Source organism: Siniperca chuatsi, linkage group LG17 (genome assembly GCF_020085105.1).
Source record: "Siniperca chuatsi isolate FFG_IHB_CAS linkage group LG17, ASM2008510v1, whole genome shotgun sequence".
Classification (NCBI taxonomy): Eukaryota; Metazoa; Chordata; class Actinopteri; order Centrarchiformes; family Sinipercidae; genus Siniperca; species Siniperca chuatsi.
In genome coordinates this window covers 20,261,779-20,550,136 of record NC_058058.1, presented here as the reverse complement: position 1 = coordinate 20,550,136, position 288,358 = coordinate 20,261,779, and the positions used below count along the sequence as shown (strand labels likewise).

Genomic DNA, 288,358 nt, shown 5'->3' with positions numbered 1-288,358 from the left:
CCACACACACTTTTTTACCGAGATAAGGAGCATTCTCTCATTTACATACCCACTTTTTCTTCCATTCCTATTAGGCTACACACACACACACACAGATTATAAGCATCACTGGATTAAGTTAAAGAGGTGCCGTTTTGCTAATAATTCAAATACTGCAAGTGCTAGCATTTTCTGCAGTTCATCAGGGAGACGTTGTAAAAAGACAAAGCTGAACTAAATGACTACCAGCGCTCAGGCCTTATCGCAACTGTGTGGGTGTGCGGCTTGTGTGCTTATGTGAGAGAGAGAACTAGTGTGTGTGAATGTGCGCGCACCGAGTCTTGAATGTGACAGCCGAGGGTCGGGCTTACACATTAAAATCTCTGCCGCTGTTTCTAATGCATTTGTCAAGCAGTAGTGTGGTCACACCGTCGAGTCGAACGGCGGAGATACAGCAGAGAGGAAAGACGATGATGAGGGAATGCACCGCTGTACGTTCACATGCAACAGACCGTAATGCGTGTGTCTGTGGATGTGTGCATATAGGTGTGTGTGTGAGAGAGAGAGAGAGAGAGAGAGAGAGAGAGAGAGAGAGAGGGGGGGCATGTATGTGAATGTGAGATACATCTGCTATTTGCTATTGATTGGAGTGAATAAAGCTTCTCTCTCTTTTTCTCTTTCTCTCACACTCTCTGTCAGCTATTTCTATATGGATATAACTAGCTCCCAAAATACAATTTAAGGATTTAAGGAAGTACAGAATATGATCTTATTAAACAGCCTTCTATTCCATTTGTTATTTTTATATACTGACAATTGTTCTGGGTAATCATCGCAAAGACCATTGTTTTCTAAATGAGACAAATATGCATATTTAAAAGTATTATAGTAGTTATATTATCTGATTATTATCGTCTGCGCTATTAGAAAGCTAGAGTAAGCTGAGCGACCAGAGACCCATTTAGTATTATTGGGTCCCATTTAAAAGAGCTTCTGGTATTCACCGCTATGCTAACACCAATTTAAGAATAAGACCATAAAAGAGATCAAGTTAGAAAGGCTGGGGTAAAGACATAATCTTGTTTTGTTAACCTATTTAATTGGAAAGATATTGATGTTCACCTTTGAGTAAAGGGAACATGAGGACAGCAGTCTGTGTGTGTGTATGTGTGTGTGTACCTGTGTTTGGCAAATGGCCTTTTAGACCTGAGTAAAGAGGAAATGGATGCTTGGCAAATGCTCAGCCAGCATACATATCACTGCTGCTGACCACCGCAGCTCCTTAATAATGGACATGGAGTCATTTCTATTTATGCACACACTAACACCACTCAGCCCTCCAGTGTGTCGCTACAGATAATATTAATGCACAAAATAATGTATCACAAACCAGGAGCTTCATTTCTATTAATGCAGTAATTTGGGGAAAGGCGCTGCGGCACACCCAGAAAGGGGAAAAGTGTATAGAAAACTAAATAAATGAGTATTATACGTTTCTGTCTTTCTCAGCATGAGGCGACATGGAATAAAAAGAGAATAGTGTTTGACACAAGTGGAGGTCTGCTGGTTAATAGTGTGGGTCTAAAACGCAGAGATGGGGAAGATGTTCTCCACAGCAAAGCTTTTTGCCTCCCTGGCTCCATCCCAAGTGCAGACAACTGACATCGTCATTTTCCAACTCAATTTACAGACGCATTAGGAGATGCTGAGGCGCGCCCAACTCTCTCAAATGCAATCAGCCTGCCTGTGTGTTTTAAGAGGAAATTGAGGGTGCCATCTTTATCGACTTCTTTTTGACTTCTCCTCTTTTGTAGACCCATTTTCCCACTAAAATAATTTCAAAACATAAACAGCTGCATATGGATTCATGACTGATTTTGTCTCCCTTTTAGGCTACATGAAAAGGGCAAAGAGGATGTTTCTGAGGACAGTTTAAACTCGTCTCATAAAGACAGAGTTAGATATATTCAGATTTCCTAAGGTAAGTTCAAAATATATCTGGCTACATACTGTTGAGTTTGTCTTTAGACCTAAATATTACCCATTTTATACTATCCATCTAAGTCCACCTGTGTTTTTGCCATCTACTGTATTGCAAAATCAGTTTTAAGGTTTGTTAATTTATTTACCATTTGGGCTGCAAAAGACAATGAAATGTGCTTGAATTAATATGAAAAGTTCAGACTCCAAGTCTGTCATTTCTTGAAATGCTTTAATTAATTTAATTTGATTAATTGGAGGCCTGATATCCCATAACTAAGGATTCATGCAATATTTTCAACCCACAATGCAGTTTTTTGTTTTCAAAGTGCCTACGTTTACAGATTCTTCATGTTCTACCATATTTATTGATGGCATAATTTGAAATGAATTAAAGGCATAATTTGACCTAATAAAATATATCTGAAATAATGCAAATGCCAAATAGCTGTACATTTTTACACAAAAATGTTAATAGGGATGGCAGTAGTGCCTGTTATTATATTTTCTTATGTTACATTTTTTTTTCAAATGATGACTAAGTTTAATACATGCTTCATTCATGTCAGCAGGATTGATACAGTGCTTCCTTTTTACATTTAATAACAGAAATGACCTGACTAGCCTAGCTCTCTCTCTCTCTCTCTCTCTCTCTCTCTCTCTCTCTCTCTCTCTCTCTCTCTGTAATTGATTTCACACCTTTGAGCCTCACAATAGTTTTCTGAGTGCACTTAGGGGAGAGATTCAGGACAAAGTCAGCTTGAGAGGTATATCAATGTAGATCTCCCTGTGCACACACCAGCTGCCTACAATCCTGCACTGTTAATGTCCTGTTTGACCCTCAGCTAAACATATGACTAATCGAGAGTTTGGGTAAAAACTGAAGAGAACGAAGCAGGACGCAAGACAAAGGATGAGGGCTGGGAATGGCAGAAATGAGAAGAGGAGGTGGGAAAGAGGTGGTAGAAAAGAAGACAGGAAGAATAAGGAGTTATTAAGAAAAGAAAGAGATGGCATCTACAACTATACTCTCCCATCTATTGCTATCTTTCAATTCCTTCGTTCTCAGAAAAATGTCACAGATCATTCATCCTCTTTTTCACCCTTCATTTCTCTCTGTATCACCCCATTTCTTGTACCAGCTGTTCACTCATCTGTTTCACTTTTGATCTTGTCTCAGATGTTTCCATGATATTCCTTCTCTACCCATTTTTTTTCTCCTTCCCTCCCTCATATCCTTCAAACACTTGTCATTTTTTCCCAATAAGTGCTTTTTTGAATCATCCACTAAGAGAAGCTACGACAACAGCGGATTGACAAATGCATAGCTGAAATATTGATTATTCCTCACACCGTGGACATATAGACACACAAAACATTATTCATATGTGCCATTTAGTGGCTGCATTGCTTCGATAAATCTCTTTTCCGCTGAGCAGCGGCAGGGATCTATAGTGTTCAGGTGGAGGAGGTCTCTCGAAGCATGTGGACGTTATCTTGAAACGAGGGGCTGGCTGCCATAGCAACCATATGATGAGGCAGGCAGGGCTATTTAAAGGAATTCAGCTGCTGCTCGCATTCCCGTCAGCTTCACACCAGTCCAGTGAAAGACAAAGAAATAGATGTGAATGCAACAAAATATAGATCCCTATAGTTCCACCCCTACAATCTAATGTCTGGTATTAAGGCTGGGTTACAGAAAGGAGTAAAATGCAACAAATCCCTTAGTAACAGTCTAAATGAAGAGTTACTAACAGACAATGCTCACACATTTATTCTTGTATGCTCTGTTAGGAGTCTGAACATTTGTTTCATTTGCCTTAACCTAACCTTATCCTAATTTAGAATCACCATGAGATTCATGTTAGGTTTTTTTGTCCACCACTCAGATTTAATCGCAGCATTTCCACCTAAAAACACAGCTAAACATGTAAATGCACCGTCTTGTCATTTTGGTAAAAACATTCTGCACATATTTTAGATCCTTTCACATAAAACTGAACAATGCATGGCATGCATGCATATTGCACACACTTTCCTGCCAAAATGGATGCACATTGTTAAAATATTTTCCTGTTAAGATACATGCAAATATGAATTGTACAATGTAGCCAAAGCTTGCTTGCACAATAGTGGATTTTTTTAAACGTTGATGTGCATATGCTTGAATTATCTACAGAAGGGGTCACTGTAATGTAATGTCTGAAATTATTCAGAATTAGAGAAAAACATACTTTTTCTCTAGAGAGGTATTTCTCTGTGGACAGCAACACATGAGGAGACAAGTGTGAGAGGAAGAACAACTGCTGTGCACATACAGTGCAGCGAGAACAAACAAAGGAAAGCACAATTTCTTAAATACATATTTTATACACATATTCCCATGTCATTGTAGTTGGTTGTAAGGAGATGTACACCTGAAGGAAATTGACATTTATTTCCCATCACCTACTGAGAGAATTGCAGTATTTTAACTTAACCTCCTGTGCGTCTCTGTCAACATTTAACTCTGTTAACGATATTTCTATTCTGCAGCTTTTAGTAGACATCTGAGCCTCCTTTACTTCTCCATCTGAGCCTGTCGCCAAATAACCACCACAGGAACGCTGTTTTGAACACTGTTCGGGTTATAGAAGTTAGCAAGTTAAGGCATAGATCAAACATTTACCTGGTGTTTTTAAAAGATATTTTAAAAAGATATTTTAAAAAGATATTTTAAAGATATTTTTTTATTTTTGATATTTTCCTGTATAATTAGACAAGGAGACATTTAGTTTCTACTGCTAGTCTGACAGGCTTTTGGACACAAACCATGGCAGTCAGGGTGGCCTAGTTAAGAGAGGCCATCACATAAACAAAAACAACACACTTTAATGTAGTGCTGAAACAATGAATCCATAAATTGTTAGTTAGCTCAAGCTTCCCAAATTGGATTTGATGCTTTTCTTTGTCTTGTGATATTGTCTACATTTTCTGACATTTTATAGACTAAACATGTAATTGATTAATTGAGAAAAGAATCAAAAGAATAACCAATAATGAAAATAATCGTTAGTTGCAGCCATTAAGAGGCTTCGACCTATTGGTCTGTCCCAGAACAAGATACTGAACCCTTATGTGTTCCGCAAATGAGCATCAGCTAAACGCCTGAAATCAAGACATTGAATGATTTGTAGGAACCAACATCACTGGTCTGGGCTCACAGGGTTGATAGGTGATTCTTCCTCTCCTTTGAATAAATGCTCCTTATTTTTATGTCCTTTTATCATGCTGCTATTCTACAACATTTTAATTTGAAGTGCACAATTATTGGCGAAACTGCTGGTGTTCTTTTATCACTCAGCTGAGCCCAGCACGCTATTCCAATGCCTGCGAGAGCAGTCAGGAAGATTTAAAGTGCTTCATAGAAGCAAAACGATGAGTGACCTCTCTCGTAACACTCTCACTGCTCTCCACTCTGCTCTTTATCACATTCTAATCCCAACTCATTTCATATGCTAAGTAAAAGCTTATATCCCTCTTCACTGTACGTACACACACATCCCTCATTGCTGTGGTGTGATTATAAAATTTGCATGGAGGATGTTGTTGGAGCTGTGAAGTGCAGAAGCACCAGAGCTGAAGCAGGGGGTTGTGGGTGGTCTAATGCCTGTCAGGTGTAGAGAGGTGGGGCAGAGACTCCCAGAATCCCTCATGTCTGGATTTATGATGAGAACTCAACAAGAGGAACCCAGAGAAAGTTCCCTCGTGTCTTGATGTGTCTCTCCTCACCTCGAATGGTTTCCTCAGAATCTAATTTGCATGTTCTCTTTTCACAGCTGCCACAGATGTAGCGAAGATTAGGAGAGAGAGGAAGAGGGAGAGCTGACTTTGTACCCCCGGGGAGGACGCAATGAGATGGAACCACTTCTCCGCTTTCCAATGGAAAACCACTTCCACCATCAGAGTGCCATCTGCTGGCTCGGTGGGGCGGGACAGCTGGTGTTGTGAATCAGGCCGCCGCAGTCCAGGGACCGGCTACTTCCCAACACCAGGGTCTCACCCTCACCCCTCGCGTCTCGACAGGCTTTCACCTCTGTCTTGAAGGTTTCAGTCAGCATATATTTTAAATTGGTGCTTTACACTCTCATGCCTGATGTGATGGTGATTAATTACTTGTAAAACTAGTACTTAACTGTCTAAATCTGTGTGAAGTACATTTCCTCTGAATCGTGTCCTCTCAAAATATCAATCAGAAAAAAGCATAACAGACAGAAAATATCCTAAATTCATTTTCAAAACTATATCACACCCCCATATAACACATAAAAAGGATATCGACGTCATTTTTAATTAGAACAGTATTTTCACAAATAAATGAATGAAATATACATTTCAAAAATATGTCTGCGGCTTTATTCTTTTAATGACTCCGAAAATATTAAGAAATCACATGGAAATTAAAGTTCTCAACATGTCATTTGTTTGAAAATTATGTCATTTTGCATTTGTTGTGTTTTGTTCAAAATGACTGCATATATTTACCCATGACAGATTGTGTTTGAATCACTCCACCCAAATAATAAATTATGACAAGTGTATGGCTTGATTCACCGGTATTGGATTTAGGTGGAGACCGGGTAGGGGATATATCCATATACCCTATGATGAGCGCTGTCAGCACTCTCAAATTTCAGCACAAACTGATGTCTATCCAAAAAAGAGACAAAATGCGATTACATAATTCTATGCAATAAGGCTGACTGAAACAGACACCCAAACACGCAGGTCCTTGTTGACACGATGCATACATTTTGTGGAGGAACATGTGGGACAATAGTTGTTAAAAATCCAAAATTTTATTTCCCCTGCTTGAATGCTTATCCTCCTTCCTTCTTTATCCTGTACTGCAACTCTTGCCGCCATGTTACTGACTTTAATGACTAAAAGTGAGACCTGAGTAATGTCTGCTGTAATTCTTATGACAGGAGAAGCAAGAGAGATCAGCTGTAACTGTTAAAGGCTGATGCTGTGTCTGATGAAGTCTGCAAAAAACTGAACTTCATATTGAATTGCCTTAGCATACAGTATATTGTACAAGTTATCGGGTGCTCCTTCTTTTTCCCCCTGGACTTATAGGCTACTACTACAGGTACTTGATTATATGTTAAGGAGGGAAAGCCTATCCCCACCTCAAGATTTGAGCGAGTAAAAAAGAAAGTTTTGTCTCTGAACACAAAGGAGAATGTAAAATATTCTGTTGTTTCACATTTTAGGTAGGCCCTATCTATTATATTTGAGTATTTCTATATAAAAGCAATGCTCCACCAGAAAATTACCTGAATGCATGATATATATACCATTTTTTAGACCTCTGTATTATTCACTTTGTTCAGCAGAACTGAATCCCAGCACCACTCTTTTGGACTACATTTTCTGTTCATCCATGTTTCTACACAAAATACTTGTATAATAGGCTGCAGCTTCCCAGTTTATGTATTGGCCAGTTTCAGATTTTTAATGTAGAATATTTACATCAATTTTGTATTTTCAGGTGTTGATTTTAAGACCTGTGATAAAAATCATTATAAATGTCAGGAATTAAAGTAATCAAAGTTGCAAGCTGATGTAAAATATACCATGATATAGTCATGATATATAGTTTTTCAGTTAAATGTGTATAGTTTAGATGTTCTATACTTGCCCCTGTAAATCTATTTTTATTTTCACTTTAGTTTTCTTTGTCACTTTATGATTGTATTTTCCACTACCGCAGCTTCTATAGTCATTTAGATTCTGTCTTTATGTCTAGTTTATTTATTTAGTCACCACATTTTTTCGTTCGTGTTTTCTTCATTTCATTCACTGTTAAGAGAGGTGTGGTAAGCAGCCTAATAACGGAGTAAACTAGAGACGAGAATATTATAATAAGAATCTACTATCTGATCAGAAATACTACAAACTACAAACACCATCAACACACAAAATCAAATGCTTAATTGCAAACACATTGCGCCTGCGCAGTGTGGCCTGCACACCTTAGTTCCCATGTCAACTTGTTAATCAATCTGAGCAGCAGGGTAACATGGCCGGTAGGGTCGGGAGTAGTTCTGGCGGTGTTACGCAGGTTTATTTGTAGCAAGTTTACACTTTACTTGGTAACCAGGTTAAGGAAGTAACGTTACTATTTAGTAACATTGGATAGTCATAGTTTTAATTGCCATCATGTTCCCAACTAATAGCAGGGTAAAACTCAACCGCGTTGCGTTAAAAGATGTTATTGGGCTAAAACTGGTGCCGCGGCGGAGACGAGTCCCGAAGTCGCAGAATAACGTTACAGCTGACTCCAAAAAACAAGAGGAAAACCAACTAGTTTCTGAACTCGTGTCAGTGAAAGACACTACCTCCGCCCATAGCAGCCATGAACCCGTCCAAACGTTCCTAACAGACCAAATGGGCCCAGAAAATGTGACCCACACGGCCTGTAACATCGCTGAAGGAGAGCCGGAGGAGAATTGCGTAGGTACGCAAAAGGCAAAGGGGGGACATACTGCGCAGTTATGCAAAGGGAATGATAGTATGGAGTTTAAACAAGAAGGGCCGTACACTAGAGGCAAGTATCAAGAAAGCAAACCAAACACCAGGAGCAAGTGCAGGTTGGACAGCCTCAGAAAGCTCTGCGACCTCAGACTGAGGTTTACATGGTGCCTTTGCAATGCTTCAGACAGTGCATTGCTTAAACAGACAGAGGTCCACCGCCGGGTAAAACCGAGGGGCAAAATGTCTTGTCAAATTGAGTTGAGTAGCGAGGCACCCTTGGCCACAAGCAAGGCTACAAAGAGCCAGACACCGTCGGGTCTAAATTCTAGTATGGGCGAATCATTTGGTAGACGATGTAAATCCAGACAAGGAAATATTAAACGTAAAACTTGTGTGACCCACGTTGCTAAGGGCGGCAGAGACAGAGGTAGACAGGGTCAGAGCAAAGTGAAGGCCAGGTCCACTGGGTGGGATCCCCAGCCTGCTGCTGCAAACACAGGACAAGTGCAAACAGGAACACGGTCGATACCCAGCGGACTGTCAAGTAAGGTGCACTTTAGCTGCGTTGTTTGCTTAAGGTTGGTTAGTTAATTGACCATCAGTAAGCCTGTTAAGTTACTGGGTTTGGACTCTACCTAACATTTTTTTAACTGAGGATGGTTTGTCAGGTAAAAGCTTTTAGCTAACTTTTGGCTAACTTACGCACTTTGTACTATAGTAAAGTGTGTTGGAACTTGTCAGATGCTAAGCTAACTGCGCGGCCAAATCCTAACTTCATTGATCACTACCTGAAGTTTTTTTCTGTCAGTGGATAACTATATAACGCTAGGGGGATCTTTAAAATGTGTGCAAGTACCACTTAAAATCGCAGTTACCGACCACAGAATTGTTTTCTATAGTGAATTAAATAAGATGCTAACTAGCAACTAATAGCAGTGAGGGAACCCACTTCAGGGCAACTCGCATGAACTGCCACGTTCTGACGAGATCTCCTGCACACTACTAGCTTGGACCCTTGGGGGTCTTAGAGTGCTTTTGGGAAGCCGCTGTGCTAGACAGTTGGTTTGTTGTGACTTAGTCAGACTGAGCTTGATTTACCTATTGGATTCATGTGGTTGCTTGATAATAAGGGCTAGAAATTTTAAGTTTTCCTGAACATATTTGTATTGGGGTGGTGTCATCTTCTCTGCTTACCAGTTCAGCATTAAACCTAGCACATTGTGACAAAGTGGATTAAAAACACAGTGTATTGGATATACGTTGGTGTTGCCCCATTTGGGGACTGTCTCATCCACATCCTGGAAGACAGTCTCAGATACTTCCCATTGAAAAGCTTGGTGAAACAGCTCTGTGCTGCTCTTTATCAGAGGTGTTGAAGTGGGGAACCAGATGTGCATTTGTTAAACCAACCAGTCAGTCCTCATCAAAGAAGACCAAAATCAAATCATACTGTTTGGCAACACTTCCAATAAAGCATAAATCTCTCCTTTGTGTGGCTCGTCCAAGTTTGTTCTTGACTGTGGAATGGGTTCATTGCTGTTACTTGTGCAGTAATGAACCCATTACGGCTTGGACAAGCCACACAAAGGTGAAATTCATGCTTTTATCTGAAGTGTTTTCAAACAGTATTTTTAGGTTTTACAATGGAAAATATGTAAAGGATGTGGAGTAACTGGTTGATTTGGCAAACGCATGTCTTGGTAACATACCTAACTCTGATAAAATCAGTGCACCCCTAAGCTTTTTGTCATCTACTGTCTCCCATGCAGCGGATTAAACCGTCCGAAATGGGGCTGACATTGGTGGGAATCCACACTATTTAACCAAAATAAAAAATACCGTACCATGGTGATAGGGTGATAGGGTGGGTTCCTCTTAAAGCTTAATAATTCCAGATGATGACTGTTACATTCACTTTTGCACTATTTAACAAGTTTTTGTTTCCACTTGCAGACTTTGATAGAAATACGCACCCAAGCTCCGCTGGACTTGCTGTTTCAGGAGGGTCTTTGAGAAGAGCTGTCCAAGCCTCCGGCTGTGGTCTCTGTGGTGACTGTAAATACATTTCCCCTCAGTGGAAGACATTGGGTAAGCAAGGGCAAAAAAGCAGTAGCCCAGGGCCAGAGCAACCTACCGTTGAGGTTAAGATCAAGAAAGAAAACACTGTCACTGAGACCTCTAAGAAGATTATCGTATGGATAGACCAGTACCCGAAGGTGGCACTTTGTGACATAGCCCAAAAATGTGATGCTTTTAGTCACGATTGTGGCTACGTGTTACCAGATGTTCTCAAGACCAAGGTTGTGCATTGCTTCAAACAGGACATGAGAGCTGGATTTCGGTTTGTGCCCGGTTGTTTAGGGCATAACAAACACAAAAGTGATGAAGATGCTCTGGCTAACGGAGACTTTTGTCGCAGGGCTCAGTCTGAGAAGAGTGTCTGTCAGTCTCAGAGTCTGACTGAACACCAGAGACACCATAAAGAACTCACTGATGCACAGACGTTATCAAGTCATACCACATGTCGGTTCCTCAAGAGTTGGACAAGTGAAGGCTCTGCAACCTGTTCTGCTTCTTTCTTACTAGGTAAACGTGCAAAAAAGGGGGAGTGCAGGACTGGCATGTGTGACAATGATGTTGAGGAGGATCCTGGGCCAGGATCTTGTCTCATAGGAGCGGAGATTTGCAGAGACAAAAGATTAAAGCTTGGGGATAGTGTTAAAGGTGGGATATTACCATCCACTCCAGATTTAGAAAGCATTAGTTGCAAAAACCCAGCAAAAACCTACTCTAGAGACAAAGAGAAAACCTGCTTTTGGGTGTCTGATGACAGTCAGTCAGGTTTAGAGCATGCAGTTGGGGGCAGCAGCACTTTTGGCTCAGCTGTGAAAGAAAACTGTGTCCACAAGAAACCTTGTGGTGAGATAGACAGTCCCACAAAAACAGCACAAATGTCATCAGAACTGTTCTGTCAGAGGAGTGAGGTGGACATGGATGAACTAGAGTCATTCACCTGCCAGAGAGTGAGGGCCTATTTCAGAAAAAATCATTTTTCTTGTGCACGCACATACATGTCCTGGCCCTTCTGGTCCCTTACAGCACATGCTGGTACTACAGCGGGTCCAGCAGAGCCTATTGATCCATCAACTAGAGATAGCAGTGACTCTCCAATAAATACAAATCAGCCAGGTTCATCCAGCAACCAAACCAATGTCATGCTCCCAAATGCATCCACAGACCCCTCTTTAGGCACAATCCACCAGTTTTCTCATCAAAATGAAGAGAAGCGAGAAGGGGATGGAGAAAGCCTTTTAGCAGAGAGAAATGGGAAAAGACATGATAGTATGTCTTCATACTCTTCAGACAGCAAAAACATGGAGTTTGCACCTCACTTAATGGGGGCTGAAGAATCACTAGCCAGCCTTCCCTCAGATACGGCTACCCTTTCCAACCAAAGTCAGCGTGGAAGAGAGCATGGCACCAACACAGTCTCAGCCTCATCTTTGCCAGTTAATGGACCTAAAACTGACAGCTCCCTGTCTACCCCCTCCCCCTCAGCACTTTGCCTGAGTGACTGGGAAACTGCCACTACTTTGTCTTCCATGTCATCTCCATTCACACATGGTGGTTTGAGCAGCCTCTCAGCCACACCATCCTCTCTCCCATCTTCATCATTCCTACTGGAGAAAGTAAAAAGTGTTGAGTTGGATGATGCCTCTTTAGCCAAATGTATGGTCAAAGCTGTAGAAAAAACATTGTTCTGCTGTGAAGAAACCCAGATGACTCCTCCACACAACTCTGAGTCCTTTCATTCATGTGAAACCTCCCTCCTCCTCCCTCAAGACGAACAAGAGAGTGATGAAGAACTCACAGGAAGGAGCCCACCACAACTGGAGCCATATTATAATACAAGCTCCGTTAACCATGATCTTGTAGTTGCAAAAGAGAGATCATCGCACAACATCCTCACAGAAAAGGGTGTAAAAATGGATTCAAATGAGTTTATGCTACCACCAATGCTCTCTCCTGTCACTACACCACAAGGGCACTCACGGAAAAGTTTCCTGCCCCAAAGCCCAGGTTGTTCAGATGAAGAGGAGGAGGAGGATAAAATAAACAAAGACACCAGCAAACACAAAATGTTACCTGGATGTCACATCTCACAAATTGTTAATGGCAATAATGAAAACTCCAAGGGTTATCTTGAACATGGTGTTGAAGAATTGGAAGGAGTCTCAACAAATTTCTACTCTACTACTCAGTCTTCTCCCAGCAATGATGAAGATGTGGATGATAATAATGAAGAGGAAAGCCAGGATGAAAGTGATTATGAAGATGATTTGGAACAGATTAACAAAAAATCAGAAGTTCCCTCCAACCCTAAAATAAAGGCAACCCTTGACTCGGGTGTCCTGACAGAACCCTGCTCTTCTCCTAGCAGTGATGAAGATAATGGTGTAGCCTTCAGTGATGAGGGACAGCCACGTTCTGCTAGAGAAGAGGGATCGAGTCCATCTGAAATATCAGAAGGTGAAAGGGACGAAACTAAAGCAGAGGCAGCTGGTGATACTCTGGATACTTTGGATGAGTTGACAGCTTATGAACAGGATATCCTGCTTGTCGATGTGATCCAGTTTGACCCAGAGCTGTTTGAAAACCTGCCCCAGGAAAGTTTACTGAAACTGGGTCCTACCAGGGTTAGGGAGGCCCTTAAAAGCACACCTATTGGAGGGGTGAAGACGCTGTCGTCAAGGATAGATGGAGCATCACTGCGGTTTGAACAAAGGTATGGTCTCATATTTGCATCTCAAAATTCAGTCAAATAAATTGTGTAGTCCATTACAAATGAAATGACTATTATTTGTGTTTCAGATTGACCTCAGTTAATATTAATTATCACTGCGACAGTCCTGCTATCACAGGTATGGCCAGTGCACCAGTCAGAATCCATTATATAATATATATTTCAGATTCTGTGACATGATGTGGTGCTAGTTGCTGAAGTTGAAGAGGACATATTTTGTTTATATTTCTAATGCTAAATTATGCTTGCAGACAATTTCAGAGCTGATGTGTAACTCATATTTCCCTACTTAAAAAAATTTGATCTGTCCCTTTGAGAAATGGAATTTGCTCAGATGCATTGTATTTTATACAGAGATCATCCAAGGATTTTTTTATTTTTGTGTATTTTACAGAGGAGAGCGACAAGAGGCCATGGAGGCCTCAAAGTAGCAGCACCCCTTTCAAAACACAGAGCAACACATGGCCTGCCACAGAAAAGCAAACCAAAAACATGGTAATGTAGTGGGTCTGAGGATGTGTCCTATAGTGGACAAGGACCACACTTCCTGGGATTGACTGTCAGCACTTTACTGGAAGGCACCAGACACTGCAACTGCGTAGCTTCCTTGCAATTGTGGAGAAACAAAACAAGATAAACAAAATTCTCACAAAATGAATAAATAACCAAAAATGTACCTTTCAGAACAATAGTCTCAACTATATCCACATAGGATTTTACATGAATTTATAATGTCCTGCAACAACATACACACTACTACCGGTCTACTGCGTTAAGATTAGACATCATGGATGAAGTAATGGCCTAATGGACGCTAGGAGTGTTTAACACATAATTCTGACCAAAGAGGTTTAGTTACTACAATAAGAAGTAAACTTTATAATGTTAAATCTGTTCTATGTTTTTGAACAGGGTCAGCCTGATGCCAACAACAATCATGTAAACGGAGGCCTGGAACGGTACCTGTTTGCACACATCACATGATGAAACATTTCTTCGGTGCAGTTAATCGTCCATTGTTTTGATGATCATTGTGTTTATGTCCTGTATTAGGAACCAGCCCATCCAGACAGTGAACTCCCCGCATAATCACATCCCTCCACTTATGACTATAAAAAATGGTGAGGGAAAATGACAACAGCATAGACAGTGACTAATATTTAAACTGGTGTCACTGGTATCTTGTTTGCACGGATAACTCATTTTATTGCCAATGTAAATGTTCGGTTCAGTGTTCCTTATGTAGAGTATATACTTCAACTGCTGTGTATGACTGTTATGCTTCTCTGCTCTCTGCACAGGGCCATGGATCACAAACCCAGCAAACATGGCAGAGTTGAGGCGCCAGAAATCTAATACTGTAAGTATTCCATTAAATCCACAACTGTCTTCCCATAAAAAAGGCCTTATTTATAAACACATTTATTGGCTTTAGCATAGATTGTATTTTCTAGTTATTCCGAAGAATCTGACCAAAATTAATCAGTGCTATACAAATTATATTTTTAACAGAAAAGTCATCGGTACTGTAGGTGGTGTGGTATGACCCATTAACCCTGGGTGCTAGTGTTCAAGTGCGAGTCCATACCTGAGTTTGAAAATTTGTGGTAATACAAACAAATGTCAAAGGAAAGCAAGCTAGCTCTGCGATCTCTGTAACTTAATGCAGGAGGCAAATGTAAAACATCATATTCTTCATTTGCAGTGGCGTGTTCATTCTGGAAAGAATAGCATAGTAAATGATTATTATGGAAAAGGTTAGAGCACCACATCTAATTTTAAAATACATAAAAGAACGCAGTATGACTGAATAATATACTTGATATGCCTGGTATCATCTCTGTGCTTTTTAATATGAAATTTAGATTTTGTTTTGTGTCTGCTTTAGAATACATTACGTATCAGTGGGTAGAAATTATATTGATTAGCTTAGAGTATGAGAGTAGATACTGACAAGTTACTTAGGAGGAAGAATGAATAATGGAGGTTTTTTCTTTTTTTTAAAGTGCATGTTATGTAATATATTGGATTCATATCTTGGAAACTACAGTAATTAGTTTTAACCTAATAAAATTCAAAACAGTAACAAACTTCATTGTAGGCTCTGATCCATTTTTCAGACATTATAATATTGATGTGTATTTGGTTGAAAATTAGTGCCTGGAAATACTACAGACGCTCAGCTTGTTAATGATATTTAATGAAGATTTGTTGCATATTCAGTTGCCACAGACATGTTTTTAGTTTTATTTGAGTAATGTAGCAACTTCTCTCCTTCTCTGAACCCTCAGTACTGCAGGCAGTACTTCAGTGAGTCGCTGTCCTGTGGGTTCAAGATGTGTCGGTTCCAGCATGTGCCTGTGGAAGGGGACGAGAAGGTACGCTCAAAGTGAAATTAATATTTTTTTAGCTTGCCAGCAGCATGCCGAACCATGAATACACTGGAAAACTGTACAGATCTGTACTGTACCTTTTCCTTCATCGAGTACAGCAGATTAAGTAGACAATGAACTTTTGATTTATAAGTTAGCAATAAAACTGATGTGTAAAGCCGCTGACTGGAAAGTGGAGTAATGCTTCTTGATAAAGCTTGTCTGATGGGTGTCGAACACAGAGGCAACATCACCCTCTGCTGTGCCCTAGCTGTAACTCCACACTTACTTCAGAATCGTGGAGACGCTTCACTTTTTTCCTCTCTTTCAGTTCTGCGTTGAAACTGTGACACGGTTCACCAAAAACCCAATATGCCTTCAAAAAGCAGGTATGTTTTCAATGTATCCAATAATTGAAACCCAAAAGGGCACGGTTTATAAGTGTTCATAGATGATTATACAGTGTGAATATGTTACTAGACTAAGCATGTGTCTCTGTTTGGAAGTTCTTACCTCTCTCCCGCTAAACTCACTGTCCTCATTTACCTTAGATGCATCATCTGTCTGCTCTGCCTGTCTGACTTTCCATAGGAGTCTTTACACGGGTCTCTTGCCCATCTCCCTTTGTCTCCAGGAGCTGTGTTTACAGGCTACTACCAGAACAACCCACCAGGAGTGTATTTCTCCATGCCGGTGCTTCTGTCACTCCTCTGGGCTCTGCTCAAAGCCGGCATGGTGTCTGATGTCTTCTCAGTCCTCGGCGTCAGCGTGGCCCACAAGATAGTGGTCAGTGTGGTTTTCATCCATCTTTTAACAATATTGTCATGCTGCAGTACACCTTGTGATCCAGTAGAGGGCAGGGCATGTTAGATTTTGCATTGGGAGAGAATCAGAAATACTTTATTGATCCCTGAGGGGAAACTCTTTGTTACAGCTGCTCACTATCACGGCACACGGTAGAAGAGTACTAATAGAATAGAAATAGACATAATAATAAATGTCTGCAAGAAAATCGAAATATGATGCACTATAATAAACCAAAACAAAATAAGTACAAGTGGGTATGAAGCACTTAATGGTAATCTTCAAATTACCCATTGACACTATGGGCATAAAAATAGATGTTTAAACTTATTCCCCACTTCCTCTCTTGCTAGCCCGGCCATGAGTTCCTGTTGGCCCTCTTTAACCTTGTGAGAGAAAAGGGTCTCATGGGTTTTGTACCGGAACTCATGCAGCTCACATTCAAGGTATCTTGATTCTGACACACTTTACTTACCATAAGGCAGTAGGATCTGCATTTTCTATGTGTATGTGGAAGGATTTATTGCGCATACTTGTTGACAGATGGCCAGTGCAGGCCTAGTGCTGAGTTTGGACTGCCTTGACTGTGTAAAAAACACTCCTGAGTTCCAGCAGACAGTCCATCCAAACTCGCTTGTTTCATTGTCTGGCAACCAGTAAGTGGAACTTCTTCAGCCCCACATATCAAACACTGTCCGTCACATCACTCTTATAAAAGTAGTTAATTATCATGCATACTTATTTATGACTCTTTATTATAAAAGGTTATCCACCAGTGCACCCCTTCCAGAGTACCTGAATTTGGCCCATGCCATTGTGGAAGTAGAGGTTGGTTCTTGTCTTCAGTAGATTACTTTTGTCAACTTGTCTAAGGATGAAATGGTTTTGTGTTCAGTCTGTCATCATATTCAGGTCTGCCTTTGTTTTCTGTCTGTCAGCTTTGTACCAAGCAAGAGGACTGGAGGCGGATGGGGGAGGTTTTCCGGTCCATCTGCCAATCCAGCCGACATCCCAACCAAATGGAGCGAATCAGCGGTCGCATTGCCATAGCGCTCCTGTCTGAGAGCAAAGACAAGCTGGCACTGCCCTTTGCTGCCTTCGCTGAGACAGGTAAAAACCTGTTACTTTAGATTTAAAAAAATAATTAACTGCATTTGTTTCCAAAACATGTTTCTGTGTAATTACTAATCTCCCATAACAATACATACTCGAGACATACATGATTCCTGGTAATTTGATTATTCTGATTTTTAGTTTGTCAGAGTGAAGGTGAGGACAGCCTGTTCAGGAGTTTTTTAGGCAGAATTGGAGTCTCTCTAATGTTGAGATACCACAAAACACATCAATGGACCAAGGTAAATAAACTGTCTTTGTGTGTTTCACACGCCAATCTCCCATTTACATCTGATCTCTGTCGTGGCCTGCCAGCCATCTTAAGTCAGGACCATCCTGTAAATGATGTGTGTGCCTATAACACAACATTCATGTTGTTGACTCAGGGGAGCTTATATAGCCAACTGTAATCTATGTTTCTGAATGAAAAACATGCCCTAGCCCAAGTGGGTATTGCCCTTTGTGTGTGTGTGTGTGTGTGTGTGTGTGTGTGTGTGTGTGTGTATGTATATGTATACACATACACGCGCGCGCGTGCGCATGTAGGGTCGTAGAGTGGTGGAGGTGCTGACCATTTCAAAAGTCAACTACTCAACGCTGAAGGGTTTGTTTGGGAATGAGGATGGAGCATCACGCTGCTACCTGGTCACTGTGGCTACTGAGCTCTTCCTCCTGAGTGGCAGCGTGGAGGGAGCTCTAAACACACTCCGAGGTAACAGCTCTGACCCAGGAGTAAATAAGTAGCCATGATTGGCTTAACTGTCTTCATAATGCATCAAAATCTAACCTGTGTTTATACTCAGTGTTTCATACCCCCAGTTTTTTTAAAGGTGCACAGTTTCACAACTCCATGGCAGTGATGTGCTCAATTTTGCCTCAAATTAAAATGTACTTGTAAGCGAAATATCAGTGGTTAAATTAGAAAGTCAAAGAATCTGCTGTAAATCACCTATAAAAAATGTTATATTTATTTTGTTGTTTGAGACATTAGACTGGGATAAATACAGCTTAAGCACATTTTGAATGAGTTTTGGAAGCAGATAGTGTGTTTTGATATGATCATTTTGATAGTGCACTGTCAACATGGATTCCAAAAAATGGAAAGAAATCAGAAAAACCTAGTGGTGCATTGTATTATCACCAATATGAAAATATATAAGATGATGCCTAGAAACCTAAAATGACTGTCATGTAAACCAGTGAAATTACATTGTATGCATTATTTAGTGTAAGCTGACTCTGAAGTAGGACCCTAAATGTACTATTGTAATAATACAAACATCACATTTTTAGTTATTGCGTTAGATTTTTTTTATGGAATACTTTAAATAGTGAAAGAAGGCCTATTATTGCTTCTGTTGGCAGTAAAGCTGTATTCTGTTGTTGACAAAATAATGTAAACACCTCACTGAACAGGATTTGGACTGAAATGGAATTGGATGCTGATGCAGCTTAATCTGTTAGAAACTTTACAGCAAATCAAGATTTTATTTTAATTGAATATAATTCAATGGCATACAACAACCCTAAACTATAGCCCTACTTTATACTGTTTTTTTTTTTTTTGTTGTTTGTTTGTTTTTTGGATAGGGCGTCTTGAAGATAACGCTTCAGAAATCTTTTTTTTTTTTTAATGGTGCCTTGGCAAATTGTGTGTTTGTGTTTTTGTGTCTGTAAATTCAGAAAACAAATGGTTCCTGAGTTCGTGCTCGTGGCCGTGTGAGCCTGCTGATCTGGAGAGTCGGACTCGTGTGTTGATACGTCTGGCTGAGAAAACCTCTCACAGAGACACGCTGGATGTCCTCTGTAATCTCCCTGGACTCAAAGAGCCGAACGGTGAGAGAATACAAATATTTTTCCATTGCCTGTAATGTTAAGAATCCCAGTTTTTCTAATCAAATATGCCATTATATACCTGTATGTTGTGTGTATCAGACAGTGCCAAGACCCAAAAAACTAACTATTTGGTTGGGGCCTAGACCTGTCGCTTATATCACTCAGTTGTGAATGACAGAAGTCAAACCTGTGGGCTCACTAGTTCCAAACATTTCACAAGCCTTTGAATTACTCATATTTCAGGCAAATCAACTAGCTTTTTACTATAATCCTTGGTAGTAATTGCTATAGTCTTGCTTGCCTGTAAGCAAATTTGATTAGCAGAAGTAAGGAGCATAAAAAAAAATTACAAATTAAAATACAAGCAACATCTGAGCAGCAGTGTTTTCAGAGCATCAAAACAGGACAAATAGATGTAGTTATTTTGAGGTAAAACCCAGTGATATGTATGTAAAATCTTTATTTTAATATATTGTGCTGACTTAAAGGTATGCTGGTAAGTACAGTAGTTGTAGATATGCAAAGCTAAACGATGACTCGCCATGTGTTTCTAGCTACAGCCTTCAATATGATTGCATGTAATTGTTTGTATGTTTTGTTTTTCTCAGACTTGGTCGATGTCTCCAGGTACGGTCACCTGTTCAACTCTCACCTGCAAGTGTGTGTGGACAGACAGACACTTCCTGTAGCTTCAGACACAGTGGACTTCATGCTTTCTAAAAACCTGGCAGTTGACCACGCTATGCTACAGACACTTTTACACAAACTGGGCAAGCAAAACCTCTGGCTCCGGGCACGGGAAGTCTTCAGACGTAAGTATCACTCTCTGGTTTATTGGCCGCTCCACTTACAAATATACAGATGATAAATACAATTTAGGAAAAGCAGAAAGCTTATTCAGACTGTTCATCAGACTCTCTGAGTGTGGGGTACTACCCAGGTGTGTCGGCTCCCCCTGGTTTCATGGCACTGATCGTCCCCTGTCGACTCGGGGAGGTGGAGCTGGCTCTCACCTTTGAGATGTTCATCACTGTCAACGCAGCGGCCGTCCTCCACCTGTCAGAAACCACCACTTCCTGTCTCAGCATCACTCTCAAAAGGTAACGTGTGTGTTTGTGTGTGAGAACCCTGCTTGCATTATGTGATCTGTATGTACATGATACTCCTGCTTCCTCGTCTTCCAGGACTCAAAGCTGTGAGAGCGAGTACCTCTCAGCTGGTAGCCGCCTCCTCTCTGCAGCTTGCATCCCTCAGCCCAAACTAATCGTTCACTACACAGCAGTGAACGCCTCACAGGAGCAAGTGTTCACACTTGACATTTCCTCTGCTCGATGCTGGCTCCGTCACAATCATTTGTGGGCCAATGAGGTGTGGACGCACTGAACCAAACGGTTATTCCCCTGCGGCCCCTGGAAGTACTTAACTTTCCTTTCCCTTCAAGCTGCTTATGTTCCAGAGACATGAGTTGACTCTGGGGAAAAGGACCAATGAAATCAGGAAAAAGAAAGCATGTGCATTTCTGTTGACTGTACGTTTGTAACACTAAAGGTCATATTTCAATTTAACCTTTGCCTAAAAAGCAGAAAATCACAACCAAAGACTGACGCCAGAACTTTACACTGTTAGTTTTTCACAAGGCCTATAACTTATTTTTGTTGAAATTTGTTTTAAAATATGTTAAAGGATTTTTTCGTTAATTCCTTGTTGTTTCCTGAGGAGTTCTTTTTAGCTAATTTGTCTTTGATTTATGTCACTCAGTGTTTGTGTGATTTACTATTTGACAAAATAAGTCTGTTGGAACAGAGTCCAGCATAATTCGTAGGGTTGGTGTTGCAAATATTATATTTTGTTTATACAAAAATGTAAATAACATCTGAGTGTATATAGGTATATATTTATAATGGTGTTTAGTCTTTGACAGTATTATGTTACCGTATTATATTACTAATTGTCAAAACCTCAATTGTTGCTAGTTCAATAGCTGTGCTTTACATTTTCTTTATATGAAGTTTTTATAAAAAAATTGTTCTGCTCCAAAAAGTTTGACTCCGTGGTGTTTCTTCACAAAAGGAAAAGAAATCCTAAAACAGAAACATTGCCATTGTTTTTGTTTGGGTATTACCAGCATCATTGGTCAATTCCAATTTTCTTATTAATATTGCAGCTCTCTTCATTCATAGCAGCTGCCTGGTGGTGTGTTTAGCCACAGGGCGGTGAGGGGATTGGTATGAAAATGTAATGTCACTGCAAACCCCCTGTAGTAGAGAGCCCAGTTTCCTAATAGTCCACAAGGGGAAATCAATGACTGGGAAGGGTAGTTCAGACAGCTACTGAAATATCAATCAAAACCAAAGTTGTGAACCTTTTTGGGACAATGCCCTGCTGGTTGGAAGTGTGATACTGATTGGACTGATGGCCTTATAATGCATAACTTTGAAAGTGCAGACAGTTAAGTCTGATTAGACACTTGCACGTATGTGGCGATCCTTGCGGTCACAGTTGGTTGGACTAATGATGGTGCTCTATTTAACGACAAAAACCTTTTGCTTTCATGTCCAGCTGACACATAATTAGCCTCTCCAGCCTTAATTACGAAGTATGGTAGCTGCATTTATATGGAGCCTTTTTTTCTGCTCCATAGAACAATAGTCAAATAGTTGGTGCCTTTAATAACAGTTACTGACAGGATATTCACAGCATTCAGGGCACAGGTAACAGCTCGGGTACATGGCTGCCATGACACAGCCAACGAGGATTGATTTACTGGTCAAGCAGAAGTCAGTATGACTTGCTGGTGATTCACCAGCACAGTGTTGTCTGGTTTAAGGTCGACATTATTCAGACCTACATGCTCTTCAGTGCCTGAAGCAGTGGGAAAATGTGTTTGTAGTAACTACATTTAAAGCCAACACAACACAGCCATTTACATATTAAAAAAATCGGCTGATTGGCTCAAATGCATTTTCTCAGTTCATATGGTCAGATGAAGTCAAAGAGCTGTATGTGGCTGGCATCAGCTGCCTCTCTTTCTTGCACCTCTTTCTTCTGCATAAGGGTGTTACAGAACCACCAGGGGGAAGTACTGGACTGTGGTGAGACGAGTGGGAATCAGAATCAGCTTTGTTGGCCCAGTATCTGAACATGTACAAGGAGTTTTTTTCGTTTCTCAATGTTATGCACAGTTCCAAGAACAATTTTCAGGAAGAGAGATAGGAATATGCATACAGCTAAAACAATGACAACAAAGATAGGTAAACATTTAACTAGAATGTACATACAAGTATAGGTGAAAATAATAGATGTGTTAATAAACAAATAAAAAAATATTATTTATATATATATAAATAAAAAGCAACAATGAGCAGCAACATACAGTGTCTAGATAGAAGTAAAGCATGATTGGCTAGAGATGTACAGGTGATAATAATGTATTATAAATCAATTATGAAATGTTTATACAGTCCTTGGAAATGCTAAAAGGAGGAGGGGGACTTAAAGTAAACACCATTCAGTCAGATGATATGAGAACATCCTAACTTGTTCAGAGCGGGGCTGGCTTAATCATGTTGAGACCACCCCGACGCCTCAGGTCTCTCAGTAACCTTGAATGCCCTCCAGACCTCACATCTCAGGGCGGATGTTGCATCTGTCATATGATAGAATGAATTCTTCTTCAGACTTAAAGAATAGTACTTAACACACTGATTCTGCAGCCAGCGTCATATGGACTCATCAGCTGCTTGCAGTGGCTTCGCGAAGGGCCTGCGTGAAACATTCTGCTTTCTGGGGAATTCCTACGGGAGGAATGCTTTCTCGCTTTGACTGTCAACATAACCTCTGGCATGTTTTCAAACAATTCATCCTTTTATCGTAACCTTGCTTACTTTGATCACCTTGCGAGGTTGCTGTAAATCAACTCACCATTTCCCCTTTTTGTCCGGGTCACTGTTGTTCTTCCTTCAGCCCCCGAGATGAATGGAGTCACATATGTGAACTATGTCAAATTAAGTTAGTCAAGTGTCTCATATGATCTCACTCAGATAATAATAACTTAACCCCACAGTTTTGACTCCTCTTTGGATTTTTCTGCTACTGCTTTCCATAGTCCCTCGCTTTATCCTCCTTTTATTAACATCTTTAACATCTTCTTTATCCACTGTGGATTCTGCCAATTGACAGAAAATTAATCAGTCATGTTATGACTGAATATCTTTGGGTTTCGGACTGTTGTTCAGGCAAAAGAGGACAGACATTTTAAATACTTCACCCTTGGTATTGAGAAATTATAATGTGCATTTTTTCACATTTTTTTTCATAGTTAAAATGATGAACTGATGAATAGAGAAAAAAAATCAGCAGAGTAAATGATAATGAATATAATCGTTAGTTGCAGCCCTAGTGGCGATCACCCCGTGGTTTACTTATCAGTAATACCTATATGTTTTACATGTTATTTCTAATGTTCTATGTCTTAATCTTGTGTTGTGTGAAGGACAAAGTTCCAATACAGCAGAAAATAAAGTTGTATTGTTTTGTTAACATTTACTACAGAAAGAGAGGACAAGGGAGATTTTTACCATGGCTGTAATGTATACAGCTCCTTCAATAATGAATCAAAAATTTGTTTAGATGATTAGCCAGCCTGGTAAAATATTACTTTTATATGCATAAAAGCTGCAACAAACAAAGCCACTTTCTCCAAAGTGAATGAACAAATGATAAATTCCTCCATATTGTCATCATTTTCATGTCCAGGAAGTAAAGACAAGGCTTGACATGTGCTTATGGTGTAGCCAAATGCTTCTAAGATGTGAGATGGCTGGACGATAAACATGGAGAAAGATGCAACCTATAGAGTGACATAGCAGAACGACGTGTTGCTGCAGTCTTTTCTTCCTTCTTTTCTTTTTTCACTCAAATGCTCATTTTACATGACTCCTTGTGCTGAATAATAACTTAAGGGGTTTTGAGATGAGTTCTCCCAGTTTTACAGCCCTCTCTTGTGTTTCTGCTCTCACCTTTGTTTCAGAAAGAGGGAGGTAAGCAGATCAATACCCTTCCATATGCCAGGACTCAGACACAGACCACTGTTTACTCCACCATACTGCATGTTGTCCGAGTAGCGCATCACAGAAATTATATATATCTCCATAAGGCTATATGTATTTCCAGCAGCTGACTGGTGCTATTTATAAAAAACCTTTGTATTTGGGCCCAAAATGTTCTCATTCAGAGTTCAGGAAATCAGATGTATACATAAAACAAGATGATTTCTTACATAATTAGTCAATATGCATACAAAATTTACTAATCTGTTAAACAAATTTTTGAATGTCGAAAAAGCAATATCTTGTCTGTGCTAATTGGTTATTTTCCTTATCTTATTGTGTTTTTGATATGTTTACATTGCGAGATATTTCATAGGATCTATTTACCAGAAATAATAATTCTTAGATAGGCTACACTTACTTGAAAGCCAATTGCAAGGAAACGTTTGTAGTAATTGGTCAAATCTACCTCAAATACATTTTTATAGAAAATAAAATGACAAAATGTGTAATGGACCATTGACAGTCTATGGTTCCCACTCTCCACTTTAGAAAAAAAAAAGAAGGGCTCATTTCAATATTATTCTCAAGATATATAAGTGTGATATGAGAGGTTTCACTTGTTAAGCTCACACCCTCAGTGCAGATTAAAAAAAATAGTAGATGACCTGGAACAACACTTTAAACACTACATACAATACAAAGTAACTTTATTGTCCACCGTGATGGACACTTAAGACCACAACTTCAATGATGTAAATATTCTTAGGCCTTTACTGGGCAACTTCAGTAGCCATTAGCTAACCTCCACCAGTCCAGCAGCTGGAGGTCTGGGGTTCACTAAACCTTTAAATAGGCCTACTGTATGAACGTCAATCATAATTAACTTTATGTGCTGTTTATCCTGGGGGAACAGTAAATTTAATAAAATAAAATGAGTTAATAAATGGGTTTTATCCCATTTCATTTAATTTCCTTGAACTTTTCCCATTCTAATGTTAAAACAATTAGATCCATTTTTAACTGGGGGCAAAACTGTTTGCACCCCACGTCACTCACAGCGGACTGACGCCGTGAGCAGTCGCACGCACACATGACCACACTCCTTTCAGTATCGGGAACGAGCGTTTGGCGCACACACCCCTCTCCTCCCTAGGGCGGAAGTGGGATCATTTTTTTTTCTCAGTCGGATAAGAGCGGCTCGAGGAGCTGCAGCTCGAGCGACACGCGCCCACCTTATGTTTATGTCAGTTCGCCCGAGAGTAAACAACGGCAACACCAACGAAGTAATTAAGGTCCATACGGTCGTTGGACCGAGTTTTTTTTCCCGGTTACTTTCCACGCTGCCGGAGGAAAAGCCCTGCGCATTCCTCCACGCAGACAGCCACAGAGGGAGACCAGCCGACGGACTCAACGGGGAAGGTGAGCTGGAAGCGGCCTCTTCTGGACCGGTGAATTCACCCACAGAGGCTTGTGGTAGACGTGCTGTCTGATGTTTTGGCTTTATTGGCGACTCTCTGTGTTTGGTTTTGGTGCCCCAGTGACCCAAGGCATACTATGAGGTCGTTGTTTTGATGAATAATTTACGGTCTCGCTGTCCGAGGCTCGAGCTGCGACTACCAACCGACCGTTGGCTGCGCCCGACGCCGTCTGAACGGGCCCCGATGGTGGACTAGAGAGAAACGCCACAACGACAACACGGGCCCACATCGGAGAGAAGAAAATTAAACAACATTTTAAATTCTCGTCTGGGTGCTGTTTTGTAGCGCAGTGCCCCTTAGTCATGTTGCCGAGTCAGTGGGGGAGGAGAGACGGAGCCCCCAGTATTTCAACGCCGACCCAGTATCACTCCAGTTTCGGGTTTATTTTATGAGCCTTAACGAAGAACCATCGGACACCTTTTCTCCACAGAAACGCCAGCATCGTGCATTGTCATTTTGTTGGTCTTATTTGAAAGAAGAACGCGGATGCTCCCCCCCCCCAAAAAAAAATACGCCTTACACAACTGAATTGATACGATCTTAACAGCCTAAGTGTTTTTCTTTTTGTTACCTCAGAAACAATCCTTGAAGAACTGGCTATCTCCTTGTTTTGCATCAGGTCAGAGTTGTATAATACAGAGAAAAATCTAACTCGATGAGCACCGCTTTCACTGTTGAACTGACCTTAACATCTCATGAATCTACCTCAAATACAGTTTTTTTTCCTACACAACACAACGGGCCGATGTGTCCCCAAATGAATACCTCAACCTTATTGCTGCGCATGTTTTAAACTCAGCCTGTGTTTCGGTAACGCTGCAGATGGCTTCGTTTCCAGACTCGGACCTGCAGACGTGCCCGCTCTGCAAGGAGCTTTGCGGCTCCTCTGCTCCTATTTCCTCCAGCTCTTCTACCTCCTCATCTTCCTCACATACCTCGTCCTCCTCCAGCCAGACAACCAGAAGGCTCCACGTCCTGCCCTGCCTCCATGCCTTCTGCAGGCAGTGTCTGGAGGGCCAGCGCAGTCCCGGGGACCCGCTGAAGCTGCGGTGCCCCACCTGCGACCAGAAGGTGTCCATCTCCGAGGCTGGGGTGGACTCCCTGCCTTCCTCCAACTTCCTCTTCAGCAACCTGCTGGACGTGGTGGTGAGCTCTGAGGAGCAGATCCAGAACAAGAACGGCCACCACCACCGAGGAGGCTTAGGTGGAGGCTCCTCCGGCTTTCATCTCCCTCATGGAGGCCTGCTGCACCCTCACCACCTGGGAGAGCCTCAGTGCAGCTCCTGCGATGAGGAGAACCCAGCCACCTCCCATTGCCTTGACTGCCAGGAGTATCTGTGTGACAACTGTGTGCGGGCGCACCAGAGGGTGCGGCTGACCAAAGACCACTTTATAGAGCGCCTGGGAGAGAACCTCCACCTGGGCCGGGTCAATGCCACCAGCAACCCAGGGCAGCCAGGGGTGTCGGTGTCCCTCTCCCAGTCCCTGCAGAACAACTTTGCCCTGCTGTCCCTGTTCCAGGATCGCATGAACTTCTGCCAACACCATGACAATGAGGTGAGTAGAGCATAAGAATAAAACTTAAACCACTGCACCTGGGAAGACAGAAGAAGGGCTGTATATGTTCATTCATATTAATAACACATTTTAGAAATGAATTGGAAATATATGCATGTCACACATAAATACTTCATCTGTTGTTGACTCATTTTAGGGTGTCTTGCATCTAACTCTACCCTACTGGCCCTGTGGTGTTAGTAGTGTAATAACATTATATTTATTGTACACACACACACACACACACACACACACACACACACACAACAGAATTCACACACACTCCTATAGTGTAATAGCATTATGTGTGTAGTATAGAACCATACTGGGGGCCATATGGCCTTAGGTTCAAAGGGAGATGAGTGGCTCTTCACCTAGTTCCCTGGAGATGAAGAGGCACGTGTGCTGAGCTGGATTTATGTGCACACACACACACACACACACACAGACCCTGTGTGCACGCACACACTTATAAGCACAGACACATGCAGAGTCTGGTTAATCTGTACCACACCATCCATTCAGGGCAGAGAGAGGCCCCTGTAGTAACTGCACACATGTTTCTTCAACTGTTAGAAGTCCTATCCATGGACATACTGTGGAGATCTAGCTTTTCTCTGATAATGGGAAAGACAAGTTGGAACTCGGGGCCCAAAGTTCTTTTTTTCTTTTGCATCATGTGATCTGGGCAAAGTAAACTACAAAGGGCTGTAAAACAGGAAACCAGCCTTTTCTTGGTTTAGTCATCTGGTCAGGAAGAATAACAAATAGCATTAGTAAGGGGTGTTGGAATGTCATTTTTGTACCACTTCTGGTTTCTGTTGAGGAGCTCTGAGAAGTTCTTGGTGTTACCAGCAGCTAGTGACAACCAATTGTACTCGTTTTGATTCCCTTGTGAAACGGAAGCAAGTAGTTGTTTTCTATGTCATATTATTATAAAATATTATTTATATGTAATTCACCTGGTACGTTTATTAGACTTAATTTCAGCACCATGCACAGTTCAGAAAGCCTGCTGCCTCTCTGCACATTGTGGCAGTGTTAGATGTTACTGTATGAGGTCATATTTATTGCGATTTATACAAGCCTTGTATTTACATTTTTATCTTTGGTAGATTAATGGAAAATCATGTCAATGTTTTGAACAATGAAAGGGAAAACATCAGCTTTCACCAGATTTGGCCCACAGGCCACTATTTGAAACTGCTGTAAACTACAACTTACTTTTGTTCTCTGAGGTTTTGTAGTTTCTTGCCGTATCTGCTTAGTGTTACATGGCAGATATAGTATTCTTTGGTGACAGACCTTATTGTCTTTCCCTGCCTCAGATCATCTGATGTGTTTAGTTCTCATTACAGGGTTAGTTGTTAACTTTTTTAAAAGGCACGCTCGCACCACCCAGGCACAACAAAACCCTTTCCCCCCGCTGCTGAAAAAAATCCTAAAGGAAACACTGCATCTTCATAAAGACTTTTTGTAACATTTTAAGTTATGCAGTGTTTACACCAATGTTTGCCAGCTTGCAGTCTTCTTCTTCCTTGCTTTTGCAGGCGCATTGCTACGCTTCTTGGCATGTTACAGCCACCTATCAGTGAAATCGGCAACAGGAATGTGTATTGCTCTTCTGTGGATCCTTGTTCATTTGCCCAAACAAAACGGGAACCCACTCCTAAAAACACTGCTCAATAGCATCATTAGTGGTCAAAAACACAGTGAATGATGTATTTTATCATTCACTACTGTATTTTATTTCTCTCTCTGTGAAGAACTTTGTACTTTGTTTTGATAAGTGCTCTATATAAATAAAGTTTTATTATTATTATTAAAGTCAGGTTCACAGTTATTTGGCATTTGTTAAAATGTGCTGAATGTAAATAAAAATGCAGAGATATCAATAAATGAGTAACTGTCTGCAGTTTTCAAAACATTAATTAAGTGCACAGTCACAAAGACCCAGTTCAGATTTCCAATAAAAAAATTTTTTCCGTGCCCCCCCACAGTCCATTGCCAGTAAATAAGTGGGTTCAGTTTTCCAGTAAGGGCTTCATTTCCCAGTAATGCCTGACTCGCTCACTGTGCTTCAGCCCTGGGGGAGGGAACGAGACAGGAGAAGGCTAGTCTTTCTTTACCTATGTGCACTGTGCAAGCGGAGTGATTGTCCGTCACCCAGCTCCACATCCATCATATGTTAAAATGGATTCTCATATACCCAGTCTTTTTGAAAGACCAGTTTTGGCCTTTTTACGATGTTCATATTTGGTAATGATGTGTCAAGTGGAAATCCTCTTAATCTCAGTTTGTTCTGTAAATCCCCAGTTTGCTTATCCATAGCAAATTTACTCAGTGCACAAGTTGCACTTCTTACTTCTTAAAGGGCCAGTATACTCCATCACAGTATGGCTGTGTCCTGTCCGTAAGTCTTGCTACCCTGTCATTTCATTTAATCAGATTGGCAGTAGTGCAAAAACAGTTGGCTGGTTTGTTCAGTTATTCTTTCCGTGTTGTTTTCTGTCTCTGGGATATAGACTACTGACTAGTTAATTCCTCTCACGCAAGCCCAGAACATACATGCATGTCTGCAGTCAGCTGGCCATCAGCTGTAGCCTTTGCTGTGTATTCAAGTGCAACTCTTAACAGAAGACACAAGGCACTACATCCGCTTTTGTCTGGGATACTTCTTTGAGGTCTGTGTGGTGTGTCAGGGCCCTCATACCAATATCAGAAGACTGGGTCTGTCCCCTCTGCAGTGTTATGTAAGCCTACCAAGGAATTTCTCCTCTTCCAGGAGATTGGTGGCGACGAGGGTTACTGCTCACTGCTCAAAGACCTAGGCCTAAACGACAAAAAAGATTTTGTTTGTTAGGCACTGTGGAAGTGTTCAGTCCGTTGTGTCTAAAATGGGTACTAGATCAAAAACAAAATCAGAACAGGGCCAACTAAATGACTAATCACTTACCTCCTTTATATGCATGTGGATTTTGTTGGCCCACAAACACCATGGGCCAATGGTCATGAGATTCGGAAAAGGGTGCAACAAGAAGAAATTTAGCACAGGTGTAATAAATAACATTACCGATAGCTGCATTATACTTGAGCTGGGCTCACACTACAGGAGTTTTGGGCCGATTTATCCCCGATTCACCCCTCCTAAAAATTAGAGGGGAAATCTGGTCTGGGACCGTGGTTGGTACTGATGTTTGGCCCAGATTATCTGGTAATGTGAGGGTTTTACAGATCCAGTCTTAAACCTCCCGAACTGCTCGCATACTCATCGGGGCCGCCCCGATAATATCAAACATGTCTGATATTTAGGAGTTAAAATCTGGATGATTATGTCAGTACTTTCCGAGCGGGACCACAAATGAGAGATAAGTCTACAAGGAGATGGTGACGCTGACAATGTTGCCAAGCAGCGGTAAACATTCTAGCCCTTTAGGCTAACGTTAGCTAACAGGCTAACAGTTTAATAGTTCAGTATATGTTGACATATATTAAAACTGACAGTTAAAATCTCACCTCCAGTTCTCTCTGAAGACTTGACAACCCGTATTGACTGCATCTCCTCAACCATTTCCTCACCCACTCACTGTAAATCATAACGTTACCAAAGCAAGTTGTTGCACCACCTCCGTCTCCATTTTTTGTTTACGTCTGCTTCCCCATGAGATCATGTGAGGTAAGTCATGTCTGACAACATTAAAGCTAATGTTATTTGACTGATGACCCCTAAATGATACAGTCCTACATTGTATCAGCCTCAGGAAACTAGCTAGTTAGCTTCACAGTTTGACATGATATTCTGGAGGTCCCACTCAAACTTAAAATATTTATACGATATGTTCAGTGTCTACAAGTTGTTGGTCATTTGGACTACACTGTTACCTATAGTCAGTTTTCAAGTCATGTCAGTTTAATTTATATAGCCAATATCACAAATTTTCCTCAAAAGGCTTTACTAGCTCTACAATGTACAACACTCTATCTTTACACCCTTGATTTAGATAAGGAAAAACTACAAAAAACAGACATTCAAAAGATATGCAGAGTAGACAGAAATAAAGATAGTAAAATTACATTATGGACATTTTGTCCTTTGGCCAATTTAGAGTGTTAATGTTAATTGGCTACAGCTAATAAAATTAGCCAACAGCAGTTTTCATTTCAACTGGCGACATTGGCAGCTGCTGGCTAAAAGTATGAAGCCTCTATACAAGTACATACATAGTGCTCAATCCAGTTTTTGGAAATTGAAATCATCTTCAAACTCAGGAAATGTGGTAAGACTCTGATATTGGAAAAACAGGGATGGTGATACTTTGACAGGGTGAGACATGCTAAATCTCTCACTTTATGTTAAACTTCATCAACTGTAATAGAGAGAAAAGTTGTTGTTTTTTTCCCCTCATGGAGGCTGTGGAGTGAATATCACGTTTGTTTGCCTTGGCTTGAGTTTTCTCCCAGTTCTCTGCACACAGATACATCAGTAATGTTTGAGTTAACCCATTGTTAATTCACATACTTCAATTGAAGATCTTTTTGGAATAGAAAATAACAGAAATTGTAGAACCTCATTGATTCCCAAATGATGGAAACAGAAAGATTGACGGTGAAATGAAGGGTGTCAGTTGCAAGATAAGGCTTCTTAGGCAGCAAAGGACCTTGGTTACCCACTGATAAGAATAGGCACACATGAGTGAATATGTTGGCCTACTTAATCAGTATAAATGTCAGTTGTTACTCATCAAGCACTGGCAGTGAGAGAGGGTCCCACGTTGTGTGTGTGTGTGTGTGTGTGTGAAGTGGAAATGGAAAATTGGATTACATCAAAGGAGTGCCCTCTGCTTGCTGTGATGTCACCCTCCAACATACAAATACATACGTAGCTCCATCTGAGACAGCTAATGATATGATAATCCTACCAAATGTCATACTGTGCTTTAGATTAAATTGTTGTCACTATGACACGATAACTGGCTGTGCACGTGTGTTGTGTCTCAGCAACACACACACACAAATAGTCTCTATATAGTAGGGGTCAGGGGGTTACTGAAGCAGACTGAGAGCGGACAGAAAGTGGTTGCTGGGAAATGAGCGCCTACAATGCATCGTGCTTATAAGGATGAGGTGAAGTTGAACTAATCGGTTTGACGGCCTACCAATGCTGTTGTATCTCCTCGGGGGCCATTTTTGTCTAGCGTTAAAGTCAGGAAGACAGTGGGAGGTTCAGTTGCAGTGGGAGGTCTAGGAATTTTATTGTAGTTTGTCACACATTTCCACAATTCTACTTTTCTTTGTAAAATTTTACTCCTCTGTTTTGTAGTTCTGTGGAGGAAGACTATCACTTAAAACATATGCTGAGTTGGCTTTGTGATCACCAGTTTTACTCCCCCTCTTTGAAGCTCGCTAGCAAAGAATGTTTGTAAGGAAACCTAACCCAACACTGACGCTGATACAAGGCCAGAGGAATTCCTGTAACTTGAGTTTATACCTCCTGGGCTCTCTTCCCCTTCTTTCTCTCTCTCTCTCACACACTCACTCACTCACAAACACACACACACACACACACTCACACACTGGGTATTTCTTATGCCGACTCCTGCCTTTCTCATCAGCACTCTCTGTCTGCTCTGTGTCAGGGACAATGGACATTATGGATGCAGAAAATCTCCTCAACATGATTTAGCAGCTGTTGCTGTTGAGGGGCAAGTGATTACATTTCATCACTCCTGGAAGTATCTGTATGAGTGTGTGGCAGCAGCGTTTTCCTTTCTAAGACCATCTCCCATCTGTTGGTAGTTATCCTCTGAAGAGGATTTTAGTGTGAGTGAGTGTGTGTGTGTGTGTGTGTGTGGTGTTTCCACGCAGCCAGCAGAGTAGATTATTTGAAGTTGGGACTTCCAGGGTTTTAATGTGCAACATGTGCCCAGTAATTGGAGAGCATTCCCTGTTTCCTTTTGTGTTGTGAATGTGTTTCATGTAGGCTAAGGGGGAGTGTGTATGTGTGTGTGTCCTAGCTTTGATGTCCATTTGAGGACCTTGGGCCATATAAATTTAATGGATAGAAAGGAAGGCATTTGTCACATTCTCTTTGACAGCAGGATTTAAAACCCATTCAGAAGCTGGAACTTGCTATTTCCTACTCAGTGGTTGGGCACAAATAGGGTTTTAATTGGCCATTATTTGACCTCACTCAACGGGATTGCGCTGTTAACACATTTCACGTTAAAGCTGGCCTAACCCGAATCATGTATGTGCAAGCGCACATTCCTAGTAGATAACTTAACCGGAACATCATATTTCTGCTGTTTACCTCGCGATCATCAGGATGGAGGATAAATGATTGTGATAATTTTCCAGATTTGTAAAATCCTTCCTTATAGTTTTAGAAACCACTGTGCAGTGTTTCTCTGATAAGCCTTCAAACTCATGGATCTATTACTCAAACTGACCTTCTTGGATCATATTTCATCATCTCACTGGTACCTGAAACAACACACTCCCACCAATGTTGTTTTTGATATAAACGCCTTGAAAACATCAATTCTAAATTTAAATTTAATCAACCATTCACTATTGCTGCATGGCAATTTAACAGCAGATTGATTAGAAAATCTAGACTGGATTACGTGCATGTTTTAGCTGTTCCGTCATTGTTTTCACTGTATTTTTGGAATTTATAACTTGGTTTCCTTTTATATTATGGGTAAAGCTACATGTGACAGGTATTTGCCGGCTTACTTGTGTAACCAGGCCATTTCCTGTAAAGGCCATGCCCTTTAGGCTGCCAAGTTGGTATGCCAGTCATGTGTGTATGTGTGCGACAAACAGGCAATGAATATATGAAGGCTGAACAATGAATGTTTGTAATCTGTCTTGCAAATGTAGCATGTTAATCTACTGTTTTTGGAGCAATGGACCTTGTTGTGCTTTGTTACAGTAACAAATAATAGCTGGTTCGTGACTGTATACAGATATGCACATTTGTTACATCTCAGCTGCACTACACTTCATTCACACAGTTTCTCCATTTCATCCCTCGTTTGCTCGAAGCTGTGACTCCCTCTCATGTTTCTCCCTCCTTTTCTTCTTCACTTCTTGTTGTTGAACTCCTTTTTTCGTTTTTCTTTCATTTTTATTTTCCCCAATCTCTCCCAGCGTTTCACTTCTTTTGCTCCCGTTTTTTAGCTGCTCAAGTATTATGCACACAACAATTAGTCACACGCTCGCTGGGTAAGGAGGCCAGCTGACTGTGGTTTATTTTCCTTCTCCGCTGTGGGGCCGTCCAATCAGATCGCTGGCTTACAGCCACCGCCCTCCATGTCGTATCTGGCAGAGTTTCAAAACATCGCAGGCATGCATGTCTGTGTGTATGTTGTGTCCGTGGCAACAAGCCAACAGAGGTTGCCATGAGAGGGCAGAGCAGCGTTGCAGGAGGAAGGAAAATAGCAATGAGAGAGGAGAAAAAGAGTGGAGGGAAGGGGAAAACTATATGTGAACAAGATATGGAGGGTGTTTGGAAAAGATGAGAGTAGGTGTACACCTGGACATAACAGGCTGGCTTAGGGTTGGTGCTGTCTATTTGGCCTTTCATAAGTGAAGTAACTTTGCTAATCTTTCTCCCCTTCCTTAGTTTTCAACCCTCACTATAACAGATACAGAATGGTGAAGCGAGTTTGCTCACAGATAATTCAGAGGAAGGTTGGTTGGTTTAACATTCTCAATCTGCCTGATCCATTTTGCTGTACAGGAAACACTCTGCAATATGATCACTGTAATATTTTCTTCATAGAGGAAGAAATTATTTTGTGTGTGAGTGCTTAAGCCAAACCTCCTCACACCTGCTTCTGCCTGATGTGTTGGAATGGGGCGTGATGGAGTTAAGCGTTTGTCATCGAATCTCTGAAATGGTTGGCAGTCTTACCTGACATGACTTTTACTCGTAATGTAAAGGTTCCCCAAAACGTCAACATATTTGGGACGCAGCTCTTTGACCGGATGTCTTGTAGAGGGGCTTAAAAGCAGGTTTAAATCTGATATACAGTTTCCTCGAAGGAAAAAAATGAGCGTTTACTGATTTGAAAATTGCTGCTGTCATTACTGTGTTTTCAGGTATTTATTAAAATTAAATTGTACAGTAAAAAGAGAGCCCACATTTTTGCCTCATGACTCAGTGTGAAATATGTTTTTTACTGAACACTTCATTCTGTGTGCATAGTTATCATCTAAAAACAATCATATCGTCTGAAAATAGTTAAGGTTGCACAGAAAGAAAATAAACAAACTGACTGCGCAGCCACTTATTCTATCCTGGACTGGCATGATTCCAGGAGGGGTTATGAATGAGTAGCGCTTGCCCCTCCCTCATTACTAACTTTAAGGTGCCCTTAAGCAAGACTCTTGAGCCCCAACTGCTCAGTGGGCTGCTCAGTGGCCAGCAGTTGTACAGGACAGCTTCCATTCGAAATTGTAGCTAATTAAATGAGTGTAAAGCAGGGCGTTGTAAAACGTCAGGCTCAGTGAACCTACTCAGGAAAGATATATGTTTAAAAAAAGGTTATTATAAAGCCCAGTTAAGACCAAAGATTTGGGACGAGTTGAAACTCGCAACTACTTGCAATGCACTGGTCTGCAACGTTCTGAAACCTGCCAGTTTACATCAGTGCGACTACAAAAGACAGTGTATTGTTTCCATAGCAACAACTATCTGTACTTCCGTTGAATGAGGATAGTGATAGTGAGTTACTTGCTGCACTTGCATTTCTAGTATTGATGAAACTGCGAAAACCATAAAAAAACGAGAGGGTCGAGAATTTGGAGCCATCCATGGGTGCTTCAACGGTGCTTCCACTCTTTCCTCCATCCAAAACTCTGGCATTTCAACCAGTTTACTGACTTGACCAGCTGACTTTGCTACGAGCAGATTGGCTGCTGAGACAGGTGACGTGCCTTACGTTCTAAAACCAGCCACTGGCGACTTGACAAGCTGAGTCGGGCCAGCTTACACCGCTGCAACTTTTTCCTGCAATACTCTAAGACGTTTTTGTCTCGTCGTGAATCTTTGGTCTGAACTGGGCTTAAGGAAACAAACGGTCTAGAAGTAGAGTAAATTTAGTGTTGATTCTTTTAAGCAGGATTTGTCCATTGTCCAAGAGGAACCGCCTTTCTTAAATGTGTTTGGCTCAAGCTGCTAAACACACTGACATCTGACATCAGCCTCTAGGAATGTTTCCTCAGTGTGTGTGTGTCTGTGTGTGTGTGTTTGTTCGTACCTTTCTGACCTTTCTTGTGTCTGTCTGTTGACAGGTAGTTAAAAAAAGAGCTCATAGGCCTGAGGCACTGACACAGATTATGAAAAACAGTCTAATGTCCACACAGTTAATCCCCGTAGTTTAGAAAAAAAAACATACTTACGAAAAAAGTCTATTTGTTTTAAGGATTCAAGCTAATTCTCTAAAAATGTATTTGTACTTGTATGTAACTTTTTGAACACAATTTCCTTTCAAAAGATGTTTTGATCTGATTTACTGATACACTTTTCCCAGCTGTCTTTAATTAATTTCAGTTTCTCCTGCATATCAAATTATAATTAATGTGAAATTAGAAAGTGTTCCTCTGCTATTGTTTGATTATAAAGATAAATACACTTATTATTTGCTGCAAGCACATTAGCCTTGTTGTGACTTCAGTCAGAATTATTAGGAACTGGTACGCTGATAACTAGTGAATGCCTGATTAAAGTGGGTATTACGTGCTAAACAGATGAATGGCAGGAAATGCATTCTCAGTTTTACTCAAGACAACTTTCAAAAATGTTTTTGCACGTGATCACGTGAGTTCAAAATCTTTTTTTTCTGAAACTTTGTTTTCAATAACATTTTCAATTTACTTCCTACAAAAACATATCCATTCATTTGCAGTTGTAGATCGAGTTCTAACCATGGATGTTCTATTAGAACTGGATACCGGACCCCAAAATGGTGCCTATTCATTCCAATGAGAATTTCACACCTGGTGCATACGCCAAATGTTTTCCAGCTTCCGGGTTTTATTTCCGGAGTATGCGGCCCACTGAATATGCCCGGTAGTTTTTCTCCTGCTGGAAGTTCCCGCTCGGCCCATCGACTTTACATTGTGATGATGTCACAGATTTTCAAATCACTTTTCTTGGCTCAAGGAAAGTTTTACAAATATAAAACCTCCATGGATCAAAAATTCATAAACCTTGTTTGCAGTTGTTTGCAGCATAATTGGAAGCAAGGCTGAGCGGCGGTGGCGCCGTATCCAGTTCTTATTATACATCCATGGTTTTTAGTCATGCAAACCAATAATTGGAAAGGCATTGCAAAACATATTCTGAAGTACATGTGAAAAACATTTTTCTTCCATGTGACAGACAAGGTATAGAGTGAAATGGAAACTGTTGAGAAATGGCATTTGGACATGACTATTGCAGATGTCTGAGCATCTCACTGTAAGAGAATAGTGGTTAAGTTCTTTGAGAGAACGTGCTTTCACAGGTCCCAGAGCAGCCCTGGTTTTTTTGGCACCACAGTGTGACATTACTTGGCCCTTGTCCCTTCCCCCCACTCGGCTGTGCATGCAGGCAGTGAATGCTGCATGGAGTGATTTTTACTGGCTAGTTGAGCTCATGCCCTCTCCCCCAGTTCCCAGTACCTAAGGGGGGAGGGATGGAGGAAAGGGGGGTGATCCTCCTGCTGCCTGCCCACTGTGAGAGCACAAGGCCAGGCTCATAGCCATCATGCATTTATTGGAACTTTTGTGTGGTGTGATACTGTCATCCATTATAGATGATCGTACTTTTTCGTGCTTGGCTCGCTGGTGCACTAGCAGTATTAGCCTATATTTGAATCTATGGCTGAAACTATTATTTTCATAATTAATTTAATTTGTCTGTTATTTTTAGGATATATTGGCTATACGTTTAGTCTGTAAAATGTCAGAAATGCCCACGATAATTTCCCAGTGTCCTAGGTGACGTCTTCAAATTGCTTTGGATCAACACAAGATATTCACAATGATATAAAATAGAGATCAGCAAATTTTCAAGTTTTCAATAGAAACAAGGTGGCAGCAAAAACAAACCAAACGCTAACAAAAATAGTCATTAAATTCTTTTGGAGGTATCTCTTTGGTTTATGACAAGACACACACAGAAACACCCCACTATATATGGGTGTGTCTATGTGTAAACTCATAATGGAGAAGCGTAATGGACAGAGAGGGAGAATGAGAAACATCCGGTGCACTAATGAAATACAATAACTCACTTCCCCCAACATAGCCCTGCTGCTCAGAGCTTTATAGCTGGGGATGGCATGTTTGTTCCAGCCCCTCTCCAACAGCAAAAAACACCCAGCACACTTCAAATTTGTATTTCACTTTGTGTTTCTGTGTATGTGTTTTTGTTTTGCATTTTATAGTTTGTTAGTGTGCTACATGCTAATATGTAATAAATAAATTCTGTAGGTGAGTCACCTCTGCCTGAAGGCCTCCCCTCCAGGATGTTGTCTGTGAAATTTACAACTTTGTTAGCGTGACACCACACCTATTTCATGACTTTTTTCACATTCCTGTGTCACATGCACACTGGAAGTTTCTGGTGTGTTCTTCCATGTGTGAGTGTATCCAGCGTGCCCAGTGCATTGCATAGCTGTGAAATGCCTGGCCTGTTCGAGTACCACATGTGTAATGGAGCAGCTGTATTCCTGGCTTGCAAAGAATTTGTTTTCTGTGTGATGCATTTTTGTCACGGGTTGAATACAAATTTGTGGCAAATGACTTAAAGCTTGTGAATGATGCGTTTGAGAGAGAGGCAGATAAAGACAGAGGCAAGCAGAGAGGGAACAGGATCCTTCCATAAAGACCTCTGGGAAGAGCCAGTATCCTTTGTGAGTCAATAATATTGACTGGCGTGGTGTGTTATGTAATCTACAACCTTGTGTGTATGAGTGAGTGTGTATCACCTTGAGGACTGTTGAGCTGCTGATGACTCATAAGCAGCAGATAGCATTTAAAGATATCTGAAGCCTCTTGCAGCTATTTGTCATATGATCTAGTTCTGCGAAATTGGACTCCGCTGTTCATTAACAGGCTTCTGTTCTTCTGTTGTTTTTCATTTTGCTGTGTTTCCACCAACACAAATAGTGACTTTAAACATGATATAATACATTCATAAGATATTACTGATTTCTGAATGGGCCATATGAAATCTCATGGGCAATATGGGTATTTAAACAAATTGAGATTTTTCTTGTACTGGTCTGCTATTTAATGTTTTGTATGTCATATGTATGGTTTTGATGTAATTTTATTGTATTGGGCGCAATGCTGATATTTTAGTGTGTGGTCAGGACCTCAGGAATAATAGTTGTTTTCAAGGTTACAACATGGATACAAATAAACGGTAGGTAGAGGCTTGTTGCTGCATATGTTTTTTTTTTTTCCCACCTTATTTTTTCATGTTTGCCAAACTGAAATGCAGTACAGTTTACTAAAAGCAAACAGAACATAGATGATGAAAGTACTTAGTTTGTTGCATCACCATACGATTCACCTTTTTGTAAAACAACAACAAACAAATATATTGATTGTTCTTATTGTTTTTACAATGTTTTGGTAATTGTGAAAGCATAAATAGTAGTGATATCCACACCAGTGAAACCCTCTAGATTACACATTAATAAAATCACACACATACACTAGGGAATACATGCATGTACACAAATCCTACTGAAATCACACATAGACACACCTCCTACACACAGCAAAAACCTTTTGCTAAAAAATTCAACAGCATATGTGAGTTTCACTTGTGTACTTCAGTTGCTGCAGAGAAAACATGCAAAATTTGGCATGCATATTTGGAATGTATAGTATTAGATGGGAAAATTATAAGCTGTTTTTAAATGGGAGAAAAAGTAACAGGGTTTATTTTAGTTTTTTTCAGGAATGGAATATATGTTCATATTCAAATCATCAAATATGTTCATATTCTAAAGCACATTGTCTGTTGTGCACCTGCTGTCGTGCTGTCTGTCATGCTTAAGATGCCTTCACCTCCTTATCGGCTCTATACTTCTCATGTGTGGATGGGGCTCGGTTATCTAATTATTCATACTGCTGTCTCGTCATTGATGTTGGCCAGTTATTGTTTTATTTTTATTTTTTAACTCCACATTTACTTTCAATTTAACTTGTTTCACAGAGTAAATCAATAAGACAGCAGAATTCTCATTTGCAGAGGTGGTAGATTAGACACTGATTTTAAAAAAGTAGTTACCAATAGTGTATTCTGACTCACAGGAAGTAGGCTGTGGGTATAAGCCTGCCATTGGCCAACTATTTCAGTCTGAATTCTCCTCCCCTTCCACTATCTGCATGTTACAGTTTTGCAAGGGCACCATCGCTGCATCCTGGGCTTAGCGTCGCCCAAGATGATTGTGATTGGTTTAAAGAATTACAAACAAGCCAGGGTCCCCCCCAATACCAGAAGGGGTTCAGCCAGACCTTTCTCCAGCGCTGGTACAGCGCTAAAACGAAGTGTGGAGATAGGTCTGGCTATGCGAGACTACCAATAGAGTAGATTCCAGATTGCATGGAATGGTTGACTGTTGGTCGCCCTGGCTACTTTTACGAGTAAATTAGCAAATCTTATTAGACACAGCCTGCACTGTTGTGTATTTACTATCGTAAGTGATATATTAACAATATTCAGCATTGTAGATCCTAGAAATGGCCAGAAATCAGGGGGTCGAGGAGGCAGGTAGTTGTGTCTAGACCCCAACGCTAGCTTAAGCTGGGCTCACACTACAGGAGTTTTAAAATCCCATCTGACTGTGAAATCGGGTTGCATCAGACACATTAGGAGAAACTTCACAGATGTTTATCTCAAACATGCTCACACTACAAGATTTGAAAATAATGGCGCATCACACACACTACAGGATATTATTAAGATTATTGTGCCAGAGGGACCAATAACACCACCTCACGTGATATCGTGATCTCACATGATCTCATGGGGAAGCAGACGTACTTGCTTTGATAACATTATGATTTACAGTGAGTGGGTGAGGAAATGGTTGGGGAGACGCAGTCAATATGTGTTGTCAAATCTTCAGAGAGAACTGGAGGTGAGATTTTAATATATGTCAATAGTAGCTTGTATGCTAGCTAACGTTAGCCTCAAGGCTAGAATGTTTACCGTTGCTTGGCAACATTGTCAGCGTCACCATCTCCTTGTAGACTTATCTCTCTCATTTGTGGTCCCGCTCGGAAAGTACTGACATAATCATCCAGATTTTAACTCCTAAATATCAGACATGTTTGATATTATCGGGGCGGCCCCGATGAGTATGCGAGCAGTTCGGGAGGTTTAAGACTGGATCTGTAAAACCCTCACATTACCAGATAATCTGGGCCAAACATCAGTACCAACCACGGTCCCAGACCAGATTTCCCCTCTAATTTTTAGGAGGGGTGAATCGGGGATAAATCGGCCCAAAACTCCTGTAGCGTGAGCCCAGCTTTAGACAACGTTTCAAGAGAGTCTGGGATTCAACATTTGAATAATGCACTACCGATTTTGCAGAAGTAGCTGGAGATGAACTCATTTTGTATCTAATCTCATCTATTTTACTGCAGAAAAAATGTAAAGGCTTTACTTAGAGGGTCGAAGGCTTGATTCAGGGGAATATAGAAATCACCAATAATTAAAATCTCATCAGAATGAGTAATAAGCTCTGAGATAAATTCTCCAATTTTTTTTCTACAAATTGGGACTAAGGAGAACTGAAGGGAGAAGCAAGGTAAACAGATTCAAGTAGATTGTGAGTAAACACTAAAATAAGGTGTTGAACTAAGTAGAATTAAAATGAAAACATAAGAAATAACCTACTAGAAATAGGGTAATATGTTAATTTATTCTTTCAAATATATTTTCAATGGACAAATAAATTTTTTGTTGCAGAATAATGCCCTGCAGTACATGCTTGTTTTTAAGCGAAAATTATTGAATAAAATATTGAAATATTAATGAGACACATTTTTGATATTTATCTTTGGATAAATTAATTGTTATATTAATCAAGTAAGAAAAAAAATCAGCGATAAATTAGTCATTAGATTAATCGACTAATAGAATAAATAATTGTTAGATTAATTTCTAAAAAAGATAATCGTTGGGTGCAGCCCTACAGTGGATAATGTATTATTTGGAACAAGACACCTTATAATATTATTAGAACATTTTGGTGGCCTGCGACGGTGTGGGGATGCAATTGTGATTGCCTTAGATATTTTGCGTTTTTAATACTTTATCTCGCTCCTCTCCTGAAAATGCTAGACCTATAAATGTCACAAATAGCAAGTCAACATTTCCATTTCAGGACTGGCTTTCCTATCACTATAAAAATGTATAGTTCATTAAACCACTTGTCATGTAATTGTCAATATTGGAACAGCTTCATTTGATGATCGGAGTGCTGCTGATCTCAGTCCTGTAGATACTATGGGTAAATCACTCACCAGAGTCCATGCTATCCTTGCACCATCAATCTGCCTGTCTCTCACCCCCAACTGCCTCAGCCCTGTGTCCATTGTTGTCTATCTCCACCTTCCTCCTCCACACCAGCCCAGCTGCATTCCTTGCTTTTGTGTGTCCCGTCACCTTGGAATTTAGGAGATGTCAATGGGGGTGGTACAGGACGGTGGGGAGAGAAGAGGAGGGCATTGAGTGACAGAGTGGTGCAGAGACTGTGGCTCTGCAGAAAGAGAGACAGCAAGAAAAGGACAAGAAGAAAAGGATCCAAGAGGAGCTTAAGGAGAAGGCAGAAAGAAGGAGGAAGTCAGATAAAGGGGGAGGTGTGTGTGTGTCTCATTAGATTATGCCGCTCCCCGAGGGAACAGCATTATTGATTGATTGATTGCAGTCCCCTCCCCATCCACTCAGGTCCTCTGCTATTGGAGGCCATTGATCTGGTGTCTCTTTGGGATATGGTGGCCAGTGCATACTTAATTAGCCTTCCATTACAAACAGTACGCATTCAGACAAGGGGTTTAAAGCAAAGCTTTAGGTTTTAGCAACAAAAGTTAAATTACATTTTAACTAGGGGATTGGGGGACTTTTTTGTCAACCATGATCAGGGCTGCTTTTGCTTCATCTGTCATGTATATACCAAGCATTTATTCAAAAATAATAGTGATTCATCTAATATCGTATACATAGGTGTATATTTCAATCTAAGAAAACTTAGAAAAGAAGGCATATATTTAGTCTTTATTAAGAAAATTTTTCAGGTAAAACTAAAAACTTTAAAAGCAGAAATTTCAACAAGCACGAGACTGTTGCTAACTTATTTTGGTAATAAATGGTTTGGAAAATGTGAAATAGGCGTAACATCCCTTTTATGGCCCTCCTCCTCGGATGTTAAAAGATAGTCTAGAATGAGTATTGATCTAGTTTTGGTGGCCTTTAGTCCTTCTGTGCTTCTTCTGGTTCTGTATTTTGGCCTATATGAGCCTCCTTGGTAACACATGCATATGGATGACTTGTTTATCATTCATGGTCTTTTCTCATTAATTAGCTGTGTGTGTGTGTGTGTGTGTGTGTGTGTGTGTGTGTGAGAGAGAGACTTTGTGATTAATGTATTCATGCTGCCAGTCTCATTTCATGGTCAGTCTTTGATGACTCACAACAGTAAAACACATTAGCTTTCATAGAGCTGGGTCATCCTCTTATCAAGTCACAGGAAGAGGTGTGACAATGACAGATATGTCTTTGTATCTGTTTTGGAAAACATTGACCATTATCACATTGCCACAGGTCAATATCATAACAGTGATAGTTGGGGGTCTACAAAATTTGCACGTCCTTAATTACTGTTAATTTGGGATTAGTTTTGTATATTTTTGTATTTAACACTAAAAGCATTCAAACATTTATATATGTTAGTAAGTAATCTAATTATACATATACAAAGGAACATTATAGTGTGGCTCTCGTGTCAGTCTGAGAGATAATGAGAGTAATCAAAACTTCTCAAATTAGCAAGTTTGTCAATTTGTGATTATAGCTTTGATAAGTCATGAAGTCCAATCGGATTTGTGGTCTGTACCCGTTTTTTGTTGTATCGCCATGACAGCAGGTGCAGTTTCAGTTTGTCCTATTTTGAACACAAAGCTAATTTGTCTATCTATGTCTCTGTTATCCCAGGTATTTCTGTTCTTCTGTGAAACCTGCTCGGTGCCTATCTGCAGGGAGTGCAGTGTGGGCCGTCATATGAGCCACACCTTTGTTTATCTACAAGATGCCGTACAAGACTGCAGGGCCATCACCATCCAGCTGCTGTCAGATGCACAGCAGGGACGACAGGCTGTGCAGGTGAGACAGGAACCCAGACAGACACATTCACAGGGATAAAAAGGAAAATATCCTTCAGATATTTGTTTGTTTGCTTTTTTCTTAAATCTGGAACCAAGGCAGCAGATTTGAAGCAAACATAGCACCTACATAAATAACACTTATGCTTGTATTTTGTCTTAATAGTTGTAAAATGTAAAAAATCTGAAAACAACCAATTGAAACCGCGGCCACATTCTTATAATTGCATCAAAAGAAAATGGTCCTGTATCACTCCACAGGACTCAAATAGGTCAAACTGATTTAAGTCTTAACAAAGCCAAGAGCTCTTCTGCATGATTCTCCAAGCTCTGACAAAAAGACAATCCTTAACAAGGTCAAACCACACAAATCCACACTCATCCGTCTCCTAGAGAGACCGAGGAGAAACTGAGGAGAGCAGCTGTGTCTTTCTATCCTCCCTCAGCACAGAGCGACCGACTATTAGAGATGATCAGCTTGAATATATTTGAGAGTGACCAGGCCTGGGCTGCTGGGAAGCCTGGGGTTAGAGGTGTCCAGCTGGCCCCTTAAAGGGGGTGGGTCGCATAGGGTGAGGTCTGGCAGGGGCAGGGCTGAAGGTCAAAGGGGAGGAGGGGTGGAGAGGAGAGGAGGATGGGGGAGAGATGGGGGTAGATAAGGTATTTAAAGGATTTCAGAGAGAGGAAAACTCCCCTCCTCTTTTAAAGAACTTTTCTCACTCATTCACCCACTGCCTCCCCCCACCTCTTACTCCCCACCCGGATTCTAGTTTATACAGTGTCACATGCACAAGTGAAGAAAGGATTAAGATGTTTCTCTAACAGTTTGATAACTGCCTAGACTGTCTTGTGCCTCTTTGCCCATGTCCAAAAGCACCGTATGAGTTGCATTTGCTGTCACAGATCTGAAGGAAATGGTTTTAAGTGACAAAAAAATAATTACCAACAAATTTGATAAGCAATTAATTTCAGTCTTTTAACAAACAAGTACTTTGAGCTAAATATAAACATCTGCTAACATGCTCACAGTGACAATGCTAACATGCTGATGTTTAGCAAGAAATGTTTACAATGCTTGCCATTTAGTTTAGTGCACAAAACACAGTTGTAGTAGTTACAAGTAGATGTCCTTAGACTTGCCGGTATTTGGTATTGGACAAATTCTAAATTTGACCTGATGATGTGGCTGGATGAAAAGTTAAGGTTCAAAAGTTATTACCCTCATACTAAGGTGGACATGAATGTCTGTATCAAATTTCATGGCAATCCATCCAATTTTTGTCAAAACATTTCTCTCAAAACAAAAATGTCAACCTCATGGTGGCACTAGAGAAAAAAGATTGACTCATGAAATGAAAATAATTGCTTTATAAAAGATTGTCCGGCTTGGCTGTGAGTTATTCGTTGAAACCACAGCTAAAAGGGGTAACAGTGATAGGTTACACACACTAATGTTGTCCAATTTGCATGGAAGGTGGGGCAGTGTTAAGACCTTGGTAAAGACTCTCCCGAAACATGAAACACTAGCTGTTCCACTTAAGTCAGTGACATGCCGGCATCCTCAGTAGAGCTTGACTTTTGTGTGACTGGTTCGCACTTTGTACCTTAATGGATGGGTACTTATGTCACTCTGGGTGTTTTTCAGATATCACAACACGGATCGGCTCAGTTATACACCAGACTCCAGGCAACGTGTAGCAAAGTTCAAAACTAAAACCAGGTACTGCAGCACTCGCTTGTTCTTTACCAATGAGAGTCAAATCAACAACTCCAATAATTTATTTAATGAAAAGCACCAGGATCTGTGCAGCTGAGTCATAAGAAACCCTGCCTACCATCTGGAAATACATTGCCGTGTTTGGAGTGTGTTTGCTAATTTTGTCTAAGGTCACCATGGGAGTAAATGCTGACGCCAGGTAATATGTAAACACACACACACAAGCGCGCGCTCCTGTCCCCTGAGGTAGGAAATTTCCGCTCACTCCACACCCATTATCTTCCCTGACCTCTGACCCTGGACTTGTGACCTCCTGGTTGGTCAGAGCTCTTTCACTCTGCGGTGTGATTGGTCAGTTTGACCCTCTTTGTGTTCCAAGCTGTGCTCTTCTGGGAATGTTGATGGAACAACTGAAAGAGAAAAAATGGAGACACAGATGGAGATTATGAGACCAAGAAGCAGAGGACAGAAAATGAAGTGTGAGAAGTATTAAAAAGTCAGACTGATTTTTTTTTTTCTCTTTCCCTCACTCCAGCTCAAAGGAGAAAGGAAAAAGAACAATGGAGAATAAAATAAATGAATAGAATTACAATCAGAGAAGAAAAAACAGCATTTTATGGGAATAAACAGACAACTGGAGAAAGGTGGTCCTTCCTCACTCTGCATTGATAATAGTCCTCCCCCACTTCTTCCAGGATTCCCTCCCTGCTGTTCCCTCTCTGGGGGCCTGATTTAGTTGACCCTTTAGCTGCCCACCTCAAATGGCCAGGCGAAAGTGAAAAGGACCCTGCTGCCAGGCTTTGTTCTTTCAGGGGTGTAGTGGGGGTGGGCGGAATGTGTGTTAAGACAGGGGTTGCAGATCATGACCTGTAGAGGTTTAGGTGACCTTTGATCCCTGCGGCCGATATCACAAAGGAAGCCTTATCCCACCTCCCCTTCGTCCCTGTGAGGTCTGGTTCACCCTGTGACCTCCCAGAAAACGCCAGAGGAAAAACCAGATAAAGGGGGAATTGTGGGTTGTGATAGCTAAAACCTTTTAAGGTAGACTTTTACAAGGCGCACAGTAAAAAGAGATTGTTCAGTACATACAGTCTTAACTGTAAATACAATACCAAAAGTAACATCTTTGCATGTTGCTCTATACGGCTGAGTATTGTTTGAAACATTTTGATTATACAGTGCCTGAGTACCAAATACCTTTTTATAGAATAGAATAGAATATAAACATTTTTTAATCCTTTTTTTCACATTACATAACATGCCAAACTACTCAGTATTAAATGAAGAACTTTGTCTAAATAAAATATTGTCTAAAGTTAGAATAAGTTAGAATCTAACCAAGGGTGCATTGTCAACTTTCGATACTGCACTATGAGGGGGAAAACTGTTTCAAATGTAGTGCTTTTGCGATGCCGACTTTGAATATTAGGAGTCAGTAGTGGTTCAGCCCAGCGGGAAGTTGCATCATTTTGTGCAGTGTGAAGTGACTTCCTATTCCTGACCCATGTTTCCTTTTTCCCCTCTAAAGGAGTTGCCAAACGTGAGAAAGGAATAGATCACAAAAACTGAGCAGGTGTTTGTGCATTCACTTGCCAGGAAGATGTCACATACAGTGTCCTTTCTTTTAATGTTTCCTGATGCTCTGCATCCTGTTTCTTGTGCTCATCTGTATCCCATCTGAGTAATAAAACAGACCGGGCGGTGGTGTGTTTGAGCATTTAGACATTCCTGTCCTTTGTCATATGACAGAGTGAGAGATTATCATGTATCTTTGCTTATTCCTACATCTAGTGTCTTTCTGTTTGGTCCATTATTATTTGAAGTGGTCATTTTTTTTCTCTCTTGCTTCAGCTGATTGTCAAATAAGCTGACCGTTTGTTATGCCACATCAGTAAGATCATATCATTGTGTTTGGTTTCCCCAGCTAAGCATGGAGAAGGTCCAGGCCATGGCAGAGCAGGTGGAGATCAAAGCCAAGGTGGTGCAGACTGAAGTGAAGGCCCTTGTCCTCAGACACAAGAAAGCCCTGGAGGAGAGGGAATGTGAACTACTGTGGAAGGTGAGCTGCTACCTTCATGTTTATCATTGTCCAGTCAATTCCTACACTGGGCAGTGTTTTACTGCTGTGTTTTACCAGTCAATTTCAGTTTTGTTGTGGTCTGAGGCCCCTGTGCCTGATAGCTATTGGCCGATTGTGCCAAATTGACCTGAATAACTAGTGTTTTCTGTACTTTTCACCCAGGTGCTAATGAAATATCCTGTTGGCACCAGGACCCTCGAGTACAATACTGTTGTTGCGGCATGCACATCGCAGGCTTGTTGTGATTATTCCAATGGCAGTGTGTTTGTAAAATGCATTACTACCTGTGACAGCCACATTAAAAGAGCAAACAAATATCTTTGCTTTATTTGGATCTCTCTGGATAAGAGGCACGGAATGAGCTGCCAAAATAAAATTTAAGAAAATGGGCTTTGATACAAATCTAACAGTCCTACACTATGAGAAAAATAATAAATTTATTTTTTAAAGTATTTTATTTATAATTTTTGTCAGTTCACAAACAATTTAAACATCCTCATGTTCAACATGACATCTTACATCCTCATCCATACCCAAACCCACCCTCTCACATTCATACCTTAACTCATTTTTGAGTAGCCTGCGACTGTTTTTCAATAGGTTGAATGTGCTGTTTTATGAGAAACGGTAAACATACATTACTCTGTCTATTTTTAAACAAAAGCTGAACATTGTAACTATCATGAAGGTAGGAATTATTAGAGGACTGTTGTGTTGTATTGTGTTGTGGTGTACCTAACAAATGGCAACAACAGCATACCCATAACTTTATATCCCTCATAGTTCGAAGAGCGAAGCCATTATCTGCAGGGAGAATAATGTGTGCTTTTAGCAGAGCATATAATGTCTTGTCAGGATTGGTTAATTAAACTTGTTTAAGCTAAACAAAACCAAGGAGCCAGCTGTTAAGCTGGCAGTTTGGCCTACAGCCTGCACTTCAGGAACCCTCTTCAAGGACCTCCCAGGTTTAAGGTTACCCAGAGAACGAGTGGGGTTTTGGGTGAAAGAAAAAACCCTCATCCATGAGGCCCCTCAACCCTGGCTAAAAATCCCTAACCCTTTGGTAATAAATGAATAACCACATAAAGAGGTGACTATTACATGCATGCCATTGGACCAGTCAAGTCTCTTACACACACACACATGCAAACACACAAAACCAGCATCATATTAATTGCGACTGAAACCAGATAGTTAAATGTGTATGTGCATTTATGTACATATGCAAATTTGTTGCTTTGGTCCCGACAGAACATAACCGATAATTTAGCCTACCAGCCACCAAACTCTCATTTCTCCTCTTCTCCTGAGAGCAGGCTCAGTGACATTGTAAAAACTGACCTGTGTCTTACTCCCTCAGATCTTACAGCTTTTGTGTGTGTATGTGTGTGTGCAGGTCAAAGTGTCACAAAGAAGGTTTTCACTTACCCATGTTCCCCCTTTAATCCTTTTTACACCACTGCAGGACTCACTCTTTATCCCTGACCTGATGAAGTCATTACAGGCAACCATAGAGCACACACACAGTGTCTGTCTGTCCTTTTTTCTCTTTCTTGTGAACTAACGACTGACTTAGTGACTGTTTCACATGTTTCATGACAAGTGTATAACTATGTGGTGAGTTGTGAGCGAGTTTTTCAGCTCAACAAAAATGCTGCACTGGTGCCATGCTGTATCAGTATTCTGCTCTCCGGTGCCTTCTTTACCTGCCACCTTTTGCACGCCGCTCTGCCCCTCTGCCCCTCTGCTTTCCTCAGCTCAGGTGTGGAAAGCTTGCAGGTTAAGCTTAACAACTCCTGAATCATACAAGATATTGGAAATTACTCCACTAGCGCTACTACTTCCTGTACTGCAAGCTAGTGTTGATGGTGCTGACAGTGGTGTTGGGGAAAAATGAAACTGAATCCAGGAAGGCGCTCCACAGTGACTCAGCACTGTGTCACTGAAGTAGATAGATTTATGGCTGAGAGATGACACCAAACGCACTATAATGTGACTCACGGGTGAAACGTTTGACTTGAAAGCTATGAGTGTGAGTCTGGGCGTGTCTTCTATATGTTATTGTGTGAATGTGTAGCGCAGGAGTTGTGCTACCACGTGAAGTTGTAACTTATAAGTAGTTGTTACATCAAAGAACATCAAGCTCTCCCTCTCTTTTTGCTATGTGAAATACACATCAACTCTGCCACTGAGCGTTTTCAACTGAGGAACTAAAACAAGTTGTCTGTCCATCAGAAAGCCTAACTTGAGTCTTTGTCTTCAGTGACTATAAAGAGTAACTCTAGTCTCACAGATGCAAATTGCAGTTCCACTTATGCCCAGGATTAACAAAAGACCCCTCTCTTGTGGACACTTTGTTTCTTTCAGAGTCCCTCCCTACTATCCTATCCTAAAAGTCCTTCTAACATAGAGGCAGTCAGGCTATTGTTTTATACTCTTTTTGTTAGGTGACGGTAAGTAAGAGCCCTATCCCTGCTTCTCAGCTTCTACCACCCTTTTACCCCTCAATGCTTTGTTCTCACTGACTGTACTGTAACTTTATCTGGCTTCTCACAGTAACAGAAATGTCTTGTTTTATGATTAGCTGAATAATTCACCCCAGTAACACTTTAGTACTCATTTATTTTATTTTATTTTCTTCGGTTTTATAAGCCCCCGACCCGGTATCTCTTTGAATAGTATACTTTGTATACAATGTTGGACATTATTATCTTACGGTCTTCTGTTATATTGTTAAGGCAAGAAGAAAGAAACTTACGACAGTCGCTTACAACTGGATAAGCAATGTTTTGTAGGGTTGAATTTCAAAAGAAAACCACATAAATAATCTGGAACAAGAGCAAATCTCATTCTGTGTGTGTTTTTCAGTTCAGGAAAACGAACTCCCCAATAAAGATAATATCCGTAATTTCTTTTACATTCATGGAGTCTTTACTTATTACACAGAAATACATGTGATTTGAAGTAATAGAAGTTTATGATTTCATTACAAATCATTTAAATTTTGTCAATTGCCTACAGTTTGATTTGACCACTGGAATCAGTAATGCACTATTAACTTCCATGCCCATCAACCTAGTTAACTTCAAATAAATGTTATAATATCAGTGAATGTCTCCTGTAACTATCTCTGCTTCGTCACTTTACTTAAACTACATTCTACTGGACCGCCTAATATTGACACACTGATGCCCAATCAAAATTGTTGTTAGTAGCTCATTTTCTTCTTGTTCTTTTTCTTCGTCTTCCTGAATATCTGAGAGACTTGGCATGGACAGCACATTGCTGCCATCCTGTGGGCAGACTTGCTAGAAACTGTGGTGTGGAGATACTGGGAGACCTGATGTCTGTTTGATTCCACATTCAGTTTTATTTGTAAATTAAGGAAAAGTAGAAGTGGTTGCAACTCAACTGAATCTGAGCAACCATTACTAATAAGCCCTTACAAGGTAGTAAATCAACCACAGAGTGATTTTTGAAACCTTATTTTGTTGTGTTATTTAATTGGATTGCTCTATATTGTATATTGTTCATGTAGTTGCGTCACCACAGGAACAGAAACACCTACAAAATACAAAAATGTCTGCAACTGTGTCTGTGTTTTGACTGTCAATATTACCTGTGCTGATTAAACTTCACCATTTTACAACATAAAAAATAATGATGTTCATGGATCAACAAAGTGCCTCTGTCATGTGCTTTCTATGCTGTTTGAACAATTATGTCCCATTTGGTGATGGTAGACATTCTGTATTCTGGTTCTGTCTCCTTTCAGGTGGAGAAGATCCGTCAGGTGAAGGCCAAGTCTCTGTACCTGCAGGTGGAGAAACTGCACCAGAGTCTGACCAAGTTGGACAGCACCATCGCTGCTGTCAGCCAAGTGCTGGATGAGGGCCGCCACCTTGATGTGCTGCTGGCCAGGGAGCGAATGCTCACCCAGATCCATGAACTCAAAGCTTTGAGGGGCTTGCTACAGCCACAAGAGGATGATCGCTTCATGTTCATTCCTCCAGAGCAGGTAGGCACTGTGACCCTGTATATCATGGATCATAATCAAGTGGTCAGCACCTAAAGTTTTTGTGGGTTTTAACATTATGAAAGTATTGCTATGTTTACCTAGCCTGATGTAATATTAGTAGTTGTAGGAAGTGTTATTGCTGGTTAACCTTGGGGATCATTTAAATCTATTGAGTTTACAAGTAAACCTTTTAAGAAACACAAAGTAATTGAATGTATTCCATCATGGTTCCTGCAGGCTCTGTACATAGCCATCCAGTCCATGGGCCTTATCAGCAGCGGAGCCTTTGCCCCAGTCACCAAAGCCCATGGTGAGGGTCTAAAAAGTGCACTCCGTGGCAAGCCCACCTCCTTCACTGTGATTGGATATGACCATGACGGCGAGCCACGTCTTTCCGGCGGGGACACAGTGTCTGCAATAGTCATGTCAGTCACAGATGGTAACCTGTCTGCAGCGGAGGTAACGGACCACCAGAATGGCTCGTACACCGTCAGCTACCTGCCTAAATGTGAGGGGGAGCACCATGTGTCAGTGTTGGTGTGTAATCAACACATTCAGGGCAGCCCCTTCAAGGTGATCGTGAAGTCAGGGCGGAGCTATGGCGCCCTGGGCTCCCAAGTGTCAGCCTTTGGGTGCGAGGGGGAGGGAGATGGTCAGCTGTGTCGTCCCTGGGGCATCAGCGTGGACAAGGAGGGATACGTGGTGGTGGCCGATCGCAGCAATAACCGCATACAGGTAGAACATTACCTTCAATCTCGCAGCAATCACACTGTGGCAAAGTATGGTCAGTGAGTTGGTTGTTATAAAACTTCTCTCTCTATACCTGGCCAGTGTCGCACATAATTTTTATTTACAGCACTTAAGTAAATGATTAAAAACTAAGCCATTAAATGTGCATAAAGCAAATTTTAAGATAGCTACTTTATTTTCTGCATTTATTGTCAAAGCGACTCTACCTCCTTAATTCTTTCTGTATTATACCTTCAATTCCAGTCTGTCTTTACTCAGCCTGACAAACACAGAAATCTGCACTTAAATTACATTTAGAGTAGTTATATTTAATTTATCGTTCACTCATTAGTTAATGCTAACTTTTCACTGTTGATTTTTGTGCTAAAATGTTTATGTAGGAGTGTCTGCTAAGCAAACTTTGTGTTTGAATGTTGAAAATGGCATGAAGCTTATTTCCTCCTATTTTCCCTCTTTACACACACACACACACACACACACACACACACACACACACACACACACACACACACACACACACACACACACACACACGTTTGTTTCACTATCCCCTGTGGGGGACAGTCATTGATATAATGCTTTCCCTAGCTCCTTACCCTAACCATAACCATCACAACTAAATGCATAACCTTAACCCTTACCCTAACCTTAACCTAATTGTAACCTGTACCCTAAAACCAAGTCTTAACCCTCAAAAATCAATCTCTGGGTTAGTTATGGGTTAGTGTGCATTCAGGTTAAAGTCCCCACCGGGATATAAGAACATGAAACACACACACACCTGCATACACCACAGTCACTGTGATGTCTCGTCACTAAAAGGTTTTTTTTAGTGAAGGGTGAAAATAGAAAACCTAAAAAGTAGCACTGTATTTAATAGAACAAATGGCTTCAGTTTGAAGCTTACAGTGACAGGAGGGCCCTAACAACTTACCACTCACTCATGTGCTTTAGTGGTTCTCTCACATGTGTATTGCTTTGCTTGGTGAAGACATTAGCAGTGTGAACATTAGAGTGCTTGCAGAAAGCCAAGCAGAGAGTCTACGGTCTATAAAAACTACACAAAAATACAACAGAGTTTGACCATTGCATTTAGCATGCAGATTAATGAGAGAGCTTTACAGGACAGTTGAGTTGAGTACATAGTGAGGGCTCTAATGTTGTAAAATTAAAGTGGAATCAGTAAGCAATGTTTTTGTTCCTTCCCTCTCCAGATATTCAAGCCTTGTGGTGCCTTCCACCATAAGTTTGGCTCTCTGGGTTCCCGGCCTGGTCAGTTTGATCGTCCAGCGGGGGTTGCATGTGACAGTCAGAGACGAATCATTGTGGCTGATAAGGACAATCACCGTGTGCAGGTATGAAAACCCACTTAGACACAATCAACACATTTCATAGGTAAACACATAGCTCCCCATGCTTACTCTCTCTCTGCTGCAGATGTAAACATGTTGGGCCCTAAGACATTTGCTTTATCTGACAGGTGTTTACTTTTGAGGGCCAGTTCCTGCTGAAGTTTGGAGAAAAGGGTACCAAGAATGGGCAGTTCAACTATCCCTGGGATGTGGCTGTCAACTCTGGGGGTAAGATCCTGGTCTCGGACACCAGGAACCACCGTGTGCAGCTCTTCGCCCCTGACGGCTCTTTCCTAAACAAGTACGGTTTTGAGGGGGCCCTGTGGAAACACTTTGACTCTCCCAGAGGAGTGGCCTTTAACCATGAAGACCACCTGGTGGTGACCGACTTCAACAACCACCGGCTCCTGGTCATCCGGCCGGACTGCCAGTCAGCTCGCTTTCTGGGCTCGGAGGGCACCGGGAACGGGCAGTTTCTGAGGCCCCAGGGTGTCACTGTGGATCAGGAGAACCGCATCATCGTGGCAGACTCCCGCAACCACCGAGTCCAAGTGTTCGAGCCCAATGGAAACTTCTTATGCAAATTTGGCACACAGGGGAGTGGCTATGGACAGATGGATCGCCCCTCAGGTGTGGCTGTGACACCTGACGGAGTCATTGTGGTTGTTGACTTTGGAAATAATCGCATCCTCAAGTTCTAAAAGTTTATTTTTGCATTCTCCCCCTCTGTTTGCCCTTTTTCCAGTTTTTGGTTTGATGAAAGAAAAGGGAGGATAGAGAATGAATCAACAGACACAACAGGAGGAGAGCTCAGAGAGGATTGAGAGCATGCTGGAGTGAAGGGAAATTAAAACTGTAGATGATTATTTTTTTCATTTACATTGATATTCTCCCAATCAGATATCTGTGGTATGTATGACAAAGGGGACCTCTACAAATTGATAATCAGTAGAAATAGAGCCATATCTTCCCACCTCAGTCTCAGCTGCTCTGACTTCTCTCTGAACCTCTCCTTAAGTATCCATCTCAGGGAATTTCTCACTTTTCTTAAAATCTTGTACCCTCTGCTCCATACCTACCTCATTTAGCTCTTTATGAATGTACTCATTGTCACTGAGCAGAGGTTTTAGTCCGTGAAGTTTTACAAAGAAGAAAAGTCTACCTCTATACTTTATTTAAGAGAGACAAAAACGAATAGACTGTTCAGTTGATATTTGCACAGGATTAATGAGATTCTTGCTGTGCATTTTGAAATATGAGTTAAAGTGAACCTCCTGAATGTTGTTACTGAGACAATACTCAGACCACTGTAGAGGCTGCATGATTTATTCTCATTATAGGGCTTCGCTCAGAGAGGAAACTAGGTTACAGTAGTTTCCTTTTTCTTGTTTTTAGGCTAGTATTTTCCGCTCCTGTATCAGCCTTTTTCTCTTTGTGGTGTTTGTAGTGTCTTGGTAGAGACACACAGACACACACACTCACACACACAGAAGAGGACTGTGCGAAGCGATGCCAAAATTGAATTAAAAATTAGCTCAGGTCACGGTATGACTGATTAAAATGATCAGTACTTTTCAGGCTCTCCCTCCAGCTTTAATGGCTAATGCTGATTAGATGGATTTATTGACAAGTAAAATTATAAAGCCTGTAATAAAAGAATCCCAAGTTTTTGATCATCCATACACCCCGCCCCATCCGTGTCTCATAAAACTGGATGAACTAATGTTTTGGTAAAATAAGACAACCTCTATCGTTACTGTCCTGTCAGTTGCATGAACAACTAAGATGCAGAGATTAGTATGCGAGAAGCATCTCCTTCAAAAGGGAGTACCCACCAAAGGATTTTAGAGAGGGATTTTCCAAGATCTGGATCTATTAGTGAGCTTAACGTAGAGATTTAATCATATAGTTGAATGACACCTTTTTGGTGAGGCACGCTGTGTGACAAAAGCCTCAAAAGTAGACTCCTAATTTAACTGTCCAGAGGACATTAATGACATCAAATGACAGGCCTAATATTACAATCCTTTGGATTTAGATTGTGGTTAAAAGCCACTTCCTTTGGCTCCTGGGGCCTAGGATTTAGTCTGATGAGAGGGCATGATCACAAAGCCTGCCCTATTTATTGATGCTTGCAGTTGAGGAGACCTCTCCAGATTGAGCGCTAGTAGACTGATTCCTCTAAAGTTGGAGGTCTATAGAAAAACTACTGGAGTTAACCAAAGTTAGAATTTCTGCACAATGGCCAACTGTAGATTTGGCAATTAAAGAAACAGAAAATCCCCTTTTAAAAACATTCTCTTAAATAATCATTGTTGCTGGGTCTAAAGTCTAAAGTTCATAAAACTCATGGAGTTGAGCTCATAGCACTGTCCACGTTAGGCTTAGAAGAATGAGGAGTGCTTGGGTCACAGTTTATTGTGCATGAGTACTTTGACATCCTGCTAAGACCAAGGCCCTTGCTGTATGAGGCAGATTTCTAAAAATTTTCCATCTGTCTGCAGACATGTTCGTGTAGAGAACAGAAGATACCCGCACCAAAGAGAACCCCTTCCTCCCCCTCGCATGCATCGTCTCAGCCCATCAAACGACGCCCCAGTTTTATCATTATTAGACGGCCCATAGGCTCAAAGTAGCATCTCAGATTAGCCTTTGTATCCCAATCTAATTACCACAGAAACTAATACTTTGTGGTGAAAACATTGTGGGGTTTTGAATCCCCTTGCCCTTCGTTCAATTTGTGTCCCACTGGAAGCACTAGACAATAAAGGTTCTGTTGGCCACTTTCTTAGTCTATCAAAGAACCTTGGGGCCTATGAAAAGATTCACCAGCCGGCTCTCACCTCTGAGGAGAGGGCCGTCTGCACATGATCAGGATTTACATTGTCATATCTCAGATATCCTGTACCTCAACCTTTCTTGTATACCTCAACTTCTGAATACCTCAAGTTTGCCACTCACAACTACTGTACATTGAAACATTCAAATACCTCAACTTGTTACCCATTCTGAATACCTCATTTTTACTCTTTTATTTAAGTATACTTCGTTAGATATTTATGCATTACAAATATACCTCATTCTTTGAATCTTGTTGTGTTACAGTCCAGTACATGTCCCGTAGCTCTAGGACCAAAGATCATAATGCTGTTTCGAGTTGATTTGTATTATGGTCATCGCTCCACCTTCCAACCCTGAACAGCTTTTTAGTTGTTCAATCTACTGTAAATTGCCTGGTAAACTATGCCTTTTTATCAAAAAGACACCAAATATTTCATATGAAAGCATTGTGCCAAAATTATCTGTGAGAGTTCTGTGCCAAACAGTGTTGGACCACGCTGTTGTAGACGACAAATGTCACCGGACCATTATATCATAGATACAAATGTTAAATCAGAGCACCTGAGAATAAATCCTCGCTCTCTGATTGGATGCACTTAAGAGGGCTGTGCCCCATTTATCTTTACCTCATGATGATGATGATGAACGTGCAGATTCCACTTGTGCTTTGTTACTGTGCACAAGGGGTGAGGGGAAGAGGATGTGGCCTCTTGTAAAGAGTTAAGAACTTAACAAATCCGCCTTTGAATGCACAAGATTTACCTCTAATTTCTGCACAATTTACCAATATTTCAGTGTGGATTTTATGGTGCTTGGTGTTGGTTGTGGAGGACCTTGAGACAAGTCTAAACTCAACCATTCTGACTGTGCCTAATGCGTGACAACAAGCTGGTTTATTATTTAAGTGGAGCTATTAGCACATTGATGGTGAGCCGGTTTGAGTCTACAGACCCTGCTGCTTTGATCCCAACACCTAGATTCACCAATAAGATTGTTTTTTGCTTTTCAGTATTACTCTGTGAAATGTTCGTTCATGTTGCATCAGTTTTTTTAAATTAAGATTGCAGAATTCTATCTTTAAGATCCTTAGGTCTTCACTCTTAAAGAGGAAAATTGTATTTTAAACCTTTTATTTGTTTTTTCATTTTCTTGCATGCTTTAAAAAGTCCTTGTATTATATTGACGTTTCTCAGATAGGTGTTGAAAAACTCAAATGGGGTGGGTAGCTGACTATTGGGATGGTTTTACCAAAATATATACCCAAAGATGTATATGTGTGTTAAGATTGTGTTGGATGGAATTAACCTTTGACCTTTGCGATTGTATTTCCTGTTCTCAAGAGGCTCTGCAGAGCACAACCTGTTCAGCCAGCCATGCCTCGATTCCTGCGAAACAACAGAGGCAGAGTTTTCAGATAAATGCAGAAGGCTGGTGTTCCCCATGACCATTAGTGCTTAGTTTTCTTTACCTCCTTATAATATGCATAATATGGGTAGACATATTAACATATTGTCCTTTCACACTCAAGCCCTGTAACTTTTGGAAGCTGTAAAAGCTTCCTGCTGAGTGTAGATTTACCTTACCCACAATGATGAATCAGTAAGGCGGCCATTTTGCGTTTGACCTAGTAATGGGAACTCTCTCACTGTCATGTGAGAAGCAGCTTGGTTTCTCCAGGGCAAGCTAGCAATCGCTTCCCTCTTTGTCTTTATAAGAATCCAGAAAATGTGGTGATGGTTGCTGAGCATGTGATCGGTTGACTGCACTCCTGTTCGGCTGTTTTTGTTTTTTTTTTTTTTTTTTTTTTTTTTGTTTTTTTATTGGGCCCGTGATTGTTTTTTTTATTTCTGGCCTCTCACAGCTTTAAGAGAGGAAAAGCAAAGCTGCCCCAGGTGACGTGTGCAAGGTTGTAGACCTCCTTTTAATGATTGTATACTCTAAAGAAAGAGAGAAATAAAAAAAAATAAATAAAAACAAATGTTGGAAAATTTAGAAAGGAAAAATATAAAACTCAGGTAGTTCTCAGCAGACCTGCCTTGCAGGTGTCTCATTGAAATGTGTCCCATAGTGATGATGTAGTGACTCTATCCCCCTGTTATTACCTCTCAGTACTAGTCTGATTCTTTTGTGTGCCCATTTACATATTATAAAACAAATAATTTCTAAAACAATAAGGCTTTCGATTAGTTTCCCCAGATGAATCTTTGTTTTTTGTTTTTCTTTTTTCCATTTTTGTTTTCTTTTACAAAAAAAGTACAAATACTTCTCACCACTTGATGCTCATTGACCCTTTTAGAATGTATTTTGTGAAGAAAGGGGTTAAATGGGATCTTGTTGATGCTCACTCACTACAACCAGCTGCTGGTAGCATTACAAGACATACTAGAGCACAATACTTAATTTTTCTCTAACATTTGGTGCTAAAAGTTCCACACCAGCAATACTTTAGAGTATTAGGTGGAATCATGTGGTAGTAGTGGAACATGCAGCATCATATTCATTTGTAAACCACCTTTACTCCTCGGGGTGTTTGGCCTGAGGAGTACAGCCAGCTCTAGTTTCCGTTGTGTCCTGTTCTCCCAGCAGCCGGTTGTGTATGGAGTGGGTATTGTGTTTGTGCGCTGCATCTGTGTTGTTTAAGCAGAAATCCACTGAATGTATCCTCCTAACAGTCCCAGAGGCAGGGCGAGCCAGTGTGGCCAGCTGAGGTTAGATAGGTGCTTCAGGCGCTTCCTCAGCCAGGCCGCTGTGTGTGTGTGTGTTTGTGTGTGTGTGTTTGCCAGCACACCTGCCCTCCCTCTTAACACACACTCACACATTGTGGTGAGTTTAAAGGGACACTTAACCCCAAAATCAAAAATACATATGTTTCCTCTTACCTGTAGTGCCATTTATCCATCTACATTGTTTTGGTGTGAGTTGCCGAGTTTTGGCGATATCAGCCGTAGAGATGTCTGCCTACTCGGCTTGTGGTGCTCAAAGTGCAAAAAAACTACATTTGAAAAACTCAACAGCAATGTCTCTTTCCAGAAATCATGAGCCGGTTACTCAAGATAATCCACAGACCTTGTTGTGAGCAGTTTCATGTAGCAACAATTTTCTTTCTACTGATAGTTCCTTCACTGTTGAATTTTTTAAATTTTTTTGCCGCTTTGAGCACCACAAGCCGAGTGCCATATTCTAGTTCTATTATATTAAAAAAAATGGGTGAAATTCAAATTCATTATATTCAAAAAATCTCCATGGCCGATATCTCCAAACCTCGGCAACTCACACCAAAACAATCTAGATGGATAAATGGCACTGCAGGTAAGAGGATTGATTTTGGGGTGAACTTTCCCTTTAAGTGCAGATGTCAGGTCTTCAGTCTAATTAAGGCAAAGGAGACTATAATATATTGGCCACCTGCTGCTCTCTTTGTACTCTGTGGACTTTAAACATTTCCTATGCAGTTGTTTGTTTTTTGTTTACACTTAAATAAAGTTGTATTTCTTTGACTTCAAAACCTGTGACTCTTTCTTTGCTCTTAAACTGCAGAAATACTCAAATGCATTATTGTTGTGACTGTTTCTCTCAGATGACTTCAGACAGGACATAAGCATTTGCACAGAAAATCTAGTGTGTTCAGTGCTGCCTTCACTCGCTGTGGGTTTTGAATACTGCAAGTGGTATATATGCACACACGCATGATGTAGCCATAAATGAGCCACACTCATTTAAAGCTTAAGGAATCATATCTGTGTATTATTCCACAACTTCTTCACAGTACACACGTGATATATCTCTGTCATCTTATTTTTTTCCCAGTGTTGAGGGGACATAAGGTAATCAGTGCCTCTTTTATTTATATTTTTCTTTAGCAGTGTTCGTTCACATTATATGACCTAGTAAATGGCTATACCTGCTCAGGACAGAATAACACACACCTTGTGTTACTTCATAGTAAGTCTGACACTGGTTTGGACAGGTTTCACTGGGGAAAGGAAGAGAGCACTACTGGCTCACAGCACCAGTAGTTGTAGCACTATTATAAAGTAATGCCACTTATTCTTTGTCACTACTGCTAGTACTTACTTTTTGATGAAGAAATGTAGAAGACACATCTTCCGCTGATTCATAACTGTTAAAGTAGCTTAGTGAAGCCGTTTAGGGTTAAGTTGCGCTCTTGAATGTTGCAATTCGAGTTTGTGTGAGAAGACTGCCACATTAGAGGTTAAAGCAACAATACAGAAAACTTACAACAGTATGGTCGAAATATTCTGATGTGGGGAATTCTTTTCTTTCTTTTCTGGAGTTGATGACTTTCGCACCAAAAGGTATTGTGTACATTTTAATTAAGTTCTACTTAACATGTAGAAGGTCCATATATAGACTTTACCTGATTTAACCCAGGTGTAACATGTACGCATCAAATTATTTACAGTATCTCCAACATGAAAATCAGAAACTAAGTGGAAACATGATACAGTAGGGATAAATCTGGATGATAATCTATCATCAGTGAAATAGCTCAACAAGAAGAGGACGAGACAACACAAAATTGTGTAATAGTACAAAAGAAATATCGTAGAAAAGGTTTCAGTCGTAGTCATCTGGACACTGTTTTCAGAATCAAGACGTTTCGGCTCCCATCCGGAAGTGTCCAGATGACTACGACTGAAACCTTTTCTACGATAGAACACTCCTGGACGAATGAGGGACTACACCGTCTTACAAAAGAAATAGTAATCCACTACAGCTAAATGGAATGCAGCCATTGTTAATTAGTGTTATTAATTACACCAGTGCTTTTCCCGCTGTGACAAATCAAAATGCAAAATGTGTTTCCTTTGAGTATTAGAACAATTTCCTGCCTTTACTGAGCAACTCAATCCCAGTGATTTGGAGTTGGATTTATATTGACAAGAAGCCCCAAGACAAGTTTCCCCACAGACTCAGACTGAGTTGCAGTTCCCTTCCTCCACAACTTGATGTCAGCAGAGCTACATTTCTGGTTCACTCTGAGAGCAACACTGCGGGCTACTTACTATATGTTGCAATAGATTTGTGGCACGGTATATTAATGAATGATCTTAATCAGATCAGGAGGAGGACTGGATAAGAATGTTAGCTGTGTGAAATGTACTGTGGAGCATCTGTGTGATTGATATATCTTGATGTGAAGTGCATCTTTCCAGCAATCAGTAGCAGTGAGAGGGTTGGAAGCAGTGAGAGAGGTGGCTGTTTGGACAGAGATGAGTCGTGAACTGCAGGTTTGCAAAATTACAATGACAAGACACGTCACGGTGTCGCTGATCAAACACAACAGCAGGCTGCTGGGACCTCAAACATCCCCTGAGCACTGAGTTGGGACAGCAGGAGCAGAGGAGCACCTGTATGTGCGAGCCCCCAACAGATGGCTGGGAGGTCCTCGGTTGGTGTGTGTTTGCGTGGATGTCTGCATCTACTGTATGTGGCTCTCAGAGGAGCCAATTAGCTGTAGCAGACTGAGAAGGTGCCACAGAGCGCAAAGATCCAGATTGTTTCGCTTTGGTGGCGGCACAAACTCGCCTGCTCTGCCAGAATCAGCCGAGTGCATCAGTCACCTCTAGTCACCACAGAGCTGGTTCAGAGACATGTTTATAGTTTTACTCTACGTATTTGTTTGCACTGACCAAAGAAGAGGCTCATAATAAAAGACCCAGAATCTGTGATAGACCAAAGTGTACACCCAACCAAGACCAAACAAATCATACATTACATACATACATTACATTATGAAATAAATAATCATATGAGTAAACAGTATAAAATATATGAGCAGCTGTCTGCTTCTCCAAACTGCGCACCGACCCCCATCTACTGTACTGACTCTCGATAAGTACCTCATACAACCCCACTTCAAAAAACGAACTATCCCTTTAAGAGAGGCAGGGGGTATGTGATTGGCTGAAAGGTGAGAGGGCGGTGACTGCTGTCAACACCACTGTCATGAAAAGTGACATGAAATAAAATGTGACATGAAATAAAAGTGCCTTTATGAAATATGAACGCAGATAAAACTAAATAAAGAATGATGGAACAATATTTCAATAACAAAGAGTTTTAATAATTTCTCAAATTATTTAACCAATTATTTGTTCATTTATAGATTTTTCAATATTAATTCATGTAATTATTTCTTTCAAAATTACTTACTTATTTATTTAACATTGAACACTTTGGGGCTCCATACATCTCAGAATCTTTTTATTTTCCAAATAAAAAGTTTTGAGTCACCAAACCATCATCTGTTTTGAGGCGTTTTTTTTTTTGATCCGTAGACAACTTAGAGTAATTACCTCTACAGTTATGTTTGAGCTTAACTGAGAACATTATTTCTTGTGGACTAAGATTTCCTTTTGAGCAGGTCAGAACATATGATACAGCACCTTGATGGTTGTCTTAATGTTAACCTGAGATACAGAGGCGTGGGCGGATGTGACCGACCCCTCTCCTACAGAGCAGAGCGAGCAGCCGATGTTGTCTTGACGTTGAGGTGACGCAGGGCGTGACGTAGTCGAGACTCCAGAAGAACGTGATCCCCCCGAGGTGCCTTCATATCCAATTCAACCCTGGTACTGAGGAGAGTCATTCCTCAGAGTTGAGGAGGTGTCATGAGGGAGGAAAAGAGGAGGGGGCAGATGTGTGGCAGCAGCAGAGGGAGAGAAACAGAAAGAGAGATAGACACATTCACACTCTTCAAAGACTTTTCAAGCTTATTGACCAAGAGATGTTTGCGCTCGGCCTCATCATGGAAACAACCAGATAAACAACCCTGCACATGAGATAATGAGGCTTTTCACCCAGAAAAATAACAAGATACACAAAGTGAAAAGCTGGAAAAAACAACTTTTTGTTATTGGATGTTGTGGGTTTGAAAAAACAGTTCATGCCATGGCAGTATTTTAGTCATTTCACTTCACCTAACATGCTCCTCTCTTCTTATATCAGCTGGAACTCACTCGGTGTCATATTGTCATTGAATTCCCCTCCGTGTCTTAGTGTGAGTAGTGTCATGTAATGTGGCAACAGAACATTTTATTCTGTTGCCTCTTTCATGCCTGTAGTCACTCCATGATCAGAGCCTTACCTTATCTTTAGCAGAGCTGAATCTGTATGTACGTGTCTGTCCACACAGATTCAGCTCTGCTAAAGATAAGGTGTTAAAATCATCCTTATGTCTTGCAGTGCCTGTTGTTTATTCACTGTTGCTGCTGCTGGGCCGATTTGCTGCAAGCCAAGAAATTACCTCATTTACTGTACATTTACCATCCTATCCCCTTCATCCTTTTCAAATGTATTCTGTTGTGTAGTTTTTTGTTTTTTTTTTCTACCCATAATTGTACTCTTATCAGAGTGGGAACGCCTCAGAAAACACCTACAATGACAATAGAACCTTCTTTTTTTTAATCAGAGGTAGAAAAGAGCGCCTACTTGTAAGCCAATCCATTAGTCTCCCCCACATGCAGAGACATTCACATACACACTTACACACACCCACTTCAACAAACATCCAGAATGCACCTACACATGCATGCATGCACACACTTTTCTACACCAGTGATAATGATACTCAATGAAGGCAATTGACCAAACTCGAAAGATGATGCCGAGAGTGAAGGGCAGATGCAGATCGAGGTGACACGCTGAGTCATATTTTGGCTCATTTCCTTTCAGGAGACAGGAGCTCTGCGTGATAGCTTTTTGGTGAACCCCTTTAAAGACAGGACAGTTGAGTTTTGATGACACTGTGTTGACGTAGCAACTGTGGGACATGTGGTTACTTATAGCCATTGCAATAACTGATGTCCTCTGATTAATTTCTTTCATAGACAAATTGAATCTTTATCCTCCTCCTCCTCATCCGAGTCATGGCAACCCCACTATAGCAGCGTCGTCAGGCAGAATGTGATTGAATGTGAATAATGTGGGGGGAACATAAACCGATGCTTGTAATGCCTTGTAACCTCAAGTTTTGTCTAAGCTGACCACTACTCTCCCTAGTCATCATGCATCAGAGAAGTTTATTAGACGCACACACACTCCTGCGTGCGCATACACACACCTGACCAATCCATTATAGCAGGCAGTGGACTGATATCCATACAAAGCGACAGATGCAAGATGGAGCCATGTAAGAGCTCATTGACCTCTGCTCTGTTCTGGGCGCTGTGTTCGCTGACGCAAATTACCCGCCCATCCCTCCCATGCATCCTCCCAGCAAAATGAGACCGACTGTGGATCACCGCATCTCCTGCACAGATATAGCCTGCTGCTGTCCAGAAATTTGAGTCCTTTCATGCGTGTGTGACAAAGAGAGAAATAACCGTAGAGGAAGTGAGGGAGAGAGAATATGAAGTTCAACAGTGAATTCTAATAAAAGACAGCAAAGCAATGATGTGCTTTGACGTGTCCTCTCTAGGAACTTTTATTTTGAATTAAATCAACATTTTAAATTTTGTAACACTAATTAAAGCATATTAGTCAGCAAGCTAAAGGTATAAAAGTTTGCCAGCTAATTTGTCCCAGTGACCACTTGCGCTACTGCAATGAAGAAATCCGCCTGCGGCCCAAAAAGCATCAGACCACCATTATAAAAGAGACTTTTTTTGGCGTATGCGCTCGCCGAGCAATTTTCATTTAAGTGACTGGGTGCCATCTTTGCAGTCTGGAGTTCTTATAATACATCCATGGTTCACAGACACAATGCATCTATCTATCTATAACATTATCTCTTCATCATCAATTGCAAGTCTCTTGTCTTCATCAAGGACCACAATGATAATAAGTCTACTTTATTTGTAGATGTGTGTGATTTAATGTCTCTTTTTTAATGTCAAACTAAAAACTTCCCATTAGCGTTAGCTAGCTAACCTTGTTAATGTTAGCTTGCCTGCCAAAATGCATGCTACTACATTTTGTCAGTTTCTGAGCTCCATACATTTGAAGTCGCAACAAGATAAGAGAAACAAAAAAGATGGAAAAAAAGACACCTTGCCCCATTGAATTACTCCAACAGATTGTCCCTGAAAAATACCTACGTCCTTTCACTTTAAGTATTTACCTACAGTATTGATTTATTGCTTCAAGAAAAAGTCTCCTGAGAGTGGTTAATTTCACTGTGTTTTTTTTTTATAGTTTAACCAGCCAATTTGTCATTCCCTAACTCCTTGTTTGTTACATCAACCTCCTAGAAGTCAGTCAAGCATAAATAGGTGTGCTGCTGTCAATATGATAATCTTATTATTTATTCATTCAGCATTTCTGTTTGTCTTTCTTGCTCTTGTTTCTCACAAGTGTGTCACATATGGAAACAGCCAGGGGGAGCTGAACTTCTCATAACATATCAAAAACAGATTTCCCAGGTTGCCACAGTCTGAAAAGGTCAGCACACACCCACACCCACACCCACACACACACACCCACACCCACACACACGTCATTACATGAGATCAAACACTTGCAATGTTCTGTATTTCACCCACGATCTTCTCTTCATGCAACACATTTTTTCTGCATCGCCATCCTCCTTTTCGGTCTTTCGCTTTATCTCCCACTCATTCATAGAGTTTTCTGTTTGAACAGAAAGACTTTTCCCTCTCTGACGACAGCAGAAGACCCAGTGATGAAGTGCATCAAAGTTTGTTTCATGTTTGGGTGCAGATGCCTGGCTTTTCATTCTGAAGCTCTGATTGGCTTTAGAGGAACACACTGGGTATTTGGAAGACTGGCCCATTTCAGTCAACTTACTTCTTAAGTAATGTGAACACAGACACAAGTCATCACTGTGTTGAGGGATCCATTCATCTAATGCTTTAGCAGCATAATTTTATCCGAAGTTAAGGAAAAAGACATTCACTGCTAAAGTTGTTAAGAAGCATGGCGTGTAGTCGATAGAGATGTTTCTATTTCAGGTAAGCAGCAACATGGTCATCTATCTAAAATTACAAATGTTGACCTGACGGTGGCACCAGAGGAAAGGTCAGGGGATCACTAAAGTCATTAGGATTCATCCGCCGAGAACCATGAATGTCTGTACAAATTGTCCCAATCTATCTAATAGATGTTGAAACATTTCACTAAAAACCAAGAATGTCAACCTCATGGTGGCGATAAAAGTAAAGTCAGGGGAAAGTCCAAAGTCAGAGAGCTTTATCCTCAGGGGACCACTAATTGACAAAAATCATGGCAATCCATCCAATAGTTGTTGAGATATTTGATTATTTTTTTCCCAGTGTTTTTCAATACCACTTTTTAATAAGTCAAAGGTTAAATAATCAATGGGAAATCAACTTAAGTTGGTTGAGGTAAAAAATCTCTTTGGTTGGTGTTTATCTTCGTCCAGAATGACACTTGCTTTGTCTATTTAGCTCCTTAGTTCATCAGTACGACCCTGCAATAGTGTTGTGCGAGTGAATCGTTTGAAACGAACAACTCTTTTTACTGACTCAGGAGTCACAAGTCCTCATCTCCGCTAACTTGTTCACTGACTCGCCCCTCCCACCTGCTACTAGCTAGTGCAGACTGCGAAGACGAGGCGAAACCACGTGTCACTCACACTATTGTGCAACTCTTATATTAACTGTATTTGTGGAAATGTATCAAGTTAGTTACTGTATTAACGTAGCCCTGTGAGAAAAGCAACCACTTTGGTGCTTGTTTCAACTCAGTACTTGCTCTCCCAGCCCCCTGCCCTGAGCTGACGGTCTGACTCGGGTTGCATGAATCACTCACTCACCCACAAGTTCCGTGCCACAATCAGTAACCGTCCATGACTTTCCATTTGTCCCTTTTTGTCCCCTTGATTCTGATTGATCAATCATGAAATCCAACAGTCATTCATGTAATTTCTTATTAGCAGACCATGTTGCTACGGATGCCGTTCTGATCATAAATCTATGGGACTGACTTCCCACACACATTCATGGGAAAAGGTGTGGCTGTAAAACGTAAAACGAATGGATAATTTTTTTGGAGCGTCACACCCCCCCAGCAAAATGACTCGCTTCACTATCAGAATTTGATCAGTTCGGTCTGATAACATTTGGAAAGTCTAGAAGAGCTGCATGATTAAATAATTTTATCCCGTTCAAGTTAGCAGAGGGCTAAACTGGAAGTTAGCTGGCTCGGCCGGTGGAAGTCTCTGGTGCGCATGCTCTATGGGCGCTGGGGCCGGTGGGGGATTCCCCAGGCTCTGGGTGACTGACTTGGACTGCTTGACCTCTGATCTTGACGGATTGTTGTCTGGCTGCTACAGCAGATCAACTGTTTCCGTCTCGCTGGCAAACCGGGCCCCACCCAACCCTGCATGGAGACGCCCAACCCGGCATGGAGATCTGATGGTCCGCATATTTGATTTGGCATAGGCTTTTTACGCCCTTCCTGACGCAATTTATCCGGCCTTAGAATGCACTGGCTTGTGCATCCCCAGTGGCTGGGGAGCAACCCGGGGTACAGTGTCATGCCCAAAGTCACTTCGACATGTGGACAGGAGGAGGTGGGGATCGAACCGCCAACCTGCTCTACCACCTGAGCCACAGCTGCCCTCCCTTGATGGATTGTTGTAATAACCCTTTATTCATGACTTAAAAACACTTATAACTGCACGCATGATGGCTTATTTGAAAGTGAGAACCCAACAACAATCCACCTGTCTGCAGTTGTAAATGTTAATACATTGTTAAACAGATTTTGGCAGTTCGGTGGAGCAAAAAGAAAGAAAAGGCAAATGTTATACTGAAGGAGCATAAACAGCAGCCAAAGAGATTTTTCACAACCTGGCAACCCAGAAGTTTTTCTTATTAATGCTCATAGAACATTTTTTCAAAACCACTGATACAGCCATTAGTTACAACTTATAAAGGCTTTATAAAGGGTGTCTTATTAGAATGAGAACGTGATCCCCTTTAAAGCTGCTTTCATTGTCTTCCTTTTGAGAAAATCAAAATCAATCCGTTATGTATCCGGAAGTGTTGGCATGGAGCAGCAGTGTTAATGATCCATGTAGAACATGTGGGTAAGTTCTCTATCACTGCGCAGACAAACAGCACATTGAGCTGAACATTTAAAAGTCATCTGATAGCGAGATAAGAGGCTGGGATGGCGTTGTTGCTTCCGCTGGGATAATGATTTAGTCAATATCAATTGAGTACAGCAAACACAGTTCTATTGGCATAACAGATCACTGATCGATTAAGTGGCCCACTGCCAGTTACTTATTTGAAATCAAATGAGTGTAGGGTTATTAGGTATTAGGTACTGTATATCATGTTATAGATGCATTTGTTTGGTCTATTTATTTGGATAAAACGGAATAAAAAATCCCTCAGCTCTACAGAGCTTTTTAGCTTCCTTTAACTCATTGTTTTGTTTTCACGGCCAGCAACATTACTGTTTTGGTGCAGTCTCACTGCTCTCATCAGCCTCGTTTCCAAATGCAGTCGGCAGCTGTTTTCAGTGTAAAAAATGCAACGCAACTAGCTGGTGAACATAGGGGAGCATTTAGCCGCTAAAGAGCCAGATATTTAGTGGAGACCAAAACAAAGCTAAAAGGAGACTGAATCTTAGTCTTAAATGTGTCAGATGGACACAAACATCGAATTTTAAATGAATGCTATTGTTGTTTTCTGTCTGCTCGATGTAAATAAGCCACAGTTTGCTAACATGTTGCCATTTTAACTTTATATGGTGGTAATGTCAATGTTTACAGCTTGATGCATTGCCCCCAGGTGGCCAAAAAAACCCAATTCATCCAGTTTTAAAGAAACACAGCCCTCTCCTGGTTAGGAAATCAGGGCAGCATGACAAGAAAAGTGGAACTTACCCACTTCCTTCTTAACATTCTCTCAGTCTCTATTCTCTCCACTTGTAGAGGAAGAAACCAGCACAGCACACTAAATGCACAGATGCTTTTCTAAAATTGAGACATAAACTTTTAAGCTGTGAGATTTTCCCCAGACTTGTAAAGCCAACATCTGTCAGCCCGGCACCACAATAGCTGTGAAGCCTCTGGGCCCATCAAATATTGAAGTGATGAGCATTAAAAATGCACAAGGTTAACAATTCTGTGTTGTTTCTCTGATCCTTCTCCTACTGATCATCTTTAAAGGACCCAGACAAGCAGCAGGTCACAGACAGATATCCATCAACATCCAAATGGTTCCCAATACAGTTTCACTCATTCTATTACATTTCTGTCTCCAGCAAAACTATGTCTTATTGATGTAGAGTAAATAGAAAACGAGAGGGTTTATAGCTTTAAGCTCCAGTTTTTCTGTATTAAATGTGCCCACAGTTTAATACAGTTAAACACTATTAGTTCTGCCTTTACTCTCATGCTGTATGTAATAGTTGAGGAGAATAAAAGACGTTCAGTTGAAGTGCAAATCTATTCTCATTTCTAACGTCTCTCTCATCTCAACCCTTTTCCCATGTCCTCACCTCTGTCTTTTTCTCTCCAGAGTCCATTTCCTTTTCCTTTGTTCCCCTTTCTCTTTCTCTCTCCCTCTGTAACAAAAGTTGTGAATAAAAACTCTAATGAAGACCAGAGAGACTTCATAATGGCACATCACCATAAAGGTCCTCAGGCATACATAAATAAAGACCGAGTGACAGGGAAAGACTTTCAGCTAAGAATGAACTTCATTATCATGATGATTATTTCACTTAAGAGGCCTTTTTTCAGAGCTGGAGATGCTTTTGATGTTGGAAAATAACCTGGGAAAGGACCCACATTTCAACTGCAAGACCCCAGAATGCAACTGTAGCAAAGCAATGATCTTTCACTACACGTGGACCCCTCTATCATACTGATCCCCCTGCAGCAGCAGAAACACTACCACATGCTTCTGTGATTCGTCTCAAGGCTGCTATATTTTGACATGTGTTGATGGCGGATGCATCCATCAAGCTGAACAGGACAGAGATTGAGAGATTAGAAGCTTTACTTCTGTTCTTGCTGTCAGCAATGACAACAAGCGATGTGACGCTGTCGGGGGAACTGTAGTACATTTTTAAAGATCCTGTTATGCATGGGGGTGTGTGTTATTTACATACACGAACACACACAGTGTTAAATATTTCTGAGGCTCTCTCTGAACGGGCTTGCTTCAGCAGTAAAAACACTAATGATCAGTGGCACCACGATAACATCACCAGCATGGAAATGCTCCAGGGTAAAAGTTAAACATTTAAAATGTTGACACTGAAGTTATTATTAACGGAAAGCAAAGATTGGGCTTGTGTTTACCCGTGGCTAAAACAAACAAGCATTTGTTTGTTAGCTAAGTGAAGTACCTCATACTGGACAAAAGTATTAAAATTGGTATGGAATTTTATTGTAGCCCCTTTACATTCATAACCTCTAAAAACTAAATCTTTGGTGAAGTCCAGTTTTAACTGTTAGCACGAAAAAATCTTTTGTTCAACATTCACCAAAATATCCTTAAAAGCCACATTAACCAATTTTACGGCCACTTGGGGGCAGTGGAACAAGCTAATATCTGATATATTATCACCTTAAAAAGGAACGTGATAGCAAACAATTGCACATTTACACATCCAGTAGGCACAGCCAAACATTAGCATTCATTTGTATTTGGTCTTTTCCACAACAGGAACTTAACGACCCGTAACCTGGGGCTCCCCATAACCTGAACCTGTACGAACCCCCTCAGCTCTAGGTTCTATGTTCTGCCTTGTTTTCTACTGTGTTTTACAAAACAGAACTTTTCGGATATGCGTGAATGGAAAGTCTAAAGTCTAAACACAATCCACACACTACATCCAGACTGTCACAGCAACCTGGCAATCCACGACCCAATTCAAAGGGCGTGTGCGCAGCTGCTCTTTGTGCAGGCAGACGGGCCATCGTCAGGGCAGGACGGTGCTCCACCTACCCCCCCACCCCCTGCCAAAAAAACCTCCCGTATTTTGAAACCTAAATGTTGTCAGGTATGTCCCCAACACTACCTATGCTGTGCAACAATGTACAGTTTACACAGACAAATGCAGAATATTGCAGCAAAACACACGTCAGGCATTCTGAATCAGAGTATCGCCTGTATATTAAAACAAACTTCCTTTCAGTGCTTATCTAAACACGTGTCCTGCAATATTAATTGTGGTGATTTTCTCAGTTTTTAGATAACAGAAGTCATTTTCATGAACCTCTTTTCACAGCAGATAGAATAATTTGTACCAGACACAAATATGGGGCACTATGTTGTCGATCCTCTTGACATATTTTGGGCAAAGTCACCAATGGGACAAACTTACAAAAAGTCACAGCAGTTCAGTGGTCATTTGTGTGTTGTAGTGACAGTTCCCTCTGAGAGTAAAGGTGAAGAAAAAAGAACAAAACAACAGGGTGGGATGGAGGGAGATGTTATCATCCCCTCTTTCTAATTAACAGCCTCTCAGACAGACAGATTGCAGATTGAGTTTTGTCTTAAGTGCTCCAGCGTCAATTTCCTCCACCTTGTCCTACATGGACTGATAATCAGGACTGTTGAGCATTACAGTACAAGGCTTCCACTCAAATGACAAGCAATCTGTCTAGAGTGGCATTTTCCCCCAAATAACACAAACATTAGCGACATCTCCTCATTATTAAAGGTATTTTAGAAGCCTCCCAAAGGTGCTCCATGGATGAACTGAGTTTATTACAGTATTGTGAGAATGTCTGATTTATACTGACCCACTGTGTTAGATAAGTGATCAGTCGTTAGTCACACAATTGCTTCCATGCTTCAACCAAGGAGGAATTTATTTGTGAATTTAAGGCATTTAATGGGTGTCCTCCTCTCTCTCTCTCTCTCTCTCTCTCTCTCTCTCTCTCTCTCTCTCTATATATATATATATATATATATATATATATATATATATATATATATATATATATATATATTCAACAACTTATGTTAACATAAAATAGGGAGTTTTGAGTAAAGTCTTTAATTAGGACAGCTATAGTACAATACAGTTTCTGTTTTGGTTTTTAAATACCTTAGAAAGAAGCAATACCCATTTCCAAACTACAAAAAGACATCTGGGGACAAGAGGTTATCATAAAGAATGATACAATTTACACTGAAATAACCTTGATCACTGAAACATCCAGCTGTTCACTGAAACCATTTGGATTTGTACAAAATGAATTTAATACATTATTGACGATAATATTATATCTAATAACCATGTAGTTGAGTGTGTGATACAAGTCACTCTATCTGCGAGTCATTTCACCCATGCTGTTCGTGGTTCATTACTGTAATATGAGAGAGCTGAATGGGTCAAAGTAGAGAGCACGCTGTGAAAACTTTTCTTTTTTGCTGCTCTGCGATGCAACACATCCAGGAACTCAGTGACCTTCAGAATTAGCACAGCCTTTTATACCAGTAAGTTGAACCAAGAATATCAAGTAATTTTGATGAACACGAGTAGGATGATACAAAATAATTCATTTATTTTAAATCATAGGGGAAAATGTCTCAATAGTAGATAATTATTTTGATACAAGTAACAAAGCGCTTCACTAGGCCTGCAACTAACATTGTACTAATATTTTCATTATCGATTAATCTGTAGACTATTTTTAGCCATGGTAGTGGTATGGCTTTAGGATGGCCCAGACTGAAATATCTCAACAACTACTGGATGGATTGCCATGAAATTTTGTACAGACATTCATGGTCCATAGTGGATGAATCCTAATGACTTCAGTGATGACAAATCATCAAGCGCCAGAAGTCAGCAAATGTCATTCTCATCAGCCTCAGCTGTACTTTGTCTTTAGTGTTAATTAGCTAATGTTAGCATGCTAACATGCTAAACTAAGATGGACAACATTATACCTGCTAAAAGTCACCATGTTAGCATTATCGTTGTGAGCATGTTAGCATGCTGACGTATTTAGCTCAAAGCACCACTATGCATGAGTAAATCCTCACATAGCTGTTAGCATGGCTGTAGACTCTTAGTCTTGTTTGATTATTTGATGTTAAGTCCATAAAATGTAAGAAAATAGAGAAATGCCCATTAGTAGTTGGCAGAGCCAAAGGTGATGTCTTCAAACTGCTAGTTTTGTCCAACCAATAATGACAAAAACCAAAGACATTCAATTTACAGGGAAAAGCAGCAAATCCTCATGATTGAGGAGCTGGAACCAGAGAATGTTCAGCATTTTTTCTTGATAAATGACTTAGACGATTGATCGATTATCAAAACTGTTGAGGGTTAACCATCTGTTGATCGACTAATCAGTAAATTGACTAATTGTTACAGCTGTTCACTTCACAAAAAAACAGAAAGAAAAAGACAGAATTTTAGTTTTCAGTTTAACATTTAACCAACTTTACCTGTTTTACACTCTTCCACAGACCTAAAAATCATCTCTTTTAAATGGGTTTTCTTGCAGCGACAGAAGCTTCATTAGTTCTTCAAGGAATTTTGTAGTGTACACCCCCCTAACTGTTTTAGATGGAGCCATCTGGGAGATGGGCGGCTTGGCTCCTCTGAGATCGTCTGTCAAGCTTTAGCGCAGCCTCTTGCATTTGGCTTCATCTCTGTGGGATTCTCTGTAGATTCAGGTTGCTTTTTCTTCTTTCTTTTTTTTTTTACATTTTGGCATCCCGTGGACCACATGGCTGACTAATGGGATGCCCGCGGAATGTATAATGGTGACTCTGCACAAGATTATATCTCCATTAACAGCCACCCTGTCTCTTCAACTGGTATTTACAAAGACAAAACGCTGCATTAAGTTCAGATATTTAGTGCAGATCCCATTTGAAATGGACAATAAACAAAATGTGGTGGAAATCGGGAAGCAATTGAGCAGCTGATCTCATGTTGTCAAACTGAACTAATACGATGTTTCCTGGAAAGTGATTACATACCATGATTTAGACAGAGACAGAGAAAAGAGAGAGCGAGGGACTAGACATTCTTAAATGCTAATATGTGAATAGGGTCCAGGTGCACGGGAGACAGGCAGAAGAGCTACCATCTGCTTATCCAGACACGACATGCCAAATATGAAATATTCATTATGATTCATAGAAGCACACAAGCATACCATGCATACTGTATTTCAATAGGGCCTAAGGCTGTGTACATCCATATGCAATAAGCTGGGTGCTGAATGTACCTGTCAGCATGCGTGTGTGTGTGTGTGTGTGTGTGAGAGAGAGAGAGAGAGTGGTAGCATGTGTGCCCACATAAATGACTATCTGGATTTCAGTGTGGCTGTTGTCATGGCTGTGTGACTAATTCCTTCATGTCAGCTCTGATTACAATCATTTAGCGTCTCATTGCCAGACCTACGCTATCTCAACAATGTGATTGTGTTGTTCCAGCGAAGGAGAAATGTCCCCATCATTCTGTCAAAAGTGTAAAACAAGTATTATTGTTTGTTTGAATCTCTTAAACCACTCCGAAGCAGGTCAGCTCGACACGAAATGAAGCATTTGTCTACAATTTAATATAGATGGAGAGTAAAGTTTCCAGTAATAAACAAATAAGACATGACTAATTAAAACAACTGCTTATAAACTCACCTGACTGAATCCTAACAATCTAAGCATTGTGTTTTCCCTGTAATTAGTACCAAATTAAACTGTTCTTTCCAGCAAACTTTCTAGAAAATGAGTAGGATATTAGTAGAAAATGACTGGCCCAGAAAATAAAGTGTTTCCGTTCACTGTACTAAGCACGTGGTGCTGAGTGGTGTTGAGAGAAATGTTATTATGGGACATTTTGCACATGGCTAATTGTACGCTCATCATAACAGGTTGGCAAAAACCTCTGAGCTATGGGAGCCTAGAAAACAGCAACAGAAAGTAGAAGGAGAAACACAATAGAGGTCCACATCTGGTCAGTGAGATGGAGTCTGATGAGACCCATCTGCTCTGATTGGATCATCATTGAACATAAAGTACAAGGTAGTAAATATGAAAAACATGTCCACTCTCAGTAGGTCCTCACAATCTTTATCACTGATTGTCACTTTTTCTTTCCGTCTTTTATACTAATTGCAGCACTGTGACATCCTTTTTCTTTGGTTTTCTGTTAATGCTGTTTCTGTAGGTGGCATTCCGTTTAGCCAAGATGGATTTCACCGCTCAGACCGACTACCCACTTCTTCTATTTATTCCCTTCAAAGCAGAAATAAAACTGCAAATACTGTATGAGGCTTTTATCAAGGTTACAGATTGACTCACTACTGTGTTATATTACTCTAAAAAAGTAGCAAAATACACATTAATAGATTTAAAAATGTCAGGGATTACTAGTTTAAATTGTTATTGAAGCTGTCAGTGGTCATCTTCATTAAAAGGGATTTTACACATAAAGATCAGTTTACAGTACTAGTCATGGAGGTCTACTCGGCCTGTGAAAACAGTTGTATAATTTGAGATTGAAAGTTCTTGACCATGGAAACGGTCACAAGGTCCATTTAGTAGCTGTTCATGAGCTTTCAGTCATATCACTCGATCTTCATCAGAAAATGTTTTCCCGGTTTTCATGTAATTGTAGATCCATTTTTGTGGATCACCTTGTGGTGAGATGGTTTTGTCAACTACGCTTTCCAAGGTCAATAATGAATTTTCAATCTAAACTTTCAAGCCAGCGTGGACAACAAGTCCTTAAAGTGCTCCGAAAAATGGAAACTGGAAACATGTACATTTCCATGACAACTAGGCAAACTCAGTCTGCTGAGGACGATGACTTGAAATGATCGAAAGCACCGGAACAGCCACCCTGATGATGTCACCAGGGTTGTCTTGGTTTGGACTTGAAGACAGAAAGTCTGCATTATGAAGAGGGGCATGGAGTTTGAAAGACCATGCATCCTTGCCTCCTTACTAATTACTGTACATTCCTTCTTCTTTATGCAAAAGTAGCAGGTTGCCTGAGTCATTACAAAACATTCTCTTTCAGCTAGACCTGCTGAAGTATCTCTGAGCACAGGACTGAATATCTTCCAGCTTCAGGTGTCATGCTGTGAAACTGGCCCTCGGACAAAAAGAGACTTTCCCCGGAGGGAGTCATAAAGTATCACATTATCAGAAGTAAACATGTTTTGTTTCCAACCTCAAATAGAGCCAGGATGACATTATACACAAGCCCTGAATGTCATCTGGGCTCTGTCCACCACCCACTAAATCTTTTGGATTTGATCGGTGCTAGTTAGATACGCTAATTGATGGTTTCCAATCACTTTGAGTTCCTCAGCAGCAGTCGAGGGCATCACTGACACCTGTAATCTACCTCACCACCACGCACCAAAGCTCTCTCTGTCCCACTCTCTCTCTCTGGACAGTGCATGTCTTCTCATGGAGTCCACTTGGACACGTTTCTTCTGGTAATTGCCAAATTCGTGTCACATTACGGCTCTGAACTCTCACAGAGCCAATGGCTGCCAACCCCCACTAACGCCTAATGAATTATACATCCTGTGGGTGAGAGACAGGGGGGCAGAAGGAGAGGTGTGTGTGTGTGTGTGTGTGTGTGTGTGTGTGTGTGTGTGTGTGCGTTTGAAAATCATTAAATCCCCTGCTGTCTTCAGCATTCAACAAGTGTCTAGAAATGGATGACAAGCCAAGAGAGCAGTCTAAAGAGACGAGAGCGAAAAGTAATCTTGTATGAGGAGTTTAGATGACTGACACTCATTTCTTCGTTAACATGGGTGTGAGACATGCAAAAAAAAAAAAAAAAACCACACGTCAGGATCCTTCGCCCATTGACTGTCTGTCGCTCATTCAAATTCAGCAAAGCTGGCAGGAAAACACTGCGATACAGACCGGCAGTGACAGAGCAGTCGCGGGCTGTTTATCTGCTGCAATCACACCAGTTTTTTTTTCTCTGGTCCAAACCTGAGACAGTTTAGTTTAGTTTCTTTTTTACATTCATATTGGTCAGTTATACAAAGCAAGGTTTTATGACAACAGTGACAGAGAGTTTGTTGATTGGTCAGAATTGGTTGACCTGTGAGGCTGTGGCTTGCAGTGAGTGGAAGAGGTGAAAACAAATACTCCCTGTAGCTTTAACTGAGCATGATGGGATTTGGCTTACTTTCTCTGTTCTTCATATTTGTAACAAGACTTTTGTCATAATTTACATTGTTTTGCACATCAACACCACTACCATAAACTGGACTATGAAGCTGATCAGATAGGTTGTAAACAAACTCTGAGGTCAGCCAAGCTTTTTTGCAAGAGAAAACAAAGGCAAATGCTGAAATTCTTACCCAAACCGTCTGTTGTGAGCATCCATCACAGTTTTCAGCCTCTTTCAACTTTGACCCACCGTAGTTCCTGTAGTTGTGCATTTAGATGGTTTTGATAATCTGGCTAAACTGTGGGCTTTTTAACAACCTGTTCGATTGTCGGACTGCTCAGTTCTTGACCTGTTGGACTTTGTTGTAGCGATGTTGCAGTGCTTGCAGATCATCATTTCCATCATCACTAAAAGAACTGAACCAGACCAGTAATAATACAGAAATTAGGTTGGGGCATCTCTGAATATTTGGTTTTTGTTTATGATAGCATCACACACGTGTATAATAATAATAATAATAATAATAATGATAATAATAATAATAATGGAATATGATCATATGATGATCATTTCATTCATTCTGTTATGTAAAGCTTTCCAAATAGAGCTATTAGGTATCAGACGTTAACATTGTCTTGTATTTTGGGGTTGTTTGCTGTTGAAGGCTCAGATTTCATTTTCACCTGTACCCAAAATGCAGTGCAGTTCTCTTGAAAAACAAAATCACTGACGCTCATTTTGAGCATCCTGATGCTGTTATTTGGTACCACCTGAGTTCAAATAATGTTGTTCTCACCTGGACCATCAAAACAGAGTAAACACTCACACATGGTGTGAATACGCTGTGTTCATTACCTCCACAGATGAACAAACAGTATTATGCACTTCCTTCAGCAAATGAAAAGACCATGTCGCATGCAATGAATTAAATGATCATTTTGCTGGAGGTGATCAATATTTGGTTATTTTGTAAAGATTGTGTTTGATATTTAAAACATCAGAGATCAATAGATTCTGTGAGGCAGTTTCATATCTAGTTAATGATTGTTGTTTATCTCCTTTTATTGGCCTATTCCTTCCTGTATCACAGATATCCACATACAGTACATGAATGTCTTACGTGCATAAGCGTGCTCATATACGCACACATACAGTATGTCTTCATCAATCGCGACGACAATTATGGCTTGTGTTTAATATTTAATGATTCGGTTTGTCTAATGGATTTGTACTTCACTACCATGACGTGAGTTATGGAGCTGTATTAATGTGCCAATCTCTTCTCAGAGGACCAGACGAACGTCACGAGGTGGATAAACATGAAAAACCTCCCATAATGCTACGCACGTCTGATGAATTAAGTAAAATTGTCCCAAGTCAAAATGCTTAGACTAGAATCAGAATCAGAGCTATGTTTACATCTATGTGATTTTTGAAAGTGTTGTAGTGGTGAATGAAAAGATGGGGGAGCTTGCAGCACAAGGCAAATCATCACTGTTATAAAGGCAAATTATAAAGGCTTTTTTTGCCTTAATAATTTTTGTAAAAACAATTAAGACAAATTTGTTGTCTTTTAAAAAAAAAAAGATAACTTGTACCATTCACTAAACCCCTCCTTTGATTTGCTACCGTAACTACACAGACACAGCAGGTTAGTCCTCATCCTGAAACAATGCTGTCTCTTTATTTCCGTCTTCTACATGGATCATCATCTGGTGAGAATGCTTTTTGCATGCGACAGTCTCAACCTATGTCGAAAATCACTCCCTTGTTCAGTCAGTCACTACTCCCTATATAATGGACTCAGTTTCACTCAACGGTGAGCAGTAAATTGAGATTTCTGACACATACGTATCATCATCATTTTGCGTCATCACTGAAAGCTGTTGAGTCGCACAAGTGTAACTTTCGCATCCATTAAATGCAGCGCATTGCATTGTTGGACTGTTAGCAGAAAGTAGTGTACATGCCATGGACATTACTTTTTTTTGTTCCATTGTGAAATTTTTGAGGGCACAAATAGCGGCTATATCTACACACTCAGAATTCAGACACTCAAATAAAATGGCGGACAGTAAATGCAGTGTACTATATAGTAAATAGGGATTGATTTCGGACACAGCCTTAGTCTTTCAGCCCGATGTCATGTATGTAGCCATATGTAAGACCCCTTTGACAAGATTCTGGTTTTAAAATGAGTCAGCTGGAAACATTACGACCACTGGAGACAGCGGGCTTAACCAACTCATGGACCTGATGTTAGCTTAATTAGCTAACTAGCTACACCTGATAAAATCTGTCAGCGACAGTCGTCATTTTAGACTAAATTAACAAAATTAACCGTTGCCTCTAGATAAGAGTTGTGCCCTGCAAGAACGGAAAGCTTGACAGGTGTAACAGTAATTAAGGAGGGCGGGGCTTAGTGAATGGCCAACTGTACCTGAGAAGCTGGTGGCAAAAAATTGCACTTTGAAGAAGAAGAAGTTATAATCTTCATTCTGCACATAAAAAAAGCTACACCTGCGAACCTGACTACAGTGAATTCTTGCAGAGAGGATTCTCATTGGGCTGTTATTACTTTACAGCAACAAAACAACAAAAGAAAGACAAGAAACTGTATCTTCTTAGTGTAAAAAAACCCCTAAACAAGAGTTTTATTCATTTTGACAAGAGGACACAGCATTCAGCACGCGGCCACTGCCCCGTTTATCCCCTGGCAAATAAATGTCACCTGCAAATTTTGCTGCATTTTTGCCCAATGTGTGTGTGTGTGTGTGTGTAATTTACAATAGTTAAAGGCTATGAGACAGGTCAGATTATGTTAACCCTTGCTTGTTAACATTGCTTGCTTGTTAAACTCGCTCTTTAGTTCCTACACTAGTCTAAAATTTATGGTCATTATTTGTCCTGTATTTTTTGTTTTTCACCACATTTCAGCCAGTTATGGGGATCTGATTGCAGCCATGGTGAGTCAGATTTCAGTGTGAGCATTTGATGAAAAGATTATTTGATGTATCTCTTTGTTGAATAAAAAAGAAAATACTGTTACCCGGCTATTGCAATGGAGCTGGTTTCTAAGTAAAAGCGAGGCAATAAAGTTGTCACGGATATCTTTTCCCTGTGTGATGCCTGTGTTTGCTCAGTGGGAGTAACCTATATCCACTCCTCTCTGTCAGCAGTGACACACCACAGGATCATTTATAATTCAGCACCAAGACCAAGTAGAGCCAGAGGAGGCACGTAGATAGCTTTCCAACAGACAACTCCGGAGTGGAGCAACAATTACCAGCCTCTCATGCACCTCTCCATCCATGTATGCCTGTGCATATACATGCAGGCACACATACAGGTGATGACACTTCCCAGCTTTCATACAACAAGTGCCGGTGCAGAGGAGAGAAGGTTAACATCATTAGACCTTTCTGTCATGCAGATGCTGACTGGTGTGTTCCACAAATGCACAGAGGCACACATGTTGTTCATGTTACATGTTGGAAATGTTTGCCCACATCCGCACAAGTCTCTTCACTGATACTAAGGTTTCAGCTTAAGTCGTCATTGTAATCACAAACCCTCCTGAATGACGAACTTGAGTTTTTTTCCCCCCTTCTTCTGCAAGCCTTTCACTTCTTCAAGCTTTTTTAATTGCACAGAGTTTAGAAATGTGCCATGATTTAATGAACCCTCATCAACTTAATTGGATGCAAAATATTCACACACGCTCAATGTAGCCTGCTGACTGTACACATACACTCAGATAAACACACACAAGTGTATATATATACCAGGCAAACACAAATGTGCACAATAACATACTTGCACGCTGAATTAGGCTTTAACAGATTAGCTAAGCAGAGCTGTTATTTATTATTTGTGACACTTTGGATGTGCAGGGAATAGCTTCTTGGTAGAAGTTGCTTCTTTCTCTGACTCCATAATTGGGACATAGGCGTTTTTGAAACAGCAGCCATAACTTCAGCTCTCCTTGGTTGGGCATCTTGTCTAACAGCCTGTCAAAGAAGAATTGATCAGCTAGTTTCACTGAGAGCTACTCTTCATCTAAAATGGTGGTTAGTGGTATTACACTGCAGAGAAGGATCCACACTTGTATTGGTGAGTTACAGGCCAAAGATACGTATTTATAAAAAGCAAGGCACGCACACACACTCTGATGCTCGTATTTATTTGGACAGTCCACAGAAACAACAGACAACTCTGCCTTCATCAGGGTTGTGTCCCCAGACACAAACACTTTTCTAAATAAGAAAGTGCTGCTGTTATGCAACAAGTCATGAAGACAATATGCTGAAGATCATGACATGCAGGAGCAGTTTGCAAGAATGTAGCCGACGGCAAAACCCTGGCTGCTCAGTGCAAATAGAAATATAAAATCCATGTTGCTGCACCTAAATTCTATCCTGAACAAATGACACTGTAGGAAGATAGATCTTTATAAATGGCTCTGTAGCACATTGTAGCATTGGTTAGCACAGGTTTTCATGTCAAAGCCCCCCAAATAGATGAGATTTCTACCATAGACCCCCAACTGAGAAGAGAAACAAAATCTGTTTCTTCAATTTAGCCATATTTGACATCATGTGATTTGGCTGCTGCAGAAGTCACAAAGACACATTTATGTAGCGTGATCAACGTGCGTGCTGATGAACATTTTGTGTATTTTATTGATAAAAGAATTAACCTTCCCTGAAGTTGTTGTCCACATGGCCTCTGGGTTATGAAACAGGCTCTATTAGGACTCAAGGATGGACTTCACCCAAACACCATGTCTTCGCATGACCTCTGGGTCATAAAATAGACCCCCCAGACATCAGGGAGGACACTAATGGAACGTTAAGTGACAACTGACCAATTTACGATGGACAGGCCTCAAACTAACAAAATAATACATTCTGTGGGATGAAAGTTCACAGCACTAACACTGTGAACTCAGAGAACAAACGACAAAGAAACTGACTTTGCAATGGAGAATTGAAATGTGCATGAATTGATGTTATGTTGATGTTAGGTCATTAACCATATAAAAAAAGTGAAGTTTTGAGTTAACATGCTGATTTAGATGCAGGGCCAGTAAACCCTGAACTAACAGGAACTGTCTCTCTATATGAAGGAATGAAGTGTGTATGATATTTTTACAAAGCATAGTCCACCATTTTGTTGTAGTGACACAAAACTATTTTTCAGTGACATTTTTGGTCATTTGCGACAGCATGTTTGGTAATTTCACTGGTGTAGGCCCTTGCTTTCAACCCTAATGACATATTTCAAAGAATATTTTAAAGTGATTTCTTGTTTTTCTTAACCTTAAATATATGTCTATGGTTACCTGATATTATGTATTAACCTATTATGATGTGTTATGATAGCATCATTCTGTCCTCTCTCCACTTGTAGCCCAGATGGTGTGTTTAGCGAAAATTGTTAATGTGTACATGTCTAACCAGAAAATTGATCATAGCTTGTAGTAAAAGGAAGTGTAAGTTGGAATGCCAAAACTTACATCCCCTCAGAGTGCATGTGTGAGGGAGTGCCTTTCGCCCCACTCTTTACATTCCTCTCAGAGACAGGAAATACACATTCCTGGGACACAAAGAACACTGGGACATGTATTCATTTTTAAAAAATCACTGATTTGCTGTGAATATAGGTATACCTATGCATATAGATATATACATATGGATATATATTGCCATGACAACAGATGTAACGTGATCGCCATTTATGACATTTAAACCTGGGTTAACTGTCCATAACTTACTTATTTTAAGTTGATACTGTTCTGTATTCATAAAAGGTGTTTGGTGTCGTTCAGCAACTGAGTAGGCCAACCTTTCAACCTTTGTGTGTGTAGTTAGTAGTTTAAGAAACCTTTCATTTATAAAGAACTAGATTATTATGTGGTTTGTGTGTATGAAATATTACGCTCACTGTACACGAATCAAGAACTTATTAGCAACCTTCAGAACTGAGAGTGAATTAATTAATTGGCATCATTTCCCCTTTTCTAAGGGCGGTGCCCCAAGGCGAATTTAATGAGAGTCAAATTCTGTTATTTCGTATAAATATTGATTATTTCTGATAGCCGAAGTTGAGTGTCCTCCCTCTACTTCATTTTTGTATCAACTATGAACTATCATAATTGTCATATTTTAATATTAAATATTATCAGGTATTAACACTAGATTTAATAAAGAGTGTGTGACCTCTCATCAGAAATGTCTGATCCTCATATTGTTGAGTGTCCAACTTGAAGCATGTCAAGGTCTGAACCTTGTTAAAAAAAGCTAATAAAACTTTAAATAGATCTTTCCTGCTCTTTATTCTTGTCTGGTTACGTATGGTTTTGCATATAGTACAGTGCAGTCTAATAGAAATATGACAACTTCCCAGTGGTCAAGTTGTAGTTCTATGTATCTATCAATGGTTTATAATCTTTTTAATGGTTTATGTTGGGTCTCTTTAATACTCAAGATAACACACTTTATTGTGATTATGACCACTATGGTGATAGAAACACACATTTACATGTTATATTATAGGCCTATGTTAAACTGACCATTATGTGTATTTTTTGAAACGTAATGGTAAGTGGTACACATACAAGCATAACTAATATCAGTGAAAAGAGAATAAAATAGGAAATCCAATGATTTCTTCTATACAAGTTATATCATGCTACAAGTTTTTCCATTTGATTGATGTTAACGGATGTTTAAAAGCTGCTGTAATTTTGATCCTTTTCTCAGAACCACTTTCCCCCTTTCTCCCCACTGTATGGGAACCTGAGCTGGAGCATTGACACTGACAGCCTGCTGAATATCTGAGCTGACAGGTTACAGGTTAACAGCTACACAGAGTTAAATTCAGCTCATATGCTTTGCAATAAATAGCCTATCATACTGTGACATGTATATAAATGCTGAGCAAGCCCAGTTCACCAAATATATTGGATCAAGATGGCCAGAGGAAAAGACTGAAGTGACTTTGAAAGACGGTTCATGAACGGGGCAGAGATGGTAGGAGCTTCAGTCACAAAGACTACTAGTTTTTTAGACTCAATGGTAAAAGGTGGGGGTATATTCGAAAATAACAACTGTGTTGTCCAACCACATTTTAGAGCAAGCGTGTTTATAGCAGTTCAGAACGGCCACACATCCAACATGGGGTAGTAACATGGGGCGGTAGAGCGGTCGTCTAGTTATCGGAAGTTTCCTGGTTTGATCCCCGGCTCCTCTAGAGAGAGTGTCGAAGGGTCCTTGAGCAAGACACTGAACCACTAACCGTGCCTGATGAGCAGTTGGCACCTTGCATGGCAGCCTCTGCCATCAGTGTATGTGTGTGTGAATGGGTGAATGTTGGCATGTGTTGTAAAGCGCTTTGAGTGGTCGGTAGACTAGAAAAGCGCTTTGTAAATGCAGTTCATTTCCCATTTAAGTATAAGGGCACAAATTTTCAGATGGTCTTTCCTGGAAGGCATTCACAGTGTTGCACTCAGTTGTAGACATGAAAAGTGTTCAAAACAGTTGTGGAAAGAGTGAAAAAAAGAAAGCTAGAAAGCTTGAGAGAAAAATTCTAAACCTATTTTCTTTCCTCCACACCAGTCGCTGTATGGGTGTGAATGTTGCATTGTTGGTTTTGCAAAGTTACAGAAAAAAACATGCATTTGTTACAAATATTGAGACAAATTTCTCTCCACTGTTTCCAGTGGTGTTCAGCTGTGTTTTTTTACAGGAAAATGAGAGAAAAGCATATTAGCTGTGTTCACTAATGGATTTCTAAGCCATCCATCTGATAATGTAGAAATCTGTGTTAGCTCCCTGGTTAGCACAAAACATGGAAGACCAACTACAGATTGCTAGGCTCAAATAAGCACATGAGATGAGAGGTTTTTGGATACCATGAACTGTCTGGATCTCAGGCTCCAGAGAGAATCTCCAAAAGCAGGTGGAACAATGTTTTCATTAACACTAATCAATAAAATTGACTGTCCTAAGACCCTTTGAGTCTAACAGAGCTTAAGTTTCTGGCTTGCTGCTAATTACTTAGTTAGACCAGCCACACAGAGTCACTTCCTCCTTTTCCCCTCCACTCATCTTTCTCTGACCATCCCTCATTCTTTCCTCCTTTCTTTCATTCACATCACTCGTCTCCTAAACCCTTCACTCGCCCTTAAAATCTTATTTGTCCTCTCTTCTTTTCACTCTTGTGCATCTTATTTTTGCATCCTTGCAGGACATTAAAAGGAACCTCGATGTTGTTTCGAAGGTCAGTTTAATTTCTTTCAGTAAACTGACACATGAGGGAGGAGGGAATCAAATATAAATTAAATTGCTGCTCTATTACAACATTTGTATCTTCTACTTTGTGCATTTGTATATCTGTCACAAGAGATGGGAGGAGAAACGCGGAGAAAACCTTGAGAACAAGAAGATTTGAGCAATTTGCACATTATAATACGTGTGACCATCTCCATCATAATGGGCCCATTGCTGCGGTGAGGTGAGTTCGGTCTCATCAACCTGTGTGTCAGAACAATTGATGGGAAGCACACGGTGTAATAGGTCTCCCTGTTCTGTCCATACTGGCACTTGATCTCCTGGGAGATTCATTCACACTACACAGAGAAGTCAACTGCAGCCTGGCAAAGAAAATGGAAAAGTTTCATGTGTGGAAATGAATCCTACACGTCCTGCAGAGAAAAGAATAAAATCCCTGTTTTAATAACTTTCCCTCCTTCATTCTAAGTTTTTAAAGAAAATCAAATTAATTTTGATATAAGGAATTGAAAAGCGAGCTTGTTTACAGGCATGATAATTCAAAGATGAGAAGAAAGGAAAGATTAGGAGCTACTGAAAATAAATCTGCATAAACATACTGTGTTATCAGTTTTTATTATTCCTATCCATGCAGCAAGTTTGTAACAGATGTATGGTTGGATATTTCTTGATCCATTGGTTCTTTTAGGTATGTGTGTCTGCGTGCGTGCGTGTGTGTGTGCGTTTGAAGAGGTATCTGGGGCTCCATCCTGCTCTGAATGCAGCAGAGGGTCCAGGTGTCTTTTTCATTTTGCACTTGAAACTGAATTCATTGGCACTCCAGAGGTGGTCCACCTCTGGATCTGCACACCACCAGCACTGTCCACATGTTGGCATGTATCAATAACTAGAATGTGTGTGCTAGAATTGTACAAGCAAATGTACTTGCACATGTATACACAAGTGTGTGATTGCGGCGGTGGTGTTGTGTTGAAGCAGCTCGGCGCTTGAGGCGAGGATGCAGCTTTAAGGCTTCACATGGAGAGGGTCACTGACAGCGACCGGTCCTGATGGGAAGATATATCCTAACCCAATGTCACTTAAAACAATAGTTTGACAATTTGAGACAGTGCACAGCTAAAACATTACCTATGAAAGATAAATTAGTTGCAAATGAATAACTTAGCACTCTGAAACGTCTTGCTTCAGTCTAGGTTGTGAAGCTGGTTCGGGTTGTTCTGCCTGTGTTTCGGTATCAGACTCAGGCTCAAACATGTACGGCTGAACCGAAGCCATACCGTTATGGCTGAAGCTGCCTTGCTTGTCAGGACCCGCCCTGCTCTGCTTCTGATTGGCTAGTAGTCCTTACCTCGGTCCCAACAAAGATGCCACGCTCGGTAGCTAAAACGGAGCGTTCAAGGCACAGGGTGAAAAGAGGTGCTGCAGCAATGTGCAGTATGAGAAATAACATGGTGTTTTTTGAAAATTAAACCATGTAAACTTATTGTGGTACAACTCCAAAATAAAATTATGAAGCTGAAAATGAGCATTATATGACCACTTTAACTCATTGAATCACATATGTTTATATGTTATGTTTGCAATTATTTGTTTGTAGTGCAATAATTATTTCTTGGCAAACAACAGCTACACGCAGAAGCGCTAAAACCTGTGCTCACCAACAATATCTGGCAACTTCCGCTGTAGCCAGAGGCACGGCACAGAAGTGCTGGGCGGATGGATAAACTGTTCCTTGGTCCTTTAATTTAAAAGTGTTGGTAGGTTCATTTAACTTTGGACATAGCCACACTAGGTGTTTCACCTTACATCCATGCTAGGCTAAGCTAACCACCTTCTGGCTCGAGCTCTGTATGTCTGTAATGCACAGACATGAGAGTGGCATCGATCCTCTCATCTAACTCTCGTAAAGAAAGCAAATAAGAATTATAAAAGCTTAAGTCGTCCCACCGAAACAGGTCCCCAACCAGATTCGAACCAGGGGTGTTGCGGTTCACTATATTTAAAAGTCAGTAGTCGCATTAAGTGTGTTTTCATCAAGAGCTGACTGGTGACGCAGCACGAAGCAGAGGAACTGTTGCTATGGTTACTTTAATACCTTGCACACAAATTTAAAACAGTATATTTAATTAAATTTATTCTTCATCTCTTTTTTGTCTTTAATTTTATGCTCTTTTTAAAACAGTTTTTAGCTTTAGCTGTTTTTTCTTGTTTGTTTTGACTTGTCTCCCCGATGCTTATGATTACACTTGATTGAATCTGAGATTTGTTTCGTATTGGGGAGGACTTTGTGTAAGCTTCCTTGGCTTCCTTCCTCTCCTGTACATATCCATTTAGTTTGTTTTGTATGTCTTTTACCATCAGGTATGCAAACAAATCAGAAACAAGTATTTTTCAAGGAAGTGGTATAAAGGAAATAAAAGTAACAACATTTAGCCCAATACTCTGCCAGTAGACTTATAAAGAAACACTGAACGCATGCCATGTATATTTTTATGTTTTTTAATTAATTTAAAATTTTGATAAGATAGCTTCAATCTTCAATCGTCATTTTTATGTCAGGTTCCACCAACTCTTTGTATTTGTGTTTTGTTTAAAATTACAGCCTTGATATGTGGAAACCATTACTGGACACACACTGATATTCTTATAGAAACTAACAGATGGGTGTACAGTATGTAACGTTCCTGATGACACAAAGCTCCTGCTGAGCTTGAAATTGAAGCACAGCGGCGTACGAAATAACACGGCTCACTCAAGAAAGATATTTATTATTTTGTCATCGTGACTGTCCATACTGTAATTTTACTATGTTGGTCTACACATGACATCTATTGCATGTCTGTCCGTCCTGGGAGAGGGATCCCTCCTCTGTTACTCTTCCTGAGGTTTCTTCCATTTTTTCCCCCTTAAAGGTTTTTTTGGGGGAGTTTTTCCTCATCCAAATTGAGGGTCTAAGGATTGAGGGTGTTGTATGCTGTACAGATTGTAAAGCCCCTTGAGGCAAATTTGTGATTCGTGATATTGGTATGGTGGCCCTGGGAGCTCAACGCACTGCAAATTAAGAAAACACATTCAAATAGTGTGGGCCACGCTTGTTGGCCCACCAAAAAAACTTACATTTTAGCTAATTTTCCAACACCACTCACAGATAGCTGACTTCAGTAACTTGATAATAACATGAGTCACAAACCATGGCAACAACTAGCGTGTGCATCACTTTTTAGTGTCCCCTGGAAACAATTTCTGTTGTCACGTGTGCGTCTTGCAGTGTTTCTGTATTTGGTTGTGTTTTCTGGCATTTTTTTCTAAATGCTGAGTTGTTTTCTTAATTTGCTTGTGTTTCGTCTATTTGCATGTGTTTTCTTAAGTTAAGAGCTCTCAGGGCCACTGTATATTGGGCTATATAAATAAAATTGACTTGACTTGATATCATCTACAGTTCAACAGATTTAGTGAAACCAGTTAACTACAATATGTGAAGGAGCTCCAGAATCTACCTTGTGGGCAAAACGGCCCGAGACTAGTCTGAGTGATTATTTGTGTGTGTGAGTGTGAGACAATGCAGACACATTAATAGATCTATGCATTATTCAGCGTGTTTACTAACTGTGTACTAAAGCTGTAGCAAATGCCCTCAGCAAGGGGTCTCTCACTGTCTCTCTTTATAATTGCAGATTTCTTTCACAGAAACCTTTTCACTGTCACTAATTAGACGCTTTAACAAGCATTTAAACTCAAGCTATCAGTCCAGATGTGTGTTGCATGCACTCAGATCACGGGGAGCGGCGGGTTTTTGCTCGGCTACATTAGGAGGTGAGAGAATAATTGTGTTCAACAGGTTGCTTCAAGGCTGCACTGAATCCATATCTCAAACTCAAACACACGCACAGACACACACATAGATACTAAGAATAAACGGCAAAATGTATATGTATATCTTAAGTAGAAACTCAGACAAAAACTCACAAATACACACATTTCACACACATGCCTGCCTCCCACACCACATGGTTAATTAATTCTAATTTGAATGGCTGTGGCCTCACCTCCTACACTCATGCCTTCTGATGGTGCCTGGAGAAAACGTTACAGCATCTTCAGTGAGCGAGAAAGACAGGCAGGCTGAATCAAAACCATGAATGTGAAAGTGAAAAATGTCCGAGTGTGTTGATGTGATCGAGAGAGACTCATCACTCCTGAGTGACAGCTGGGAGATGTGGCCCAAAGTTTGGCAAGCAGCTTCGTAACTGGCAGCCAGAGGTGGCTGAATAGAATTTTGAGGATTTTAATACCAGGAAATTCTGTAATGTGATGCCAGTAAATAGCATATAATGGGCACACATCCTGGTTTAGGTAATGAAATATCAAACCATTTCTGGACAGAGCAACCGCTCACTGCTGTTTAAGAAGATGATTTAAGTTTGAATATGTCTCTTCCTGTTACCAGAGAAGAGTTTATGCATCCAATCAGAGTGACATCTGGGCAACAAGATCTCTATCAACATTTTTGCAACTGTGATTTACAACCATTAGTGATTTACAGTGAATGGCAATATTTAATGTCAAAGCAGGAAGTAGTATGACCTTCACATAATGTGGTGAAAAGAAAAGCTGTAGAAATCAGGGGTTTGTCATTAACACCAGCAGCCATACTTGAGTTGTCAACACGTGAGTATTGTTGTGAACATGATTTGTGGGAGATACATTTCGGTTCGGAGCAATAGAGATACTTTTAATTAAGATTATTAATACAGGGGAATTTTACATAACAAATGTGCTCAATCTCATTTTGTGACCAAACAAATTAGATATATTCACATATTTAAACCTGCATTAATAGATTTTTGGCCACTTGGGGGCATCACAACAAGCCAAAACCCCAGCATTGACATATTATCACCTAATAAAACAGATATTGTGAGCGTATCAGCAAACAGTTGCCTATTTACACATCCAGCAGACACAGTGCAACATTAGCATTCACGTGGAGTCATGTTTCTGCCCATCAGATAAATGAGTCCAATTTTCACTTTCGTCTTTGCTTCTGAGGGAAATATCTGTCTTTTTAGCAGCTAAATGTTCCACTTTATTCACTAGCTGGTCGCTAACTTTGTTAGTCTGCCATTTGGTGCTGGGCAGGTAGTTTATGGTGCTCTTTTGCCAAAAATAGCTGCCTGCTGCAGCTGGAGGTTGATGAGAGCAGTGAGAGTGAACCAAAACAGTAAAGTTGTGGCCATGAAACCAAAACAATGAGCTGAAAGACACTAAAATGTTCCGTAGAGCTGAGGTGAACAGAAGAGTCAGGTGATAATTCCCTGTGAGTTTATCACAAGTGACCCCTTTCACATTACACATGGTCATTTGATCCAGTGTTACTGATCACTGTGTGTGTGTGTTCAGTAAGCTCTCCATTTCAAATCTGTCACTCATTTATCTCTCTTATAGATTAAAGCAATAAAAGGATGTCTGTATTCCTTCTCTATGATTCCCCAGTGGATGTTAACCTTAGTTAATAGCCTCACTGATGCTACACTTTCCTGTCCACATTATCTCAGCAGGTACAAACAGCTCCAGTGCCGTAACAGAGATCCTAACCTTGTCATGCATCAGCAGACTGTCGGCCTCAGTAATAAAAACATTAACAGCTGATCAATAGCTATTGACTTAGGCTGACTGATTTGCTACACCTGCGTGATCGATGAGCCGGGTTAATTCTGCATGGTTAGAATGGTGGGGGCGATGTCTCAGTTTGAGCTCAGTCACCTGTTAAATGAACAAAACTGAAGATTCTGCTTCCGCCCACTTTTAATTGTGAACATCCACTGACATCTTCCCCATCACCCACCCACACACACACCCGCGCGTGCGTGCGTCCTCCTCATGACAGCAGTGAAAGTGTGGATCATTCTATCAGTATACTGAATAAAAATATACTTACTTCCAGAAAAATAAAGAACTATAAAATTTTTCAACAGTAGTTTCAAGCGACACTTTTGATCCAGATGATTCACTGTTTCGTGCACAACACACTGAATTACACACACACACACACACACATACACACACACACACACACACAGCACATTGTTAATGCACGTCAACAGCTCCTGTTGAATTTTAAAATGAGCAAACAGACAATAAAACTGAAGCATGCTGTTGTATTGTTGAGGTTGTAGCTCACATTAGGCTTGCGAACACACCGAGGAATACACAGGATGTACACTGAGGCAACACACACACACACACACACACACACACACACACACACACACACACACAAACACACACTCACAGGGCGCTGTATAAAAGAGGCATCCTTCCCACTCAACAGAAAGTGCTCTCCTCACTCTCACACTCTGACACGCTGAACCTCTTTTCTCAAGGTAAGGAAACCACTTCTTTTTTATTATATGACAGACCAGAGATTTAAGCATTTTAAGTATGTTTTTTATAGTGTGAAAAATATTTTTCCTTCTTCATAATCAGACTGGAATTCAAACACAGAGGCAATTTTCATAGAAACATATGGATGCAAGGAAAACAATAACAAAATGTATAAATTTTTCCTTGAATTTTTTAATATGTAAAAGCAATGTTTATGTGAATACATCCCATTTGGTGTGTTTTGTTTTAAAATTATTGATTTTATTATTATTTATTTTTATTATTGATTAAAGTTTTAGATTAAAAAGAAGCTACTTGCTTTACTTTCATTCCTTTTATTTCATGAATTTATTTCCAGAGATGTTTTCCCAAAAGCAAAGTGGAAAGGAGAGAAATTCTGTCTGCGTTGACAGTCAGGTCAATTTGACCTGCTGAATATCACAAGAATATCAAGATCCAACTATCTACAGTGTGTTGCATGCTGTGCCCCTGCAAAACAGTGTGAATATGTTGTTCTGATTCATGCGCCTCTTCGGTACAGACAGTGATCATTAACTGTGAAAGTGCAGTTGTCTGGCAGATGGCAGATGGTCTCAGTTGTAGTTTCTTAGTGTGGAAGATGACTGTTGAGTCAGGAGACACCGGCTGTAAACACAGCTTGGACTGCATCTCAAATTCCTTCTTTTTAAACTTTCCCTGTGTGCCTTTCTCTCCTCTCTCTCTCTGTGTTTTTAGATGACTGCAGGGCTGTGTGTGTGTGTCGTGCTGGCAGTCCTGTGTACAAGCTGTTTGGGGCTCCCCTTCTCCTCCCAGCTCCTAGACGAGAGCCAGCGCTCCATCTCCGCTCCTTCTGAAGGTACAAATCTCTCACCGCAGGCAAAGACAAGCCCCTAACAAACAGCAATCACTTTCATGAATATCACAGTAAGTTTTCATGTCCAACTGCTCCTGTGTGTGTCTGTGTTGAGCAGCTCTCTTTGAGGCTGACACCCACACCTTGGGAGAGCCCCACCTCCAACACAGCCGCTCTGCCACCCAGCTGAAAGCTCTTCCTCTGGCTGAAGAGGATGCAGACTCCCGAGCCAACCTCAGTGAGCTGCTGGCAAGACTCATCTCCTCTAGGAAAGGTGTGTGTGAGGACGTGTATTTCTGTGTCTGTACTATTAGTTTGCATGTGTTTTGCCGTCATCCTTGCTGTACCTGCCAAATCTTGAAGGATATAGGGGGTGGATGTGTGTGTGTGTGTGTGTGTGTGTGTGTGTGTGTGTGTGTGTGTGTGTGTGTGTGTGCATGTGAATAGCCTATATAAAGAAAAACATCTGGCAACAACAATATTTGCAACATAGGTTCATTTTCAGAGACAAGTGCTTTTCCCTGCTATTCTCCTCCCCTCGGTCTTGCTAATTACTGGAATCAGTGCCCAGCCTGCTATGTAAAATGAATTAGTGGCTCTGAAAAGCTTTTGTGGTTTGAAAGAGCGAGTATTAGTGTGCGCAGCCTTCCGGCCATTCTCCTCATACCGTCTTATTTCACTTTTTTTCTTCCCATCTGACTCCCAATCGCTTGATTTTTTTCCCTCTTCAATACCAAGATAACAAGCCCTCAACCCTGTCATGGTTCCTCATGTTTGGCGCTCTGAGCTCCCTGGCTGTGTGACAGGACGGGGGAATATCTGGGCTCACACAGTAAACAACACACACACTTATAGACACACTGTCGAGACCTGAGATTCTCAGTTTGGCTTCCAGAAACTGACTTCTTGTGCGTCCACAGCACGACGTCTCTTTGCAGAACAAGTCCTACAGCCTGAAACTTAGCACACATTTTCACAGAGCTACAGACAGTCTACATACAATGTTGTAACATGGGATCTAAGGTTAGAAAAAGACACCAAATCCTCTGAAGAAAAGTTTTCTGCATCATCAGTAAGTGATTTACAAATCAAAGAAAGTCATTTTCACGATTTGTTCACTGTCAACAGACTGAAAAAATAGAGATTGGGGGTTATATTTCTTGAAAAGTGGACGATGCCTTTTGGTCTATATTATTTTAGACATAAAATACCATATTTACACATCCACACACAAATATGCATCAGAATTACAGCTACATTTGCATATTCAAGCTGCAAAGTTTTTATTTTGCTGTTGCATAATCTTCAGTACAAGACTTTAGGAGCAAAAAAATGCCAAACAGACTCAGAAACTGTTCAATCAGACAGTGACATCTTGAAACTCTCAAAGGGCACATTGAAATTAATATGTAATACAGAAGGGAACATGTGCATGTGTGTTTCTATTAAACCGTGCGTGTGCGTGTTTGTGGGTGTCTGTGTTTGTGTGCTCGCTGTTCACTTGTATGTTTCGGTGTAGGAGGTGTCGTTGTCGAGCCTTCTGCAGCCAGTCTTCTCAGCACACCATGGAGCTGAAACGCACACACGCGTGTGTGTGTGTGTGTGTGTTGCGTAGGAGGATGTGGGTGGAGTGAAAACAGCATCTTTGTGAGCGCTCAATTGATTACCAAACGGATAGCATTCCTGCTTCACTTCACTTGGAATAAAAAATCAGAGTTTCAGAGATCAGACTGTTTTACAAGATAGGAGGTCACAGTGTGCTGGGGGAGGAGGGAAAACGTGGGGGTGCAATGATCATTTCAAGGGAATGGACACACACATTTGTGCATACATACACAATGATAAGTGCACATGCATGGACACACAAAGGAAGAGAGGGTAATAGTATGTTGTCACCCTGAAGTCCAGCTGTTGTTGGAACGTCCCCTTTATTTTTGTGGTGTGTGTGTGTGTGTGTGTGTGTGTGTGTGTGTGTGAGAGAGAGAGAGAGAGAGAGAGAGAGAGAGAGAGAGAGAGAGAGAGAGAGAGAGAGAGAGAAAGAGAAATAATGAGAAAGAGACAATTAAAATGTCCAAAAGCAAACCAGCTTCAAGGCAAAAAATAAATAAATCACAAAATCAAATCTAAACAAGAGGAAATTTAAAAACCCAACCCTAGTCACAGAAAGCAAACATCGTCAATCGTCAAATTTCTAATATATATGCAAACACTTTTTTCTCTGGAAGGCATAAACACCAAATTGTGAACAGTGCAATTTGGTAATGAACTCAACTAACTGCTAAACTGCCATCTAAGGGCATAAAATCTGACCAAAAAATTTGTAAAAGTGATAACATTTTGGATATTAAAAGCATCACTCACTGAAAATACATTTTAGTGCATAAAGACTATTAAGTGCTTGGTTTTATGAGAGCATTGTTTGTGTCCAATCTCACCCAAAAACTGCCACATTTCACTGGATATAATATTTCTAATAGGACCATGATGTTTTGGTTATTAAAAAACACTAAATGAATCCTCTCAGCTCTGTCAGAGTGTCTCACAGAATTAAAAATCTGATTAAAGACACATTCACTGTGTTATTGCACCACGTTTGCTTGCATCTTGCTTCCACAATCAGAACATTTCAAACTAGCTTCCTCTAGCTGTCTCTACGCAGGCACAAACCAAAAGCAGGACCACAATCCAAGCCGCTCTCACGCTCTCCTTACTCTGAGGAATACTAATACTGCTCCCTCCTGCTCCTGTTTCTCCTCCACCCACTCTTTCTATCACCTCCACTCCTCCTCATCCTCCCCATTTCTCCTCCCAGGTTCTGTGCGCAGAAACTCCACAGCAAACAGCAGAGGCAGCGGACTGAGTGCCAACCACCGGATAGCAGACAGGGACTACTTGGGGTGGATGGATTTTGGCCGCCGCAGTGCAGAGGAGTACGAGTACTCCTCGTAAAGGGAAGTCACGGCTCATACCCCTCCATACGGGCACATGAGAAAAAGAAGAAAAAAAAAACCCATACAAGCTGGCTCCTCACTGTCTCACAATAAGAGTCTATTTATGATGTATTTGTTGTACATTTGTTTGTAAAACTGTAACAATGCAATATACATATGCCAAATTTTGCAGAAAAGCTCTCACTGTCCAAGGTTTGTTTGTGTCTGGTTTTCTCTGGTTTCTTTATAATTTTGGGTGGAAAAAATTGGGATGGTGTCAGAGTCTGTTGATACTAACTGGACTGAATAAAGATTGAAAATGTCACTCTCTGCATATGAATTCTTCCAATACAATGCATGCTGCTTAAATTAGACCCATTAACATCATCATTGGGTGCATTCACACACGATTACCTGTGGCACCTCATTACTGCTGCACACATACCACAAACTCAGATTATTATGCATCTCTCTTGTAGATTTATAATGTTATGAACCCTAATACATCACAAGCGAGACTAGGGATGACAGCGTGAGCAGGTACTAATACTCATAACAAATGGATAAGCACACACACAGTTGCTCCAAAAGTCATTTTGATGATAGTTTATGAGGGCAAGGGTCTTCTGAATAAAAGAGGATATAAAATCATCCCTAAACACTTCTACTACAGTCCTTGATTTTGTTCCAAATTTGATCAAAACGTATATATTATGTTCCAAAATCAATGTCAATCAGTCTTTTCTGGTGGATCAGCAAAATCTTTCCCATTTCATTTTCTCCTTTTCCTTGCTTCTACACAACACCAACTCAACCAGAATGGTTTTGACAATGAATGCAGGATGGCTGGTAAGAAATTGTTGATTTGAATTGTTTTCACAGCACGTAATAGACAGAGGGACACTCAGTACAAAATTCTTCACAGATTACATTTAACTCCCTATGTATGGAATAAGACGGATCAGAGTTAATCAGCTCTGTGTGTAAAATGTCTCAAAAAACGAGAAGTTAATTTTCATCTTTTTTGACGGTGTGGACACATTTCACAATTTTGAAACTGTGTTGACAAGGGTCTTTTTTTTTGCTGGGTCTTCCCTCTGAAGATTTGCCGCTTTCCAAAATTTTAATTGCTGGAGAAATGATTGCTTTTGGCAAGAAAATGTATTTTGTTAAAATGGAAATGAAGGAAACTCCTGCTGCTGTCACCTTATGGTACAAAGAAATGTTTAACATGTTACCACAAGATCAGCACTATATACTTAAAGATAAGATTAGTCATTTCTGAATATTTGGAAGCCCTTTCTGTACTATGTCCCTCTGGATAGTTATAACATATCTTTAAAGGGACTATCAGTGTTGAAATGGGGACATGTTTGTGAGAGTGGGGTGAGGTGTTTTTGTTCTTGTCTGGATGGTATTTGTTAAGTTGTTAGTACTGTTGTGCATGTGCATTTCTCCTTTTTGGGATGCTATTTGTTTTGCTTTATATTTAAACTAATAAAATGATTTGAAAAAAAAATGTAACTCAATGTCAAATTTTGCCTTTGTCCATATCTCAGTTGAAAGATAAGTGTCATCCACTTCTTTTCCTCTGCCAGGTTGATTTTCTTTTACATTAAATGTTACAAGTAATAAAGTAAATGTATTGAAATAAAAACATCCCACTGCTATCCAAATGGAAATGAATAGAGATGTGTTACATACATTGCATAATCCAGGCATCTATTCCAGGCATCTTGCTAATATTACAATCACACAAACTAACAAAATGATTTCATACCACTTTTCCAGTGCCAAAGGTCAGTGCCTTTACCTGATGCAAAACGATAGCACAATGAAAGCAAAATCCTGCACATCAAAAAATTGCTGGACCATCGTGGATTATGGGTAATGACACTGGTTTTTGAGTATGATGAATGTGATGGGAGAGATGTCTGATGCTGAGAAAAAGGGTCAGCGTGCAGCCGCACAAAGGAGATGAAAGTCAGTGAATGCATCATTCAGGAAGCGGGGAATGTTTGAGAATATCTTCAAAAGAACAGGAAGATCATTATGAGCTTCAATGTCTGTGCTAAATATTGAAGCGGTTTCGAGAAACTGATATCGATTTAATTATTAAAGCAGTTATTAAAGCAGGCTCAAAATAAATCCTAATAGTTGCTTTGGCTCCACTAGAGAGACAATAACAGCCCCAGTTCATTTTGGTGTTATGAAGAAATGTTGTGAAAATTTGTGATTAAACTTATTTAGACAAGAGCAGTAGACAGGATTTAATGACGTGGTATTGACACTTATTGTTAGAGGTCACCGGACTTTCTATTTCTTTTTGTTACGATTATCATGAAAACAACAACTCTGACAGGCTGCTAGGTTTGACCTGTAGGAGGTATTAGGAGGAATCCACTGTGGTGGTGAATTGTGATGAAGCAGCCCATTATGCTGCTCCTGGCCCCGTGTGTTAAGTGAAAGATGTGACTGTGTAAGTGAGGGATCGATGAACAAAGCAGGCTTAGTGAATTATTCAGAGAAGGGGTTTTGGATGCCTTGGGGAAAAGAGAGGTTTTGCCGTATGTTTATACGTTTGTGTGTGTGTTGGGCATTGAAGCCACTGCCTTGAACAGAGGTCGCACTTGAATCAGAAATTTACAGAGACTTGAGATTCTGAGAGGGCCATGGGAATTGACTCAAACTTTCTGTTTAAAGAGCTGAGACCCGAAACTTCAGAGTTAACGGCTCTGGAAAGGTTTAAAGGCTTCAGTGGGACTGCCGGTAAATGTCTCCACTGTGTGTGTGTGTGTGTGTGTGTGTGTGTGTGTGTGTGTGTGTCAGCAGATGTGTATGTGTGTGGATGTGGATATCTGTTATGAGTGTCAATGATGCAAAAAAGGTCAAAAGGCGAATGCATGTGTAGGCTACAACGTCTTATATGAAGTGATTTGACCACTCATACATGCGTAAGTGCTCTGGTTTTATGTGCTAATGGGCAAAGCCACACACTCATGAAAGGAACATGAGCTCCAATAGTGTGGCTGTAATGAAGATCCAGACGAGCAGATGGTCCTAGCGCTTCCTGGACCATCTATGAAACTGGCTCAACGTACTGTCTTTCATTCTCTGTCCTGTCTGTCTTTAAAATTTCGATTCTTTAACTTCAGATCAGCTTTAGTCAATTCAAAGGCATTTTACTGGCATCTACAACACAAAGAACTTATGGCAAAAGCAGGGAAGGAGAGTTCTTTTCTTTGTTGGTCTGAACTGTACTTCAAAACCCTGTTGATTCATCTAGCAACCATCACCACATAAAGCAGCAGCAAATGTTTCAAAGATGTAGGAAACATAACTACACATTCAAAATGTATTAAAGAAATAGTCCGGCATTTTGAGAAATATGCTTGTTAATTTTCTTGCCTAGAATTAGATGAGAAGATTGATGCCACTCTCATGTTTGTACAGTAAATATGAAGCTACCACCAGCAGCTGATTAGCTTAGCTTAGCGTAGCACAAAGACTACTGAAACAACAAGACTCTACAGCCATGCAAGCTCTGTGAGGCTATATTTAGGCACAGTGATGCTTCGAGCCAAATGCTAACATCAGTATGCCAACATGCTCACAATGACAATGCTAATGTACTGATATTGAGCACGTAATGTTTATCTTGTTCACCATCTTAGTTTAGCATGTTAGCATGCTAACATTTGCTAATTAACACTAATCAAAAGGTACAGCTGATGCTTATGGGAATGTCATTAGTTTTGCAGGTACTGTATATGGTTATCATCATAAGCATTGGACAAATGTTGACCTGATGGTGGCGCTACAGGAAAAGTCAGAGGATCACCAAAGTTATTACAATTCATTCTGAGGGAGAATGAATGTCTCTGCCAACTACTACTAAGTTTTATATAATATATTCATGTAATACTGTTAAATAACATCCAGTTTAATATCAATTTTAATGAACACTTTTAGAACATCATGAGTGGTGTTGATGAGGGTACTTAAACTCATCTGATAGGGCTGTGGGGGTACATCAGACACAAAAGTTTGGGAATACTGCCATAATGCAATTTCTGTGCTCACAAGATACAGTGTGGTCCTATTTGCACCTGAGGTTGGATTTCCCCTTTCAGCAGGCTGTTGATTTGATGTTCTGATAAATAAGATGATTAAAATGTTATATTAAGAGGATAAATATCCAAAGAGAAAGATGTCAGTGACATTTGAAATAGAGCTAGATTTCATTCCTTCTAATTAGACTCCCCCCTGCCAGAGTGGCATTTTTGGGTTATTGCTCACCTCTCATTCACCCTGTGGCTAATAGAGGTTTAATAAGCAGCCCTCATCATATCCCTCATAGCACAAGAGATACAGATGGTGAATGGGTAATGGATTATGACTGCGCCAATGTGGACAGAGGCAATGTACTTCACATACTGACTATTTTCTGGGCTTAGTTATTCGTGAGCACCATCTGCTGGAGTAGGGTAAATAATTATTTCCTGTCTGGGACTAATCTTTTCATGATTGTCAAGTCTTGAATGAGTCAGGACTTCATGAAAAAACACAGTGGGGAAAATCACAACATTACGTTATGGTTTGATTATTGAATTTTTATTTGGAAAAAAACCCTTATTACATGCTCACCCCAATACTTGCAGTGATATGTAGTTCCTGGTTATGCACTACACATAGAGAGTCATTTATAAGCATGTCATCATTACTGATAAGTTAGTGACAATGAACAGTATATACAGTGAGCACATGTGAGACAACATCATTTTTATTTGTTTAAATTCATAGGATTTGAAAATAAATGAACAAGTGCAATAATGGCTGTGAAAGCTCTTTCACACCTTTAATCCAACACATGAAGAACATATATCATCAAAAACAAATGGTCGAGGCACTATGTTGCTTCATTTCTCCGAAAGCTTCCGACCACGACCGCTGATTAGCCAGAATCACTTTCCTCCTCCCTCTCTCCGTTCTCTTTGTGAGCTGCGGCTTCAGCGTATCGATCCGTCCAGTTCAGTGGAAGCACCATCAACTTCCCTGTCTAATAGCCAATTAGGAAACTAAACCAAAGTATCTTTAATACTGACATAAAATCTATTTAATGATTTGTTGAAAGTGACTTGTCAGACTCACACCTAATCACTTCAGGAGGGATTTAGGTAGGGGTAAGACTGAGGGGAGAGAGTGAGGGTAAGGATGGCATATTTTCATGTAGCGTATTTGGTGTAATTTTTTTAAATCATTTTTAAAAGGTGGATCTTAATCCAATAATAGAGAAGAAGAAAGGCATGGTGTAATGCTACAGCGACTACAAATAGCCAACTAGTGGGATGGCAGATTTAACTGAGTGCACCTGTGTATGTCTGGATGTGTGTGGGATTTTGTGGATGTGTTTCAGAAAAGGCAAGAGTGGGAGTACTACATCTAGCCAGCAGAGTCAGTCTCCAAAGCAAGGGATGTGAGTGGACAGCGGTGGGTGGATTTTTACCAGACAGATATCTTAATATCTCTCTTTCAAGAGATTCAGCTTTTAATGGGTCAGTTCACCCAATTACAAAAAATTGAAGTACATAAAATTGATTTTATGTGACCAGATTTTTAGATATCTGCATCAAAACTAACAAAGCAAACAGAGTCTACAGTACAGTGGCTCTGTGAGTGGTGCTTTGAGCTAAATACTAACATCAGCTAGCTAACAATGACAATGAACATGCTGATTGTTTAGCTGGTACATGTTCACCATCTTAGTTTAGCGTGTTAGAATGCAAGATTTGCTAATTAGCACTAACACCAAAGTACTGCTAAGGCTAATGGGAATGTTTTTAATTTTACAAGTATTTGGGGGGAAAAAGCATTGGACAAAATAAAATTCTGACCTGATGGCCCTAGAGGAAAAGTCAGAGGATCACCAAAGTTATTCAAATTCATCCTAAAGGTGGCATGAATGTCTGTACCAAATTTAATGGTAATCCAACAATTAGCTTAAAGATTGAAACGGGGAAACAGCTAGCCTGGCTCTCTACAAAGTTCAAAAATCTACCTACAAGCAACTCTAGAGGTGTTTTCACATTTCTCTACTGAAGGGGGAGATGTCTGTAAACTTCCCTAAATCTGAGATTGAAACGTACTCCGGGCAAGCTAGATGTGGGATGTCACAAATCCGAAAGCCAGTCACAATGCCACCGGCAAAGAGACCTGTCACCTCCAGCGCAGAGCGGACTTGTCAGTACAGAGAGTGAGAGTTTGCACTTAGCTAACATAGTGAACAGTTTGACAGCAAACATGGTAGAGTGTGCAGTTTTTGGATGTAAACCGGACCCTGGAGCTTCCTTCCACTAACTACTAACATTATGTAATAACAATGTGAACACACTGTAACATCTTAGCAGATATTATTGTATGTTTCACAACCACTAACGCTGTTTCAGCCATTGCCAGTTACAAGCTAACAAGCTAACAACATACAACATATAACAACAACAAATAAAAACCCTAACCCTAACTATATTTACCATTCTGATATATCTGATTTTGGTGCACAACAGATTCCTCATCTGGGTCTGACTGAGGCCCAAACATGTATGGCTGAATCTCTCCAATGTTTCCTCTAACTCTAGCCATCCTGACACGCACCTCTCTCTCACCATGGATGTATGTCTCTCACCCACACCCATGCTCTCACCGGCAACGGTCAACCTAACACACAGGTGGTTTTACATACTTTAAAATGTGTCTGGAGGGGAACTTTAACAGACAAACATGAGGGTGGCTCTTCTCATCTAACTCCCACAAAGTAAGCATTATTTCCCAAAATGATGAACTTTTCTATAAATTGGTAGAAAGTAATTCTAATGAAAACTGTTCACAGTGAGGCCTGTGGATTATCCAGTGTAACAGGGACACTTTCTGGAAAGACAAGTTGAACATTTTAAAAGTAATTGTTCAATGCTCTGAAAAACAAAAATGAAATTCCTTTCATCTCTGTTGTAATGAGAAACCTCTGAGACTATTTCAGAGATATCTCATAATACAGGCACATAAATCCAAAACTATCTGCGTGGCTACATATCAGAGGAGGTTTTTGTATTTTGGGTGAACCAACCCTTTAAGTTATTCTCAAGCATGAGTCACCACCTAAAAGCACTAAAGAGTGGATAGTGTCCATGTGGAACCACAGTAGTGATTAGAAACTGGTCAGTAGTGCCACAATGTACAGTATGAACAGTGTCAGTCAGTGTTTGGGCTCCAGGTGACTGCTCAACAGTCAGCCTTTGGCCCTGCCTGGCTCCTACTTGGCTATCCTAATGGCCTGCAGTAGTCCAGACTACTCCTGGGGCCCCGGGGCTTTCATGGCCATGCTGGCCCCAACCATGGCTGGATAACTCCGGTTCCTCCTCATTCCATCGGGCCCAAAAGGAGAGCCGGATCTGCGCAGCCCACCCAGAGGCCCCAGGATAGGGCTGGGACTCATTGCTCTGCCCCCTGGAGCTCCAGCCACACCCAGGCGCTTCACCTTGTCCAGCAGGTTGAGGTTGTGGACAGTTACGCTAACGTCCGTCTGGCTTTCACAATCCCTCCCTCTCTGCCTTCCCCTCATCCTCCCTGTCACCTCCTTCAGAATAGAGCGGGCCGGTTTAGAGGCCAGGAAGTTGTCGTAGGAAGGGCTCTTGAAGTCGAAGCCCGCGGGGGTTGGCACAGCTGAAGCTCCCTGTCCTGTGGGCGAGTTAGGAGGTGTTGAGGGTCGTTGGTCGGGCGCTCGGTTAGGAGCGATGGAGGTGCTGAATAAGACTCCTCCATTGCCCTGACCGTGATCCAGGCCATGGCTCTGGTGATACACAGCTGCTGAGATCCCTCTCTCTTGGAGAAGGCGCACTAACCCCAGGGAGGTGCTGGTTGTGCGTGTTGCATCTCTGCACAAAAATGGGAAACAAATGAGAGTCAACATCACACTAACTGGCAACTCAAAAAAAGTTATGCTGATCCTTGTAGTGCAATCTGCTTTCTTCTGCTGATCACTGCTTTTTGTAGAGAACTCCTGGAAGCAAGTTAACTTACATGTGTCTTGTTTTAAGGAAAAACTCAGTGTGATATACAGTGAAAGTAACAGTCTTCTAACTCATTAACAAAGAAACAATGTTTTGTTTCTAGTGTATTTGGAATCGTGCCTGAGGTTAGTTGAGGATTCGGACGGCCTGAGACTGAGCCTGCGGGGTGTGCAGGGTGTAGCAGCAGGAGTGCCCAACAGAGTGCTGGTCATCACACAGGAGGACGACGCTGGGACTGGGTTTAGACTGGAAAGAAAGAAAGCAAACAAGACAAAAGAACAAAGAGAATTAGAAACATTGAAAAGATTATACTTCTTGTTGATTTCAACAACTTAAATTGCACTTTTATGATATCTCAACATTTGTTGTGCACAGGGGATGTTGTTTCTTCTAACCATAAGCATCTGCATGTATTATTTAGCACCTTCCTACTGTCTAGCAGACAGCTAACTGAATATTGTTGTTTGGACACAATCCCACCTCAGCACTGCTGTTTGGATCTTATTTTTCCTTTTCCTTCTCAAAGTACCATATATCTAAACAACGTTATCACATTAAGCTGCATCAAATGTTAAAACGGCATTTATATTTCTATGTTATTTTTTGTGTTATTACAATACATAAAATGTAAAACAATACTAATTTTAATAGCTTTTAAAAGCATGCACCATTCAAGACAGAGGAAAATGTGCATCCTTAGGAGCCAAACACATGACAGTTCTAAAAACGCATTATTTCATTAGGACTTTTGTAATAAGGCATATATTTGAATATGGCTGCTTTTAGCAGAAAAGCAAAACCTTGCAGTGGTTGATTATGAAAGAACTCTGGCAGATCAAAGAGAAACTTTTTGGCACTCAAGGGGAAGGGCCACAAAGAGCTTTTTTCAAGCAACACCAGACTACTTATGTTGCTCACCTTGGCGTGACCCGTGTCTGCTCATCAGTTGGGTGGAGGATCCGACAGGTTGTGAAGGTGTAGGTTGAGCTGGTGTGGGCCATACATTTACCTGGGTAGTATGCAGCTGCAAGTCACACAATCACAGTCAGTAAAGAAACTCATTTTGAAACACTGCAGGTGTTCCAAACAGGTTCAGCAATGTAAAGGTTTACATTATATACAGTATGTATAAATGTACAGTATGTCCTCACCCAGGACATCAGTGTTGCTGAGATGCGGCGATGGGGATGGAGAGGGTGGAGAAGGTGGAGCGATGCTGGGTGGAGGCTGCCCGAGGTTGGTGTCACCGGTGGTGCTGGAGGTGGAGGGCACGGCTGGTGAGGCAGAGGCTGAGGAGGTGGGCAGATTCTGGAAGTATTGCTCCCCTGGGTCTTCCTCCTCAAAGCCACCCCATGGATATACCTGTAGACAATGCAGCACAGCATAGAGAGAAGAGTCCACATCACTACAGGTGCATGCTTCTGCACTAAATGTTACAACTATTTCTTGTAGTAAAATTAACAGTTATGAAGAGTAGGGTAAGGGGTGCTTTGCAAGTAATAAGTCATACCATATAAACACACACAAGGTTTTTGTTATGTATCACTTCCCTCTAAATATCAAAATAAAGTTGAATTTTCCCCAAAAATAGAGTTATTTTGGTCAGTATATGTTTTATTCATCATTGTCTTCTCCCACTGAACACATTGGGAAGAGAAATAGCAGAAAAGTTAAAGGGAGCTGGCTACTTTGATATTATGAAGGAAAAGGAGCTTTCTGGAGCATTTTACTGTACATTACTGTACTCTGGTTTCATAAGCACATAAGAGGGGTTTGATTCCCTCTATAGTAAAAGTGGGCTATGAATCCCCCTTTTATTCGTGCAATGAAAAAGTTGTATAATTACTAGTGTACCTAATTACATTCTGTCATGGAGTAGTAAAAACTAACACTATGTTTGCAGTAATCTGTTAGCATGTTGCGTAATAAATCCAACACATAAGGTAAACATATAGAGATGCATTTGCATGAGCATGGTCATATTGTAGATATGAAATCTCACACACAAGCACATACACACACAGACCTGCTCCAGCTCTAGTTCCAGGGGTCTGTAGCCCTTTGGCACGACTCCTGGCCTGGCGTCCAGAATCACACCGAGGTGAGGCTGGGCTAACTGCTGCCAGTGATGCAGGGTGGCAGAGCCTGGTGGAGAGAAATGGATAGATCTGCAATGTACTTAATATTTTCAATATATGCACAGATAAATGCATGGATTATTTATGACTCAATACTTAATATATAACTGGTTCTTTTATCGTCACCAGACATGTAATGCATTTTATATGTAGTTTTCCTGAAAAGATCTGTTAGCATTGCTTGCAAACGGCTGGCTGGCCTATGGTTTCAGTTAAAAGGCTTAATAGGCTTTCCTTTGTTAATTCATGTTATTCATCAACTATAATAAATGTGTAGTAATAGGTTTTGTGATATTGGTGCAGACAATTTAACAGCTATTCTGCTGTAATAAAGTAGATATCACATACATATCACAGATTATGTAACAAAAGCACGACATGTAACCAATAAAAGCATGCATTTAAGATAATAACTGCTTTTATAATAACCACGTCTAATAAGCATATCCATGAAAAAACAAGTGAAGATAAAAATGACTGAATAAGTCAGTGATCAGGATGACAAACAAAGATGGCAAGAATACAGAGACACTAAAAAGTGATGAAGAGCAGAGGAATAACATGAAGATGAAATGGCAGCACAATTAGAATGAGAAAAGGTTTTTATTAGTCAGCCACATGAATTTGAAACAGAGATAGCAAGCAGTGAAAGAATGAACAAACTAAAATCATAAAAAAACAGAGAAAGCCATAAATAAATAATAATAGAGACAGAATAATACATATATGAGAAATAAGAAGGTGTAAGTACAAACCAACAAATGAAGCAATGGCAGGGTTTCTATATATCATGGAGATGTTTGCTAGGTTAACAGTAGACAGTGTGCTTTTAAATGAAGTATGAATTATTACCAGCAGAGGGCAGCGCAGGCCAACAGTAGCCACCTTTAAAGATTAAATCAACACTGCATCACCAGGGGAATAACAAAACGCTGCTGTGACACTCTCTGGGTACATCCATGGTTCAAACTTATATTACACTTCTGGCCACACCCCAATCAGTGATGTCACATCGGGTGCTCTCCATCAGCTGTCAACACCAGCTGTAACATCATAAATCACTGGCGAACGAGTTTAAGTGTCTCCTTATACTTACTGGATAGCTATCATATGTACATCCTAATTAAGTCTGTTTTCCCTTATACCAGAGGGATCTGTTAAAGAACAGCAGCAAATGATTTGGATGCATGGCACAAACCGAACACTATCCCCTCTTTCTTCCTCTGTTTAATCACAAGTGTGTATCTGTCTACAGCCATCCTCTCGGCTGTGTGTCGTTGTAATAGCTGTGTGGAGATGGAAAACTGCCTGACTTGTGATGGTGCATCAGAGACCAGAAAGAGTTGAAGAGCATTAGCGACAGAGGCCTCTCTTTCCTCTCTTTTGCTCCCATCATCTTCATGCTCCCAGCTCGGTCTCTGGCCCACCTCCTTCCTCTCTCCCTCTCTATCCCAGCTCCGGTCTTCCTCGCCCATCCCCAAACTCTTTCCCTCTCCCCCTCGAGTGTCCACCCATGCCGACTCTCCCCCTCCATCCCCCAGCCCCGCATGCTCCCTTTCTTTGTCCCGACCCGTTGGTGTCGGTCGCCTTCCCACTTCCTTCCTGCCTTGCAGCTCATCCCGCGCTCCCTTTCTCCCTCACCTTCAAGCGGTTTGACGATCTGGAGTTTGTCAGGGAGGTAGGGCCCTCGTGAGGCCCAAATGTGGAGGTTCCCAAGGGACATGATGCTTTCTGAGGGAGTCATCACACTCTCCTGGCCCAGGGCATCATGTAGACCTCCATGTCCTCCCCGTCTCCAAACCCTCTCCTCTTCAAAGAAGCGCCTCTCGCTCAGGTTGTTTTGTCGACGCAGAGACAGACGGCGCAGGGCGAGCCGCAGGTCCTCAGCTCCGCTGGCCTTCTTCTCTCGGCCCTCTGTGCTGCTGCCAGAGCAGAGATCAAACAGACACCAAGGGATAAGAATGTTTTTCAATGATTGAATCTTGAGAAAATCGCATCAATTTGTTGAAGCACATGTTATATAAACTGTACTTCTAACATTTGACTAATCCTCGAGGCTCAACTCAAGAAACAGTCAATTTAAAAAGGTACTTCTTCACTCTTTGACTCATGCAGATGTCTAAAAACTGCTCTCACTCTCAACTTCCTCTCTTTTTTTCAATTTGTAATTTTTTTATTTTCAACTTTTCACTAGAAATTAGTAAAAAAGGTTATGTAATGCGAGACATATAACAATAATAAAAAGGAATGATTATACAAATAAATAAATGATCAAATAAAGCAATTACAAATACAACAGAGGTATTACAGAGGTGAGCAGCGGTTAAGTTAAGACAAGTCAAGTAACGGTTGATTGGGAGTCCAATCTAGATGAATTTTCTTGAACAGGACAACCACTTGGACCACTCAGATTGTTCCTCATTATATAGCTCCTCATGTGGAGCTCCTTAGGTTTGTGGCACCCCTCTCCATTACCAACATGTCAAGAAAAGACCTCAACCACTGATCACCGGCCAATAAATCTGCACATTTCCAATGCAGTGCAATAAGTCTTTTGGCTGTCATACAACCAATGGTTAATAGTCGTTTATGATGTTTGGACCAAGAGCCTTCAGGTGTAGTAGTTAAAGAGGCACAGCAGAGGATCCCTGGGGACTGCTGGAGATCACCTTCAAATTTTGACAGTTTTGGTATACTCACAGTCTGTCCGAAATAGCTTGAAAGCTGCGCCCTTATCTGCATATAGGTTAAGAAGTCTTTATCCTGTAAACTATATTTGTCTTTGGCATGTGCAAATGTGAGTAGTTTCCTACCATGGGGATCCTTCATATCAAGCCTTTCAATACCCTTAGAATTCCAAATCTCATTTCTTAAAGGCTTGCCACCAAATGTAAACTTATCGTTATCCCACAGGGGGGATATCTGGAGAGTTGTTAAACTTAAAACTAACAAGGGATTGAAATATTTTAATAATTTCACAGGAGAACTTAATCATTTCATTTTAATGGGTGAATACCACAAACGTTCTAGGGAATCTCAACTTCCTCTCTAATTAATTATATATGCCTGCTCCTCCTCACCTATCCTGATTGGATGCCGTCTCCATCAGGATGCTCTGCGTTCGGTTGTCAAGGGCAATACTGTCTCCGCTGATGTCACCTCCATACATGCTGGAGTGAGGTGTGGAGAGGCCGCTGGACTGGGGTGATGTACGAGCTGACAGAGACTGGTTGGAGCCCGGGATGTTGGCATTGGTTGGAGTCAGAGAACGCTGACGGACTGTCTGGTTGACGTTCTTAACCGTCTCAAACACACGCTTCTGATGGCTTCTGCACACAACCAAGAGTATTAGCCTATATCGTATGCAGTTAGTGTAGTGTTAGTGTTTTATTTCTATGCAAAAATTTTCAGATTCAAATTACTGTGTTAATTACTGTTATTAATGTGTTTTGGGGGCTGAACTGCTTTGTAGGCAAGTTAAACCTCAATGAACAGAGTCAAAGAACCAAAAATTTTGTGACTATGTAACACTTTCTGGGTTAGCTAGTTAGCCTGGCTGACTTTCCACATGCAAACTATCCATGCTATCCTGTAGCTCTCTGGATAAGATTATACATTAGCTACCCTGTTATTGACATTTTCCATTTTTCAATTATTTTTTTGCCACTGAAGTTAGCTAACCAGCACATTTTGTTCTCATGTCAGCCACTGAGATTACTTTTTGTTTTCAGAGCTGTTGTTCTGCTGTACATGTAAGTGAAACCAGCGGAATATGTCTCTACTATTGCATTTACTGGTTTTAACTTTTGGTTTATGTCAAATGTTTAAGCTCTTGACACTAAATCAGAGTACAGGCAGTGTAAAATGTAAACAAGATAAGAGTCTACAGCCATGATAGCGGCTCTGTGAGGCTGGAATTAGTCAGTCACAGTGCTGATTTGAGCTAAATGCAACAATGACAATGACTGAATTCCACTTATTTCTAACTCTTTGAAAAAACTAATTTTGAGAAAGTCTGGTCCTTTTTGGTTTGTAAAATACATCACAAACAGTAGTTTGACTGTCCTGTAACCATAGTTAATGTACACATCATATTTTTGATTTATTTTAGTTACTTAAGTTTACCATACTAATGTATGTTGCTTATTAAGCTGTACAGTGTACTGTGGTAATTCCACAATATTAATTTGGACTTGCAGAATTAGGTTTATTATTAGATACAGTTTTGTTATTATTACTAGCACTTTAAGTATTATATTCTTTATATATTTATATGTGTTGTTACTTTGGCTAAGAGTAATTTTAGGTCCTACCTGTCATTGTTTTACTAGGGACAGCAGTGAGTGTAACAGACTTGGAGTAACATGTGCAACAGTAGAGTGGGAAGTCTGCTGTGAAACCAGAGAGAGTGAAGTTGGGTGTGTACTGTCTTGCCGTGCTGCCGTGCTGACGCTACCAACCCAGAAAACAGGGTTACAGTCATACATACTTCTGTTCCTCGCACTCAGGGTCATCCAGACTCAACTCCTTCCTCATTGTTCCCTCAATCTCAGCTGCCAGAGAATCCTGCAACACAAAAACCCGTGAAGGAACGGAAGATGATCACGTGCACACACCCACAGACACACACACACTCCCTCACCATGGGGTACAGTCCCAAGGGATGGTAGCGTCGAGGGGTTCCTGCAGGGTAGTTCCTGTTCCTTAGGTTCTTCAGCTCCTCCTGTGCTTCATGCAGCATCTCTATACACTCTGAATACTTCTCCTCCAACTCCTGGAGCTGTTCATTGTAAACATTAAAATTTACTTTTGGAATTAAAGTCAAACAGTCTGGTATCAGCTTGGCAAGCAAGAAAATGTGCTCAAGACAGGGCAGTGATGTGGAAGTTACCTCTGCTGTAAGCTGCCTTTGGGCATCTTTAGCTGCCACCAGGTGCTGAGAAAGCTCCTCATTCTCCACCGCATACTAGAAACAGACATGCAGGTTTGAATTAACAAAACGAATAGAGCATAATAACAGTCACCTATGAGTTAAAATGGGTTCATGTGTCTGTCCGTGTGTACTCACAGATTTGGCTTTCTTTTGCAGATCTACTATCTGAGAGAGGAGGTGTGTGATCTCTTCTTGCTGTCGGGAAGCATCCTCAGTCTTACGAGCCAATTCCTCCGCTATGGCAGAGATTTGGAGACTGGACAACCCTGACAGGACAGAAGGGAAAAGTTGAGTTCAAAATTAAGTTTAGACATGCACACAAACACAGGAAAACAGTATAAAAGACAGAGATAGAAATGGAGAGTAAGACAAGACTTACTGAGTTCTTTCACACAATCATTGACAAGCTGCTGCTCCTTTTCCTCATATGTTTCAGTCTCTGACTTCAGCTGGTTAGCCTGCATGTAGACATCCATGATTAAACAATATATTCCCAGCAATTCCAGCTTCTTACATCACACGTGTGCGTTGCTGTTATTGTGTGTGATACCTCTGAGCGGAGCGACAGGTTCTCTTCTTCCAGATCTTTGAGTTTCCTCTGGAGAGTGTCGCTCAAAAAGCCTTCTGAAGCTGTTTCCACTTTACTTTTCTTACCCCTTTGGACAGATAAACACAGAGCGAGCCTGAAACTCCCAACTCACAGCCAGAAGTTCAACTCTTACTTGTTGTTTTCAGTGCACTGGTTTATAGGAATCAATGTTAAGCTGGTATTTTATGTGTTTAACATTTTTGCTTACTTTTGCGATGTGGCATACCGAACTCATACACATTCAAAATGTTTAAATCAACTTTTTATCGACAGAAAGAGAGATGATTAACAAAGAAAGGATGCTAACGTCGGGGAGCTGCTGGACTCATCCTCGCTGTCCTCAACTGCATTAGTGTAAAACTGCAGCAGCTCATCCTTCAGGTTCAGCTCATGGTGCAGCTGGGCCACCTGGAAGAGAACCGATTATGGTAACTGCTTGTGCATGTTTCTATATAAATGTGTACATATACTGTATGTATGCATGTATGTGGTGTGGATGTACCGCAAAAACATCCATGTTCTATATCTCATTCTATTCTACAATCTGGTTTATCTTCAAGCAAATAAAAATGTGTTGTGTGAGATCACTTTCTCTAAAAGTGCCAAACATGACAAAATAATTAAGCATAAAAGTTTATTCATAATATTGGAAATAGTGGTATGACAAAAAAAACGTAACACAAGGCCCACTTACAAGCTTTTTAATTATTTACTAGCTCAGAGTTTTCTAACATATTACATAGTCTTCAACAGAGTTACAGAGTTTGTTCAACTGTCATGGTTGTTGAGCAAACTCCATCCACCGCAGAAGACTCTGAGATACAACTGAAAGCTACAAAATAAGATAGTAAGTGGATCTTGAGTTGGGATTATCTAAATAATCAGAACTAACAATTTTACGAGTGCCTGAATCTGCATGTGTGTGTGAGCAGACCTCTTCTGTGATTTGTGCCACTCGCTCCTCCAGATAGTCATTCTGCTGCGTCAGAGTTCTGTTCTTCTTAAGAAGCGACTGGCCAATTCTTGCAGCCAACTCCAAATCTCTCTCTTTCTATTGGTTGGGACACAGGAAGGGTAGAGAAGAGAAGAGAAGAGAAGAGAAGAGAAGAGAAGAGAAGAGAAGAGAAGAGAAGAGAAGAGAAGAGAAGAGAAGAGATAGATAATAAGTATAGCATCAATACCCCAAAAATCCCATAATGCAACATTGGTAAACTACATTTGTTCTTGTTGGTGTCCTGTGGGGGTGGAGGTCCAGTCACTGTTAGTATATTTAGAGGCAGAATTCACTCACTGCTTTCTGTAGTTTGCTGTTTATTTGATCACTTTCTTTTAAAGGAAATTTCCCTCAACTATTCATACCATAGACACATTATATGGCCAAATAGGGCAAATCTACAGTGCAGCATCCTCTCTGGTTCAGCCTCATTTTGTGATTTCGACTAATTAATAATCCTTCCTAGTGCAGCTTTGAATTACACTGATAGAGCAGACAAAAATAGACCGTCTCACCTCCTCCAACAGACGTGTGACAGCATCGATGTCATTGTAGGTCTTCGTCATCTGGCCTACTCTGTCTGCACATAGCACTGTGGAAACATAAAACATGCACAAAGAGTGGGAAGATGCTAGCAAGCATGCGCAGAGGTACATTCATTTTGAGAAAAAAACCTGAGTCAGACCCCCTTTACTGGATGAAAGCAGTGGGACCTTTCTGTTGCAAAGGACCTTGCATCTTTTCATCACTTCTGGTGTGATACATGAACATGCACAGGGCACGCACACACAGCCACATTATGTAACACAGAAAGTTTGAAAACACATCCTCTCAGAGGTGTCATGTTTAGGATGTAACAGTTCCATCACCATTGATATAATGTTAGTGTATGAAAGAGCAGGGCAGAGGAATTGTTTTCCATGGCTTTGTTGCCCTGAGGTGAAAGCTCTTATTGACTTCAGACCTCTAATCAATAACATGCTGTACAAAGTTATTGAATACATTATGTTAAACCTCTGTAATCTTGTTAGAATTGCAACCAGCACAAAATAATTTCATTGTTGCTTCATTAAAGCACCTTTGAGTTTCTCCTTTGAAAATAAAGAGAGCCAGCAGCGTTCAAACTACTATCCACTCTGGCTCACACAGGCACATTGATGGACTGTGGGGATTTGTGTGTGCATGTGTGTGTGTGTATGCTTGAGGGCTAATATGTCAAAACAGAGCAAATTCAAAGTCAGTAAGCTTCAGGAATTTCCACTTAATGAGAGGAACAAAGCCAGAGACAAGCTCCAGTGTAAGACCATGAACCAAGAAACACTCAAAATGGTTTCAAAATGCTATTTTTTTGTCGCTAGAAATCCTGAAAAAATGAAAATACAAACTGTTTAAGCTGTTGGAGTCATTATACAAACTGTAACAGGGAAATATTGAGCAATAAAAATAAGCTTGTACTTCAGTCTACTGTGAACAAAAATCTAATTTAGTTTAATTGTGGCATTTATTACTTTGGTACTGGAAAGTAATAAATGCCACAATTAAAGTGATCACATATTAAATTACTCTTTCTTTTCTGTATTTTAGACATGTACTTTACCTTTCTTGTCCTCCTTATAGTACCAGTCATCCAGCTCACATTCATCCCTTGCTAATCTCTCCATCCAACTCTTGCTGTCCATCTCTTCTCTGTGCTCCACAATGAGTGACAAGCACAAATGACAACTGGTCCAAACACTGATCCATTTACTTTCCCTCTCTCACTCCTACTGCTCAGCTACTGTATAACAGGCCCAGAGACTGAATTACCCTCCGCCCACATGGGCACTCCAGTGAGTGAGTGCGAGGGAGGCAGAGAGATGAGAGTGCGCATCCGTTTTGGAAAGGCTCTACAGCTGCTGAGTTGGAGGTGAAACGGAAGTAGAAGTTGTATCATGATTTAGAGGATGCAGGATGGGAAAAAAAAGCCAATCAAAGATGGCGGGCTGCAGTGTGGACTATCCTCTCAGTTTATAAGTGCTGACAGAACTCCCACACCTCTCTCTTTTTTACCTTTCTTTCACCCCCCTCTCCTCTCTCTGCTGCTCTGTGCAAAGCTGCTGAACATCTATCTGCCTCCAGCAACTGTTGCCATGACAACCCTCATCCACAAACAAACCACTGCCACATGCAGAGACATACACACTAGCTCATTACCATTGATCATGCTGCAAACAGAGGCCCAGACAAACACACACACACACACACACACACACAAGTGTTGTGCTTTATCCTCATGACTTTTGAACACAAAAGAGTGGAACCCAATAATCTAACTTCTTTGTAATACATCCTATTTGTAATACAATCCTCCTAACTAAATAGATTCCTCACAATGAAAAACTATTACTAAAAAACGTTCAGTAGACAAACAAGGTTAATTTACCAACTCAACTGAAAGACCTACAAAGGGCTCATAACAACATATTAGACATACATTTAAAGTGGACTTAAATACATGGACTAATACAAATTCAGTATGTTCAGAAACAAGGTTATTGTGATGCAGGAGATAAATCTATGACGTTGTTAGCATCCAAACTAAAGAAACAGCATGCTACCAATACTATCTATAAAATAAAAAAAAACCTCAAATGAAAGCAGTTCATTTTAAGTTAGAGGAGATACACTGAACTTTGCCATTTACTGCAGGGGACTCTCAGTATAAATTAAATAATGAACAACACATAGAAAATCTCCTTAAATCTCTCTGCCTAATGTCACCACACTGTAGATGAAATAAATTCATCAAGATGTAGATTAAAACCACACTAAAGTCTGGAGCATTACATCTGAATGATTCAAAATATTCAGAGAACACATACAGTAACTCTAAAAATGTGGGCACCACCTTGTGGAGGGAGGCTACAATCACAGTTACATTAAAACAGGGAAAGGACAAACTACACTGATAATAATGAGAGATTAGGACTCTTATTGAATTTTATTCATCAGGATTAATCTGGACAGATTTATCTGTCGAAAACAGGTAAAAGATTGCATTAGACAACACCACATACCATGTGGCAAAAACAACAGAAAAGAAACTTTACATATGGCTTCTGATGTAGAGAAGGCTTTAACCTCAGCTAGGTGGACATTTCATTATAATGTCCTAGAACAATTTCATTTCATGAGACAGCCTCTGCAGACAGTGCTGTCCTCTCTGTCCAAGCCTCTTCTCTCTGTTCACAGTGATATGGCAGGAGGAGAGCAAAAATGACTTTTATAACAAGACGATGCATTGATCTTCCTGGGCCAAACAGCAAAATCATTATCTGTTTTAATGTTGACGGTGGAGCAAAATGGTTCATTCGATGGTGATTTATTATGACCTGACTGAGGACTTTAAAGACAAATACGGTAAAGATATCACAGGACTATTTGATATTGAAGACATACCCCTGAACTCTAAATCTAAAGATAGGATCTTATACCATCAATCAACTTCTCAATTGTTTAATACCTTTTAAAACCCTCCCTATAGATACACTAAACAGCTATTTATAGAATTAAACACAATAATTGCTCCTTGCTATGCACTGTTTATGACAGAAAATACAAGAATGAAATACAAAAATGGGTAAATCCTTCACTCGTTCCAGAGATTAAATCCCACCAGTTTAATCTCCAGTGTCCCTCCTCGTCTATTTCTTTACCACATTTCCACTGTCTGAATTTGAAACAATAGAACTAAAAGGTTCCTGCAAGCTTCAGCAAGAGCATCAGCAGCACAGGAAACATATATACTGTATAGAATCACGTCATTGCTGCTGACTGTGCTCTAGCCAGACTTACAGAAGTATTTGAGGGTCTCTTCGATCTGCTCGGTGGTCAGGTCGAGCCTGGCCTCCGGTGCGACGAGGGGAGTGTGCAGCCAGTCATCGTGGTCGTAGCCGTAGACGGTGTCAGCCCGCAACCGGTACACCGGCAGCTGCTCCTCTAGAAGACTGATGATCTCAAACTCTGGCAGGTCAGTACTGTTGCACACATCTGAGGATCACAGAGAGGACAGGGAGGGAGGAAAGTGAATGTGCTGCTGCCTGGTGGTGGACTGCAGGCCTTTATGATGTCAGTGTGTTGTGGTCACATGGATGTTAATACCCTCAGTCTCAGCCCATTCCCCAATAAGACCTTGTTGTGTTGGGTTGTTGAATGCCGACACCAATACTGAAATTCAAATCAAAGCCAATGGCACAAATCACAGACAATTTGGTCAAAGTTGTGTTTTATATCTTTTCATGTAAAAGTGTAGTTCTGATCATTTTAAAGCAGCATCAGTTTAAAGATTTCAGAACAATGTTATCAAATAACTAGGTTAATACTTTCATTGTAAACAAATACTCACTATCATGTAGACACACACAGATCTGATCACTTAATTTAGAGTTGATGTAAACTGCCATTATTATATACAGTAATTATTTGAACCAGTAACTGTAAAGAGTTTTTAAAATGATGGCATTTGAAGCAGCATTACTTTATAACATAGATCATCAGAAAGAACAAAAAAACTAAACACATTTTACATTATAAATTCTAAAGAGGTGCTGCATGTCAATTGCTAAGAGGAACAGCAAGTTACATATTGCTGCTGTCATGTGCAAACTATGTAGCTATGTTTGGAGATTTCCTAAAATGTTGACCCTAACATGCATACATACGTACCTGTGATGGTCTCGGCATCCCTGCAGTCGGGCGGCGCCGGGTGTGTGTCATGCTGGCTGAACTCGCCCTCGCTCACATACTGCTCTTCGTGGGTGTGCCACTGGTCGGGCTCAGGGTCCGGGTCCGGGTCCAGGTCTGGGTCCGGGGGCAGGGAGGGGGCTGGGGAGGCCAGCTTGGCTCACCTCTCACTGGTGGAGAGAAACAAGGGCCATGGGCCTCTGGAGTTGGAGCTCCACTGGGTTAGACAGCAACCTGGAGAGGAGAGATGGGGAGAGGTGAGGTAGGACGGCAGAGACCTTTACAGAGCCATGCATACTTGTGTTGGTGTAACCCAAAATCCACACTGATCAATGCACCTCTCTCTTTCTGTACACGGTCTTTAACTTCAAGTGCTGCTGCTGAGTCTGCACTGTGCTGCCAGCCAGCAGGCTGCACAAATCCCAGCCTATCCACTGCAGACACCACTTTTGATCTGTCGGGAAATGAATAACAAGGCAGACGGGTTAAGAGCAACTCTTGATAATAGCATGATATGATGAGAGTGTACTACTTAATTGATCCATGTATAGGAAATTCTTTTTTCTTGTTCTTGCCTCATGGGAGTTCAGACGGCAGGTAAAACTACAGAACAGTGGCTCTTGGGCTACGAGTGGTTCGGTGTTTCAAGGCCACTTGCGAGAATGCATGCCAACATGTGAAGTTAAAGGACAAACTGTTGAACCACTAGCCAACACTGCAACCCACATCTTCTGACCTCAGAGTTTGATCCTGGGTCCTCTATCTAAAGTAAATACAGCAGTGGCCATGCATAGTGACCTTGCGGCTCTCTGTCTTCAATGTGCAGGGCTCGGTGTGTCACTGCAGATGCACAGCAGGCTACAGTCAGTAAACACACCACAGATCTGGATAATGAAATTCACCTGTGTGTCAGATCAAACAGCTAGCGATGCGGGTAGCGGAGCAGAATATAAATAGAAACAGAGAAGAAGTGTGTGTGCATATGTGTTTGTGTGTCCTCTGTAGCCACTTACACGAACAGGAGGTTATCTCTGTACTTGCATAAGATAATGGACACCTGGTGATGGATCAGTGCATCTGACATAAAATGTTTCTATGACACTAAGCAAATGCACGACCACACCAACAGATAAAGGTGACCAGACGCTTTGACACATGCTCTGTTCTCTGTATAGCAGCACTACAACCTTGGGACGTCTTTCCCATTGCGGCAGCTTGAATGCTGAATTCACTCTCTCTTGGACTAGTGTTCAGGAGGAAATGTATTTGGCCTGTAAAACCCTTTTCAATGGGCGGTTCCAAGATTGCATAATCTGTGGATGAAAGATGATTTCCAACTGCCGATTTGGGATTAAAAGTCATGCATCCTAACACTCCCAAATCACTGTCCCCAACCAACTGAACCATACATGTCAACTTGTAAAAAGTCCTCCTCCTCAGGTCTTCAAAAAAGGACCAACACTGTGAACTCTTGGCAAGTAAAAGATTTAAAGTAATTTCAAACAATATTTCTGTGTTTAATACCTCCATAAAGACATGGATTAGACCAGACCCCAAGCATTTCGAGATAGTCAAAATATCATGTTTTTTTGAGAATTTAGAAAAGAAATACTGAATTATAGTTGGGAATCTAACACTGAGGAGAGAGAAACCTAAAATCTGGGTGGCTAAATAATCTAAAATAAAGGCAGCAACATTAAAATTATATGTCTTATATTAAATGGCCAAACAGCTCATTGGATTCAAACATTCAAAAATCACTGTCCTGCAGTGAATGCTGCTGCTGCTGCTGCTGATGGCGCTGCTGGCAGTATCCCCAGTAAATAGGCCAGGTTTCATTCATGCATGTGGCATAAACAACGTTATTTGAATGCTGCCTGAGGGTGTGGCTTCATCTACATCAGCAGGTCGCGTCACAGATGCGGATCTGGGTTTTTATAAATCGTGTCCTTACAGTAACACAATAAGTATCGGAACATGATCAGCTGACCTTATGAGGCATAACATCGCCATTTAAATGTGTGCAGTGAAAGCAGCCCCGGTACAGAGCCCTACTCACGCTCAGTAGTGACTGATCCAGAGTATTTTCTTTGTCAAAAATCCAAAAGGGACTCTGGTGCAGTTAAGTAATCCTGACGGAAGGAAACCGGCAGATATTGATGAATGTCACTCGAATGAGCAGGTAGAAACGGTCTCTGTCAAACAGTGTGTGTGCAGGCCGGGCAGGTCGCTGTGGTATTTCTCTGGTCTGGACTCCCTCCACAGCGCCGACAGCTCTGGATGTTCAAGGTCACCTTAGGTTGGTTTCCAAAATCGCTCTTGACCCGGTCCACTCCTCCTTCCCTTCAGCCATCTCCCTCTGTCTCCTTTCTGTCTCCTTTCTCTGTCTCTCACTCTCTCCGGAGGCTCCCTCACCACTGTGAAGCCAGCCAGCAGGAGAATCATAAGACTTCTGGTCACCGCTTTCAAAATAAAATCCTTATTAGTGAACAGATTTGAACCCAAAAACCAAGGTGAGAATTTACCATGAGAGATCCGTACAAAATGAATAATACATATATTATGTTTCCCCTCAATTTCCCTATTATAGCATGTATTCATGGCAATAAAAACCTGAATTTCCGATGTGAAAATACTTTTATGGAGCATTGTAACAGTGTAGTATGAGTTAACCAAAACTATGGAAAAGGAGCTCCAATATCTATACAGGACAAAATATGATGCAAAAATCGTGCTTTAGATCGATTCAAATTTCCACCTGATGACTGTAATGTGTATTATGTGTAGTGATATCTAGATCTATATATCTTTTTAGTTTTTGTTTTTACATTATTTTATTTTGGAAATTTTTGGATTTTTTTTGTGCTTTTAATTTGAAAGCAACGCTGTTTTTCCTAACCGCATCCCGGCGAACTCTATCTGACTTTGACCTTTTTTCTCGCTGCTGCCATCCAGACACCCAAACTAGGACCCAACCCGTTGTGGACCGAGCATCAGTGACGTCACGAGCACCCAAAACAGGAAGGGGACATGCTACGAGGCTACCGTTTATAACAGACATATAAAGAAGGAAACCTACTTCCAAGGCATCCAATAACAAATTGCATCTATTTGGATATTTGATATTTACTTTCACAATTTTTACTCATTTAATTTAATTATATATCAGCATACAGACATTATTCACTAGATATGCAAGGTGCATTATTATGCATAAAAACATAATTCCACACACATACTGTATGAAAGACTTTTTTTTAAAAGTGAACACTGACTAAACAAAAATGAAACTAATTCCCATGAATCTGCAGTGATTGCTTCCCACTTGACCTGCTAGATCGTAGAGAGAGGAGCCATTGTTCTCCAGAGAATAACTAGACACGCTGAGTCAGCCATTCCTCACCCCCCGCTACTCTAGACCCGACAATGTTGTAATTGGCTCCATTATTATTTTGCAAAGTATAAGCCAAAGGAAAGACAGGCCTAACTCCAACACAAAAATAAAACACTAGGATATTTGTAGAATAATCTTACTCTGTCACCATGGTTCAGGCATCGTGAGTTTAATGCTACTTTGGGGTCATTCTTGTATTATTCTTTGGTATTGATAGTCAACTTATTTATGATCTATGCTTGTGCTCCAGTGCTCCATGCTACCCAACACACAACTCTATAGATTATGATGAGTGCTATCAGGTGACTAGCATTAGGCCTCTCTTAAGAAGTCAGACCTTTTAGTAATAAAGTGTTTTTATTGTATGGCCTGTATCCAGTGTATTCCATCGTTGCTAATCAATGTTATATGCACTCAGCCACCACCTACCACCGTTACTAAAGAAACAAGATAATTAGTCGTAGTTCAAAACTATTCTTATATTACTATATTTTTCTATTTTGTGAACTTTATAAGTCCCTTGTACAAGTCCCTTGTAAGTTCCTTATAATTTCCCCCAACTGTACATGCTACATTTAATTTATTAACCATTTTATTGTATAGTCAGTTCAGGTAAATTTCATTTATATAGCTGCAAATCAAAGTCAGACATTTTGGTACCCAGTGGTGGAATGTAACAAAGTACATTTACTCAAGTACTGTACTTAAGTACAATTTTGAGGTACTTGTACTTTACTTGGGTATTTCCATTTTATGCTACTTTACTTCTACTCCACTACATTTTGGAGGCAAATATTGTACTTTTTACTCCACTACCTTTATTTGATAACTTTAGTTTGTTAGTACAAAATATAAATCAACTAATACATTATGATTTATCGTTATAGCCTAGATTATTAAGCTACCCAGCAGTAGGTTACATAAAGTAACTAAAATTAGCACCACTTTGACCAGCTGCAACAGTAGTTATGCTTACACATTAATGCATCACTAATTATAACTCAGTAATATAATATAAATTTTTCTGAAATGAGGCACTTTACATAATGAGTACTTTTACTTTTGGCACTGGCTACTTACTACTACTTACTAATACTTGTGTACTTTTACTTGTAGCAGAGTATTTTCACACTGTGGTATTACTACTTTTAGTCAAGTAAAAGATCTGAATACTTCTTCTGCCACTGATGGTACCCCATCAGAAAACTGCATTTCAGCAGGTCCATTTGCTGTGTCTTGTATATAGGCCTAAGCCTATAACAAGTAGTATCAGCCTGTAGAGCATGGCAGAAGAAACGTATAGGGGCGCACCTAGGCAGCAGAAGCAGGGAGATCAATGCAGCACCTGACCTGTTGACCTTTACCATATCACATTTTGACTGTACAACAGAAACAGGGACCTATAATATCAATGACCACAAATACATTATGTTTCACTGATAGGCTATCAGTGATGGCAGACAGACTGAGGTCGGAGGACTCTCACTGTAAACCTCACTGTGATTCAATCTTCCAACAGCAGGTGGCAGCAGAGGACCTCTGAGGACATTATGCACGGTGTTCGTCCCACGTTTATGGCAGGGATGTTTGTGTTGTATATAACGCAAATAAACACTGGGGTACTGTAACTCAACATGTGCAATTGATGCTTAGCCTACATGATTTCATGAAGAAAAATTTCTATCATAAATTCATTTTCCTGTAGGATCACGCGCGTCAGTGCTGTGTTGTGAGTCTTGCAATGGAGCGTCTCTCATGGTATTTTGTAATGAGGCTATGGCCCTGCCCTGTAAGTAACGGATATCACACCATACGCGCTCCCAGCTGCCAATAATGTGCGTGGGTTTCTCCAGATTGACAGCAGATGGTTGCATGACTTTTTTCAAACAATGGATTCAACGAGAGCAGTTTTGCATTTAGTTTTTCGTGCATCAAGCTGATGCAGTAGTTGTCTGGCTTCCACGTTAGGTTGGGAATCCATCATTCAGGAAAACCGATAAACCTTTGGGCACTGATCTGATTTTGAGCATTTCATGGACCTGTGTGAACCCTCATTTGGAGAGACTAGGTGCCACTGCTTGCAGGAAGGTGAGAAGAATCGGCGGGAATGCTACAAGTTCATGTTTTCTTCAGGTCATTTCAGGAATGCTAAAGATGGGTCATGGTAGACTTCAGCTGGACTGACTACGGTAGCACATGTTTGATGTACCTTGTTTACCTCCTGAACAGCACACCACAGCTCCTCACAGCCTTATTGTCTGGTGGCTGTTTACAACCAGTCCTCCGCCTCCTTCCCACTGGTTCATCCACTGGAATAGAGTCAGTCTCCAATTTGGCCTATATTTCCCAAAATGAATTTCGACCAGATCCTCTCTGCCGTCGGAGGCTTCGGCAAATATCAGAAAATTTTGTACATATGGATTTGTTTACCCCAGATCCTCCTCGCCTTCCACATGATGGTGAGCGTCTTTACTGGAGCCACGCCGCCCCATCACTGCCGGGAGAGCTCGAACCCAGCAGCCGGGAATCAGTCCTCCTTCCCAGGTACACTCAGCCTGAACTTCAGCCTCTCGGAGTTTTCCTGCTTCTCTTCCGATGTTTTGCTGCAGGGCAACCGGACTGAGCGCGTCCCATGTGGTCACGGATGGGTGTACAGCAAGGAGACTTTCCAGAGTACAACAGTCAGCGAGGTACAGCAGGATGCTGATGTGCACATTAGATATGATCTGTTTAATCTGAAAGGAAAAGTATGCAAATTTAATCATTCCCAAATGCATGCATGGAAACAGGTGAATCAGTTGTTCCACTGTAAAACTGATAACAAATCATCCTTTAACTATTAGGCTTGATAAGTCTGGGAGAATTTCTTAAATTCTTAAAAAAACAATCAAAAGTGAAATAATAAATTAACAACATAGCTAGCCTGGCTTTGTCCAAAGGTAACAAAATCCAGCTACCAGCACCTCTAAAGCTCACTAATTAACATGATGTGTTACAGGAGCTGTAACTTCCTAAAGTCTTGTCCTTACCATGAGGAAATTACTGCGCCTGGCCAAGAAATAGGCCCACGCATAACAGTTCTATTTCTAAAACCAGAAAAAAACAGACACGAGAGCTGATTTTTCTCATCTAACTTTCGGGCAAGAAAGCAAATAAGTGGATTCTCCAAAATGTCAAACTGCTTCTTTAAAGCTATTCTTGTTTTGACACAGGACACCTCAGGGAATAAACCAGGACCCACCTTAAGGTCCTTATCATGTCTGTTAATAGTGTGCTCTAGTGGTCCATATTCCCATTTTCCCAATGATAGTTACACTTACCATCATATTACCATGAACCTATTGCAGCATAGTGAACATGCAGCTTTTGCAGGAGGGTCCCTTATGACCCTGGGCAGTTGCTTTGCCCAGTTGGTTTTCAGCTGCCTTGGTACCATACATTATAACATCAATGTGGACTCACTTTTGAGTAGCACAGACACACGAGCGAATCCTGCTTGAACACTTGCACAGGCACCAGTTTATAAATGAGAAATAAAAGGTTTGTTTTTTTGCAACCATGTGTGCGTTCCACTAACACCCCCGCCCTTCTGTTGGGTTTTTCCTTCTACCAGTGGGACCTGGTGTGCAGCAAAGCTGGACTTAACAGTCTTGGTTCGTCTATCTACATGTTCGGCCTGTTGGTGGGATCAGTGGTGTTTGGAGCCATGGCTGACAGGTGGGCTTTGCTGTTCCTTCTCTTAGCCAGGAGCTCTGTAACCTCTGACTTTGTACAGATACAACACACAGCCAGATCCTCAGCATCAAAGCAAGGCAGCAGGGACAGACACTGTTGGAGTCTTTGGCATATGGTAGCCATGTCTAAGTAGGGCAGTTGACACATCATGCTGATTGAATTGAAGGGCTAAAGGTACACGCTAGGGTTTGACTGATACTGTTTCTTTTTAATTGGATTGAACTCGTCGTAAAATATTATGTTTTTCTCTTAAGGTGGAAACGTCTATGAAATAGCATTTAAATGTCCACAAGACACTAAAACTCTCCCATACTACTGAAATTCCTGACGGTGTGTTGGAAAGGTGTGGCAGTTTTCACATAACCTGGTCTCACCCTGTCACAGTCACGGTGGTTCACTTATGCACTCATTTATGCATGTGCTTAGAGAGCAAACTCATGTCCACTCCTTCCCTCTCTGTGCAAGGTACGGCCGACGTTTCATCCTGCTGCTGTCCATCGCTCTTCAGACTGTGTTTGGAGTCGCTGTGGCCTTTGCACCCAACTTCCACGTCTATGTGATTCTTCGCTTTGTAGTTGGCTCCACGATATCTGGAGTCATCATCAATGCCTTTGTACTTGGTACTAACAAAACACAGATTCGCACCCAAACACAAACTTGATGAGACATGAGATCATTGCAGTAACAATAGCAGTAGTAGTGGTAAGTGCATTAATCACCAATTGAGAAGTTGCACAAATTACATTTGGCAGATTTGTTGCAATTTTTGTTGAGAAAAGATTAGATAAGCTGTGAGGAGGAGGATTAATACGTTTAACAATAGTGAGAAAAAAAAATCAGGTTGTCGTTATGATTTTGTATCAGATTTGAAAAGAGAGAATCCCTGGCAAGTTTCAACTATCTACTGAGCATTTTCAGATAGGTCTTGTAGATAAACTTCCATTTCCTTTCAGCTCTTCTGCAGTCAGTTTAGAATTTGATGTATGTTTCCAGGGAGCTTTGGATATGGAGAAAGACTTTAGGGGTGCAACTACATTAATGCACTAAGATGATCTTGAATTATTACATTATCTTTTATGAATTTGTTTATATTTCTCCCACCTCTTAGGCTCACCCAACCCATTAAACATATTTTTAAAATGCATTGTCACCAAGCTGAACAAGGCTGCTTTTCTTACTATCTAAAAAGTTGACATTGGTGACATGGTTTATAGTCATGCTACCAGCGTGGCTCTATGGATGGCAACATTGGTCTGTTGGTCGATCGGTCCACCACTTTGGTACCGACCGACCTTTGTACAGATATTCATGATCCCCAGAGGATGTATCACAATGACTTTGGTGATCCCCTGACTTTTCCTCAAGCACCAACATGAGGTTCACATTTGTGGTTTTGAGTGAACTGTCTCCACAACTATTAAAGGGCCATGACATTTGGTACAGATGTTCCCCTCAGGATGAATTCTAACAACTTTTGTGATATCTTAACTTTTAATTTAGTGCCATCATCTGGTCAAAGTGTATATTTGTCCAATATTTAGTTTTAGGACCAAATACCTGCAGAACTAATGACATTCCCATCATCTGTACTTTGTGTGTAGTGCTAATTAGCAATGTTAGCATGCTAACACACAAAACTAAGATGGTGACCATGGTAAACTCTACACATGCTAAACATCAGCATTTTGATTGTGCACATGCTAGCATGCTTTCAAAGCATAGCTGTGCAGCCTCACAGAGCCGCCATAGACTCTTATAGTCTTGTTATCAGACAGCAAGGATATGCTAGTGTCAGTGAAAATACACAATAAGCTATACTGTAGGAAGTTTTGATTCCTCACATATGGATTATGGACACTGGATAACAAACAGATGTTACAAGCAGGCACAATTGTTTGGTATCAGTCAAAGAAAGCAGTAAATAGTCATCTCATTTGTCACTTATTTATCAGACCTGCAGATATTATACTTGTGTAAGTAAGTGTAATAATGTCTCATGCTTTTTTGTGCTGTTTTTGCCCAATCCCAGAACACAACCCTTGCCACTCTTTCCACTACCTTTAAGCTCTAAACCACCAACTCAGTTTAATCCTATCCCCACGATTCCTCCTCTCCTCTCCTCTCCTCTCCTCTCCTCTCCTCTCCTCTCCTCTCCTTCCAAACCCTGCACTGTTTTTTCAAAGGCACTGAGTGGACGTGCACCAAGCGGCGCATGCTAGCTGGTATTATGACCGACTACGCATTTGGTCTGGGCTACATGCTGCTAGCAGGCGTAGCATACTTGATACGAGACTGGAGAAAATTGCAACTGGCTATATCAGCCCCGGGCTTCCTGCTCATCTTCTATATATGGTGGGAAATTCAACGGGAATCTGAACATTAGATTCACTGTGTATTCATACATTTCTGGACAAGAGTACATGAATGCCCTCTTTGTGATCATCATTTCCTCCTCTGCCCTTATTTCTGGCACGTTTTCTTGCCTCTGTCCACTCTCCCTTCTCTCTCTGTCTGCTGCCAGGGTGCTTCCTCACTCTGCCAGATGGTTGCTGGCCAATGACAGGAGAGAGGAAGCCATCGCACTCCTCCGCAAGGCAGCACTTGTTAACGGCCGAGTGTTACCTCCCACTGTGCAGGTGAGTCTCTGCAGTTTACTCCTTACACTCTCATACTATCTGAGCTGTTAAAATGTATTGTTTGTCTGCTGCATGCAAACCCATAAAAAGACCAAAATCAACAACGCATACTTTCCAGCTTCCCTGCCCTGTCTGTGGCACTCAGCCCCAAGTCCATTTTTACTCACTGCAGATGGAATTCTTGCTGAAAGTTAAATGAGAAGATCGATACCACTCTGTACAACAAATAGGCTACAGCCAGCAACCAGTTAGCTTAGCTTAGCACAAAGACTGGAAACGAGGAAACAGCCAAAGGTAACAAAATCTACCTACCAGCACCTCTAAAACTCACTAATTAACACTCAGATTTCCTGTTATTATGCTAAGCTAAGCTAACTGGCTGCTGGCTGTAGCTTCATATAAGCATTTTGCTGCTACTGCCCACTTATTTGAGGATAGACCCCTTCCACAATTAATGATTGTGTGCACACAGCTAGCCCAGAGTCCCAGTTCTCCATTCAGCCTTTCCCCATTGATCTTGTTCTGGAAGCACTGCAGGCCATCGATATCAGGAAATCAGTTGGTGAGGATAATTTGGATCCTTTTTTCTATTAAGGAACACATCGCATATATATTCAACCTTTCTATCTCATCAGGCATAGTTCCCAGTGTTTGGAAATCGCCCCATGTGGTCCCTATGCAAAAAGGTGGAGATAGTAACGATCTCAATAACTATCGCCCAATTTCAAAATTGTCCTGTCTCTCAAAATTCCTGGAATCATTAGTAAATAACCACATCAATCTGCTTTTAGAGCTAATCACAGCACCTCCTCAGCTGTCTGCCTGTAACTGTTTTAACTGATTTTGTTGGTTGATTTGTATGGTTACATTTTCCATGGTGTAATCTCTGCATCATTGTAAATGAGAGTCATCAGCAATGATTTTTCCGAGAATCTTAAATAAAGGTTGAATTTGAATATTTAGATTTAGATAGATTTAGATATGAGAGTGGTATTGATTTTCTCATCAAACTCTTGGCAAGAAAGCAAATAAGAGCACTTCCCAATTTTTCCCATTCCCAACTATTCCTGACATAAATAGTGATAAACAGGGAATTTGTTGGAGAGTATTCTGCAGGATTGGATTAATACACATTTGATGTGCTATTAAGTATTTATTGCACCAGGGCTGTGTATGTGAGATTGTCTCAAAATAACCTACAGTGCCCATGTTCATGGTAATGAAGGAACATGTCACCCAGTGCAACCGCGTGGTTCATTGATGTTATTAATAGTTTTGGACAACAATGGAGCTCTACGGCACAGAAGAATAAGACATATGTGGCTCTCACTACACAGGCGAGACTTGTTAGTAGAAACAATTTTTTGTCTTTTCATTGGATTTGTTAAGAATAATGTAGAATATCACCAGCCTTATCCTTTAAAGGGTTTTGTTTGCATTTGTCCAGGTTGAGAAGATTTTAGGTGGAGGGAAGCAAAGTCATTCAGCAGTGGATCTCGTACGAACACCTCAGATGAGGAAGAGGGCTATCATCTTGTTCTATATCTGGTAAATTGCGTGTATGTGAGCATGCACATACACTTTTTAGGTGTTTTTTGACATCAGTAACAAATCAAACTCTATATTCCTTTTACCATTTTCTTTCTCTCTTTTCTCTTCTGTCTATATCCCCGTAGGTTTGTGAATGTGCTGGTGTATTACGGCCTCTCACTAGGTGTGTCCAGGTTGGGGACAAACCTCTACTTGACCCAGTTTGTGTTCGGGTTGGTTGAGATCCCGGCTCGTTCTCTCGTCCTGCTTGTCCTGCCCTGCAGTCGCCGACTCTCCCAAAGCGTATTTCTGGCTGTTGGAGGGCTCGCCTGTCTGCTCATGCTCGCTGTCCCTGCAGGTACGATGGACACTGTGTATTTGTTGTGTTCTGACAGGAATGTGAACTTTCTGCACACCTTAGAAACATCAGCTTTTCATCTCATCCTCAATTAACAGATACTCAAATGTATTTCATCTCTGTGATAATTTCCCTCCCTCTGTTTGTAGATTATCCCAATGTCCTGACTGGTCTTGCCATGGTAGGGAAGTTTGGTATAACAGCTTCCTTTGCTGTAATCTATGTGTACACCGCTGAGATATTCCCCACTGTGCTTCGGTAAGACGTGTCTTTACAGTTTTAATGACTTTTCTTATACACACATGATCCCAAAGTGATTTAAAAAAAATAATTTCCCCCCCTTGTGTACCTACAGGCAAACAGGAATAGGTGTATCCTGTATGTTTGCGAGGATGGGGGGTGTGTTAGCACCCATTATCAACATGCTTCACAACCACAGTCCCACTACACCTCTGGTCATCTTCGGTACCTGCCCACTGTTGGGTGCTGTCCTGGCCCTGGCACTGCCTGAAACTGCCGACAGACCTCTTCCTGACACGGTGGAGGACGCAGAGAACTGGGACATGAGGTACTATAATGTGACCTCTGTTTTCACTGGGGTGGGACTTTGCTTAGTGGATTTTATTTTTATTTAGGTTGGAGATAAAGTACAATTTGTAGTAAATTAAATTGCATTGTCTTTGTCAGAGAGAGGCTTATATCGCACCAGCTGATGAAGTGTTACCACAGTTTTTGCATAGTCACTTTTGAGCTCTTTGTTCACTGTGCTGTCAGTGTGTCCTTGCTGCTCAGCCTCCATGACCCTGAACAGGATATAAAATCTCACTGCCCTGTTTGTTCCCAATGGAAGACCCAACCTCTGCGAATAGCTCAGCGTGTACTTTGTGTTTTGTCTCCTGCAGGTCGCCTCCCAACAAAGAGAACCGTATGATGTCTGAGGATATTAGCCAATTAGCTAGCAGCACAGAGGAGCAGGAGCTACGACATCTAGCAAGCCAGGCCTAAGTGTGTGTAAAAGGATGCACACATTCCAGTATTCACATATTATACAGCCTCAACTTTGTTACCAGATACAGTACTTAACATAACATCCTCTATGCAATTACATGTCAGGATCTGATTAAGAGCTCTATGCAAGAAAGTCAAAAACATTTCACCCACCAAACTATCATGTAGGTGCACATGCACACATGTACAAAGCAGGAATTCATATATGCTGCCAAAGCAAATCATCAGCCTACTGTTTTACCAGATGCAGGTAAGACCCGTCTAAGTCAGGAACAAATAATCGTAGTTTGCAATCTCAGATGTTTACACCTTTATTCCAATTTTGAGAAGTTCTTTGACATATTTTACATATGTGGTGAGACAGAATAAAGTTTGCAGACACAGATTTCATATTTGTATATATTTATAAATCTACAGGCATCAGCTCAGAGCTCAAATTTCTAAACCTCTGCTAATTTGAAGAATCAGATTGGACAAGACTTAAGCAGACTGTAAGGTAGTACACATAGTCCTGTTGATCAACTATTGTTTGGACTTCATATTTTCCAGGACTGAAGGATTTATTACATTTTGTGCATTTAGTGAAAGCACATAATATTTTTGTATAAAAGTGTACCATGTCTGTGAAATATCTTTGTTGTATCTTAATGCTGTATTGAACAAGCAACTGCCTCGTTTTCTATGTTCTCATTCTCAAGCAGAGAAACAAAATTAGTCCAGTGAGATTGCATGCACTAGTCAACTTTATTACACCTAATTTAGCCTTTTGTCAACGTAGTTCATTTGTAGTTTTTGTATGGAAACTATGGGATGTGACTGATCAGCATGTGAAGAGATATTGATTATTGATAAGATTTCAGCAGTTTGTAGAGGTTTGTTCTCTTTTTATTATATTGAATTATACTCTGATGTAAAAATGACTCGCTATGATGACTTGGATCTGTGAAATATCTAGTACATTTTACAAGTATTTAAGGGCTGTTATTGTGTATTAGTGCTACATTTAAAAAAAAAAAAAAAAGCATGGATCAGAAACACAGGTCATGTAATGTTACTCAGGCAAAAGGAATTTGATTCTTCAAAATCTATTATTCCTATAGCAAGAAATGTGAAACCAGTATGCTTTGAAAGCTGAGAATGTACAGAAGGGATAACCTGTTATTCCACTGCATGACTTTAGAAAGCATGCCTTACGGCTGCCCACGGCATGTCAGGATGTTAGATCAACCAGAGATGTCACAGAAATCAGATACTGGAAAACTTTCCAATTTTTTATTGCATTGATTCCAGCCCAGTGCATTTGAATGCAACAAATTAAAAAAATAAAAAAAAAATAAAAGTACAAACACAAGTGGAAATGTGTCACAAAATGTACTTTGCACAGCTGAAATGAAGGCACTGTAGCTATGTGCCACCAGCAATAAACTTGGCAAAACCATGTTTGAAAAAGTGGGCTTGTTCTGTGTGAGAGTTGTGCATTGTCTCAATTCACTCTAACGCCATTCAACATCAACATTTAACACATCACCACGCAGCTTAGTTTGATGCAATAACCACACCTCAAAACATCCAACATTAGGTGTCAGTCACCCTCAGGCACTCACATAGTGGCATTAACACAGATTTATATACAGAGAAAGGGTCAAATCTATGCCAGTGTAACATATGTAGCATCAGTGGCGACACCACAGTTGTTATCCTTCATAGACATGAGGATGTAGCCATCATTGCCCCAGTAAGTGGACCATGAGTTCTTTATCAACCAGTATGGCTCCTCATTCAGAGTGCCATATCCCACTGCAAGCACAGCATGGTCCAAATCGTCAGTGGTATTACCTGGAAAACACAAGAAGCATACAGAGTTATAGAGAGAGACTTGTTGTAAAAAGTGTGAGCACCACTGAGAGGTAAACTTACCACAAGCGGGTTCATAGTAGACACCATGACTGTAGAAAACAAATGATCGATGTGAAGCATCAATACTGACAGCCACCGGCCCGTTTTTAAAGAGCGCCAGTTTAAGGGCCTCTGCATCTCCTGATGTGACGTTGGTGTAGCTCTGGATATGTGCAGTAAGCTGGGATGTGTTCACATGGCAAAATCCATTCTGTTCAGAGAAGGAAACAGAAAATGTACTATTGGACCCTGTAGTGCAGCAGGACTGGAACCCATTCTGTATGTCCCATTGTATGAAAGAGGTAATAGTAACTGACTTGGGATACTGATCTGACTATCAAGACCGAAGCAGAGATTGTGGACACAAGTGGTGTACTGGACAGAGCTTTACAATTGTCTCCAATTGGGCCACACACATACAAACCTTTTAATAAAATTTGTTTTGTTCAAAAGCTAACTATGAAAAGCAGTTATTTCAGCTGGTTAAACCTCGATTTACCCAATTGCCAATTTCAGACTTTTTTAAAAGTTGTCAAAGGCATTTATTTCTGTATATTAGCTGGACTGTGAACCTGTAGGTAAAGATGACACTGATATCACAATATAACATTCACAGATACACATTGTACGGATAGGAACATTTCTTAAGGTGCCTTAATATACATTTCTTTGTTGGGCCTCACACGTGTGGAGAATAAAAGACAGCAGCCTAGTTGGGAAAGGCAAAGCCTTGACCCTAGGCCTGAATGGGAAACAAAGGCCAGACAGTGAAACTGTGCCAAGTCTCCACCAGCCGTTAACTCACGCCTAGACACGATATTGCAACTTGAACCCAAACACTGGATTTCTACTGGATGAGAAGTCCAGCGTGGACCCGGCTCCATCAGTATCCAAGCCTGAGAGGATTTCACAGGACAACCAAATGGACTGACGCATTAGATCACTAACCAAGAGCCATCTCAAGTAAGAGGCTTGTGTCTGGGCAGAGATAACTTTATAACTATGTATTATTTCACCTAAGCTTCATTGTTGTGAATTGTGCTTTGCCTATTGTGGTAAGTACCAGACCACCGTGTCCTGTTGCTGTGTGTTTAGCACGTTCCATTGTGTATATCGGTACCACGCTGTTGGACTGCTTAACTGTTATTTTAGCCACTGTCCACCCTTATTAATGTAAGACAGTATTCATGTTTATTATTGCTCCTTGATCCCAGGGTGTTGCCCCATAATTATTAATTTCATATTAATAATTTTGAAACTATTCATAATTGTATTCATATTTATAAATCTTTGATATTTTTGCCAATAACCAAACCTGGCCGACCTGAATCCCAACACCTTAGACATAATTAGGTGCAGACAGATGGAATCGTGTTTCATAGGAATGTGTAACTCCAGTAGTCAGTTTAAAAATGTCCACCTGAGCTTTGCTGCCTCAGTTCAGATGTCAAAGGAGCTCAGAAGTTCCCTTTCATGATTTATTTTGGCAATTATCTTCAAGTTAATCTAGCAGAAAGACTTCCAAAATGCCACTGGAGTAAAAATATTTAAAGAATTAAAGCTGCAAGCAGCAATGAGCGGGCCCTCACACCTCCCCCTTGTCGGGGTGTGCCGCAGCCAGGACTCTTATCCAGCGTGTGATATTTGGGGCAGAATGTACACTAAAGTTATAACCACTTCCTGTTTCCGGGCGAATAATGAGCCATCATGGCAACAGCGTTTGATGAAAATTTACAATCTTCACTATTTAGCATCATCAAGGTCTCAGGACTTTGCTGACCACATATGCCACACCCATGGCCAAGACCCATGTCAGATGTAAATTTTCACCACTTCTGACTAGTGTGCAAAGTTTCGTGAGTTTGAGCAACTTCAGATGCGTTTTCTTTTGGGGCACAAATAATAATAATAATAATAATAATAATTCCTTGCATTACAGCAAGGCCTCCGCAGTGGTCGCTGCTCAGGCCCTAATAAGAGAAATGCACTAGTCACCATCTCTTAAATATGGAGGACCACACGTTCTCTGATGATCTTGGAATCATCTCACCATTCCCAAATAGGGTCCGTAAGTTTCTGTTGTGGCGATGCCTCCATGTTTCATGATCCACTCGTATCCTCTCCACTCCTCCCCTCCATCACAGCCGTTATTGCCGAAACCCCAGGAACAGTCCACCAGCATCTGCTGAGACAGAACCTGCAGAGAGCCCGTCTGAAAGACAACAGCAAGACATGATCACACTCCACACAGAGAAGTAACAATCATATTTTCTGAAATACAATACAAACAGTTTCAGCAGCCTTTGGTATTTTATGGCACTGCACAAACCTCTGAAAATAAAACTAAAGTAAAATAAACAAATGGCTTAAAAACACAAAACACTTAGACAAGAAAGCAGGCTGTGAGGGTTGGGGGGGGGGGGATGAGACAAAGGGTCATGTAGAAAATACAAAAGCACAAAAAACACAAATAGAGGGTTTGAGACTGAACAGTGAAGTTTATAATGAACATTTTTACACCAGCTGTTATCTACAGGTTGCTATGCAGACGCTGTGAGATCACAAAGAAGTACATTTAAAATTGGCCCCTGGGGAGTGGCTCTGTTTATGAAGCTGCCTATGGGGACAGGGGTGGAGGAATGTAGATGGACTGCTGGGGTTTCACAACAGTACTTTCTCTTAGCCCAATGGTTCTCAAACTGGGGGGGGGCAGGCATAGAGCCATTGCAGGGGTAATGTAGTGGGGGGATATGAACATTTTTCAGCTTCTGGGCATGACAAAAAAGTTTGAGAACCACTGTCCTAGCCCAATCAAACTGCACTTGCACACACTGAAACAATTACATCTTCCACCTCTGGTCTCATTATTTTGGACGACTGACAAAATCACTTTAGTAATCGAAATAATTTAAGAAATTGAAGTTATTTTAGCAAGTTGTGCTAGGATATTGTCAACATTTTAGATATTTTAAAGGCTAAACGATTAGTTAAAAATGTCAATGGACTTGCATGGGGGGTGGGGTCATGTAAGCACCTCAAAACCAATTATACCCCTCCTTTTCTCCCATTACATTGAACTCCAAGACATTAGCCAGTGTCCAGAATCACATCTTAATGACCCTGTAAGGCCCCCCCCCTTTTTTTTTTTCCTTCCAAATGTTTTACCATTTTTCCCTGCAGTGTGTCAACTGCCTCCTTAGATATCAAATTAGACAGCTACTGGCCCAGGGTAAGACACAAAAATCAAGATTGCGTGTGAGTAATAGAGTCAAAGAATTTGGTCACTTCAATGGGGTGCCATCAAATCCCATTACAAGCCATCCAATGTTTGGATGGAGTTGCTGGGTAACATGGGAAAAGGAATGCCTTTGAGCCAAAGCTGACATTCACTCAGTTCCCCCCCCCTCACACACACACACCTAACGTGAGTGAAAGTGGCACAATGAACTGCCTTGTGCAGGCCAGGATTCTTTACTTAAGCTAAATGGAGGCAAAAGAACTACACCTCAAATGATTTCACTACGCTCACTGAATACACACTCCAACCATCAAATTTTACACACAGACATGACAATAAGGCATTTCTCCACATTGCAATCCCCCACAACCAACCCAAACCAATAAAACCCATCCTCAGTCCACCCTTACACAAAAATTATTCTTCCCTGTGTATTTCATACTGGCTATTTTTAACTGGTATAATTTATTTTCCTTTTTTGTTCTACTGTTTTTTTTTTTTTATATAAATTGTTATAAGAATGTATCACATATTGAACTTTTGACACATTATATTCATTGTTTCTATTTATTGTACTGTATTTTTTCTGCCTAAATAACCCACTGCCCTACAGCCACAAAGATTATTAAAGTTCCATCTTATAATTTTTTTAAATATTTAGAAAGATGCCAATAATAGAACTATAACTGCAATGCAAATCAACCAAAACATGAACAGATGTAAGGCCATGCTGAACATCTGTGGCTTCAAAGAGCATAAGGAAGTAGCCCAGTGAGTTGAAAACACTGGAATGTGGCCAGTGACTGTGCTACAAGCTGCTTTTTATCCTTTTCACCTTAAGGAAGAGAGCGCCCTCTACTGCTCCAGTGGTGGCAAAGCTCCAGCAGGAGCCGCAGATGGCCTGGTCCTTCACTGGGGTCACAGCACCTGCAAGAGCAGAGTTGAGGTAATAAGTAGGATATCCTGCCAGGAAGATGCATCTTTGGAACACATATTAGATTGTATACACGTACCGTAAAGCCTCCAGTCAAATGAATCAGGTACTTTTACCCCTTCATAAATCTTTGAGAGGAAGGGGAGCCCTCTGTTTGGGGTCTTTCTTTGTTTCCTTCCCCTCATGGTGGCCAGCTCCGACATGGTGCGATCTGACAGAGAGTTCAGAGCCAGAGAGAAGGGCAGTCCTGCGCGGTTCTTGGAGTGGACATACCTACAGTAACAAAAAGAGTTACCAGGTCATCAGAAACTGTTCAATTAAAGCTTCATCTGTATCGGTGCTGGGTTGCTATTAAACATGCCTATGCTGCAGTGTCACAACTCAGTATTTAATGTTCCTCTCACCGGAGATTATGAACAAAAGCGTGCTCCCTTTTCTCATGTTCTCTTTCATCGCTGTACTGACGCTGGAACTTGTCCTTGAAATGGTTGAACATGCGCTGTGAGTGGCCTGATGCTGAGGTGTGGATGAGATCTTTCATTGGATTGGCCAACATGTGGTGCTCCACTCCTGGACCAGGAAATCCCCCACAGCTCATCCCTATAGAGGAAAATTGACAAAACAGAGAAGTCTTTTTTTCCCCCCCTTCTTTAAAATTTGTTTAAAAAACACCTTGATGTATGCAGCTACATCAGAGTACAAACCTTCAGGCAGCAAGAAGACTTTGGGGTCCACATGAGTGCTGAACTCTTTGTAGTCCACCAAGTATTTGTCATAATGTGACCCCAGCAGTGTGTTGTATCCCATCATCTCATAATGGAGGGGTGTGGCAGGCTCTTCCTTGCCATCTGCACCTCTCTCTGAATGGGTCACCCACAGTGTGTATGTGTTCTTCTTGTAACCCACAGTGGTCACATTCTGCCAAACTTCACACAGGGAACCGCCATAGTACTCCATCCTCAGGAACTATTTTTTTTTTGGGGGGGGTATTGAGTAAGGCTGTGAGACTATGGAAAAGAGTCAACAGCTCAATTAACTTAAATCTCACTTGGCTGCAGTCTAACAGACTCGCTGGAAGACCTACAGCCCCTTTACAGGAATTCACCAGTCTGCACGTCAGGGAGTGTTACACTAGATTCTGTGATGTTGAAGGCCAAGACTAGCAAACAATTACACTTAGAATCTGTCTACTCAAGTTCAGTCTGCACTTACATTTTACTCAGAATGCATAGCAACAGAGTAAGTTTAAGTATTTTTCCTTCAGTAATTATTTTTCTGTACTGTAAAATAATCCAGGATCTGACCTGGTGCCATGCAGTGAAAACTGCTAATGGTCAGCAACGACAGGTAGTCTTCAAGTTTGTTTATGGTGATCAGGCTAATGTTACACAAGTCAATCTAATAACTACGATTTGGTGTTCAAATTACACACAGACCTGGAAGCCCTGCACATCGGGCAGCGACGTCTGCGGTGTGACTGCATCTTCCTTTGTTCCGTTGACCTGGAAACACTTCATCACATTCAGCTCTACCTCTGTGGTCTCAGGAGTGATTTTATAGGCAACGCCCCACTGCTGCTGCGCTGCCCCCAACTGGTACGTCGACACCTGGCCTGTTGATGATCAATGTGAGAGATCCTAAAAGTTAGACATTATTAGCTCCTTTAAATCTCAGTGTGCAATAACGTACTTACAGTAACAGCTTTATTTTGTTAGATACCCAATATTTGTTTAACCCTTACACAGCACTGCCCTTCCTATACAATGTACTGTGCGTAGGACAACTTTCTTCTGCCCCACTGATTTATTTTAGAAATAATCCCTCACCTGGAAGTGTGTGTGTTTATTTTATTAAAACATTACAGAACTAAATTAATGTTCCATTGTCCACATTTTTGGATTATAATACACAGTATTATATCATATTGAGGGCACGTACAGTTAATTTCTTTCTCAAATGTAAGAGAGACTGGTGGTCTGCTGATCCTGGGTCTGATTTGGCTTTCAGTATTTAGTAGCCATGCCACCTTATGACTCCCCAGCTGTAGAATAATGGCTGAGAGATTCTAGAGGAGGAAGAATTTTACTTTGAGAGTGCACCGATTTTTAGCTAGCAATTCATGCTAAAGCCCGGAGCTGGAGTTTTGGCTGCCAGAAATAAGCTTGACTTGCTTGTAAAGAAAGTTACAAACAAAAAGTAACTCACAACTTAAGTATTCACTCTTACTCAAGTTATTTTGGCTACTTCTTATTATTCGTAAAGTAACAGTATACCTATTGTGCAATGTTTTGGCTATTCATCTCTGGTAAAGATGTTAGTATTTTGTTAATACATGTATTTTTTGTTTTGGTTATGATAAAGTCACATACATAGTTACCACACAGTGAGATAAACACATTTTAAACTTGACACTGGGTACGTTGACAGCCACAGAAAGATAAGATGGTGTCCACAAATAAGATATTTGCTTAAAAGAACCCAGAAATTTAGAGACAACCTTGCTCTACAATAAAAAAATAAAATTCTGGTGCTGCAACAAAATCATTCCTAAGTTCCTCATTAGAATGAAAGGATACAAAATACACAGCTTACAAAATCATCTTAAACGGTTCAAAAATCACATGAGTATGTAACATGAGTTAACAGACTAAGTTCCCCAAAAGTGCTTATTCATTCTTTTTCCACTTCTTTTGTTTATGTACTGAGTGCTTACGTTCTGCTCTGGTCACTTTGGTCTGACACAACAGGTTCTCAGTTTCACATCACTAATCCAACCAAGCAGGGAAAATACAGAGTGAGGTTTAAGAGAAACAGCCACAGGTCAAGTGGTTTCTTACCATGGTAGAAGTCTATGCGGCTGGACTTTGCCGCTAGGTCTAACCAGGCCTCAAATGGCTCCTTGATCTCAGCATATGGCAGAGAGATCACTCCTGCAACAGAAATGTGAAACAGTCCTGTAATGAGGCTAAATCTGGAGGAAAAAGAGGCCCTAACGTGTAATCTGATGTTGTGCTGCTTACCTTTGACATGATAGCTGTTCCCAAAATTTGGAAGGGAGGGGACTGCTTTTCCCTCTGTAGCTGTAAGCCAACATAAGCTGTGTTTAAAGATGCTTTACAAAAACTGCATTTTCAGTAGTGTTACTGACCTTATCCATGTACTTATACAGAAACACAATGAATGTTACTGGATAGTTAGGAATATTGATAGCTGTCCTTGGAAATTTGCTCTGACATTGTGTCCTTATCACTTAGGTAAGGTCAAGGCAAATACTTGAAAATGTGGTCTTTTGGCAAATGCTGTATTATAAAACAATGAACTGGAGCCTTTTATGAGTCATTTCGTAAGGAAATTTAACAATTAAGCAACTTCCACCTAGCTTTCAGACCTTTACACTGTCCACAATGCCTCACATTGTTTTTTTGCTCAGTTAGGGAACCATTGAAGGAATAACGATATGACAGAAGGGCTTATGACAAATAATGTTAGTTGTAATTTAGTCAATACAGTGTCGCATGGTGTATTGTATGTATACCGAATTAAAGAGTAAATTCTATAGATTCGTCCGAGATCATAAGCCATACTTTAGGATGCATGCGGTCATCTTGACAAGCAAGTCAACGCTAAAGTGACAGCTTTTTGCCTTAAATTTGGCGTGACATTCTCTGCATTCATCAGTACGGAGCCAGAAGCAAACATACTTTCCTTCGTATTTGAAAGCTTGTATAGTACGTATTTACCGCTGCTGTGAAATACTTATTTCGTAAAGTATTTCTTCTGCAACCTGAACGATAGCTATCATGAGACGACTTTGGAATAACACTAACTTAACGTCAACTGCTATCTGCTTTGGTAGCATGTAGCTAGCTAACTGGAAACACGATGTGGCAAATTAAATGTTGTCTCTTACCTATAACAGCCCACAAAAGAACAACACCTGCAATGTACAAACGCATTGTTTCTACTTTACGATCAGAATTACAGGATATAAAGCAGTCCGACTAAACTCGAACAAAAACACATGACTCTGCAACCGACAGCTCTCCAAAACACTAATTAAATATCTAACCGCAAACACATGTCACCTATCTCAACCAATCACACTGTGGCGTACACTCCTTTATTTGCGCGGATATCATGTGACTTGCGTCATATGACTATATAAAACCATGGTTAAAGATTTTAGGAAAAGGTTGTACAGTGCCAAAAGATTCCAGAGTTTGTTTCAGGACTTTTGAAAGGGTCAAGGTTGCTTTTATTGTTTTTATAATACATTAGCCACATACAGGACTTTGCAGAGCAGGAAAGGTGGTGTGACTACTCAACAGAAGTAGGAGCTCCACAGCTTTAGGTGCTTGCTCGACTGTTTAATTTAAGTCCGACAAAAATAAAATTTTGAGCCTCATCATGTGCCTTATCACGTGTCAAGTTACTCAAACGCAAACATTTAAGTAAAAGACCTCTCATATTTTCCTTAGATATGACTGGATACAGAGGGAAAAAGTGACTGTTTCTTACAAAGACTTTCTCTACCATTAACTACTATCTAATAAGGCTACTTATATACGATTAGCTGTTAAGAGTAGTAGTCAGCCTACTGCTTAAACTACTTACATTGATATTAAAAAATCAGCAGGTAGTCAACTAGGCCTACTACTACTGCAAGGGCTGACTGGGTTATACAGACTTTATCAGTGTTTATTAATCAATTTACTTAATTGTACATTTTATAGATTAATTCATGATAATGAATCTCATGTTATCGAGACAATTGAAAAAAGTTAATTTTGCAGGACTTAAAGGTTCAGTTCATCCAATTTATAAAAAAAGCACACTTAGCTCTAGTGTAGGCTCGATGCTAAGGTCTTAAGAATCTGTATGTCTGAGATTTCTGATTTCACCCAAGTACAATACAGCAATGCTGCTCACAGCATTAAAAAAATGACATTTAAACAATTTCAGCAACTTCTTATTCTGGATAATTCACACACCTCCTTGTACAGTTTTAATTTTCTTATGAAAAAATAGTCCCTTTAAAAACAGTTGACAGCATGTTCTGTGGATTATTCTCAGTAATGGGAATGCTGTTTCTGAAAAGAGATGTTGCTGTTGAAAGTTCAAAAGGGAACTGTCAAAAGGTAATGTCGTGGGCTCCACGCAAGCAGTGTAAGCAACCCGAGAAAGAAAAAAAGATGGTTATATGCTTGTTTTTGTTGTTTCTGCCATTTATTTATGTTTCAGTGCATGTAGCAAACTTAACAACACCACGTGACCCCATGACGTGTTGAAGATGAAAACCCCCCCAAAGTCATGCATTGCACATATATGGTCTTTTAGAATGTTCATAGATATTGTTTGATGTAGACCATCTGTGTCATCACACTTTGTGATGTCATGTTCTGGAATGTTAAGAAAGCCTATACTGCAAGCTGGTCAGTATCTGCTTTCAGGTTGACCAGACAGCTCAAAGGGAAGAGGACAGAAAATTGTGCAAATGGGTTTTAATGACACTGGATGGACTCAGCGATTTCAAAACTACTTTACAACGTTCCTAAGGTAAGATGATGATATTTCATTTTGGACCAAAGCCTGCAAGTTTGGGTAGACACCTCAAGTGTGCTGCTACAATACACTAACACTTGATCACCTCTACTCATTGCAGCATATTTGTACCAAACTTCTTGCAAAAATCGTTCATTTAAAGAATAAGGTTGGTGTTACTCTGTAATTTTCTTGATGTCAGCTAATCAACTTATTAAGAAAACAGGTTTGAATGAAACTGGATGGAGACGTATTCCCGACTGCTTTCCAACGTTCCTAAGGTAAGATGATTTTTAATTTTGGACCAAAGCCTGCAAGTTTGGGTAGACACCTCAAGTGTGCTGCTACAATACACTCACACTTGATCACCTCTACTCATCGCAGCATATTTGTACCAAACCTCTTGCAAAAAAATGTCTATTCAAAAAAATAGGTTTTACTCTGTATTTTTCTCGCTGTTAACTAAACTATTAAGACAACAGGTTTTAATGAAACTGGATGGAGTCACAGATTTCCAGCAACTTTCCAACGTTCCTAAGGTAAGCTGATTTTTTTTTTAAAGTTTTGACCAAAGCCTGCAAGTTTGGGTAGACACCTCGAGTGTGCTGCTACAATACACTCACACTTGATCACCTCTACTCATCGCAGCATATTTGTGGCAAACGTCTTGCAAAAAATTATTTAAAGAAAAGGTTGGTTTTACTCTGTATTTTCTTGATGTCAGCTAATCAAACTATTAAGACAACAGATTTGAATGAAACTGGATGGAGTCACAGATTTCCAGCAACTTTCCAACGTTCCTAAGGTAAGCTGATTTTTTAAAGTTTTGACCAAAGCCTCTAAGTTTGGGTAGACACCTCAAGTGTGCTGCTACAATACACTCACATTTGATCACTTCTACTCATCGCAGCATATTTGTGGCAAACTTCTTGCAAAAATCGTTCATTTAAAGAATAAGGTTGGTTTTACTCTGCAATTTTCTTGATGTCAGCTAATCAACTTATTAAGAAAACAGATTTGAATGAAACTGGATGGAGATGTATTCCCGACTGCTTTCCAACGTTCCTAAGGTAAGATGATTTTTAATGTTGGACCAAAGCCTGCAAGTTTGGGTAGACACCTCAAGTGTGCTGCTACAATACACTCACACTTGATCACCTCTACTCATCGCAGCATATTTGTGCCAAACTTCTTGCAAAAATCGTTGATTTAAAGAATAAGGTTGGTGTTACTCTGTAATTTTCTTGATGTCAGCTAATCAACTTATTAAGAAAACAGATTTGAATGAAACTGGATGGAGTCACAGATTTCCAGCAACTTTCCAACGTTCCTAAGGTAAGATGATTTTTAATTTTGGACCAAAGCCTGCAAGCTTGGGTAGACACCTCAAGAGTGCTGCTACAATACACTCACACTTGATCACCTCTACTCATCGCAGCATATTTGTACCAAACCTCTTGCAAAAAATGTCATTTAAAGAAAAAGGTTGGTTTTACTCTGTAATTTTCTTGATGTTAGCTAATCAACTATTAAGACAACAGGTTTGAATGAAACTGGATGGAGTCACAGATTTCCAGAAACTTTCCAACGTTCCTAAGGTAAGATGATTTTTAAATTTTTGACCAAAGCCTGCAAGTTTGGGTAGACACCTCAAGTGTGCTGCTACAATACACTCACACTTGATCACCTCTACACATCGCAGCATATTTGTGCCAAACGTCTTGCAAAAATCGTTCATTTAAAGAATAAGGTTGGTTTTACTCTGTAATTTTCTTGATGTCAGCTAATCAACTTATTAAGAAAACAGATTTGAATGAAACTGGATGGAGTCACAGATTTCCAGCAACTTTCCAACGTTCCTAAGGTAAGCTGATTTTTTTTTAAAGTTTTGACCAAAGCCTCTAAGTTTGGGTAGACACCTCAAGTGTGCTGCTACAATACACTCACATTTGATCACCTCTACTCATTGCAGCATATTTGTGGCAAACGTCTTGCAAAAATCGTTCATTTAAAGAATAAGGTTGGTTTTACTCTGTAATTTTCTTGATGTCAGCTAATCAACTTATTAAGAAAACAGGTTTGAATGAAACTGGATGGAGACGTATTCCCGACTGCTTTCCAACGTTCCTAAGGTAAGATGATTTTTAATTTTGGACCAAAGCCTGCAAGTTTGGGTAGACACCTCAAGTGTGCTGCTACAATACACTCACACTTGATCACCTCTACACATCGCAGCATATTTGTGCCAAACGTCTTGCAAAAATCGTTCATTTAAAGAATAAGGTTGGTTTTACTCTGTAATTTTTTTTAAGTCAGCTAATCAACTTATTAAGAAAACAGATTTGAATGAAACTGGATGGAGTCACAGATTTCCAGCAACTTTCCAACGTTCCTAAGGTAACCTGATTTTTTTTAAAAAGTTTTGACCAAAGCCTGCAAGTTTGGGTAGACACCTCAAGTGTGCTGCTACAATACACTCACACTTGATCACCTCTACTCATCGCAGCATATTTGTGCCAAACTTCTTGCAAAAAAATGTCTATTCAAAAAAATAGGTTTTATTCTGTATTTTTCTCGCTGTTAACTAAACTATTAAGACAACAGGTTTTAATGAAACTGGATGGAGTCACAGATTTCCAGCAACTTTCCAACGTTCCTAAGGTAAGCTGATTTTTTTAAAGTTTTGACCAAAGCCTGCAAGTTTGGCTAGACACCTCAAGTGTGCTGCTACAATACACTCACATTTCATCACTTCTACTCATCGCAGCATATTTGTGGCAAACTTCTTGCAAAAATCGTTCATTTAAAGAATAAGGTTGGTTTTACTCTGTAATTTTCTTGATGTCAGCTAATCAACTTATTAAGAAAACAGATTTGAATGAAACTGGATGGAGTCACAGATTTCCAGCAACTTTCCAACGTTCCTAAGGTAAGATGATTTTTAATTTTGGACCAAAGCCTGCAAGTTTGGGTAGACACCTCGAGTGTGCTGCTACAATATACACTCACACTTGATCACCTCTACTCATCGCAGCATATTTGTACCAAACCTCTTGCAAAAAAATGTCTGATTTAAAAAATAGGTTTTATTCTGTATTTTTCTTGATGTTAACTAATCAACTATTAAGAAAACAGGTTTTAATGAAACTGGATGGAGTCACAGATTTCCAGCAACTTTCCAACGTTCCTAAGGTAAGATGATTTTTAAAATTTTGGACCAAAGCCTGCAAGTTTGGGTAGACACCTCAAGTGTGCTGCTACAATACACTCACACTTGATCACCTCTACTCATCGCAGCATATTTGTGGCAAACCTCTTGCAAAAAATGTCATATTAAAGAAAAGGTTGGTTTTATTCTGTATTTTTTTAAGTCAGCTAATAAACTATTAAGAAAACAGATTTGAATGAAACTGGATGGAGTCACAGATTTCCAGCTGCTTTCCAACGTTCCTAAGGTAAGATGATTTTTAATTTTTGACCAAAGCCTGCAAGTTTGGGTAGACACCTCAAGTGTGCTGCTACAATACACTCACACTTGATCACCTCTACTCATCGCAGCATATTTGTGCCAAACGTCTTGCAAAAAATGTCTCATTTAAAGAATAATAGGTTTTATTCTGTTTTTTTTAAGTCAGTTAATCAACTATTAAGAAAACAGATTTTAATGAAACTGGATGGAGTCACAGATTTCCAGCAACTTTCCAACGTTCCTAAGGTAAGATGATTTTTAATTTTGGACCAAAGCCTGCAAGTTTGGGTAGACACCTCAAGTGTGCTGCTACAATACACTCACACTTGATCACCTCTACTCATCGCAGCATATTTGTGGCAAACTTCTTGCAAAAAAATTATCTAAAAAAAAAAAAAGGTTTTATTCTGTATTTTTCTCGCTGTTAACCAAACTATTAAGACAACAGGTTTTAATGACACTGGATGGAGTCACAGATTTCCAGCAACTTTCCAACGTTCCTAAGGTAAGCTGATTTTTTTAAAGTTTTGACCAAAGCCTGCAAGTTTGGGTAGACACCTCAAGTGTGCTGCTACAATACACTCACATTTGATCACTTCTACTCATCGCAGCATATTTGTGGCAAACTTCTTGCAAAAATCGTTCATTTAAAGAATAAGGTTGGTTTTATTCTGTATTTTCTTGATGTTAACTAAACAACTTATTAAGAAAACAGATTTTAATGACACTGGATGGAGATGATTTCCAGCAACTTTCCAACGTTCCTAAGGTAAGATGATTTTTAATGTTGGACCAAAGCCTGCAAGTTTGGGTAGACACCTCAAGTGTGCTGCTACAATACACTCACACTTGATCACCTCTACTCATCGCAGCATATTTGTACCAAACCTCTTGCAATAAAATGTCTATTCCAAAAAATAGGTTTTATTCTGTATTTTTCTCGCTGTTAACTAAACTATTAAGACAACAGGTTTTAATGAAACTGGATGGAGTCACAGATTTCCAGCAACTTTCCAACGTTCCTAAGGTAAGCTGATTTTTTTAAAGTTTTGACCAAAGCCTGCAAGTTTGGGTAGACACCTCAAGTGTGCTGCTCCAATACACTCACACTTGATCACCTCTACTCATCGTAGCATATTTGCACCAAATCTCTTGCAACATTGTGGTTACTTTAACACTTGGCATTATTTTGTATTTTCTTTCTCATCAACCAATAAAGTCACCAAGAAATCTTAAAAGAAACGGGAAAAAAGCTATATCCTTAACAGCTGGGATATGTAGATTTTCACAAAACATTCCTGAAACAGAAGTGAATATGTTATTTGTTTGACATTTTTTAACCACAGATTAATAAACATTTGGTACACGTTAGTATCCATGGCAGCAGGGCAGTGTATGTCAGATTCCTTCAAAATATACTGCAGTGCCTGTGTTTATGTCAACATGTTACATTGCAACAGTGTGGCTCATTGAATAGGTTTTGGACAACAATGGAGCTCTGGCACAGAAAAATAAGCTACTGTATATCTGGCATTGTCAACACTGACAATAATTGTTGTTTGAAACACATGCTTGTGCTTCAATCATTCAGAGCTTCATCAGACCACTGAGGTAGTTTTCAGTCCTCGGAAATATAAAAAAGTACGAAAAAATACAAGTAAAGTTAAAGTTCAGGCTCAACTTGAACTTTTTGTATAAAGATTTTGGTTCAGTCTTTTCATTGGATTTGTTGGCAATATAAAAATATCATTTTCAAATGGAGTATTGTTAAGACAGACATTTTTCTGGGCAGATAGCAGGAATCATGAAAAAGATACAACCCGCTGCTGGATATCAGGTCAAAAAATAGCGTTTTGACTTTTCCCTTAAGGTTTGCGGCGGGATTGCTATGTGACAAAATCACAGAGTAACACACAGAGGGCTATTGCTGCTTATATGCAGTGTTTGCATTGGTATTGATTTGAATTAAATGACAGGTTCACATCTCTCTTAAAAAGTACTCACTTGCACATACGCCCATTGAAAATGTTATTGCTAAGTGTCTTTGTGTGCACAATGCATTTGAGAGTTTATCTGAAGCTAACATGAGGCTTCAGCAGTCTGAGATAGACAAATTAGGTGGGTATCTTCCAAAGTTAGTCTTTTTGGTACAAAGTTCCCTCCTTGCGTTACCATCCCTCAGCAAGAAAACACGGAGGAAATATGAAGAGTGAATATTGCACTAATGAGACTATAACTTTGGAACATCCCCACTTGATTTGACTAACTCAGACTGCTGAAGCCTCATATTAGTGTCAGCTGAACTTTATAATGCACTTTTGCACAGAACATGGACTGTGGATTTTGTCCCCATCTCTTACATTGGAATTGCTTTAGGGACGGATCTCTTAACAGTTACTATGGAGAGGGGCAACAAAACAGCGACCAATGACTGTGAACTCACATGGACTCGTGGGTGCCCTTTTATGACATACTTGAAAAAATGTGAACCTATCCTTTAAATACTTGTAGCTAGTTGCTGAGCCTATTTTTCGTTTGCTTGGTGGCTTTAGTGCTGATTATTTACCTAGTGGGGAAATATGAGAATCCATTTTTGAAGACCAGAGTTTGCACTGAATTTTTAACTCCTTACACAGAGAGGTATCCCTCCTCTGTTGCTCTTCCTGAGGTTTCTCCACATTTTTCCCATTAAAAGGGTTTTTGTGGAGTTTTTCCTTAGAGAGTGTCGTATGTTGTAGAGATATTATACCCCTCTGAGACACATTTGTGATTTTAGGATTTTCAATTTAACATGGTAAATCAGTAGCTTTGCCTACAAGTCAGTATTTGGCTCAGCTCCCCTAAAGGAGACCTGTGCTCCTCCTGAAAGCAACAGAAGTTGTTAAATTATCAACCATTATATCTTAACAATTTAATCCTACAATGAATGATATAATAAATCAAATTGAAATTGAATAAAAATCTGATGTCCCGTCTCATCTGCATTTTTACGTGTGTGTGTGTGTAGCTCTGTGCTCTTGGTCTTTATCTTCTACTATACAACATGTGTACACATATAGTTACACAATTATGGTTGTCAATTAACTAAAACCATGAATGATGAGTTCTGATATGATGAGAGTATTTGTCACAAATAGTGTGAAGCTCCTGCTCAAAGCCTCAGAACTGGAGTGCAATCAACCACCCAAACTTGGCACTAGATGTCAGTATCTTACAGAACATGGTCATATTATTGCCCAGTATTACAAATCTGCTCTGTAATACCTGAGTCCAGAGCTACTCAGATATTGAAATCACAGGATGCAGCATAATTGAAAGGCAGCATGCTCTCATTAGTGTGTGCAGACAGGCAGAAGAGAGAAAGGCCTGGAAGACAGAGTCACAGAGTAAAAGAAACCGTGCTGCAGGGCACTAACTGAAGTCATGAGATAACAGTGCAACAGCTGAGCAGCAAGCAGGGCATTAAAACAGTCAGCGTGTGTGTTCAGTACACAATGACGAAAAGATAGAGGAAAATGGTAGGAAAGCGTATTTTCTAATGGTCACTGTGAGACTTTTCAGGAACTGACTTTATGATAAACACTGAATGTCATGATACAGGGATCAAATGCAGAGTTAATTCTGCAGGACTAAATTGAACTGTGTGGTTGTGCTGTCACCATTGTGGCTTTTGCAGAGTGTGGTCTCATTAAATCTTCCAAAACTAACTCAGATATTTACTAATTGAAAATGCTTTATCTGGGTCGCTGAAAATATTTTTTATGTGAAAATACTGTCAAATTGGTCTCCATATCTTCAGTTTCCTAAATAACCTTAGAACACCTTAGATATCAGGTTATTCAACACTGTATTAAATATAGCAGATTGATACTGGACTTATGAGGAAGATACTGATAGTTGAGAGTTTTAAATTCAATTTTTAGAAAAACACATAGCATAAACAAATGTTTTCTATTCATTTTTGAAATCTTTAAGCCAGACACTTTGAAAAACAAACTTGTCAGTGTTTTCTGGTGGTCTAAATAACCCCAAACATTTCATATCATGTTACTTACAGTATTGGTCATCATATTGGCTGATACATCTGCAAATAGCTAATATCAGCTGATATATCAGGCTCTAATATTAAGTATTGTGTGTAACAGGTTGAGGGTGAAAAAGAAAATGGTGAAAAAATGTATTTAACGTGAGGTTGCACTGTCAAATAGTTTTACTTACTTTGAAGCTGTACCCCGTCTTATATGTACCTCATATTGTGCACCTTATAATGCAGCCAGGTGAATATTGTGACACAGTAGTTTCAGACTTTTAACCCACCTCTTTCCACTAAATATTATGTTATAATTTCACAGGTTTAGGCTTCTAATTCCTTCTGCTGCAGTAATTCTGTTTCAGCAAAACTGGTCATTGTTACTGTGTACTGTATCACTGCTAACAAGGTATTTCTGGGCAAATCTGTTAGTTTAACTTTAAAGGAATAGTTTGACAGTTTGGGAAATACTCTTATTCGCGGGACTATTACTTTGCTGGGACCAGTGACTTCCTGGAGTCTTTGCTGGCTGCCTGGCAACTGCTCAGAGCCAAGAAATAGTCACTAAAACAGCCAATGATATAACATTAATTAGTGAGCTTTAGTGGTGCTGGTAGGCAGATTTTGTTACCAGTTTATAGTCTTTGTGCTAAGCTAAGCAACTGCAGCTTTATATTTACTGTATTATTCCATTTCCCAAAATGTTGAAGTATTTCCTTAAGTGAGTATTTTTTTATGCACAAAGCCAGCAATTCACTCAGCTGTGGCAGGACAGCTGTGTGTGTGTGTGTGTGTGTGTGTGTGATCAGGGGACTCAGGTTCCTGTAACCCCTGCTATTGCGTAAGCATTCCCCCAATACCCCAGAGAAACACAAGTATATGTTTACAGCATGAAATGTCATATATTGCCTAATAGAGTTGTTTCATACCACATTATCCTTCTTAAAAGTATAATTCTGCCAATTTCAAAAGGGCTTTGATGACCAATGTTTAGACTGATAACTTTAAGTGCTAACAAACATTGTCAAAGAATGATAAAAAAAATAATCAGTTACATATAGCACATGTATATTGCTTATTTTATTTTGTGTTAAACAATAACAATAGTAACCACAAAACATTGTTCATATACAAGAATACAGGAGTATAAATATAGAATATCTGTACTACAGAGTATTTGAGCATTTCTCTAAAACACAACAGACACACACTCAAAACATCATTCACTCAGTCATACACAAATCCAAATGGAAGACCATTTGTGTCTGAAAAGGTTCAGTCCCTTCTTTAGTTTAGAGTACTGCTTGCACTCCACTTTCCTCCTTGACAACTTTTCCTCCAAAATAGTCTCCACGTCCTACATTTCAAATTGACATTTAGGAGTTACAGGAGGAGCACAGTAATCAAGGCAGAACAAGACATAATCCAACTTCTGACAGCTTGTTTTGTCCCATTTTGATCCTCATGTGGAGATTCAAATCCAAAAAAGAGGCTCACTGTACACATTAATACAAAACGTCTCTTAGTTGTGCCTGTAGCATTTTAACATCAATAAATGTTTAACGTTGACACTATAAAGCTGTAGACAAGTTACACCATTGTTGAGAGAATTGACAATACGCCAAAGGACAGAACATTTGCAGAAACAGAGTTAGTGAAATCAGTTCAATTGGCAACAAGCAACATCCTCTTTGCAACAGGAAGCAAGGAGGTTTATGGGAAATCCAGTCTTTTGAATAACGCTAGCACTAACAATAGCAATAGAGACCAATCCCCCTGTCCCTGCTCTCATTTGTTTACAATACATCCTCATGGGTTCACAATTTATTTAACATTGATATACTGACGTTCAAATACACTATGTATAGCACCTTTAATATGACACCGCATCCGATGTTTAGACAATATGGAGACATTATGTCAGGTTGGTTGGAGCTGCGAGTGTGCACTTCATCTTGCCCTGACCCATGTCTTCTGCCCCAGAGTCCAGTTTGAGGCTTGTAGCTGGGCACGGATAGTGTTTAAAGTGTGACAGACGTTCATTAGACACTGTTGAGTAGCAGAATTGTAGTGGCTGAGCCTGGAGAGGAAATTTCAGGGTTAATGTAATGGGGGTCTTGTTCATTCCCGGAGTCCCCTTCTTTTTTTGTGCTACAGTCAAAGTTAACTTGTTCAAACCGGCTTCTAGCGTTGCCTCAGCTCCCTCTGCTCTGTCACCTACAACACACACACAGAAACAGAGGGCATGCAATGGTGAATAAATCTGCATGTTAAAGTAAACCGAAGAATACACCAATTTATCTTTCCTCACTGAAACAGAACTTTATTGAAAACCAAACACTTTCCAGTTAATGACATCCACCTCTAGCATGATGGATATGGTGCTGTTTTAGTATTATACAATAAAAAACTTATATTTATCAGTATTATTCTGGTGGACTATGGGAAGCCCTTCACCCAAATTGAGTTCACCCAAATGGGACGGTTCAGATTTAACTTTAATTTATACTGCTTTTAGCAAATAAGTTGTGTACGAATTCTTTCAATTTGTCAAGTTTCACATCGTTTTAAGTTTTACTTAAACTGTTCCTGGCAGTGAAAGTTATTTATTTTTTTTTTTACTGAATAATGTATCAGCTCCTACATCTGATATCATTTGCAATTAAGACTCACAAACCCACTTATGATGACTGTTGCAGTGAAGCACTGATAACTGACAAGATATGTACAGTATTTATATGATGAATTAGAAATTTCACTGTATCTGACATTTTTTAGTTTAACATTTTGGAATATATGCTTATTCGCTTTTTTTCCCAGAGTGAGACGAGAATATTGAAGACAATCTCATGTTTGTGTGTTACTTAGAGTCAGGACCTGGTTAGCCTAGCTTAGCACAAGTTAGCGGCATCCACGGGGAAACAGTTAGCTAGCCTGGCTCTGTCCAAAGTTCAAAAATACACCTAGCAACACCTCTAAAGCTCACTGATAAACCTGTTGTATGCAGTTTGTTTAATCTGTACACAAACAGAAATGTAAAAATGACTATTTGTGGTTTCAGTGGAAATTCTGTGCTGTATTTTTTGGCGAACAATAGCTTGGCACAGTGACTCCCTGGGGGCCTTGTCGTCACAGTAAGGTTGCCAGGTGTGAAAAAACTGTCCATGTACAGAGACAAAACAAAAACCTGTGCTCAATGACCTCATTCTGCCTGCCAGTTCTGGATGGATGGATAAACTGTTATTTGCCAACAAATAGTTACAGTATGTAACTCCTTCTAAAACAACAAACTATAGCAATTATTCAGCTTTAGAGGTGCTGGCACACATATTTATGAACTTTTGACAGAGTTGTTTCCCCCCACTTCCAGTCTTCATGCTAAGCTAGGCTAACCACATCCGGACTCGAGCTCTGTTCTTAACGACATGAAATTGGTATTGATCTTCTTATCACACTCTCAGAAAGAAAAAAATACAAGTATAAGCATATTTCAAAACATGTTATGCTATTTCTTTAATGTCCCACTACAAAAATACAAAAACATTTCAACATTGTAGGATGAAGAATCACATTAGGAGTCAACACACATGTACACACTGATGTGATGAACACACACCTCTCTCCTGGTCGCAGTCAGGAGATGAAGCTCCACTGCACTGGCTGCGAGGGCCCAGGAGAGGTGAGGCATGTCCAGAACTGCACACTGAGTCTGGGTCATGTGTGCTACAGGGACTCGCTAACTCCTGGCCAGCGGGACAGGAGGACGAGAGGATGGAGGAAGAGGGAGAGAAGGAGAGGTAGGAGCAGGGGGTGTAGAGCGAGGAGGAGGGGTAAGGGCAAGGAATATCCAGGGGGGTAGAGGCAGAGGTGGAAGGATGGGAGGAGGATGAGGAAGGTGAGGAGGGCATGGCTCGGGGTGAAGAGGTGGAGTGAGTGTCGGCCTCCTCCTCTTCTGAGCTGCTACTGTAACTGCCCTCTTCATCAATTGATACGGACACCACTGAAACACACATACACACACAGATGTAGATATGCACATTAAACATGCAGACACCAACAAAACAAAAAAAACCTCATAGTGTGGATGGATGAAGTGGACGACTCAATTTCTAAGCTTCATTTATACCCACTTGACAGACCGTCTGACTCCATCTTGAAGTTGCCGATGTCCTCGTTGCCCCCATCTCCATCTGCACCAACACCCTGCTCCCTGGTTCCCATGGCGAGGGAGCGTCGCTGGGCATGGATCTCTTCAGAGATGCTCTCTAGGTTACGTAGTGCTGCGCGGTACTCGGCCTTAGCAACCACAAGTTTGGCCTGACGCTCATCCACAAGACGCTTCAGTTGCTATGAGAAATCAAACACTGTTTCTTAGTAAAACTGTATGTACATTATTTTTTATATAGAATTATATATATTTTGACATACAAGAAAAGTGTTTCCTAGGCTACGTGAGCATGACATATTACACAGTCAGGGGTAGTGATTTCATTCCAAAGCTAATACGACTAAGACTCTACAGCCATGCTAGCAGCTCTGTGAAGCTGTACTATGGCAAAGTGGTACTTTGAGCTAAATGTTAACGTCAGCATGGCTCACAATGACAATGCTAACATGCTGATATTTAGCAGGTATAATGTTTACCATGTTCACCATCTTATTTTAGCATGCTAACATTTGCTAATTAACACTAAACAAAGTACAGTTGAGGCTGAGGGGAATGCTATTAGTTTTGCAGGTATTTCAGAAATCAGAATCATAAACCTAAGTATTTGGCAAATTAAACTTTTGACCTAATGATGGTGCTAGATGGAAAGTTAAGATTTCACCAAAGTTATTATAATATGTCCAGAGGGAAAGAAAGAATGTGAGATATTGCAGTCTGGACCAAAGTGGTGGACCGACTGATCGACCGGCTGACATTAGCATGGCTAAAAACGTACAGTGCTTTGAACTGGTTTGGCTAAAAGTATCAACTTTAAATTGTTGAAAAGCCCACTAACATACATACCTCAAGCTGTAGATAATACTTGGCTTTCAGTTCAAAATACGGCCTGCAGGGGGAGAAAAAGAAGAAAAAGTGAAAGGGAGGGAGAATAACACTCCTCTGTGATCAGTCACATTCCTTGGCTCTTACAAAGGGAGCACACCCCAACGCTTCACAACCAACTCATGAAACATCTGGATTGTATCAGGAAATAAACGTAGCCCCTCTTTCTCACACACAAACACACTCACACACAGTGAGGCCCAAGCAGGGGGAAAAGAAAAGGAAACATTCGGATGGGAAACAAAGGTACAGACCTGGATTTATTGATGGAGCGTTTGAGTTTCTTCTCTAACTGCCTCATGTGGCTGATACAGGAATTGTAATTGGATGCCGTTTTCCTGTGTTCAGCCTCACTGCGTGTTCTCGACTGCTCGGCCTCCATCACCTGAAACAATCGAGAAAGGTTTATTTTAACTGTAGAAACCAAGCAAAACATTGACAATTCCAGTATAATCATTTCGACTACTTCCACTTTCACTATCTCCACTGTCTGTAGCAGTTTAGATCTCACCCTCAAGCATAAATTACTTGTTAGAATGGAACCTTTAAGTATTTTTCAGCTGTCTTGCATCATGTTCGTACCCTCTGTGTGGCATGGTTGAGCATTTCCTGCCAGGCGGAGTCAAACTGGCGGCTGTCCTCCTCCAGCAGCCTCTCCTCGGCCAAGGCGATAGTCTCCTTGGCTGCACGCAGGATCTCCACTGCTCGCTGGAACTCCTGAGTGGCCTTTTGGGCTTCAACCTGAGCCTAGCGTTCAGAGAGAGGGGTAGTTATAATGACATCAAATGTGAAAGCAAGGTAGCTACAAGTTTCCTACTTGAAAATACTACTTACATCAGCTTTCAGGTGGTAAATATTACTGTTGTGGAGCTCAGGGTTTCATGATAGACTGAGATTTCACTTAATTCTGATGTCATGAAAAAGCTGACAGAAAGCTTAAATCATAGCATAGTGACAGCTTCACTTAAAATTCCCTTTTTGGTTATTAATTTCAACCAGCAAGTTGGCCCAGCGTTTGTTCTCACATGGTATGAGTGCAGCAGTAGTCCTTGTGCTGCTTTCAGTGTGTGTCTGTTTATTTTATGACCTACATTTCCTCTGGAGAAAACCATGGTTGATTCCTTATGACAGCCATAGAGGGACAAAGAGATTTTGCATCGCACACACATACACACACGCACAGAAAGACAACCGTTTCTTGATCCAATAGACAAACAGAAGCTTTGTCACTAAGAAAATCTGACACTCTGTCAGTGGGCTCTTCATGCCCACAGTCACAGTCAATAGGAGGATTATTCCCATCATGCTGGGCATATTTGGACTTACAATGTCCACTCAGACAGGCATGACTTAAAGGTCAGTGTATTGGCTAAATGCCAAGATTAAACAGTTAGAGTAACTCCAATCAGTTTTCCTAGAATAAGATAAAAAATAATAAGGACAATGTGGTTAGCTGGGTAATTTGTAAATCTCATGAAAATCACCTTGGCTTTCTAGAGAAAGAACAGTATTAAAGGCATGAAAACAAACCAAAAAGGCACATGCTTTTTTTCATAAGAACTTGTTTCAAGAAAAAGCAACAGTATAGAATTTAGCTGTACATATTAATTATGATGTTAGTTTTTGAATGTTCTGCCTCTAAATGTCAAACATGAATCACAAACTGTAGCAGGCAAAAACGTCACAGCAAAGTTATCTGGCAAATCAGAGACTTCCAAAATTATGCAACAGGCTGTCCTGCTGATACTTCCTCTCTTTCTTTAAAGTCCGTGCAACAATTTCATGAGACAAATTTCCCTTCAAGCTGAAGGGAAATCAGTTGTTTTAAATGGTGTTTAACCCTTTGACATTTTATAAAAAGGTGTCACTATCCTTGTCCTGTTTTAACAGTTTTGTCTGTTTGTATACTACAATGGAAACAAACTGAAAACATTTTGAATGGATTATTGTATGCCATTGTTGCAGCTAAATGACCATTTATAACTATGAAGTAAAGCCATCCATTCATGTGAAAACTATAGACCATTTCACAGTTTCAAACATAAATTGTAGATTGTTTCCCAAAATCAATAGTTGACAGGAAAGAAAACTTGACCCAAACTGAAATGAAATAGTCTACACAAATATTTATCAGTTACTTTATTTCCTCTACCTTAATTTGCTAATAAGAGCAAAAAGAGCATATTATTATATATATTATTATAGTTAGTAATTAAGCCTATATTCACTGTGTGCATTAGACATCTGAGTGTGTAATAAGAGGGATGGCACCAAAATGCTCTCTGTCCATAGTAGATATAAATTAGCACATGCGAATACTTTAGCATATGGTTAATTTAGGCAACATTTGTTGATTTTTTTGGCCGCTTTTTTTATAACAACAAGCTGTAAACACAACATTGTCATATTACCACCTGATAAAGTTATTATGGTGAACGTGTTAACAAACAGTTGCCTATTTACACAAAGCAACACTTGCATTCTTTAGAGTCATGTTTCTGGCCACCTAGTGAATGTAAGTCTAATATTCACTCTCCTTTTAGCTCTGTTTTTGTCTCCACCAAATCTTGATGGAAATATCTGACTTTTTTCCCACTAAGTGCTACATATGTTCACCAGCTAGTTGCTAACTTTGTCTGCCTAGACAGATTTTAGGCTAGTGGATTTATCAGGGCTTTTTTGTTGAAATAGTTACTTGTTGCATCTGGAAACAATGAGAGCCGTGAGAATGAACTAAGACAGTAAAGTTGTGGTGCGTACAACCAAACCATTGAGCTTAAACATGCTAAAATTCTCAGAGAGTTGAGGGGAACTGCAGAGTTGGGTGATAATTCTTGGAGTGTTCGTCACTACGAGCGACACATTTCACATTAAACAGCTTTAACATAGCAGACTCCCAAAGGGTCAGTGTAGGTCTCTCAGCTGTTACACACTTTTTCTCACGGCCTTCCCTGGCTTTCTGTTACATTAACCCCTGTAACATGACCCTCTGCACTGTCAGCCATGTTTATGATACAGGCTCCAACAGTGACGTGAGCAAGCATGGATCTGCATCATCTCACACAAATTATAGAAACTCCACAAGCTGGCAACTTTTGTGTCGGTATTGTTGTGATATCTGAGCATTGCAGTGGTTAGGTAGGCTATCCAGGGTTATCAAGGCCCCCCTTCGAGAAGGTGAGGAGATAGAGAAAGGGAGTGGGAAGATAACAGTCCTCTTTGCGTGTAATCTGTTAATTTGACTGGCAAAGATGAATCCCTCCTCTTTGTCCCTCGCCATGACCCATTTCCCATGCTCGGAGAACAGAGGGGGCGCAGGGAAGACAGACGGAGGATGATGGATATTTGATGAGGAAAAACCAGGAGCGAGGAATAGAGAAGGAACTGAGACCTAACGCTATCTGTCAATGGTTTTTGTCAAGTTGGAGATAAAAAGTCACACAAAAGTTCCCGTCCTTCACAGGACTTCCAGAGCAGCAGCACACTTCCTTTCTCATGCAGGGTTAGTGTTTATTCATAGTGTTGTCAGCACCAAAGCTGACCAAACACAGTGACCATGTGAGGGTCTGCCTGTCTTTACTTTTGCAAAAAACAGTTGAACAAATGACACCCTGGTCAGCACCCTGGTGAGTAACATGCATCAAAGGTGGAGGACACAATTTGCCGTTATCTTTACGGTACAAAAGCCTGCTGAGCACGGGACAGCATGCAAATGACAAGCATTGTTACCAGTTCATTAACTTGATGTCATGGAGCCCACAATATCTGACTGTTTCTGAGGGAAACAATACGATGGTTTTGGTCTGAAATACCAAGACACGCTGTCACCTCGTCCTACGCCTTGTTCATATCATCCTACTAAAGGGTGGTAGTTGTTTTTTTACATGTGTGTATATCTGTGTGCGTAACTGTGCACATGGCTCATTTTTATTTCATTTGTCAGACACTGTCGTCCTGTCTGACACCTTTGTCTCGATGGAGGGTGAAGAGGTAGAGAAAGGCGACTGAAACAGAGAGGGAGGTGAGAGAGAGAGAGGGGTACAGGAGATAGACAGCCAGACAGACAGGCACTGGTGCAGAAGAGAATGCTGGGTAAAAATGACAAAAGATAGGACAGTACAGGCAAATTCCTACACACCGCCCCCCAGTCTGTTGGAATGTAGGGAGGAAAACATGGGGGGTTGCGGTCTGAGACTGGCTTATGGGTGGGGGTAGGTGCAATAGTGTGTGTGTGTGTGTGTTTGTTCTGGTAAGGTTGGTGAGGGTAAGCAGGTCATGTATTAAATATTAAATATTCCTCCATAAATCATTACCAGACAATACACCAGTTTAACCCAAGGCCTTCATCAGCTTTGCTCTATTGAATCCCCCTGATCATACACACACTTCCCGGACTCTCACGTGTTACTGTCAGAAGCAGATGCCATTGGCAGGTAGTTTGGTATATTGCAACAGAGACAAGCAAGGACACACACACACACACACACACACACACACACACACACACACACACACACACACACACAATCTATTTCAGTTTGACAGCTCAGCTCAAACACACAAATGTCAGCCTTCTGATGAATGGCTCATATGCTTCTTCCTTATTGGCTGAGAATAAGGGGGCGCTGGACTCTAAATTTCTGGTGCTATCCAATCAGATGAAAGCCTCAAGAGGCTGGGGCAATTAGACAGTAAAGGATATGACCCCCTGGAGAGGGAAAAGAACAGCTGAGTGCACTAACCATGGGGGAAGTTGGTCTACTTTGCATCTACCTGTGACAGTGCAGCAAGCATGAAAACACAGAGACCTCTAAGGTGCAGCAAAGGAAGCAAGTCAGATTAAGAAAAATATGGTAAGTCAAGCAGTTTCAGTGCAACGACAATTCCTCTTCCCCACACTGAATTGGTGTGTGTGACACTCCCTTAGCACACAGAGGTAAGACTGAGTTTAAAAATAGACATCACGTGACTGTGCTCCCTTTAAGTAGATACATGCTGAGCTCTTTAAACTTCTCATTGCTAATCCTCAGTAAGCCTGCCCTTACACTCTCTGTCTACCGACCTCAGAGTGACTCCAGCTCTCTTCTGTGAATGTGTGTGTGTGTATGTATGTGTGTGTGTGTGTACCTGTCTTGCTACTTTGCGGGCTTCCCAGTACGGTTTGGAGTCGTCCACAGCTCGTCCGATCCTCTTCACCTGCTCGTCAAGCTTCACTGTTGCTTCCACCAGCACCGCGCGAAACCGCTGACGGCAGTCCTACACACATATACACACACACAGATATTAGCTTTCAAACTTATCAATCAATCTACAGTCATAAAAGGCTACTGCATTTCAAAGCAGTTGTGAATGTGGAAACTGGAGACATTGCTGTGAGAAATGAGGAGGTATAAGATTTTTTAGCCATGCTAGCAGTGTGGTTTGTCGTTCTGTCTGTCGGTCTTGGTCCAGGCTAAGATTTTGTAAAGACATTCATGGTCCCCAGAGGATTAATCCTACTGACTTTGGTGATCCCCTAACTTTTCATCTAGCGCCATCATCAGGTCAAACTCTTACTATTCCCAGCACTGAATGAATGACATTCCCATCAGCCTCAGCTGTCATTTGTGTTGAGTGCTAATTCGCAAATGTTAGCATGCTAACACGCTAAACTAAGATGGTGAACATGGTAAACATACCTGGTAAACATCTTCACGTTAGCATGTTAGCATGCTGATGTTAGCATTCAGCTCAAAGTACTGCTGTGCCTAAGTACAGCCTCACAGGGCTGCTAGCATGGCTGTACACTCTTATTAATCCATAATCTATAGCTCAGTCAAGGCACTGTCAATGTCAAACCATTTAAATAAAAGTTGAAAATCAGATTTGATTTGACTCAATATTTCTCTGTGTATTTTCTCTAGTTTCTCTGTGTATTTTCTCTAGTGTTTCGTGTTTTAAGCATTAGCAGGACAGCACTAGCCACAAGGCAAGCCTTGTGGCTAATGCTGTCCTGCTGGCCCTGACCAATTTGGCCTTGTGCCTCCAAAGCAGCTCTTCTAATTCAAGTCACCACTAAACCATCACCCAAAAACAGTACATTCTGTGTATACATAAATTAATATACACAGCAGCTGTATCTCAGTTTTGATCTTTTTGCTCCAATGGGTGTTGTTGAGCAAACCTATATACATTCTTTGGTGGTGAAATCATGTTGAAACTGTTTGTGAGCAATGATATAGCATAAGTGGCAACATCTGTGTGTGTGTGTGTGTATGTGTCTGTCTGTGCACTTTTTGACATAAAACCCAAGGTTACACTGTGACAGTAGACTTGTTATTCATAGATGAGGTCTGTCATCATCTTGTCTTTATGGCAGGGTTACTGAGGCAGGCCATCTGTTTGTGTGTATGTGTGTGTGTGTGAGTGACTGTGTACAGTTGTGTCTCTGCTTTACTATGAGGGGCCATACAAGCCATAATAAATTCTGGCCATCTCACACACATACATTCTCCTTTCACATTAATTTATTTTCAATCTTACACCCACACATTTTCACTCAGACATTCATACATTTGCTCTCATATTCATATATTTTAACGCACACATTCATACTCTCATGCACATGCAGTCAATGTACACATTTAATATTATATATAATATATGTATGTAAGAAGAAAATGTATGTATGTCTGAAGAAAATACATGCATGTAAGAGAAGAATGTATGCATTTCTGAGAGAGACTATAGTGGAAACGGATGGCAGCTCATTTATTGCACTGTGATTGGCTGAGAAGCTCGAGGTCGGGTCTGAGGGGAAGATGGAACCAGCCATCCTCCGTCTGGTCTGAAGCCTCTGACATCACTGCAAACCTACATCAAAGGCCTCCATGAGTTCACTGGGAACTCTCAAACAGCAAGTAAGTCTGTTTCTCTCTGCCATTGTATTCTCACATAGAACCAGGCTGGGTTGAAGTGAACTTTTAACTGACGTTGTGCTGGTCTGGCAGAAGCCTGCTAGAACTGGCGCTAGCCGTGTGACAGCTAGCTAACGTTAGGCTCTATGTGAACAAACAACGGCAGAGAGAAACAGACTTATTTGCAGTTTGGGAGTTCCAGGTGAACTCGTGAAAGCCATCGTCATAGTTGTGCCGTCATGTCAGAGGAACTGCGGTCAGTGTGATTGTGGCTGGAGTTTTGCATTTGCAGTTCAGATTACTGGCATTTTTTTTAAACAAACTTTTTGACTACATATCTTCAGTAGATTAATCTACTGAAGAGTAGAGTCAAAAAGTTGTTATGAAAGTTCAAGTAGACCTATGAGGAAGTTGCCAGGGTGTTACAGTGTCCTTTGAGGTGACTTTCCCTGTACAGTAATAATGTACAGTGAAACTACTAATTTTATATGGTCATAAGAACATTTTGAGCAGAAATCCATTGTGTGCTCCTTAGCAAACCTAATATGGAAACGGTTTTATCATAATAGGACTTCTTTGGTGATGTTACATATTCAGACTTATTTAATGATATGACGTGTAATATAATGTTCTTATTTTGGAATCCCGTAAGTAGTCAAACAGTGGCCGCTCCAAGCAGCGGTACCGTAACTGCATGAATAGACGCGCATCAAAATGCCAAACGCTTGACCACAGTAATCCTCTGACATGACCTAAGAAGGATTCAGGAAAAGCTGAGGCAATGAGGTTAAATCCATTCTCACATTAATTGATTTTCATTCCTACACCCCCACATTTTCACTTTCACATTTATATATTTTCACTCACACATTCATACATGCACTCTCATGCACATGCAGTCAATGTATACATTTAATATTATATATAATATATGTATGTAAGAAGAAAATGTATGTATGTCTGAAGAAAATGTATGCATGTAAGAGAAGAATGTATGCAATATGAAAATAAATGTATGTGAAAGGAGAATGTACATATGTGAGAGGACCAGAATGTATTATGGCTTGTACGGCCCCTCATACTTTACAGAAAGTTGAGTGTGAAAGGCAGCAGCACCTGCATCCTGTTCATAAAACCGGCCGAGTAATACAAGAGAGGGTAAAAGAGGGAAAAGGGAGAGGGCGCTACGGGAAGCACACTTCCTGTGACATCATTATGTTTCCTGACTTCCTGACTTCCTGTTCCTGCGAAGAGATAGTAACACAGCATGCAGTCTGGGAGGTATATTCTGTACGCTACTGGTCATATATTGTAGGTACACCATGATGGCACACACTCTGGGCCTTGCTGTCTCTTTATCTCTAACACACACAATCTTATGTCTGCCAGGGCACATGAAAGGTTCACACTTATGTTGGCAGAGGAGAGAACCTCATATCTGAGCATGGATTTAACCCCATTGCCTCAGCTTTTCCTGAATCCTCTGAATCAACTGCATATCGTTCTTAATCAGCTCCAGACTCCAGACTCCAGCCTGCCAGCGGCACTTTTCACATTCTTCGGCTCCTGAATTTCATTCTGCCTCACATTGAATGACCTTCTTTCTTTTTCTGTTTGCTTATGACTGCATATATTTATATTAGTGACTCTACTGGCTTGAAAAAATGTACAGTGATCTATAATAATTATCCAGTATTTAGCTTGAAAACATGAATTAAGCAATATGTAACAATGGTTCCAACATTGAGACATGTAGATCCTGTCCTCTCCTTCTGTCTCTCTGTCTGTTGTTATATGTATTCCAGCACTGGTTTGTGACGTGAGTGAAGGTCTAACGAGAAACAGAAGAGGCCTACTTTGAGGAAAAGAAAAACCACAGCCTGCCTCCTGGAATGTTTTTACTTTTGCTGAACAGTAACCCATCTAGCACTCATTTATATCCAAGCGAGCGCTGTAAAAAAAAAAAACCTACCATCCATCTTTCTGCTGTTCCTCACTGCATTTTACAGCCTTTTTCCTCTTTAAAAGTGTTTGGTATGTTTTTAAAGGGACACTGAGGGAGTTGCGGGGAAACAAGGAGAGCACTTGGGATTTAGATTGCTTCAAATGTGCCATTCAAATATTAACATTCAGATCATAGTTATGCCTCTTGCAGCACTAAGAGTTCATACAGTGCAGAGTGACAGTCACTGCTTCAGTTTTTCCACATTTTCCACACAGAAGCAGCTCCCGCATTTAGAAAATTTCCATCTTTGCAAGACATTCCATGCGAACTGTTTATTTTCAATGGCCTTATTGCTAGGCAACTTCCTGAAACACACTAAACCACATTGGAAACAAAATGAATTATCTCACAGCACTGATAGGATTTCTCACTTGTTTAGAGTAAAACACAAGATTTTAGAAAGTGAGACTTAATGGCTTCTTGAGATGGGTGATTTGCAGTGCAACTCAGCCATGGCTGGAAGTGTTTTACCCCAGCAGGGAGAGGCACGATGATGACAGTGTTGGTGGTTGTAGTTCCGTCTTACCTCCAGCTCGCTCTCCAAGCGGTTAATGTCATCTGTAGACTGGTTTAACTTCTCCAGTTCTCCCTGTTTACAGAAAACATGGCATGCATGGAACAGCACAGAGAGAAAGAGAAGGGAGGAGTATGGTTAAAACAGATTGTGTGTCTGGAGGCTAAACTGTGTGACTTCTGTTTTACTGAGCATGCAGCCCTCAGTGTGAGACTGTGTGCTTTGACAAAGCGTTAAAGGGACAAACAGGCCTACTCATAAATATATTTATGAACAACTTGGAACATTTTATTGCATGGCTACAAAGCCACAGTTGACACATTCAATTAACACTTAATTATTTTAAGTGGAACTGCAATTGCTATAATATAGTAGTAATATCATAAAGTAGTAATAGTTCACATTATACTGGCTTTTACTGGCTCTATATATTCCACTAAATGTGAGGCTAACACTTTATCTTCCACACAGCCTGACAGTTCTTTTCACCATCTCAGTGTCACTTTCTATGGAAGCGACTATATTCAAATGAAGAAGGAAACTTGAAAATGAAAATGTAATTCCACAATAGCATTATAATTTTCCACATATGTAGGCCTATGTGTTATTTGAGCAAAAATGAAAGTGAGAATGTAATAATCAGTACATATTAGGAAACTCCGTAAATCACCGAGAGTTGAGGCAGAGCAGCTGGAGGACATCAGAGGGAGAAAATATTTTCTCCATAAAATATGATCTCTGTGATGCTGCGAATGGAGCTGCTGTGATGCAAGAAACATTTCAGACTCGATCTGACAATAAAGCATCATCACCATCACCATCATCCAGTTTCACCAAAATCAGTGAATAAAGTTATAAAAGTTGTGTGTTTTTGAACAGTAATCTGTGAGGCCAGAAACGCTTTTTCAAACCTAATTCTGGTCTCATTTGGGGTCTGACAAACAGTAAATTCTTCAAATTCAGTGCTAAATCTATTTAAACAAACAAAAATCTCACCTGGATTCTTGGATCCACTTCTTCTTCCTCCTCAGCACAATGCGAGTCCTCCTCACAATCATTCCCATTTTGTAAAGGATCCATTTTCAGGATATCTGGAGATTTTTGGCAAAAGAACACGAGGGTCTTCACTGCAAACAAAGCGCGACCCCGGGGTGCTGGACAACAGGGGTGTCCAGCAGTGATCCGCCCTCACTAACCTTTACACTGAGCACATTGCATGCCTCAGGCTTTCAAAGGTTTCAGTGCGTTTAAAGAGGCAGAGGAGTCCGCTGTCTGCAGGGCAGCGCGCCTGGCCGCAGGAAGGTCCTACACGCACTGTAGAGGATCACAACCTCAGGGATCGACAGCAGACCGACTGTGGCCAAGAAAGTATTAAACTAACTAGAATGATCAATAGGACTACTTCTGGTTTGGACTTTCAAAATAAAAGCCCATTTAGGGAACGTGGGCAGGCCATGACATGACAATAGGCTTATGTCAAAAAAAGTTTCTACTATATCAAACAACCTTGTCAAACAAAGTAGGTCTACTTGTCTTTTCAGAAAAACTGAAGCCGACCTCTTACTTTAGAAGACATATTTTCATTGGCTGTCTTCCATTTAACGGATCCTAAACCTGATTTTAAGTTATCCTTATTTCTTTTAAATTAAATTATATTAATTATATTATTTAGTAATTTTTTTAACCTTCATTTATTCAGGGAAGGATCACTGAGAGCCAGGGTCTCTTTTGCAGGAATGTCCTGATCACACTCCCACAGTTACTCACATTCACAACTGGCAGCTGCCAAGCACAACACAGTCTGATCTGTTGGCCACTGTGCAACTCCACTGGAGCGGTTGGGGGTCAAGGCACCCGGTGGTGGTAATGAGGGTGGGGAGAGTGCTGTTCTTTCACTTTCCCTAGCTACTGTTGCTGTATCACGTAAATTCAGGAATCGAACTGGTGATGTTGGCTGTGCTGCCTACTGTAAATTTGGGCTGTAAAGATTTAGCCTGAAACAACACAAAACATACACAAACTGTATTTCAATGTATTGTTTCAATACATAGTTGAAGGGCTAGCCCCCCATTTATTTGACCATTGCAATAACAAATATGCTTACATACTGTAATCTTGATTTATACAATACAATACAATACAATATGCATATTTGATACTTTCTCAATTAATCATAGTTGAAAATAAGCCTATGGCCAGTAACAACTAGTTGTTGTCTGGTACTACTATTACTACTACTACTACTTTAATGTACTTCATTTAGCTTTAATACCCACTTTTCCCCAAATCACACTTTGATTCTGAAAAACGCACGAATTTTCCGGTCTTATTGAAGCTACTTGTTGTCAGCTTGACGCAGATCCAGCATGAGCTTGTGAGTTGGCTTCAATCGCCCTCTGGTGGTGAGGACTCCTGGGAGCAGGGAGGGGAGGGTCAGACTGGAGGCATGATAATGGCAGCAGGCTGGATTCCTGTAAGCACTGGTGGAGTGTTTATGTAGACCAGTGGTTCCCAATATGGCATCGGCAGTAAAGGAGTTTTTCAGAGCCCCTATGTGAAGTGGTGATTATATGAATGTTTAAGAATTAAGATTAAATTATTATTAGTAGTAATATTATTATTAGATTTTATTATCTGAGTTTGAGAGTTCATTATTGGCCTTGGAAATAGTACTTTGACAAAAAGAAAAAAATCTGCCTACGGTCCACTTAGTTAGAACTTTCAGCCACATCTTTATCAGTGGATAGAGTTGGTTCAGCTCTTTACAGTAAGTGTACCTTGTGATAATATTTTTTTTTTTGGTAAATATTATTCTAAATATTACCAACCGACTGGAGTTTAGAGGTTAGGTCTACTCATCTTTAGCAAGTAAAGCCAACACTACCCTATGAGGATAAGATAAGATATGTTTGTATGTTTGGGTGAACCGATCCTTCAATGACTCAGTCGTATATAAACATATTTCATGGCAGTATTGGTCTTTAGGGCTTATTTATTAATTCATGATGACATTAGTCTTTTCTCCATATATATAAGTAGCCTACTGTATACTATAGGCCTATATAATATTCCTATGAAACTCCTATAGCAGCTTCTATATCGCTTAATGTCTAATTTCCATAAGGATTCTTTTCATTCGCCTCCTGCATGATGTCAGCAGGTTCAAATGATACAGTAGTTTTGCCCTGGGAGTAGGCCTATACTGCGCCTCAGATATGGACGGCTGCCCGGCTTCACTGTTCGTCATCGCGTTTTTTCCAGCGTCCTCCTGCGTATGCATGTATGCGACCGACGGGCTGATTTCATAACGTGGGGAGGAAGAGAGGAATGGAGCTTTGAGAACGGATGAGCACCAGACCCGGTAGGCTCTATGCACCAACAGTGTTATCTCCATTCCCGGGCCATGCAGACGGTGCACTAGATGAGATGCGGTAGTGGAGGCTGCTGATGCTGCTGTACGATCAGCTGTTTTTTGTGTCTTGAGCATCATCGCCGTGACGGCCAAAGAGATCGAGATCAAGCTCCGGAGCCAGGTACACCGCAGACCGGATAACAGAGGATGGAGTTTAAGCATCTGGTGGAGGCGGCGGAGAAGTGGTGCTCCGGCTCCAGTAACCCATTCGACCTCATCTTCGCCGAGGAGGACGACGAGAGGCGGCTGGACTTTTACGCAGAGCCCGGCGTCTCCTTCTACGTGCTGTGTCCCAGCGGCACCGACAATTTCGTAAGTGAGCCTATGCAGGGCCTTAAGCTCTGTGTGTGAGTGTGTGCGTGTTCTTGTAGGTGTGTCCAGGGTGGGTTGGAGGTGGGGTTGTCCCGGTTGGTCCCGGTTTTCCAGCTGGTGGACATAGGAGAGGAGGGGAGGGAGGCTTTGGGCGAAGAATGGAGGGGATGATGTCATTTCAGTTCGGGTACACACCCCACACCCTCCCACCCCTCTGTCGATGGTGTTTTTTTCCTTCATCATAATCAGCTGCGATAACCCTCTGGACCACAACACCATCAAGCTAGCCAGGTTAAAAAAACACACGAGGCCTGTGACTTTCAAAATAAAAGCCCTGCAGACCATCATGTTGCATTTGGAACAAAAAAATATTAAGTTCAAATGAAGAAACAGCTGTATCCGTGGAAACATAAGTAGCAAATTAACTGATTTTCTCCCGATATGTCATTTTCATTACATTATTTTTTATTTATAGCAATGAAGGCAAATGCTTGCTGCCAAAAAGCTTAAACTCAGAGTTTACACCAGACTAGTGTGCAGATCACTCTCTCCATAGTTAATCCACTGACTTATTTGATTCAAGAGGTTGATGTGCTGCAGACATACAGTAAATAATTAACAAGGGACGCATTCCACGTCCTTATTTTGAAGGAATTATTACCAGATTTCTGCTCTGATCCAGGCCTGAGTCTAGATTATCCCGGCTAAACCTCTCTCTCATAAAAAATGTTTGCCTAGACACAAATGAAGTCTGCAAATTTAAATATTTAATATGTATTCATTTAAGTTATATTTGAGTTATATATTCTATTAGTTTCATCTCCGTACATGATGGTCTGAATGATGTTTCGAGGAGATTCTCCACACTGGAATGGTGGAGAAATACCAAATTTCTTCATTTTACTTTTTCCACATTTAAAGGCCCAAAGCAAGCAAGAGTCAGCCTTAAAATAACACCAAGTGTAATTTGTCTGTAGTTGTTGAACATAAACTCCTTAAGTTGTTAAAATCCCCCAAACTCCAGTAACAATATGGAGGATATGAGCTCAGTGTCTTCAATGGTAGCACTACTCTGACCATCTACAGACTGTCCTGACACAACTCACTATCTTATCCTGTACCAGTGTGGTGCAGTGGTGGTGTTTCGAGCCCTAAAGCTCCTGAAGCCAGACCCGCCCTGCTCCCTCCTCCTGCTCAGTGACAGGGGCTATACATGGCGGGGACCAGATGGAGATGACCCAGGAGCCAGGGCGTCTGTTCAGTCAATAACACATTATGTCACAGCGCCCGTGCCTGTGTTTGCAGGGCTGGCCTGGTCTGTCCCACAGACAGCAGAGCTGCTTAAGCAGGGGCTTTCCATGGTTGCTGATGGAAACTAGATAAATGTAAATCCAGCTCCTGCATGATCAAACCATCTTATTGAGAATATCATTACAGTGAACAGACATAGCAGAGGGTTTAATTACAGTCATGCACACAAGATGCAGGTACATAAATACATCATGTAGTTAGTTGTCTCTCTGCACCAACTTCCATCTTCCTTCCTTTTGTTTCACTTTGTCTCCCTGACAAAACCTCAGTTTTTCTCCTGCTTTTGAATCTGATGCATGTCAACTGCTGCAGCCCTAACACTCATGGGCGCACACACACATACACACAGTCACAGTTCTCTGTCTGCTATGCACTCTCAAAAGCAGCTAGAATAACTCTCTGTCTCTGTCTCTCTGCAGGACTCTTGAGATCTAGTTACTCAATCAATAGTGCTATCAGCAGGGTGTCTCACATGCTCTCTCTCTCTCTCTCTCTCTCTCTCTCTCTCTCTCTCTCTCTCTCTCTCACACACACACACACACACACAGTCATTCCCTCAGTTTATCTTGTTTTTCCCTCAAAACTGTGTATCATTGCCCTGTGCTTTCACTAGAGGGTGCTGTGAGTTTAGTTTCACCAAAATAACAGTGCACATCGCCGTTTCCAGCTCTGTAATTTCCCTCAGGGTACTTCTTTGTACCCTTTCAGTCATCCAGTTCATGTGATACAGTGTTTAGCAGCTGAAAAACAAGAGCGATTGGATTTGCTTTGTGAGATCTTTGTGTTTTGTCTGTGCGGCAGAGACACACCCTCATGTGAGAGTCCATCCATCAGTGTCAAACTGGAACAACCACCCCTGAGCAGTTGATGCTGGAGGGCTCAGTATTGCCTTGCCTACAACACTGAAAAAAATGTTTCCCCGGTTTGATTCACATGACTCTCACCTGACTCTCACACAAAGGTGTGTCGCCACCATACAATATGAAACCAAATCCTATTAAAATTCCATTAATTCACCCTCTAATAATGATGAAAGGTGCTTTTAATGGGATTTTTAAGGGGATAATTAATGGATGAATTCATAGATTATAATATATTAAGACATTTTGAAGAGGGTCTTAGTTTTTCAATTAAGGTGAAAATACAGGGATGGTTTTCATGACAATCAACTTTAAGGGAACACCTGAATTTTCACCTTAAATGAAAAAATAAGACCCTTTTAAGGTGTGGTTTTTTATTAAGGGATGGTTTTCATGGTTTTGTGGTCTTTTTTAAGGGGTTTAACCCCTAAAAACTCCTTAAACTGTGCATATAATCAATTAAAAATACATTAACATTTTACAATCCATTCATTTACCCATTAATTAACCCCAAATTTGAGGCATAAATACCAAACTAATGTTAGGAATCTAAATCCCTTAAAATATCATTAATTTTCACCTGAAAATATTTCATCATGTAAACTGAAATCCCAGTAATCCCAAAGGATTTCCTAAAATAAAAAAATCAAATATCATACTATATATAATGTTGGGTAACCCAAACTTTTAATGCAACTGACAAAGCCTAGACCACACATTAAGATCATCTGCTTTTGTTTTACACCTGCTGGTTGTTTACTCCAGTTCATTCTGCACACTTGGTCAGAAGCCCCTAATAGCATTACCTAATACATAACCTAACAGTACGGCCTTTCGACTCCAATTAAACAACACTAACAGTAAGTGAAGTGGAACTGCTCCAATGGCCTACTCCAAGCAGTGTTTATCTAACAATTCAGAGCTTTGAGGGAGCCGACAACTTGTACTAATGAGGAAGTTGATATTAATCTGACTAGAACTCTTATCGTCTGATATCAAGGAATAATATCTTACCGTTACTTAATATTGTTTTATTGGCCATAAGCACGCTAACATTTATAACTTAGGTACTCACCGGACCAACAGAGTTTAAACCCAGGTTTTACATTAATCACAGCCCTCAGACTAGACATGCTTTGTGGTAAGAGAGTTATCTGTGACAGAAATGGAGCAAAATGGCTGTGTGTTGTATGGCACAGTGTTCATCTAATGAGTGTGACAAAGGTAGCAGCAGCTGTGTTATTGTTTTGGTAACTCTTTACAATAAGGCACACAAAGTCCTGAACAAAGAGTTCCTGAATAACATTTATGAACTACTGGTGCATTCCTACTCACACTACAGTGGTGAGATGGTGCTTTACGTTTCTTAAGGGGACCCAAACATTTTATGCATTGGTAAGGTAATAATGAAGTAATGATGCATTCCTAGCTACAACTCAGTATGATGCACCACTTTTCTTGAGGCTAATGAAAAACCGTAACTCATATGTTACTGTGCCACATATTGTATCACTGTTTGTGTTATTTTCACTCCTTTATCTGTTGCGTGTCCTTGAAGAAATGTCTCTTTATCTGGTTTAATTGCTTTGTTCTTGTTTTTCTGTGCTGCATTGCCCCTGACCCAGCTTTACTTATTTACTCGTCACTATACAGCCCACATGAGGCTACACTGGTGGAGGAAGTGTGACAGTATTACATCACCTGGTACAGAGTGTTTAACCCAGTTCATTAATATAATTACATGGAGGAATAAATTTTACCCTCTAGAAAGTGAAGCTTTAAGGTATACTTTCATGCACAAGTTGAATCCTCTTGGTGTCTGAACACATCTCTGTCTCTGTTTTACACTATTCATAGTTTATGCAATGTTTTCTTTATGACTGGTTTGAAATGACTCCTACTTGCATGAATATCTTCTAATCTTTGTTTATCTGTGTCTGTAGCATGTGTGGAGCGAGAGTGAAGACTGCCTTCCCTTCCTACAACTGGCACAGGACTACATCTCCTCCTGCGGGAAGAAGACTCTGTTGGAGGTCCTGGAGAAGGTCTTCACGTCCTTCAGGCCTGTAAGAAAACAAAAGAGTGACGCTCTTCTGAGTCACAGTTTACTTTTTGACACACTGCATCAACCACAGCACAGTGACCTCTGCTTGCTGTGTCTGGGTTTATTACAATCCTGATATGTTCTGTTCTCTCTGGTGCGGACAAAACATATCAGATTCCACCCAGAATTCTGACATTTTAATGTGGTCTTCCTTATCGGCCAATTATACAAAACAGGAGTAGAATATAAAACATGACTGCCTTTTATGAATTTTTAGAATATTCTTGTCTATTTGAGATGTAAGAGTATTTTTTTATTATTTATTTTCTTACCCAAAAATTCCATTAATTTAGTCATCAATAATAATGTAATTAAGGTCTTGTTAATGCAATTTTAAGGGGCTAATTAATGAAGAAATTAATGGATTGTTATATGTAATTTATATAATGTGTTTTAATGGATCATCAGCGTGGTTTAAGAGCTTTTTAAGGGGAAAACCCCTTAAGAATTAACCAAATGACACATAAGCCATTACTTAATTTACAATTTGAAAAGGCCTTTATTTTTTAATTAACTTCTACCCCTTAAATCATGATGTAGCCCATCCAAACCCCTTAATGTATTATAATCCATTAATTTATCCAATAATTAACCTCAAATTTGGCTGTTAGCTTAGCTGAGCATAAAGACTGGAAACAAAAGGAAACCATCAATCTTCTCAGCTAACTCTCAGCAAGAAAGCAAATAAGTGTGTTTCCCAAAATGTCGGATTATTCCTTTAAGGTCTTTGGCGTGTTTTCAGGGGTAACTAAAGGATTAATTAAGGGTATTTTAAAGGATTGCTACTCCTTAGTGTATTGTCCACAGTGGCGGGAGAAGTACTCAGAAATATGAGTATAGAAATAGTCTGGTGCAAGTAAAAGTCCTGTGTTCAAAACTAGTACTAGCATGAAAACATACTCAATGTACCAAAAGTATCTCATTATGCAGAATGGCCCATATCAAATTCATATATATTATAGCCTATTATTGGATTATAACTATGGATGCATTAATGTGTACTTTGATGTAGTGGAGTGAAAAGTACAAATATTTGCCTCCAAAATATAGTGCAGTAGAAATATAAAGTAGCATAAAATGAAATAAATTGTGTTGGTGCTATTTACACACATCTTAATGTTACAACCTTCTCCTTCTACCCCTGTCAGCTGCTGGGTCTTCCAGACATAGAAGACGACAGTTTTGAGCATTACCACGCTGACATGGAGGGGGAACCAGGGCCCGACCACCAGCAGATGGGGGTCAGCCAGCAGTGATGAGCCCCAAGATGAGGCCTGCAGCTGGGGCAGAGCTGCTCTGAAGCTCTGGGCCTCAACTCATCCGCCCAAACACTTAACAACACACTCTTATCCAAACACACACACACACACACACACACACACACACACACACACACACACACACACACACACACACACACACACATACTTACAGTCAATTTGCTAAAAATGCACCACCATGTTCTTGAATGTCTCAGTTGCTTTGCTTCCCAAAGAGTGCACTCTGACCCCCTAACCAACCAAACACACTCAAACACACACACACACACATTGGGGCTACGTGAGCTGTAGCCGTACAATGCAAGTATCATAATCATTCACCATCTGGTTAGTCAGTTAGTTAAAGTTCCCCAGCACAGCAATATTACATCGGCCTCAGCTGGCTTTGTTATGCAGAAGTACAGTCAGATGTGACCACAATACACACATTTCCCCTGTTGATTTGGAGATGAATGTGACGGCTAACCTACTTTCTCTGCCTGTCTGTTGACACAGAGGATACACGAGAGCTAGATGAAAGATGAATGGGTGAAAACTGACAGTTTGTGGTTGCGTGAGGCAACCGGAGTGACGCAGATAAAGAGAGGGGAGGAAGGAGGGAAGAGCGGTATAATTTTCCACTTCATGGATGGAAAGATGGAGGGAAGTGAGGCGTGAGGATGTATAGTTGTGACGTAGATTCAGGTGGGATAGCTCTCAAACTATCCTGTTTTAAACAGTTAAAGTAGTCGTATAGGTTTCAGTCAAAAGCATTTTACACATTGGCTCCTCGTGTGGAAATCAAAGTGTGCAGCTTCACAGTAGCATGGATCATCTCTTGAGGTGTGTCTCTTAATGTTTCCAAGGCAGTACACCTCAAACGAGTTTAAAGCCACTTTATGAGGATGTTTTTAATCAAGGTTAGGCTAATATCATATGACCATCACAACAAAGGCCCATTTGGTTTGGGTGTCTCATTGTCTCTTGACACCCTTATTCTTCTGCCCTGTAGTCTTCCTTCCTGGTTGTTCCTGGTGGTTCACAGTTTGCCCTCCTTTCTCAGCACAACCTGATGAGATACCTTCCCAAAGCTAGCCAAAACCTCTTTTGCGTGTGTTGTTTTGAGTTTATCAGCTTCTTTCAAGGTTTCTCTTAACCATAAATTTAACAAGTGCACACCCAAATCCCTGAGTGATATCACAGGGAAGAGAAAATATTTGTTGACAGCCACCCTCTGCCTACCCTGTTATCTCTAATCTCACAGTGTGTTGTTGTATGCCACATCCAGCGCACTGCAATGCTTCAGGCCCCCGCCGCCTTCAACCACTCGATCCACATGCAAGACTGTTTCAGAGGTTCATCTTTAGCTTGTTTACTTTGGCTTGTAAATGTTTGTCTTTTTATTGCCTATTTGAATGTGTATCTTCTGTTTGTCCTCCGATGTGTGTGAAATTGTTCAATAAACCTGTGTTCCACAGGCGTATTTCTTTTTGTCTTAATGGCCTGAAGTTAATGGAACATAAAAGCGCCTAACATGGAGGGCTTTTCATATCACTGCTGAGTGGACTGGTGACCCGGTGCTGCTGCCAACAGCCCGCTGGTGTTACTGGGATTGACGTCACGCGGCACCTGACGCGCCCACTCTGCATCAGGCTGGAGAGAGGACTACAGACAGGAAGCTAAGATGTGGCCTTCAAAATAAAAGCACAAAAAGGTTTCTGTTGACTAAATGTTTCACTTTTTGTGAGAATAGTAAGACAACATCCAAGCACAGTAAACCGTTGATGCAGGTGACAGAGTGAAACAGCAGAATAATTTAATTCCTAGGGAATAATGTGACAATAAACTTTTCATGCATTAAATGCAGCTCAGAGTGCTTAACATCAAATTGCAGCTATTTCAAACAAATAATCAACTGAAATATAGAAACCAAAAATCATAAATATTAAGGGCAGTGCTGTATATCTGTGGCTCTGTGGTGTTACAAGTATTAAGATCATGTACTTAAGTAAAAGTAGCAATAAGTAAAAGTATTTATGTTTATATTGTTGGCAGTGATGGAATGTTACTAAGTACATTTACTTTTACAAATTTGAGGTACTTCTACTTCACTACCTTTCAGAGGGGAATATTGTACGTTTTACTTAATTACAATTATGTGACAGCTTTAGTTACTAGCTACTTTACAAAGTCATATTTTTGCATACAAAACATTTGAAGAGCTTATAAAATGTGATGCTTTGTTATAAATTAAACTACCCAACAATACAAGTACAGCTGAAACGATTAGTCGAAAATTATTTGGCAGCTATTTTGATACATGTTCAAGTCATTTTTCATGGAAAAACATTTCATGGTTCCAGCTTCTCAAATGTGAGGATTTGCTGCTTTTCCATTTAATTATTATAATAATCTAACCTAGTAGCAATAGCGGTAAAACAAATGATATTGAACGATGTATGTGTGTAACTTAAATACAGTACTTGAGTACAATCACTTAATCACTTGCCACCACTGCAGTGGCTGCAGAAGATCATGGGATGACAGCAGGTAGCATACGATGGCAAACAAAGAGAAAGGCTTCCCTAGTGCAAGCCACAGCATAATATACTAATATTTAATACACAGAATTTAATTCTATATTATGGTACCTTCCACAGTTTGTCATCACATCTTTTTCCATAAGTGGTGTGTTCATCGCTTTTACTTTGAAGGCGAATTGATCTTATCCTGGTGAACGTTGGGCAGTTTGACGGAGCTGCCTCACAGTGGGGAGGAGGACAATCCGTGCTTTTATTTTTCTTTCCAGACGGCCACAGTTGTGCACAAAAACAAACTTGAACCAGATGGGCAGTGGGTCAACACTTGCGATAATGTCCTCGTCTGAAGTGGGGGAAGTGAAGGCTTTTAACTGAAGAGATTTTATCTTTTTTATTTTCCATTGTTGAAAAAAGGGAAGGGCTCTGCAAAGAAAATAACGACCATTTGGAAATTAAGTTATGCCTCAGTGAGTGCGCACTTTACGCGCAGGGCGCACCATGAAACTTTAACATGTTGGATCACCTCGCCTTTGTTGTTCTTCATGTGTTAGGCTTGATTTCCTTTGCTGGTGTCAGTTCTTCAGAACTCACTGTAACCATGTGTCGTGGCTAAAAACTTTAAAGCACACGCAAAACCTGAGGAGGTAAGCCTGAGACAGAATGGGGGCCAAACAGAGCAGCCCAGTATTTGATGGCAGAACTCGGGCTTATTCCAGCTCCGATCTCCCATCTGGAAACCCCAGCGGAGGGGAACGGATTGCGGGGTTTAGGTACACCAATGGACCAGATGGCCCCCGGATCCGTTACACGGGTGGAGGGCCAACCAGCTCCGGGCTCAGTATACCGTCCGCCGGCAGGTCAGGGTCGCACGTACTCAACCCGAGCCTCGATGGCACGGATGGTGACGACGTGGGCCAGCTGCCTCCTGAGGGCCACAGGTTGCTTATAGGGTCTCTACCGGCCCACCTGTCTCCTCACCTGCTGGGAGGTAAGATTGTAACGCATGGTTTAGGCCTACTACAAATGCATATCAGTCACTCCATAAAACATCTGGAAAGAAGGCAGTCATACGAGTAGTATGTTATTGCTCAGTACCTTTATGATACTTACACTTTTATCTATGTCTGTGTCTAACGTTATGTCAGTGGTGAGTAGAGACATAATGGTGCATTATGCCATTTTTATCTATCTTATGCAATATTTATAGTGTGTTGGATGTTTTTAGTACACTGTATATTGTCATTATCTTACTCAAAGGCCATTTTTTCCCTCATCTTATGTGGCATGACTGTAATAATTCTGGTCTTTATACTATGTTTATGGCACACTGAGTTTAGAGTCAACATGTTAGTTCATGTAGGATACCATGTGTTTATGATACTCCTAGAAGATATACTAAGTTATATACTGTACATTACAGTTAGGCCTACTTAGTGTTTTTCCATTTGACATGTGATACCTGGCATATGGTAATAGCAGTGCAATGACTGAGTCCTTTGTTTAGCACTTCTGCTCTTTTATTGTAGCCACAGGTGGCTCTACTGTACTGAACTGCCGTCTGTCTTCTATTGCCTCTCCTCTGTCTTGCAAAACTGGCTTGTTTTTCACTTTGGCTGAGAGGGAAGAGTGCATTATGTAGGTCAGCAGATAAGAGTTTCCTGCTGGTTACACATTGCCTGACACACACATGCACACAAACTTCCTGAATCTGCAAGTCTAGCTGCTTCGCAACTGATGGGTTGTCTCCAGACCAGAACACAGCAAAACAGGACTCAAACTAAAGTAACAGGACCGTTACGATGCTCTGACATCCATGTCACTGGAAAATAAAAGCTCCTATCCAAGAGATTGAACATTTTATAGTGTTTCCTGAATCCCTGTTGCTGTTGGAGTTCTTGTAAATCACACACGCTCCAATTTCCTCATATTTCATAACGAGGTCAATAAAAATATGGCTGAATTTTGGTCTCCCCTCCTTCTAATTACCAGTATAGCTAACTTCCCTGATGAGGAAGTCTAATCATTAATATCCTCATCAATAACCTTTGCTCATCAGATCCATGTGACCCTGAAGGCCTGACATTGTGTCCACAGGCTTATCCTATTTCCTCACCCCCCTAAGAAACACATGACGCAAACATGAGGTTCACACCAGACACAGAGGTTATTACTGCCTGCATGTATGATGCATTTGTAGCCCTTTTCTTGACTGAGGTGTTATAATGTTAAACAGGAGGTTAGCTTATCTTAGGTCAAGCAGCACCTGGCCTATTAATCTTTGTGCAGCTAAGAAGATGCACAGGGTCTGAAGGCCATGTGCATGTGGGTTAAATTATGAATTAATAAAATTATTTAATTCATACATGCAGTGCAATAAATATTAAGGCATCTCAGCTTAAGGATGTGTTGCAGTTAGTTTGTAATGAGCAATGACACCTAAAGATTGTATGATTGGGTAAGCGGATTGTGGCAGATTGTTTACAGTCGACAGATAGCTAGCAAGTGCAAACTGCCCCACGCTCTCTTGTGTACATATCAATAAAAAGTTATGAGGGAGACGTTGGCACATCTGGGTCCTCATGTTCTTGTCTTTGTGGTTTCCTCCTAGGCTTCCACTGTCCTGTTTGCTCCAAGTTTATGGCATCGGATGAAATAGAGAAGCACCTGCTCATGTGTTTCAGCAAAACACGCCTCACCTACAACAGTAAGAAATCAGGGTGTGCAAGAGGGCATGGGAGATTCTTTAAGTTTCTAGGATCTGATATTTGTTTTTGGCCACAGCTACTATGTACATCTGTTATTCCTCAGTTTTACTTGTTCATTTTTGTTCAAAATAGACATGCAAAAGAACAAACTGAACAATGACACTGCTGGTGCATCTGAAGGCTGAGACCAGACTACAAATGTCCAGTATTCAGATTCTTTACTAAAATAAAAATTGCAGTACCACAATGTGAAAATATTCCATCACAAGTATAATTAATGCGTAAAAGTTCTCCTTATGCAGAAGAATGGCTCTTGTTAAAGTTGTATTATTAAATATTACAGTGCTTCCCAACATTTTTGTCTTGTGACCCCTTAAAACTAATCCATGCCTATGTGCAACCCCTCATCACAGGTTATGCTTAGTGTGGACTTGAGCTTCAAGCAGGCCAAAGAGTCCCAAGAATCATTTTCCTTAACAGATAGATTCATTTGAAATAGTTTCAGACCCCTGAAAAGATAAAAGCATCAAGTATTTCACAGGAAACCAGAAAAAGAAAAAATAAACATAATTTTGTGTAACAGAAATTTGGTTTATTTTCTTTTTTTATCTATGTAAACATCTTGTGACCCCTCATATTTATTTTAGGACCCCTTGGAGAGTCCCGACCCCCACGTTGGGAACCAATTAAACATTTTATTACATTATTATACTTGATTATTACCTCTAATGTATTACTTTGTAAGCCGCATTTGAATGGTGTCGGTGGTTGACATTGACCTATTTTTACTACTTTATTTACTGTTGGGTAGTTTAATCAATAAAAAGGCATCATATTTTCTGGGATCATCATCAAGTTTTTTTATGTAAAATCTTAATCTGCTGAACTATGGCTGTCAAATAAATGTAATGGAGTATAAGGTAGCATAGAATGGAAATAATCAAGTACAAGTACCTCAAAATTGTACTTATTTACATTCCACCACTGCTTCTGTCTTCCCTTCCTCCTTGCGTTAGTCTTCAGTTAAATAATTGACTAATAAAGTTTTGTCCACATAAATGCACCTGTACCAGACGTTACACAGTGCAGCATGCAAAAATCAGAGCAGATGCAGCTATGTGATGCTGCTGCACATTTACACAGCCACCCATATGAGTGCAGACTAACTGTGTGTGAGCACCTGTGTAGTGCACACACAGGAAAGGCAAACACATATTGTCTGTCGACATACAGTTGTTACTACACACACTTCCTGCAGGTAGAGACACGCCAGGCTTGACGGTGTTGCATATATACAAACAAGAGTAGATTGCTCCTTATCTTTACATGTTGATGCATGTGTGGAGACATGCACACACAGTTTTCAGCTGACACACAGCATGTACATATGCAGCTCATAGACTGTACAGTGTGTCTTAGCTTATCACAGGCGTACAGATAAAACCTATACAATCATTGCTTTGTCCTTCACCTAACCCATGCAGATATTTTCCAAGTATATTTGAATGAGTCTATCTTACCTCTTCTTCACGATTCATTTTAGAATGTGCGCATGAAAAGCTACAAACAGTCCAAGTTACTCCTTCGCCTCAGGTATTGGATGTGGATATGAAGGTAAACATGTGACACAAAAGGGAACTTCATCATTATCTGATCTCAGGTTCATCTGATCAGAGACTCAACTTTCTCCCCGTTATCAAAATATAACATCAAACTATTGTACAAAGAAAGGGATAATAAAACTAAATAAATAAACTAAACTACGTTATGAAAAACAACCTATTCCCACTTGAGACTGCGTATTTACCCACTTTGCACAGAGGAATAGCAGTTCTCATCTGGGCACAGATGAGTTCTGGTATTCTGGTACCAAAGGTTAAACAGATGGTTATGCAGGGTTCAGTGACTGAAGTGAACATCTGATGCATGGTTTGGTGTGCAAGGCAGCTCTTTTCTCAGTTTGTCTCTGTCCGTATTGTCTTTCTCAGAGGACATCCTGTCCAGAGACTCTGGGGAATGTGCCATCTGTTTAGAAGAGCTGGAGCAGGGAGACACCATTGCCAGGCTGCCCTGCCTCTGTATCTACCATAAAGGGTAACTAACACACACATAAATAAGCAGATTGTAGTTGGAAATAGTTTGACGCATGCAGGTGGATTTTATTACCTTTGGTCAGAACCAGGGTAGTTGTTTGCCCCCGTTTCCAGTTTTTATGCTAAACTAAGCTAACTGTCTGCTGGTAGCTTCTTATTTAGCATACAAACATGAGAGTGGTATCATTCTTTCTCAAGAGAGCAAATAAACAAATTGACCTGTTTGTCTCCCACTTGCACATGCAGAAGATAAAAAGAGAGATAAAAAGATGTAAATGCAAAACATCTCCAATCCTTTTGTAGAAATTACAAACATGTAAATAAATGATGATGATTGATGTAATGAGGACACAGGTGGATGGAGAAGCAGTGAAACAAAGTGTTTGACAATTATTACGATAACTGAAAAAATACCTCTGCATAATGTGTGACATGTGTCTCCAGGGCCAGAACAACTTGAATAAAAGTAAAAAAACTCTTGCATACTGTCTTGTTTACTGCTAGTTTATTTATTTAAGGGAATAGTTTGACATTTTGGGAAATATGGTTATTCCCTTTCTTGCTCAGTGTCAGATGAGAAGATTGACACCACTCTCATGTCTTTATGCTAAATATGAAGCTACCACCAACATCCGGTATGTTTAGCTTAGCATAAAGACTGAGAACAAGGGTGAAACAGGTAGCTCTGTCCAACTGTAACAAAATCAACAAAACAAGACATAACAAGTTACCGTAATTGGTGAGCTTTAGAGGTGCTTGTAGTCAGATTTTGTTACCTTTGGAGAGAGCGAGGCTAGCTGTTTCCAAACTTTATGCTAAGCTAACCTGCTGCTCGGGGTAGCCTTATATTTAACAGACTGATATGAGAGTGGTATCAATCCTCTCATGTAATTCTCAGAAAGAAAGCGAATAAGCGCATTTCTCTAAATGTCAAACATTTTGGTTTAAAAGACCTTAATCAGGTGTATGAACAAGCAGTTTCATATGTACACATTGATGTTAAATCATTTATCCAATCAGAGGACCATAAAAATTGTCTAAAAGGTAATTAGATCAAGATGTTATCTTTAGATAATTTATCTAAAAAAATAGAGACATTTTTATTGTGATTAGAGCTATATGTAATTCAGGTCATTTTTCAACTTCCTTCGATTACAAGAGACAAACTTCCCTGTTGTCCTGCTCTTCCTGTTTCAGGTGTATAGATGAGTGGTTTGAGGTGAATCGCTCGTGTCCAGAGCATCCTGCCGACTAGGAGCTGCAAGAGTGCAGTTTCAGTCTAGTGTACATCGCTGGGGTGGACTGTGTGCCCTGACCTCATCCCAACACTGTCTGTTCTAGCCGAGCATCAATGCTCCTCAGGGATTGTAAGACATTATTGTACAGGATTTTTCATATTGCCTCATGGAATAGCGATGGACTGTGGATATGTTTCTTTGTCGTTATGGGATGTTCAAAGAACCACGGGTGGACTCATTTTGTCTCCAGAAAATATGTGAATGTTCCTTACGCCACCTGCTGGCCTAAAGTGGGGTCATGCAACCTGGGATCTGAACTCAACTGTTGTGCTGAACAGGGTGCGGTTTTATAGCAGAGGACTTGTATAACCAACATGGCGGGAGGGTCTCTTTTCAGCAGAAATTTAGATTGAGTGACTGTTCAGAGACTTGGTCAGAAGGTTGAAGGCTGATGTCGTGCAATATGAAAAACAGCCATACTGAATTAGAAATGCCTATATCAGCTTTAAAGGACGATTAAAGTGTTGATGGTTGGAAATAGATCTTAATTTTATTGCAAAATTGGCTGTCAGCGTTTGTTAAACAATCATGTGTCCTAGACCAAATAGTCTAATGTGAAATAGTCAGACCTTGTTAATCACCTGACCATTCAGAACCACAGTGATTGTGATTGTGTAGTTTAGTGGTCGAATTAAACATAGGCTAAAACATATCTAACGATGATTCATGCTCTGTCAAAGGAGTGCCATAATATGCTGCTATGTCATAGACTGGAAAGTTTTCCTATAACCTTTGAACCTGTGTTCATTGTACTTTCTATTTGTACTGTAATGAATTGCACAAGAATAAATGTTTTGTCTATGTGTCTCTTTACTGCATACAAACGAGTTCATATTTTAATGTGAAACCTTAATATACATAGTTATTTTATATTGAATGAAAATTAGATAACATGTAAATTACTGTATGACATACATTTTTTTTCTGTCAAAGATGGCTGGACACGAAAAAGATGAAGAAGGGAAATGAGGCAACAAAAATATTTTTTAAAAGTACCATTTATTCCATTTATATTATGGATGTAAATTTACACACACACACACACACACACACACACACACACACACACACACACACACACACACACACATCTTGGATGTGAAACTTCCCAAGAAGGCACAGAAGAATGGTATCTTTTAAAAAATGTCCACTATAACAATCAGATTCAAGCGGATTCCTTAAGTTCTAGCAGCTGAGAGAAGGAGAAATCAGTGAATATAAGTAATGTCTCCCTAAGTGGGCATGTAGGGACATGAATGACGTGTTCTTTCTGTTTGTTGCTAAATGAGTAGTCTGAGTAGTCAGGTTTCAATTTACTTAAGGTGTTGAAGAGATAATACCTCTGTATTTCTCTGACTATAAAATGTATGCGTGTCACAGAAGGTATTTATGGGAAAGACTCTCCAGCAAAAGATAGCATTTGAAGGACAACTATTGTCATCTAAAAGAATGTTCCATCCAGACTGAGACCACACCAGTTACAGATGTGCCAGTTGACACTACCATGCATGTAATAAATTGGGTTTTTTACATGACACTTAAACTGGCTATCTGATAACTTACATTTAAAAGTACGTGATTTATGACCATTCTGTAAAGGCCATTGTACTGATTGAAGAAATGTTGGAAACTTAAGAATTCATCTTACATAAGTAAAAAACAAACGAGTCCGTCTTCATACCAATCTCATAGCCTATAAAGATGGACTTGGTTTTGTGAAGTAGCCTATATTTTGATTGTTCTATGAGGTTTTTGGTTTACTTCTTGTCTATCCAAGATTCTTCTCAGTACCTTAAAGAATGTATATTGAGGGAATATAGGCCTACCTGATGTGTTTTTCCCGTTAGTAATACGATCATCATCATCATCATATAATGTTGTATTCGCGTTCTTCTCATTGATTAAGATTTTGAAGTGTCCCCTAACTTAAACTTTATCATTAATGTAATTTTGTATTATGAAATGTTTAAATGACTAAAAAAACAAACAAACAACAAAACTGTATACATACACGTGACGTAAGCACGTCGCGTCCACACTGTCGCCGGTTTGATGACATAGTGCGTACAGCAACGTAACGTTTCCGAAAAGGTACAAAGCAGCAGCAGTCAACGAAGTTTTGCTTTTACTTGGCGTTAACAATCTACGTTTTTACTACGCAGAGATTTATTTCACTATATAATACATACATACATATAAAAGTCTTTTGTATTTTAAGGTAAGTGTTTCTGCACGAATTATGTTTAATTCATATCTAATAAGGTTTCATTCTGTCAGACTTTTCCTTTGCTAACTTGGCTAAAGTCAATTCAAGCTCACTAGCTAGCTAGTGTTAGCAGGATAACTGCACATTCCTACCCAAACTATATAAGCAGAAATTCAGATTTTACTGGATGTTAACTAAACATTACTCTCACTGCCTCTCAAGTTATGTGAAGCTCAAGTCAAATGTGTTGTTTTTTAGCTTGGAAATCGACAGCGTAGGATCAAGATGTCGTACATGCTACCACATCTCCACAATGGCTGGCAGGTTGACCAAGCCATCCTGTCTGAGGAGGACCGAGTCCTCGTGATCCGCTTTGGACACGACTGGGACCCAACATGTATGAAAATGGACGAAGTTCTCTACAGTATCGCTGAAAAGGTTTGATTAGTGTCTGATCCAGCCTATAAACCGCGTGTGTCGTAACATACGCATTATTTGTTATTCCCTGCTGTCTAAACATGCTGAATAGCATCACCTGCTGGTCTGCTGTGATAAATGCATAATGACTTCCCATGAAGAGAACATTGTACACAGGGTCTAACTGGCATCAGTTGTTCAATGACAGTTTATTCTACACTTACATATAACTGTGATGATAACACTCAATTTCAACTGTTACAGTATTACACTTTAAGAAATGATTGCCTGCGAAATTCACACTTTCAGCCGTTAGGACCAACAGGAGCATTCCAGTTTGTAGTTTGACCTCAGCTGAAAACCACATGGATTTTGCATGTTACAGAAAATCATGCGAGGGTCCTTTTCTAGGATGCTGTAGATTTTTTCCTAGTGCAGATTTATATTATGTGCTAAGGGGATGTGAATATTCATCACTATTTACATCACTGTGTTCACTGATCTTGGCAGTTTATTCCTGATTTTTAACTAAGATTCCCATTACAGTATGTTATGTTGGCGTATCTTACTCTCAGTCAGCAATTTGTAGACCGTTTTCAGGACATGCTGCCCAAAGCTATTAGGCTGTTAAAACACTGAGGCATTGCAATAATTTCATCAAGATGTAACTTATATTCTTTTTGAAGCTTATTTAAACATGCCCAATTCTTTTTTTTTTATACCGGTAAACTAAAAAGGTGAGGTATTACAGGTAAGGCAAAGGAGGTTTGTGGCAGTCAATGAACAGTATGTTTCACCAGTTCATATCTGAAATTTAACTTTTTAAATGTAGGTTATCAGGTAGACAGTTCAAGCGTCATGTAAAGAACCCAATTTATTACATGCATGGCAAACCAGGTACTGTAATTTGTGTTTAAAAAAAAAAAAAAAAAAAAAAGTATTGTCCAAGAGAATTGTTTAGATTAACCCAGAAACTGACCTTTCCCTGTTGTGGTGTTCTGCCTGTAATGTTGAATGCTTTGCTGTTCTTAATGATACCTTATGGTTTACTATTGTATTAATATTCTACCTACGTACGTCCTGACAGGTAAAGAATTTTGCAGTCATTTACCTGGTGGACATCACAGAAGTGCCTGACTTCAACAAGATGTACGAGTTGTACGACCCCTGCACCGTCATGTTCTTTTTCAGGTAAGCCACTAAATGTCTAGATTTCAAAATATCAATGTAAATGTTACTTAAATTATGATTATTGTAATGTACTGTAATTGAAATTACAGTCATACTCAGTTGCTGTATGAGGACCTTGTCATATAAAGCCAGGACTTTATATTGTTATTGTTGTTTTTCAGAAACAAACACATCATGATTGATTTGGGCACCGGCAACAACAACAAGATCAACTGGACAATGGAGGACAAGCAGGAGATGATAGACATTGTTGAAACAGTGTACCGAGGAGCGAGAAAAGGAAGAGGTCTTGTGGTGTCTCCAAAGGATTATTCTACAAAATACAGATATTGATTTTTTTTTTTTTTTTTCTCCAACTTTTTTGAGGAGCTGTTTTATTGTTTCCTGATATTTTGTGACATGACAGACTACAAGTTACACAAGTCAAGGAAGATCTTTTTCAACAGGACAATATTCTTATTAATGGTCATGATTGTGTTACATTGTGTCATTTGTTTTCTTTTTGTGAGTAGATTGACATGTTTAACAAAACAATTTTTTTTAAACTTGTGAAAAATGTGAAACAGGTGCTTAAGAAACCAGACACAGTGTAAAAGTCCTCATATTTAAACATAATAAACATGGATGGATATTTACACATGAAAGTGTTTTGCTGTAGGTCTTTTCAGTTGCTCCTAGCCTCTTTTCAGTGTTGTTACACAGTATGGTTGCTTATAATGGCAAAAAGTTGTTTGCATTACAACATTTTACCATTTTAGTCCAATTTGTTTTTAATTACTTTTTTAAACATTTTTTTTAGAGGATATGGAAGAGGCAAACTTGTCATCATGACTGCAACCAAACATGTCATAGTCTAGACGGTGTAGTCCCTCATTCGTCCAGGAGTGTTCTATCGTAGAAAAGGTTTCAGTCCGGAACTCCGGAAAATGGTCTGAGAACTCAGACCATTTAGACCATTCTCACAATTGAGAATGACTTCCGGATGGGAGCCGAAACGTCTTGATTCTGAAAACAGTGTCCAGATGACTACGACTGAAACCTTTTCTACGATGTCATAATCTACCAGACAAAATGCACAAAGGGGTTGGTCTGCTCAGTACAGCGCACAGCCAGTATATAGTGACTGCTGCTGTCTGTTGTTGTTGTTCATGTAGTTTGGCTCAACACTAACTTAAGTGGTTGCCAGGCTGGCAACCAGGCATCAGCTTTTGGTTGCCTAACCTGAAAATTTGGTTGCCATTTTTAGTCACCTTATATTTAGAGTAATTAAGATACTATGCAGTTATACGTCAGCTTAATAATGAAAATGTGACAAAAGAATGTTTAAAAGTGGTGATGTTTATATACACAAGCTTGGCGTGTTCATCGGCCCATCAGTGGGTGTGCCAGCTCTTGCAGCCTTCACCTCATTATGTCGTCGACCTGCCCACTTGTGTTGCTTCTAGCTCCAGTGCTTGTCTAGCCCTGTGGTTCTGTAGGATGTGCTACCTTGAAGTAGTGAACTTGATGTGTCACTTATAGAGGTGTATGTTGTACACGTTTTACAGTATAATTTTCCGTCCAGCTCAAAGATGCCGGGATATTTCGCCTCCCAAGACTTCACAAATTTCCTTTTTGTTTGTTGTGTCAACCAAAGGCAAAGAATTGATTGCCAATTTCTCAAAATGGTTGTCAATGGCAACCTGGCAACCGTTACTGTCGAGCCCTATTTGGTTTTTGTTGCAGCTGTATGGAACAGGGCACTTGTGATGTTGGAGGCTGAATTTATAGACATGCTGTGAACGCAGCCGCCCACAAAAAATACTTGAGAGAAACTCTCTGCCCACAGTGGTTAAGTAATATAACAATCACCTTTTAAAGATAAATAAATAAATAAAACTGGCTGCACAGTAAAAGCAGGTGAAGCTCATAATTGTTTTTTGTGCTGGAGTGTCAGAGATGTAGATTCAACTTGGTCATGTTGGAGAGCTTTTGTGTTGTATTATGTTTACTCAAGTTTGCTTTGATTCCGAGGGTTGAGAAAAAGAACTTCCAAAACAGCTTCAGAACATTTATTGAGCTGAGAGTCAAAAGCGTCAAAAAGTGGAAATAGTGGAAAGTGGCATAACACACATATATGTATTTATATTAGATTTAATTCAATTTATTCCATAAAAAATCCATTTATTTTAAAATAAATTGTATTCCATGTTCATCTGGAAAGAAAAATAATATGGATTTGGTGCACTCTGCTGCAGAAATCTGATAAATACTTTTACTTTGGTTTAGCAAGAGAGAACCTGACAGAGTGCATTTCCATAAAATCTCCATCAGGTGGAGCCAGAGATGTTTGGCAGGTACCAGTCTGCTGATAACATTGTTGTAATCAAAAGAATCTGTACCAGATGTAGCTTCTAGCGGCAGTCCTGGGGAAGGAAGAGACAAACATCACTAATACTAATTCAATTAATACAAATACAGGTTCAAAATACAATAAATATTATATTGAATTATAGATCTAAACATGCATAGAAATGTCAATCATTACACCCAACCCTTGGACTCAAGCAGTATCTAGTGAATTAGCACAAGTGTATTAAACTCTACAGAAAGATTTAAAACAGAAAAATACACTATGTACAATAAATAAATAAGTAATAAAAAATAACATGGTAAAAATATGCAATTAGTTAAAATAATGGAAACGAACAATAAACAGATAATCAAATGGATGTGACAGGGGTATTTACAGGTGATGCTTATATACAAGGCTGTGTTCTGGTTGGACACTGTGTGTACTAAGTACAGGATGAATAGTAATACAAAGAACATTTGTGTATGTGTGTGTATTACAGTAGTGTATGAATTTAGAGTGGTAGAGTAATTTAAAGAGGTACAGCTATTGCACAATACAGGCTGTGCTGTGAGTGAAGATTGTATAATATTTCAAAAATAAAGGAATATTTTGTACAGCACAGTGTATAAATACCCTATATATACATTCAGCTACAACAATAGTAATTGCACAGTAATTGCTGGGTATTGCGCAGACACTATAGGGAAACATTCACATAGTGGAGTTTACTGTTTATGAGTGTGATGTCCTGTGGGAAGAAACTGTTCTTCAAATTCAAGACTTAACCTAAAATGTATCTATCAGAATCACTGAATTGTAATTGTAATTTGTAAAAGTTATACACAACTATGAATGCCTGGATGAACAACCATGTGTTTTCATAAGAAATGGTGCCAAATCATGAGGCTTTCTCTATCCACAGTATTTACACACTCAAAACAGTAAGAATCCTTTGTCAAACAGTCCTACGGAAGATAAAAAAGCAGGGTAATTAATACAGGCTCTTCCACTGGGTCTTTAGTTTCCTCACAGTTTTCATCATCAGCTCCCAACCCTGACAGAAGTTCAGTGATATGATAGAATGATGATATGATAGAAATACTTGGAGGAATGAACATGGTAAAGAAAAGAGGAGCAAGAAAATAGAGGGTGAAGGAGTTTGAGAGAGTGAGAGAAATATCAGTAGATGAGTATCATTAATATTGGTTAGCTGTCAGCTCCATCTCTTACAGCTCCTTATAACCACACACCACACGCTGCATGGGAGACAGAGTCCAATTTGCTGAGTGATAGATGAGGTGAAAGGGTACAAATTCCGTCTCTTTCTGTCTATTTCACTTTGTGTGTGTGTGTATTTGGACCAAAGGCAGAGAGGGATCCTCTCCAGAGTAAATAGCCTGACCTCTTCACCTCTCCTGAGTGAGACAAGTTGGAAGTCACTTGGGATAAGACCTCCCCTCTCAGAGTCAATGTGTGCGTGTTCTCTTGGTCCTTCTAGACAGTAAATTGTCTTGCCTTGTTTAGAAATATTCCCCCCCCGCCCAGCTCCCAACTGATCACCGTCTGGTTGTAACTGCCCCAGAGCTCTGGCCAAAGAAGGGGATGGAGGGGAAGATGGGGATGGCTGAACAACAGCTGGCCATCGAAGGGAGGTGATGGAGGAGAGAGGAGGCCAATAACTGCTGTGGCTTCTGCAAAAACAAAACACTCTGACCACACTTGGCTGCTCTTGAGTAAAAACCACATATAAAATATCAACTTTTTAGGAGCCAGAAAATGCTATGTTTTTAGCTTGAGTGCCATTCATTTTTTAAGCATAGCAATATGAAAGCTGGAGCTACAGAATGACCTCATTGCATTATGTGTACACTGGCAGGCATGAGTATATTTACAGTTCAAAATAAACTAATTTCCTCATCTTTCTGTGTGTGTAGACCATGTTGAGGACACATGTACACCCCCTCCAGGCCTCCCATGTCCATTCCACTTACATTAACCTACAGTCTGGCATGCTTTTGTCTTTGTCTGGCCTGTCCCTGCAGGGCCCATGTACACCATTACTGTGCCATTGCCCTCATATGGAGCGCTGGTCCAAAGGCTGCCTCCATCGGTCCATTATAATTCACATTATCATGCATTGTTGTTCCCTATTACTGTTAATCAGCTCAGCCTCAGGGGGAAAGGAGCGGTCTGGATGTCTAAGGGTTACTGGGAAACTCCAGTCTAGACACATATGGAAACATGGCGGGATGTACAGTGTCTGTGTGTGAAGAGAGAAAGAAGGAGGTGGAGTTGTTTTCCCTATGGACTATATAGGGAATATGTACGCTCACCCCTAAAGCTGTGGTAATCCAGGATCTGTTTTCAACTGATAGTGTTTAAGTGATCTGCACAAAGGGGGTGCAGCAGGCAGGCCGTGAGGATCATCTAGGTGTCAGGGGGAAGACATGCTGGCGTCCCTCCATCCTCTCTCTCTGGCTTTCTTCCCTCTTCCTTTTCTTGTCTGTCACTGTCCATGTGGGTGCCCAACATGGGGGGAGGGGCAATTGCCAATTTCTGGGACACCCAACCCCCACCCCTGCAGCTTCCCCTATTGGCACTGATACAGATGCACACATAATGTGATAACCCCTTCCCTTTACCCAGTAACTGTGTAACTGTGGTCACTGTGTCTCATCCAACTATGCCTCACATCTCATTTTGAGCCAAAGGCTTCTCAAAGTCAGCCAGGATCCTCACCATGAGTAAGTCACATGTGGAGCTAAAGTAAACGACACCTTTTTTTGACACAGCAAGCAGATAATGCAATACATTACTGCAGTGGCTTTCAAACTTTTTGGCTTGGGACCCCTAAAACAAAGCTTTAAGGCCCTTGTCACTGACTGCATATGCAGTGGCCACTTCAACTAAAAATTCTAATTGTTTTATTTCAATTCTTTTAGGGGCCTGAAGATGTAAAATCATCCAGTAATCCAGCTAAAAGGGTAACACTTTAGATTACAGTCCACAAATCACAGGGTAAATATTTTGTACATAGGGAGTACCAATTAAATACTTTCTGGGTAACCCTGTAGGTACATGTGCATTTTTTTTGGGGGGGGTGGTAATTGCCTGGTACATATGTGTAAAGACAGGGGACCAGCAGACTTAGCCTCTATGTTCTTTCACAATTGCCATGCCATGAACTTGGTATAAAAAAACAACTTTATTATAAACTTTAGTATAAAATATAATATATTGTGCACACAGTGGGCTAAACTGCTGCAGAAATCCTCTCAGTGTCCCTCAATAATAACAATACTACCCAGAATACCATTACTTGATACAGTAGATCGAGGACAGTCTCAGTAAATGTCCAGAGCCTCAATTGGCCTGTTGCTTGAAGAGTGTTGCATTCTGGGTATGAGGATGGTTATGTTGTTGCTGATGAGTGTTTTTCTCTCTCCAGTGATTGAATGAAATTATTTACAATACTGAGAACAAAATGCCAATATGGTTTTAACAATTTGTTGCTAGTGTGTAGTACCATGCTAGTGAGCTTAGGCAAGTAAATCTCTGCCATTGATGTATTTTCAAAGCAATTGTGGGTAGTTGAGTTTCAGTACCACTGATGTGTTGTTGGGTTTTTTTTTTGTTCCAAAAAGAAAAAGAGAGCGAGGTAAGTTTTATTGTGGAACTGGACAACTGAAAATGTTACTAACTGGCTAACCTGTTCAGTTTTATCCAGAGGCTTCCAACATCTAAATGTAATTTATGCCTAAATGCCTCTAAAACCCAAAGTAGTTACCCCCTTATTCCGTGACCTTTTGTCTTCTTCCCTTATACTTATGTATGTGTCCTGGTATAGGCACACTGTTGACACCACATATACTAAATAACAAAACTATTATTGTGTAATCTAAAACTTAACTGCAAAGATTAGGGAAACGTCTGTCAAAATTTTAACATAATTCTGTGTGGCAGAAATGTATTTTTCTTCTTTTCTAGAGTTTGGGAAATGAGTATATGGTGTTTAATTGCACCATATTATGAACTACTGCCAGTATACAGTCATCCCGCCAGCAAATCTGTGACCTTGTTCGTGCATGTCCTTCAATTTACTTATCCCATAAACTCCATGTCTCCTCTTGGGTTATATCACAGCCTCTTTACATAAGCAACACACCAGAGAGCTATAAAGACTCATCTCTCTCTCAACAGTTTTCATTCCCTTGATTCCTTCAAAGGGAATGCCGATTGAGAGGCGGGATGGAGAGATAGGAGGATATGGTTCACTGTTACATATTCTCAGAGGAGAGATGGTGAGAAAAAGGCTTATCTCCAAACTCCCTCTGAATCAAGATCCTATATATTTATTCATCTGATCTATTTTCTTTTAAGATCTACGTGGGCTTCAGGGTGGGTTTGAGTTTTGTCCCTGTGGGGGGAATTACTCAGAGTAAATTAAGTATTGCCTGCAGGTTGGTTAAGATTAACAAGAGAAGATGTTTCATACTGATAATATGCCAAAACAAACACACACAAACCCTATGCCCCCCCCGTCTGCCTCCTTTCGTAGATGCTGACACACTTAGCAGCCTTGTGTTATGTTGGTTTCATTCCCTTCTCTTCCCCTCCTTCTGTCTGCCTTTTATTCCACTTAGGGACCTGCAACTAAATGGATTTGCATCTCTCTTCCTGCATCATTCCCAAAGGGGTGTCATCCCTCCATCTGCGACAAAACGAGGGGTCTATTTAACTTAACTGAGACAGATACCAGTACACAGAGAGGAGGTGTGTTTATGCAGTCTGTGGCGCTGCTGATGCTGATGTACCGTACAACATACACTGAACAAACACACATGGATCATATGAGGCCCCTCGCTCTACGCATTCACTTCCATTCATGGCAGGCGCCTCCATTCAGAGGCTTCAGGCCCAATTAGCACCTGCGCAGTCCTCACAGGCAGACCAGGCCTCCTGCTAAACAGGAGGTGTGACGCTGAGAAATGCTCCAGCTGAACCAACAGAACCAGCACACACACACACACACACACACACAGGCTTGAGAGGGGAAAATCTTAATTTTATCGGTTCCCCATCACTTGTACAAGAAATCAAGGCGCCTTATTCTCCCACACACTCTCTGTCACACACCACACTCTGAAAGACACTGAACTTTGTATTTGAAGCTGATCATGCACAGTCAAAAATGACTCTTTTGTACATGAAGTGTGTTTGACATATAACATAACAGACTGAATATACTATATATTACACATCAAAGTCTGTTTACAAGTCTAGGGGATTACTACTGCAAATGTGAAAAAAAGTTGTATAAAGCCTTTTGTGGCTCCTGAGGGAGTGTGAAGTCTGATAAATTACCTCAGGTGATGTCACTTGAGTCAGCTTCGTTTGGGGCGAAGACTTCAAGTTTAAAAATAAAAGAAATCTGGGGGTGTGGAGTTAGAAAGAAGCGAGTCTACCAGACCTCGGCAGCCCCCTTCTCATCTCTGCTTGGAGCTAGCAGCTCGAGGCTACATTACCTGCCATTAACATAACACGCCTGAATCTACAACTGAACTGTCAGTGGTTAAGTTGCATTGTGGGTAATGTAGGTTTTGTAGGCATTTACCAGGCAAATGAAAACACAGAAGACGCTGTCAAGTTGCATTATGGTAAGTGTAGGTTTTTTGGAGACTTCATGTAAGTGAAATACTAAACTGCTGGTGTTCCCCTTTAATGTTTTAGGTCAACATTGGCCTTTTATTAGAAATTGCATATTGCCCAGACATTTTTTTTCCATTTCTGATTTTAATGGATACAAAGCATTTTGTTTGTATAACTGATCAATACTTTATTGATGGCGGGTGAAGCAGCGCTTAACCTGAATTGATTGTAAAGTGACATGTGATCACACTCCACGAAAGCATGCAGGAATATATTTATGTGAATATGATGACAATTAGGCCATGTGATCACTGTGATGATCACGATGAGGAGGAAAAGGATGTTGATGATTAAATAATGATGATGCTGATAGCAGTCATTGTTATCAATACTGATGCTACTGTCTCTAGCATTGCTATAGGTGCTGAGAGAGTTTCTGAGCACTGCTTCTAGCCAACAAGCCATTTTCTGTTTCAGATACTGTGACTTGCTGACATGATCTTGACATGAAGATTTGTGGTCTGCATTAGGCAAGCTACTTAAAGTGCTTGGTACTTTGATCCGCTTTGGAGATATTGTATCATGCACTTATAAAATATAAATATAATATTTATGGGTTTTGGAGGAAAGATCTGTTGTTATCATGGCCTAAATGCTGTTTCACAGTTTTTTGACGTTTTTGTCTTTCCAAAAATAAAATGTAAGAAATTTAGAATAAGGATTCTTTACAAATATTTAATATAAATAATAATATAAATAAATATTAAATATTAATATAAACTAAATATCAGCAGTTTCTAATCAAATTAACATTTTAGTGGATAGTGTCCCACTGTCTTTTGGGACATCGTGTCATTGTGTTCTTTCTAGGATTTTCTGCCCTGCAATGAAATGAAATTCAGGGAGGAACTAGATCTCGAAATATCTTTTGCATGAGAAAACTGAATGACACAAACTGCCACAAAATATGTGCTATTGGACTCCTCAGTTGAAAAATTTTGCTATTTGCTTTCAAAAGCCCCAAAGCTCCATTTGAACCCTACTTCTTATCACACAATCCCCATCACCCTTTCTCCCTGGCCATCTTCATGTCTCCCCCTCCTTGTTCACTATTTCTTAATCTCTGCTCCTCTGCCTCTACATCATCATCGCTCTCTCTCTCTCTCTCTCCTCCTGTTAGAGCCACTGTCCCCCTACCTGCCTGCCTGTGCTGGTACAGCCCCCTCTCTCTGCCTCTGTCAATGTATTTTGCCCTTATAAGGAGAGAGCACAGGCAGACTGTACTAACCGCGTGAGCTCGGCGGGGGTGTTGCAGGGGCAGGGAGACCACAGCGACTGTAACAGCAGGGTGAGATGGGAGGAGGATGGAGGAGAGTGGATGGAGGGGTGGGGAGGGGAGGGTGTCGAGCTACCACACTTCTGTCAATGACTCCAAATAAGATGACAGAAATAGACACAGGGAAAGAAGAGGTGGGGCGACAGAGGAGAGGGAGGAGAAGCTGGAGACTGGAGAGAGGATGGCGAGGAGAGGCAGGTGAATGTATCTGTGATGCTTGTATGTCAGGTTGAGGTAATGTCACTAAGAGACAGAGCACTTTCCAGCAACATTTACTTTCCATATCAACAGCCAAAAAAAGTACACACTGATAATATACATTTACAAAACTCTGACACTGTGAGTGGTGTCTGCATGATGCCAGCTCACCAGCTGCCCACATACTCATCAATATAGAAGTCTAACATTTAGCTGGTGAGAGTGATGGAGGGAGAGTGTGGGCTTCAGGATGTCTGTAGTGCAACGTGACAAGTCCAGGCTTTCTTTGCAGACATGATGAGCTTTTACATTTGTTCCTTTAGAAATGAAGAATTAATATTAAATCAGTTAAAGTGAGACTATGTAACTTTTCAGAGAAGAAATAACACCTCTTCTTCTGATTACAAATGAAAAGTACAAATGCTAAGCAATAAAACGCATCCTTCCTCAGTTCAGTACACTCAGGGATTATGACCTTTCTTGGTCTGGTATGACTATGGTGGCTAATGTTAGCTAATGTCAGCAATATTTAGGCAGGTATTGCTTTGTACCTGACTTTACTGAGTGAGTTCACTGACTTGACAGTTCTTCTTTTCCTGTGCTACTATTACACTATATGTTTTGGCATTTACCATTATCTTGCAATTGTTACCAGTGACCACAGTAATTGCTGTTCAGCAACTATGTAAAGTTACATAGTTTCACTTTAATATTACTAAAGCTACTTAGAAGCTACTAAAGAAATCCAGTTCCATCAAACCATCTACTGTTGTAATCCAAATATTCCTTACAACTGATTACCCTGAGAATCAAGTCTTCTTAATTCAAGACCAACCCATGATTTTTTGTTGAATTTATCAGTTTAATTTGGATTTAAAATGTGTTTTTTCTGTATAAAATCCTCCTGATATAAGTGTCGTCAGCTTTGATTTTCTCACCCCAAGTTACTCTTTTACTGTGTTTCAACTTAATGGTACCAGTGCACTTTACTTCTCCTCATAATTCATAAAGCATGCCTTCATAAAGACTAACCTCATCTGAGGACTGGCTCACACACCACAGGCCGTCTCTGCCATTCAAGCAGGATGGGACAACTGACCTAAAAAATAATAGACACTGTATGAATAATCTAAGGTGCTCCACCTTATGCTGGTTGGCAATAATGCTCAGGTATTAATATTTCAGTTAAGTAAGACCTCCATACCTCACTTGCACTTTATTGTAGGCTGGGTCTTGAAAAGAAAGCTTGTCTTCTTTTTTGCCTTATAATCAATATGGACAATCAAACTTTCAAATGCTTTCAATTTCACAGCTGATGTGATGTTAACAGATAATTTAGAGTATTATGGTTATCAGATAAAGAGTATAAAACAGAGACCTCTGTGCAGTTAATGAATGACTTAGCAATCATTAATTTATATTTATGTACTAATGGACTGTATACAGTGGGTTTCAAACTTTCCCTAGAAGCTTATGCAAATTGACTTACTCACCATTCTCCCTCAGTATCCTTGGATACGAGTTATTTATTCATTTTGGTTTCCTTCACTGCAGAGGCGCTGTCTTTCAGAGCAACGCACCCAGATCAGGTGATGATCATGTGTCTCAGCTGGGGTCTGCAGTATCTGCTGTTCAATCTGAGACACACACACACACACACACACACACACACACACACACACACACACACACACACACACACACACAGACACTGGTGTGAATGTCACAGTGTGGTGAGATGGGAGCAATTTATCTGTTGGCCAGAGTTCAGTTGGTCAGGAGGGTTCAATACAAGGCCTCACATCAAAGATGTTTATTCACAGACAACAGGCAAAACTCACTGCCCTCTCTCTTGTTTCAAAGAGAACATCTGGTCCCATACATATTACAGTCATTAGGGGTGGCGATGCTTGCTACAACTGTGAAACTGGAGTATTTCATTGTCTGAAAGCCTTCCAAATTCTGATGCACTGAGTTAATGAATGGTCTCAGTCTATGTTGAAGTCACTTGCAAAAGGAGAAATTAGAATGGCGACACTGATCATATTGGTAAGGCAAGACAATGAGTCAGTGTGGTCACACGACACAGTCATGTGTGAAACACCCTGCAGAAAGCTCAGGCCATTACGTTTTAACGGCTGTGCACCAAAACCAACAGATGCTGCCATTTACATGCTGCCAAAGCCTCAAATTTCAGGATATATCCTCAGGACCTGTAGCAGCTCCTATTCACTCAACAGATGGGTGCAAACCTACTGTCTTTTTTGTTTAACATTTGCATTTCACATTTTAGTTATTTAAAAAAAATGTTTCCAGAGTGATGTCGGATAAGACAAACAGATTAAATCCACTGTGTAATTCATTAGTGTAATTCATTAAGTGCGCAAACGTTGCTTTCAAGAGACAATTTTTTGTCTGTATCAAACATTTGTTTACCTGACTGATGTGGGAAGCTCATTCAGATACAGTAACTCTACAATATCAGACTGAGGTGTGCATTATTATACTGAGTCTCGCACCAGTTTTATAATAACCTCCCATGAGCTTCAGTGACTTGAAAATGCTAAAGCACTCTCACACCACTAAAATATGAAGCGCTCTCTGTTCTTTCTATTCTGCCTTTCCCTTCATTATCCCTCTGTTTCATCTTTGTGGTGCTCGGATGCCAGCTAACAGGAGAGTGTCAACCACCGCAGCACCACTTCCATGTTTCTGTGTGTCTCTTCTGCTTACTATTCTAATTTTTATTACAAGATCATATCTGCAGTGTTAATGTGAATCTGAAATCTATTTAGCAATGTCGGACAATGTTGGTGATGTGAAAGTAGCAGTCAGACGATCTATTTCTCAGACACAACCACAAAAACAGGAAGACCCATATTTATTGTTAGACATTAAACTGCTCCTCTGCCTTTTATTTAGGTTTAGCAGCATAGAGCCTGTGTGTAGCCAATGTTTCAGATTAGCAACACCACATATAAGCCTTTTTTACATCTGAACTTAATTAATTGACGAATTAACTTTTTTATGACAAAAAGGTACATGACATTAATGATTTGGGCATTTCAAAGCCCGCTCTCTCTGCCTCAGCCGTGTTAAGTGGTATTATTAGCTACTAGCATGCTAGTTATCTATATAGCAAATCATTATACACAGATAGTAGTACACTCTAGTGCTTCCACATGACCAACCAAGGCCACATTGCAGCTTCTCTGTGCTTATTTTGTACTCTGCTAGTGCAGTGTTGGTGACAGACGTGCCTCCATGTTGGATTTTTTCAAGGTTCAGCACACACAAACTCTGTGTGAACCTTGAATTGGATTTTCTTTTTTTCCAAAGTTGTCTTTTTAAATAACTTTTTTCATGGTTTTCAGTAGAAGTGAATGAGGGGTGAAGCTCATTCACTTTGGAGTTTGATCGCATCTTTAAGCTTGTCATTTTCAGACGACAAGTGCGTCTTCTTGTGCTCATTTAACCCAACAACCTGTTCAATTATTAATAATGGCCGTGGTAGGATGAGTTCATCAACTGGACTCCTCTCACTGTCCCCAAATACAGTTACGAAACCTGATTATAAAAGGGCACCAGGCCTTCCTAACCCAATTCTGCCCTAAATTTGGCTGTCACATACAAACTGTGGTTGAGTTATGCACGGCAGCATTTGGCCTTCAGCTCTTTTACCCTGCTCCAGTCCCGTAGGTGGGCTGCCATAAGCACTGGTCTGGGTACAAGACCACCAAACAATACACATTCTGTCCCCCACACAAGCGTACACAGAGTGACAATTTAGCCACGGCTCATTTAATCATGCCCTTTCGTCCGGGCTGCGACCCTGAAGTAAGGGTCCTAACGGGAGTTTTCACCATACCAAATTCTTAGTGAATGACAAGGACAGAGAGGGATGGGGTAACACACACACACACAAACAGTAGCTCTATAACCTGAACGTTCCCTAAATGTCAGCTAATTTATGCTCATAACAGCTCTGTGCTGTTCGGCCTTACAGTAAATATAAGCAGCCTCACACTCATGCTGCCTATAACCACAAATAAGGTGAATTTCCTTCCCCTCTGCAGCACAGTGGCAAATGATGCTCGGCAGTCACCCACACAGTTTGTAAAAATACCCTACTGCACATCCTTACTCACCATGATTCACTTTCACACCGTGTGGACAGGAAAAGTCACTCTGCTGCTGAAACAATGTCAAACACAATACAACTCTGCACCACACACACACACACAAGTAAACAGCAGCACACACACACATACAAAGGGTAGTGCCCCCTCCTCTTATTGCCAGCAGGCTAGTGGGAGATGTTAGTCAAAGGGGGAGGGGGTGTTGTGAGGACATGCCAAATGTGTGTGTGTGGTGGGGGTCTTTGTGAGCGAGAGAGGTAGGAGGAGAAGAGGAGAGGGAGGGGGACATGGCGTTCTATTTCTCATAGACCAACAGCTGCTGTCTTTAGTGCAGAGAGGGAGAGAGAGAGAGAGAGAGAGAGAGAGAGAGAGAGGGAGAGGGAGGGCTGTGTGGCGTGAGGCAGTGCGTGTGCTCAGTGTTTAGGTGAATCCACAGCCCTCTGGCTCACAAGGATAAAGGAGTCTCTCTAAGGAAGACAGAGAAAAGCAACACAAGGACTTTTTCCTCTTTTTTTGCATCCTCAGTCATCCTTCTTCTCGCTTCATTCTTTCGCTAGCCACCAGCTGCTGGTGTCTGTATTTTGCCTCCTTCTATCCTTCTCTTTTGTTCCCTGCATCCATCTGTGTTTCACCTTGGTCCAGAGAGAAGGAAGGAAGAGCAGAGTCAGAGGCATCATCCTCCCCTCCTGCAAGCCCAGCCGGTAAGCTGAGCCAACACTCTCTTCATTTTTTTCTCTTCATTTCATAGCTCACCATCACTCCATCCGTTTAGTTCCGATAGCAGGAAGGGGCCTCACAGTCCCACCCTGCGTCTAAAAGAGAAGCTGCTGGCTGGCTTCGCTGGAGGAGGAGGCTGAGGCTGGAGGATGGTTAGACTCTAGACTGAGGCTGGTGGCTGACTGGTGCTTGTTTTTTTTTTTTGGGGGGACTGGAGAACTAGTGTGGATCAGGATCCCCGGGGTAGGGAGGGAGCGTTGAAACCTGGTGGGGCTGGTCAACTGGAGCTTGTCCTCTTTCACTGCAGTGCTTAGCCAGAGCGGCACAGTCACAGTCACAGTCACAGTCACACACACACACACACACACACACACACACACACACACACACACACACACACACACACACACACACACACACACACACCTCAGCAAAGATCTATTCTTCCTCTGTGCATTAGCAGGAATCCATCAGCAGTATGTGGAGTCCACATACTGTATGCTTGTGTGTGTTAATGTGTGTATATTTTCAGTGATGGGTGATGGTTTGGTCACAGGACATATGTGACCTAGAATCATCACAGCACATGCATCTATATCACATTGATGCACTGGTTCTGTGAACAATGTGGGTAAATTGCATGTCAAGCAAGCCTCCTCGTCTTTTCAGCTCCATTATCACAGATTGTTAGCGTCACTACAAAAGGCCCTCAATTCTATACAGTGAGGTGTGTGTGTGCTTGTGTGAGCCGTCTCCGCAAACAGCCTGCTAAAAACAATAGCCCCAGATTGCACTGCTCAGAAGGGGTGGGTGCATGCGACTAGAGTGTAAAACAGGGAGGAGGGAAGGAAAGAGGGAGGGAGAAAAAAACTGAATGGAGGGATGAATGAATGAGGCATGAGCTTTTCAGGAGTGTTTCGTTCTTTCAAATGTGAAAACATTCCGGTGGAGGAAAAGGTGTATATGAGGTTGTTCCACGGAGAGGGAGAGCCGACTGAAGCTACCTACTGTGCTACCGTGTGACTGCAGGTCTTCTTTGTGTGTGCTTGGGGAGAAAGAATGAGAGAACGATGCTGTGGATGGAGAGATGGATAAATAATAAGGTAGAAAGAGAAAGCATGATGAAGTACTGAGTGTGTATAGGCGGGTGGAGGGGGAGAAACAGACAGGAGAGGTGTGTAATTGAAAGATCTGGTCCCTGTCCATCCCTCTGTAATCTACTGACTCTGGTTATAATCCATATGAGTAGATTAAATGATGATTTATTGCCATGTTGACTTTCATGACACACACACAAACCTCTTTGGTTTACAAAGAGGTCATGTTGCAGTGTCAGTATAGTTATGTTACAATATAAATCACACACAATATGCAAGTATAGTCTTATCCTCTTTTTTTGTACAACATAGCTATACATATACTTATTCATCCATGTTCATTTACAGACATATATACATGTACAGTATATATGCACACACATATATACAGATATACAGGCATATATATACATGTACACATTTATTAATACACATGGTGAAATTTGCCAAATGTGCATGCCAGTATACTCATGTATACTCATTCACTTGTTGTGACTATACCGGTACTCTTCATATGTACACAACCATCTAAAATTATACATAGTACTGAATATCACACATCTTTTTAAATGTCTGTATGTCTCTATAAAACTGAGAAAATGTATGTTTGATGCTTGCCATAGTTTATTATAGTCATTTGAAGCATCTTACATACAGTGAGTGATATACTGTATAGATTTTGATGTATGGTCATGAATCAAAATATGCAGATTATGACCCATTTACATGTATGAATAAACAGCAAGGTGCACTAAAACAGCTAACATGTGTGTTAACATTAATCAAAGTGTGTGTGTGTGTATAGGTTTTTTTTTCGGTCTAAGATGGAATGGTGGCTGCTATGGTATTTACTCCGCTGTTGCTAGGACACTCCCTTTGAACATTTTAATCGAGCCTTTTCATTGGCCTGCCGCAATGATGCAAGATTCCCTCACCCCAAATCTTTCCTGAGTGCCCATAGAAACATGCCCGTCTGCATTTCCTCCTCTCTCCTTGCTCCTTCTCTGTCACTCTTTGTCTCACACCCCCCTTCTCCTCTCTCTCTTTTCCTGTCTGTCAGTATCTCTCATGCACCCTCTCTATTCATCTCTCTCGCCCCGTCATTAACTCATTAATGCGTCCCTGCTCTCAATCTTTCTTTCCTTCCAAGCCCTTCCAATCAGTCTTTCTGCTACTTTCTGTCACTTCCTTCACCCTCATCTAGTCAAAATGCTCACCGCAAAATGGTGTTGACAGCATGTGGCGGTGTCTTCCAGCACAGTCATTCTGTCCTGCCGTCTCGCAGAGGATTAGTGCTCTGTGTGTCTCACAATGTCCCATTTCCTCTGTCCATATGAGGTGCAGTGTCTTATTAGGTTGCCTTAGCATGTGTCAGGATTATCAGGTTTGACAAGGCGGAAGACAGGAATGGGGGTTGGCGTGTCATGGTGGAGGAGGCGCTCTTTATATTTCTCTTAATGTACAGCACCTTATGTATTTCAATCTTTTCTCCTCAACAATTTGGACAGTTATTTGAGCTACACATTCATGTTATCGCTGCAATTACCCCAAGTTCACAGCTACACAGCATTTCCCATGATAACATGTATTTCACGCTACAGATGTGTGTAACCTTATGGCTCCGGCATGTCGGTTATTACATGTTGAGGGACTTGGAATAGTGGGGGATGGATGGCGGTATGTAAGGTTAGAATGAGTGAAAAAGAAGAGCAAAAGGAAAAGGGAGGAGAGGATGGGTAATGTTTGTTTTGTTTGCTGCATCTCTCAGTATTTGTCACCTTGGAAACTGTCAACACAGCCCATCAGGTGTAATGGTGTGTAATGATCTTCTCCAGCCTTCACTGAACTAGACATGGCTGAGGTCGCAGCATAACCCCAACTGGCAGTCTATGAATAAGGCAGATGAGTGACACGTACAGTGACACGGAAATGTGTGCAGCTACTCCAAAGTGTCAGCATTCACGCCTGAAAAAGTGTTTTGTCAAAACATTTTGACACTGAGTAGATGCTAATAGGACAACCTGAAAGAGCATTTTAAAGCCTGAAGTGTAGCATCAAAATGTTAAGTTAAAGACACAAGGACATTTGCTGCTACCCGCATCGTTTGCTGAAGCAAGGATGAAAATAATTTTAGACCAGCTGATTGTGCCATTACTTAATTTTGTGAAAAATGTGTGCTTTTTTAAACCCAAACCATCCTTGAACATCCTATTCTTGCCCTCATCAAAAGAGCAACAATGATTCAATTGTTAATTATTGCTCTTTTTTTACTTAGAAAAGCTTTTCAGACAGACTTTCAGTGAAATATTATGACGCCAGAAACAAGGGGATGGACAACCATGTTGCACTCAATCCTTTGATTAAAATACAACATCCTCCATATGTTTGTCCATGTGGCTCAACTGATTTCCTCAAAAATGCCTGACAATCTACGTTTTATCTAAACACTCCTAATCTTGTTGACTGGCCGACCCATCTGCCCAGCAGTAACATCTGTCATTCAAACATCTGTCACTTGAGCTTTCATGCTTGCTGTTGATGTTCCTTTTGTTTTCATTGGAGTTCAGAGGTTGGATCAGACTAGTATTGTAGCCAGAAGTGAGATAATTTCGGAATTGTGATGTGATCTGTCTCCACCTGGTAATCTTGTGGTTTTTAAGACAGTATTGTCAGGAATGAGGGATTATTCCCTCAGAGCAGAGATGATCCTGTTAAAGGGGGACCGCATGGATTGACAGAAGGTGCTGGGTGGTGAGGAAGGGTCCAAATATAGCATGCAGAGGGTTATATCTATGTATATTCAGTACATACAACTTTTGGTCAGATAGCTGCTGACAAAAGAGAAACTGGGGATGCTGCCTATGCAGAAATTCTGTCTTGTAATCTAAGGTTTCTTAAAACAGTAGTGCAACATTTTGGGAAATAAGCTGTCTTTGGCTTTCTTGCTGAGAGTTAGATGAAAAGATCAATACCACTCTCATATCTGTCTGGTAAATATAAGGTTTCAGTCAGCAGCTGGTTAGTTTAGCTTTGCCTAAAGAAACAGGGGGAAACAGCTAGCCTGGCTCTGACTCCAATCATAAGAAAATCCACCTACTAGCAAAGATCTAATTAATTATCTTGTTTGTTTTATTTGTACAAAAAAGTGAGTATAAAAACAAAAAGTTGATGTATTAGAGAGGGCACATGTGCCAAACTATTTCTTGACTGGCAACAATAACTTCCTGAAGTCTCCGCAGGTTGCCTGGCAACCTCATGATGACAACTTTTTATACTTTGGTTTTTGTACGGAATAAACAAACAAGATATAATGTGTTATTTACAGAGCTTTCGAAGTGATGGTAGGCGGATGTTGTTACTTTTGGACAGAGCCATATAGCTGTTTCCCCCTGCTTTCAGTCTTTATGCTAAGCTAAGCTAACCAGCTGCTGGCTGTAGTTTCATATTTACTGTGGGCTACAGACATGAGAGTGGCACTGATCTTCTCACCTGCCTCTCGGCATGAAAGCAAATAAGCATATTTCCCAAAATGTCGAACTATTCCTTTAAGACAAATGACAAATTCTGCTTGGTAAGGTAATCTCACTTGTGTGTCAGTATCCTGAAACAAAGAGGACCAAGGATCCTCTAAAGTTGACAGTAAAAAACCTGATTCTAGAAAAGGTGATTTAACAGAAAAAGACATTTTCTGATTCTCCATTCCACTTGTTTTACAAGAAATGAGACTTAAGATTCAAACCTTGATGAAAAAACTTGCCTAACAAGTTTCGAAATGAGGGATTCGTTCATTTAACCCACTGAATCAGTGAGAAAATAGATTTAGGAGACAGTGAGATTTAATTCACCGTGACAAGGGAGCCAAGATCTGAAAACTCTTAGATCATATTACCTAACTCTCAGTGTTGGGTGGCACTTGTGGAAACTACTGAAAAGTCTTTTCAGTTATCATCCTTGTTATGGGTGTCCTGCTGAAATTCTTTGAAATGTGTAATATTACATCCAGTAAGACACAGAGACGGGCCACAGAGAATTCTCTCCTGCCCCTGCGAGTCTACTTCTAACCAGACATGACTTGGCTTATCTAACTCCCTCTTTCTATAGCAATAAAAGAGGAGATGGTGATTTTCTGGATGTAATCAGATTACTTCCGATCTGCTCTCTGAGGACTTCCTACAGTATCATGGCCTGTTGTCTGTCGATCAGATCAACTGCTGTCCACTAACGTCAATAAACAGCCAAAATGCCCACCCTCTGGTCATATTCAAGATCAATATCCCCAATTCAGTGGGTAGGTGAAGCCAATTTAGGTTGATGGAGGCTAAAGAGAGCAGAGCAGGAGGAGAGGAAGCGAGACAGTATTGCAATTAGTGTGTAATAAGTGAAGAGGCAAATTATCTACTTAGTGATGGTATCTCAATTGAGGCTTCAGCTCTCTCAAGTTCTGCTGGATAATATAACCAAATGTTTGGTTACTGAGGCTTAAGGTAAATATATTTGAGAGGAACACTTTGACTATCTGAGATGAATAAATGACAGAGTGCATTTAGTGACGTCATGATGAAGAGTGTGTTTGACTATGTTGCTGATCAGCCTGAACGGTGATTCACCAATCAAAGCTTAGCAACCGTAACCAGGCACAGCAGGTCTGTCAAGTAAGAACAATACTCAGTATCCAAAGAGTTTTGAGGATGGTGTCTTTTTTTTTAGCCTTTTCAAAACCAAAAACATGAGAGCAAAAGTGTAAGAATGGATTTCTGTTCTAACAAGCGTTAGCATGTCCGGTTCACTAGCTGATTCCTCATCCTCAAAGCCTTTTGGTTTGTATAACATTAAAAGTGAGACATGTATTTTCAAATTACGGCCAATAAACCATAAATATAACCCTCATAACCTTCATGTATGTTTTCTGTAAGTTAAATAGGGTTATGTCAGAGCACAATAACTGTCTAATCTTGAAATTTTGCTGTATCATACTGTACTGTATGTAATACTGGGTCTAATAAGCTCTACCCACCAGTACAAAAACAATGCTGATCCTTTATTTCCATGTCTTCTACATGGATCATCAACTGGTGAGGATGAGGACTTTTTGGCTGGAACATGGAGGTTGCTCACTGCAGAGCCAATGGGTGGAGCTTGACCTAGTCCGGGTCCACCTCTAGGTTCAGCTACACCCCAAGACCGTCAGAGGCCAGTTTGAAGACAGGGAATACAATACTATGGTGGTTTTCTTTGCTCCTGGCACCTCAGGGCTGATCAGCCTCTCAGTGAACATGGCCGGACAGGGGCCGACAGGGAATACAGTACCAAGGTGATTTACGGAGTTTCCTGTTGGACGGATAGCTTTTCTTGTTGCTAAAGTAGTTAACCGCTAACTGCTGCTAACGTCAGTGCTGTTAGCTTGGTTAGCCATGCTTACTCAGCACTACAGTTAGAAGCAGTTAAACTCCGTGAATCACCTTGGCACTGTGTTCCTTGTCCGTCTCGGAGGCTGTGTTTGCCCGCTAATGGCAGCTACACTTAGCAGCCGTTAGCGGTTAGCTACTTTAGCAACAAGTAAAGCTATCGGTCCATCAGGAAACTCTGTAAATCACAGAGTTGAAGCTGAGCAGCCATAAGACATCAGAGGGAAAACTAGAAAATATTTTCTCCATAAAATATGATCCAGTTTCACCGAAATCAGTGAATAAGGTTATAAAGTTGTACTTTTGTACAGTGATCAGTGAGGCCCAAGCTATATCTTTTTTCCTAGGGTGGCAAAGGCATGACCAGCCCTACGCTGCCTCTGATTGGCTCACCCTGATATTCTTACCTCACCTTAACCAGTATCATGGAGCTTTGCTAGGTTCAGAGAGGTGGAGCTGATTTGGCTCTGCAGTGAGCACCACTTGGAAACATGTAGCTCATCTTTTCTAAGTATGATATCATGTACAGTATGTGACCATCAAGTGCACATTTAAGACCCTTTAACATTGTTTTTATTCACACAGTGTCTGAGTTTTCAGTCAATTCATGATGCTTACGGTTATTAGCTAGCTAGCTACTATGAAACATGCGAATGGAAATTGTCATTTAGGCTGGCAAAATTGATGCTTGCAGGCTAAAATTTAAATTTCTGCTTTTGTCTTACTCTGTGTGAAATCAAGGACCCATTTCCCCATTTGTTATCTGTTTCTCTTTCTGTGTGTGTGTGTGTGTGTTTGTTCACATGTGTGTATACCAGATCTGCTGTGGGCACACTGGTATGCTGGCAACCATACTTGTGTTCAGTGTTTGATCAGGCTTGTGGGTCTATACACATAGATTCTCTCTATCTTTTTCCCTTTCTGTGCACATGAACACACACACATGCTCACTAATTAGTTGAGCTTGAGGGAGTGAGGATTTATCAACAGTATATATCATTTTTTAACATCAAACAACAAAGAACGAATAGGAATGTAACTCACTGGATAGAAATAAACCACAAAAACAGCCAATATCTCAAACGTTCACACCAGGAATCCACTAAAACGTCCCAAACCGACTTTTTTTAGTTCATTCTCATCCTGTTCCATCAATTATTTTTTTCTCTGCGCCAGCTTAAGCCCATACCTTACATTGCAGCCAATTTCCTATATTTGAGAGCTGCTGCTGCTATTCTGCCCCTCCCAGTGGGACAGGGAGTAGTGTAACATTGCATCCTCTGCCATGTAAGTCACACTGCAGCACAGTGTGATGGAGCATCGCCTCCATCAAGGACACACTGGCTCTTCCCGGTATGTATTGGACGACTTCGAAGCACCAAGCTGAATCTAGATTCTAAGTCAAGCTGAGGTCAGAGGTCACCCCGTTCATTCATTCTCTGTGGTCATGTACTGCGGCCGAGGGATTTGATGCTGTGTCCCAATTCCACACTACATAGTAATAGTATGCAGTATGTAGGCTACTACATAATTATCACAGTATGCTCTTTTTGCTGTTAATATACAAATAATCTACTGTACTTTACTGTGAGCCTGACAGTCAGACTTGGTAACCGCTTCATTTTCACTTCATTGTTCACTCTGACAGCGACTTAGTTTTTAGTTTGTTCATGTTAGCGGTTTTCTGTTTTCAGCAGTGAGTTACGTATCTGTCCCGCCAATGTAATTTTCAGTCAACATGGAAGCTGCAATATTGGTTGCTAGGAGCAGTTAACTTAATGCTTTTCACATTGAAAAACTATCACAATTTAAGAGGCGTTATTTTTACAAGTCGACTTACAACACCCTGTACAGCTGTGTCGACCTTGCCCATGCATGTTGTCATTTTGTAGCCATTTTTATGGCTCTGGCACTGGAAGATCGTTCCACCTACACAGCCCTGATTGGCTCAGTTGTTTTTTCAATCAGGGAAACAGACGTTAATGAGCACAACACGAAACCTGTTGGAACTGCTTAAATATCTGAGATGTGGACAGTGATTCAGAGGTCTGGAACGAGGCTTCTTTAATGTTTTATGAAAGACAAAGCAAAAGGTTTTTCAACTCAGTAATACTCATAGTCAAGCAATGCCATTTTTGTTTTCCAATATCGCTCTGGAGCTTTTTTAATATTCTTTAAACCAAGTCTTCATCCAGCAAAATGTAATGAGTTTTATGTAATGGGGACTTGCAATGTTTTCTGTTTGTGTTTGTACTATCAATCCAGTAAAGGTATAAACGAAAGGAAAGGCGAACAGTGGCTGACCCACAGGATGCAGTGAATGACTGTGTAAATAGACTTATGTCCCAGCAAGCCTTTATGTTCTGTTTTATAGTAGCTCACTGTTTTACACTCAGATCTCTCTCTCTCTCTCTCTCTCTCTCTCTCTCTCACACACACACACACACACACACACACACACACACACACACACACACACACACACACACACACACACACACACACACAGACACACACAAACACATGTTTAATTCAATTTAAACCAGCTCAGTGCAAATCAATTCAATTCAATTTCAGGTGAACGCACGCACACACACACACACACACACACACACACACACACACACACACACAGACACACACAAACACATGTTTAATTCAATTTAAACCAGCTCAGTGCAAATCAATTCAATTCAATTTCAGGTGAATATGCACACACACACACACACACACACACACACACACACACGTACTGTACATACAGGCATCTGCACATCACACACACACACACAATTCAACAACAAAACAACATACAACTCCATTTAAATCAATTCAACTCAATTACATTTTATTTTCATCCCAATGAAATTAACTTAATTTGTAAACACACACACTCATACACACACTGCCCTGACCCATATAAAGCAGTGTGTAAGCAGTCCATCAGGGACAAAGAGTGGCTGGCTGTACAGGCGTATATCGCTCCTCTCTTTGTTTATAGATAGCAGGAGGTCAGGGAAGGACAAGGAAAGGGGGTGCAACAATAGTCACATCAATGACAGTAACACACACATATGCATGTACACACATCATGAGCTAGTGCATGTAGACCCCTAAAAGCCTATAACGCTCTCTTTGATAGTAGCTGATTGGCATCCCACATCACAAATAAAAAAAACAAGACCTCACTATACACCAGATCAGATAGCAAACTGCTCTTAAAACTGAAATTCAAGGTTGTCATTGTTCCAACTTTGCTTTTACAAGGTTCAAAATGCCCTTGAGCCAAATAATGGCATTCAAATATTAATGGCTACATTAAATACAAGACATTTATTAATCTCTGTGGTGGTGAAAAGAAAGAATACAGAGCAGTGAAACTGAATTATATTACCAAGAATCTCTCATGTTAGACACTTTGGCAAACTGCATATTGTATATAACAAATGCAAATGCACTTAATGGATATAAACCTTCAGTAATATCTACACAATAGAGACATTAGAGCTCAGTTTTTATCAACCTCTGAGCAAATAAGCCATGAAATCCCTTAGTTGCTGCCCCAGTTCTTTATTTCAGTCGAAAAAAAGATCATACTGAAGCATGTTACACAATGAATAGGATTCAAGTACAGCTTAAACATACCATGCCCTCTCTCTCTCTGTCATTTTTTCTGCCTCTCACTCTATCCTCCCCTTTTTCTTTGTCAGCCTCGCAGCACAGAATCACAATGCTCATTTGCAATCGCCCTTTCATGAGGCACCGTGCGCTGCGCTGGACTCAGACTCAGCCAGTGTGTGCATTTATGTGTGTGTGTGAGTGTGAGAGAGCAAAGGGGGGAGGGGTGGTGCTGAAGAATCGTAACCACCTCCTTCCATTTCCATCTCTATTTTGCTCTCTGGCGATCCATCCTTCGCTCTCACACTCTCCCCTTTTATTCTCCTTCCCTCCTCACCTCAGCGAGGGAAGGCAGTATCTATAATTGTGTATGAATGTGTGTCAGTGTGTGTGTGTGTGTGTGTGTGTGTGGTGGTGGTGGTGGGGGTGGTGCTGAGGCAAATTGGCTGTAGCATTCCATCGCCGGTCCATCTTTAGCGATGGTCTAGCTGGGTCTGACACTGCCACCTCCCATTACACTTCTGAAAGTAGCACTTTGTCAATGCACGCCTCTTCTCCTCTCCTAGCCTCTTCTTTTCTTTCCTTTCCTCTCCTCTCCTTTCTACTCTTCTACAAAACTGACCTCCAATGTGTGATCACCCATTTTCCTTCCAACCTACCACCAGCATCAACATGACAGCACTTACAACAATGTACATTATATAATTTATGTCAGCCTTAAAAAGTGGTTAAACACCTTTTCTCCGAATAAAACAGAGGATGTTTAGTTCACTTTACATCCTCCTCTTTCCCCCTCCTTTCTCTCAAAACACACATATGAGCTGGTGATTTAACCGCAGCCGCCTGCACTCGTCTCTTCCTTTAGGGAGAATATGCTGAGAACAAAGAAAGAAAGGACAGAGGGAAGATATAAAAGACACGAACAGAGTAAGAGGTCAAAAGGGTGTGCGGTGAGAAGACGAGTGAATGAACGGTTGCATAAAAGAGGGGTTTGGAGTGAACAGGGGGTGGAGAGAGGGGTGTGTCGAGAGAGCAGGCGAAAGGTTCAGAAAGAGTGAAAGAGATAGAGAGGGAGCGAGAATAGGAATAATCACCAGTGGGTTTTTTAAAGAAGGACCTGTTCAGTAAGCAGAACTAACATGAGCTGAGTACCACAGACTCCAAACAAAACAGACAGATGTCTGCATACAATGACTTTGTGATCTCTTGCTTTTTCCCCCTCAGACCCCCGACTCGCTCTCCACCTCTTTCTGAAATATTTATACGGCTCGGAAGTCGCTGAAAAAGCAACTATATTTAAAGACTGTCCCTCCAATTGCATAGACCTCTCTTTCAGTATCTGCTCTCTGGAGACTGCAGAGTAGCCTAATATTTGATTAGCATGACACTGATTCATGATGGGGCTCACCAAGTGGTAACGCCAATATCAAAGTCTTCCTGGAACCTGATTGATTAGTTTTGACTTTAAATATTTCACTGTAGCTGTATTCACACAGACTAGTGACAAATTAAAGGAAAACAAGTGTTCACTGACTAGGTCGATGAGTATACAAAGGATGTGAATCATATGCTATGGCCGTTAAAGCCACCAGATCTCAGATCAGTTAAGCAGCTATGGAAGATTTTGGAGCGATGTGTTAGGCAGCACTCTCATCTCCCATCATCAAAACACCAAATGAGGGAATATCTTTTGGAAGAATCATGTTCATCCCTCCAGTAGGGTTCCACACAGATTTGGAGAATCTTTGCAAAGAAATCCTAAAGATGCTTGACCAAAGAAAAAAAATCTCAGCACAAAATCCAGCTTGTTGTTTCTGAAGCTTTCATCCACATATTATGGACTTCCTCAGCCGATTGAGAGAGAGAGAGAGAGAGATCCAACAAAGGTCCCAGGCCGAATTCGAACCAGGGACGTTGCGGTTCATGGTCCGCATCTGAACCCCTAAGCCACAGGGGCACCTCTTTACTGAGACACTTTATGTTGGTGTTTCATTTGTCAAGAATCTGTATAAACAAACTAAATTTGTGTTACTATATAGAGCATTAAGCCAGCACTTGTATCAAAAAGATCTTCTACTATATTACTAAGCATCCTGTGTGATTGGGCTGTATTCTAATATATCAAAACTGAGTTGAATCATAGTTTAAGTGTGACTGAGATTAACTAAATCTGATCAAAGTGTATGCAGTTGCATCTCAAACCCACATGCTGGATAGCAAGTACAGAGACGGAAATTGAAGTTTGTGTAGGGATCAGATGGCACAGTGCTGAGAAAGCAAACAGGTGGCATGGAGCTTAAACGGCAAACTAAAGCACTCAACTAATTTGCAGAATTGAAAATAGTAATCCATCAAAATGTGTAGTCAGGGCCCTGAAGCTGGAGTAAAATTATATGTCTGCTCTCACTTTGATCTGATACATCCATTAATAGTTATGACAACAGCTGCATGGAGCTGGTTTTTCATTAATGATGCACTGTAGCCAAAAGAGTTTCTGAGGGCCTTTCAGTGTTGGCATATGAGACACAGTTTAGGTACCAATTCATGTCAGTTTTAAAGGTCAATGGGTAGAAAACTCTAACAAGCAAAGTCAGACCTCTTGACCTCAGCATCTAGTGCAATACTTGACCTTTGCCCTTTCACTGAGAGGAGATATCAATAAGCATTAGGCAGTTTACTTGAAGGGAACACACAGTCAAAATAAAGGTCCCTATGTAAGGTAGAGGACATGTAATTCTAAGAGTGGACGGTGTAGTTTTCAACCCCCACAAGTAGTCAATGCTTTGGTGTCCCACACACTCTGGAGATTAAGGAGAGTATAGTCCATCCATCCAATCCAACCGATTGATAACCCTGAACAGTACCCGACTGTGTGTTTCCATGAGAATAAGAGGCTGTGTTTCCCTGGCAACTATTCATCAAAGGCCCCCGCCTCTCTTCAGTCTGCACTTTCTCTTGATGAGATTCGATGATGCAAGGGCAGCGGCAGTAGTGTTAATAGTTACACCAGTCAGCGAGTAAGTCAGTGCTGGAGTTGTGAGAGACGACACAATGAATGAGATAAGCTTAACAAGCTTAGTCCATTAGCGAAATGCAAAAATGGGAAAGAAAGAAACACCTTCTAGGTTCTCAGATTAGACTGAGTGAGCTTTTGGAAGGGTAGTACTGATCATTTTGGATTGACGCTATACATATTTTGTTTCTAACTATGATCCATGAGTTCTTATAACTGCTGTGTAGAAACTTTATAGCTCAAATAGTAGCACTCCATCAAGAACATCATGAGACTCTTAAAGCAGCCATAATCATTTTTTTTTAACAATAGATCATTAATTATTTAATTACTACATATAACGTGAAAGTTGAAAGTTGCTCGTAGTGACAAACTCGCAGAGAATTATCACCCAACTCTGCAGTCCTTCTCAGCACTGCTGAGCTTTTTCAGCTCACTGTTTTGGTTTGGTTTTCACTGTTTTGTTCATTCTTACTACTCTCATAGTGTAGTTTGCGGCCACAGCAGGCAGCTGTTTTCAGTGAAAAAGCTCTTAAGAACCACTGTACACTACCTGCCCAGCACCAAATGGCAGTTAGCGTCTAGCTAGTGTACACAGTGGAGCATTTAACAGCTAAAGAGCCAGATATTTTTCTCAGGAGTTAGCAGAGACCAAAACAGAGCTGAAAGGAGAGTGAATATTGGATTTACATTCAATGGGTGGACACAAACACAACTTAACGTATCTGCTAGACGTGTAATTAGGCAACTGTTCACTCTATCAACTTAGGTGATAATATGCAGATTACAGCTTGTTTCTGCTGTCCCCAAGTGTGCAAGAAATCACTTATTACAGGTTTAAACTGAAGACTGATAATATTTTTAGATGTAGTAGCAGGTTAAATCTGGGTGTATCAAGTGTCACTGCAACGCTAACTAGATAAAATCATATCCTCACCTAAAAGGCTTATAAAGGCAAACTAGCACATCAGCCTGGTTATATAATAGCTGCATTATTTTTTGCTCTTATGTTTATTTGCCCTTTTGTCCAAGCTTTTCTTTGCCCTTTTTGACTCAATGCTTCCTAAAACCAAAATCCTGCTTTTCCTGACACTGTACTGCATATGATGTTGAATTTTATGTTAATTCCTCTTTCTCTCTGTCTATCTGTCTGTCTCTTTGTCAGGTGGTGGGTGCTGATGCTGTAACCACTGTGTGGAGCTGACAAGCCCTGGTTGATGCAGTGAAGTGTTCCAGAGGGATAAACACAAGCGAAGGTAGGAATGAAAAATGAGGAGTGGAAAAGTGCGGAGAAAAAAAAACAAGAACAGCCGAAAAATAATGACACGGCAGAGAAACGCCATATGGGCGAGTTGGAGAGAGGGGAGACGGATGGACAATTTAGGAATAAGGAATAATTTAGGAATAAGGAAACAGTGATGGGTAGAGAGGAAAGATGAGAGCTGGGAGAGTACAGTCGCTGCATCCGTTGTATACAGTACAGCTGCTGAATGGGTTTGATTCACAGGCCACTGAATACCCAGTCATTCAGTGTGTCACAGAAAGGGAGATCATTGTGGTTAGAGGCGGAGAGAAAGAGACACAGATGGAGAAAGGGAGTTCGGGTGGTATTATTGGTGAATTAATAGAGGTTAGACTTGGCAAAGACGAGCAGTGCTGTTTCTGTGCTCAGTAAATCCACACGGATGAAGCTCCTGGGCTGTAACAGGAGGAATCTTTCAGTAAGAGCTGAAAGGAAGCTGAGAGGCCTCGCTCTGCTGCCTGGCTTCCAGTCTGTACCAGGTTTGCTTTTCAGCCGCCATGTGGGAGCCGAGCTGTGTCTTTATTAAGACTTGAGGATCCCCTCGGTTTGGTTTCTCTTGCCGGACTACAGATGAGAGCTGTGTGCTGTGCGGTTGCATAAGAGAAGCACTTTGCTTCACTTTCACGCTGACTGACTGCAAACATTTGCGTGTAAGAGAAACTGCAACCAGTGGCCACCAAACACACTTCCTAATTTACAGAATGCCATGTCTTAATGTTCAAACAGTGTGCCTGTGATACATCCAATGACTTTTATGTAATGTACATTATGGGTCCCAGTTTAAAAGGAAGCGTGTGTTTGTGCAGCCTGATCGCCATTCCCATTCTGCCACTTAGATTTCTTTGCACCTAAGGGCCACCAGTGAGACTGAATGGCACCTTGACAGAGATGGGTTGTGACAAGACCAGGCCAAGGGAGCTGGGAGAGTGCCGTTGAGTGGTGAAATAGAGAAGTGAGGCAGAGAGGAGAGCTGGAGGGGATATTTTTTGAGGAACCCATTCTGACGTCAGAAACGAAAAGAGAGAAGGAGTTTTCTGTTTGCGTATGAATTGAAAAGATACGCTCACACATTAGGACGATACAGCCAGAGGGAAAAGACAGAAATGTAAATAACATGTACATATCTTGTGCTCTTTATACCTCACCCAGCAGAGTATGCTGTTCAACAAGCAGCTTGAAAAAAGAAAACAAAGAGCAGCATCTAGCACACAGACCAAATGGAGAAAACCACAGGTCTTTAAATAGATGGCTGAAAAAGAGAAGTGTGAAGTGGACAGAGATACACAGAGAGAGACAGAGGGAGTAAGAGCGAGAGCAGAAGTTTACATCAGTCGCTAAGAAAAACAGAGTGGCAACCAGTGCCGCCGTGGGACTGAACTGCGCTAACCTGGGATTTACTCACTGCAAGATTTCACAAAGACAGGACGGGGGAGAAGAAACTGGGGGCTAAAGATAAAGGAAGAGGTGAATCACTTGTAGGAAATAAGGGTAAGGAGAAAGAGGTGTGAAAAGCCGTTGGTTAGTATCTTGATTTCCTGTTTTTTAAGGCTTGGTGAATTTCTATGTTTACCATGAGCTCTGCAATTAATTTAAAGACTGATTGCTGTTCAAGTAGTAAAGATTGATGCATCAGATCACTGTTGTAAGCAAATGACCCAGTGTGTGAGCAAACTGGATGCTTTTTTCTTCACATCTTCTGCTGAGACGAGCAGACGAGATTACCAGGCCAACAGTATCCTGGCAACCATCAGCCGAGCGCTGCTCTCAGAATGGACCACATGCTGCTCCAGACTCGGTGTATGTGTGTTAATGTATGTGTGTGTGTGTGTGTGGCCGGTGTGCGGCTACCTGTAACTAACATACACACTCACCTATTCATATGTCAGAAAGCTTTCATTGTTTCACATGAGGCTCCAATCTGAATCTCAGCTTGACTTTGCCTTTGCAATCACATTGTCAGGCATAAGATATGAATCTGTTATTCATTTATTCATAGTGTCGGTTCAGTGTCTTGGAGCTTGTGGTCTAAAAGTCAGGAGGAGATGGGGTGCGTTTTACACGTTTTGGACTGATGCTCACAGGTTACAGCAGTGACTCAGCACAAAGCTTTCTTTCTCTGCCTCCCAATAGATTTTGTAGATAGAGTAAACATATAATACAGTAGATACAGTACAGTACAGTTATCTAAAAGAGAAATTGCTACTTTGGAGAATGTCAGCCAGGTGTCTCAGTGACTGGACAATGTGTAACTCCATACCGTCTCTATCTGTACCTCAGTGCTGCATTGCAACACCCGTTCTTGCTGAGTAACAGTGAAAAGGGCTTTTTTGCAGTACGGTGGCATCTCATAAACATGCTAATGCTGGCCATAAATCAGTCTTGCAGGGGGAAACTGATAGGCCTCCGCTGTGTGCTAACATAGCACATAAACACAGAGGGTACGGCAGAGGAAGTGAAACTCGCCAGCTGCTTTCCTTCTGCTACTGAAGTCCCTCTATGAACAAGAAGAGGATTTCATACTCACACTTTTATGCGGCATAAACACAAAGTCCACATGTGGCCTCTCAGTCCTCTCCCTCTCTGATCCCTTAACATCCACCTTCCTTACATTTCCTCTTAAGTAGCTTTAAACAACTCACCCCAAAATCAAAAATACATATTTTCCCTCTTACCTGTAGTGCCATTTATCCATCTAGATTGTTTTGGTGTGAGTTGCCGAGTTTTGGAGATATCGGCCGTAGAGATGTCTGACGTCTCTCCATTATAATGGGACTATATGGCACTCGGCTTGTGGTGCTCAAAATGCCAAAAAATACATTTGAAAAACTCAAAAGCCTCTGTCTCTTTCCAGAAATCGTGACCCGGCAATCCACAGACCTTGTTGTGAGCAGTTTTTTGTAGGAACTATTGGTAGAAAGAAAATAGTTCCTACATGAAACTGCAACAAGGTCTGTGGATTATCTTGAGTAACTGGGTCATGATTTCTAGAAAAAATATAAAAATATGTATTTTTGATTTTGGGGTGAACTGTCCCTTTAAGGTTGTTAAAATCATATTATTTCACACTGTCTGACAATATCACATATATTCTGTATGAGCTTGTTCCAGCTTTTTATTGAAGCTGCATGATGTTTACAATGAGTGAAATATTCAAACCTTGGACCCTGCATATTTTTTATGGCTGCACCATTCAATGAAATGGAAATACTCTGGATGTGTTGTGCATCATTTCCAATTTCCATTCCAAAATTCAGTCTGACATATTTGTTGTCTTTGAAAACTTAAGGATCTCCAATAATTTAAAATAATTTTTAAATTAAAAAGTTCTGTGGGTTTGAACTAGGAGTGGGTGATTCGATACCTTAAGTATCAATACTACTGCTTCCAAACTGATAAGTCCTGCTTTGATCCTTATTGGTGACTCTGGCCTTGGTATTACTTGGTATTGGATCAAAACCAAATTTTGTGGCATGACCCACCCTTATTTTGAACAATGTTTGGCTCCACAGCGTGAGTTTATACTGTCTGCCCCGTCTGGTGTTGAATAGTTTGAAACCAGGGACTACTGTCATGGTCTTAAATTCTAAAACACCTGACATATGTTGTTTTGTCTGGTGCTGTATATGAACATACAAGCATGTGGACCTGTACATCCTGCCCGTCTGACCTCCAGTGTAATCTGATAAAACTTGCATCATTGGTTTCATAAAGCGCTGGCATCTGGCCTTTGGGTATGAAGTGTAAAGAGCTTGTCATAAAGTATCTATAGACTGCTGTACATGAAGAGCATTAGGAGAAAGTAGCCCATAGATAGAGGCTTTTATTAGGTTACTATAGTAATGTAAATGGATTAAAACCACTGCTCAGCTCTACTGACTCCCAAAGAATGAGCTAAATGATTCACTACTAGATTTAGGCCCCCCTCTAATTGAATACAGCATACGCTGTGTATGGGATGCAAACTGTGATCAGTGTCATTTATGACTGGATGTCTGACTTCACTCTAGACATATTGCTTAGACAGAAGGATGGAGGAGGAGAGGAAGACGGGATAATTAGAAATGTGCAGATTGGTTAAAAAAAATGAAACAGTCACAACCTGCTGTGTTCTCCATGTGCATGTTGTGTATTTTCATGGCGGTTGCCAGGTTCTGCGTACTGTATGCATTTTGTTGTTTCCTCCCGTCCAGGTCGCCAGCCATGGGGAACCTCATTAAGGTCCTTGGCAAGGATTTAGAGAACTGTCCACATTTTTTCCTGGACTTTGAAAGTAAGTGAGCGCCGGGGTGTGTGCAAGTGTCTGTGTGCTTGAAATGTGAGAGCACATGTGTGCAGCAGAGGTGTTCAGTGGGAGGTCGCTGGGTGGGGTCAGGGGAGGTGTATTTGGATGTGAGCTGCTGAGTTGTTGATGGTGTGATGGAGTGTTTTTGTGGGTGTGGTTTGTCATTATCAGACGCTCTCTAGTCCCACTCTCAGTGCTTTCTGATGCTAAAAGCTGTTCTATCCAATTATGGTATAAATAAAATGGTGCGTAGGTAATTATAGTCAGGCAAACAAGCATCAGTATGAATTAAAATCAGTTACATTTTCAGAGAAGAGTTAATCTATGCTGTTACCTCTTAAACAACACTGTCCTCAAATAACTTTCCAAGAGGAAAGTTACAACTGATTTATATACTATATATATATATATATATATATATATATATATATATATATATATATATATATATTATATTCAGAATTTGAATTTGATTATATATATATATATATATATATATATATATATATATATATATATATATATTATATTCAGAATTTTATAGAGTATTCTGCTTTGATTCCTTACTACATGTAAGTGTGCACTTTTATAGAAAGTAATTGTATGGGATTAAAGTTTTGCTCAGTTCCCAAATAATTTAAGATTTTTGCCAGAAAAAGAGGAATAAATTCTTATATTCATAATTTTTTACATAGAATTCTGTAAATGAAAATTAGATTTGAACTTTCTCTCCTCCTGTGTCCCATTCACACACATTGTCTGTAACATTTGACCTTTAAACCTGAGGATTGCCATTATCAGTGCCACCAAATCAATGGCTTTTTTTTTTAGCTATAAATAATACCATAGGAGTGGGATTAAAGAAGCTCTGTGTCCATGTTGCCATGCTTCACCCAGGACATACTTCCACCGTGCCATTCCAACAAACCCCTCTCATCCAGTCCCCCACCCCGACACCTTCACCTCTCACACACCACACGCACACACAACTCACACACACATACACACATACGCACAACCCCGACACCCATCCCCTCATCACCCACAGACTTCTCCCCTCTCTCTGTTCCAGGGGGCTCATGGGAAACCTCCTGAAAGTGCTGGCTTGCGCCGAACTTGAGCATGGCCCAATAGTTTTCCTTGACTTTGAACGTGAGACCATCCGCTTCTTATTTTTTTGAGTTATCCCTTTCTCTTCGTTGCCTTTGCTTTGTTTTCCTCATTCCATTGATCTTAGCTGACCATTGTGTCATGTTTACGTCCTTATTTACCCCTTTCCCCCTCCTCAGCTCTTCTCCTCCTCACCCTCTTCTTTATCTTTTGATTTCTGCTCCAGGGACTGGCATTTAAAAGTCATTTGGCTTCTTTCTAAAGGGTTCTTATTCACACGCGCCACATCTTATTAGATGCAGACAGATGCACAATGGCATGATGATGCTGTAGCAAAATGACAACAACAATGCTTTAATCTCTGCTCCTAAGCTACAAAAACCGAAATAGAGAAATAAACAGTGAATGCCAGTCCTGCGTGGGTTTCTGTTGCTCGGGGATGATGATGGCTAACAAAAAGTCTATCTTCATCCCTCCACCTACTCATCTACTCATCCCCTATTGTGTGACCTATTGTATGTCTGACCTATATATATGTGTGTGTGTGTGTGTGTATTGCACTAAATAATGTGAGTGAATAAGAGTGAGAGTGATAAAGAAAAACTGAACGAAAGAGAGAAAGATTGTGAAGAGGTTGGTAAATAAAACCACCTCTATCCCCCCTTTTCTCATTTTCCCAGTCAGTGAATTCTTTGCATTGTGAAAATGTTCAGCTTAACAAGTCATTTCATTTTACTACTCAGTGTTAAAATCTTCTTTAGTTTTTGCAACAAATAAAACATTTTGCGAGAATCGTTAACAAGAGTCTACAGTTAGTTCTGTTAGCTCTGAGAGGCCGAAGGCCTCCCCTAGGCCTACTTGTTGAGCTAAATGCTACCATCAGCATGCTAACATGCTCACAATGACAAAGCTAACATGCTGATGTTTAGCAGATATACTGTAATGTTCACTATCTGAGTTTAGCTTGTTAGCATGCTTGCTAACATTTGCTAACTAGTACTAAACACTAAGCCATGCTGCTAGCATGGCTAAAAATTCAAATCAAAATGTTCAGGGGTTTTCTTGAATTTATTCATTCCCTTGAGACTAAAGTGATTTTCATTTTTCTTCCTTCTTTCACAATATTTTTACTGCAACGCTGCACTGGAAACAAGTAGGCCTAGTCTTTGGCAAAAAACATTTCCTACTGAAGATTTTAAGACTGATTCTGAATATGAGACAAAATGAATTGTTAAGATGGAGAGATTTGCAGTGTATCCCAACACATTCTGCCCCTCCTCAACCACTTTCCCCCTTTAACAGCTGGCTTCCTCCTTTACTGACTGTATGTTACAGTTGGAGTGGGAGAGCTCACTGCTGGCAAGAGACATCAGCTGTCAAATAGGCTGAATTTACCCTTCATTTATTATGCCTGTGATTCACTTTACTTCAAAAGCAAGTGGAATGAGTCAGACTCCAGCATGGCATCTTTAGACACGTTTACCCCCGCTGTGCCATCTGTGAGCTCTCCTTCTCAACCCAGAGACATAGTCACCTCTGTCACGCAGCTCAAAGTTTGGTTTAAACACATGAAGCTATTTATGGCTGAATGCAAATCATCATACCATGTTAAAGCCTTTTGTAGGAGCCTCAGGAGCAAATCTGATGACAAATTACAAAAATGTGGATCATTTCTCATTTAAACTCTCACACATGAAAACATGATGCTTGGTCACCATATCCAACATTACAAGTTCATCCTCACATGCTAAATTAAAGCAACCCAGATTGCTTAAAGGAATAGTTTGACAATTTGGGAAGTGTACTTATTCGCTTTATGTTTTACTTTTTTAATTTCGCTTTGAAACTACAGACAGGAGTCAGCTTAAGCTTAGCTTAGCATAGCATAATGACTGGAAATAGGGGGAAAAAGCTAGCCTGGCTCTGTCCAAAGGTAACAAAATCCAACTACCAGCGCCTCTAAAGCTCAGTATACATGTTATATCTTATTTGTTTAATCTGTACAAAAACCGTGGTGTAAAAAGGAAGAGTCACTGCACCCTTTCAAGAAATAGTCCAGCGCTTTAGCCCAATTACAACCTTTCAAGCACTTTAAGTGAAGAAAAAACCTTTGCACAGGGACAGGCTAGCTGTGTCCCCGCTGCTTCCAGTCTTTATTCCCAAACTAAGCGAAGATAACCGCCTCCTGGCTCCAGGTTCATAATTTAGCGTATCGATCTTCTCATCTAACTCGGCAAGGAGGTGAACTATTCCTTTAATGCTATGAGCATATGCTATGCTCATTTAATTATTACTGTACCTAGTAAGCAAAATATGTTGTTGTTTACCAGAGAAATGCAGGAGCACATTAGTGAGAAGTCATCACTAAAATAGCAGTGCTTGCTGTGCTTATTATGGCAGCCAGTGTGCATGTAGGATAGCAAATATTCCATGATTACTATTTCTCTGCAGGGAGGCAATGCCTCAGGGTGCAAAAAATAATCAGCGGTGCTACCGCATGTAGAGTGCTGCCTGGGCACACTCCCACTCTCACTTTATACCTGAGTCACACATTGAGATGGCTCCAAGTAAAGGAAACCAAACACAATGATGACTCAAGAGGACACATCCTAAACTGTGTCCCTTAAACACTTAATCCCTCCTGTATGCATGCAGCACGCCACTTGGGCAAACAAAGCAGAACTGTGACTGGGAGGTGCCCTGCGGCAAAACCACTGAGTTTATAGTTCATGTGTTGCTCGGTGTGTATGTGTGAAACAGAGAAAGAGAAAGAGTGAGCATGCCCATAGGTTGTCCTCCCTTCTGCTTGTTTGTTTTAACATTTCTCACAATTAAACCTCAAGGGCAAAAAGAATGGCTCTACCCAGTCATAGATGTAGAGGGGGAAATAGTAAGTGAGAAAAAGATGGATAAGACTATTACAACAATCTGATGGGACAATTATACCCATCCAGGGCTGTATAAATCTCCGCTGAATGAACAGTTGAGATGATTATAGTTCAGGAGTCAGACACATTGCCCAAGTGCTGCAATCCAGGCAATTTTACAGCACCTGAAAACCATCAAAATGTTTAACCATCAGTTGTGAACATCCTCATCCAAATAGTTCCCTGAAGTGAAACTGACTTGTCATCTTCTAGTCCTCATTGGGAGACCACACACTGTAATCAAACCTCACTGTGTGACAGAGCGTGGCTTGCAGCTCTCTTTTTATAATTCTATGGTGGGTAAATTGGATCATCCATTTGCTGTCCAGAGTTTTACCTTAGCTGAACACAGCTGCAATGTCCACTAACACAATGAAATGCAGTAATCTTCACTTGTAGGGACATTTTGCTTTTATTGCAGTCATGTAGCGAGTATGTAGTTATCTCAGGCTTTTATCTGGCCTTCTAGGATATCATCTTTTCAGCTTTTCCCTCATCACTAATCTCCTTCTCTCCTCAAATCTTTTCTCCTTTTCCCTCTCACTTTCTCCACTCTCCACCCTCCCGCCCTCAATATTTTCATCACTACCCGTACCTTACATCACACTTTCACTTCCCACTCCCTCTCTTTCTCCCTCTCTTCCTCTTTTCCTCCTTCCCTCTTCACTTTCCTTCCTTCCTCCCCTCCCAGATGCCCAGCCCACGGAGGCAGAGACAGCCGTGTGGAACCAGGTCAGTGCTGTGCTGGAGGAGGCTCATGGGATCCTAGCCGAGCTGCAATCTTATAACGGCGCGGGCCAAGAGATACGAGAAGTGAGCACGAAGCAGTCAATAAGTGCTGAACATCAATAAACAGTCGAGCCACATTGCTGTGTATAAAAAACAACACTCATGTGTGATTCAAATGGTCTGCCAGGGTGAAATTCTGACATGTAGTGCACCATGCAGCATGCAATTAATATAGGCAGAGACAGAAATGTGTGAAAGTATTTTTTCAAACAAACATTTCATGCAATATGTTGTTTTGGGTGGCAATGTTATGGTAGAGGCATAAATACCGTCCGTTAGAAAGCTGGTAGGTGTGTTCAGGTTCAGCTTTACTCAGCGACACATTACTGCAAACCAGCTCCCTTTGCAGCATCAACGGTTGCTGCTGATTAGCTCAGCTGTTGGCGTTGCTCTACTTGTTAACAAATAGTGCTGAATCGTTTCCTCTCCTTGCTTCCTAACCTTGAGGACTTGAAACATTTTTTTTTAAGAACTCTTCCACTTAACTATATTTCACTAAGCTTGATAATTTTTTTCTTTTCACATGTGCACCTGCAGAGGAGTTCTGAAGTCAGTGTTAAACCTTAGCTGCTGTAGGATGTGACGTTTAGGAATCTTTTATGTTACTCAATCCCAGCAGGAGGAACACTTCATTAACATTGGCACTGTCATTTCTCTTGAAGAAAGCCTACAAACTCTCTCTTGCTGCTGTAAATACTCCCTGGCAAAGGTGTATCAATCCATGGCTGAAAATAGTCCCCAACAAATGCCCTATTTATTCCTGTTTGAGTAACCTTTGCTAAAACTGGAATGCCCAGCTGTTTTAGGGAATGAGTGAGCTCTTTTTTAAAAAGAAAACTACACATTTGTGACCCATTTTCAAACATGTACATCTTCTATATGAACAGATGGGCTTGGGGCTGAGTGCCACAGAAGTGATAGAAAGTTGGGAGTATTGAGAGACTAACTAATGTATTGTTGAGTTTAGTCTATTCATGGGCTTTGTTGACAAAAAATATAGAATAACATGAACCTTATCCTTTAAAGGATTATGTTCCTACTTTGTTGTATACACCTGTTGGATAGTTTGGTTATGCATATAATAATAATTTATTACAATAACCAAATAAAACAGTGATATGTCATTAAGTGGATATTATGTGTCATGCCAATAAAACTAAATTAGGTTTTGCTGGTAAATGACATTTGATACAGAGTCTTTTCATAACTCAATTTTGCTGAAGTGAAATCTTTGCTTTAAGGAAGAGGGGACAGAAGAGATTTTTAAATCATTTGTGGAAAGTAACATCTGTGCTTCTGCCTGTGTTCGTTGCCCGCAGGCCATCCAGAACCCAGGCGACCTCGCTCTTCAGGAGAAGGCCTGGAACGCAGTCTGTCCCCTGGTGGCCAAACTGAAGCGGTTCTACGAGTTTTCCCTCCGACTGGGTGAGTATGGCTATTACATAAAGTCTATAGAGTAATTTCAGGTGATGTAACACACTCTCTGTAGCTAACCTAAATCTATTTGCTGTCAGCCAGTCAGTTATCAAAGAAGCAATATATTTACTTTATTATATATACATTTCTAACAGCAACGTCACAATTCTTCTGTTTATGTAAATGTTTTTTGTTGTTGTTGTTTTTTATTTCATACTTGCTTTGGCAATGTAAACATCTGTTTCCTATGCCAATAAAGCCTCTTTTGAATTTGAATTTGAAGCAAGGCCTCAACTATGCCTACCAAGAGATGCATTACTTTACCCCAGTAGGTGAAAGTGTTTTATGGGTATAGAGAGGAAGATTACAAGAAATGTAACAGCAGTAGAAGATGAGGTGAAGGGTGCACACAGAAAGAGGAGCATCACTCACATTCATGTATCTTTGCTTTTTGCATTCTGACAAAGCTGTAACGTCTTGCTTTGGTCTCTGCATTTGTAGTGCATACAAGTGTAGAGGATTGCTGATATGTTCAACACTGTTCTCACGGATTACTATTGTATGGTAACACTGGCTGTTGTCTTTTTGACAGCTTTTCAACAGTTACAGGATGTGAAACATGACATGTATTGTATGTGACAGACAGTTACTGTTACACACATTTTGACCCTGACAACTACAGTAAAAAGACAGATAATTTAATCACTACACAGTGAACACATTATATATGCAGATTCATTTTAAGGTGATGAACAGGGAGACTCTTATCATTACTAGAAATGGGGAGACGCTCATCTTGTACTGTCAGTGCTGCTTCACAGCTCCACTCCATGTTACCATGCACCACCATCGTGATTTTACATGCAATTTCAGTCCGGCAGCATTCCTCAACACACACACACACACACACACACACACACACACACACACACACTCTATGATGTCCTCTCAGCCATCTCTGCAGCATCCTGACCTAGCAGCCAGGCAGCCGTTGCTACGGAAACAGTGGTACATGGTCATCCAGCACGGAGAGAGAAGGGGGGAGTGGAGAGAGAGAAGTATGAGCAGAGGAATAGAGTTTGGCTGCCGCCTCTGCTCTGCCTTCCAACAATACTTCGATCTCATGGACATCGTGTTCTCAGCTTACCATAGAAAGAGGGCTAACTAATAATTAATGATAATGTATCAGTGCTAATGTATCTATGAGATACAGTGCAAGAGATATATTGCAGATATCACCTTCCTGCCCTCCTTATGGAGAGAAAGGGATCAAATCTTAATGACTAGGAGGATTAACTAGAAGATCCCTCCTGTTTTTGCCCCTAGCACCACTTTTTCGAGTTATGTATTTGATCAAAGGGGGCAATAAGAGGTTAAGAGGTCCCATGTACAGTAAACAAACAGCCGCAGTGTTTCTCTATCCAATCTGTCAGTATGTACCCTCAGGAATCAGTGCTCAGGATAGAGACCATGCTTTCTGTGCTAACAGCAGGAGGGCGAGTGGGATTCTGCCCAGGCCCTTTAGATGAAACACTTCAGTGTTGTATTTATAGAAGGCCCTTATGCATTTTTAATGCAGAGGAAGGGATGGGGCCTCTGGAGACTTTGCTTCTGAGGCATAACTACCACATACAGCCTCTGAGGTCCAGCTCTGGTGTCTGATTTGTTAAGAGGCAGCAAAGCGATGAAAAGGCTTAGGTTCAATAGCATATGCGACACAGTGGATATGTATGGTCACTGATACAGTGTCCACAAGGATATCAGGCTGTATGATCAGCTGCAGTGTTTTCTCTATGTACCACTTAAAGTAGGTTAATTTGGTTTGTCTTGTAGAATGAAATTTATTGTTAATGCCTGTGGTCATGGAGGGCAAAAAGAGAGCTGTTGAACTGCTGAACCTTAGAAAAGGTCAAAGTTACTCTCTAGGCCCAGCCCAGTGTATCATAAAAAAACTTCTACAGCCATGCTTGCGGCTCTGTGACGTTGCGTATTGCACTAAATAATGTGTGTGAGAGTGAGATTGCTAGAGAGATAGGGAAAGAAAGAGAAAGAGTGTGAAAAACGTTGACAAAGGAAACCACCTCTGATCCAACATTTCTCATTTTCCCAGTCAGTGAATTCTGCACTGTGAAAACATCCATCTTAACAAGTCATTTCATTTTGTACTCAGAATTAAACTCTTCTCTAGTTTTTGCAATAAGTTAAACATTTGAAGACTGAGAGTCTTCTGCCACGCTAGCGACTCTATGAGGCTATACTTATACCTAAATGCTAATGTTAGCATGCTAACATGCTTACAAAGACAAATCTGGCATGTTTGGCAGGTATAATGTTTACTATGTTCACTATCTTACTTTACTCTAAGCAAAGCTAATTAGTAGAGGCTACATTAGCCACTACTAGCATAACACACCCGAATCTCTGGCCGAACTGTCGGTGGTTGAGTTGCGTTGTGGGTAATGTAGGCACCAGGTTTTAACAAGGAAGAAGAATGTGTGGAATAAAAAAGACAAAATCTCTGCTTCTACTGCATCAATTTTTGCATCAAACTGTCCATCATGAGTCGCACAATTATAGGAGCACAATGCTAAATCAGTGGAGTACTCTTCAAGGGATCACCAAAGTCATTAGGACTAATCCTGAAGGGAACATGAATGTCTGTACCAAATTTCACGGCAAACCATGAAGTTGTAGATGTTGAGATATTTCAGTCTGGACCAAAGTGGTGGACCGACCGATTGACAGACCATCATTAGCATCCCTAGAGCCATGCTGCTAACCTGGCTAAAAATATTAAGAAGAAAAAGAACCTCCACATTTAGAGTTTAACAAACATGTTGTTGCAAAGCATGGGGGCTCTAATGGTAAATTTCTGGTCACATTAAATGTTAAATCCCAGCCAGAAGGGCCCCGTTTGAGGAGTGAACCCTGCTCTCAGAGGGGGACCAAAAGGTCTGTTATACTGCCTGAGGCCAGATCCAACTGTACTTAGAAAGTGCTGGGTCCATTTCTAGCCCAACAGGTGTCCAGTGATATCCAGTGAGGAGGCGACAGAACTGGAGTGAAGTGATTCCATCTATTTGAACCAGTTCCAAATCCTGCTTCTGCTGCATTTTGTTGTTTAAATCTGGTGACATGAAAGAGACGTCAGATCCAGGCCAGATTACAGAGAATTACAGCAGTCGGAACATGAGGAGATAAAAGCTTTTACAGCAGCAGCAGTATGACATGCAGATTCCAGTTTGTGCAGATACATTTCTGACATCTAAGTATGTTTGCAGAGAATGCCTTGCGCAGCCTGCTGGAGGCGCTAACCAGCCCGCCGTACGCTCCCATGCAGCACCTGGAGAGAGAGCAGGCCTTGGCCAAACAGTTTGCTGAGATCCTTCATTTTACACTCAGCTTTGATGAACTAAAGGTGAGAGGAATCCTTCTTGGTCTAATTACAGCCCTCAGAGACTGACCTTTACTGTACTGAAAAATCAATATCTTCCTTGAATTGCCTTTTGATAACGTAAATCACCTCTTCTCTCACCATGCAGATGACAAATCCAGCCATTCAGAATGACTTCAGCTACTATAGGAGGACTATAAGCAGGAACAGGCTGAACAACCAGCAGGTGAGGCCTTAGAGACATAATCTGGCTCAGGCTGTTTATACATGATCAAATGTTCAGCTTAAGCAGCATGGCTTCACTTTCTCTCTTTAATCATTAATGACTGAAGTGCAGGTGTTCCTCTCCTCCTAACAACACAAAATGATGTACAAGCAAGATTTCATTTGCCATTCGAGTTACACAAATTAGTGCCAGGACTGGCTTCATCATTACTGGATGACATGATTACTGGACTGGGAGCAGTCGATGATTAATGCTTTTTAAAGATATGATATCCGTTTTGTATTGGCACACAGCTAGAAGCGGAGAACGAGGTTAACAATGAAATGGCCAATCGGATGTCCCTGTTCTACGCTGAAGCAACACCAATGCTGAAGACTCTGAGTAACGCCACCACCAAGTTTGTTTCAGAGGTAGATTTCCAGTTCTTCCCTAAGTTAGATCCATTTATAAGGCACTTTCAGAACTGACCTGAGTTCAGAATTAACTCTCTCTTTCTCTCTCTCTCGCTCTCTCTCTTTAAGTATTGTCATTGATAGCAAGCATCAAGTGAAAGTCACATGAAATTGATTTAGAAGGCATCCAAAAAATAAATTAAGGGATCGTTCAAGGTGGTTTTCTCTCTTAGTTGATGGCTTGAAGGCCTAAAGTGGTGGCGAAAGTATTCAGATCATTTACTTAAGTAAAAGTAGCAATACCACAATGTAAAATACTCCATTACAAGTAAAAGTCTTCCATTGAAAATGTTATAGTAAAAGTATTATTGGCTAAATGTACTCAGTGCAGAAAAATGGTCCCTGTTAGTGTTATAGGTTATATATTGGTGGTTACGGTGGAGCTACTTTTAACTATTGTACAGTATTGGGTAGTTTAATCAATAACATTGAGTTGCGTTGTGGGTAATGTAGGCGTCAGGTTTTGATAAGAAAGAAGAATGTGTGGAATAAAAAAGACGATATCTCTGGTTCTACTGCATCAGTTCTGGTTTGTTTTTATTGTCCATCGTGAGTCTGACAATGTTATAGAAGTGCAATACCGACTTGGTGGAGTACTCTTTTAATATGTAAAGTAAGTAGAGATTATTTGTCTAAGACTTGTTTGTCAATAGTGGGGTTTAGTCAGTGGATGTCCATGCTGGACTGTTGTGTGAAAAAACTTCTTCTTTCCTTTCAGAATCAGAATCAGAAATACTTTACTGATACCCGAGGGGAAACTCTTTTATTACAGCTGCTCACTCTCACGTCAGTGCACACAGGAATAGAAGTACTAAGCAAATCAAAATATACACTATATGTTGTGTATATATACACTATAACACAGGTCAGATAAATTAAGTACAAAGTGGATATAAGTATAAAATTAAAATAAGTGTAAAGTACAAAGTGGATTTACCGGTTGATGATAAGTATGTACAGTATAATAATACAATGTAATAATATAAGTAACATGTACTGTCAAGTTAAGTGTAGCTTATTAAGATGATTATGAGACGGTGGACGGTCCAAACAGTATTTTAGTGTAGAGGTCTTTTTCTAACTTTACACCTCAGTGCATCTTCATGGAACACACGTTTGCGAAAAACTTTTGAGACTTATGCAAAATGTAGGTCATTAAAGCCGTTTACTAAAGTTGCTTTACCGTCCTTATGCTTTTACTAAACTCTGCAGATGTACTTTGTCTCCACCTTGTGGTAGAAAATTTTGTTCGATCAGTACATAAACTACAGAGGGCATTGTCAGTGCATTTGTTAGTGCGGGAAGGGATGAACATTCTCAGTGTTTATCTGATTTCCAAACAAATGAATGTTATTTTTAGGCAGAGAGGCTTTTTTTTTCTGTACTGATTTCTCTTTTCCCCCCGTCCTTCAGAATAAGACCTTGCCCATTGAGGACACCACAGACTGTCTGAGCACCATGGCCTGTGTGTGCCGTGTCATGCTGGAGACTCCGTGAGTACTTTCCACGCTTTCCCTTCTCTCTATCATCCCTTCCTCAATCCATCTCCTTCTATCATTGTCGTTCTCTCCAAAGGTCAGAAGCCTAGATTTATAATTAACAAGCCCTTTCAAAGTGAACACAAAAGAGGCCTCTCAAGTTTGAGCCACTAATTCAATAGACTAAATGACACTAATTCACAGAGTGAATCATTCATAGAGTCCTTCATGCTAAATTTTAAAATCTTTTTATTAGATGTCTATGTGAATAAAAGGTCATCAGCAACTTGTCAAGGCAATCACAAAGTGCTTCAAATAACACCAGCAGTATCCTCTGTCATTGTGTGGTCACCTTGACTACAATTTTCTTAATGTTTTTTGTTAAACTCCTCTCCTCCATAACTGTCTCTGTCCCAGGGAGTACCGTTGTCGGTTCACCAACACAGACACCATGCTGTTCTGCATGAGGGTGATGGTGGGAGTCATCATTCTCTATGACCACGTTCACCCTGTCGGGGCTTTTGCCAAGACCTCCAAAATCGATGTGAGTGCACACAAATAATCAGTGTTTAAAACAGGAGCACATCTCTGTGATTCCTGCAACAGTGTTAAAAACTCCCCTTAAAATTTCTATTGGATTACATTAGAAACAGTACATTTCCAGTCCAAACTGGTTCTTTGTCAGGTATTTTTCTGTACCTGATGATGTACCTTTCCTAATGAAATAAAGTATAAATTTTAAAGGGAGTGTTTGACAGTGTTTCAAGTCCTTGGGAGTACACACAAATACGCACACACGCTTATGCACACAACCTAGTAGCAGACCAATTGATCAGTTTTAAATCTGGTTTATATTTGGCTTTCTTCAAAAAAAATTGATATAGGCCAATCATGTTATCCACCTCTAATGCAAAGGAGGCAATGTAATATACCTGAGGGATCAATACATTTCTTTCTGATAATACATCATCACAGTGGGGTGTGAGATGATTCTACTTCACAGTCAATAAAACGTGCAGTAAAAGCTGCTAACTCACCAAAGTCATGTTGTTAGTCTGGGCTTCTGTGGAGAGTTCTGGTGTTTTAAATGCTGTTTCAGATACTTGTCTACCTTTGAGGAGATTAAGATTTGATGGAAAAAAGTGAACGTTTAAACTTTTTATCAAAAGTTATTTTGTATGAATAACAAATAATAATTGTTAATAATCAACATAAAAAGCTGGCAATCCTGAGAATCAATCTGAAAACAACACTATCACTATATTGATCCAAGGGTCTAACCCAGTGGGTTAAAATCCCCAAAGGGGTCCCGAGGTAAATCAGAGAGAAAAAAACATTTTTGTTACATAAAATGCATGTTTTTCTGTTTTCTCTAATTTTTGCTTTTTCTTGTGAAATACTAAATACGTTTACCTTTTCAAGTCTGAGGAGCAAAAATCACTCTTTGATTCAACTGGTCACAACTCGTGTTCAGTGCCAAGCCAAGACAGTTAGGAAGCACAGGTCTAACCTTATAAAGACATGTGTTTCCTCATGTATGATACATATTCAGCATTACACCCGTAGATGAGGTCGCTTACCTTTATAAATGTGTTTCGGAGTCAGTGTGTGGCTGCAGCAGCAGCAGCAGGAGGTTAGGTGGATCTGAGGCTGCTGACCTTTATCTAACACTCTGTGTTGTCTTTGTGCCGGGCAGATGAAGGGCTGCATCAAGGTGCTGAAAGAGCAACCGTCCAACAGTGTGGAGGGACTTCTGAACGCACTGAGGTGTGTATGAACGTGATATACAGAGACATGACGCGCAAGGATTTCTAAGAGCATTTTAATTTCAACACACAGTATCTCTCTCTGTCACCTTCTTCTTCAGGTACACGACACGGCATCTAAATGATGACAGCACCTCCAAACAAATCAGGGCCCTCCTGCAATGAGAAAGAGGAGAGCGGTGGAGAGAGGGAGGAAAGAAGGAGTGCACTTGAAGGAGGAGAAAAACAAAGAAGAGGAGGAAACAAACACCAGTGGCTGATAAACCTGTTTGTTTACAATGAACAAAGAAAATCATCTCCAGGTTACGAGAAACCTGATGATAATAAGAAGAGGAAAATAATTATATATATTGTCAGCTGTCCATCATTCTGTCTCTCATTTTGTAAAGTAAGAAAAGAGAAAAAAAAAGCCAGAAAAGAAAATATAGATATATATTAAAACAAGTGAAACACAAGCAGCAGATGAAAAATAAGTAGGATTAAAGAGGAAGCTATATTGCGAAATTTAAGGTCAGAACCGACGCAAACGTGTACACAAAAATGTACACACACACACAAAAAAAAGGTTCATGTTCCAGCAGTAGACTGACAAGTATTTTTGCACACACTTTGAAAACAACGCCATCTCCTGTCCCCTGAAATCTGATCCCAGACTTCCCTGTGCCCCCTCACACACTCAGTTTAACCGGAGGGGTTTTAAGCTCTTGAGGTCGCAGATGTAGTGGCGTGGCTGTCCTCCGTCAGCTGCACTGATCTCCACCTACAGGTGATTTATGAGGCAGTGTGATTTGCTTCTGCCTGTTTTGTTTCTTTTCTGCGTCGGTGCAGCTGAAGGAGAGGAGGCAAGGACATGAGTAGTCTTTTTAGGACTCCATTTCTTCCTCATTGCCCATCACCCTCATCCCTATTCCCACCCATTCATCCATTCATCCATCCATGAGATATGTGGTTTTTCCTTGGCACCAAAAAATTCCATCCATGTTGTGTGTGCCCTTAAGCTGTATATGTTCCAGCACAAAACATCTTGTGAGTTGTCTGGCTTTACTTGAACAATATCGTTCACTCTCTCTCTCTCTTTCTCTCTCCATGGTGCTAATGTGGTTTAGATATCACAGTACTAGCTTGTTAGATATCAAAGGGTTTCTTCATCCCTTTTTTTTTGCTGTAATATGTTAAACAGCAGATCTGCTTTCAGCTATTCTGTGATTTCACATTAGAGCACAAACAGGGGACGAATCAGATTTTACATGACCTGTAAGTTTCACTCTAGGAAACCACAGCACACTTGCTTCTTCACCCAGTGCCAAAGCTGATTGGTTTTTGCTTTTATTACATCATAAAGCCGGGGGTTGATGGGATGAAATCTTATAGTCTTGTAAAACATCACTGATCATCATTTTAAGTACATATGAGGATGAGAAACAGCCAAGACAACATAAAATGACACACACAGTGTGTTCCACTGTAAATATGTGAGGCTTTTCTCAACAGGCATCTACATGGTCAGCTAGGGTCCTCAAGGAAAAACACAACAAACATCAACATCTGCATACAACTAGAGTTCTTTCTTTTACTAAGTAACTGAATAAGTGGGAAATAAAAATGAAAATAAAAAAGGAGATTAAAAAGAAGTGCTGTAATTTGGATGTCTATAGCCCTTAGTCTAATTTAATTTGATCTTATAATATATTTTCTATACAGGGGTATGTGCACAAGCATATTCTGTATAAATATATAGATGGCATGTTGTAAAAGTTCTGACAGAAATGTGTAAATAAGGTGTTTTTATTCATTTTTAATTGTTCAGTGACGCTGAAATTGGGTATGTGTTGTCTCTCAGAATTACCATGCGTTTGGCTTGGACCATCGGACTTGCCGTAGTCATAGGTCTCAGAAATTCAGCTTCATTATGGCGAATGAACCAGAGGGAGGGGAGGGATGCTAAAGGGGGTGGGGGTGATAGGGGCTGTCCATTTGCTTGTTATTTTGTACATTTTGTGCAACAATAAACTTGTCATTTATTACATTCAACCATTGATGTTCTGTGTCTGTAGAGCTTCCGAGCTCCATCCATGACATTAGTCAGTGTAGTAACTGGAACAGATTTCTTGAGTTTATTATGAATGCAGCACTGATTCGACCTTTATGTTTACCATGGAAATTAGCTGTAAGCCCCCACAATGATATGCAGCACCTTGTTTCACTGACACTGTTTCACTCAGTCACATGATTAGTGCTGCAGCTCAACTGGTGCGGTTGGTTTCAGCTGCTTTGCTAATAGGCATTATCTCAATATGATATAATTATAGTTAGTAATCTAACACTTATTCTGGCAACATATACACACAATGCCAGCAAATCTAAACATAGTTTCACAGTTTTTCAAGGCTTAAAACAATAATCAGGTGCCCCTATGAACACTGAAACAGATTTTTCATACTGTAATCATTCCTCCTGTTCATACTGGCCATTAAGAGATTCCTTCCTAATGCACTTACGATGTAAGTGATGGGGGACAAAATCCACAGTCCTCATCTTGCGCAGAAAGTTTATCTGAAGCTACTATGAGGCTTCAGAAGTCTGACTTAGTCAAATAAAGTGGACATCTTCAAAGATTGTACTTTGTATGAAATTCCTTGTTTTTGTAACTGTTCCTCCATTGCAACAAGGAAACACTGTCTGGAAAACATAAAAAGGAAATATAAATATTTATACTGAACAGACTATAACTTTGGTAGATATTCACTTGATTTTACTAACTCATAACTCATGAAACCTCATAATAGCTTAAAATAAACTTTGGGATACATTTTTGCACAGAACGGTGACTTTTCCCTCCACGCTTCCATTGGAATCGCATGAGGAAAGGATCTTTTAATGGCCAGACTGAACAGGAAAGCATCAGGAGGCACACACACATCCATCCATTTTTTTGCAGGTGCCATTTGTGGTCAAATCCATGCAAAATTACAGAAGAACTGGAACAAGATAGCAGTGTGGGGTACTTTTTTCATTCAGCATGAACAGGAGGAATGATTAAAGCAAGCTAAACCTGTCTCAAAACCTGTTTCAGTGTTCATACGAGCACCTGACTATTATTTTAAGACAGACTTAAATTTGTGAACCTGTCCTTTATGTATTTATTATGATTTTCAAAAATGACAGAAAGCCATTAGGCTGTGAAGTTTTATAAATGAGGGCAATAGTGTAAGTCTTAGTGAGTTTGTGAAAAGTGTAAAAAAGCAGTTCCCAATCTGAAGGTAGCGGTCTCAACATAAATGTAAGAGGTCACGAGATGATTAATGAGGCAGCAACCAAACAAACAAACAAAAACTAAATTCCGCTAAACCTTTCTTTGATCTTCACTTTTTTTCTTGCTATTTTAATACTACATGGTGTAATACTGTATAGTTTCACTGAGCTCTAAAAATTATTCAGGTGAAATAATATAAACAGGTTAAAACTCTCTTCTGCTAACCGCTCATAGACATGCAACCTGTGATGAAGGGTCACATGCACAGAAAAGGTCAGGAAGCACTGGTGTAGAAAATGAACATTAAAAAACAAAAATATATATGGAGAAAAAAGTGGAAGAGAAATGAAATGGAGCCAACAAACTCCAATCAAGGACTTCAAAAAGCAGACTGAGCGTAAACCATCACACCGTTCAAAAAAAGCATTAAAGTAAATGCAGTGCGTCTCCGCCCAGTTGTCATTCTAGACTGATATGTGTGAAATCAAATCAAGTATTAAATCAGTACACATTGTTCGCAACACTAAAGTATAGTTTTTAACTTGATTTGTGGTTTCCATCCTGCCTGAAATATGAACCTCATGAAATATCGTCATATAATCTTTTACGGAAGGTTTAGGCTCAAGGCGTCAGACAGACCTGTTAGTGTCACTTGTCATGTCACCCGTCTTTATCACAAAGAGTTTGATGGTATTTATCAGTTAGTCTTATAACTGAATGCCCCTCATGGTACAGCGTGCTCTCCTGTTTCAGTTTGTTCTTCAGTCACGTTCCCTATCTCACCACAAGGGGGCAGCAAAAGATCAATTTACGAAAGACTGCAAAACCAACTAATTAAAATAAACAAAGATAAGTAACCTGCTTTATTGTGATCAAAACATAAGAGGTCTACTTCACCCCAGCTAAGAAGACCTTCTGACACTTAAACACTATAATGAAATACCAAATAATTACTGATGAATGGATCAGCTCTTCCAAATAAGCAGTAATGTTTGATAATTAAACAACTTTAAAACATCAATACTTATTATCACTACCAGTCATGGCAGCTGTTATGAAGTAGGTTTTTTTAAAAGATAGCTGGAGGATTAGCTTCAGGCACACAGTCCAGTCAGCTGTAAGGCCTGTGTGGCTGTACTGTACAGTGTGAGTCCTGGAAGGTGTAAAGTAGGGCAGGGGGGACACAGGAGAGCCTGTCAGAAGTTATATATGGAAAAGAGAGCAGCAGGCAGATACTGTACCATCTTATAGGGCAAAATACAACCACAGCTTATACACAGAGAAAGGCGCCGCTGTAAGGAGAGAGACACAGACACTCCTGAATTAACAGTGAATTATATGTAAAATAAAAAAGATAGTAGGCAAATATGGTATCTCTTAGTTTGGAAGAGGGAGTAACTTGTATATGCGTGTGGTACGGGCTAATCTCCACGGGTCTGGCTTTGGCATTGTGCCCTAACTGCCATGAAATAAATAAGGAACCACTGTCTCACTTTACTTCCCTAATGGCATGCATTCAAATTAAAAACTAAATTACTCCTGACAAACATCAGTTATTTACTGCCTTCCAATAGATAATCTGAGACACAAAATAACAGAAGGTTAAATAAGGTAAGCAGGTGAAACATAGTGTCTTTATGGAGTGAAACTTTTTAAATTAACTGTAAATTTTCACTTTGGTGCCAAAAGCTACATGTTCTAAGTGTTTCTCCCGATCTTTATTCTTGTCAGAACAGTTAAGCCTCTAGAACAGCATTCAGACCATCATGGGACATTAAAACTCATTAAAACCCAGACTAGTGGAATTATGTAAGGGTTAGCACCTTACCCACACCTTTTCAACAACGGGCCTAACTAATTTACAACAAATTTTATAATGAAATGAGCAAGTAAAATATGCAAATACAAAATATAATGTAAAAATTGTCATTGTAGTTATGTTTTAGACTGTTGTACTATAGGTGGAACCTCCACCAATGATGAGACAACATTTATTAAAAATGTATTTATCTGTTTAGTTCGAGTTGTGATCATAGAACAAAACACCTGCAGAACAAACGTGGTCATGAGTGGGGAAATTTTCTTTTCAGTTAGAGTCTTCCAACAGTCAAAGGTATCTCAGATAATCAAAGTTCCCCTGAAATGTTTTGCAGATTCCCCTCTTGCATTGTTACTTTCCCTCTTAAAGCCGCGCCGCTGCAGCAGGGCTCGGCCCAAATGAATCAGCTATTAACCGTCAACTGCCCTGGGGAAGGAATACCTTATCAGCCAAACAGTGTGTGTGATACACATTCAGCAGTGGTTTCCCTCCGTTGCTATCCCCTCCCGCCTTTCACAGAAGTTTGAGTCACCCCACACACACACACACACTCACACACACAATAAACAGTCATTGTCCTCGCTGGCTGCAATGTAAATCAGCCCAGGTGTCGTTAGGTTCGGTTACCAACTGCTGCTCTGCACAACCTGCACTGTACAAATGTGCTGAGCAACATTTCTGTGTGCATGTAACACGTCTGTCTATGTGTGTATTTGTGTAGCTCTATGAGGACAGGTGTTTTCTAATCTGGGGGAATTTAATACTTTTCTTGGCATTTGTTTCTTTGAAAGCTGGCTGTTTGGTGGCTTTAGAGAAAGACAGCAAATGTAGTTAATAGAATGTTTTCATTCATTTAATTTCAGTCTAAAATCCAAAGACTGGTAATGTATGTATGCAGAGGAGGTCATTTGCTTTATCTATGAAAAGGATCCACTTTACTAATGTTAGGGTAGCGATATACCCTCAGTCTTTCTCACTGAGTGTTGCACATACGTAAAGCTTCAAATGCTGCATGAAAAAAGTGTTGCAAGTCACATGCTTGCAACTACTGGTTCTAGGAGGAAAAAGCCAATTGCACAACTATGCTTAAAGAATCACTAGAGTGCATTACATAGCTTCACTGCCTTGGATCAAATATCACATATGTTGTATGCCTGCTATTGACTGGGTCCTGCATAACTCTAATGTTTCTTATGCATCAACTAGCCAAATTGTCATGACAATACAGCAGATATGAGATATACTACAATGATATGGTTTGTAATAAAGAAATGCACAAATAGAGAGTACAGTGAGTGAATATCTGAAATATGTGATAGTGTATCAAATAGGTGAGTGAGACCATGTTGAGTCCCCATCCTGCCTGCTACTTAGCATATTGAAACAAACAATTTCTTCATATAATAGGGCCCTTTGTTTGAAATGGGAGGAGGTGTGTGAGCAAGCGCACATGTGTGTGTACAGCAGCTGCTATTGGTCTACATGCCATCTAATGTTACGTTGGGTTGCGTAACACACTTAAAACATGAGTGAGCCACGGGCTGTTACACACAAGTGGACACACGCACACACACACACACACATCTGTTTTACAATACCTGTAAAAAGCTAGTGAGCCCCAACTTTTAACTACTGCAGCAGGTTTTAGAGTTTTTGTGAAGTATCAGTAACACAATGACACTTAAGTAGTTTAAATTTAAGTTCAGGTGAGCTGTCACATGTCAAACAATGAGTTGAAAGATGCTAAATGGGGGGATTACAGAGTTGGGTGATAATTCACTGTGCATTCATCACAACGAGCGACCCCTTTCACACGTAGTCATTCAATCCATTAATATAAAAATATTGATTATAGCAGCTTTAAGGTGGGTCCTTATGTCTATTTGTGTGTAAATCACTAATTAGCCTTGTGACTGTGGACGCTGCCCTCTTTGTCTATTTTCTAGACATTAGGCGCCGTCTTGAAGAGGGGCCCTGTGTCAAGATAAGATTGGGTATACTTCCTTAACCTTAACCCAACATAATCCTAACTTCAATCCTAAACCCAAGCCTTAGCCTTCAACTGTCCTTCCTTTAGACTTTTCTCATTGTTCTGTCCTTTTGAGGACAGAAGAACAAGAAGGAACACACACAGCCTGCCCGCACTTTGCTGACTTCCACCCTGGCAGTGAAAGTGTTAAGTGCTGCAGTAGGGGAGGCTCCCTGCCCCGCCCACTCTGATTCTATTTGCATATTGGGCGGGAAGCTTTGGCTCTTTGTTGCTGCTGAGCCAGGCCAAAAACCCCTCCTACAAAACACCGCACTGGCGGGAAAAAGCGGCTCCAGTGCTTAAGCCACTGACAATGGAGAAACCAAGACACACACACAAACACACACACACACACCCTCTTTGTCTCACATACAGTACACTGCAGAGAGTACATTGCTCCCTATGCACACAAATGCAATAAAAAGAACACACATACATGCTTACACACACACACATACAACAGGCATTCAGGCTGCATTGTTGATCCTTTATTGGCAGGCACACCCATTTCCTGCCTGAGAGCAAAGGTGAAAACAAGTGGACAGACAGATAAATGAAAGAAGAAATGGACAGGAGGATGGAAGAGAGGATTTATTATGATATGAAGGCAGATGAGAGATAGAGAGAGACACACACACACACACAAACCCAAAGTGTGTGAGGAGTGAGACAATGACATTTATGTAGCCCACCAGACACAATACATCAAGGGTAAGCAGCTTTGTCTAAAATAAGCACACATTACAATACGTGACAACAGTATGTGCTCTGTGTGTGTGTGTGTGTGAGTGCGTGCCCTCCTAAGTGTTGCCCTGGGAAGAGAGTTCACTGGGTTGTTGGAAAAACAGGAAGGCATGTCATGCTCTGGATCGGGGAGGGTAGAATAAGGGAAAAAAGAAAAAAGTACCGAGCAGCCCCCGCATTACATAACCAGGCAGGAAATATGCAGCACAGAGAGAGAGAGAGAGAGAGAGACAGAGAGACTATAGGAAGCCATGCATACACTGCACCTATGACACTTTCCTTAGAGGCTTTTCACATCTAATCACATCTCTTCCTCTCCTTGTCCTTCTGTTGCTTTTTCGTGTATGGCTACAGGAGCCAGACAGCGCGACAAAAAGAGAGAGAGGGAGCTGCATAAACTCACTGAACCTCGTTTGTCCCTATAGACAGACAGAGACACACACACACACACACACATCAATAAATGATGGTCTGCACTTGGCTCTGGATGCAAACATCAGATCGCACTGAAACATTATAAAACATCATCTCTGGGCTGGATTAGGCTGCAACACACTCATCCCTCATTGTGCAGCTCTGGCCGTGTGTGTGTAATCCATAATGTGTATATGTACAAACACACAGCTGTTACACTTCTGCTGAGGAAACAACAAACACACACAAGCACTAGAGAGCAGGGGTTGTGGTGAGTGTGTGTTTCTTTTTATATAGCTAATATGAAACATAGACAGCAAAACACTGACAGGGAGAACAGGGGGAAGCTGGCATGCAGGGAGGCACACTCACACAATCTTTAAAGGACTAATGAGAAAATAATGTCAAAGGGCACAAATAAGAGCACTCTGTACTCAAATAAATTAATGCACACAACAGCCAGCATCCTGATAGTTGACCTTTTGCTGCTCTACACTGTCTTGCCTACAGTGACAAGAAAAGTTTCACATTCTTAACTAAGTCCTTCACGTTCCAAAAACTTCTACTTTGAGATTATAAGAATGTGTAGTGTCTAGTATTCTGCCACTGCCAAAGATTTGGCCTTCTGTATTATCTATAAACATGTTTACACTCCACATTAGCAGAAGTGATATGTCTCATAAATAAAGGGTCTTCTTGGTAGTCAAGTCAACAGTGTCTTCGACTACAGCTGCTGCTCTATCTGATTAGTTGCTTGCATGTCTGTCTGCGTGTGTGTAGGTGTGTGCGAGTGTGGTTTTTTTGTCTCGCCAGGGCCAGATGGCAGAGAATGTTTAGTCAAATGGGATTAGAGATTAGGATTAAGTGGACTTCAAATTACCTAGACGCACAGTCACTGGATGACACACTACTACAGCAAAGCTCTGAGGCGGAGAGGACCTGCAACACAGACTGTGTTAAGCATCATTAGCATACAAAGTGGGAAAATTCAGGGGAAACCCCCCCCCCAAAATTCAGGGTAGGGTAAATTCAGGTTAAGGTTTTCTCATAGATAACCAGTGCAGTATTGATGAATTCCTTAAAAAAATTGTTTAACATTTTGTGAATACATGTATTTGCTTTTTTGCTGAGAGTCAGATGAGACGATTGATACCAATCTCATATCTGTACGCTAAATATGAAGCCAATTATCTTAGCACAAAGACTGAAAACAGGGGAAAAAGGCCTAGCTCTGTCCAAATGTAACAAACACTGTCTACCAGCACCTCTAAAGCTCACTGATTAACACAATATATATTGTTTGTTCAGCCCATACAAAAACTGAAGTGTAAAAATGTTTCCAGTCTTTATGCTAAGCTAATCCTAACATTTAGTGTACACCCATGAGTGCATGTATAGAAAAACTGATGTGTAGTCAAAGGTATTCATTTGCAGCATATATTGGTGTTGCTGTACATACAGTAAAGCCAGTACCAGAGGCCAAACTCCACAGCAAACAGGCCAGACACAGACAACAAGCAACTATAGGCTGCAGCATGTGTTACATAAGTCAACCAGCAGTTCCCCCACGGAGGGCCTTATGTATAGGACAGTGTGAGCTCTGTGAACATATACAGCTACTGAGCCGCTATAGGGCAGGGCTAGACTGAGAGAGGGAAAGACAGAAATGGAGCGCTAAAACTGGGTGAATTATTGTGCAGTTCGCTGACTGATATAGCTATACATATACACACACACACACACACACACACACACACACACACACACACACACACACACACACACACACAAAGAAGACAGCTAAGCATGCTCAAGTAGCAGCAAAATCAAACACTCCACTTTTAGAGCACTTATTCGTGTGTGGGAGGCCATAGTTGCAGGTTTCCCATTTCAAAGCTGGTTTGGTGTGTTGATTCTTTGTGCTCACTGTCTGCAGCTAATGAGTTCACTCAGTGCATGTAAGCATGCGTGTGTGTCCACAGATGATCCACTGCATCGCGGTGCGTAAATCACTAATTAGCATTGTGACCATGGACGCTGCCCTAGTTCTCCACTTCTAAGGGTGTGTGTATGCGTGGTTCAAGGGGCTAAAGCCTTATGTCATTGAATTGCACAAGCTTCCTCCTTTGAATGTGGAGTGATTCAGCAGTGCCTGGAGGTGCCAGGCCAGACTCACTGAGGCGCTCCAGATAAGAACATACCGCACATAAAAGTTGACTAAGAAAAAGTGTATCATATGACTGATCATAACATTTTTTCTTATTCAAAGGTCACTCTCATTCTTTCTGTTTTTGTAATCACAGAGATGATAGAGATGTAAAAAAAAAAATCACCAGAGGGAAAAGAAAACAAAGAAGCTGTAAGTCTGATTAAAAAAATGTACAGCAGAAGGCGAGAAAAACAAACCATCCAAAGGGTTATAAAAACCAGACCAGTTGCACAGTGACCTTTGCTATCAGTGTGACTCTCATTCTGTATGGTAAGCCCCCAGTAAGCTTGAGGCCTGACCCAGTTTGGAAAGAGAGTATGTGGGACACACTCACACACACATATACACACACATTTCCAGCTATTATATGGCTAATATTTTTAGTCATGTGGATGAGGTCAAACACTGGGACCCTGTGAACTAAAGTTGTACTTAAAGAATACGTTTTAAGACTCAGACAGAAAGCTTAAAGAAAGAGATGATGGACTGTTAGCTAGGAATGTGGTGTTGTCCTGGTGTGAAGAAAAAGTGGCAGGTGAGGGCAGGGAAAGGGAGCGCCAAAAGAGGCCTTTGGAGCGATACCAGGTATTGTGTAAGTGGTTTTACAGCAGGAGGGCACACCTTGGTTTGAAAGGGGTACAACACACAAAGACCTGCAATCACTGCTGTGAAAACACACTCTCTCCTCATAGCCTCAGCTGGTGTTTTATACCACTGTCAGAGCAGAAATTAGCTCAGCTAAGTTCCACTGAAAGACAACAGCACAAATCAGGTGACTACATTATCAAACAAAGAGCTAGAAAAACGTATTTAATGACAAGTTAAAACAAGGTGGCAGCAGGCAAACAGTCTCACGGAGATTAAGGTAAAACTACCGCTGGTGTCATGCGAAAACCTCTCAAATCCAATTTTCCTTTTTCACTTCAGTGATACAAAGTATATCATCCTCCATTGGTTGAGAAACTTTAAGATCCTTTGGCTTATTGAACATTTTCAAAACCAACTGGATGAAGTTAAAAGTGGCTAAGCTAAAGACAAGGCAAAGAACTTAAATCCTGAAATGCTAACAGTGTGTAACAACAGTATGAAAGATCGCCACTTCATTTATGGCACATTCTGCAAAAACAGAAAAATAAACCTCTCTCTTACAACTTAAATTTGATTTTCAGGCAGTGGCAAAAAAGATTCCTTAAAAAATGTAGTTCCTTGGCTGCACACACCATGAAACGTTAGATTTATCTTTTTGAGTCCACAATGTTGAATTGTCCTGACCATCAACATCTCGACTACAACAATGAATCACTTCAAGGATCCATACACATGAACAACTACGAATGAAAGTAAAAAATTATTTTTGCAGTATTTCAAATTTAAAATAAAAAAAATTATGTATCCACATTCGGCAATGATCAGTCTTATTAATTTCACTATCACTGGGCTGAGAAGGTCCGTCATCCCATTCAAAAGGAAAGGATCAAAGAGAAAATATAGTTCAATTTGACTCTATGAGAAGTAAGAAAGTAGCCCTATAAGAACTTTAAGGAAACATCAAGCTGTTAGTGCAGAACAGTGGTGGAAACCTGAATGAAGATGTATGCAGTCCATGTCTGCGCGACTCTTAAGAAGTCACAGGTACTTCCTTATGTGTTGTCCTGGTGTCTTGGGAAGACTCCTGAGAGGTTTCACTGCAGCCCGGGGCAACAGTAGCACAAGAGTCCTTTGAGAGGCTCTCTGCAATCTCTGCAGCAGAGGCAGGAGGTGCAGTGGTAACTTCGGATTGGTCACAGGCTGGGTCAGACTTCCTCTTCTTCCTCACATGATAGTGATGCTTTTTGGACTTCAGGTGAGCTGCAGGTAAAGAATATAAACAGAGGACACAGTTGGATATATTTGGCATGAGACAACACTGTTTCATCTCAGTGATACTTGTGGATCATGATCCAAAATGAGTCATGTGCAAGAAAAATAAATAGAAACTTGGTGTCAAGTCCCAGAGGCGAGCAGGTTTGTAATTACTCTTTATCGCAATGTGGCCTTTTTTAGCCCTTGGAATCGTATAACATGGGGCTTTGTTAGTTGTCCCCGAGCCTAGAAAACTGAAGTGGTTTGTATGGCCTCCAGTCAGATAACAACAAGTAGAAATGGTTTGTCAGGGCATTAATGCTTGAGGAACAAGTCATTCAAAGTGTGTACTGTCACAGGGTAAAAATATTCACAGAAACCTGACAGAGATTTCAGCATATACCAGAGACTGATTTTACAGTGTACACATTTTGATGGCTAAATACAAACGAATGGCACGTGATAAAAATGTTGTCATATTGTACGATGTGGATCCACAGCCTCACCTGTCCACTCCAGGTCACCGATAATCACTTTGTCACACAGATCACATGAATGGTGGCTTCGTTTGTTTCTCTGCTCCGCCCCCTGTACCCTGATTGGTGCAATAGCAGGCTTCTCACCCTGATTGATTGAGCAAAAAAGTTTTTAGTTTTAGGGTTTAGTGCTAAAACGTGCCCTGCAGAATTTTTTTCTTACATTGAGTGTTTTTTTATATCATTGTTTACATCCATGTTTGCTAGCTAGCAGTCTTCTTCATCACTGCCTTTGTTAGTGCACTTGCTATGTTTGTCGGCATGTTACTGCCACAAACTGACAATCAGCAGAATAGTGCAAAGCCAGGATGTGAATAACGCACGTGTATGTGCGCCCTTGTGTGGAAGATACAAACAAAACAGAAATCCATTTGTAAAAACCTTGCTCCTACGATAATAGAGTGTTTATGAAATACTGGGTTTACTTATTTAGTAATACCTATGGAGCTGGATATAAAAGCAAAATGAAGCAAAGCAAGAGTCAGGTGAGAAAAGAAGGAAGAAAGGAAGGAAGGAAGGAAGGAAGGAAGGAAGGAAGAGGGAGGGAGGGAGGGAGGAAATGAAGGAACAAAAGACAAAAGGAAGCTGAGAGAATAGCAGAGTGAGAGGAAAAAGAGAAGGAAGAAAACAGGACAGAGAGAGAAAAGAAAAAGAATAATTAAGAAATCAAGGAACAAATGAACAAAAAGAACTGGAAGGAAGAGTTGGATAAGGTAGTATGGGGCTGAGAGGGGAATGGAAGAAAAATGAGGGAAACGGAAAAAATTGAAGGACGGACGGAATGCAAAGTATAGAGGCACAAAAGAAAAGGTGACAGTGAAAAGGAAAGAGTAAAGGAGGGAAAATTGCAAGTAATCAAGCAAACAAGGAGGGGAACAAATTAGGATGTAAAGAGACGGGAACAAATGCAGGTAAAAGAGGCAAGTAAAGTGATGGAAAAAGAAAGAGGAAAATAAAAGTAATGGAGAAAACAAATTAAGCAATGAAAAAGGGTAGAATGATAAAGGGTACAGGAACAAAAGGGAGTAAAGAAGGAAGTAGACCTATCGTTTTTATCCCAACCGATGAAACAGATGAAAGCTACTGACAGCAGGCAGCTACTTTAGACTATTGAGGCCCCACCTTGCTGAGACTGTCCAGTATCTGCAGTGCAGGGTTCAGCACCGTCTCCTCCCACCTCGACACGTCCGTCACATCCAGGCCATACACCACTGGCACGTTGTCCCCTGGTCCTACACGCACACGCACACGCACGCGCACACACAGTTCATAAACATTATGCATTTTACAAAGCCAACACAGGGCTGCCAATAAATGTAATGAAGGCTTTTAAAGGCCAATATTTTGATTCAGTGTTTCCACATTTATTTTTATGGGACTTGTGAAAAAGACCACTACCTACTACCGCTATTAAGTTGTGTTGGTGACAATATTTCTTTACTAATGTATTTGAGATAAGGCTTTCTCATAGACGACCAGTGTACTGATCAATTTTACGCCATCAAAAAAACTGCTTCATCCATCATGTCAAAGAGGTTGACACTGATATACACGGTTGATTCTTAATATGGTGAGATATATTGACTTGCTAATTATATAGCTGATTATATTACATCTAATGAGAAAAAATCAGCTCCAAAGTGAGTGACATTATATCAGAGAGGATGAGGCAGACTTCAGGATGAATACAGTACAAAACTGGGAAATTTACAGTAGCAGTGATGTGCTGGAGCCGCACCCTGAAGCTCTGTCAACCTGCTGACTCACACTGGCTCGATAATGTCTCTCCCTCCTTCCTCCCACCCTTCTCTCTTGTGCACCATCTCTCTCTCTCTCTCTCTCTCTCTCTCTCGCCATCAGTCTCGCTTCGGCTTTCACTCACTCTCTCATTCTCTCTCTCCCTCCCTCTAACTGTTCCACCCCCGTGTTTCTATTTTGCATCAGTCAGCAGTCTCCGGGCCAGGCCTCAGCTCTAAACAGCAGCACCAGTCCCTGCCCTGCTTGTCTCTGTGTGTATCTGTCTATCTGCCTGCCTGCCTGTCTGCATCAAGAGCCACTGCCCTGCATTGATTGAAGACACGCAGATGCACAGGAAATGGAGTGTGCAACTTGTAGAGAAAGTGACTTAAAAAAACTGAAATTGTATGTAAACAAAGTCAAATTTTATGGATACATAATTTATAGTAGAGTACCTACTAGTGCTGTAAATCAAGAATTATAAACAGATCAAATTTGTGAGCAGAAAATACAGTACATTTTCAATAAAATAAAACAATAATATAATAAAACAAGCAGGGTGTGCTTTAGCATGACTTACGCTGCTTAAGCTTAAGCATGTGTAGGCTCTGAAGCTACGCCGTAGAGGCTACCCTGTAGCTGACGTGCGCCTCCTCAAAAATGTAACTACATGTTGGGGACACAGCAACGATGGCGATGCCACATGGGGACTGCAAAAACTGTGATGGCTAAGCTTGCGCTTGAGCTAAATGTTAACATGCTGATGTTTAGCAGGTATTATGTTTACCATGTTCACCATCTTAGTTTAGCGTCTTAGCATGGTAACATTTGCTAGATAGAACATGGAGAAATAATGTCATGGAGAAATAAAAACTTTGACCTGATGATGGCACTAGAGGAAAGGTCAGGGGATCACCAAAGTCAGTGGGATTTAACCCCTGGGGACCATGATATCTGTACAAACTATCAGAAACTGAGATATTTCAGTCGTGACCACAGTGGCGGACCGACCCACTGACCAACCGACATTGTCATCCACAGAACCACGCTGCTAGCATGGCTAAAAATTCAAAAAAGACACAAAGCTGGATCTAGTCAGGTGCATTTTTTCTTTTAATATCAATGTGTTAAGCACACACACTCATGAATCCCATTAACCTGTAAGGCACAGTTAGCCAACTCAATTATGGCTTAATCCTTTCCTCACACAGACTGAACTGTGGAGTTGAGGGCAGCAGACACCCTGTACTAACTCTCCTGGGAACTGTCTAGGACTCCATTAATACAGAGTGGTAACTGTATAGCTGGTCTGTACAACAAACTGTACTGACTCTGTCAGAGAAATGAGTTTGTATGTGGGAACAATGAGAGTTTTCACACAGCCCCGCCTGAGAGCTATAAACTTTAATTTTGGCGTGGTTCTTGGCACAAGCCACATTTCAACTCCTTCTGGTCTAAATTCGCATATTGTTGGTTTAAATTACCGTCAGCCACTTAAACATGTGATGTATTTCATTAGTTTCCTGTCGAGGCCAGCTTTGCTGACAAATGGTGTAAAAGCAAAATAAACACAAAGATCTTTAATGGCACTCCTGCACCTGCATCATTTGACATCCCAGTGTGGGTTTTCTCTGTTTTAACTAACACACGCTGTGCATGTGTGTTTATACAGTCAGACAGTAGGTCAATTTGTTAGTGTGTGTGTGTTTTTTAAAAACAGCAGTGACTGTTAATCAAAGCCTCAGGTTTCACTGGCATGGTTACTGTCTGTGTGCCAGAGGGGAAGTCTTTGTGTTTGTGGCACAATAGCAGGCAGGTGGTGGCGGCGAGCACCTGGCATACCTATACCAGATGCAGTGTTGGAGCTCTCTACCTTAGGTGTTCTAATAAATACTTCACCTCACCAGCCGCCCTCCTGTGCCCTCCTGTTGCCACTATCTCCCTCCTAACTTTGTTCTTTTATCTCTCTCAACACCACCCCCCTCCAGCAATTCCCTTTTGCAACCACCAACCTCCCACTGGGCAGAGTGAAGTGATGGCAAATAAAAGGGAGATAGTGTGTATGGTGGGTTGCCAGATGCTGGATGGAACCCCCCCACCCCAATTCTTTTTTGGGATCTGGTGAAATTTAACTCTGCTAATCCACTCTGTAGTGAATGAGAGTTGATAAGAAATGCTGAAGGGACAAAGCGTGGTCAAAACACACACACACACACACACACACACACACACATAGCCTTGCCAACAAGAAAGAGCATCTTCTGCCGCTGGGCAGCTGCTTGCCAGTGTTGAGTGTGTGTGTTGAAACAGTCGTCCACCTGTTGCAACAAACGGGCCAGGAGTCATTTGCTGCATTATCCTCGTGTTTGCTGAGCGAGGATGTGCGCCTGTGTGTGCTTTGCTATAAAAACTCTACCACCAGTCTCAGTGCAGCGTCGTGCGGCCCAGCTGTGCTTCCTTGGCTGTCATCCACACTGGAACACGACAGCTGCCTCTATTCACTCAACAGCCTCCTTCCTCTTTGTTATAGTTCCTTTTCCACTTTTTGTCTCCCTTACCTCCTTCTGTTGTTCATGTTTGAGATTTCTGCAGTAGGTTAAGTATCTTGGGGCAAGGATATTTCTGCAGTTGGCCAAATTGATTTAAAAAAAGAAGAAGCTTTTTCCCCCTTTTTATCTGGCTGTTTGGTGGGCTACGACTGAATCCCCATATCTATTATCTGTACTTTCACTCCCCCCTCCATTATGGAGTTTCTTCTCCTTCACTCTAGATCGATCAGAGCTGCTATAATCAATATTTGCATATCAACAATGGATCACAAGACTGCTTGGATGTGAAAAAGTCACTTGTAGTGATGAAGACAATGATCACCCAACTCTGCAGTAAAAACTAGATATGCTACATACCCAGCACCAAAGGCAGCTAGCGATTAGCTAACATATTGGAGCATTTAGCAGCTAAAAAGCCAGAACCAAGGACGTTGTGGTTGCATTCCCCTACGACAGCCCTGCTATTTGTATTATTTATTTATGGGGGGTTTCATGGTGTGGCTGCCATTCTCCTCAACTTTTCCATCTCAGCCTACGAAAAGCTTTTTTTTCTTTTCTTTTTTCTTTTTTTTTTACAATATTTTAATTTTTTTTTTCAATTTCTGGTCTTTCCACTCAATGCATGGATGGAAACGCACCTACTAGTGTTTCTCCTTTTAACCCTCTGTGTCATTCTCGTCTTCTCCAGCCCTCCCTTATCTCTCTCCACCTAGTGGAGTTGACACAGAGGTCTTTGTGGCAAAAACAACTCTGGCTTGACTCACCGGACACAATGGCGGGAGGAGGTTGCATTTGCATGTGTGTGCGTACATGAAAGCTTTGCACTTGCTAGGAGACAAGAGTGTAAACTCGCCCCACACCTGTTGCCCCAGCTGGATCAGATTACCTTCATTCTCCATCCACCCAGCTACCCATGTGTCGTTCTTGTCTCTATCTGTCTCCCTCCATCCATTCCTCAGTCACGCTCTCGTGGGGCTAAAAGATACCTAGAGCCCTGTTACTTAACACTCATTTTTAATTTGTTTAAATCCAGCAAACAAGTTGAGTCCATCAAGAACCACATATCTTGCTGAGAAGTATTTAATACACTGAACGCCCACCTGCTCCCTCATGGACAGTCGCTGCTAAAAACTATGAACTGTAAAACTGGGTAAAAATTGTGCCTTCAAGGCATGTGATCAGTGTCTTTCTGTGTATTTACATGTACGGTCAACATTCAGGTCATTTTCTAGCTTTTCTAACCTACTGTTACCAGGAAATGTACTGGGTATGTAAAATCAAGCACTCTGAACCAAGTGATCCAATCTTTAATTTTGTTACACCTGGAGTACTGTCCAGTTGTTTGGTCATTTGTAACTAAGAAAGATCTAAAAAAAAAAAAAAAAACACCCTCCAGATTAGCTCTCCATTGTTCAATGTGCACAAATGTTTTCCAAATGCACCTTTGCATTTCTCATGGCTTCCTGTAGAAAACAGATTACAGTCTTCTGATCTTCTTCAGGAATGTCTTATAGGACAAGTAACCACAGTATTTTACTGACCAAGTAGTGTACATCAGTAGCGAACATAATTATCTGAAGGTAGGCCAGTTCGGGATATCTCTTACCACCTAGACCGAGGACAAATCTCCTCAAATCTACTGTAGTTTACAGAGCCATTACAGGATGGAACTCTTTATCACTAAAACAAATACCAGAGCCACTTTCAAGAAAACACTAAAAAAGTGCTTAATGCAATTAACTGAATGAACAAACAGTAAATGATTCATCTTGTAGTGTTTAATGGTTTGATGATGGATTTTTTGTATGTAATGTGATGTTTGTATGTATACGACGTATATTATCTATTTCTGTGTTGGACCCCAGGAAGACTAGCCGTTAGCTAATATCCTAATAAACTAAACTTCATTGTGTTTGCCTGACTGAGGCTCTCTGTCATTTCCAATTTGTCTTTCCCTTTGACCCACTAGTCTCTGTGTGCTGGGGTTGGTGTGCATAGCCTCCAGTCACCCTGTTGCCCGAGTTTGTGTGGTCGGGGCAAATTCCCGGCAGCTCTGTAATGCTTCTAGAGATTAGCCTGCTCAGCTGAGGCCTGCCGGTATCTGTGTGTGTGTGTGTGGGTGTGTGTGTGTGTGTGTGTGTGTGTGTGTGTGTGTGGGGCTCAGACGAAACAGAAAAGAGGTCAGCAGTCACAGCAACCACACCTTGGGTTAGGACAACCCCAGTCGGAGGTGGACACAAGGACATGGCTGTCCTACAAGCAAATACTAAGGCTCTGACACCGAAACATCTGAAATAGATATTAACATGTGCGACTATGATCCTGGAGCTTGGTTTATGTGTGAACACAAACAAGATCTCTTACAGGAGAATTACGGCATATAACATATATAACATATAACATTTTACTCAGAGCCCAGCCTCCGACTGCTTTCCAAAAAACTGAAATTTAACAGAAATCTTCCTCAAAAGTTGTAGTTCCTGCTATGCAGTTCACTGCAGTAGCTACATGGATTTCCAGGGGGCTCCTTTCTAAGTTTACTTTCAGTCAGACAAGTGTTTGAGATAGTTTCTGTAATTCTGAAGCTTTTTTTGAAAGACCTCATGCTCCTTGCCCAGATCAACGCCATTCTTGCTAGAGTTTGCATTTCCCAAACAACTCCAGCAGAAAAACACAGGGTTGTCTGGCAAAACAATTGAACTGTACTCAACTTTTGCGGCAACGCAAAGCAGTGTCACCCAGCAAGACACTGTGTTGGCAAATCAAATCTGCACAAGTACACATTCTTAGTGGTTTACCTTATAAAATGAATGGCCTATTTATACTGTTTCCTGGGCAAGTGTCATGACGAATGATAAAATTATTGTCTGCGTGATAACTTTTCAGAGCAGTATGCTGAAATGCCTTCAAACCCATGGATCGATTACTCAAACTGCACTTCCTGGATCATATTTCATTTTCTCATTGGTACCTGAAGAAACACGCCCCCCAATGCCTTGCATTTTTTTGCAGGGCTGATTTCGGTCTGAACGACCACTAAAACTCAGGCTGACAAATATCAGAATTTCCCTTTAAGAGCTTAAGACTTCTGCAGATTCTGCAAACACAACAAGACTGACACGGACACTTTCGTGGTACTTTTTTTTGAGAAATATCTTTACAGACTACATGGGATAGAAAGTTTCGGACTTTTAACACTTGTTAAAAGTTGATCTTGTCCGCTGCCACCTGTACTGTCAGGCCTGATTTTGCAGATAGCTGTCAATCATCTTCAGAATTTACTATTTAAAGTAAACATAGAAAGTAGTCCCCTGGACATACCTGTAGCTACTGCAGAGAACTGTATAGTAGAGACTACAGTACCTAGAGGTATTTCAGAGGACTACTTTCTATTTATTAACATTGCAAAAATCCGAGCTGTTTTAAATCTTAGTGATGCAGAAACTGTTGCACATGCTTTTATCTCCTCACGCCTTGATTATAACAGTAACAGTCTGTTCACTTGTCTTAATCAAAAAAACTTTGAAACAACTGCAGACTGTACAGAACTCAAGCTGCTAGGCTGTTAACCAGGACCAAGAAGTACGACCACATCACACCTTTTGTTTTGTTTGTTTTAGGATTGATTTTATTGATTACTCTTAAAGCTCTTGCCATCAGGGCCCGAGGTTCTGGAACAACTTGCCCGAAGAAATTAGGATGTCTGAGTCAGTGTTTTCTTTTAAGTCTCTTCTCAAAACACATTTTTAATCTGAAAGCATATACTGATTTTACCTGAACTGGCTGTTTATTGCTTTTATGTATTTTATCATTCACTGTGGTATTTTATTTCTCTTGTTGTGAAGCACTTTGTACTTTGTTTTGATAAGTGCTCTATAAATAAAGTTTTATTATCATAATTATTATTATTTTTTTATGGTCTGACTCAAAGACAAGTGATGATTCCTGTTCAACTGAAATTTTGGAGAGCTGTAGGAGGCTCGTGCTCCTTGCCCTCATTGATATTGTTCTTGCCAGAGTATTTAATATTTAATAAAATGCATAATCATGACCAACAGTCGTAAAAAACAACAAAAAACTAATCTAATGATAAGATCCAGGTTGACAAATATCAGAATTTCATAGTGATTTTTGAGGAGTGTCAGCACATACCATATCATAACCAACTGTTATGGGAGACTTCATGGGATAGAGAGTTTTAGACTTTTAAGAGAGTTGATCTCGTCTGCTGCTACCTGTATGGTCAGGTCTGATGTTGCAGACAACTTCAGATTACTGCATATGTAAAAGCACAGGAACACAGACACACAGACACACAGACACGTGATGAAGACCATATGGTGTGTGCAGCGGGTAGACAGGCAGTCAAAAAGAGGGGTATTGAGGTTTAGGGCCTGGCGTGGCCTAAGCCATTTGGGCCTAACAGGATTAGGAGGCTGGGTTACTGCAGGGCATACTGCTGGTGGGACACAGAGGCCAGGTTTACGTTTGGAAATCACCACCTGCCATACACTAGTTGATTTTGGCTGTGGTGGGTACATTTATCTATTCTGCAGTGCCAGATCCAACCACTATAGTTCACTTATATGCATTTGGTGCCTCAAGGGATCTTGAAACACTATCCCCTCTGTAACGTCACAGCAGCTCACACATGCTGCATAAAATCAAATCCAATTTTGTGCCAGTGAATAAATTAATCCGGTGATTTCCACAATTTGAATATAAAGTGCTATCAAATGCCTTGTTGCAAAAAACCTCGACTATTAAAAGGAATAGTTCTTATTCGCTTTCATGCCAACAGTTAGATGAGAAGGTTGACACCACTGTCATAAATGTACGTTCAATTTGAAGCTACAGCCAGGAGAGGGTTATCTTAGCTTAGCTTACAGATTGGAAGCAAGGAAAACAATTAGCTTGGCTCTGTGGGCACATAACCCCCGTAAATGACAACAATGACAATTTGACGTTATTACACTTTAGTTTTTGTACAGATTGAACAAATGAGATATAACGTGTTAGTTAGTGAGCTTTAGAGGTGCTGGTAGGCAAATTTTGTTACCTTTGGACAGAGCCAGGCTAGCTGTTTCCCCCTTTTTCTAGTCTTCCTAAGTTAACCGTCTCCCGGCTATAGCTTCATATTTAGCATACAGACATGAGAGTGGTATCAGTCTTCGCATCTAACTCGTATTACCTATGCTCCTTTAATGATATGAAAATATTAAAGAGGATGTACATTTTTTGTACAAAGTGACTCCTTAGAAAAGTGAGGAAGAAGAAAAATTAAGTTTTGTGTTTCCAGCTAAAAATGGTCGATTTACATCTACCTAAAAAAAAGCTAAGCTAAAATAGGTGTGATGAGTAACTAAAAATATTACTATATTATATTACTATTTTACAATTTCCTACAAAACTGTGCTGATGTTCTTATTTGTTGGCAAATTATTTTAAAAAAAAATCACCGCATGTTGTGATTATTTTGAAAGGGACATCACCCCAATCCTGTTGTGCACACACACGCACACGCACACGCGCACACACACACACACACACACACACACACACTACACTCTGTACCCTGGAACACAATACAGTGTCTGAGAGGCTTACTGTCTGTCTAATGGAGTGCATGAATCTCATCTTGTTAAAGAGAGTACTGATTGCTAAGGGAACTGGACTGTGGAGGACAAACACACACACACACACACACACACAAAAACAAACACATTCTACATGAGGTGGGGGTGAAAGGTACTCACGTTTAAGGAAGCGGTTACGGACCCATTTATTCTGTTTGCGGGCGTAACGCCTTGTAGCAATCTTCAAAGCTTCTATACCTGGACAGAGTTAAAAGGAGGCTGTTATAGATAAAGTCTATACATCTTTAAATAGGTTCTTCTGGTTGATCAGTCAACCAGTCCACCAACCGGTGGATCCAAATCCATCTCTGTGACTTTGATCAGGTATTTGTCTGACCTTTGTCTCGTAGTGTGTCTTTCTCCTGCTGGGTGCTGCTTTCAGGAGCGATCAGGTAATCATGAAACTCCTTAAAACCGATCGACTGGAAAATCCCATGTTGATAGTCCTGACTGGAGAGGAGAGGAGAGGAGGAAATGAAACATTATCCATCAGTTAAAAAAAAAAAGTTTCCGTCTCCAACTTGACATTTCTAGACACCCGGTGGTGACTCATTTCACCTTCTTCTCATCCTCTATCTCTCCTTCCCTCCCTTAACAAAGAATATCAGTCTGAGCAGATGTGAGGCCCTTTGAGGGATAAAGTGACAGAATGACGTTAAAAAAACTGAATGGCACTGGCAGAGGGACCCATGGGTGCAAGGACTTAGTAGCCTGACCGGAGTGACATCAGGCTGGGGCAGAAGCCCACTGGTTACCTCACCAGACAATAGAGACAGACCATATCCATCAATGTCAGACCATATAACCCCAATTTGAGCATTGCTGCCTGTTCTAGCCCAAGCTGTACCTTTGCAGATTTGAGTAACAACTCCATAATTAGTATGCATGTTCAGATCAATGACCTGAAGCTTTTCTGAATTTGAAGTGATTGCTAAAATAGTACAGGTCAGCTGTGGTGGACTTTTTCTTTCTACCACTACAACAAAGTGCTTTTTCTATCAGTTCTAACAGTTGTCTTGACGGATAGTGACAGAAGTGCTAAGAAAACAAACGGTTTACAGTAGGTGTAAAGGACCATATTGCATGATTTTTCTTTATAAACTGGAGGTTGTGTTTATAATGAGAGGAGATTAATGTAAAGTTGAGCTGACAATTTTTTAAAAATGAAAATCTGAAATCTCTCTTGGCCCTTTTGCATGCACTTTGAAGACAGTCCCTAACTTCAGCTTCATCATCCATTTACTGTCAAGTGCCAGGCTTCAATATCAGATCATGAGGTAAAAACAAGCTTTATCCTGCACTGCCCAACAAATCCTCGGGAAAAAAAAGAAGTGATAGAACGTTATTGATGATAAACCACAGCGAATGTTTGAATATTGAACTTAAAACATCTCTGGGTTTTTAGCCTATAGCCTATGCTGCTTTGGAACTAGCAGTTCCCGTTCACACTGTACAGACAACAATTGCTGGATTGCTTTGATACTGAAGAAAAAGTCAGAATCTGATCATTATGAGCCAAGATCTGAAGTTATAAGGAGCGCCTTTTTTCTATGATTTCCAAACTGATTTATGGACGATGGAGATCACAAATCAGGGGTATTACTGGAAAAATCTGCATGCTGTTTGTATATGTTCAGAGCGCATTATCTGTTCATATCCTAATACTGTATTCATATTTGTTTTCATGTCTAATAAATACTAAAAGTACAATTAAACTGCAATTTAAGAGAGCTTTCTGCCATGTTCCTATAGGCCTGACTAAAAGAAAATAGCATGGTTTCAAATTTTAATCTGTAACTGTACAGTTTCTGATAATTCTTAGTTGTTATGGGTGGGATGCAGTTTTTGCAGATGACCTGTATTCTGATGTTTGTGTTAACATGTACACTGGATATCTGTGTTTTATTTTTTTTAACTTTTCTTTGAACTGGACTTAGACTTAGCATAGACTTGCTTTTATCTAATCTTTTGTATTGAGTTTTTATCTTTTCTGGTTTACTTTTACCTATAATTCACTGTTCTAGCTGTTAATTTTGTCTCTTTGTTTTCTTTTTAACAGATTGTAGAACAAACATTCTAATAAAAATAATGACTATTTTTGGTCCATAACTTACAATTGTAACAGAAACAAGAGGAGGAAATAACAAAAACAAATCTGGCTAGACAGGCAGAGACAGAAATTTGAGAATAGCGGCAGAGCACAGGAAATGTAGAGTCAATGGAGGGAGAAAAAGAAAGACAGAGGAAGAGAGGGAAGGAGAGATTTGACCTTGATGTCTGGCCACAGCAGCCAGCTGGGGATGGAGACATGAGGGTAAAGGAGAGAAAGACAGACAGACAGAGGAGGGGGGAGTAAAGTGTTTGGGTGATCAGATTGCTGAGAGGGCAATAATGGCAGAGATGGAGGGAGAGAGAGAGAGAGGAGGAGGAGGAGGCTGCTGGTTGATGAGGTGGGATGGGGTGATGAAAGAAAGGAGGGACGAAAGAAGGGAATTGGCAGCTTCCTGGGCACCGTTCCACCAATGCATCAACTCCCCGCAGCCACACCCCATCACACACATACAATACCAGTATCTGCTGCCAGAGAGACCCACAGCAGTGTTCACATACTGTATCTGTTTCAGCCATTAGTGAAGCCCACATACATGTTTATACATTTTTCATAGCACATACAGAACATATAAAATTCTTATTCAAATAGGACTAGTTTTACTGTAACTTTGGTCCTGTAGTAATTATTGCCAAGCAAATGCAACATTTTATGCACCATGGTAACCCAGAGACAGCACCAGTCACAGTACAGGAAACAGTGGATCCATACCACTGACAGAGTGACGCAGCTCCAGTATGCTACTGGTCATGTGGTTACTGTTAAGGAAATGTCAGGGACAACTTGATAATTGTGAGAAAGACAAGAAATCAATCTTGATCATATTAACGTTATCATCAAATAGCATATTTAACAGACAACATAGCACTGTAGGTAATTTGTTCCAGGGCCAACAGAATGTCCATTCAGTGTGGGATAAAATTCCTGAGGCCATGAGGTAATAAGCACTGATCACCAGACTCCCCTCCCCTGGTAGTGCTAATGTCATATGGAGGGGGCTTATCGCTTAATAATCACTGGACATCCTAAAGAAATATCAGTCCCATCTGAACTTGTATCTTCAGATGGGATGTATCTTAATTAGTCTCCAGGCCTTTGGGAAACGACAGCGCACAGAACAGAGTGACCTGTCAGACTGGGAAGGAGAAATAAATAACTGGATAGCTGCTTGACCGAGTTCACTTCACTCCTATTGCCCTGGTTACATCGAAGAGAGGAGTTAAGTCTGGATCCAGACTGTCTGGATCATTAATTTAGATGGGAGGATGAGAATGTGATCTTGAACTTGTTGCACAGACCACCTCATAATGCTCAATAGTAATGATGACGGGGCCAAAGCCAAGTATGACGTAAGTTTTTGGCCCACATAACAGACTCCAAATCTCACTCTGTATCTTTTAGGTGGATTTTGGTTGAAGAAGAAAATGAAGAAAATTGCTAGGAACACAAACCATATGTAGCCAACATGTCTTGGCTTTGTGAAGGGAGGATAATGCAACATTCTACAGGGGTGTTAAAGGGGAACTGTGCTGATGTTACACATCAAATTCTGTTTACAAGTGTAAAAAGTCTTTTGTGGCTCCAGAGGGAGCTGTGTGAAGTGATGTCACTTGAGTCAACATTGGTTGGGGCTGAAGAATACAAGTCTGAAAATGAAAAAAATCTCGGGGTGTGGGGTTAGAGAGAGGTGAGGTTACCAGACCCCCTTTGATCCTTTTTTGAAACTTTCCATCATGAGCCCGACAATGTTATAGAAGTGAAATGCTAAATCTATGCAGTACTCTTTTAACAAAATGTGTTAAGCATCAAATATATGTAATCCCTGAATCATATGGCACTTCTTTTGATGCAATTCCCCTTATTACAAGAACAGAACAACTGCCGACAAGATCCTAAAATCCCAATGCCTTTTTTTTTGCCTTTAGCAAAACAACTATCCAGACAAAACCAATGACAACACCTGACTAAAAGATAATTAATTAGTATGAATTAATTATAAACTTGTTGATTGTGTTCCTTCAGGAGGGTGGACATGTTTTGCTGCTGATTTGCTACCTCTCATCCTGGACTTTCTGCTGATTGTAGCAGACATGGAAGTCTCTGAGCTCCTCTATCACTCCAGCAGACAACATCTCATCTACACGAGCATCCAACCGCTTGTCTAGAGCTGGAGGGGGGTAGAGAGGGAGAAATATAACAAGTGCAGCAGCAAAATAAGACAAACACACATGCACACTGGCATTTCTGTTGTTTTGATAAATAGCAATAACAGTAAAATGAAAATCCATACAATCCTCCCTTCGTACCGTCCATGTCAGCGTGCAGCCAGAAGATGCAGGGGTCTGGGTATCTCAGCGGCCCCCCCAGTCCATTGCCTCCCTCCTGACCCCTCTGCTCCTCAAGCCAGCGGCTATGGGGGACACCTGTCTCCTCATGGATTTGAAGACTCCTGTAGATAACAAACATACAAGCAGATATGTTTAAAAAAAAAAAAAAGAACTTTTCCTACCGGGATTCTTTGTAGACACAACCAATCCTACGATCTCCAGTATACCATGAGTTTACATCCCAGTCCCTTTCTGTCAGACCTCAGTGGGTAAACTGAGATTAGACGCGTTAACCATCCACTCATCCATTAAATCCAGTATAAATGAAAATCTCCAACCCCCCTTCTGAGGCACAACAGTAAATTCAAAAGACAAGATGGAAGTTAAAAAAAAAAAGAGATAAAAAAGGGAAAATATAAATCATGATGAAACAAGATACAAAACCCTTTTTCTCACCAGCACACAGTTAACATTCAGCCAGGGCTAAACAGACTTTTGAGCTTTTGAGATTCAAATCCAAATCAGACCCTTTGGCCATGCCTCGCTGCACTCCATCTCTGCCAAAATATGATTCCTGTCGTCTCCTGTCATCTAGAAGAGCGGGGTAACCTAACCTGCTCACACAGAAGACCAGAGTGCGCTGACTGCTACTCATCAAGCCGTGTGTGTGTGTGTGTGTGTCTGTAAACAGACACTGGTTCTGTCAGCGTAGATTGGGTGGAGGGTGGAGGGTGGCCATATACTGTGAGCCTGAGACTGAGCCTGCATTTTCCCCCCATTCTATTCTTAACAATGCTGTCATTTTGATGACATTTTATCGAAGTAGAGGCGCTAGCATAAAAGCACGTAGCAGTGTTAAAATGTTAACAGTGTTGAAAATTCATTATGTTTCCCATGCAATGTAATTTGGATGTAAAAAGTCAAAATAACCTGAAGACATCAAGTTACCAAAGGGCCAGTTGGTAGTTGGCTAGCTTTAGCTCTCAGCTAACCCTTGGACTATTTGTTGCTAACTGATCACGACAATGTATTTTAAGGGACTGAAAAATTCTCAGCTGCATTTTTCACTAATGTTGCTAGTGTTTCTTTTGTTATTAGCTATCTAACTAGCTAGCAAGAGCAACAAATTAGCTAGACAAAACGTGGCACAGATAGGCTTATTGTTAATTATCTATGGCTAATGATAACTAAAAATGGATAAGTGCGATCATTTCATGTAGCTAACTTTTCCTACACATGCTTGTGCTGTTTTAATATATGAGGTAGTTTTGATAAATAATTTAAAACTGACCGGTTTCTCATAAAATTATTTAAGAGAATAAAAAAAAGAATATTTGCAGTGTGTAATGAGTTTAATTTTAAAACTATGTCAGTTTTCTAGATATACACATCACAAAACGCTGATAAATTCGTTACTAGATCCAGTGTAACACACACACACACACACACACACACACACACACAAACGCACACAAACGCACACAAACGCACACACACACACACACACACACACAAACGCACACAAACGCACACACACACACACACACACCTATGAAGCTATTAGCAGCTGTATCACCTGGCTATCTTGCGTTTGTCATTGGGGTGCAACATGGCAGCCATTTTGGGGTCCACCTCCGCCAGTCGTTTATGTAACTCAGCTCCTCCCAGTTTCTCCAACTCCAACTTCCTGTTTGGAGCGCCACCTCCTCCGTCCCCTGACTCCTCGTTCTCCTGCTGAGACACATTTCATTTAATGTTTTAGAGTTGACCAAAGCTACCTTCAAATACACCTCTAAAACTCCTACTTTCAAATCCTTAAGATATCAATATGTCCTGTTAGAACAGTGCTTTGGATCAGAAATGAAGTGCAGTATAAATAGAAATAAAATGCACTTCAGGGATTTTTATTAATGTTTCCATTCAATAATTATGCAGCATGAAGACAGAGCCCTTACAAGTCATGTCTTGGCCACTGAGAAATTAAACCAAAGCCATACTTTTTTATTACAATATCACTAAGCAGTGAAAGCAGCATACACTGTGGCCTAATGTGGTACTTGTTTTCATGTGGAAAAAAAGTCGGTGAAGATAAATAAGAAATTAATACATAAACGAGATAAACAGTGTCAGAGAGGCAAGGAGGATGACGGGAGGTGTATTTGAGTTGTACATCTATGACACTCACCCCTGTATCCAGCAGGACTCTCCACAGCAGAGACTCAATGTAATAGTTTGTTCCTCCTACAATGACCGGCAGTTTGTTTCTGCTGTGCATGTCATCTATGTTGGAGTTAGTTAAGGAGGGAACGGATCTGTGCACATTTTAGATACACGAACAATTCCAGTATGATTTCACCTGTTGCTAATGAATGCACAACAATTAAAGCATGTTGAAATGACCCGCTGAGCTCATTTAATGGCATTCACACACACCATAATGGCATAAAAACAGCTCCAGCTGGTTCTGGTCATTGAAAGGCTGCCAGTCGCATTTGGCTAAATTGCATACGCCTCCTCTGGCTATTAATGTTTACTGTACATTTTTAAAGAATTTTTTTTAATGGTTTTATATCATATGCACATTCAAGAATACAATGAGAATCCAGATGAGACCGAAAATGTTTGCCTCTTTGATTTGGCTCAAGTGTTCCTAGTTGAAACAAAGTGTTTAAATAACAGCAAACATTCAAGTAAACAGACAAAGAGAACAAGACAGTTCTGCAAACTATAGTTCCATAGAAAATGAATAGAAAAAAGTAAATCTGGGAGTAAGTTTGTTTCAGAATAGTTCACTTGAAAAAAATTGAATATATCATGACAGAAGGGCTGCAAGACAGCGTACAGGGATTAAACAAAAAGGAAATGCAGGAAATCAGCAAAAACCTCAACATGCTGGAACTGTCCTTTTAATGATTGCATGCATCAACACGGTATGAGGAAAAAGAAAAGCCTCAGCAGAATACTTGATAAACGAGAACAATAACATTTAAGGTAAATAATAGACTGCAACGTTATAAAGAAGACTGCAACAGCAGTATTAAGATCAGTATATTGACTCTTAGTGGATTTCTTCTTCTTGTCAGCATTTACAGCAACTGAGTACAGTGTGGCTGATATGATGATACACTCTTATAGTTGTCATTTAATATAACGTGTGTATGAGGTAACGTTATTTTTGCTCGTCAATGTGAAGGTTTGCTGCGCTATTTTCTCTTCTATGATGGTGGGTCTCAACTTTTTTGGCTTGTGACCATTCAAAATAAAGCACTGTCTACTAGGTGTCAGAAGTCTATGTGTTCTCACATTGTGTCATTTGAATAAATGTTCCAGACCTGAAGAGGTTAAACGATCCAATATTTCACAAATAAAGCAAAGACTAGGCATATGACAAAAAAAAAAAACTAAATTAAATTTGTGTAGCCAAACGTTGTTTTTTGTTCTTTCCTACCCCATTAATCATGTTGTGACCCCTCTGATTTATCCTGTCACCCACTAGTGGGTCCTGACCCCCAGGTTGGGAATCATTGTTTTCTGATGGATAACTTAATATCTTTGGGTTTTGAACTGTTGGTCGGACAAAACACGCACTTTGAAGATGTCAACATTTTTCGCAATTTTCTAAAATAATATGGACCAAATTAGTAGTTAATCAATTGATGTAATTAATTAATTAATAATGCAAATAATCATTAGTTGCAGCAAAGGAGTCAATCCCTTTATCACAAACTCAATCAGCCACTCAGTTTGGTTCACCTACCAAATCAACCCAAAAATATCAATATTGGAATTTTAGAAAGACCTTGCTGGTCACACAGACAGAGGCTGCTTGCCACACCTTATTTCCTTTACTCTCTCCTTTTCTGTCGCATCTTCTCTCATCTTGTACATTTCCTTCTCTCTCCTCCTCCCTTGCCCACCTTCTCTAATGAGGGATAATAAAATAACAAAACAAGTCTCTCTCTCTCTCTCTCTCTCTCTCTCTCTCTCTCTCTCTCTCTCTCTCTCATAAAAGAGAAACAGAGGAGGGATTTGGATGGAGGGGGTTTATGTGAATGGCATGTTGAGTGAAGGATTGATAGCTGCTGATGCGTCATTAGGTCCTGCGTCTTTGAGCATGCATGTCAGCCTTCCCCAACTATCACAAACAACCCCCTTCCTCTTTTTCTCTCTATCGTCTCTCTTTCCTGCTTTACGGTTGAAAATTCTCGACACTGCTTCTATCCCTTCTAATCTGTATTCATCTCTTTCCATTTCTCCCTCTTCCCACCAGCAGGCTCGCACTGCACTGAGCCTATTCTTGGAGCTACCGCATCCCCTCGGCGCACTGGTGAGTGTGTGTGTGTGTGCGAGAGAAGAGTGTGTGTGTGCGCGTGCCTTCCTGATCTATTAATACCGTCACTAGGTATCGCCTCCTCTCTCCACATCTGTGTGACGGCTGATGTCTGCAGGAGGGTGTGACTGCCCAGAGTGTGAGTTTATATGTGTGTGTGTGCACATACACAGACTCCTCTATAAATATAGTCTCTAGTGATCTCTCTCTTCTCATTTTCACTGCAACATCTGCAGCGAGAGACACTGACAAAACGAGGACATAGCAGATCTTCTTCCACACTCACACGCACACACACCTCCAGACCAATGAGTCAAAGTCAAATCGACTGAATTATTTCCCTGCAGTTACCACTTAATAATCTGGGAGGGGGGGAAGACATGACAGCGGTGATAGCGTTGGAAAGAGGTGTTACGGAAAATATTGTTGCGCTGCCTTAACATGTTTCCAGGAAAGGATATTAGAGTCAGGGCTTTGTTCCTGAAGTCCACCACCGTGTAGCTGCTAACTAACGGGTCCACAAAGCTGATCATGTGATGTCTGCACTGGGCGCACTCCTCAGCTGTCACCTTATTGGTGATAATGTCGAGGCCCTGGTACACCTGAAGGGGAAGCAAAAGCAAAACAAAAACATAATTAAAAGTTTGTCAAAGTCTACAATACTGCACTCTAAGTTTAATGGAAGTTCCTTGTCCTAGAAAGCATAAAATCTTGGACAACACTGAAACAAATAGCATCCATAAAACAAATAGGACAGGAGCTTGGAATCTATGCTAGTGGTAGGGTGTGTGTGAGTGTGTATTTGTCAGTGTCAGAAGCTGGAAGCAGACTTATGGAGGAAGGAATGAGAAGCGCTGTCTGTCGTCCATGTGAAAAGGCTCGGACCATTCCTGCAAATTATGATACACACCTCCTGTCCATTTTACATCACCCAGCGAGGGGGCTCCCTCGTGGAATTTGACAGCTGGGTGTCATACAGTAGTCCATTATGATTTTCATTCTCAGACACACAGTCAAGGGTGGAGAGTTTTAAAAGGATGTCTCTGGGATGCAGGGAACTTTCTAACTGGGCTTGTCTTTCTAGAGGCCTTTTTCTATCCTTTAAACTTCAATATCTTGTTTTCCTTTGTTCCACGTCCTTGATTATTCTGAAAATCCAACTCTGATTAGTTTCCTTTTGGAGTTTATGTGCACTTCCTGATTGGATATGCACTCTAAACCTAAATTCAGACCAAATCAGACGTTGCGGCGATTAGCTGCAAGGTTGTGTGTGGGCGTGTTTATTTGTGCTTTTAGAAACCGCTGTGAAAGAATAGGAAAATAAAGGTTTTATTTCTCTGATTCACAGGCTTTCTCGCTACCAGCACTCCCTCTCTTCATTCACTCTCTAGGTCGTTCGACCACCGCTGTCTCTCTGTCTCTCAAACAAATGAACACAAACCAAAGTCTTCTTGGTATTGCTATTTTTCAACATATACTGCAAGCCAGACACAGATGTCGAAGCTGGGTACACAAAATAAACCAAGTGAGGACACAACTGGTAGAGTATCATAGTTTGGTCCATGAACTCCGCCTGGAAAGCACCTGGTTTCTGTGATATTTCAGGCTGACTGTGTAGCAGTTAGACCGGTCTGATCGCCGTATTGGCCACGGCAGCGTGACGTCGGGTTGTGTTTCTCCAAAAGTAGATTCTGTTTAAACTTTTCCGCTGCAGGTAGCTGCGTTTTTTTTTTTTTCCCCCGGCATCCCCAGCAGAGCCTAAACCAACTACCCCCACTCAAATGAATGGGAGGACTGACGTTTTCACCGCAGTGCCTGATTTGGTCTGAATCCGGCCTAAGATTTGTGTGTGTTTCTGCATTTGTTATATGGACTGGAGACAAATTTACGCTCTTAATGTGGTCAAATGTGTTCACCTTCATATTTGGTTTGGAAGATCAGAATATTATTTTTATTACCATCCAGTATATGTTACACCTGTCATTAGATGACAAGATTTAGTATTTTCTGGATAACAGTGTATGAACTGAGTAGTCAGTGGTGGAAAAAAGCAAAGCTTGGATTCTCGTTTGTTTCGGAAGTGCATTCACCCAAATGTAAACAGAAAATCTATTTCGTTATATTGTGAAGCTTTAACTGCACTGTTTATGTCCATTATGATTTTTTTCTACAAGCCTGGTATTGTGTAGAAACAGAAGTTAAACTTCAATCTGCACCTCGTATCATTGCAGTTTACGACACCGTTAATCAGAGTGCACATGGCAAATAATCAACATCTCCCCTCATCCATCATGTAAATACACCTCTATGGCCCTTGTCCTCTGCACAGCATCTGTGTGTAGTCTACCATCAACCATTCAATGTATGTGTGTGTGGCTCAGAAAGTGAATCAGCCTGGAATTGCCAGGAAAACTTTATGAAACCCTTTTGAGTCAAAAACTTCCCAAACAATTTTACCAGTAGGCTGAAACTTCTGGTTGGATTCAGCCTTGATATGAGTAAAAAGGTCACTTGGTGAAGCACTCTATTGTTCAATCATTCAGAGTAGGAAAATACAGCCTTTAATCATAAGCAGTCAGCCGACTATTGGCACTGAAGCACAGTCCCAAATGAACACACAAGTATTATTTTTACAACATGAAGGAATGGATGAATGAAGTCACTCTTGACTTTAACTCGTGATCTTATTTTACCCTCTGTGAAAATGATGAAAATTTCAAGACAAACGATGCATTGTGTAAAGATACAATTTTTTACTTTTCAGACTCTGGCATTTCACTGAGTAGAATCTTTGTGAAGTTAGGTCAGCTGGGACGTGGGGTTCACGTGGGCTTGTAGTAACAAATACTTAGCATTTAAAGAGTTGAGAGGAGAGTCTTTTTTTAGCCTCGCCCAAACCAAAAACACAAGAGCAAAAGTGTAAGGAACAGATTAAACAGTGGGTTTATCTGCTCTAAACTAAGGTGCAATCGTTAGCATGTCTGTCTATAACTAGCTTACTGCCTACAGTAGTAACAGAGTGTTACTTCCAAGACCAAGAGTTAGCACAACATAAACAAACTAACGTTACATTAGCCCTATTCGTTACTGTGTGTAGTGTTTCCTTACTGTGTTGAAGCCATTCCTGGATGCTATCAGAACGTAGGCTAACGTTAGCAGCTCTATCCTGCTCTTTTTTGGATTTTGGAGAAGTTTATGCTCCAGCGTGTTTTCAACCAACTCATGGAGCTAACATTAGCTAATTAAGCTAACTACTAGCTAGCTACAGCTGATAAAATATGCCAGCAACAGCTGTAATTTCTACCAACAAAATCGACGGTCGCAGCTAGGAATGAGAAACCTGCTTTTGTCTACCTCTGTCTGAAATCAAGCACCAATTGTTCTAATTTTGAGTGGTAAATTTGACACCGTCATCACTGTAAACTGCATATTTGCTGTGCGGGAACAAAAATCTTGACAGGCATAGCAACAGTAACTGAGGGGACAGGGCTTCGTCAACGGTCAATTTCTTGTGCCCCCTGAGTATATTTCAAGATTTTGTGGAAAGGCTGGTCATGAGCCAAAGGACAGCTGATTAAACTGTTCACGCCAACTGGCAAAAAGGGGGTGTGGCAGTGGGAGTGGCCTTTAACAGAAAGACTTTCATAACTCATGAACCAGCAGCTATTGGGAATCTGCGCTTGTTTCATTAAAAGTTTCAGTTTAACAGTTTTCAGTTTTATGTTAAATGTCTTTTTAAAATATATTTTTGTGCAATTTTTGTCCTGTTAAAATAAGGCAGAACATGTAAGTAAGACCAGACAATACAATTTTATTTTGTCTCAACTTTGTTTTTCAGTTTAGGATGTAGTTTGTGTTGTGCCCACATCCTCATGAATACTTCTAACTTTGTTACCAAGCATCTTCCAGTAGTCTACATCTTATATTTCAAGGCAACAACATTACAGACTGTTTAACCCAACATACATGCATTGGGTAATCAATACAGTTGTGCAGGTTATTGATTGCATCCTTGGTGAAATTGCGTGTGTGGGTTGCGTGTACTTCACCAAATGTTCTTCAGCACCGCGGTAAGCCAAAAGTGGGGAGCAGGGCAGGGCAAAACAACCCAGCCTGATAAATTATTCACGGCTTCTCTGCACGACACCACTGTCAGCCAAGAGAGGGATGGATGGATGGATGGATGCGTGCATGGAGGGATGGATGGATGGATGGATGCATGCATGGATGGATGGAAGGATGGATGGATGAAGGAGATGGAGAGCAAATGAAGGAGGGTGAAGATTTTGAAGGGGATTTTGGAAAGAAAAAGAGTGCTGGAGAGGACGAGAGAGAAAAGGAGATGAGCAGACATAAGAGGAGACAGAAGAGCACTGTGTACTTGTGACAGAGAACAGGATGCTCCCTGACAAATTTGCACACATTATCCACCGCCACCCCTCCTTTGCCCTCTCTCTCTCTCTCTCTCTCTCTCTCTCTCTCTCTCTCTCTCTCTCTCTCTCTCTCTCTCTCTCTCTCTCTCTCTCTCTCTCTCTCTCTCTCTCTCTCTCTCTCTCTCTCTCTCTCTCTCTCTCTCTCTCTCTCTCTCTCTCTCTCTCTCTCTCTCTCTCTCTCTCTCTCTCTCTCACACACGCACACACAGAGATTGTACAGAGTGAAAGACAGAATGATAGGTAGGAGAAGGATGGCAGAATGATGATGAGAGAAAGACAGATAGAGATGCTTGGAGATATAGGTTGGCATCAGGTTGATGTGTGTGTGTGTGTGTGTGTAATAGAGAGAGAGAGACACTTAGTGAGTAAGGGTCATGATTAGCGATTAAGGGTCCAGATTAATGCACTTTTGTTCCCCACGTGGTGAAAAGACAAAAGCTCTCTTTAAACACACACACACACACACACACACACACACTTTCTCTTTTTTGGGCACTTTAAGGACTACTCGTCCATCTTGACTTAAAAGTTAGATTTCATGACAACCGGGCATCTGCCAAGGAAGATCATGCGATATGACTGATAATTACAGAACAGTTACTAAATGGACCTTATGGTGAGATTTAGTCAACTACTGTTTTCAAGGCCAAGACTGAAAGTTAGTTCTATCATCATGCAAATAGATTTATAGCATTTTGCACCAAAACATATTCTCATATCTTTTATTTTGCTGTTGTTTATCAAGTTATTTTTTTTTGTTTTTTCACTCTATAACAGCCCTTGGTTCTCCCAAAACTCGCCTTTCTTTCTCTCCAGCAGTAATGAAGTTCCCTCTCTTCCATCTGTCCTCCTCCTCACAATCCCTCTCATTTTGTCCATTCTTTCCTGCCACTGAGAGGACACAGCTAATCATTATGTCAGCACTCCTCAATGTACATTTATGTGTTCTCGTGTGAGAACATTGCAAAAACAGATTGCAAAGATTTTAATTTCGCCTTAACAAGGACAAAGAGACCCGAGAGTAAAAGCAGGTAGGAGTAGACCTCAGTGTAAAGCCGAAGAATGAAAAGAGCCACTTGAGTGGAAGATATGAGAAGGAAAATGCTCTGAGGGGGAGCTGCAAATGAGAGAGAAAATGAGAAAGAAATTAAGACTTCCAGTCAAGGCGGCGGAAATGAGCAACAAATTGCGCCGATGTTTGAGTCGTAAAGGAATCAAAGATAAAAATCAACATAGCTAATTGTGTTTACACATCTCTTCTGGAAGAAACTGAAAGATGATGTCACAATGAAAGGAGGAGATAGAATGACTCAAGCATTTTTTTTAAGTAAACATTTAAAATGATGCAAAAAATAAAATGTGAATTTATGTTATCACCTAGGCTGGAGGGAAGATGTAGAATACTGTTATTTAGTGAGAAAAAGATGACTGAGATGAGTGCTGAGCAAGATGTTGTTCTTTGGTTTCAGCTAATGCTGGTCATATTTTTCACGCCAGCTGAAGTCCAAACAAGAAAATGTACTTAGCAGTTTTCTAGTAATGATCTGTGTATTCATGGAAATGCCAGCATGCATGACATTTCTAGGAGTCAGTCTGATATACTGTATTATTTTCCTCCATAAAATGTTCCAGTCTTAATCTGCTTTTTCATTTCTTTATCAATGAAAAAAACTCAAGGAAGTATGAGGAGTGTTGTCTGGGAGGTTGCTGAGGCCTTCCTAATTCCAAACGTCATAATTCACACTGATGTACTTCAATGGAAATCCGGCTAATGTGGGTTCAGCTGCCTACTCCTTCCTGTCTCGCTTTTAAATGGATGTGAATGGATGTGACCATGTGGCTTGTGTGCGAGTAAGAGAGGAATGCGTGTATGTGTGTGTGTGTGTGTGTGTGTGTGTGTGTGTGAGCGAGACAATGAGCTCAGTGTTTGAGCTCTGTAGAGCCTGCAGCCGGCCTGCCTGGCCAACCTTACGCCCTGCACGAGACAGCTGTTCCTCTGCCACATAAATAAGGTGGGAGCACGGCCAAATGAAAGAAAGAGGGCAAGAGAGACAGAGAGGGATGAGGAAAGAAAGAGACGGAGAGAACAAACACTCATTGATACATAAAATAAGATTCAGAGAAAGCCTAAAAAGTGATAAAGGGGGATAAAGGAGACCTTTCAGTGTAGTGTTTTCCCATATTGGTATTTTATTAATCTAATTTCAAAATGTTGTTTTCTGACCAGAGATGACCATAATGGACCATACAATAGACCATGCAAAATATGTGACAAGTTATGTGGACATTTTTTTTGTATAATTATTTAGGGATGCACATGCAGACACTGACCTAATTGAGCAGATTAGGTATCGGCAAGACATCACTGATCCACATACAGTTTTCTATTCCACTCCGTTCATGTAAATAGTTCAACATTTTGGGGGAATATGCCCATTTGCTTTCTTGCCAAAAGTTAGATGAGAAGATTGATACCACGCTCGTGTATGCCCACTAAATATGAAACTACCTTGAGCAGGCGGTCAGCTTAGCACAAAGACTGGAAACAGGGGGAAATAGCTAGCCTTGTGACCAGGCCTTTAGGCAGGTTGAACATGCCGGCGTGTCTGTCGTTATGAGGTTGATGCAGAGTAACGCGCAATTTCAAAAACCTTAGGCTCTGATTAAAAATTTGCACACGCCTACATAGAAGGTTTGTGTATGAACGTCCCCACACGTTATCTTACACACAGAAGGATGATTTATTCAGTTCCACAAACGGAGGTTCACAAATTTTAGATTTTGGAAAAAAAGATCACTGTACACGATCTTTACACAGTATTGGCTGATACCTGACCCTGAGTTTGAGTATCGGAATCAGTATTGTTGGAGAAAAAGTCGGTCAGTGCATCCCTATAATTGTTCAATAATAAAAGTCAGTTCTTCACCAAAGGCCTAATATGTGCTACAATTTTCATTTCATTAGTAGTTTGGGTTTCAGTGATCCCATGATGATGATCTAAATTACAATTCAGTGGCTTTTTTTCAGAAAAAAAAAATCCTTAAAATACTTATTCTTGACATTTATTTGCATGAAAATTATAACTTAAGAGAAAAAAAATACTGCTATAAAATGCCAAATGAAAGCTTGAAAGCTTTGATCAAAAACAATAGTAGGGTCAGTTGTAAATCAGTCAACCCTTGTCCATAGAGGAAGACGGTACACTTCGTCCTTATTCTGCCGCCTGGACATGGCCCTATACACACACTCAACAGCCAAACTGTATGCTGCATTGCTTTATTTTTATCCTTCTCTCTGAATCCTTTCCTCCGTTACATTTACAACAGAATACCTATCTGCCTATTTTCTCTTTTTACCCCTTCTTTCCTTCCCCCTCAAGGCATCATCCTTCAACAATTTGTCCCTCCATCTTCCTCTCCTCTCTCTGTGGGGAATGGCCCAGTAATGCCAGACTAATAAATCATTCATGGTGTTGTTCCTCCCCTCCTCCTCTTCCTCCTCCATCCTGCCATCCTCCTCTCTCTCACTGCTTTACTGTAGCGGTCACCGCATCACCACACCCGCAGACTGCTATTTACACACACACACACACACACACAACAAAAATAAGAGTTAATCAGCTCTCTTTTTTGGCTGGCTCCTACACAGGCTTAGATTACTTAAAAAGATGCATCATAAATTGGGTGTGGGAGGCAGCATCGCCTGAGTTACAATACAAACAGATACGTCAAAGCCCAGACAGGTCATAGCCACACCAGACAGACAGAGAGACAGTGGGATGGGGAGAGAGAGAGACAGAGAGACATGCACAGAGATAGAAAGAGAGAGGATGAGGAGGAGGGATGACTGCAAGTGAATTAGAGGGATATCACACATAGCTACACGGTTTTTGAGTAGGATGTGTTTAATACGTAGATAAGCAGTTGGTGTTGGTGTGTGTGTGTGTGTGCGCGCGCATGTGCATAACAACCTCTGGCCAATAATAACCATAACCTTTAAAAGAATAAGCGCTCCTCACAGCGGTCAAATCAGTTGGCTACACAACCATCACATTTCCAAATTTACGACTTAAAAAGGCAAATGACCCCTGGTGCTTTTGCTAAGAAAGACCTTCTTCATCCAACTGTTATGGGCCTATAAGGGCCAAGATGACACATGACAGCTTTCTTGCTGTTCAGGCCCATTTCTCACATTCAACAGAAAAACGCACAAGCCTGACAAATTGACGTGCTTTGTCACAATTTTCACTGCTCATGTTGTCTTTGAGAGAATACGGCAGCTCCTTCTTTCATACATGCATAAAGCAAAGGGTCACCGGCCACCAATACTTCCAATAGTCCCACAAACTAAAGCAATGGTGCATGCATGTGCATGACCTGTTAAATTGCCCCTTAGGACCTCTGACAGCCCTTTAGTATGATACCCCACAGCCCCACCCACACACAAACTCAAACACACCCCTTTTTTTTTACACCCTTCAGGGAAACGATTTATATTGTGGTAACAACGTGTTATTAGTTAATGCGTTGAACAGGTGGCTGCGAGTAAGCTTGAAAAATCTGCTCATGCGCAAAAATCTAAACGTGCACAAACTTCTGTTTGGAGGGTGGAAAGTGTTGAGTAATTCAAATCTTTCATGAAGTATTAACAGAATAAAACTGGTGGCTTTGTGTGATTTAGCCCTTTTACTCATAATCTGAGTAGAATTTGCATTACAAATTATACCTACCTTCAAGGCAGCAACTGTTTTCCATTCATTTCACTATTCAGTGTAAAAAAAAAAAAAAAACAGACACTGAAACTTTCTTGAGACAGGAAATCCATGATAGTGAACATTACGTCATCTCTCTTTTTTTGTCAAAGTTGAGTAAAAGTTACACAGCGGCTCCCAGCAGAGACTGTTTTTTAAATTGCTTCCATGCTGGTGCGTTCAAGTGTTCCTGGGAAACTAAAAAATCCGAGACTTGAATGCTGGTTGTACATAAAGCACACCTAGAACTTCCTTCAAATTACTAAGTGAGTAAACGTTAGCTGCACGCGACAAGATAGTAGTTACAAAGTGCAAGAAGCGACAAGACAAGACGATGGCTAAAAACTGTCTGCACACTGGCAGTAGCTTTGCCCAGTAGCTGCCAATATCCTTAAAATGAAGAGAGAGACAGGGAACTCCACAGTATATTTCACTGATGAGATGAGCAGCAGACCATAAACAAGGCAGCGTTTGAACGATGGTCTAATGTTTCCGTCTGAGCACTGCTCACATGAATCACCTCTGAAGTGCACTCCCTCTATCCCCTTACTGTCACTGTCCAAGTCAAATGTTTCTTATTATCAATAATGCCTTGCAAAGCGTTGTCAGTAGGCAGTGCCTGGATAAATTATCCTCTCCCCTGAGGTGACACTTGATTAACAAGTGTTTATCCATTACAGCTCATCTAAAGGCTGATTCAACCAATAAAATCCTACAACCTGTGCATATCAAACAACCAGCGCAACAGTAACACATGACTTTGATGCAGTATTATTATATATACACTGTACATAAATACATTTCTTAAGTTGTCCACTTTGGGTATAACAGCTTCATCTTCTTTGACTTTAAAGGTGACCACATCCCCATTCATCCACGAAAGCAAAGCCTAAACTTTTCCACACACCACCCGTATATCCTAACTCTTACCCACAGTCCTACACTAAAAGATGTTAACAGTTTTTGCAGGCATCCTAAAGCCATTCTCAAACACTCTTACACAACCTTGACATTCATTTAAAATCTCAAAGTAGCCCATGGATAAAGCCTATCACTACTACAGTGTGGGTCTTTGAGAGCTCAAACTGGGATCTTTGAAACTTTGATGATTTTAAAACAGCCAAATGTAAGCTTCTCAAGACCTCTTTAGTGCTACCTGTATGTTATTATAAGTGTCTATATGATCTTAAGTCGATAAACTGGACGTTGAACCATTAACATCACTGCAATACTTGAAATAATTGTGTAATATACTCTGTTTTCAGATATTTATTTATTCATACTTCTATTACTGCTGTGCAATATCCACCACCTCATAATCATCTTAATAAGCTACACTTAACTTAACAGTACATGCACTATTACTTATTACTTATATTATTACATTGTATTATTATACCGTGCATACTTATCAACCTCTAAATCCACTTTTGTACTTACACTTATTTAGCTTTTATACTTATATCCACTTTGTACTTAATTTATCTTACCTGTATTATAGCGTATTGTATTTTGATTTGTTTAGAACCTATATTCCTTCTATTCCTGTGTGCACTGACGTGACAGTGAGCAGCTGTTGCAAAAGAGTTTCCCCTCAGGGATCAATAAAGTATTTCTGATTCTGATTCTGATGTTAGGTAAAACTAATTTACTGTAACCAGCAAAATAAACAGAGAAAATGGGAAAACCAATCTATTCTAAAAATGGTAAGTCTGTAGTATAAGAAAAAGAACCTCAGGAAATTCAATTTAAAAGGTAAGTAAAGTAAAGCATATGATATGCTGTACTACTAACTCAGTTCTGGATTCATCTAATTGTGAATACGGTGCACAGAAAACTCTTATTCTCTGCGTGAAATAAAGACTTGGCTAATTTAAGACTTTTCACACTCACAAGACACCCAGTGAGAATTTTGCTGTATATAGGTGAGGTGATGAGGGCTATAAAACCCGAAAATCACACTCATACACGCTCCCATAATTCCAACTTCTAGGGAGTGAGAGGTTGGGGACATTTTTGCTGAAGGACCCCCGCTGGGCCCTGAACCCCTACTTTGGGAACCACGGGTTTACACTCTTTGGCAGTGCCTCATCCACTGACAGCACAACCGAGCACTTGTGTGTGTGCCATAGATAGCATGTTCATTTAATGAGTGAATAATATCCCCCTGCATCCAATGAACTGTGGGTTGGGGTCTTGGGCCACGGGCAGGAGGGGGTGATAATAACACAATAGGAGTGTTAGGGAGTGTGGGAACCAATTCTTCCCGGGACAACAGACACTTCCCAGTGGCCACAGCGTGCCCATTCACTATCAGCTGCTGGGCCGGCGTAGCACGGCGCTGAATGTGCACCAGCTCAGCACAATGCTGCTTTCTCCCAAACAAGACCAGACTGTTTCCTATCCCAAAGACAACACAGGCCAGCTCTAGCCTATACACAGCCTCATTCTCACATAGGCAGTCTCTTTCTCACTCCCTCCATGTCTGCATGTCTCTCTCGCTTTCTCTCGCTGTCACACACACCAACAGGAGGGTAGCAACAAGGCCAGGGATTGTGGAGATAGGCAGGGGCTGGCGTGCCGTAACTAGGCCACTGTTTCTCTTCACCAGAGCTGCTGGTCGTTCAGATATTCTGGGCAGAAATGTTATTAGCGTAACCCAGTTTACCCAGTACCAGGTGACTGCTGGAGGAGGCGCTTCCCGCAGGGACACACACTCTCAAGGACAATGCACACAAGAGACGGGGAGGAGGGGGAAGAAAGGTGGTGCTGAAACAGGAGAAAGGTGATGAAAGAGTGAACACAACATGATTACGTGTTGAATTCTGCTGTCAGAGGAATCACTGCTGGACACCGGCACATTTAGATAAAGTGGAGTTCGTGCATGTGTGTGTGTGGTGTGACCCAGACTCAAACCTGTACCCAACCTTTTCTTTTGTGTGCGCGCCCTCTGGTTGCTTCGGCAACGGAGCCTGAGAACCAAATGGGAGGGCGGGGCCGAGAGAGAGGGGAGTGAAGAGACGCAAGCCTGAGAGGTTTCTAAATGTTGCAGCATTGACACACACACACACGCACACACACCCGCACACACACACGCACACGCACGCACACACACACGCACACACACACACAGACCAGTGGAAGTGAGAATGTATTATTCATGTAAGCTCTAAGATCTTACTGCTTATCACATAAACCTTTAACTATTTCCTGTTGAATCTGATTATTTTTACTGTAACTGGATTAGCAATAAAAGACACCAGTGAATGAACCAATAAATATCTTTAACATTTCAATGTCACAGTATGTGCTAACTCATGACTGATCTCCATTCATTTTTACTTTGCTTTGATTAGCTACTCTGCTATATTACATCTAAACAAATGATTACCATGTAGCCTAAATATATATATTTAATGATCACCATCGCTTTTATCCTCCAGGCAAAGTGCTATTTAGTTGCCAAAATATCCAGTTTATGGAATTAATTTTGCTCTTTTATTTGTCTGCAATAACTGAATTTCATGTTTCATGTTATTTCCAGGCACAAGACACCTTACCTTGCCTGATTGCATACATCCAAGTGCAATTTATTTAATCAGTTTCCTCACTGATTTCCTCACTTTATTAGTCATTATTTGTCTATCAATACTTTGTAGTTAGTACTTTTGTATAGTTTTATATTACCTGTTATTCTTATTTTTCATGCTTCATATGGCATATAGTAGATGTTCATAATGTGTATAGTATTCTAGCTTTTTACAGTTACTTATCTGTACTCTGTATCTGGCCTTGTACTTCCTTTTGCTGCAGTGACAAATCAGTTTCAAGTTATCATGTGCTTGTTCCTGCGACAACTGCTACTACAGTTGTTATTATTGGTCTTGTTACTATTATCATTATTATTCCTAACTCTATCATTCCTATTATTATTACTTTATTAATATTACCACTACCATTGCGTTTTTACTATTTTAAAATTCTAGGTGGAATTTGCATTGTCGTCCAACCACCCCACCTTATTCCACCCCCCATGGTGGGATTTGTTGGGTCTCTGTAAATAACTTTATAAAGAGTATGGTCTAGAACTGCTCTATAGGAAAAGTGAAATGCGATAACTTCTGTTATGAATTGGCGCTATGTAAAGAAATTGAATTGAATAAAGACATAAAGAGATGTTTTATCTTGATCCTCCCTTTCCTTTGTGTGTGTTTTCTGAAAGACTTAAAGAATGACTTTCTCTTTCCGTCAAACGACTCCAGTGTATTCAAAGTGACCTCTAAAGAAAGACAAACCGTGCTGCATGTATTTAAGAGGATGTTTGTGACGTGTTGTCTTCCTCAGCTGCTGAGTCCCTGCAGGGTCCTACAGGCCTGATGTGGATCAGACACGTTAAACACGGACTCCTCTGCCCCGAGGTGAGGTTCAGTGTTGGAGACGAGTCCGTGCAGACCTTTAACTGTTAATGGTGGCGGAATGGTCTGATTATAGTGGAAATGTACTGTGATCTTCACATTCTGACTTGTTGCTAACGCCTGCTATCCTGCGCACTGACATTTAGCTAAATAACTCCACAGTCAGTGACACAGTCTGCTGGCTTCTATTCGGATGTGCATTCATTTGACTTAAGAGCACATCTTTTATTCTGCTTTACTCGAGTTTTTTTACGAGTTTTTTCAGTGTCAGTACGAGCATTATGGGTGCCATGTCAAAGACTTCCTTCGCATTCCTTCGTGTTGACAGTCTTCCTACCTGCATGGAGTCGGCGCTGATTACTTCTCCCTGAAGCCGTTTTCCGATCTCGATCGCCAGCTTGGACTTGCCGGTGCCGGTAGCTCCCAAAATCACCACCAACGACGGGATCGTCGCTCTCCGCAGGGCACACTGCACGCTGCGAGCGGACGCCGCCATGATGCTGCTTCCTCGGCGCCCAGCTGACGGCTGCGCGCGTGCGCAGTGGGAGTAGAGATGAGAGGCGGGCTCTGTTACCAGGCAACAGGCAGCCGTTACTGTGGTAACATTGATCGATGTTATGCATGTGTGTGTGTGTGTGTGTGTGTGGGGGGTCTTTCATCATAGAATACTAAATACATGTAATTATTTTATTTTATTTAACATTTTAGACTTACTGATGTAAACTAAACGCTCTGATTGGTACCTGCAGCTTTACTTGTTATCAAGCTGGATTAAAACCAGCTCAGCTAAAAACATGTATCGGTCAATAAGCTGTCTGAACGGATCTCTCCTTGTTGCTGCATTTGTGAACAGATTAGATTGTTGATAACATTTACAACTTCCATGAAGTGCCTTAACATGGAGGACTGCAGAATAGTTAGTTTTGTTTCTATGGAAACTGTCGGAGCTCTGCAGCAGTGAGCAAAGATGCTTGTTGCTGTGGCAAAGATGCCAGGATGGGTTACCTTGGAGACTGCTCAGAACAAATGGTGGATGGGGAGAGGGAGATGTGTGTTCACTCATACAGGTGGTTTTAATGGAAAACAAATGTGTGCAATACAATAGTACTCTGATCCAGTTCAAAATAACAGACTGGGTTTAAGTGTAGCTATATCCAGCTACAAAGTGAATAACTAGATGATAATTATTCTTCTTGTGTGTGAAAGAGACAAACAGATAATGCAGGTCATTTATGATGTCAAACCATGAATTTATTAATTCTGACTCTTCATACATATAGGCTTATGAGGTACAGAAAAAAAAGTGCTGAGACAAGGCTCCAAAATCACCATAGTTTAACTCCCAAAGTATGTAAGCAACGTCCACTGCTACCGTGACTGTGCCAAAAGCAGAGACCAGTGACCAATACAAGTCAAACAAATTAAAAACAGGGCAAACCCTATTGAAAAAAACAAACAAACAAAAAAATCAAATCAGGGCTAATGGTGGCTTATGCTGAATTAATTAGCAGAAAAATATTACAGAAAATTCAGGAGAAGGAAGGGTTCTTTCTGTCTGTGTGGGTCTGACGTTATGTTATAAATACAGCATATTACAGCAGGGGGGTGTTTTCCTCAAGCACAGCCTATATGGCCCTATCACAAGAGATACAGACAACTTGAGAGTTTCCTGAGTGCTGGTAAGAGCAGGGCATGCTACTCGTCATGATCGAGTCATTTACAGTACTAGTTCCTGGGGCTACAGTGTTCTCTGTTGCATGGCTTATGGGACAATAGGGAGCACCAGGCTTGCAAAAAAAAAAAAAAAAAAAAAAAAAAGCAGAGAGAAAGCAGTAACATTAAGGTCACTAAAGGCTACACACAGCCAGAAGTTTAATCTGTAGATCCTCTTAAGTCCCCCCCTCCCCTCCCCCCACGTCAGATTTAAGAGAGTGCTACAGCTACAGTGATTGGATTGAATACAGGAGCATTCAGGTGCTTTTCCACTCCACAGAGAGGAAGCAGACCATACATGCCAATTTTCAGCACATAACCACCAATAAAGCCCTGCCAGCTACAATAACAAAAACAGTCATTAGCTCACACTGAAACACAACTCGGTAAGAAAATATAGTATAAAAAACTTTTGTCAACTGACTTGTACAAATAAAAGAAACCCCAGAGACAGAAACAGTAATGAACAATAAAGAAAACAAGTAGGCATTGCAAAAAAATGTGGTGACAAAGTGGCTAGTGTGATCAATGTTCAGTAAGTGTTTTATTTTACTCTTTTTCATAGTCATTTTATTAACAAAAATAGAAGCTTTGAGTTATCTTTGAAAAGCCAGCAAACTTGGCCCCAGTTTAGGACGCAGGGCCAAACAAAAACTAGGTTGAGTATAGTAGACAGCTCTGGTTTTGGTTTGGAAGGGACTGTACAGAAAGGGTACTATATACACATAACATCCAACAGGATAGTTTACGTACATTGAAAGGCTTCTATAGGCAATACATCAAATGCAAAAAACAAAAACAAAATTACAAATATATCAGACAGCAAGATGAAAGAAATGTACAGTTGGAACTCTGTGGGCTTCATCTCCAAGCAAAAGTTGGCATTTTTGGTGTTGTTTAAACATACAGATTCAATTTAAGCCATTCTCTAAAAGTTTCTTTCGGTTGATGATTTGAAGCCAACATTCACCTTTTTGTCTGGTCTCCATGGCACAACAATAACAAAGACAGAGTGAAACTTGGTAAACATCTTCATAGTGTTTTTTGCAGATGTTGATTGAAAATAGGATCAATCTCAAACAATGCCTGCATGGCAACATACTCTCTAATTTTCTCCAAATAATGCTACAAAACAGGCCATTACTGTGGGCATGGTGCTGCTGGCGAAACATCTATGGTGCAAGAAGAAAAACACTGAAGTTATGAATGGAAACCTGCAGGCACAGATGTCAGGACTGAACCTGAGCTATGCCAGAGGTGCATAACATTTTGTATCCTTCCAGTTTTAACATTGTTGTTGCATTGCTCAGTACAGTCCCACTACAGCTCCCTGCACTCCCCATTATCAGCTAGCATAAAGCTAGAAACTTCAACTGCTGGCAAGGAAAAAGTGTGATGAAGAAGAAACAGAAGAGGTTAGATGCTGTGGAAAATGAGTAAAATGGAAAAAAGAACAGAGCAGAAAAGAGGCAGAACTTGATAATAAAATGTGCAAGTTGTGACTCTACAGAGAAACATCAGGGGGCCCTTTAGACTGATGACAGATGAGAAAGGAGACATCGCTGCTGTGCAAGCACACCAAGCCCTATCACAATCAAGGAGACGTCTGACCAGACCATGCAGCAGTTAAACAGCACAGTTGTAGCAGTTTATCAATTAGAAGCTGCTGCGTTCACAACAAGCCTTCCTGTAGCAAGCAACAGTTTTGAACATTTTTAGGAAGGGGAAATATAATAGTTTCACAAACCTATATTGAGTAATCATGTACATATTAATCTGCCCATAAGATCAGTCCCTAGCTGACTGTCCTGACTGGCTTATGGCCTTGTCAATCACTCAGAAGCTAATGTGCAAACCACAAAAATAGAAAAAGAAAAAACAAATTCCACCCGCACTACTCCAACGTGACCAATTCAAACTGAACATTAGTGTCTTTTCTCCTTCATGTAGTCCCGTTCAGTTCTGTGAGTGTACATGTGTGGTGACGACCGACCCCGACGCTCAGGAGCGTTTGAGCTGTGCCAGCCTCTGCAGCAGCTGCAGCTGCCTGGCTTTCAGCTGCTTCCTCTCCTGAGCCTTCTGCCTCTCCCTGGCGTGCAGCTGCTGCAGGTACTCTGTGGCTCGCGTCAGGATCGCCACCTTTGGCGTCTTGGGGCAGTCCGCTAAGCCCGGGATCTCGTCCCGCAGCGACAGGAAACGTGAGCGCAGGTCGTTCCTCCGCTTGCGCTCGAGGAAGTTGTGCGCCTTGCGTTTGTCTGTGTCCTCGCAGTCGGAGGACTGGGGGCTGGAGAAGAAGTGGGGCTTTGAGGGAGAGCTGTGGGGATGCGAGGTTGAGGAGGAAGAGGAGGAGGGAGGAGACGAAGGGGACGTGGAGGAGGTAGGAGAAGAGGCCCTGGGGTCAGGGGACTCGGACCGGACTCCAGCCACATGAGACCTCCTATTGTCTAAGTTCAAAGGGGCGTGGCCGGTCCGGGGCTGGTGGTAATGTGAGTTGTGGTGCGGCTGGGTGGCCTGGGTGGAGGCCTCCTGCCGGACCCTCTTCCGAGGTGGCTCAGCTGGCGTAGGGAGTGTGTCTGGAGAGGGCGCAGCATAGTTGTGCTGCTGTTGGTGGATGGAGATGTGGAAACGCTTCATGCTGGGGTCGAGGGGGTCGGCTCGCACCGTTATGGTCACTGGTTTACGAGTGTTGACCAGTCGACGAGGTTTGCGTTGCTGCTTGTGCTCCACCGTCACAACATCAATCTCCTCTTCATCCTCATCTTTGTCATCTTCATCATCTGAAAATGGCGAGAGGGAAGGTATTAAATGATTATACAAAATACCTGGTAATGACTGCAGGTGACAGCTGAAGTTGGAAAGATGAGTCACATTAAAAAGGAGCGACCTCACTGGACACACTCACCCTGGCCTCCTGCCTCCTTAAATGCTTCTTTAAAAATTAACTGCACACACAGTCTCATGAAATTACATGATTTCACACACACGTCAGAATACACACTCTCACAGTGATGATTCACTGCATTGGGTGAGCTCCCCGAGTGAGGATGAGCAGCAGAGACGGGTTAGGTGAAGAAGCACTCAGGTGCAAATCAGCCACTCTTCAACTTGTTCAAATAAGCCGATTAATATTGAACACTGCACACGTTTAAAATAATTTGCTGCTCTATTTACTTGAGTGGAAATGGGGGATTAAACATGAGGAAAGGTCTTATCGACTTGTTTCCCGCCAACTGACAAGACTCTTGGGAGATTTTCAATACTCTTTTTAAATTGAAACACACTTTTAAAAGTTATTGCACCTCTGTGTATTTGACTGCTCAGAAAGTAGTAATCTCTATATGAATAACACAGTAAAGAGGGGATGGACAAAGAGCTTTGGAGGGAGGGGAGCCTGCCTATTATTGACAACAGCATGTATATGGCATCTCATATTACAAGGCATACAGAATAACTTCCCCTAAAGTGGCCCTATAATGGCCTCAAACTCATGTCAAAGAATTCTGCAGGCCTAGCCGACCTCCTAAATGGTTAATCCCGCTCTATTCACAGCCCAGGCTGGCTCGCACCAAATCCACCCACTGACACAATTGGCACTGCAGCCTGTTGAGCGGAGGAAAGCAGCAACAAGTTCCCTTTGTGACATTCCACACACACCACTATGCATGGTCTAAGCTCAACATCACATGGCAGCCCAAATACCAATCTCAATCATATGGGTTCAGTGGAAATGGAAAAAGTAGGTCTGGAGTCAGGGAGAATTTTGGCTAGACATAGCAGCTAAAAGAGGGTTGATTTTCCTTCCCTCCCCTCTTGTTACATAAAGTTCCAATAATAATAATAATAATAATAATAATAATAATAATAATAATAATAATGAGTACTCTTATTGAATTCATGTCAAATCTGAGCCAGGCAGTGAGGAGAGGATATTGTTATCATAAATCAGACTGGAGGAACAGGGAGTGGGAGCAGCTGGTTTGCTGGAGCCCGGCCAAGCAGCAGATGTTTTAATGGGCGTGTCGCTCTCTGGGCTTGTAGCATGTGTTGCATGCACCAAGGTAACGCAATGCAGTCATCATGTGCCATGCCATCCCATATTGCTAGATAATGGCTAATCAAAGCCAAAATATTAACTAAATGAGAGAGAAAGAAACATGACATGTCGGGTCCAATTAACCCCTAAGTCACCCTTATAAAAAGCAGATATCTTTTTGGAAAATTAAAGCAATATTATTAAAATAGCATGAAAAACTCACCATAATGTGATTATGGTCACTAAACTACCTATGAGTACCGCAGACACAGTATAGCATACAAATAGGATACAGTAAGAAAGCTCACTTCACCACAGACAAACTAGAAGTCAAAGAGGAGCTATTAGCCTGTAGTGACATATTTATATAGAAGTCCTATATGTTGCATATTCCAAATGTTACTGACCTGATGAGTCCGTGTGAGACTCGGAACCAGAGGACACTTGTTTCTTGCATCCACCGTTTAACGGGAAAGTGAGCACCGCAGCCGGGTCCACACAGTCCGCCGCCAGTCCACTGAGGGCCGACGCGTCGGCGGGGGCACTCTGCGCTCTCCCCGGGGATGTAACGGCAGACCCGGCTGCGACTTTAGCAGTGGCCCCCGTCCCGGGACAGGAGGCGCAGCGCTCCCCTACAACTCTCTCCAGCTGCTGTCCGGCCGAGAAGCCGCTCCACATGCAGTCCTGGATGATGATGGAGCTCAGGTTCCCGAAGGAGTCACTGGCCGTTGTCAGCTTGCAGGGCTGGTCCTGCTGCTGTTCATCATCCTGCCCTAAGAACTGAGAGACCCACTCCAGCTTGTCCCCCAGAGACGGGTACAGCAGCCCGACCCTGCCTGACCCTTCCACCGCGCGGATAGGGGACATGGGCGGGGTCGGTACCAGCTCGAATTTCTTCCATATGTCCTCGCTGGGCGCTGTGGACTTGAAGAAATCCTCGTCAGGATCGTGGTGGTCGTCGTCGTAAAAATAATGTTGGTAGTGGTCGAGGTGGTCCATGTCCCAGTTTTCATAACGAGGCGCGGTGGAGCTAATGCCCGGCATGGGGGCTGCAGGCAGGGGGGTGAATCACTCCCTGTTCCCTCTGTCTGCAGAGAGATAGAGCCAACAGTTGAACTGAGCCTTATTCTCATCAAAATAATCAAACCCCTGTCCGTAGACATGTTGCCCTCTGGGGGGTTGGATTTTGTGGCCATACATAATGCAGCTATTTTGGATGCATCCTACTTAATTATATAGTGTTTGTTACAACAAAATGTTGTCCTGCTGTAGCTTTCAAACATCCACAGAGGTGTAACAGATATGCCTAAACTAAGAAGCCTATGGTGTGCCAATTAAGACCACAGAGTCCTTATAAGGTCATAGGCAGACTGAAAAAACACTATGGGGATTTGTGAGGCATAAATATAAAAGTATCCTATGCTTAAATGCCACAAAGTTAAAGTTAAACTAGTCTGTGTTGCTGCTGAGAAGTTTCGCAACAGCGTTTCATTACATAACACTGTTTTAGTAGTAGGCCTATACTGTGACAGAGAGAGAGAGAGAGGGGGCTTCTATTTTCTGCTGACTGCTCGGCAGAATAGTGATTAAATTAGCTTGAAATAGATTAATTGGATAGACAGGTACCCGTCCTGCCTGCCAATGAACCTGATCAGACGGGGGGAGTCCTATGTAAAGTAGTTTATCTGACTCCTCCTCGGTTCAACTCCCTATCAAGCTCAAAGAATTCAGCTGCGACTAAAAAGCGCCGATCAGTTAATTAAGGAGCAGGCTCGCCGGAAAGCTGCAAACCCAAAACTTAGAGCGGCTAATTTATTGTCGGAAAAACTCTATTCCTGCGCCTGTGTGTTAACATCCTCGCATGGGAAGTTGCTGGAGACTTAAATAAGAAGAGTTTTACCTGGTGTAGAGAGTGAAAAACCTGCCTGCGTCTTCATAGATCCGCCGTGCGCAATTTAAGTGTCCAAAAAGCAGCAGCCACAATGATTCCTTACGTCTAATCTGCCTCAGAATATGAGCTTTCCCGCTGATCCGCTTTCGCAGGTTGTAAACAGTCGTTGAGGTAAATGAGTCAGTTTGGTCGCAGTCCCACAGTTCAAAGGGCTGGATGGGCTTCGGCTCTGGTCACTTTTCTTTGCCGACTACTGCACTAAATGATCCGGGGAAGGAGAGTTGGCTATTATGCATAAAAGGCGGGTCGTAGTAGGAGAGCCACGCCTGCCGTTTAAAGGTGCAGCGCACTCAAAACACGCCTTATGCGCTGCAGAGGGAATGTCATGAGGGCAGAGGGTTATGTGACACTGGTTTCATAAGATGGCACTGTGCTGTTCTCCTTTTGCAATAATTATACAAACATAATAACAACATGTGTATGTGTGTGCGAGTGTAAACACACTGCATGAGCACCTGTGTCTAATCATCATGCTGCATAAAAGGGCTTTAATTGGGAGGGCATCTTCTACAACATTGATGTGTGTGTGTGTGTGTGTGTGTGTGTGTGTGTGTGTGTGTGTGTGACGGTCACAGTGATCTCATGTGGACATATGGCTGCAGTATCCGATGTCGTCCATGCATCTCATAGTCTCTGTAATCAATATCAAGCTTATGATGTAGTCGAGCCCTCCCTCAGAGAGAGTCAATATGAAAGCAACACTCTGGGTCTGCCATGTCGTGTGTGTGTGTGTGTGTGCAGCTGTCGAGGTGACACACACACACACACACACGCATGCAGACACGGACCAACAACTGCTGACACTTGTTTTTCTTGCCATATGAAGCCCTCTCAGTCTTGCCTTTTTTTCAAGTCATGAAACTGCCGCAATAAACTTTGGCACACTCACTCTTGAGGAAGATGATTGAGAAACATCCTTCTTATAACTGCTCCTCTCAAGTTCCCCCTCCAGCTCGCCGGCGAAGCAGACAGCGTGAAATCCTTGTCTGTCTACCTCATCTTCCCATCAAACTCAGACCCCCACCCCTCCCCACCCCCTTCCCTCAAACCCCATCCTCTGTCACTCATCCTCTATTCCTCTCTCCTCACTTTTACTCTTGCCTACTTTTCTCCCAATCCCCCCCTGACCCCCTCTGGCTCTTTTATCCCGAGTCACCCCTGATCAAAAAGATCTTGACCCTACATGAAACAGGGAGACTTTAGAGGGTTATCCCCCGTTTCCCAAGAGAGGGACTACAAAGACACAGAACTAACAGACTGGAGAAACTGAAGCTGCAATCTTTCAATTTCCCCTGTCTGTATGACTTTCTCGTCCTGTTTCTGATCCCTCTTTCTGTTGGCGCTTTTATCTCGTTCCTCTCTGTCTTCTGCCTTTTTTACATACTTTGAAATGCTTAATCTGCCTCCTCGCTTTCAATTAATCATCAAAAGTGAATGGGTGGACTAGCTCCTTAAAATGAAAAGAAAGGAAATAGAAATGTCTTTTTAAATAAAATTAGTAGATTGAATGAGTTTAGTCCTCATTATGAGTCCCCACTCTTTAAATCATTCATATGTACAAAAATGTGCACTTTCCTATTTAAAGGCAACATTTCATTGATATGTAAATGTAATATATGATTTTGGGAATTGTTTTTTCCATGCATATCCTTATATGAATGTGTTGTGGTGGGGCTCAGAGGAAAATAGCTCATTTACAGTAATTCCCCTATGGATTAGTGAATCTTGTTTGCATGAAAATAGGAAGGGTAACTTCCTCTGATCTCTCTCCCTCTATTTTTTTTTCCTTTAAAAAACGGCCATACATACATTACAGACAGTCTCGTGGGATTAGTGAAACATTAAAACTTGCAGAGTACCAATTAAGTGGTATCTGCTCCCAGAATAGAGAAGGTGATAGTGTTGATCTGCACTGTGGATATTAATATATAACATTATAGTGTTGGTGTGCAACAACCAGCACTATAATGCCCGTGTTTATTTGTGCTTTGGAACGTAACCGCTGTGAAATAATCAGAAAATAACGTTTTATTTCTCTGATTCACTGGTTTGTTGTTGCTAACGCAGCTCCCTCTCTTCATTCATTCTCTAGCTCTCTCCATCTCGCTCCTTGAGCCGGGGAGGAGGGGCCAATTTTGAATCGTATGTTTACAAACAGCAACCGACAAATCCTACTACTCATTCTGCCTTTAAAATAAAAACGTGCTGAGGCTAATGTAAACCTCGACAACCCTGACATAGTTCAGCATTTTGGGAAATACGCTCGTTCGCTTTCTTGCTGAGAGTTAGATGAGAAGATTAAT

At 40.8% G+C, this 288,358-nt stretch overlaps 13 protein-coding genes and 2 long non-coding RNA genes across 33 annotated transcripts; 9 read left to right on the top strand and 6 right to left on the bottom strand.

The window, feature by feature from the left end:
* Positions 1-7,950: 7,950 nt before the first annotated feature.
* topaz1 (testis and ovary specific TOPAZ 1) lies at positions 7,951-21,441 on the top strand. 4 transcript variants are annotated; one of them, XM_044172394.1, is made up of 20 exons: positions 7,951-8,551; positions 10,432-13,264; positions 13,351-13,400; positions 13,677-13,777; positions 14,195-14,241; positions 14,336-14,403; positions 14,584-14,642; positions 15,574-15,660; positions 15,986-16,043; positions 16,289-16,440; positions 16,812-16,904; positions 17,002-17,114; positions 17,223-17,286; positions 17,397-17,568; positions 17,713-17,813; positions 18,118-18,283; positions 19,255-19,407; positions 20,016-20,219; positions 20,348-20,507; positions 20,592-21,441. In XM_044172394.1, the coding sequence occupies exons 1-20, from the start codon at positions 8,164-8,166 to the stop codon at positions 20,788-20,790; spliced, it is 5,268 nt and encodes a 1,755-aa protein (XP_044028329.1). In that variant the 5' UTR covers positions 7,951-8,163; the 3' UTR covers positions 20,791-21,441. The 4 variants fall into 4 exon arrangements, with proteins under 4 accessions (XP_044028329.1, XP_044028331.1, XP_044028328.1 ...); XM_044172396.1 differs by having other exon boundaries at positions 7,953-8,461; positions 20,321-20,507; XM_044172393.1 differs by having other exon boundaries at positions 7,953-8,551; positions 20,321-20,507.
* A 4,116-nt stretch (positions 21,442-25,557) lies between these two features.
* Positions 25,558-61,156, top strand: trim71 (tripartite motif containing 71, E3 ubiquitin protein ligase). Its single transcript, XM_044171498.1, has 8 exons — positions 25,558-25,877; positions 26,759-27,493; positions 44,727-44,894; positions 48,535-48,669; positions 52,466-52,708; positions 52,946-53,443; positions 54,673-54,813; positions 54,939-61,156. Exons 2-8 carry the CDS (start codon positions 26,759-26,761, stop codon positions 55,509-55,511), a joined length of 2,493 nt encoding a protein of 830 aa, XP_044027433.1. The 5' UTR covers positions 25,558-25,877; the 3' UTR covers positions 55,512-61,156.
* Positions 61,157-93,251: 32,095 nt separating this feature from the next.
* On the top strand, positions 93,252-97,518 carry cckb (cholecystokinin b). The gene is made up of 4 exons (XM_044172491.1): positions 93,252-93,409; positions 94,146-94,266; positions 94,382-94,537; positions 97,076-97,518. The coding sequence occupies exons 2-4, from the start codon at positions 94,146-94,148 to the stop codon at positions 97,210-97,212; spliced, it is 414 nt and encodes a 137-aa protein (XP_044028426.1). The 5' UTR covers positions 93,252-93,409; the 3' UTR covers positions 97,213-97,518.
* A 4,267-nt stretch (positions 97,519-101,785) lies between these two features.
* LOC122864084 (trafficking kinesin-binding protein 1-like) lies at positions 101,786-118,790 on the bottom strand. 5 transcript variants are annotated; one of them, XM_044171143.1, is made up of 19 exons: positions 118,615-118,790; positions 118,051-118,116; positions 117,745-117,939; positions 114,426-114,502; positions 113,851-113,967; positions 113,224-113,324; positions 112,878-112,983; positions 112,707-112,785; positions 112,463-112,593; positions 112,286-112,360; positions 112,037-112,174; positions 111,884-111,960; positions 110,475-110,723; positions 109,036-109,316; positions 107,283-107,401; positions 106,408-106,618; positions 106,175-106,280; positions 105,377-105,502; positions 101,786-105,121 (listed from the first exon to the last, which is right to left on the bottom strand). In XM_044171143.1, exons 4-19 carry the CDS (start codon positions 114,474-114,476, stop codon positions 104,536-104,538), a joined length of 2,553 nt encoding a protein of 850 aa, XP_044027078.1. In that variant the 5' UTR covers positions 114,477-114,502; positions 117,745-117,939; positions 118,051-118,116; positions 118,615-118,790; the 3' UTR covers positions 101,786-104,535. The 5 variants fall into 5 exon arrangements, with proteins under 5 accessions (XP_044027078.1, XP_044027080.1, XP_044027079.1 ...); XM_044171145.1 differs by having other exon boundaries at positions 109,036-109,313; XM_044171144.1 differs by lacking the exon at positions 118,051-118,116.
* Positions 118,791-123,176: 4,386 nt separating this feature from the next.
* si:dkey-166k12.1 (solute carrier family 22 member 6-B) lies at positions 123,177-132,742 on the top strand. 2 transcript variants are annotated; one of them, XM_044171148.1, is made up of 11 exons: positions 123,178-124,114; positions 124,462-124,716; positions 125,640-125,743; positions 126,227-126,381; positions 127,945-128,113; positions 128,283-128,397; positions 129,845-129,945; positions 130,074-130,285; positions 130,435-130,543; positions 130,641-130,853; positions 131,188-132,742. In XM_044171148.1, the coding sequence occupies exons 2-11, from the start codon at positions 124,480-124,482 to the stop codon at positions 131,288-131,290; spliced, it is 1,518 nt and encodes a 505-aa protein (XP_044027083.1). In that variant the 5' UTR covers positions 123,178-124,114; positions 124,462-124,479; the 3' UTR covers positions 131,291-132,742. The 2 variants fall into 2 exon arrangements, with proteins under 2 accessions (XP_044027082.1, XP_044027083.1); XM_044171147.1 differs by having other exon boundaries at positions 123,177-124,716.
* Positions 132,552-141,466, bottom strand: zgc:110239 (uncharacterized protein LOC550326 homolog). The gene is made up of 11 exons (XM_044171146.1): positions 141,272-141,466; positions 140,382-140,441; positions 140,199-140,291; positions 138,798-138,973; positions 138,066-138,327; positions 137,766-137,961; positions 137,441-137,634; positions 137,263-137,354; positions 135,240-135,401; positions 133,211-133,400; positions 132,552-133,129 (listed from the first exon to the last, which is right to left on the bottom strand). The coding sequence occupies exons 1-11, from the start codon at positions 141,315-141,317 to the stop codon at positions 132,942-132,944; spliced, it is 1,659 nt and encodes a 552-aa protein (XP_044027081.1). The 5' UTR covers positions 141,318-141,466; the 3' UTR covers positions 132,552-132,941.
* A 1,323-nt stretch (positions 141,467-142,789) lies between these two features.
* On the top strand, positions 142,790-145,824 carry LOC122864863. 4 transcript variants are annotated; one of them, XR_006375318.1, is made up of 4 exons: positions 142,790-143,441; positions 143,894-143,972; positions 144,157-144,237; positions 145,035-145,824. It is a non-coding gene; the product is annotated as an uncharacterized LOC122864863 (long non-coding RNA). The 4 variants fall into 4 exon arrangements; XR_006375320.1 differs by having other exon boundaries at positions 142,807-142,917; positions 143,105-143,441; positions 143,894-144,237; XR_006375319.1 differs by lacking the exon at positions 143,894-143,972.
* Positions 145,825-151,463: 5,639 nt separating this feature from the next.
* On the bottom strand, positions 151,464-166,236 carry LOC122863815 (SH3 domain-binding protein 5-like). Its single transcript, XM_044170580.1, has 9 exons — positions 165,863-166,236; positions 164,879-164,941; positions 160,579-160,707; positions 156,034-156,198; positions 155,706-155,836; positions 155,413-155,455; positions 154,532-154,748; positions 154,018-154,401; positions 151,464-152,618 (listed from the first exon to the last, which is right to left on the bottom strand). The coding sequence occupies exons 1-9, from the start codon at positions 165,944-165,946 to the stop codon at positions 152,317-152,319; spliced, it is 1,518 nt and encodes a 505-aa protein (XP_044026515.1). The 5' UTR covers positions 165,947-166,236; the 3' UTR covers positions 151,464-152,316.
* Positions 166,237-167,864: 1,628 nt separating this feature from the next.
* On the top strand, positions 167,865-175,607 carry mturn (maturin, neural progenitor differentiation regulator homolog (Xenopus)). The gene is made up of 3 exons (XM_044170581.1): positions 167,865-168,590; positions 172,705-172,827; positions 174,014-175,607. The coding sequence occupies exons 1-3, from the start codon at positions 168,426-168,428 to the stop codon at positions 174,119-174,121; spliced, it is 396 nt and encodes a 131-aa protein (XP_044026516.1). The 5' UTR covers positions 167,865-168,425; the 3' UTR covers positions 174,122-175,607.
* Positions 175,608-176,871: 1,264 nt separating this feature from the next.
* On the top strand, positions 176,872-183,578 carry LOC122863812 (E3 ubiquitin-protein ligase ZNRF2-like). Its single transcript, XM_044170578.1, has 4 exons — positions 176,872-177,652; positions 179,273-179,368; positions 181,358-181,463; positions 182,660-183,578. Exons 1-4 carry the CDS (start codon positions 177,325-177,327, stop codon positions 182,715-182,717), a joined length of 588 nt encoding a protein of 195 aa, XP_044026513.1. The 5' UTR covers positions 176,872-177,324; the 3' UTR covers positions 182,718-183,578.
* Positions 183,579-184,817: 1,239 nt separating this feature from the next.
* txnl4a (thioredoxin-like 4A) lies at positions 184,818-187,218 on the top strand. Its single transcript, XM_044170579.1, has 4 exons — positions 184,818-184,978; positions 185,225-185,404; positions 186,471-186,574; positions 186,736-187,218. Exons 2-4 carry the CDS (start codon positions 185,252-185,254, stop codon positions 186,905-186,907), a joined length of 429 nt encoding a protein of 142 aa, XP_044026514.1. The 5' UTR covers positions 184,818-184,978; positions 185,225-185,251; the 3' UTR covers positions 186,908-187,218.
* Positions 187,219-197,123: 9,905 nt separating this feature from the next.
* Positions 197,124-203,430, bottom strand: LOC122863814. The gene is made up of 4 exons (XR_006375094.1): positions 203,263-203,430; positions 197,586-197,729; positions 197,297-197,354; positions 197,124-197,191 (listed from the first exon to the last, which is right to left on the bottom strand). It is a non-coding gene; the product is annotated as an uncharacterized LOC122863814 (long non-coding RNA).
* Positions 200,564-233,832, top strand: fam49al (family with sequence similarity 49 member A, like). 6 transcript variants are annotated; one of them, XM_044170573.1, is made up of 13 exons: positions 200,566-200,932; positions 215,247-215,337; positions 219,575-219,654; positions 220,739-220,818; positions 224,395-224,516; positions 225,812-225,917; positions 229,190-229,326; positions 229,451-229,528; positions 229,822-229,938; positions 231,394-231,473; positions 231,876-232,002; positions 233,155-233,225; positions 233,326-233,832. In XM_044170573.1, exons 4-13 carry the CDS (start codon positions 220,746-220,748, stop codon positions 233,387-233,389), a joined length of 975 nt encoding a protein of 324 aa, XP_044026508.1. In that variant the 5' UTR covers positions 200,566-200,932; positions 215,247-215,337; positions 219,575-219,654; positions 220,739-220,745; the 3' UTR covers positions 233,390-233,832. The 6 variants fall into 6 exon arrangements, with proteins under 6 accessions (XP_044026507.1, XP_044026508.1, XP_044026510.1 ...); XM_044170572.1 differs by lacking the exon at positions 219,575-219,654 and having other exon boundaries at positions 200,564-200,932; XM_044170575.1 differs by lacking the exon at positions 220,739-220,818.
* Positions 233,833-244,483: 10,651 nt separating this feature from the next.
* trit1 (tRNA isopentenyltransferase 1) lies at positions 244,484-278,949 on the bottom strand. Of its 3 annotated transcripts, none has more exons than XM_044171341.1 (11): positions 278,696-278,948; positions 265,221-265,361; positions 262,615-262,713; positions 262,006-262,163; positions 260,409-260,551; positions 260,158-260,269; positions 256,330-256,442; positions 256,113-256,190; positions 247,193-247,302; positions 246,041-246,158; positions 244,484-245,540 (listed from the first exon to the last, which is right to left on the bottom strand). In XM_044171341.1, exons 1-11 carry the CDS (start codon positions 278,852-278,854, stop codon positions 245,311-245,313), a joined length of 1,461 nt encoding a protein of 486 aa, XP_044027276.1. In that variant the 5' UTR covers positions 278,855-278,948; the 3' UTR covers positions 244,484-245,310. The 3 variants fall into 3 exon arrangements, with proteins under 3 accessions (XP_044027276.1, XP_044027277.1, XP_044027278.1); XM_044171342.1 differs by having other exon boundaries at positions 262,006-262,160; XM_044171343.1 differs by lacking the exon at positions 246,041-246,158 and having other exon boundaries at positions 245,353-245,540; positions 278,696-278,949.
* A 638-nt stretch (positions 278,950-279,587) lies between these two features.
* On the bottom strand, positions 279,588-286,272 carry myclb (MYCL proto-oncogene, bHLH transcription factor b). Its single transcript, XM_044171345.1, has 3 exons — positions 286,005-286,272; positions 284,512-285,192; positions 279,588-282,848 (listed from the first exon to the last, which is right to left on the bottom strand). The coding sequence occupies exons 2-3, from the start codon at positions 285,146-285,148 to the stop codon at positions 282,073-282,075; spliced, it is 1,413 nt and encodes a 470-aa protein (XP_044027280.1). The 5' UTR covers positions 285,149-285,192; positions 286,005-286,272; the 3' UTR covers positions 279,588-282,072.
* Positions 286,273-288,358: the final 2,086 nt, after the last annotated feature.

What these genes read in the sequence shown, in the direction of transcription:
- topaz1 (XM_044172393.1), top strand. Translation starts at nt 8,164, where the DNA reads ATGTTCCCAACTAATAGCAGGGTAAAACTCAACCGCGTTGCGTTAAAA. An exon ending in GGCGCCAGAAATCTAATACT is followed by an intron (nt 14,643 to 15,573) that starts GTAAGTATTCCA and finishes CTGAACCCTCAG; the next exon opens with TACTGCAGGCAGTACTTCAG. An exon ending in GGCACGGGAAGTCTTCAGAC is followed by an intron (nt 20,220 to 20,320) that starts GTAAGTATCACT and finishes ACTGTTCATCAG; the next exon opens with ACTCTCTGAGTGTGGGGTAC.
- trim71 (XM_044171498.1), top strand. Translation starts at nt 26,759, where the DNA reads ATGGCTTCGTTTCCAGACTCGGACCTGCAGACGTGCCCGCTCTGCAAG. An exon ending in GCCAACACCATGACAATGAG is followed by an intron (nt 27,494 to 44,726) that starts GTGAGTAGAGCA and finishes CTGTTATCCCAG; the next exon opens with GTATTTCTGTTCTTCTGTGA. An exon ending in AATGTGAACTACTGTGGAAG is followed by an intron (nt 48,670 to 52,465) that starts GTGAGCTGCTAC and finishes GTCTCCTTTCAG; the next exon opens with GTGGAGAAGATCCGTCAGGT.
- cckb (XM_044172491.1), top strand. Translation starts at nt 94,146, where the DNA reads ATGACTGCAGGGCTGTGTGTGTGTGTCGTGCTGGCAGTCCTGTGTACA. An exon ending in CATCTCCGCTCCTTCTGAAG is followed by an intron (nt 94,267 to 94,381) that starts GTACAAATCTCT and finishes TGTGTTGAGCAG; the next exon opens with CTCTCTTTGAGGCTGACACC. An exon ending in ACTCATCTCCTCTAGGAAAG is followed by an intron (nt 94,538 to 97,075) that starts GTGTGTGTGAGG and finishes TTCTCCTCCCAG; the next exon opens with GTTCTGTGCGCAGAAACTCC.
- LOC122864084 (XM_044171141.1), bottom strand. Translation starts at nt 115,589, where the DNA reads ATGGACAGCAAGAGTTGGATGGAGAGATTAGCAAGGGATGAATGTGAG. An exon ending in TGATTGTGTGAAAGAACTCA is followed by an intron (nt 112,594 to 112,706) that starts GTAAGTCTTGTC and finishes CTGTCCTGTCAG; the next exon opens with GGTTGTCCAGTCTCCAAATC. An exon ending in TGGAACTAGAGCTGGAGCAG is followed by an intron (nt 106,619 to 107,282) that starts GTCTGTGTGTGT and finishes CATTGTCTACAG; the next exon opens with GTATATCCATGGGGTGGCTT.
- si:dkey-166k12.1 (XM_044171147.1), top strand. Translation starts at nt 124,378, where the DNA reads ATGAATTTCGACCAGATCCTCTCTGCCGTCGGAGGCTTCGGCAAATAT. An exon ending in CATCAATGCCTTTGTACTTG is followed by an intron (nt 126,382 to 127,944) that starts GTACTAACAAAA and finishes GTTTTTTCAAAG; the next exon opens with GCACTGAGTGGACGTGCACC. An exon ending in CTGCTCATCTTCTATATATG is followed by an intron (nt 128,114 to 128,282) that starts GTGGGAAATTCA and finishes GTCTGCTGCCAG; the next exon opens with GGTGCTTCCTCACTCTGCCA.
- zgc:110239 (XM_044171146.1), bottom strand. Translation starts at nt 141,317, where the DNA reads ATGCGTTTGTACATTGCAGGTGTTGTTCTTTTGTGGGCTGTTATAG. An exon ending in ACGGACCCTATTTGGGAATG is followed by an intron (nt 133,401 to 135,239) that starts GTGAGATGATTC and finishes TTCTCTGAACAG; the next exon opens with AATGGATTTTGCCATGTGAA. An exon ending in CTACTATGAACCCGCTTGTG is followed by an intron (nt 133,130 to 133,210) that starts GTAAGTTTACCT and finishes TGTGTTTTCCAG; the next exon opens with GTAATACCACTGACGATTTG.
- LOC122863815 (XM_044170580.1), bottom strand. Translation starts at nt 165,946, where the DNA reads ATGGATCCTTTACAAAATGGGAATGATTGTGAGGAGGACTCGCATTGT. An exon ending in CCCGCAAAGTAGCAAGACAG is followed by an intron (nt 156,199 to 160,578) that starts GTACACACACAC and finishes TCTGAACGCTAG; the next exon opens with GCTCAGGTTGAAGCCCAAAA. An exon ending in GGAGTCAGACGGTCTGTCAA is followed by an intron (nt 154,402 to 154,531) that starts GTGGGTATAAAT and finishes TGTGTGTTTCAG; the next exon opens with TGGTGTCCGTATCAATTGAT.
- mturn (XM_044170581.1), top strand. Translation starts at nt 168,426, where the DNA reads ATGGAGTTTAAGCATCTGGTGGAGGCGGCGGAGAAGTGGTGCTCCGGC. An exon ending in CCAGCGGCACCGACAATTTC is followed by an intron (nt 168,591 to 172,704) that starts GTAAGTGAGCCT and finishes CTGTGTCTGTAG; the next exon opens with CATGTGTGGAGCGAGAGTGA. An exon ending in TCTTCACGTCCTTCAGGCCT is followed by an intron (nt 172,828 to 174,013) that starts GTAAGAAAACAA and finishes TACCCCTGTCAG; the next exon opens with CTGCTGGGTCTTCCAGACAT.
- LOC122863812 (XM_044170578.1), top strand. Translation starts at nt 177,325, where the DNA reads ATGGGGGCCAAACAGAGCAGCCCAGTATTTGATGGCAGAACTCGGGCT. An exon ending in AACACGCCTCACCTACAACA is followed by an intron (nt 179,369 to 181,357) that starts GTAAGAAATCAG and finishes TGTCTTTCTCAG; the next exon opens with AGGACATCCTGTCCAGAGAC. An exon ending in CTCTGTATCTACCATAAAGG is followed by an intron (nt 181,464 to 182,659) that starts GTAACTAACACA and finishes TTCCTGTTTCAG; the next exon opens with GTGTATAGATGAGTGGTTTG.
- txnl4a (XM_044170579.1), top strand. Translation starts at nt 185,252, where the DNA reads ATGTCGTACATGCTACCACATCTCCACAATGGCTGGCAGGTTGACCAA. An exon ending in TCTACAGTATCGCTGAAAAG is followed by an intron (nt 185,405 to 186,470) that starts GTTTGATTAGTG and finishes ACGTCCTGACAG; the next exon opens with GTAAAGAATTTTGCAGTCAT. An exon ending in ACCGTCATGTTCTTTTTCAG is followed by an intron (nt 186,575 to 186,735) that starts GTAAGCCACTAA and finishes GTTGTTTTTCAG; the next exon opens with AAACAAACACATCATGATTG.
- fam49al (XM_044170572.1), top strand. Translation starts at nt 220,746, where the DNA reads ATGGGAAACCTCCTGAAAGTGCTGGCTTGCGCCGAACTTGAGCATGGC. An exon ending in TCAGCTTTGATGAACTAAAG is followed by an intron (nt 229,327 to 229,450) that starts GTGAGAGGAATC and finishes CTCACCATGCAG; the next exon opens with ATGACAAATCCAGCCATTCA. An exon ending in GGACTTCTGAACGCACTGAG is followed by an intron (nt 233,226 to 233,325) that starts GTGTGTATGAAC and finishes CTTCTTCTTCAG; the next exon opens with GTACACGACACGGCATCTAA.
- trit1 (XM_044171341.1), bottom strand. Translation starts at nt 278,854, where the DNA reads ATGGCGGCGTCCGCTCGCAGCGTGCAGTGTGCCCTGCGGAGAGCGACG. An exon ending in GAGTCCTGCTGGATACAGGG is followed by an intron (nt 262,164 to 262,614) that starts GTGAGTGTCATA and finishes AATGTGTCTCAG; the next exon opens with CAGGAGAACGAGGAGTCAGG. An exon ending in TACTGGACAGTCTCAGCAAG is followed by an intron (nt 246,159 to 247,192) that starts GTGGGGCCTCAA and finishes TCAATCAATCAG; the next exon opens with GGTGAGAAGCCTGCTATTGC.
- myclb (XM_044171345.1), bottom strand. Translation starts at nt 285,148, where the DNA reads ATGCCGGGCATTAGCTCCACCGCGCCTCGTTATGAAAACTGGGACATG. An exon ending in GTCTCACACGGACTCATCAG is followed by an intron (nt 282,849 to 284,511) that starts GTCAGTAACATT and finishes CGCCATTTTCAG; the next exon opens with ATGATGAAGATGACAAAGAT.